Genomic DNA, 259242 nt, shown 5'->3' with positions numbered 1-259242 from the left:
TCATGGTAAAGCAATGTAGTGTGAAGACAAGAATTAAGGAGAGCTGGCATTCAGCAAGTCAAAAAAAGAAGTTGTCTAATTCAGTAATGCTGGCAACAAAAATTGAGAGAGGCTGTGCTCTGTGACATAAAAGTGCTGGCCACAGTATTCTGCAGTGACTTTGAAAATATTTTAAAAATACAGATGGAGAGGTTTGTAGATTTAAAGTTCAAGGTGATCCATAGCCAGGTACAATGCATGAAGACCCATATCTATGCACCTGAAGTCAGCAGGCCAGTGTACCCCTGTACTAATTGGATATGTCTACTATTTACAAATATATACAGAATATATTATACATATTCATACCCCCTTATTAATTAATAATTAAATATCAGTGCATAACTGCACTAGTGCCTAATAAACGTAATGCTTAAAGCAAAATAATTGTAACAATTGAGAGGAAATGTCAATGAACTTTTTATTTTTAAAATATTAAAATGATTCTTAATATGTAGTGTAACTAGTTGACTGTTTTTTCTGAAGTATAGCAACAATCCTCGATTACTTTCTTTCAATTAAAATATTCACCAATTGTATCCTTTATTTTTAAACGGAAACTAGCTGAAACAATATATTGTATCAATTACTACAGAGGAATTAAAAAAAAACAACAGCTTTTTTCCGCCCACTTCACTCACGCCAGAGCCCAGGATTGAAGCAGAACCACTTCTGACTAGATCTTCAAGCTACAGTACCGTACGTTGAAGGAATGGCCAGAATTTTCAAAAGCATTGTTTCTTGGTTTTCTTACTGTAAATTATGGCTGCCATTTCAACCGAATCTGTGCACATTTGAAATTCGAACTGGATGTCGATATAAGTGAAATACAAAATAAGTGTCAGTACCTAGTATTTTTACTTTATTGCGTACTTTTATTACAAAGCCGCCCTGAAAAAAAAAACCGCGTTAAAACGGTTTTCTCATACTGAATTCCTCTAAAGTAACTGTCAAGTGTAACGCTTTCCACTGGTTCTTAAACGCTGTATTAATCATTAAAATGCCATTTCCCTGAAGTTACGGATTATTTCGTATTTTACCCCATTATTTTTGGATATGTTGTAATTGCGCTCGACATCAATAATCTTTTATATCAGACCCAAAATTCTCATTCAGCCGTTTCTTGTAAATAGTCAGATTTAACGCCAGAAAACACATCTGGGCTGCGGTTTCATCGAACAGTGTAAATTATATAAAACATTATTACCAAGGAATGGGACCGCTGATCTCAGAAGAAATGGGAAAGGTGTCTAAATCTTGTTAATGAATACTATAGGCATAATAAGAATGATCGGAATACGTATTAGAAGTAACTGTGCACTTACCACTGTAATGCATTGCTGATTAAATTCTGTTTATAAATTTAAATACAAATATTATTTCACGATCAACGAATTATAATTTCTATATTGTTAACAGAAAAAGACAATGATTTATTGGATTAACAAATCTTCCTAGAGGAGCTAAACAGTGATACTACTCTGTTCACTTCAATAGTCCTTCAGTACAGAATTAGAATTGTCGTTTGTTCGCAGTTAAATTGTGAGATTATTCAGAGATGATCTATAGCCATTAATCCCAAGAAGTCGCCTGCCTTGACTGTGTAACAATAGGTCAAAGCTTGATACTAAACTCTTTAAATTTCAATCGAACTATAATGGGAAAAAATGGATACAGCATTCCTCCCCAATGAATGAAATAAAGTGGCAATGTTAATAGAGCTCAATAACAATACAATCTCTACTCCAGTGTACATTACAATGTACAGTAATGTAATGTTTTTGAATGTAAAAACAGGACTATCACAACATGTTAAGATATCGAACGTGGTAATAGTGTTACAAAGCGACTGTTTTAATAAGGTCATTTAGATAAATGTATAAATAAGTATGAAATGAAAAGAATGATGCAATTGTGTGAACGTATGTAAGGAAATGGACTCTGTTGAGTTCAGTAATGGAGTGAGAATAATACAACTGGTGTTTTAATCTTTTGTTTCCTTAATGAGTAGCCTAAAAGGAAATAGAGGGTCCTCAATATTGACAAGTGCGCTTTTAAAATGCCAAGACCGATTTTTAGACATTGTCACTGATCATTCCTGACAGTTCCATTCAGCTCTCAGAATTGGATTAATCGAAATTCATTTTGCATATTTTCTGTCGTTTCCAGAGCATCAGTTTCAAAGGAGCGTTGCACAGGGGGCGGTAAAAATCAATACATAATCTTGAGCAATCTCGGAGCCACATTGATTTTGTTCGACACTGGGCACTGACCCCATTACGCGGCAGAATAAGGCGCAGCTGTGTTCATCTCCATGAATTCCTTGACGCCAGATCCTTATGGATGAATCATATCAGTTAATTTAAAGAGAGCTCGTCTTACTTTCCTCATTATGATGCCTGCTTCTGCAGTACTTTTCTATGATGCCACTTTATGCCCTCACAAACTGGGAATATGCAGTAAAATGTTGGTTTTCCAATATGGAAAAGAACGAATGGTCATTTTGAGGGTTTTTTTGGGGGGGGTTATTGTGAAAAGTGCGTGAGAGCTCACCGCAATCCGAGTTTTTGGTGAAGTTCTTGAGAAATACGGTGTGTACGATTTTTGTAAATCCAATATTGACTCTTGGAAAACACTATAAGGTACGTTTGCAGTTTTTTAAAATAAAATAAAGTTTAAAGTTTTCCAACGAACAAAATGGGTTACCTGAAAAAGATGCAGGGCCTGATATTCTGTGTGAAGCACGGCATGGATTCCACCCAAACATAAGTAAGTCTAGTAAGCGATGGCACACGGTATAATCGTTTTGGAAAAATACTAGAAAAAAAGCACTTTACAAAATAATTTAAAAAGAACATGATCATCTGTATAGCAATAGGATTCTAGTGGATAGCCAACATAATGTTGGAAAAAGGTAGGTTTTGCTTAGGTATCACGTTAGAGGCCTTTGAATAAGTAACAACAGTAATAGATTTTATTTTATAAATTGATGAGTTGCTATGTCTTTTTTTTATACAGCTCCTGTTTAAAGACTTACTCTTAAACTGCAAATGGCAGACTCTCAGGAGAGAGCCACCAAAGCACTTATGTCACAGTGTTTCCCAGAAATTATTATTAATAATAATAATAATAATAATAATTAATTGCTTACAAGTAATGGGGACTCCCCTCCACCACCACCACCACTGACTGCTGGAGTCAAACCAGTGGTAAAATCTGTAAACCATGTGGCCTTCCCATCTGAATCTGACTTGCATACAAAGAGATACCCATTCCCCAAAACTTCCCAGAACACAGTCAACCAGATTTGGTATCCAAATTGAAACATATTCCAAGATTTAAAGGAATGACTACAGCACATTGACAGGTGAAAAAAAAACATAATCTCTTTAGCTCTGAACACTATGAGACAATGATGGGTCCTGATTCAAAATTGCCTGTGACTATTTTAAAGTCAGCCCAGGTTAATGTGCTTGAAATGGTTGTAACATGAAGCAGGTTTTTTGTGTGTCAACCTATGAACATAAAACCTGTGGGAAAAGTGCTTCATATGTCCAGTAATCTTTTTACTCTAGAGCTAAATGTCATAGGAAATCTAATATTGCCAATCTGAAAGCCTAACATATTCCCCAGGCACTGTATTCCTGCAAAGACTAAACTAGTATTTTTCAGAGTACTGTATACCAATGCATACAATAGGTTTCATTAAAGCCGGTCTCTACTTTTTGTACAACTAAACCAAGGTGTGCAGATAGAATGAGCTCTTTTGGAAATGGCTAAATTTATATCTGTTTAGAAATGGAAAAAAACATGTTTAGATACAACCCCTGTGATAAGGACTAAGGTCAAGATTTAATACCTGCATTTGAATGAGGGATTGTCAAGTTCATCCTTACTAAACTTTGTGCATCTCTGTTCCACCTGTTCTGCTGATGGATGGATACCACACACTGCTTCTTCCTGGTTCTTATAATTATTCCAGAAGCATAGGACGTCAGGTAAAACTATCCTTGACAGGTTGCCAGATCTTCACATGGGCCAAACACAGTCACAAATTGTGTCACAAAAAAACAGAGTCACAAAAGTACTCTGTCAATCTGGGGCACAGGAAACACTGGAATTAAAGTCATGCCTGTGGTGTTGAAGCACTGACTGACAGAGACTAAGGTCTAAATCTAAACTGTATATATTTTAGAAAACCCTAGGATCATCAAGATACACTGACTACAAGGCTACAATTCGAGACTTACCTCTCAAATCTGGAGCATGTAGCAGACCTTTCATGGCAACATGAAAAGAAGAGACACTAATTTACCTAGTTTGAGCACATGTTGTGGCTGGATGAACTGTACTGAGAAGAAATCTGCTCTGCTTTAGTGTTGCTTTGCATTCTCTGCTCCTGGTGCAACTGCAATTCTTCTTTTGAAATCGCAATGAAAATATAGCAGTTATCTAACTGGGATTGATTCAATGAGAACATTTTGAATAATATTTGCAAAATACTGCTGTATCAGCTCTATTTATATATTATGGGACTGAAATGTTTTTGTTGACTATTTTAATCCATTATGTTAAACTAATATATTTGAAAGGATGTATCATATTGATGATAATGTGAAGCCTGAGAGAAAAAAATAAAGCTATGTGTTACCCGTGGACAAACTGAATACATTTAGTCTTTATTATGTCCAGCTTGATTTTTGTTTTGGGAGAATTTTTTTTAAAAAGGTCAACAGCTTGATATGTGGAACTAAATGGCTTCACACAGGTAGAAATGGTCTCTAAATAGCACAAATCACCTTAAACTCCAGGCTGCAGACTCCGTTAATTTACAGGGAAGGCAGTAAATTGGTATTCTGACATATTTGCTGGGTTTAGCAAATGGAAATGTCTCTCTTAAGGAATCATGTGTAACAAAAGGCAGAACTGGCAGATAACAATGATGTCACAGGGGCTGTAACCCCACTGTTTCTCCCTCAGGAACATTTTCAAAGGCTGATAACATAGCAAGAGAGCGGCAGAGCAGAAGAAAGGCTTCTCTTTTGTTGGAGAGAGAAGAGGGGTGCTTTCACTGCAGAGAGATACAGATCTGACTTTCTCCGTTATCACATTCATTATTTTCATCAATAAAAGAACAGGTGGGTGTAATTATTTTCTCAATTGCTTGGTTGATATGAGATTTTTCTGAGTTGCAATCCCTGCTTTTCTTCTTTTGTTTTTCAATACTTCCATGAACATTTTAATACCTGAATGCAAGCACGTTAGAATGTTGTCAAATAAGGGTGTAAAGTTTAACTCTGGGGTTGTGAAGGTTTTGCTGTAAGAATGAATCAATTATGGCAATATGTATAGAGCTGTTTATCTTTGTTTTTCATAACTGTAAAGTTCAGGAGAAATAGCAGGACACCAGTGGAGAAGAGATACTTCATCACTATTAGAAGAAACTAGGAAATCATAGAAAACATGTAAACTCAATTCAGGCAGGGCATTATAGAATTTTAAATGGCTAGAAATTCAGTTGTAGAAAATGTCTTGATCAAAATTGAGCACACTGGGAAGCTAGTAAACTTTGACAGTGCCGTTCAAGACAGAAACAAGCAGCTCATCAGTAGAAAAGCAGAAGAGATACAGTATGTAAACCTGGGGAAGCTGAACAAATATTTTTGTTTTCATAATTCCAAATTCTTTATTCAACAAAGACTGATTAGTATAGATTTAAAATGTGTCCCGATTTAAGTGAAAACAAGAATTGGTTTGTAAAGATGGTGACTGCAGCTTTGCAAATGTACTTTTACTATGCGCAGAAGGTTTAGATTTGCTTTCCTCAAAAGGTTACGTGGTACATGGATTATGACTGTGATGGTAGTCATACCCACTTTTGTGTAAACACTTTCATTCTATATACTGTACAGTATGCACAGTGTTACAGTCTGAGAAATTTGCATGGGTTTAAGTTTGAACTTAAAGGCCACTTTGAAATCATAATCTCTTTAAACGAAACAATCACAGTTTTGTTTGTAGTAAAATGTCACAGATTTTGTTTTATTCTAAGGCTTGTTCATGTTAACAGGTATGGTTTGTCATGTGTTTTTCTCTTTGTGCTTCAGCAGTAGGACAGACTGGAGGTAATCCTAAACAATAATGAACTATCACCTGCATTTCATAAAGAAGGCAATGTTTATTGTCTAAATTGTATGTGTATGTGTCTAAATGTGATGGCTTAAAAAATGTTTTAGGTAACGTTTTGAGGACTGTTTCCAAAAATAGACCGACTCGTGCACTTTCACATTTCCAAACAAAAAATCTCGTTCATCTGCATCCACTGCATTCAATTGATTCTGATTAGAATGAGGAATTTAAACCTGCACTGCACTGCACGAATCCTCTATAAAAGCATGATTCATCTACCAGTTTCTCTTCCTAGTTATTTTCAGTGCATGCTTACCACAGCGTCTTGGAGAGTATATTGTAATAAATAGTTTTGAGCTTTGGGTTTGATGATTTTAGTGCTGGGAGAATTCTGACTCAATGGAACAGTGGCAGACATATGGGAAAAGAAAGAGTGGGGTCACACGTTGTCTCATTCCTGTTGAACTCCGAACTCTGGTATTTATCTAAATTGCAAATTGCATGGATTTTGTTTTTTAATCAATATGGTCTGCACTAGATAGAGGCCTCCCATTCCTGCATGCTGCCTGTGCAGATCAGTTTGCACAGGCTCGTGTAGGAGGAACACTGGGAGACCATGTGTAGCATGCAAACAGAAATGAGCAGTGGAGAAAAGCAGAAGAGATGTGTGAACCTGGGGAAGCTAAAGAGTTATTTCGTATTTGAATTGTTTAGTGAACCCCCATGCATCTCTCTCATGAAATCTCTACCAGACAGTCAGCGTCAGATTTTTCACAGGCTATTCATTCTGGTTTATTAACTCAGTATACTCATCCACCCAAGAGCAGCAGCCCAATGCCCAGCGGATCAGGCAGAGCAGTTGGAAACTGGTTCACCAGATGAATTAGTTAAGCACGAGTGGAACAGCACACTGGAGTTAGCACTCCTTCTCTTCTGAAAAGTGCACTGGAACTGGAATCTTTATTGATCAACCTGCCAGTACTTCAGGACTTCAATACGTACACCATGTTCTGTATAGCAGAAACATTCAAATCAGAGAAATCGGAGAAATCAGAAAAAAAAGTACAAGAATAAAGGCGCGTGCATTGTTTAGAATAGAATATAAATAAAGAAGAACAAGCAGTAGGTCTAGGGGGTGGCATACTGGTGCAGTGGTTAGCATCGCTGCCTCGCAGAACTGGAGCCCTGGGCTCATTTCTGGACTTGGGGTGCCATCTGTGTGGATGTTCTCCCCATGTTGCCATGGGTTTTCTCAGGATGCTCCAGTTTCCTCCCACAACCCAAACACCTTCTGGCAAGTTAATTGGCTTCTGTAAATTAGTACTGGTGTGAGCGTGTGCGTGTCTGTGTCTGTGTATGCCCTGAGAGAGACTGGTGTCCTGTCCATGGTGTACCCTGCCTTGTGCTTGTTGCTTGTTGGGACATGCTCCGGCTCCCCCATGACCCTGCGTTGGGTACAGCAGTTAGAAAATGGATGCATGGACTAACAGCTTCTCTGTTAAAACATAATATCATTCCAGTTAGAAAAGGGATGGATGGAAGAACGTGGTCAGTATTTGAATGGAACATGGCGCTGGAGAGTGGACACGTGTTGCGTGTGGCTCCTCGTCTGTATGTCTTTGTCCGTTTCGTATTGTGGGCTTTCTGTATCCAGTCTGTCTTTTCAAACAATTATTTATGGCTGACAAGAGCTTGTGGACATTGGTTCGCTGATTTAAACAGAGATATATCTTATTTGTTCAGGTGGGCAGCTGCATCAGCATGCGTAGGCTGTAAAGGAACAAGTAATAGGTTTATTCCATGCTGAAAAGAGAAGGGCCTCACACCTGAAGAAGGCTCTGCGACCAAAACGTTGTGTTTTCTTTCTTCTCTTTTCAGCATGGAATAAACCTATTACTTGTTCCTTTATATCCTATTTGGATCTGAATCAACTGTCCTGGGTGTATAAGCATTTCATTGCACTTGTGCACATGACAATAAACTGAACTCTGAACTCTGGAAAGGGTTACATAATGATAACTCTTTTACCAAATCAGGTACAGTAGATTTGGGGCCAATGGAAAAATAATTGGCACTCTGCACCAGAAATTCCAAACCACCACAGCTGTATTTTGGGGATTAAGGAGAAGGATTCCATTAGGTATCAGTGCATATACACTATATACAGTGCATACAAAAACCGCACTCCAGATAAAATGTGGAAGTTAACAAAAACTTTAATATGTAAAAATTCAGTATGCAGTAATTTCCTGTGTAAGATTTCTATATATTAGCTACCATGAGCAACAGACTCGGTAGTTTTCGTTTTAAATCCCCTTTACCTATTCTTGTGAAATGCAAGAATGTCATGCACAGCTGGTGGTTCATGAATCAAAACTTTGAATGGAGCTTAATTTTCAGGATAAAAAGGCAGTAATTTGAAATGGAAAATGTGCGGCTCTCCATTCCCTGAGAGGTAGTCAATGAAACCGAACGCCCGTTCACGAGCTTTGTGAACAGGGTGTAGCATTACAGTGAAACCCTGCAATGAGATTTGATTCTGCGTGGCCTTCCAAGAAGTATGGGAACTGAGAAGATCTTGTGGTGTCACCTGAGTATTGGTGTTAATAAATAATCACCTTAAACATGATGGGACTTGACTGGCCCCTGTAGTGGGTCCTAATAGTGTAAGAACATTAGCGTGTCAGAGTTAAACCTACTGATTATACTGTATATAAGCAGTAGAAACGTATTATGTCTTCTGCTGTTCTCTACAATGCAAGCTCTCTGAACTCTGCTGTCAGTTTGAGGTCTTGTTTTACAAGCTTCGGCTCTAAGTGTAACAGGAACCTGAATGACGTCGCCTCTCCCTTTCTTGACGGATGCCAGACGATATCAGTCACCTGACTGCGGCGAGTGGTATGCCTCTCATGTTGCTGTCACCTTGTTATTTGTCTTGGCAGGGTCTGCTAAGATGTAATTGACCTGACTGAAAAGAGATGATGGCAGATTCTGGATGAGACTGCTGTCTGAATGAAAAACGACGTTTGGATGAGTCGGAGTGATCGAAGATTGAATTTTCAAGGATGAAGTCTTCCTCACAGTATCCCTGCATATTGCTGGTGGGTGTATCCGACACAGAATTCAGGACCTACCTACAGTTTTGGGCTTAAGCTACTTCTGAGAAGACCGGGACTAAAAGAGTATTTGTCTAATTCGGACTTTTCTTTCAGTTAGAAACTAACAACATTCATTCCATATAACAAAATTAAGACATAAAAACTCTAGGAAATCTGGGAATTTCAAGAAGAAAATGACCTTATTAAGTGGAATCCTCTGTTACAAATAACAGGGTTGAATTTTGAAGGATATTTGGAATGAAAATATGTAACCATTGCATTTTGAGACACAAGCCTACAGTTTTGTGAACTAAAAACTGAATTTTCAGGTAATGGCTGGTGGTATGAAAGAGCATCATTTCCTGCATGTAAGTGTCATATTTGAGACACTTCAGCAAGTAACTAAATAAATGAAATGTCATATACGTGTGGAAACTAACCTAAACAGCAGGTTTAAGTGACTAAATGAGGTCATATATGAAACAACGGAAATGTTCTGAACCTAGTTTGATTTTCCTCCTATTTATCTATCTGAACAAAAAAACAACAACAGAATTTCCTGCCTAGTAATCAAATTTTTAAAATAGAAAACATAATTCAATGTCCTGTTTTGCACAATAACCTGCTTATTGATTCCCATCAGTTGAAGACCGTGTGTAGGTCATTCAATGAGATAATGCATAGGAGAATATAAAGATTCACCAGAGAATCCAAAAGGCTTCTCTCTTTCTCTTTTATTTACGAAGAGGCTTTTGTTATTAAAAACAAAACAAATAGATACCCAGGGATATTCGCTTGATCAACGAATCGGCAACAACAGCAATCCAAAAAAAGAACAGATGCCTTCTCCTTTCCCGAAGCTGCCTGTACTGTGTGACAGCTGTCTGCAGGAGTGAAGAAAATTGCAGAGTGCTGTGTTTTGCTCTGCTGCTGACAGAATGATGCCCTCTAGCTGAGTATCACATGGGAAAGCAACTAAAAAAAGGAGGATTCCAGATGAATGTGTCCCTTCTATGCCCAATACCTCCCTCTTTTCCTGTGGGCAATACAAGAGACAATTCCTTGGTTGTTACTTTAACCGGAAAGACAGTCAGTGGCTAACCAAGAAGAGGAATGGCCTCTTCAGTGTGAAAGTTCAACTGGTAATCTGTGTTTTGAAACACTGCCTCGGGAGTGTTTTGCTCTGGGACTGACCGGCTGACCACCAACCCCGACAGTCATTATGGGCTGTGTCATGTGTTCGCCCCTGGTGGAGATGTGGAATGTTTCCACTAAGCAGCCAGGGAATAACTGTCTGGAGCTGTCTGTATTTCCCGAATCCTGTCTGCATGGATACCAAAGAGTGACTGGACTCCACTATGTATCATCATTCTCGGATGCTGAGGACTGCTGTGATGATGGCGTACCGAACAGTCCCTGTCTGACAGACGGCTCAGAGACCGAAGAATAAAATTCTGTGAACGCCGTCCGGGTTTCAAGACTGCCCTGCCCCTCTCCTGGCCCAAAAGTTGTCAGCAAATATGTTGTGTTTGATTGAGGTTTCTGGTGTGAATGCGAGACCTGTTTTTTCTTTTCACGTTCTGTTTTTGTTTAATTCATTCTGGTTTAGCAGAAATGTCTTTGCAATTTTAAAATCCGTTTTTGGAATCGATACATTTTTCCTTCATTCAAGTTGCGCAGAGGCAACAGTGCTTGCTTGGCTACTCATGCCATTGGTTTTATTGAGAAAAATTAAGAAAAAGGTCAAAGCACCAGATTGATCAGCTCAGTTCAGTATTATTTTAAGATAAAAATCTTATTTTATTTCTTTTTGACCAAGGAGATGATACAGTGATCTGCATATGAATGATTGGTTGGATTGATTTATATAATTAGTCTTGAAAAACTGTAGCATGCTTTTTTTGTATACTGTTTTCATGTGGTAATTACTGTATTTACAGTATATTGGACTAGTCTTTTCTGACAGAGCATTATGCTTACAGCTGTTTTAATTGTACCCAAACCTCTGGAAATTTTACGTATTGGGTAAACTTAGATGCTCCGCTAGTAAAAGTACAGAACCTAAGTCAAAGGAGAGATTAAAGGCTTCATTCTCACCCCTCTCACTGCAAACTTTTCACCCCTACTTGAAGTTTATGGTTTGCTGACAGACCAGGAAGGGGTGTGTGCTGGTCCTCTGTGCTGTTTTTCCTCTGCATTGTATTTCAAAGTTATTTTTTTGTATTGGCAAGAACCCTTAAAATCCCTGTTAAAAAATACATGCTGTTATACTACTTCCCAGGTGTTGATATGATTTTTCATTTTAGGAAATATGTTCAAAAACTGAATGATTTCATTCATGCCACTAAGGGATTCTAACACTATTGCAATACATTACTAGTAGAAGGCTGCAATAAAGGACTGCTTGTGATTTCTTCCCTACTAGGAATTTCATGGTAGTGTGGGAATTCGGACAGGACATTGTGATCTATCAATAGAAAGTCATATTCTATCCTCTATAATTTACTTCCACCAGGGGAGGCTCGTTTTCTCAGTCATCATACTACTGATGGGAATGTTGGTTCATAACTTATCATCTATCATCTGACAGTGTCTGTTTTTGTCTTTCGTGTAAAAGTCATTTCACAGGAGTGCAGGATTACTTAGCAGTTAGGATTTCACTCAATTACATTACGTGGAAGTTTAATCATAGTTTGTTTTTTACTTATTTTTTAGATATTTTACGTAACTAAAAGCAGACATATCCCGTTAGCAATACTAAACCTAAAAATAAAAGTACAACTGTGTTAATCAAGAGGTTACTCTTTAAATGCTATTCAAATTATTATCCTGCTTCTTATTTATCTTATCACACTAAATCATAATTGACTTTAATTGAGGTACACTTGCTTTTAACACTCTTGATACTGTAAGCCTTTGTGAAATTAGAAGTCTAATTCTTTCTCTGTGTTTTACTGAGCATTTCTTTTTAAAAACTGATTGTTTCAAGCACTAGTGTACCTGATACTACAATTATCAAGTGATTAAAATGTGGGTGAAAGGTCTTTTATCTGTTGCGATCTGAGTACTAGGAAACTTGTTTGCAGAAAACCTTTAGTATTACACAGAAAGGAAATAAACTTTTTCTTATTGAAATTGAACTGTATGCAGACAGAAAAGATAACATGGATTGTGCAGCATTTGCTTTTTTAAACTGCTTAGGGATTTATAAGTATTTATAGTTTCTGTGAATGGTTGTCAAATTCCACTGCTCCTTAGGGCCATAAACCTTGACTTAAGAATCTAATATCACATCAACATCTTGTAATGTATTAACCTACAAATATATTCTGCCCACTCTCACAAAATAGCATCTCCTCAAGCCTTAAAATCTCTGAAATTCCCTCAGTGTCAGTGTTTTTAGATAGGCAACACTTTTTGCTATCTTTGTAAAATTATGTTTAATCATTAGTTCAGGAGTTAAATACATTTAATCATCATAGATCTGTCTCCAAATTTAAACATCTTGGAAAAATGCTTCCAAATTTCTGAAGTACATTGTTGTACTGTATAGTGTTACGGGAAAGCAATGAAGTCTGTACCTTAGAGCGTGTCAGTAATGAAAAGTAGAGCTAAGCTCAAGTGAATTATCAATATTAAAATCTCAAGCTTCCAGTAAACTTACAGTTAAGATAAGACTGAACATTTTTTGCGGTGTGCAAAACGTTTACCATACAGTATTGTATAGCCTTTTTATTTAACTACATACCCATGCACAAAGATCCTCATTAATAACCCATTTATTAATTAAACAAAACATTTATTTGAAACAAAACAAATTCTGTGGAAGTCACAAATTTTGAAATGAATGACAATACACGTAATGCATTAGTTGGTTATTTAAAAATGTGTAATTTCCAAAAAACTACAAAATTGTGCAATGAGTTGAAAAACCTACTTTATTTCCCTTTATAGCATTATCAGAGTCAATAGTAATATCAAGAAAAGAACTTCCACATAAAATAAAAGACAGACGTTTTAGTCTTGGAACTTCATTAAATAGCTCTAGAGCCTAACCTCACTCAGAAAGGAACACACTGCAATTGTGAGTTAAGTTGCTTTAACTTCAGTTCTAGATTTTATCCAGACTCAGAGTAAATTAAAACCCTGCCTACCTACCAAAGCCAAACTCCAGACTTAGTGACTGATGGAAAAGCTACTTAGGTAAAAGCAAAACATTTCTTTCAGACAAAAACCTGCCACTGAGTACTACTTTTGCCATTTGCTTTTGGAAAGTAGGTTTTCAGGCAGAGGTCCAGGCAGAAGTCGGATAAAACGGTAGTCTCACACATTTAGATTAGCCAGTGTCCTAAATGTTCTTTCTTAATTTAACATTAGGGAGTCCAGCATTATAGAGTACATTATGACAAAGGTTGTATTCATTGAGTGTAAATATATACAGTAATAGATGTAATAACTAAATGTTTATAGGCTTTTGGTAAATCATCTCTATTCCATCTTTTTAAGGAATGGTACAGTAGGTAGCATTGTTGCTTCATAGGTCCAGGGTCAGTTTAGCTCCAGGTTTGTTGCTCTGTCTGTATGGAGATTGCATGCTTTCCCCAGGTTTTTATGAATTTTCTTCAAGTAATAATAATAATAATAATAATTGCTTACACTTATATAGCGCTTTTCTGGACACTCCACTCAAAGTGCTTTACAGGTAATGGGGACTCCCCTCCACCACCACCAATGTGCAGCCCCACCTGGATGATGCGACGGCAGCCATAATCCACCAGAACGCTCACCACACATCAGCTATCAGTGGGGAGGAGAGCAGAGTAATGAAGCCAATTCATAGATGGGGATTATTAGGAGGCCATGATTGCTAAGGGCCAATAGGAAATGTGGCCAGGACACCAGGGTTACACCCCTACTCTTTTCGAGAAACGCCCTGGGATTTTTAATGACCACAGAGAGTCAGGACCTCAGTTTTACGTCTCATCTGGAGGACGCCACCTTTTTACATTATAGTGTCCCCGTCACTATACTGGGGCATTAGGACCCCCATAGACCGCAGGGTGAGCACCCCCTGCTGGCCCCACTAACACCTCTTCCAGGTACTGTCCAGGCTCACACCTGCTTAGCTTCAATGGGTTGCCAGTTGTGAGTTGCAGGGTGATATGGCTATTGGCGAGCAAGTGCTCTAGTTTCCTCTCACAGTCCAAACACATGGTTGTCTCTCAATTGCCTCTCTGTATGATGGTGCATACACTGAAATGGACTGGTGGCCCAAACATGATATAGCTCTGTCCTGCACCCTTTTTCTTCCAGGCTAGAACTCAGGCTGCCTGCGACTCTCTAAGGATATAAATTCCTTACTAAAGCTGAATGGACATCTTTTTAAAAATGTGACTGCATGTGTAATGACTTGTTTTGATTGTTTGCCTGAATTGCTGAAGGCAAAACTTCAAGAAAAAAGTATTCTGTTTCTTTTGAAGTGTGTGGATGTCAAGGTAAAATAACAAACACATGTCAAAAGGAAAAAACAAATTAGCCTAATGTCCTGATAAACCCAGTACTAGGTTGCCCACAGTTCTTCTGTGGTTAGTGCTGCAAAGTTTAGTTTATACACGGAACTTCAATTAACTCAATTTTCAGCTTTTATGTTATTGTGACTTATCTGATCTATACTATGAGACTCAGAAAAATGCTAAATATTTTTAAATGCTAAATCAGTAGTTATCATCAGGGCCTATCTATGGCTGGAGCCTATGGTAAGGAACAGGCCCAAGACAGGGTATACTATTGTTATTCAATGTCAATTGAATTCAATGCTGAGCTGCACAAAGAAACCCGTGTGGGACTGTTGCACTGGGGCTGTCCCACTCTCTCGACCTCAGAAGCCTGGGTCCAGCGGTATGAGTAGTCGTCAAGACTGGAAACTTCCTTGGTTGCAGTGGATGACCAGGACATCTTTCTGTGCTTTGTCATGCCCTTCGCTCTCCATGGAGCGTTGCAACAGTATAGTGTCCCCGTCACTATACTGGGGCATTAGGACCCGCACAGACCACAGGGTGAGCACCCCCTGCTGGCCCCACTAACACCTCTTCCACCAGCAGCCTTAGCTTTCCCAGGAGTCTCCCATCCAGGTACTGACCAGGCTCACACTTGCCGAGCTTCAGTGGGCTGTCAGCTGTGAGCTGCAGGGTGATATGGCTGCTGGCTGTCATGTAAGTACACAATGTAGAATATACATGTGAGACCTGCTCTACCAGTGCAAGTTTCTTTGAAGTTAATTTAACCTCTTTTTAAATCTGGCCAACAATCATCAAAACAAAAACTTGAAAGAAGCTACAAAAGCATTTTCACTTAATTTAAAATATATTATCATAGCATCTTTGAAAGTGTATAGATATCAATGGGAAAACTATGGCTTTCGCAAAGCAGGTTGCATATATCGGCCTAAATGACTGTTTTCCTCTGTACTCAATTCACATCAATTCCACACTTTCATTATGAGCTGTTCATACGTACAGTGGTGTGAAAAAGTGTTTGCCCCCTTCCTCAATTTTGCATGTTTGTCACACTGAAATGTTTCAGATCATCAAACAAATTGAAATATTAGACAAAGATAACACAAGTAAACACAAAATGCAGTTTTTAAATGAAGGTTTTTATTATTAAGGGAAAAAAAAAATCCAAACCTACATGGCCCTGTGTGAAAAAGTGATTGCCCCCTAAACCTAATAACTGGTTGGGCCACCCTTAGCAGCAACAACTGCAATCAAGCATTTGCGATAACTGACAATGAGTCTTTTACAGCGCTGTGGAGGAATTTTGGCCCACTCATCTTTGCGGAATTGTTGTAATTCAGCCACATTGGAGGGTTTTCGAGCCTTAACCGCTTTTTTAAGGTCATGCCACAACATCTCAATCGGATTCAGGTCAGGACTTTGACTAGGCCACTCCTAAGTCTTCATTTTGTTTTTCTTAAGCCATTCAGAGGTGGACTTGCTGGTGTGTTTTGGATCATTGTCCTGCTGCAGAACCCAAGTGCCCTTCAGCTTGAGGTCACAAACAGATGGCCGGACATTCTCTTTCAGGATTTTTTGGTAGACAGCAGAATTCATGGTTCCATTTACCACAGCAAGTCTTCCAGGTCCTGAAGCAGGCCATCACACTACCACCACCATATTTTACTGTTGGTATGATGTTCCTTTTCTGAAATGCTGTGTTACTTTTACGCCAGATGTAATGGGACACACACCTTCCAAAAAGTTCAACTTTTGTCTCGTCAGTCCACAGAGTATTTTCCCAAAAGTCTTGGGGATCATCAAGATGTTTTCTGGCAAAACTGAGACGAGCCTTTATGTTCTTTTTGTTCAGCAGTGGTTTTCGTCTTGGAACTCTGCCATGCAGGCCATTTTTGCCCAGTCTCTTTCTTATGGTGGAGTCATGAACACTGACCTTAACTGAGGCAAGTGAAGCCTGCAGTTCTTTGGATGTTGTTGTGGGGTTTTTTGTGACCTCTTGGATGAGTCGTCGCTGCGCTCTTGGGGTAATTTTGGTCGGCCGGCCACTCCTGGGAAGGTTCACCACTGTTCCATGTTTTCGCCATTTGTGGATAATGGCTCTCACTGTGGTTCGCTGGAGTCCCAAAGCTTTAGAAATGGCTTTATAACCTTTTCCAGACTGATGAATCTCAATTACTCTGTTTCTCATTTGTTCCTGAATTTCTTTGGATCACAGCATGATGTCTAGCTTTTGAAGATCTTTTGGTCTACTTCACTTTGTCAGGCAGGTCCTATTTAAGTGATTTCTTGATTGAGAACAGGTGTGGCAGTAATCAGGCCTGGGTGTGGCTAGAGAAATTGAACTCAGCTTTCCAAAGATGTGATAAACCACAGTTGATTTATGTTTTAACGGGGGGGCAATCACTTTTTCACACAGGGCCATGTTGGTTTGGATTTTTTGTTTTCTCTTAATAATAAAAACCTTCATTTAAAAACTGCATTTTGTGTTTACTTGTGTTATCTTTGTCTAATATTTCAATTTGTTTGATGATCTGAAACATTTCAGTGTGACAAACATGCAAAAAAAATAAGAAATCAGGAAGGGGGCAAACACTTTTTCACACCACTGTACATTGACACCTGAGTCAGCAGTATTCTGAAGTGTTTTTATTAAACACAAAAGTAAGAAACGCAGTACAGCTGTTCTGACAAGGACAAATATTCAAATTATAGCAAACAGACAAAACAGCAGTGGCACTGTGGCTAAGGATCTGCGCCTGTGGCTGGGAGGTTGCTGGTTCAAATCCTGGGGCCGGCAGAGGAATCCTATTCTGTTGGGCCCCTGAGCAAGGCTGGCCCAACAGCTCCAGGGGTGCTGTACAATGGCTGACCCTGCACTCTGACCCCAAGCTTCTCTTCCTGTCTGTGTGTCTCATGGAGAGCAAGCTGAGGTATGTGAAAAGATCAATTCCTCATGCAAGAAATTGTATATGGCTAATAAAGTGATCTTATCTGATCTGTACTATGAGACTCAGAAAAATGCTAAATATTTTTAAATGCTAAATCAGTAGTTATCATCAGGGCCTGTCTATGGCTGGAGCCTATGGTAAGGAACAGGCCCAAGGCAGGGTATACTATTGTTATTCAATGTCCACAAAATACCCCTTAATGCTGTTGAGTGAGTCATATACTGTATTGGTGGTGGTTGAGTGCTGTTGAGTCAGTATTGACTCATGGTGACCCCATGGAGAGTTCCATCTGTCACTATCCAGAGACTTTTCGTGGCAAGATACAGAAGTAGATTGCCAGGCCTTTATTCCACACAGGTAGTGCGAGTGTTGTTGCCGTTGTCACAGATATGTGACCCTCCGCCGCCAACACCACCCCATACTGCTGCTGCCCAGTATGGGTTATTAGACAACCTTGTGCCCGACGTGGGACATAAACCCACTACCCTGAGATTATGAGGCTCATGCTCTACCAACTGAGCTAGTCTGGGCTGAGTCATATATTAGAATAATACAAATGGATTCTTCAACCTACTCTGAAAACTGAAAACAACCTGTTCAGTATTTTTGTTTTTTCCTGTTTGTGTACCTGATGCTTATCATTAAATGCTTTTCCATACATCCATTATCTAACTACTTTATCCAGCTCAGGGTCAAGAGGGAGCTGAGGTCTATTGTGGCATGAAACGGGTGCCAGGCAGTGCCACCAGTTGATCACAGGGCACAGACTCACACCAGGGCTAATTAACCTACCAACATGGTTTGTATGGGGAGAACATACAAACTTCATGAGGATAGCACACTGGGTCTAGAATTGAATCCTGAGGCCCATGTGCTGGAAGGCAGCAATATTAATCACTGTGCCACTGTCATGTCATGTCATTTGCCAAACTGCTTTATACCATAAGGAGCCTACCCGGCAAGCAACAAGCGCAAGGCAGGGTACACCCTGGATGGGGCGCCAGTCCATCGCTGGGCAAGGGCAAGCCAATCACACATGGGGACAATTTGGAGGCCAGGGTAAAGGCCAAGAGGGGAAATTTGACCCAGACACTGGGATAATTCCCTACTCTTCTTGAGAAATGGGGATCTTTAATGACCACTGAGAGTCAGGACCTCGGTTTGATGTCTCATCCGCAAGATGGTGCCCACTACAGTATAGTGTCCCTGCCACTATACTGGGGCACTATACTGGGGCATTAGGACCCACACAGACCGCAGGATGGACGGTGCCACTGTGCTGCAGCAAATTAGCAAAGAAAATAGACAATTCTGTCTTCTACCTACACAGATAATGGCCTTAGTGAAGACCACATTCACCCAGTTCTGCCATGAGGACATTGGATGGAATTCTGGTGTTCTTAAAACAACACTTACTCTTCAAAATGATGAAGGTGATAGAGCTATCTGTTTCACAGGTATGCTTTCTTTTTGTCTTACATATGTAGGTAACAAGAAACAAATGGTAAAAAAAAGATTGGTTTTCCTCTCCCATATACTTACAACCAGGAACAGACCAAGACAGTCAGATGTTTACTTAGCTCTGTAACCAGATCAAATTATGATTTTTGGAGTGAAGTTAGCTCAAGACTTAACAAGCTTAATAAACCTGCCAGCGCAGTTCAATGTTGCCACAATTATAGACTGGTGCCGTAGTGCTTATAATTGCTGTTCATTAGTTCTTTTCCAGGAAACATTTACTAACTCTGGGCTGTGGTGAGAAACGCTCAGCTGCAGAGATGCACCATGGGTGGCAAGAGCAATCCACTTAGCTTAATACGTCATTTCTCTCTGCTGGATCTTAATGAGCAACCTTAAACATTTGGTTTGAACACTTAATACAATTTGTCCAACTGACTCTTGAATAGTGAATTATTTATCCAAGAATTCATTTTATATGAATTCATTCTTGTTTATATCATAGGGATATAAACAAGAGTTGCCAGATATGGACTTGCTCGGCAAAAGTATTTGTCAGGTCTTATCTACTGTAGCATTCTAGGTAAATCCATAGCAGAGAGTTTGAAATGTTGCCCATACTGTGTAACCCTGCAGCCCAGAGATCTCCAGAGAACTGTATGGTCACAAAGTGCCTCAGTCCAGCAGAATTTGTAGCTCACAGTTAAATCACTAATTTACTGTATGTTAAATTACTTTGCGGTCAATTAAACTGCTGACCTGACAGATTAAGTAGTTTAGAAATCATTTAGGACTGGATTCGAAGCACTCTTCACCCCTTAAGGACCAGAATTCTCTTAACTGAACATCCTTGCTTGATTCATTCTTATAGGTGTTGCCAGTTTTTAAAAGCAGATTACGTATAAGACTATTTTTTTAGGACAAGGGTTGGAGATCCCTGCTGTAAACTGACCAATTTCAAACAACAATACTGAACAGCTATACAGTATGTCTCACGAACCCCTGTAACAAAGGGTAAGTCATCTTTGCAGCTGTAGTTTAAATAATGAATCAGTAATCCCAAAAAAACATCTTCAATTAATATATTTACAAGTAACATTGATGAATTCTGGTGTTTCAAATTATCCTTAGCTTAAATCATATTCTTCCCACTGATCATTGATAAAAAGCATACCACTTTCATGAACTGAAACACAAAATAACTTCCCAGCCCATTGTTTGAAAAAAAGTCAATAATTTTCTCAGGCACAAATCATTTCTCGTGAGATAAAATCATGGGGTGTGATATTTTTACTTCTGTGTTTTTTTATATTATTAAAATGCGATATGTAACATCTCTCCGTTATTAGAAAGTCACAAATTGTTGGAAATGGACGTTGTAAGGTAAGACTACGTCCTGAATGGACATATCTTCGGTAGTTCGTCATCCGGAGAGAGATGTGAACTCCACACAGACGGATGTCTCAGGTTGTCCCAACAACCCACGATCCAACAGATGTTTTATAATATAGATGGCAGCACGGTGACGTAGCTTTTAGCGCCGCAACCCCATATAATAAAACGTTTTTCCTTGTTTGGTCATGGAGGTAATTTGACCAGCGGTATAGCGGTAGACTTGAACGGAAAGTCAATTTCCTCCGCACCCTCAAGGGTTAAGAAACGAAAATGCAGAGAAAGCTGCAATGATTTTTTTTTGGGAAGGTCACAGAAGTGGTTATTGGGTCGTGCGTTTAGCCGTGAAAGTTTAAAACAACCAACAGAGCAGGGAAAGCGTCACTGATAACTTGCAGACACCGAGGCAAGCATGCTGGAAAACGTAGTGTTTGCATCATTTGTGTTTTACAGCACACTTCTGATCCTCAAAATGTTTGCCATTGCTGTTATCACAGGACAAGTACGACTCCGTAAAAAGGTGAGTTTGAGAAAAGTTTGTTCTCACGTTGTTATTGTTATACATTGTATACCTTTGCTAAAAAGAAATGTTACATTATGTACCTGTACTATCGTCGCCTTTAGGAAACAACAGCTTAAAAACTACGTTTCAGTGTAGCCGTGTGTTGAAAGAATGTAGGCGATTCGCCGGAATGCAGATGTTTCTTTGCTGGAACATAGTGTAAAGGGTTTCCAGCAAAGCCTTGGGGGATTAAAGATATAAAATGACTTTTTTTTATCTTTACATTCACGTATTAAAACTTTTTTAAATACCCCACGCAAAAGAGGGGGGTGGTCCCCGCGCAAAATAAATATCAATCCGCTAAGTATCGATACATACCTCACTCTGTAGGGAGTGATTTGTTCTTTTCATCTCAGGCGTTTGCTAATCCCGAAGATGCACTGCGACATGGAGGAATCCAGTACTTCAGAGAGGACCCAGACGTGGAAAGATGCAGAAGGCAAGTGCGGTGTTTTGATTAAGTATAGGTCGTCTAGTGGAGGCGTAAAATAAGTTTAGATAGCTTAGAAGACGCCACCTACGGCACTGCGTAAATAATAAAACGTGTAATCCAAATATTATGGTTTAATAGTGTTTGAACTTGGCGAGTTAAAAAATGATCTGCGCACTATTCAAAACAACGAAATCAAGGTCCGTCTGACGCACTACGATGGACGCAAGTATTATTTCTGTAAAACCTGTTTTCTGGACATTTACAGCGTGATTTTTTTTTTATCGGGCAAAATAGGACACGGAATGATTTCTAAAGCCTGACATACATGGCCAGTTTTGGTTTCAACAAGCTTTTATTCGTGGTCCTTTTATTATTTTTTATTAAACATAAAGTATAAGGATGTGAAATGTGTGCTCCAGTTGGACTTCTTTGTTCCTTTTCGTTATTCACATTTATATATAAATGTAACGCTAACTTGACGGTTGTCCATAGTTTTCCTACTGTGGGTTACGTTAAAGATGACTTTTTATGACAATTACTAGAGTACATTTTCAGTTATTCTCAAACACTGATCACTATTATTCTTCTGGTAATCAAAATATTCCCTATAATATTTTTGCATTCTTCGTGAAGTGGTTAAGGACTCTTTTACTCAGCATTGCAATGAGAAATGGACTGCATCTGGCAAACACCATTTGTGTGCACTTTATATAGAAGGGATGGCATTTTTTATAGATAAAGTGACATGTATGATTAAACTGTATCCCTCAAAAATAATATGGTTGGTAACATTTCACTGACTTTGGAGTTTAGTTTGTCTGAATTCCTTTACTTTGTTTTCAAATTTTTGGAAATAACATGTTGGGGGGAGAAAAGGAAATGAAGTAGTGTGTGAATCTAGTATCAATAAGAATAATATACTCTGACTTTTGCCTGTTGCTGTTAAACAAATATAACCCTTCACTGTTATCCAGGAAAGGTTAAATTGCAGACGTTTCAAAGAAACGGCCAACCAGGGAGATGGAAAAAGAAGTGTATGTGGTCAAATTTGAAAACCGTTTGGTAAAGGAGTACCTAAGGAGGCTCTGTGGAAGACATTTGTGGTACTGCTTTGTAAAAACATTGTAGCTACACAAATACTAGGGAATCCAGTAAACAGTGTCACAAAGGATTTCAAAACAGTTTATTCGCATTAAACACTCAGGAAACCAAAAAGAAATAAATACAAAGCCACAATTAATTACCGCTCTGTTTAGTGCAACCTTGAGTCAGGCACATTCATTTCACAATATATACTGTGTGTTGTGTCTTACTACTCAACTGTTTTATGATGGAACACACTGGTGTTTTTCTGCATTAACTACAGCAAATTGTAGTTTCTCAAGAAAAGCAAAATTACTTCAAGGCTGTTATGGAGTTATATTGGTTTTCGTTTTAGATCATTTGTCTTCTAAAGACAAATGTTTTGCTTGATGCTAGAAGATAAATGACTGTTCTCTGGTGACGGATCAGTTGTTACCTTTTGCGATTAGCTCCCTGTTCCTCACAGGTTAAGATGTAATATAGCTTTCTTGATGAATCGAGGAAGATGGCTTGTTTGAGGGTTAGCAGGTTTTTTTTACAAGAAAAGGGGAATGTAGTATAGCCCCCGGAGCCCTATCAAACCCTGAGCGTGCCAGGAAATAGCTGGTCTGGATAGTGGGAGTCTGTAAAAAAAAAAAAAAATGGCAGTGCAGCTGCTTCTTTTCCAAAAACTTTCCACTCTGGAGTATGCGCAAAACAACTCTCAGCAGACGCTAATACCCAAACTGACACACTAGCAGCAACTTAAGCTTCTACATTACAGATCTCTGCCGTGCCTGTAATATGGTGATATTTAACCCATCGGTGCATCAGGTTTTTAAGTTTTCCTTGGTGTATTTATATACCAATATGACATACTAACATTTCTAGTTTGCTTTATAAAATTAACCTTGTCAAAGACATAATTTCTTACTTACACAGGACACTACACGACATTTTGATGTTAAGAAAATATTAAAGTAATCTATTAAATGTTTATATATATATAATTTAGACAGACTGTAACCAGCATGCAGTTAATAAGAATAAAAGTGACTGGCTATGATATCTGGCATCAGTATAGGAACAAGTAATAGGTTTATTCCATGCTGAAAAAAAAGAAGAGAGAAAACGCAACGTTTCGGCCGTGGAGCCTTCTTCAGGTGTCTGAAGAAGGCTACACCTGAAGAAGGCTCCACGGCCGAAACGTTGTGTTTGTGGTTGTGCTGAAGCAGCTACCCACCTGGCATCAGTATAAATCACTAAGTTAGTTCCTTGGTTGTAAAAGTCAGTTTGAATACATTTTTGGGGAACTGAAGTGAATTCATTACCAGTTCAGTTTATTGCCATATGCCCAAGTGTAATGAAATGCTTATTTGCACGTATGCTCTAATACAAAGACATTAAGGTAACGCCAAAATACATAAAGACAGAAATAGAAGCAGCAACAACAACAAGTTAACTAACATACGTCTTGGAGAAGAACAAACCCACCAGTGTATCATTGTGAGCCAGTGGTAGGGGTAGAGTTCAGTAATCTGAAGCATGTGGAAAGAAATGGCCTCTGGGTCTGGACGTGCCTTTATGCTCCTATAACGCTTACCAAAGGGAAGGGGGGAGAAAAATGAGGAACCAGGATGACTGGTATCCTTAACAATAATTACAGCCTTCCTGAGACAGCGAGTAGTAAAAATTGTCTGACATAGAGGTGAGCTGTACTCTAATATTCAACTTTCTGAATATTTAACCATAATTTATATAGCTGTCATGAGGCAATCTTCTTAGGCTTCATGACCAAAATGTAATGCATACATGCACATATAGAATAGGTATCTACCTACAACTGTAACTGTGTAAGATCTGCTGAAACTAAATGAGTAATGAATCCACTTTGCTCAGCTAGTATCTTAACTTTGGATGTTTCATACCCAAGTATATCTATAGTACATCAAAATCACTAACATTCTAATAGGATCAATGCCTAAATGTTACATGTTATGCAAATGCATTACAGTTTTTAAAAGCCATTTCAAGGGAAGTCATTCTGAAGAAAAAGTAGAATGTTATGTTGTTCATTTAATAATATTTACAGTTCGATGGAGATGTTACATAATCTGCACTGTACAAGTAGAAGGACTCTTTTCACATCTGCTTTGTGATGTGTAACCATCAACAAGGTAGCTTGAGATAAGTATTATTGAAGCTGGTTACTTTTAAGAGTTGGAGTATGTCCAGTTAGTGTGTTGGAACAGTTAATTCCCTCATAAGACCATCTCGTGTTTTGTTTTTGTGAGGCCCAATTCAATGCCATTATCGCTAGGGCTGGCACCGCTAACACCAACATTTACTTAACTGTAGTCTGAATAGAAGGAAGTGTTTTCATCTCCTGTCTAATCTGTAAAAATGAAGGAGGCACCGATGATATTGGGGCCATTTTTGTGTAGATTGGACTCTGGAGACTATTTTCAACACAAGACCCTAAAACAGGAAGGTTGAAATGGCTGTGATATCCCTTCTCCTTATACATGTTTATGTCCAGTATATCTGTGTAGCTGTTTAGGTCCATTAGCATGTTCAGAGAGGCTGTAGGTGAGAATTTTTTTTCTTCCCCGTAACCCTCAGGATTCACAGTCATTACAGACCATGAACAAACAACATTTTTATTTCATAATATACTAAAGACATTGATGTTTCTGTAAGTGTCACAGCATCATAGGTATCTCTATAATGACATTTGGGATTACATCGAAGAACAACATACATCATTGCTCTTAGCCACTCTGGAGATGATGTTTCCAGCTGTTTGAATGGTCGTGTCAGTACATTCAATATTAGTGAAAGTTCAGGTGAAATCTGTCCAGGTGTGACTGGAAAAACTGTCCTTTCCTCATTCTGTTATCAATGTGTTTCTGCTGTCTTTCTTTGAAGCTTCCACCTTCAGGTCATTTTAATTTATATGGCAAGTACTCTGTTAAAGCCAAAAAGTTTTAATTTGATTTTTTTAATGTCTTAAGCAAAAAAAATGAATTTAGTGGAAACAGTATCATCATTCTAAAAAACAGTATAAACAGCTCAGAAGGGTAGTTTTGCACATTGATCTTTTCACTTAGTGATAATTAATAAATATCTAATACAGCTGCTCAAAGGTGTTGTTTTTGAAAATGTAGAGTAAGGAGGCAAAACACTTTGCCAATACCAGGACTACACAACAACTTCAAGTGATGAACAGAGACAGCTTCTGAAATATTTCAGACTGCTTCTCTGTAGCCCTTGACAGTATTTGCAGGAGGTATGCAAACTTGGATTGTTAAACATTGTGTGTGTGCCAGGAAGAGATGAGTGTTGTTCATAGCAGGGATTTGGAATGCAGTCTCCTGATGGTACCATTAGCAGTTAGAATAAACAGGAGCTGTGAATGTTTTATGATAGTTTCCAGCCACCTGTTATCATTTTACATTTCTTTCTACTTAGGAATGAGGATTTATTGCAGATTTCTTGTAGGCAGCTCACGTCTGTTTTGTTTTCTGCTATGTTTTGAATATTTATAATATTCATCAAGGTAAAACAAATAATGAAACTGGGTGTAAATCATGTTTTCCCACTGTCGTCATCTTACGTGTTTGTGATGCAATTATGAAGAACACTCACAGTGATGACAAACTGAGTTTATTTCTTTTCTCAGGCCACACGATGGCTTAAAACAACAAAAAAACTGGCATGTATTAGGAAAACTTTCCATTTTTTTTGTTCTCCACAAAACCATGATTGTCTAAAAGCTATGCATTTATGAAGAGAAAGGGTATCTAGGGATAGTGAACTCGTCAAAAAAGCATTGCAAAACAAATGAGACATAACTTATAAAAACAATCAAAAACAGTTTTTTTCCAATTACTGTGTTTTTTTAAGATGTAACTGGGATTATGTGACGTACACCCAGGCCATTTTAATCATCAGAAGGCAGAAACACAACTGCATGAGCATAAAGCAGTTACCTAGGAACTTGTAGCATTGGTTTAACCGAGAAAGGTAATGGATGTGTTTGAATAAGGAATATTAGGTGGGATTGTAATTCTAGAAGTAGATGAAGAGACGACAGATCTGTGACACTCTCAGAATTAGTAATGGAAGTATGAAACAGCAGTTCGTGATTGAAGAGTCATAGCTACTGGAAGAGGGGGCACTAAGATGTGGTTTAGTAGTGAACGTCAGTCTTAACTTCACATTTGGTTTCAATTTCCAATTGATTCAAAGCAGGTTGCAGTCTCCCTTTTCAGGCTTTTGCCATTGAGAGACTCTGTAGTTACACCGGATATAGTCCCTTTTTTTTGCTGGTCACTCAGATTACAGCCAGAGATACATTCATTTTCCAAGAGTACAAACCTAGCATTGAAACTGTGCTCTAAAAAAGTAAAGTGGAAGGTAATAATAAACTTTATTTTATATAGCACCTTTAACCGTGGCTTCTCAAAGCACTTTACAGAATGACAACCATAAATAAAAAGAAAACACAAGATAAAACACAATTACAATACACAGAGGAGACCGTGGATGGTGGTACTAAGAAAAGTAGAAGCAGAGGGGTAAAGAATGGAACCAGTTAAGTAAAGGCTCTTCTAAAGAAGGTTTTGAGCCTTGATTTGAAGGAGGTTAGAGAAGGTGACTCTCTGATATCCTTGGGGAGAGAGTTCCAGAGCTTGGGGGCATAACAGGAGAAGGCCTTGTCACCCATACAATGTAGATGGGCTTGGGGGACAGATAGGAGACCAGAATTAGGAGAGTGAAGGTTGTGAGGTGAGGAGTAAGGCGATAATAGTTCAGACAGGTACTGAGGTGCCAAGCCATGCAGAGCCTTATAGGTGAGCATGAGGATTTTAAAGCCCACAAGGAAATTGACAGGAAGCCAGTGCAAGGACTCCAGGACAGGCGTAATGTGATCACTTGCACTAGACCTGGTCAGGATTCTGGCTGCCCAGTTTTGCACATACTGCAGTTTAGATATCCCAGCGAGTAGAGCATTCTCGCTGTCAATTCGTCAATTTGTCAAGTAGTCAATTCAAGAGAACGCAAATGTGTTGATGAGCTTTTCAGCCACAGTTAGTGATAACATACAGTAGGGCGTAGTCTAGCTATATTTCTGAGGTGGGGAAAAAAAGATATTTTGACAATATGCTGCACATGTGGGTCGAATGTTAAGCCAGAATCGAATATCACCCCAAGGTTTTTCAATTTAGACTGAAGCTCAAGTACATAACCATCTACAGATAGGGTTACAGGATTGGCTTTACGAAGTTGATGGGGGGTACCAATAAGCATGACTTCAGTCTTGTCAGTTAAGATGAAGGAAATTTTGAGTCATCCAAGTTTTTATGTCAGAGATGCAATTAGATAGAATAGAGACAGCCACATCAGTGTCAGGTTTGGTATGGATGTATATTTGAGTATCATCAGCATAGAAATGATAGCTGAGGCCATGTGATCTAAAAAAGTGACCAAGTGGAAACATGTAAATGCTGAAGAGCAAGGGGTCCAGTATTGAGCCCTGAGGAACACCAGACTTAACAAGACCAATTTCAGACCTACAGTATACCCATTAAGAGAGACAAAGTGACAGTGATCAGTGAGGTAAGACTTGAACCATTTGAGAGCAGTGTCAGAAACTCCAAACACAGTCTCAGGACGAGAAAGTAAGATGCCATGGTCAAAAGCAGTACTGAGATCAAGAAGGATGAGTAAAGAAAGAGAACCAGAATCAGAAGCTATTAGAAGATCATTAGTGACTTTGACCAGGGCAGTTTCTGCACTATGAAGTTGACGGAAGCCAAGTTGGAGGGGTTCGAAAAGGTTATTTGCCATGAGGTGGTTATGAAACTGAAATGTGATGGCACATTCTAGAATTTTTGCAAGAAAGGGTAAGGTGGAGATGGGGCGAAAATTATGAAGATTGTCGAGAGCCATGTTAGGCTTTTTTGGCACGGGGGGAATGGCAGCAGTTTTGAGGACCATTGGTACAACACCAGTGCTCAAGGATTCATTTATAATATTGAGGACAATGGGACAGAGAGAAGAGAAACAGGAAGATGTGTCATTTTAATTGTATTTTTCCATTTCTATGGTGGAATATGTATGTAATGTTTCAGAATATACTGTAGTCTAGTTCATTAGTTCTCAAACTTTTTGGACCAAGTACCACCCCTGATCAAACCAAAGCATCCAAGTACCACCTAGAAGTCATCTTCTCATAGGAACCCCAGAAAATCTCAATGACCAACATGAGTGCGTGTGCGCACACATACTCACATACATGTATAATAAATATTATAATAACTTTATTTGATATAGCGCCTTTAAAGGTGGCTTCTCAAAGCACTTTACAGAATGACAAAAGGAACAACAACAATTTAAAATAAACAATACAAAAGCACCATTTCAGTGAGAGGGGTGAGCCTGTTTTGTTGAGCAAAGCAGATGTGAATTCATTGGTCGAGCCTTGATACAATTCACAACAGAGTCTAACAGTTTTTAAATCGTCAGGCATTTTCTTGGCGGCCGAGGCCTTGCAGTGGATGCTGCAGTTCATATCGGGGAGCAACCTCTCTAATATGTGCAACTACACCGCTGTTTCAGCTTGTCATCGCTCTAGCACCGTCTGTACAAACTCCTAAGCATTTTATCCAGTCGATGGCATTCTCTTCGATAAATTCATTCAGAAGCTGAAATATGTGCTCTCCTGTAGTTCCTGTTGGTAGCGGCTTACAGAACAGAAAGTCATCATGGGACATGCCCTCAAACTCATATAGAACGTAAACATGCAAATTGGCCAAATCAACAAAATTTGTAGACTTATCTAATTGCAGTGAAAAGCATCTGCTTATCTTAACGCACTCTATCAGCATATATTTGACATAATCCGCCATATCGATAATTCTATGAGTGACTGTGTCTTTCGGAGGGGGCAGCAGGTCGAGCTGTTCAGCAGCTTTTTCTCCACACATAATATGCGTCAGCTCTTTTGCCAACGGTAAACAAAGTTCTTCCCAAGTAGTGTGGGGCTTACCTGCTTTAGCAATCCACAAGCTTGCATTGTTCCCCCATTTCCATTTCAGGAGTTTGTCTCAGAAGTTAAAAAGTTTTTATTTCATGCGCATGGGAGCGAAATGCAGAGACGCTTGGTGTATTTTCCTCAAATTAACCTAGAACAGTTCTTAAATAATTTATCCATCACGCTTTCCTGTGCTCACAAGATTGCCAGTGTTTGTAGTATGCATTTCAATGCTTTCCTGTGCTTACAACATTTGCATTGTTCCAAAATCACGCACACTTACCTCCCTATTTGCTGGAGATAACTTTTTTTAAATACAATTGGTCACTTGCGTTCGTAGCACGCATTTCTATAGAATGGTATAGAATTACATTGTAGCTCTTGTGTCCACTCAGGTATTAGCGCGCTGATCATAGAACGTAGGCTGTGTATTCAACTAATTTTATTAAAATAGAAAATTTTGAAACCCTGTCCCAATTTTTCAGTGCACACAACAAAGTTCCGGGGTCATATGGCGTACCGCCTGGTGGCGCTCCACGTACCACAACTGGTACGCATACCACAGTTTGAGAACCACTGGTCTAGTTTATTGCCCAAAAATTGAGTTTAATGGGAAAGAAAGAGTAGAATTGTCCTATAACCTGAGTTATACAGTATGTAGTACTGTCAGACATGTTCATTGTATAAATCTAAACATTTTTCAACTTGGACTTTGAAATTCTATCTCTTTTTATGAAACTGGGTTCAAATCTTGCTACATTTGAAATTTTGTCCTGCCATTGTGGAAAAAGAACTACACCGTTTTGTTGTGAAAGTGAAGGCTGGCTGGACTTGCCTATTTAAACCTGTCATTTCTATGTTTGTTTCAGGGCTCACCGCAACGACATGGAGAATATTTTCCCCTTCCTGTTTCTGGGAGCTGTTTACTCCATGACAGAACCAACCTTGCTTGTAGCCCGAATTCACTTTCAGGTTTTCTTTGTAGGCCGGCTAGTCCACACTGTCGCCTATTTGTGTGCCCTGAAAGCTCCTACACGTTCCCTGGCCTACACTGTTGCACAAGTTCCCTGTGTCTCCATGGCTGTCCAGATCCTCATTACTGTGGCAGCTTATTGGTGAATTATTGGTCATGTCCGAGAGTGTTAGTTTCATACAAGTTGGTGAATGTTATTTTTTTCGTTAATCTTTTGAAACTCTTTAACCATAATACCAAGTTTTTGTCAGTGCAGTCCAGTATTTCTGAGTGCTTAAAATCAACAGATAATCCACTTTGTCAGAGATGGATTTGCAAGCTTTAGGGATTATTTTAGCAAAGGTGTTCGTTAATTTTTTTTTGTGTTCATTGAGGCATCGTCATTTCACAAACGAGCTTCATAAAATTTATTTTCTCCCAGCGGTCCATGTCTACCTTACCATAGGAAAAAAATTGATAATTGAATTGCAAGAAGAATAAAGGTATCTAATGGTAGCAGGTGCTGTCCCTTACCTGCAAAAGAGAAGAACTGTACTTACACTTTTCCTTGGACCCTTTTTCTTCGACCCTGTTTGAGCAGATAATATGCATTTCGTCCTTTTTCTTGTTATACAAACACTAAAGAATAGTGGATGTTTCTGCATAGCTGTGAAATAAGATGTTGGATGTAAGGCAGGCACAAGACAAGACCATTTTTAACATTAGATGGCATTTTGCTGCACAATTAAGTCTGTTTCAAAGGATGGCATGAAAAATGTACTACAGTTCTTGAAGTTATGAAAAAATAACTTGGCCATTCCCACATAGCAGAACCATCTTAACCGAGTGTATGAATGGACATTCAATTGAGCTTGGTCTGCCAGGTAAGGAATTTGAAGAATCTACTGTATCTGGTTTAACTATTTGATATTGGCATGTATTTTGATAGCAATTAATGTTTATTTTGCTAAATGTTTATATAATGCACAAAACATGATTGGGTTTTGAGTGTTTATACAGGCACACTTAAATTTACTAATTCAGTGAGATCTTCGGTGCCAGAAACGTTCATCAAACTGTGCTCTTGTGTTATACTATAAAATTCAGAATCAGGAATGCTCATCATGTCCTACTTTTGCTGGGAATTCCTCATTTGCAAAACAAAAGCGTAAGTCACCATTAGACGGCACTTTTTCCAGTTAAAAGCAAATTGTTCTCATGTCCGTTTTGCATCGAGGTAAAGAGAAAATGGTTAAATGAATCCCACTTGGTCACTGTGAGTGACGTCCTGTGGGAAAGATGTCTTAACTTCATCTTTAAGGATTGCCACAAGTGTGAACTGAGCGTTAAACACTGCACTGTTTCAAGATGGAAAATGGATACATTCCATATTCGTTAAAGCACAGTACTTTGAGTGTATGTAAAATGATGGTGATGTAGAAACATTAAAAGCCTGTAACTTGCTCACCAAATTTAATGAATGTATTTGAACTTCTTAAAATCACTGCAGCACAAAGTCTACATCTTTCATACGTGCTAGTTGAGAGGAGTCAATAATGGAAAGCACTCTCCAGACAACTGCTACACTGTTCATCTGCACTGCCTGTGAAACATTGTATTATGTCAAAGGATTTACCACTTTGTCGTTATTTTCTTGTTCTTTTTTGGAATTGTAACCTTTTTTGTATCTGCACGAAAAATATATGGATAAATGTTTTGTCTGTAAGTCAATAAAACCAAAGTATCAAAATGCAGATTGAGAAATGATGTATTGTGGAGTGTCCAGTTAAAGATGAAGTGCAAGTTTTGTGCTTCATCTGCTGGTGTAGTTTCTTCAGTTGTATCACTAGAAGCAGTCTTCCCATAATCGCGCAAAAAGAATGTCCAACAAAATCAAAAATCTCCTGCCAGCTTGGGTCATTCTGGGATTAAATTTACGGATCATTAGAAAAAGGTTGTAAACGTTCCTGTGGCTGGTTTGATCTTGATCTCAGGATTTAATTCAGTTTTTTAATAGATCCTTGAAGATCTGCTTCAGTAACATGACTCATCTGTAAAGAAGGTCTTTTAAAGGGTTATTCATCTCGCATACTGATGAGTAATTCATCTTTTTGTCTGAAGAGCCAAAAATACAAAGGATGAAGGAGTAAAAATGAAAGTTTATTTGTAATGCTTCTTGTGACCAGTGGGGGGAACCAGACAACACTATAGGATTGGGTCACAGTCTATTTAGAGTGTTTCTGGTTTATCAACAGAAGGGGCACAAGACAATACTAAGACAGGGATCCCTGCTCCAGGAGAACCACAGACCTGTAGGGAGAACATGCAAGTATCTCCTAATTAAGGAACTGATGAACTACGGCTTGTCATTCCTCACCCAAGGATCACAGTTCATGTCAGTTCTCTAGCTAAACTGTGGCTTAATAGACAATAGCAATGGCAACCAAGACCAGTCCTACCACTTTCCACTTTATATAGCAGGTTTTCTAGTTCTCTTTAACTTCTCTGATGTTAAAGATTTGAAAATGGAAGAAACATAAAAATCTAAACACCATCCATTTAATGTCTGTGATTCACACATTGTATGTGCTACAACAACGTTCCCATGAAAACTGGTCACAAAGGATTTTGTTCAAACCCAAGACATGATCCCTGTGTCCACGTGCTGTATAGACTCAGTTAGAGGGAGGTTACAGCTGTGACAATCTGATCACCCTGATGTGATAAGCTGTATGAGGCACAGATACCTTGCAGTCACTGATGCTAAATGGGTGATCATACAGAATACTGGTAACTTGCATTTACAGCTTTTGTAGCTTGGATGATTGTGGTACATGCACTTTTAAGAAACATTCCTTGCATTCTATAAACATGGTTCCGTTGTTGCACATCTTGTGCCTCAATATGTCAATGTTCATTTTCTTTTCTGGAGCAACACTGTCCTTGATGTACTGCAGGACTTTTTAAACAGGATCGCAGCATTGGGAGCTCAAAATATAAATCCTTGGGTTCTTCTGCCACCTAGTGGCTTGTGTCCTCCAATAATTCCTTTTTAATCAAATCCCGGCATTTCATGGTACAGGATGCCCTATGGTGATCCTGAAAGGGCGCTGTGTCTGCAGGTTTTCTAACTTGATTTAAATCACCAGCAGCTGAACTGGGCTATATTGTTAAACCAGGAATGAGCTGATTTAGATTAAGAGCTGAGCTGGAATGAAACACATGAAGTCATACTAACCCTTCTGATCCAGGATTGGACGGCCCTGCTGTAGTACTGTGTTTAAAGGTCCTAAATGACTTAGCATATTTGTTCCTTTGCCAACATTTTTTAACTGTTCTTAAATACAGTGAAGATATCATAAAAAATAAGGGATTTGTGTTTCTGTTCACACAAGCTTTTCATAAGCTCTTTTTTCCCCCAGTTATGGTTACGAACATTTAAAACTGTGTATATGAGGTACATTTTTTTTCCCCAAAGGGTGGTGCAAGTATGAAATAAGCCATCCAGCCATGTTGTTGTAGCAAATACCCTGGCTTCTTAAAAAAATTGCTGAAATCCAAGAATCAATTAGCTACTAGCGATCAAACATGACAGATTGATTTTGCTTTTTGCTTGGAATATCTTAAAGTAATCTCGCCTGAGTCTAATTTTCCAGTTTTATACACTTAGAAACTCAAAATTAATTTGTCTACAAGAATATTTGACACTGAGCGGTATATAGGAGGTTACATACTGTGTATTTCTGCTACAGATCACTGAAAAACATATTTTATGTTCGGTAATAAACCATTTTAGTTTTCTGAAGGACAGATAGATGTCCCTGAATGTAAAACTAATTTTATGTTTTCAATACTGCAGAACACTGCAATTACAATAATGAAAATAATTATATTATTTTCAACTGAATAACAAAACAAATCCTGTAATTAAGAAAATACTAATAGTTGATAGAATTAATCACTTAAAAGGTGTGAACAGTTTTAAAAAAGTCAACTGCATTTCATTCAGGGACTAAAGTTGAAAATATTTTTAGGCTTTCAATTAAAAGGCTGTTAATTAAAAACAACATGACTCAAACTAGCATGTTTGTTCTAGTAGATTATGTTCTACCTTACAATAAATCACAGTTTTTTAAGACTAAGTGGATCCAAAGGTTCATTTTTCTACACTTGTTCTTCAGTGTGCCTTAGATGTTATGGGCTGTTAGACTTCTGCATTAAAAAAAAGCTCCAGAGCATTGAATGTGGATCTTGGAATCTGCATCAGTAAATTATTTACAAGGCTTATGCAAAATCATGAATGTGCATAGTAAAGAATGTAACATTTTTTGTCTTCATTTGGAAATCTGAAAAAGACTATAGTTAATCAATCATGGGTTAACTCAATAAAACATGCTTGGAAAACCAGGCGCTTAGTGGATTGAAATCCATGGTTCCCATATATCATGAATTGCACAGATGCTGTTGTTGACTTTTTGTCCAAAGGATATTGTCCTGAGGTGAATAAGTGAAGGAAACACTGCTGTGAGATGGAAGGGTGGCAGTTAAGGAGAAAGCAAATGGCATCAAGCCCAAATCATTCTGTCATGAAGCAGTGGGGTGTCTGTTGTTCATTAGACACCCATACCTTCTGTAGTATGAGGGGCAAAGGCTGAGTGCATCTTGCTGCACTCTTGAATCTTGCTACAGCAATTACATGACCCGTGTCCAGCTGGACCACAGAAAATAACAATCAGTTCTTTCTGTAGTCTGATAATCTGATTCTTCACTAGATATCTTGTACTGGATGCTCAGCTCATGCCGGAGTGTAAAACTTGAAACATCAGTCTTGGAATGATCTTTGTATTTTGTCTCATTGAGGAATTAAGGCATGGACAAGCTATGAGAGGCCACAGGATGTTTTTGCGCCTTTAAATAATAATAATAGCCCTTATATAGCGCTTTTCTGGACATTCCACTCAAAGCACTTTACGGGTAATGGGGACTCTCGTCCACCACCACCTGTTTGCAGCCCCTACCTGAATAAAGTTTTCTTTACTGTATTACATTGCTGTAAATTACTATATTGAATTCATTTCTGTCCTGCTTTCATTTAAGAGGAGATACACTTCATCCAACAAGTGATGCACAGCCAGTATTTTGCACGGTCAGCCCCACTTGAAGGCAAACCACATGGAGGAGAGAGAAATTACGTCACCCATTTAATTAAGGGGGGGGTATGGGATGAAACATTATGCAAAGCCTAAAATGTATTTAACCAGGATACTGTAATTAACATACCTACTCTTGCCACTGACACCATGATACCTTTAATGACCAAGTATTCAGGACAAGGGTCTCGTCTGAAGAACCGCCCCTCCTACAGCACAATGTACGCTGTGATCATATTGTGGCATTGGTTTGGAAATTCTAGAGTAAAGAGTGCCACCTGCTGGTCAGCTAACACCATTAGCATAGTCTCACCTTCAAGGCCCAAACTTGCTTTATTTCTGAGATTTGTCGAGATGAAGCTTTAAGGTGGCGACGCTGCTATGTAATTTTGAGATCCTGTTGCTAAAGTCATGGTAACATGTAAGAGAGTCTGAAGCAGTGATCTCAGCTTAAACCATCTGCCATTATATGGAATATACAACATATGATACTCATACACAAGGATTGTTTTTTTTATATTTATTTAACTAAGTTCAACAAACATGCTCTTTTGAGGATTTTGTTTCTATTATGTGTTTAGGAATAGACTGGCCCTTCCAAACTAAAAATATGCTAGGGAGATTTTTAGCAATGGTGGATGTTAAAAGTGAAATGCAGTAAGACGAGCTTGAATTAACCTTTCCCATTTCTAAACCTCTACTTGATTTGCTCCAGGTCTGAAATGAGAAATCACAGGCACCCCTCTAATTGGAGTGGATGGGCATAAGGTAACCTGATAAGAATGGAGTGACCTCCAACACAAGGGCTGCCTGGAAGTAACCTCTGTCCCCACATAAGCCATGCTGTAACAGGAGAGGAACCTCACCAAAAACCCAGCAATTATAGTTAATTTTTTCCCCTTCAAATATAATTATGGGGACTTCTAACTGGAACCTTTTTTCTTGTATTTTTTACATTTTTGTTTGAGCGGCGGGTGATTCCATGTTCAGGCATTTTAGGAAAAAAAAAAGAGAAAATACAGAAACTGGCTGTTATGTGTGAAACTGAATCGCATAATGACCATCTGGTACGCAGTTATGATGGAAATTAACATCGCACTGGTTTGGTAGTGATGAGAGGCTGGGGGAGGTGATACTGATGGGTGCTTTACAGTTACTTCCCTTCTCTGCCAGGAAAAGTCTCGATTTTCAGAACTGTTGCCAAGGACGATCTAATAATCTGACCTTGTCTAGCCAAAATCAACAGTACAACCCCTTCACTGTAGCATTTTGAAAGAAATGTTCTGAGGTGTTCTTGTTTTGATGTTTTGCTCTCATAATTCTAGTTTTCTGATGCTTTTGTCTTCAGAACGAAAACAAACCCAGTCTCGATACCTAATTGCAATTCGATTTGCAAGGAAGCTAACATTCTTTAGAAGTACGTGAGAAACAAAGCTTAATTTAATTCTGCCTGTAAAATGGAGTAATTCTTACCAGACCATCATGTTCTTTAGGTAATTGTAAGAATAACCTTGTGAAATGCAACCAAAAGAAGCTAATTTCTTTTTTTCTTTTGTTTTGTACAGATTTCGTCACACTCAAAAATCTTTATTCCAAAATTTTTATATATGTTTATTTGTACAAATGAGAGAGAGAGAAATACAGATACACACACAACAGCTGGCCGATCTTTTTACAAGAGACAGAATTGTACAAACACTGTCGTGAATTTCAGTGAGAGTCTGACAGGACTCTGGAATCTACTGCAGTAGTAGCAGGGCAATCGCAGTGATTTCTGCATTGACAAGTGGTGACAGCATGTTTTTGTTAAGCAATCGTTCATTGCAGCGCACAGAACCGAGAGTGCACACTGTGTATTTAAAAGCTGGTGAGAACTGGACCTCGAGATTTGCAAAGAAAGTTCAAGTCCATGGAAAAGTGGAGCTTTCACATGCTAATCTGAAAAATGTCAAATTGGGCTCAGTGTTGTAAGTCAAGAAATTGGGGTTTGGAACAGTCACTCACTGCTTCTTGTATAGTCTCTTGAGGGTCTTCGTTATTCTTAAGTCATGGTTACTCCACATTTAAATCCACCCACAGCTGGCAATATGTTTTTCATAGGAAGTTACTTCTGATGGCTCCAAGCAATTTTTAAGGGTTTTTTAAAAAGTTTGGAAAATTCTCCTTGGGAGGCTTAGACTACATGGGCCCAGCATTCCCTATGAGAAAGCGACCCCATTTATTTGCTATGTAGTGGGCGGTTTGGCCATAATGTATCCTCAGAGAATGTAAAGACACTTATCTTTTAGCATCCTGTAGTTAACTGCCTTCATCACTTACAAAACCAAATTGTAAAATCCTTGAGACCCAGATGCAAAGGGTGAGAATAACAGCTGAAACTCTACACTGAGATATTTTCTATTTAGAACAATTAATGTGATGTGGAAACATAGGATCAAGAAAGTTCTGGGAAAAAAAACAATGCAGTCCTCACCATCCATTGAAAGTAGTGAATCAAAAAGATAACAGACCAAAAACAAAATCAAATGTTGCTTACAATAAATTAACTCTTTAGCCTCTGCACATTCTGTCTCTCTCTTTCTGCATAGTATTTTGATAATTCCTGCCTCACAAAGCAATGGGAAGAAATCCAGTAATCTTCTCACTAAGGAAAAACTGTAGAGTAATCGCAGTTCCACTGCACAATTTCCATCTTGCTATGTCAAAAAAAAAAATAGTTTAACTTTTAGTAAAGTCTGTGGTATTCAACCAGTTATTCTCCTGTACCCTGCCCTTAAAATCCTTGGACATTCACAATATCCTTTAAAGCACAACTGTCAAATTGGAACAAAAAATGCAAACAGGAAACTCAGCTGAGAGGGTATTGGTATTTTACCATGTTTACCGAAAAAAAGAACATAACTAATGAAAGCCTTTCACAACACAAAGCCTTTCACAAATTATATAAAAATAGAAGTCCTGTACATCTCCAATACTAATATATGGCTTCTTTTAGACAAGAAAGCAACCGTGTTGCATTCAACATCAGCACTGTACAAAGTCTAGTTCAGATCAGTGCTCATGGGTTTTCAACAGACTTGTACTCAAAGACGCAGTCACAGATCCTGGGTCAGTAAGTGTGGTTTTCCTGGTAATTTGTCAGTCTGTTCGTGGGTCTGTGGCTGAAAAGCTGTAAGTTCAGTTTGCTGTGGGCACTTGGCTCTGGTGCAGACTGTACTCCTTGGCCTTTAATCGCAGGCTGGCAATACTGTTGGCCATGGTGACTCCCTGCCCTGCAGTGGGTGTGCTGGATGAACTATAGTTGGGCACTGCACTGCAAATCAAGCACAAGAGAATCGTCTGTAAATATGGGACCGGTTCTTGACTCTGTGCAATACCGCAGAATTTCTGTCAAACTGTTAGAATCTAACAAACTTGCTTGACGCTTTAATACTTGTAAGAAATTTGTGGCTGTTTTTGTAGTACGGGGATGCTAGTCAGTTTATTTTTTATTTTCAGAGTTGTGTTGACAGAAATAGATCATTATATTTTCATCACTTCATAATAACTTGTTCATTATTTGGTCTAAAGATTTACTGATTCAAAGCTCAAAAGCTAAGGATTGATTTTCTTCAAGGGGATAGCTATGGTTTCTCCCTGTTTCATTCTTGAGCAGGGCTTACTTAATGCCCATCCTTAAATGTCTTTATTGATTGCTACTCAATAAGGAGGTAACCAGAATAATATCTAGCAGTTGAAAAGCTGAGTGGGACACCCTGTTGAATGAGATTGGAAATTTAACTATACCTACTATACCATCTTTACATTTACATTCAGGAATGTTAAGGGATATGTGCTCCACACATTCACACAGTAGTTCACAGTAGGACAGTAGGGCAATAGTGTCCAGTGTCTCACCTATAGGGTGTGGCTGAGGACCAAGAGAGATACTCTGAGCTGAGGGGGGCTGGCCGAGGGGCGACGGGCTGTTCTATCACTACTTCTTGGTTGTAGGACTTTAGAAGATTGGCAGAGCGACTGGCAAGAACTGCCCTCTCATTCCGTCTGAACTTCGCCCGTCGGTTCTGGAACCAGACCTGGGAGAAGAAATGAGTGGGATTTAAGAGGATATGCTGATGGAGCCGAAAACACAATAGACATGCCTTTACACAAGTTATTATTAAAGCAAATTCCCTGGAATCCTTTAAAAAAATTGCTAAATAATATCGTTAGATTAATACGTTAGTCAGCAAGGTGAGATAAAAGGCTACCTTTCACTAGAAAATATTTTAAGTTCTTAAAATGGGATTACAGATACCAGTAACTCAGAGTTTTGAGATCATTTAATCTCAGCTGCTCCAAAAATGATCTGTGCTTGAGAAATATGGTGAATATATACACATATCAGGTAAGGTAAGTTTTGTAACATTCTCACAGTGCATATACTGTACTACAACCCAGAGAATCTGTCACAAAAAAACTAGTGACAAAGTATAGCATTCATGAATAGAAGACAGATTCCTTGATCATGTACTGTAATAAGTGTAGATGCATGAGGTACTGTAGCAACCGTATATTTAAGAAGACGTGCTGAGCCACCATAAATAAACCATGAAACAAAGTAGACAGTCTCTATCTCTCACACAGTGGTGTTAATCTAATGAAGAGTGTGATCAAGATGTGCTTCAAGCTGAAATATTCTAATTGCAGGAAACCATTTCAGGTGTCACAGAAACAGTATGAGTGAATTTCAATGACAATCATAATGTCTGTAATAGGGCCTACTGTATGTGGGTAACCACATGTAATGATGCTGGGAGAAGACAGATGGATCAGTGTCACGCACCTGCTTAATCAAGTTCAGACAGCAACTGCAACGGTCAGGACATTGTCCATCAACTGCAGAACCTATCCACGAACTGTCATCAACAGCTTTACGAGAAACATTTGCGTTTGTGACTAACTTTCTGACCTTCTTTTACATCATCCCCATGTTATGGGGACGGATTTATTCCGAGAAGATTTCGATCTTCAGCCTCGCTCAGCTCATCGGTGTCCTACAATCTATGAATCTATGTGACCATAACCCAGAATATAGCAGCATATTAGACTTAATGACTTGACAAACTGTTTTGAGTACTAACCACTGCCGGTGCAAAACAGCACAGCAACCAGATCTTCTTTTGCTGTTCTTCATCTGATATGCTTCCTACCAAGACTGGCTCTGTGGCTAAGGATCTGCGCCTGTGGCTCGAAGGTTGCTGGTTCAAATCCCGCGGCCAGCAGAGGAATCCTACTCCGTTGGGCCCCTGAGCAAGGCTCTTAACCCCAGCTGTTCCAGGGGCGCTGTATAAAATGGCTGACCCTGGGCTCTGACCCCAAGCTTCTCTCTCCCTGTCTGTGTGTCTCATGGGGAGCAAGCTGTGGTATGCAAAAAGACAAATTCCTAATGCAAGAAATTGTATATGGCCAATAAAGTGATCTTATCTTATAATGTGATCGAGATAAGTCACTCTTATGCACATGTCCTAGCATGTAGCATCCCGCAGTGAGCAGGTCTTGGTGGCTCAGCATCATGTGGGCTACCCCTGGCATGCACCAGTCTTACAGCATGTCCTGGGTCGTGGGACCTGCCATGGGCTCAGTGTCTTGCTCACCTGCACCCGGGCCTCGCTGAGGTTGACCCTGCGCGCCAGCTCCTCGCGGACGAAGGCGTCGGGGTAGTGAGTGCGCTCGAAGACCCGCTCCAGCGCCTGCAGCTGGCTGCTGTTGAACGTCGTCCGGCTCCGGCGCTGCTTCTTCTTCCGCTTCAACAGGCTCTGGCCGGGGCTCAGGCTGTCTGCTGGGGCGGGAGGCAGCAGGGGGCGTCAGAGAGCGGGGGTACGGTGTGACCCGAAATCAGGCTAAACATCATACGGCCTGCAGCCATATCACCCTGTAACCGACAACTGGCAGCCCACTGGAGCTCAGCAGGTGTGAGCCTGGTCAGTACCTGGATGGGTGACCTCCTGGGAAAAACTAAGGTTGCTGCTGGAAGAGGTGTTAGTGGGGCCAGCAGGGGGTGCTCACCCTGCGGTCCATGTGGGTCCTAATGCCCCAGTATAGTGACGGGGACACTATACTGTAAACAGGCGCCGTCCTTCAGATGAGACGTAAAACCGAGGTCCTGACTCTCTGTGGTCATTAAAAATTCCAGGGTGTTTCTTGAAAAGAGTAGGAGTGTAATCCTGGCATCTTGGCCAGATTTCTTATTGGCCCTTACCAATCATGGCCTCCTAATAATCCCCATCTATGAATTGGCTTCATCACTCTGCTCTCCTCCCCACTGATAGCTGGTGTGTGGTGAGCGTTCTGGTGCACTCTGGCTGCCATCGCATCATCCAGGTGGGGCTGCACATTGGTGGTGGTGGAGGGGAGTCCCCATTACCTATAAAGTGTTTTGAGTGGAGTGTCCAGAAAGTGTAAGGAATTATTACTAACTATTATAAACCCTGTCAGAAGCCCCATTTTCTAAATCTGCTTTTAAGTCTGGAAGTTGCTTTTATACTCTCATACATTTCAAAAGATAAACTGGTTTATGTAGGCAGCTGGAAAATTGGTTGCAGATGTTGTGGCTGCCCTTAGAGGACGGTCCACAGGAAGGGAGAAAAATTTCCACTATCATATTGGAATGCTGGAATTCAGGATTTCTTTGTTGTTTCAAAAGTTTTCTTAGGTTTATTTGGTGATTATCTATTGCTTTCCATGGTCTTATAATCAATGGCACAGGTACTGTGTGAGTCTGTGTTTATTTCCACACTTTGAGTTAGGACTATAGACCGTTCTGAAATACTTATACCTCAGTGCTAGAAGCAGGAATAAGAATGTGAGACCTTAAGCATGCTGCATTAACAGGTAACTTTGGCATTAGAGAAGCAGCTGAAACATAGCTGAGGCGGATGATAAATACCCATCTTAACTTGCAAATTAGAGAATTACCACAGGAGGATACAAAGAGATAAGAATCTAAACTGGCCAATATGAATTCTAATGGTTTAGCAATAGGTTTATGATACAGCCCACTTAGTGCAGACAAGGGCACACATACTTTACTGTTGAAAACATTCTACTACAGCAAAGTAACATTCTGTTTTTGGGTGATTTCAGTTTTTAATACATAAATCATGCGGAATACAGAAGCTGACATTGGTATGTTTTGAAGTAAAGATTGCTTTTTAACACATCTTCTTACTAAAATAGATGTTCTTACTAACCTGGTCTTTCCAATCAACCAGGATATAATACATATGACACAACCACTGTTATTTTGAGACCATTATATCATAACTGTTTATGTATCTTTCAACTTAATCTTTATTCCAATATAAGGGTTTATAGTCTTAGAAAAGCAGACTATGAAGGTTTGAGGCAGAGCTCACAATGAGCAGGTGGGTCCCTGTAAGTAAGTAGATGTAAGTAATGTAAGTAGATGAAAGAAGGGTATACTGTACTTAAAATCTTAAAGATTCCAAAAAATCATTTCTAAAACAATTAAATTCAAATCCTCAGAAACATAGCCCAAATTCTTAAATAGCAAAATTAAGATAAAAAGAGAAAGAAGAGAGTTCTCTACCAACTCTGAAAATAGGCCAACAAGTTTAAGCTAGAAAAAGAATATACTATAATAAAATACATCTGAATTGTCAAGAACACAGAAAACTCTATTGCAAAGGAGACAACAAATAATGCAAAGCATTTTGGCAGTACCACAACACTGAAAAACTGTAAACGTGGAAAAGATGACAAGATAATAGGGTATAACTAATGGACGATGTACAAGAAACAATAAACATATTAAATTAATATTTCTTGTAGGCTGAAATGAAGATAACAATAATGAGCCCTGTGTTATCAAAGGATCCTGCAGGTTTTATAGGCAGCTTTAAAAAGTCATTATCACAGATTTGAACAGTTTGTTAGTGCCTCCTAATTAAGCAACTGATTGATTCAGTAAAGTCAGATTAGCTGCCATTAAAGCAAGAAGCAAGTCGCTGCATCTCTCCAGGACTCCAGCTGCACAACCCACTTTGGGGGTGATTTAAAGGGACAGCCAAATTATTCTACAGTACTAGAATAATTTGAACAAGAATGATCGATAACACAGAAGTGCATATCTTTACATATTTAGAGGTCAAGAAACCTTTTGATAAGGCCCTTTGAGCAAGGATTAATCTAAAATTTAAAGTAATAGATATCTGAGGTAATGTACACACATGAATCAAAAACTGATTAATGACTAGGAAACAGTATGCCATCTTAAGGGGAACAATAAGGGCATATCATCATAAGGGATTCTAATTGGGTGGATGTGAGCAGTGCTCTATGTTATCAGCCTGTTGCACTTCCTGATCTATACCAATGATTTACTGTAGATTTGGGGACAGTTAGGAAACTGATAGAGTGGTCTACACAGGAAGTTGGATTTCCACTGTACAACATATCTTATTATTCTGAGCTGCAGAAAGGAGTACATGAGAGGGGTTTCAGTGGAAGATTCTTCTGCCCTCATCAAGACAATGTGGAGAAGCAAGTGAAAAGAGCAAGCAGAATGGTTGGGTGAGCAGCAAAAAGTGTGCAATTTACATCAAGAGACATTACGCCCAAGCTTTACAGTGCATTAGTAAGGAATCATTTTGAACTCTGGAACCGTGCTCCAGTTTGGTGACCGCACCACAAAAAGGATGTTATAGGCAGAAAAACCTCAAAGAAGAGTAACAAGAATGATTTCTTGTCTCTGGGGATTGTCATATGCTGACAGGATAGAGGAGATAAATCTCTTTCAGTCCAGAACAAAGGAGAATAAGAGGGACTATGATTGTAAGATTTAGAGTAAATAAAGTATATAAACCCAAAGTAGTCCAAACCAATCCAGAGGAATATTTCAGATTTAGTGGTGAATTAAGAACATGGAATCACAGCTATAAACTAAAAGAGGTTTAATTCAGACTGTAAATTAATTTTACAGTTTAACAGTTTATTTAGATAAATACTTGTGGGTATCTGGAACAGGCTTCTCAGATATATAATTGAAGCCCAAACTCTGGCCTCCTTCTAGAAACAACTGGCCAAATTTTAGTTTCACTAAAATGGGTCAAACAAGGCATGGGTCAAATGTTCTCTTCTCATTTACAACCTTTGTAGAAAACATCAAGTTGGGCTAACCTCCTGGGACACTGGACTTGCTAAGGCCTTTCTACATTAACTAACTGTGAACACTAGAGCAACCCCTTGTGAACTCGTACAAGATAATCTACCAGCAATGCCGAGTCGTCTTCTGTAATGAATTACTTCATTCCTCTGGCTCAGCTCCCAGACAAGTGAAGCACAGAGCCACATGCCTAATTGTATTTGGCATCTGTCTGAAAGCTTTATGATGTGTCAGTCTTGGATCCGCCTTTTCTGTTTAAAAACTGACCTGAACACCTGAAGACTTATTTAGGGGTTAGAAAAAGGCAGGAGGGCTAGACTGGGGCATCCTAGGCCAGATGACCATCACCTGCTGTCCGGAATTCCCTAGTAGGAAATTTCAACTTTGCATTCCTTTCTTTAAAAAGCCAGGTAGATAAAAGGCACTTACATCACCTAGTACACTTACAGATCCTCTACTCTTTTAAGAAATAAAAAAGGAAAACAAGAAACGAGTCAAAACTGTCAGCCCTTATAGAAATGTAATTATAACGAACATGTGTGTCAGGCTTCAAAGAGGTTTGTTTGCCAAGAATTAATCGATGACACGGTTGCCTTTGCTGTGTTGTCAGGAATAGGTGGCTATAAATCAGTCTGTGCCTGACATTTTTGATGAAAACAACCTTCGGCAGAGATCGCATTTTTGGAAACGAACGTCATGTCTGTGTTTTGGAGGGTTCTGGGGAGATCAACTCACTCGGATCATTTATATGTAGGTCAGAGTTTTGAAGCAAAGGGGAACATGTAACACATGTTAATAATTGTACGTTCATTATTTACTTTTGAAATAGTGGTATAAGCAGTAGCAGTAGTAGCATTTCACTTGCTTTACAGACATTAATAAAGAGCGCTGCTCACAGACTATCATTCTTGAATTTTACGTAAGAAGATAACAGTTTTACAATCCTAGCATCTTGGAGATAAAATTTGGACATTAGAGTTCACTGAATGATTCTGCCTATAGTTTGGAGAAGAGCTCTGCAAACCAGCTGTATTGTAATTGGAAGCCCTAGAATATTAATTTGTGCCTCTTCCCAGCCTAACCAATATAAATAAATTTTTACCCACAAGAGTAACAATGTATGCCACTAGGGAGAGCAGGGATCTGTATATGAGCTGCCTAGCTGGGTCAGTGGAAAGAAGGAACTAAATGGGAAAGAATTATGGGAATGACATTACAGATAAGCTTAATGCTCAAGAAAACTTCTCTCAAATTATCCCATAAGTACTAACTAAAAAACTAAAAGAACGCCACTTTTATTGATCCAAACATGTTTTTTTCCTACTAGTTAAAACTGGTAAATTCTTAATCCCTCCTTGTTAGTGCCATTGATATATAATTACTTAAATTATTTTATATCTAGTCATTTTGTGTCCTTATCAAGTGAAATGCTGCTCACTATGGTAGTTTAATTTTGAAGAGAAGCAGCCAGAACCAGACCTGGATCTCACTGCACAAAATAAGGTAAATACAAAAACCATGAGAATAAAACGTGGATTTGGATTCTCTGTAATCACATAATACGTTCAATGTGTTAAACCCAAGAAATGCTTAAGAGAAAAACAAAGGAGGTATTTACCCTAAAGTTTTTTACACAGCAGGCCCAGGGACTCCTGTTATAAAAGAATCCAAAATTAACCACGAGGATAGTTCCTGCCTCCCCTGAATTAAACTTGGGCCGTGTTTCTGAAATTTTGAGAATGACAAATTAGATGGGATTAAGCAAATACAACCTTGTAAACTGTTATGCCCCAGAAATTAATAAAGCCAGGTGGGGATAATGACATGACTTTTTAAAAGAACAACCGTAAAATAAATGGATAAAAATAGCCTGTTTGACTTGTTAGCGTTAAACATGGGTCTCTGTGAGCAATCTGTGTTATTTAGTAGGAAAATAAACAGCTGACTCCCCGTGCTGTCTTTTTAGGGTGAGAGGCACTGAAATTGTTTCTTTGAAAGACTTTTCTGCAGCCAGATTCCCCCCAGGCTATTGCAAACTTCCAATTAAACTGAAGAAAACACTCCAGGTTCACACTGCAAATGTCCCTTTTAACAATGTTGGCAAACAGACTACACAATAAATCCAGTCCAGGAACCAAACTCCAGCAGAGAAGGACTCGGCTAAGACATTTATTTTGCCACAGATGCATAGCTAAATAAAACATATTAAAATATTTTTTTTAATTATGCAATTTAAATTTATTGAAAGCCTTGCAGTTAAACAGAATCCCTGTGGGTGAACCACACAGTTCCAGCTCTACAGAGGACCACTTGGAGAACATGGTGAATTTCTCAATAGCACGTTGATGTTGATTGAGACCATTTGCACAAAGAGAGATCTCCATCTATCTTCCATGATTATCCCACAAATATGAGATTTTAATAAATGTTCATCTAGTTTACACAGTGTGGTAAAAGTTTCACACAGGAGTTTGGTGGATGTCATTTATTATTGGTAAGTGCTGTGATGTGATGAAACATACCCCCAAAAAATCCTTAGCAGAATGAATATCACTGAAAGTAATTTTTACCGTTCATGTTTACTAATATTAGAATTTGTCCAAAAGAATGTATGTTTAAATCTGAGAGGAGATCCTGCTTGTTTGGTTATTAGTGGTACTGATCAGAGCATATGAGGACGTCATCCAGTGGATCATACTATAGCCTTATGTCAAGGTAAAACTAATGTAATCTTGACTGATTTAATTTAATAATTGTAAGCTTTGCTGGAATAATAAGTAGACAGTTCTGTAGTTCTCCAGGACCAGAGTGGGAAACCCTGGGTTTGTCATCTGTTTAGTGTTGTATGATAATCAGTGTGATTACTGCAGCATGTGTATTGAAACCCAGTTGCTGACAATTACTGCTGATCGCAATAATGTCATGAGGCAGACAGGGCTGTTATTTTGACACTGATGCCGAAATGTTTTCTGAAATGTGTGAGAGGTGAAAAGTCTAAGTCTAGGACCACAGTGATGCACTGTTAATGACATGCTTTTCATCAACAATTGATGGATTCAAAAGGGTGTGTTTTTGTGAAAGTTTGTAACCATCAGAATGAATGCTTTAAGGCAATGAATAAAACACCTTTCATCCATTCCATCTTCTGGGTATCTACAGATAAACAGAACGCTTTTCCCAGTGTCGGCTGTTGTGGCTTCAAGAAGTACTGCATTGGAAGTTGCTGAATGAATTAATAAATCTAAACTATATAGAAACCAAGAAGTAAAATGAAATAACAAAAAACACTGAACACAAATTCTAAGCGCTTTGAGAAGCCACCTTTAAAGGCGCTATATAAAATAAAGTTTATTATTATATTACAAATGGGGGACGATTAGCACAACAAACGTAACAGATAAATATTTGATGAAGACATTTCATGCTTGCATTTCTACAAAACCCTCTTTATTTGAGTTTATACATGCCTCTAGGATAATCCATCCATTTATCCGTTTTCTAACCATTTATCCAATACAGGTTTGTGGGGGAACCGGCAAGCAACAAGCACAAGGCAGCATACACTCTGAACGGGATGCCAGTCCATCGCAGGGCACACACACAGACGCACACACTCACATCAGGGCCAGTTTTAGAAGCCAGTTAACCTACTAGTATGTGTTTGGAGTGTGGGAGGAAACTGGAACACTTGGAGGAAAACCTATGAGAACATGAGACCTCCACACAGATGGCACCCCAGTTTCGGGATTGAACCCCGAGTCTCAGCACTGCAAGGCAGCAATACTAACCACTGCGGCATCATGCCACCCTCGTCCACGCCAATATCTTGGTAAACGTCTGTGCCATAGAGAGGTAGGAACCCAAGAGAACTTCACAAACATTTACAACTGGTGAACGGATTTCACACAGCTTTTCAGCTTTCATTGACCTGACCAAGTCAGAGATGAAGTCAGGGAAGACCAAGAGTGCAGGTTTGATCCAGACTTTGGCACGGTATGATAAATATTTTCATTTTTCCTCTCTCTTTTCATTCTAGGTCCACTATAATGGACAGTGCACTGTTAATTCTTTCTGGAGTTCAAAAATAAATGGCTGTGAAACACGCTAGTATTGGCAGATACTACGCATGAGCAGATCAGGGCTGGAGCCCGTAGAAAGAACCATTAGAGTAAAGGCTCAGTGAACAGCTTTGTGACACATCAGGCATTATTTAAAAAAAATATTATTCAACAATTATGAAATATTTTCCTAGAAATCACACTTTTATAAATACAAAAGACTAAGTGAGAAGATATCTGACCGTACATTATAAAAGAATCGTCTGCACTCGGCAAGGATACAGGTCTTGCGATGCCTGCTGTTTGTCTCAAGCAGGCTTACAAAAACTTAAATGTTTTGAACCTGTGTTAAACAAACTGTTGTAAACCTTTACAAAGCAGGGTGGAAATATTGATTTAATTATTTTACATTGTTTACAAACAATATATGTGTTATTTCTTATTTACATAAAAAATGCAGCATAAATGATGAGCATTTCATTGCACTTGTGCATATGACAAATAAACCGAGCTGATTAGCAGGACTGGATACACCGAGTAACTGAATTAATAACAGTACTATGGGCATATTTTAGATTAAACTGCCATTTTAAGCACACGCGTTGGGAATGCTATGTTTCCTTTGGTGTATTCAGAGAATTTGTATGGTGAGGTTGATTCTGAGATGTAGACATTTAGAGTAACAGAATTAAATAGGTTCCTGTATGTGGCCCTGATCTATATACATCAATCTTACAGACAACAGAGTAAACGACTAATACAATCCACTGAATCCTTAAATGAGATGTTTGAGTAGAATACAGCTTAGGCTCTGAGTCTTCACAGATGTAAGAACTAAAATCAATGCATATGTAGATTGTGTGATTGTGTGAAGAAAGTTAGAGGCCTGAGTATTCAAAACACACTGTTTGGTTTGAATTTCACACTGTGACTAATAGAAGCCTGAAACAACTGACAGACAGACTAAACAGAGAATGATGTTGGCTGGGATGAGCTGTTAAAATTGCTAGCTAATTGTACATATTTAGCAGACACCTTTAGCACCACAAAGGAATTAGTGGTTGCATTGTGTAACTACAAAGCCTGCATCTGTAGAGTCATCTAGTCATCTGATGGACTGCAAACAGGAAGGATAAGAACCACGGTAGCAAATAATATGTCATTGTGATAGATCATGGTCTTGACGCAGGAACCTAAAAACAAACCGTTTTCCTGACTCACTGGACCATCAAGGCTAGTCAAAGCGGATATTTTAACCATAGCTACTGCCAAGACACTACTGAACTGGAAAACATATTGTCCTCTCTGCAGAGACATATTTGACCACTGGTTCTTTTAAGATACTCCAGATAATCAGAATCTTATGGCCAGTTCTTTTGGTCAGTGTGTAACAAAATCTGTTTTAATACTATTGCTATTTTAGATTAGCTCCCTGATGAATTAAAAAAACATTCCACACATCTGGGCTCTAGTATGCTTTGCAAACCCTTTGTATGTAAGATATGTTTTAATTTTCCTTTCATAAATGACAAAGTGTTATGAAGATGTCAGTAAAGTTATCTCTTATACTCAGAAAAGTACTGTTATGTACTGTAGTTACTGTCAAAAGTGTATAGTTCACTGCACTATAACATTATAGCTGTACTAAGTTGTGGTCGTTTAATTATTTAAGTGCTTATTAATAGAGTCTTTCTGTACTAATGTTTCCATTTTGAGCCACTTCTTCAAGGGTTTCATGGGAAGTGACATTTTAACCACCTCTTATTGGCTCATCTGGAACATTACTAACTGCAGTGCTTCAGGTACATCCTTCATTCAGGAATCCAGAGCTGTAACCACTGTTCTGCTTAAGCAAACATCATTTTAAGGAAATGAAATAACATCTAATAAATAAAATACAGAACTGAGCAGCTGTGACATAGATCAATAGTTCTCAACCTTTGCCCTGGGGGACTTCTGTGTTTTGTATTTTGTTTTGTCCCAGCTGAGCTCTGAATTACTGAGACTAATTGATTGCTCTAACTGAACTTCAAAAGATGTTTTAAACTCATTTCTGCCCTTGAAACATTAGCTTGGGGGTAATAATTAACATTAATTTAGAGCCAGGTTCAGGGTTTAACATTCAGGTGTCTTAAATTTAAGCAATTGGACGCAAGTAGAATGAAGGGCTTACTCTTTATATATGGTAGTGTTTGATACATTCCTGTGCCTGATCATTATAAATTAGCAACCTATTTAGGGCTGTTCAGACAGACATAAACGTACAACAACTTTGTAATGAAGTTGGAGAAAGATTGAACAGAGTTTTGTTTGTTGAGGATCTTCAAAACAAAATGCCTGCAGCAACACAACCATGAAACAATGACCGAGTGCAGAAACAGGTTAGAAAGGTGTATTTAAGCAAGCAGCGCTATTAAAGGGACCAATTAGCCTCTACACATAACATCCCAGCTGTAACAGAAACCAGAAGACACAGGAGCCCTCCAGGACCAGGGTAATAACCACTGTTGTATAACTAATGCAGGTTGGATGAAACATCAATCACAAAATGGGAAAGGTGTGATTACATCTTCCATAAGCTGGCGGTGTGGTCTTGTGGCTCATGCAGAGCCTGATTCAGATAGCTATGTTGAAGGCTAGTATTTTGTTGAAGTGGTGTGGGAATGCTGGGTGATTCCACTGTTTTTGAAGAGAGCCCGGATAGCTCACTTTTAATCTGAGGGTCCAGGGTTCAAGTCCCTGTTTGCGGGCAGAGTAGTGGCTCTGTGGCTAAGGATCCGTGCCTGTGGCTGGAAGGTTGCTGGTTCAAATCCTGCAGCCGGTAGAGGAGTCCTACTCCACTGGGGCCCTGAGCAAGGCCCTTAACCCCAACTGCTCCAGGGGTGCTATACAATGGCAGACCCTGTGGTCTGACCCCAGGCTCTCTCCCTGTCTGTGTGTCTCATGGAGAGCAAGCTGGGGTATGCAAAAAGATAATTCCTAATGCAAGAAATTGTAAAGGGTTAATAAAGTGATGTTATTATTATTATTTAAAAAAATGCAAAATTGTTAATCTCTCAAACCAAGATTAATCTCAGTTAAGACATCAGAGACATCAATTTCGTTTCTTTCATGCACTGTGAACCCTTGACTGAAAAAAAAGAGCAGATGAAAAAACAGAACCTGACATTAAAATTCACACTTCCGATTGTGCTTCCAAAAAAGAATGACAAGAGAAATCATATTATCACTGCAGGAGCAGCCAAACCAATTGGCATCTGTTTCCAGTGATACACACATCTGCACAAGCAGGTGTGATTTGTGTTAGTACAGTACTGCAGATGTAACCACAAATCTTTTCTTATTGAAGGTTCGTAATTTGATATCTACTGCACATCTTTGGGATTTTTGGTGAATTCAAGAGAGACATTTTTCATGTATTCCCCATGTGTTCCTTATTAGTCACTTGGAAAATTATCATTTATAATTCTAAAACATTATTTAAAATTGAAACTATCACTTTTCCTTTCATTCTCAATGCCCCGGCCCACTCTTAACAGCAGGATAGTCTGACATATTCTTTTGTCAAAGATACTTATCCTTAATAGTTGGATTATGTGTTCAATGGGGAATAGGTAGTTATGCAGTAAGTATTACTATGACCCATTTTCACACATGGAATGCAAATGGCCTTGTTGTTTTAAATGCAGAATTATGAAAAGCCAGATGTCTGTGGGTTTAATGTGCTGCTTCACCAAATTTATGATTATTACTTTGGACTAGATAGTTTGCTACATGCAGAATAGCACATAAAGATACAATAACGCCATTACATAAAGAGTGCCATTGACTGGTGTTTTTATGATGTATACATCCTTTTCATATACAGTATCTGTCAACAGGAAACAATGATACGAACAATTGACTCTTTCTGGTGTAGAATCTCTTTATGAGGCATGGGGGTTACAGACACAGTAAAAGACGCGCGATTTTTTAAATAGAAACATTTATGCTTATTACATGGTTTCAAAAGCCGTCAAAAGGATGTTACATTAAATTAATGTGATCAATTCAGTTAGCTGTCAGCTGAACTACCTTTCGTCTGTACTGTATGTCCTTATCCAAATAAACCTCGGTTTGTTACATGCGAGAATTTAATGTCACCTCCTGCTCCAGTCAGTTGCATTAAAAGCCTGCAGACGTTCCGGCTATAGAAAATATAGAAAACGTCCTATAAAACTATAAGTCTGTATTTAAAAGACTGGAAACCGTACAGGGTTCTGGGCCAATTAGACTTTTGTGGGGGCTTTTCTGTGAAACACAAGCGCAAAAGTGCGTGCTGGAGAGGCTGTTTAGAAGAAAAAAACATGTTTCTCATTTAGAGTATACCTAAGTATATACTAATAACAGGCCAATTTGTTCGTCCTCTACCTGTAATTACGGGTTGCCCTAAACCGAATGGTGTATCTGCCTGTGAAGGATTGTCGCAGCTCAGACGGGAGTTTCCTCGCGTGTGAGCGCTGCAGGCCCGCTGACTGAAACGCTGACTAGATGGCGCCTCCACACATCTGGTTCAGTGTCAGATCCTGGCGCCTGGCTTCGCCGCAGCATTCTCTGCGTGAACCCCCATGCGCGCAGCTTTGTCTTCTGACCCAGAGTATGCGCTGTGCATGTATCAGGGCACAGCCGCTGGCGTCATGTTGTGCGAAACATAAATACGATTACATTTCAGTGCATTGTGTGTGCGTCTTTTATTGGTGTACAGAGACAGGAGAAAGATCATTTTCAAAGTTTCGAATCTTTTCTTTGTGAGGGCGCTACAATGACGTTCCCCGTTCCAAACCCCAGCGTTGGCTACAATTATTGGTCCGTTCCTGTCTTCCTTCATTTTCCATTTTTATCCTCTGACAGACAGACCCAACACGCGCCTGGTTATTGCAAGTCGTAAACATCCTGACTATACACAGATCCACAGAAGTACATATATACACTAAGTACACTATACTATAAAATTAGACGCATTCCAATCGTTATACCGGTGCAAACGCTGAAATAAAAGTTGAAGTAGTCGCCCTAGAGTAAAAAGTGCTTCGTGTGTTGCTTTATGCCACAGGGGCAGCAAATACGTGTCTTTTAGCCCCCCTGTCTTTTAGCCCATATCACCAAGAAAACACCGCGCCGAGACCTCAGGTATGACAGCTATCGACAAGTCATTGGGTTGTTCGACCATTTCTGTGATTAAATTGCCCGAAATCATCACCACGAACAACTACGTTAATTCAGAGGTAAGGTGCAGACCTGTCCAGGAGCAGATGGGTGTAGCATGATTCCATGGAAAAGAAGGTATCGACTGACATCGCAAAGCCTTTCTCCAAAAGCGGGGGTTTAATATGTAGGTTCAGCGCCCATATTGAAAAATAACACAAATCGCTTGGAATCTGAAGACAGTAATTATAATAATAGTTCCCATCCTTGAGTCGATAAACAAACCATTTATTCAAGAGCACAGCTTGGATCATCTACAAAATGAAATGAATCTCCTTAAGATCGGAGGACTGATTTGTTTGTAATTTGAACAATAATGCAGCCTTTCGAAACGTTGTGTGTCTTTTGCTTTTCTCACAGTTGCTGTGGGGAAAACGGGATGAAAAGTGTGTAAACAAGTCTTTTAAGCAAAATAGAAAGCCTGAAATAATGCAGAAAGCTTCCAGTAATGAAATACACATTAGAAATAACTAAAAATTCATATACTAATGATATTCATGAAAGATAAATAAATAGTAGGCATCTGATTACGGCGAAATCACCTTGAGGATAGTTGCCACACTTAATATTCAGTAAGTATGGTACGTGCAGCACGTAAAACACTTTTCAGGTTGACGTTATATAATTCCTCTGGCGATACATTTTCAGTGTCCAGTCTCCCTCTTATTGTAAAATTTTGGAAAAGGGGCTTAGAACCACAGATAGGAAAGATAAAAATATCAAAGACATGCACAGTTTCTAAATAGCAATTCAGAAGTGGTAAAATATTAAAAGTCGACGGGGAATAGTGTTTTACGTAGCCCTTTTCGGAGGAAATCATTCGACCAGACACTGAAAAGGTCTATTACAAAATCAACATAAGGCAAGCGTAAAATGTAAATTATAGGTGCGAAGAAGAGCAAGGACAGATTTATTTTCATTTTGCCAAATAAAACATATTAAGTTGACGCTTTGATGTATAGCAACTCTTCTCACACTCTTGTTTTTTTATGTAGTCTTTTCCCAGGTTGTGAAACTGTTGTTGCATTCTAATCTCAGCTAATACGCAAAGGCTAGAGGACGATATTATTATAAAACAAGAGTTATAAAAACATGCTTAGAGGAGGCAAGAGAGTCTTTAATGACCGCAGTATGTTATAAAGCTGGATGTGTTTTTTTTTAGAGGAACCCCAACGAAAAGCCGGTGTCTGTTTTCAATTGGCACTGCTTGGTGGCGATCGGTCTGTCATAAACTCATAATTCACCCCCTTTGGTTTCAACAGCAGTACAGCTATTTATTGCAGAACCAAAAGCGGAAAAAAATTACCTACCCCGGTTAGAGGTAAGTAAATGTATGCACCATCTCAAAGGTAAAACCGTCATGCTCTGAAAAAGTCGGTGCATTAGTTTATACACTATTATTGACCTTATAACAAATTATCCTATTATTATTATTATTGCTACCTACTTTTCACTTTTATCTGTTTATTGAAAACATCGGCTTGTTTTTTTCTTTGAAAAAAGAGCAGTGGCCGACAGTGGAAATCAATGTCGTATATTTCTATAGTAACCGCTTAAACTTTAGTGTCAGTTTTGATAAACTTCCGTCCCACTTCTTCGGGGATCAAATCTTAAACAGTAGCAATATGATAATCATACTGTCTTTATATTTCACTTATTTGTAATCTGACACCATCACTACTGATCTTTACTTTCACAAACAGGTTTGGAATTATTGTTATTGTTATTTTTTAGATGTTTGACAGCTGCTTAGCGTTTGGAATTGTGAAAGTTTTGGTTTATTAAAACACGCAAGTTTTTGGTTTTACAGCCTTTTGTTTATCGGAAACCCAACTGTAGAAGGAACAATCCTTATGCTAAAACAAGAATTCCCATCCTGTCCTACTGTAAACCAGGAATTCAAACTTTCAAACTTTGGTTCACTGATTTCTGATAACAAATTCAACGACTTTGTACGACTCAGGCCTTCACTCTTGGCGATGTAAATTAGAAAACTCTGAGGGGCGATATCTGAAAGATCTTGAAGTCCTTAGCAAAACAACGACTTTCCAGAAAGTTTTGTTCTTATTTCAAGTTCCATACTGTAGTATTCGATTTAAACTAAGCGTATCATTTTTAATATTTCAATATGAGGTCCATTGTAGCCAGATTAATGATTTATATAAATAAAATGTAGTATCGATTACTGTGTGATCATGTAAATACGGTTTTCATTTTTTTTAAAGAAATGAAGGCCGTTACTTTTAGACCGAACAGAATTGTACATAAATGCTCTTTAATTCTGTACAAATGTTGTATTACCTACCTTTGCATTACTCTTAGAAGAACCTTCTATTTATCCATCGATTTTTAAAAGATGATTTATGTTGAAAATAACGCAATTACAACTGGACAGCCAAGATCACATCTCGAAAAAAATGTTTAGTGATCGAAATTTTATGAAAAGGTTTTTTTAACTGCTTAACAGTTTAAAAACAACGATTTTGTTGATAATATTGTCATCCGATTTTTTTTTAATGAGTGGGTTTCTGAAGAATGTCGAAGTCAGTATTGGAATGAATCTGTGCTTTTTTTTCCATTAAATGACGCATTGTGAAGAAGCACAATTCTTTTAATGAACTGTATTATTTTGATCTTGAACTTTTCTATTTTGGCTTCGAGATCGGCAAACGATTCTCATTTGACATGTGGAGAGAATTTTAAAGGTCTCCACCTTCTTACTTTAAGTTTATACCTACAATCACCCCTGCCCCCCCCAAAAAAAATCACCCACATCATTACTAATTGTCATAGCTCATAATAAAATGCAGAGGCTCTGAAACCGATATCATACTAAAACCTAATATGTTTGGTTACAGTTACACAATGTACCCCCATGCATCCTTAAGAACGTAGTACAGTATGTAAAAGGGGGAATAGAGGTTAATTCTGTTTGTTCCTCTGTATTGCGTTAGTTTGCTGAAAGAGAAAACGCTGTTTCGGGTTTCAGTTTTCATCAGGTGTCTCTGCATTTGTTCCTTTGCACAACTCCGTGTGCGAGTATTAGACGCATGTAGATAACAGCTGTAGTACTATATGTCAGAATCAAGTAAACACCGTGTTGACATGTACGAGCAAAAAGTGGAAAAACGTCCGATAAACAACGGTAGGATTAGTATTTTTTATTTTTAATTTACGGTAGAATGATAATTGCCGCAGATAATAGGAGTCTATAAAGACTCCTTTCGTATGTTAAATATTTTGTGAAGCTCCTCAGACTGGTCACTATGTTAATGTGCTACCCAACAACACATTTTTTTCATTATTTGGTCACATCAAAACAATTAGACATAATATCGGTTTACAACTGAGTACGGTTTTGAACGATCAAAAGTACAACACCTAGTAATTACATACTCCACTTTTTAACCATGGATTAGCCATGAACTCCCACTTACTGTGAACTGGGAGCAGCTGCATCGTTTTCCATTAACTGGTAATGCCTCTTCAATTCATTATTATATACAGATTATATGATCTCAATTAACATATCAATCAACCAACTTTATCCCTGCAGTGAAATATTGTTTAACGAGAATGAAATTGAACTCCCATTTCTTTCTCTAAAAAAAAAAACTGCAGTAAAGATTTAGTTCATCAAAGTCCAGGTTACTATGAAAACGACCAACAATGTATAACAATCCAGGAAGGAGCCATCTGTTAGGAGTTTTTGGAATTTAATTTTGAGATAACACTCCATACAGTACGTATCACGGAAATGTTACCAAAGGGATGGTGGATTTCTTCTGCTCCAGAAGGCGAATCCATTTATCATTAGATGCTCGTGGCGGGATAACCAATCATTAGAAAACGGGATTTGATCAGTATCCACAATATGTGGGCTGTTAATATAAACAGTAATTGTGTCTACTCCACCTAGAACTTTACCCTACCACTCTTCATCCTTTATTGTTCATTATTACCAAGACCATAGCCTAGACTGGGGGTATTGCTAACCCTTCACCTTTCACTAACACTACTTTCATCACTCCGACTGAATTACCTTGAGGTCAAAGGAGGTTAGGAAGTGGTAGTTTTTGTCCTCACTGGGAATAATCAAGTATATTCCACGGGCTTAACTGTTTATTATTGGCATTTAAAGTCAAGCAGACAGAGAACAAAAGTTGTTAAATCCACGTCGCTGGAAATTCACCTGTGATTCTATCTCTAAGACTTCAGGAGGGTTCCGATTTAAATTGCCCAGTTTTGACAAACCAAAGCTGTGTTTGATTGTTGAGATCAATTGTTCTTTTAAAAAAGTCCGTCAAAGCATTAAGACCTTATTTACTTGCTCAGATTTAAGCAGGGGACTAGAAAAAAAAAAAGATTGGGATGAATTGTAAGAGTAAACTGAAGGGAAGAGAGTTAAATCAGGTGGTGACTCAATCTGGGCTTTCTGAATCCAACCAAAGCAATTATTTTAAAAGAACTAATTTAAAAATCGTTAAGTGGTAACTAGTTTGTGTAGTCCAGATTGTGTAGAATCTGTTACAGGAGGTGTGCAAGGAAAGACTGTTTTTTTGTATTGAAACGGGTGGAGTGGACCAATTCGGTGAGTTTCAGTGTGAGTAAATTACAAGGATAGATCAGGACTCCCGGTTTCCAGCGTCTCCCGCATTGTGTTGAATAAATAAACGCCTTCATTCTTCAACTCGTGGAAGCTCTCAGAGAGGGTGCAATCCGCGGCAGTATGTTTATTGCTTCTGTGATGAGACCCTTGTGCACTGTAGTGTCTTTCAGTAGTACATGCAAACCATGTGGGACCCAGCTTAGAGAGCACGGTTGCGTTTCCCTCTCATGAGTTAAAATGCAATTCAGTTCAATTCGATTTATTTTTATATAGCGCCTTTCACAACAAGGGAGCAAGTGAAGTGTTCTCTTCATTTGTTTTGCATGGATTGTCTTAGGCGCTCAATGCAACAAACGGAATCCCAAAGCTAATTTATGTGAAGAAATGTTACACGTATTCAATGGCAACGATTAACAGAACTTATTTTAAAGCCATACCCAGTGCAAAAATTACATTATAATCAAAACTAAAAATGTTTTAGTTATTACAGGTAACGGAGGGCTATTCTTTTCCCGTATTTTCTTTTTTTTTTAAATAAGAAGTATCTTAGAAACACTTTTAATCTAATATTTTTGAAGGGAAACTACTGTAACACATGTACACCAGGTTAGTAAAATAAAATTGTATGCTTTGTTATGAGAAAATCTTCTGGGAAGAGTTTAATTTTTTTTTAAATGCTGAAAACTTTTACTACACATTTCAGGTATACTGCGCCTGTGGCTTGTAAAACAAGCACTAGTTATTTAACATCTGTGTCAATATTTTCACTCTAAAAAAGTAGTGGAATGATATAGGTAAAAATAAGAAACTATCGCGTGCTTCACTGCTTTCTTTATCGTACAATTTCTGGGATTCCACGATTTCTGGTGACAGTGGAATAATTTAAAATAAATCGTGATGTTTGACGAGTACTGTTAATGAAGTAATAAAAGCTGTTTGAACTAAAGTTCATACCGTTCTGCATAACAATACAAGAGCCAAAGTCATGGATTGTAGTGACTAGCTCACTACTGTTGTTGCAGTGTCAGATGAGTTGTGTGATGTCAGTGCCAGGGATGTACATCTAAACCATATTGTAGTTAATTTCCACAAACTTTGGGTACCCATTTCCTGTGCTTACCGCCTATACCCAGTAAAGCTTTAGCAATAATAAATATCGACCTTGACTAAATAAATCAACCGTCCACTGGAGAGCAGATACAGGGATGGATAAACGCCATCAAGTGAAGTCCTCGGTCTGCGTGTTTGCAGAAGGAGAAAGCACTTCTGTTTCGTTTAGCCGTGTCTCCGAGCGGTGGATGTTTAAATTTATATTTCCCAGACGGACTACATAAACCTAATAGGCGAAGCGTTTCGTTCATTCTCCTTCAGCTACTGAGGCTCGCACGGGAGTTTTTTCACATTGTGCTCTAAAGGTTGTTTATTATTGGGAGTAATAAACATTATTGGGAGTGTATTATTGGGAGTATAGTATAAGAGTAGTGCTTCAGCATTAGCTACAACACTATCGTAGGTATTGTTCAATTCAGGTCTAACACTTAATTTACCCTTTAAGATAAACGTGTCAGCATCAATGATAATTTGATCTATTGCAATGGGTAGTGTCTTAATAAAAATAATTTGTGGCAATTCAAAATGTTCGTCAAGGTAGTTAAATTATGACGGAATTCAACAAAAATGGCAATAATTATTCTCTGTTAAATACAATCAATTTGTGATTATAGCAGTATACAGTACGTGGAGAGAATGATCATATATATTTTAAAATATGTTAAAGATTAAGGCAAGAATGTCCTCCAAATACAATTTTGTTTCAACGCATAGTATCACGACGTCTTGATCCGAAAAATGAGCGTACGTTAGAAATTGAGACCTATATTGTTATTAATGGGACCTAGTGCCCATAAGGTGCTATCAAGGGGAAAATATTTTCTTCAGTATTGAGACTGTTTGTATTCGGTATCAGAAGTGTGAAACATTCCTATTCTCAAATACATTGAGCTTATATTTATAGCAACCTAAACCATAAAATTGTTTGCATTTTAAAATATTTGTGACGCTTTAGAAGAAAATGGGCAGATATCGCATAATTATCTATATTTATAAAATGCAAATTTCATCAACAGTATTTGATGGTGATTTTAGATCCGCGGGCAACTGCTGCATCACGCCACAGTTAGTAGCGAAGTGTCATTCGTGAAAGTCACTGCCTTATAGAATTCCACTTTAAAAAATGTTTCAGTCACATAGAATTGCTAAATAAAATAATCGTACATACAGCTTTAAGTGACATAAACAAAAGTAACATAGGTGAAATAATTTTAACTTCAAATTCATTTAGTTTAAGCAATCATAAGAATAGCCAGACAATCTTAACGTGCCCTAGACTTGCATGAAAGTTGCGGTTGTGGAATGATTTAAAAGGGATCGCTAAATTGCTTAAAGTCAATTTGACACAGATTCTTACAAACGTAAGATTGAATACACAAAGAAGAAAAGGTTACGGTTACTTTGGTCTGCAACATTTTTGGGCATGTTCAATCTGCGTCATTATCAGAGGAAGCTTTAAGTGCTACGGTATTTCTATGTAATCTACGAATAAACCTAAAGCGTGAAAAAAATGTTTTAATAACATATGTTTAATATGTTATGGATAGCAGAAATATTGTATAGAAAGTAAAGGTAACGGTTACTTTGCTCTTAAATAAAATGTTTTGGGCGTGTTGAATTTGTATCATCATCCGAGTAATCACTAAGTGCTGCAGTATTTCTGTGTAATGTACGAATAAACCTGAAGCGTGAAAAGTGTTTTAATAACAGAAGTTTAATATGTTTTGCCTAGCATTATCAAAACAACCGAATAAGAATACATATTTACAAGAACCCACATTTTTGTTTGTTATTGTAAATGTCCTCTTCAGATTTCGCCATTAAAGTAGTTATCTACTGTATTTAGAAGCCCTGGAGTAGGCGTGTGCACAGTAGGCAAGCATAACGCATTTCCCCAAGTGACTGCAATCATGGACATGCTTCAACAACGCGAATGTTAACAATACATTATTGTGATTGATTCCAATAATTAATGTAATTGAATAGCTATTGTATTTATGTGAACTGTATAGTTCAGTGGTCACTTCTTATAGGCTGTGCGCTTTCGTATCCACCCAAGTCTTTACGAGATGACACTCCTACAGGCTTTTAATCATTAATCCAACGACATCAACACAGAGCATATGAACAAGAAGGGATGTCTGCTATCTTATCAGTGTAAAATGAAGATACCTGAAAGCTCAGAAAGCATAGCTGGATAGCGTAATCTTCTTCTTTTCAAGGAATAGAACACAGTGTACTTTGTTGTCCGAAAGCGTTTTATGATGATATATCTGTACTTTTATCGTGCTTTATGAATGTTGACTAACTTTCGAAGGCTTCCTTCCACAAAATAAGGTATAGCTTGCTGTTCTGAGCTAGAAGGTGTCAAGTAACCGGCTTGTGCTATCAAACCTATACATCAATCTACCCGGTCATTTGTAGAAAGATGCTTGTTCCTTTTAAAGGCTGCGGTAACCCGGAGCCTAATTGCAGCAAATGAACTGTCGGAGGTAAATTGCTACCCTTTTAATATTACAGTATTGTGATTGAATATACCCACGAACAAACCCTTTAGGACACAGACAAACAAAAACAAACAGTAATGACATTTTAATGAGCTGCTGAAAAATGTTACGATCCTGCAGCCGACTGAAATTCATCGGTTGAATTAGGCCTCTGGAATGAGATGTCCGGTGACTAGATTTGGTTACAGAAATATTCTAACTTTCAAGTGTTTTCTGGATAGCTCGTAAACATTTTTCGAGTGTGGATTATTTTGTCTCGGCAGACTTACCTCGGCTTTTCATCATGAGCATTTTAGCGGAGTGGGAATGCACAGTTACTACCTTAAAAGACATTTCCCCCTAACAACACAGAATCATTTATTTCTGAAGGCAACAGCGATGGTCCCGCCTGGTTTATATCGTGGTTTTGCAGAATAATTAAACTGGTGTATCTTTACTCTTTGATACTTGGAGCGAAGTGCGTTCAGATTTTGCTAAGAGGTGCCCAACATTTAAGTGTCACCTACAGTATACCCCTCGCATTTCTGCATTAATACTGCAAAGATACCAGCCTTAATGGTTTTAGTGAAAGCTCTAATGTGGATATAAATCACTTTTTATTACCCGAAACAGAAGGCATAAATCTTGATGCGCATTACACACTGCATTTTTTAAACGGTGGTTATGTTCACAAACCTAACCAGAGACATGATCCACACATAATTACGATTTCTTCAACGTTACTAAAAAAAACACTTACTGTCCTGCAATGCTGCCTCACTTCCACTGCTTACTCCGGACTGCTCCTGAAGCCCTTTTCCGGCTTCTCTGATCGATCTGCCGGGCTCTTTCACGCCGTTCATTCCGGACACCTCTTCCAGGTCCAGGAGGTGGCTGACGGTAAAATTCTTCCTGTTTTGACTGCCATCTAAGGAGTCCATCCTGCTTAGAGAAGTAGGAGCAAATTGTTTTTCTACCAAATACCCTGTGTCCATCCCTCCTATCCAAATGAAATGTTAAAAAAAACGTTGTCTCTCCTTTTTTCCTTGCTCTCTGCGACTTGCTCAGCAGATAGTCTACAGATGTCAGGACCACTTAAAGAAAGTAAATAGAATTTTCCCCCCTTCAATTTTTTCCGCCTTTCCGCCTGACGTCTTGTTAAAAAAGTATAACAATTTCCACACCCCCACAAGTTTTTTTAAGTTATACAATTTTCCCCTCCCCTCCTCGATGCCAGAAGAGTTAAACTTGTTCTTTTTTTAAGTTTGTTTCTCTAGAGCCTCTATCAACAAATGAAAATTAGTAAATCCTTTGGAGGCAGTTGTTGTGTGACTCAGTCATCTTTCCTCGACTAAGTTTTTGCAATTTTGTTTGAAAGAGTTTGACCCGCACTGACACTCGGACCTCATATCCGTATTGAGGTTAAAAAAGTTTCTCCCCGAAAATACTCCAAGGAGTTAAAAGTTCCCCACCATTAAATCAGCACCATATCCCTGGAGACCCTCGGAGCTGGCTCTAATGAGATAATTATGTCCTCATCCAAATGTTCAAATCTTCATTCAACCCCCTAGGATTAACAAGAACGAGTCTATTTAATTAGAACCAGTGGCTCCAAGTTAAAATTATGTTTCCTTTTCAACAGGATGAAATAGAGGACGGCACGTTTCAATGCGGAATTCAACATTAGATAAATACATGTATTTATGTACTATCTTTTAAAAAAAGTATATGAAAAGCACCATTCAGCAATGGCAAATTGTGACAGGTCACTAAGAATGCACTAGATTTTGAATAGCCTAGAGTTAAGGAAAATTAATATTGATCGTTTTTTGTGTGAACGAAAAATAAGACTTTTATTGTTAAAATACATACTGTATATGAGAATAAAAAAATCTCACCCAATCTTTACTTTTGTATTCATAAGGGCAGAATACCCTGGGGGTATAAACCTAATTTACAATCAAATAAAATAAACATCCACAATTACATAATTCAAACCATATGGTTATTTTAACAATCATCGATGCGAAGACTACTAACGGTTTTCCATATCTTACTCTCTTTTTGATTTCTGCATATGAGCTACTACTCTGTCATCATAACTGACTTCACCGCAGTATTATAGCAAGTTTCAGCTTAACATATTCATTTCATGTTTAATTGTATTTAATGCTAGGCTATAGTACATCTTGGTCCAATTATATTGAGGTTGAATTGCAAATAGCAGTATGCATATAAGTATACGTTTCCCATCAACTAAATAGTTCTTGGCTGTCTTTTTTATGCATTTTTAATTGAGTGGATTATTGTAATAATTTATTACAATGAACTCGTCCTTTTTGCACCGACTTGTTCTTCCACAGACGAACAAAACCAACTGTATAGAAAGGAATTGAAAAATCTCTGGACATGAAGTTTCAGTTTCACAACCGCCTCCTCTAACCCGTCGGATCGAAAGGATTTGCAATGAAATATGACCTTTTCGATGATCAAAGAGAGAAGCGAGTTCCTAAGCAAGCGCTGCTGTTTTTTTCTTTTTCTCCTGTTCACAATAACTTAAAGGGCACCGCTAAGTTTCTTTAAACACGCAAAGATTTATATAACTGTCTACAGGGGGCCTTATAATTTGAACTCAGTGTGTTCTGTACAAATTTAGTCGGTGAGATGGAGAGATGGAGCGCTATATCACTGTTATTACTGTACTATAGTCTAGGTCTGTAGTTATGTCTTGCAACTTTCCATTAAACTCAGGTAGTCATTTGAACTTTTAGTTGTAGGGAAAAAATTAAAAATACCGGTTATTGACTTTATCTACCAGCGCAAAAATCCAGAAGAACAAGCAGCGATAAAGTCCTCGCTGTAAATCAAATTAAATGCACTGTGTTTCAGCAGGGATTACTTCTTTAACTGTATGAAAATCGCTTACTGTAGATTTTCAGTGGCACTTGAAAAGTACACCGTTGCTTAAACTTTGTGTGCGTTTTGTCCTTTTCAGCGTGGAATTAATCTCTTTAAAGTAGACCTTAAACTGACCTACACGCGCAATTACCAACCACTGCACTGCGCATATCAAGAATATAGACGATTGTGATATCAATATAGATCATGTTGATGATTGTGATATCCAACACAGCTTTTCTTTCCCCATTTTTAATTTCAGCTTTAATCATATCCCGTCTCACCTTCAGCCCTGCAAAATGATGGGATTCAGAAGAATTTGATAATCGAATTAAACGGCTCAGCTCGGATACTTCTTTAAAAATGTGTCCTGCGTTACCATGGAGTCCAGTCCTGTTCACATTTAACATTATCTTAGAAAAACAACAGGCGATCAAGCTATCATAACATATAAAATATAAAAATGTGGTCAAGAGTTTACATTCACAGAAGAACAGCAGTTTAGAATAAGTAAAGCATGATGTTTTCTTAGTTCTGGATTTGGATTTACTGTATATACCGCCATGACATTATTATGTAGTGCCACTGAATTTAAGTTTTCTAACCTTTCATATTTTGCGTTAAGATCCATCCAGTGCCTTTGTGTTTATAAGAGACTTAGAGAATGGTACTAGATTGGTACACGGTAATAGATATTAAAACACCATAATAACTGATAACTTAGTGAGATGATCTTATTAAGTGGTCCTGTAAAAAAACATCTTACAATGAATCTCAGTTTCTGTTTCATTATCGCAAACAAATGTTCAGTATCCCAGGAGAGAAGCGGTTACACGCAAGCCCAGGGATTGCTTGTTTGCTATACCTAAAATCATTAAATCAACTTCTGACCAGTCCCTCCAGGTGCGTCAAGCTTTGAGATGATTTTTTCGACGTTCTATTTCTTTCGTTAATGCAAAAACAGAACTATAATTATTCTGACTTTTCTGTCAAGCTTGTTTTGTTCTTTCGTCAAAAGTCGCACATCCTGCGGCACAGACTCTATTCGAATAGACTCTATTCGAATTTTCTTCGAATTGCTCTTATCGGAGCACAACATTCAACTTTATTTTCCTGATTAAGGCAGCTGCAGAACCAGCCTGTAGCATTTCTGTGGAAGGCAAAGAAAACAGAAGAAGAAGAAAAAAAAACTACATTTGGAAGTACAACACAGAGGAGGGGTGTGGGGGCGAAGCAGGAATTCAGATCCCTGCAGAATCCTGAATGCTTTGGCTCCATCATTCCCCCCTCTTGAACATGAAGATGGGCAAGGGGTTCTCCAGTGCACAGCAAAAAAAATAAAAAAAAGAGAGAAAAAAGAAAATCAAAGCTGCACATATTGGATCCAGATGTGCCCCCTTACAACACAGCTCTCTCCAGCAATTTAATTAAATTCCCCAAGACAGCCAGAAGGGTTTTTAATGATCAAATTTCCCTGGCTCTGCTCCTCCACTGCCACTCGCTCTTTCTCCTTCCCTTTCCCTAATGGATAGCAACCTACACTACTCCTGCCAAAATATGAGCCAAACGCTTTTTTTTTCCTCCCAAACAATTTTATCAACAGAATGGAAGGCTGTGTTGTTCGATCTTTTCAGATAATCTGCCGTTCCATTTCAAGTAGGCCCGTTACATCCACTGCTCCTTATTTGGTGTTAGGCTTCAATTAAAAAACACTGTGAACGCAAGACGCTCCACGAAGAGGAACTTGTTTTTCTTGAAGCATTAAGTTCTCGTTACTAACAATATGACAGGACATAAATTTCACTGCACGAACGCACTCACACACACTGCTCAAACTCCTTGGATTTAGTTTTAAAGCCTCCTGGGTTTAGTGTAACTACTTTACCTTTTTGTGTTATCTCAGATTTCACATTACACAAAAGTTTTAAAATTGTCTTTAGAGTTGACTTTTGCCAGAAGCACGGAACATTCAGAATCACACGCAGTATAATTTCTGTTTAAAAAATTGCTCAAACAAGAATTGGGTTGTAAAATAATTTTTAAAGATGAATGTACCTACGTAACTTTGTTGGTAGTGACACAATTTCATACCCGCCTAACTTTATAAAGTTCATAAAACTTACGCAATTAGAGATCCTGAAGATCCTGAAGAGCTTTTGGAGCCTGTGTTATGGCCTAGTGCTGATTTTTTGTCATTCCTGACCATTGAGAAGAAAAGGTTTCTGAATGTAGAGAAACCACAGTTATTATGGCATATTTACATAATAGCTTTTTTACAACTTAAACTTCCCTGTCATTCATGATGCAATTCAATCCTACGATTTTCTCTGGTTAGGACAGAATGATGTGCCGTATTCACGAAACAGAAGTCAGTCAGTTTAAAATACCACAATTTGAAATCAGAGCAAGTGCATCTGTGTGGATCTAATAGTTTGGCTTATTCTTTTTCTTTACAATGTCCAACTAGCTTCGGTGTGAGCAGGAAGTGAACTCTCTATGGATTCCATCCCAGTAAAATATTCTCATGCAGTACAGTCGGCACCTATAAACTTGCCCCATCTAACTAGATTAAGAGAAACAAAACCTAGTTACATTACACAAAGACAGTTTTAAAAGATAATATGTTCGTTGCTGCATTTAAAATGTACATAATGAGACACAAACTAACTTGAACTGCTTGATAAATCATGTTTTGCAGTGTAAATAGGGTAAATGTCAGGTGAGAAAGACATGACTTTTTGTCATTTTAAAAGGCTTAAAAATAACAGATGGCAACAACACAAATTAAAGTTGATTTTAACTTACACGGAAATACAAAATCGTGAATATGCTTAACTTGAGTATATGTCCCACGGTAAATTTAAAAATGCAAAAACAGAGATACTTTAAGCGATGAATATATATATATAAGAAATAACTGGAGAAGGTAGTATGGGGCGCAGATATTGCAATGTTTTTGTATGTTTTAGGCCCACTTCCAGACCTTAATACAAATCTTTTCATAGTTAGCTAGCCTCCACTAATCGGAGTTGACTGTAATGTTTATTAGGTGTTTGCTCAAACAGAACAGTACAGAATTCCAATGAGGAAATCTGCCAAAAATAACACAAATCTATTCTGATGCCCAACGATTTTGCTGCAGTCCTTAAAACCACTAAAGCAGCCGATTAATCATGGCTGTTCCCTAAGTAAGCAGCCTGTGGAGTATACTTGTATACATACTATATTGAAGGTGAAGTTAAGTAAAGTAACTGTCCTCCAACAGTCAGTGACAACCATCTCTGTTTTGTTTGGTGCTATTGTAAAATGAACAGACAAATACCGTAGTCTAAACCCCAGAGAACTATTCTTAAGTATTGGAGGGAATACCACTTGGTTTTGGGGAGATTGTATCTGGTTAGTCTGGAGGATTGCTCCTTATCACTATTGTTTTGCGAAGTTAGAACATTTCGCCATGAGAACACAATTAGTTTCCCTATTAGTTCCTCAACCATGACAGGCCAATAGCATTGCCTCCTTAGGCCTAACAAGAACCCTTTGCTTGAGATGGTATGGTTTCTGCCAGCTTTCAAAAATACTTTAGTAAACTCTTGTATAGACAAGGTTGAAATGAAACCAGTCACTTCTTGGCAATAGGCCCCATGTTACTTTACAAAAGCTCCTTCAATGAGCCCCGATTTGAATTCAGCCAGGAAATGACCTTGTGACATGCACTCCAGAACTGCTACACCTTCCCTGCAGCCATTTTGTTTAGTCCAAAGTCTATTTGTCAAGTCAAATAAATGCAGTTGTCTAACACAGAGCTTCAAAGCTGCCAGGAAAGATCTCATTCCACCCCAAAGATTCAGATGTTACTGATAAAACACAATGTACAAAGAAACAGTCAAAAACCAATATCATCCATTTAGCTAGTATGCAGACAGAAGATTTGGAAAAAAGGGGACAGGGGAAATAAGGACTTGGAGAAAGTGCTTATCTCAGCCACATTTAAGAGAAAAGTGAGTGAAATGTGTTGATTAGTCTGTACATAGCCTCAAACCACATTATAACACGTTGCAAAGTGCAGCTATGCCAAAGGCCCCTGTTCTAAACCGCAGACCTTACACTCAAAACAAATTATCAGCATCAGATCTGCTCTTCCACTGCTTGTGTGTGTTTGTGGTGGTTTGGGGTGTGGGGGGCAACCAGTTCAAATCAGTGCACTTCAGCAATCAATCTTGAGCAGTCTCAGATAGGTTCGTTTTTAAAATGGTGTTTGTTATCATGTTCTAAATCCAGAACATGTTAGATCAGTGGGACATTTTGCCAGTGGTGGACGTGCTGCATCTATTGATCTCATCTGTCGTATTCACCCTAGCCGTGAAATTGGTTTTGGTGTCAGTCAGCCAATGTACAATGTTCGTCTCACGTTGCAGCAGAAGCTCTTCCGTGACGCTTGCCGTGTGGAGATCGTTGTGTTGGAAGATTAGGGGGTCATGTAAAAACTGGTGTGGCTGTAACAAAGGATTGAGCACAGGTCTCAAAACGTGGTCCATATGATGCTGTGCAGTGTAATGACTATATACAACAAAACCAGCTCCTGAAACTGACATTTAAACCACTTTTCACCATTATGACACCAAAACAATGTTTTGCCCTTGCACAGATATAAGCTAACCTCCCTGGCTTTTTCTGTATACATGTGTTCTGTCATCAGCAAACAACAGACAGAGATTAATCAGAAAACAACATTCTTTTTCAGTATTCACGTTTACAGTATATGGACGAACTAAATTCTTGTGGTCTGGTGGCAGTGGAACATGACGACAGCAATGTTTGGGATGCTTGAATACTATTGTATTATTACTATTACTATTATTGTGGTCCATAGGTGTTAAGGTGTGGAAGCAAGCTTCCAAAACTCCGAAACTGAGCATCCTGTCTTTGATTTGTTATGTCTAGTTGACAACATCCTCCTGACAGCTGTTGGTCCTGCCGCAGTCTAGCAATGATGGATGGACCATGGACGCTCTAGTGACGTCAAGCCCTTGCAAGTGAGATAAACAGAGCATGTTTCCTCTTTAAGCTGTGGCATCGCCGATGTGATGGAAACATGCAAACCAGATAAAGGAGTTTGTCAGGACTGCAGGTTCAACTCAGTGATACCACCAGCTGAGGCACAACCAATAACCCTGGTGATGGTTTGGCAAGGCTGTCAGTGAGAGCTGCATCACTTTCAGTGCAGAACTCTGCCGCAGACACCGTAAGGTACATAGTATGAAAATGGTGAATGGAGTACACAGTTGTCCTTTATTGGTGGGAGTGCTACAGCAACTCCAGGCTCAGGCCTAGGGGGAGAATATAACAAAATGACTGAATCTTGTATTATTCCTTTTGCTGCATGCAGCTTATTTGCCTGTATGTGCAATAGCACACAGCTCTTCCTGTGCAAACACTCTTACACATATAAAGGGGCCCTCTTCACCCACCACTGACGTGCAGCACCACCTGGGTGACGTGCAGCAGCCGTTACCCACCAGCAACCCACTGCACAGCTGATCAGGTAGAGAAGTGAACATTTTTAACAAACAGAATTAAAATGGGGGTGCCTTGCAATACTGGGTCCAATGGACCTGGGGTGCCATCTGCATGGAGTTAGTAAGTTCTACTTGTGTCCTGGTGGGTTTCCTCCATGTGTTCCTGTTTTCTCCCACACTCCAAAGACATACTGGTAGGTTAATTGGCTGTTGGGAAAATTGACATGTGTGATTGTCTGTGTTTCCATCTGTCTGCCCTGTGACGGTGGTCTGGCATCATATCCAGGGTGTACCCTGTGTTGTGTCCATTGCTTGCCAAGAGGCTCCCGTGCGACCCTGAATTGGAAGAAGCAGCTAGAAAATGAATGAATTGATTGAATTAACTTGGGACTTGGAGAAGGCCAGATTGTAAAAGTCCAGTGTGGAATTCATGTAGGCTAACACACTAACTTTTACAAAAAGAGCCCTGGGATTTTTAATGACCAAACAGGACCATAGTTTGACGTGTCATTTGAAGGATGTCACCTGTCCCCTGGGCCATTGATTTGAGAACATTTGGTCAAGAGGGAATTGTGCCATCTACTGGTCCACTGCCAGTAGACACTATTTTCTTACCCATTCCAGAGCAGGGCAGGCCCAGCCTGCATGGCATTAAGAGAAGAAAAACTTCGCGAGTACACAATGTCAAAAGTAATCACAAAGTTATCACTGCAGAAAGACAGCCTTTCATGTCAGAGAGGTTTGTGTTATGGAGGCCCCAGTGCAGAAACATTTTTGATTTGTGTTTATCTAATCAAGCATATCTTTGTCCAGGTGGCATTTCTCCGGTCAGGCCGGGGGGACAGGGAAATTTAGAGAGAGAGAGAGTGCTGAAAGATTCGAAGGCTTTCACAGGCCGTACTTACACCTCAGGGGACTGAATCTCTGCTTCCCAAATTACAGGCTGGTGATGAATTGGTCGGGGAACAACACCGCATGTTCAAATCTCTGAGACCATTTGTCTTACTAATGTGTCTGTCCTTTTTATTTGCTGGAAAAACTGATGGAGGAAGAAAATCTTGGTTACTAAGTTCCGAACCCAAATGTTTAATTATTTTTCTTCTATATTATTATGTCATTCATGGAGTAAAGTCTTGGGAAATAATGGTTTGTTGTAATGAAAACAAAACAGAAATCTGAGTCGGAGAATGCTGTACCAGATCCAATGTGACTGAATTGGCAAGGGACCTTAATTGATCAAATCTCATAAGATTTGAAACCTAACAGATATGTCTTCTCACAAGAAGAACAAAGCAATAGTTCAAAAAGGACGTCAGTGGAAATGAGTTGGTGTGTACATCACTAGATTTCACTGTATTGTGTTCAATTTAGTTTTCCCTTCCTTCTGTTCCCAGTTTGAAGTGGCTGCTCCCCACATTTCATACTTCAAACATTCTGAGGGTACGCGATAAAATATATTGTCATTTCCACCGAGTTTCATCTCCAGCATTTAAAAATGAGAACAACCACATCAGTCTGCTTACATATATAGGATGCCGCTACAGCTGTTTTAACCTTACCCCTCACCCCTGAAGCATTTTAAAATCCAAATGTCTTTAGTCAAACTATGCCAGAAGATTCATGCAGGCGAGAGATTACTTTTCATAGCATAGGATAATTTGTAATAGTGGATACGTTTCACGTTTCCATTTATTGTTTGAATCTGTGCCAGGGTTTCTGGGGTACAGTCCATGAATCACGTGTAAAATATATCTACGGGCCATGCAACGCTCTCAAATTCTTCAAAATCTCTGCAGATATCGATTTGTCGCCCCCTTATGTCTCTCAGAAGAAAAGGTTTTGCACACCTGCAGTAGCTCATAGTTAGGAGACCGACTGGTCGCCGTCTGAATACTTACAGTAAGTACTGCTGTTTTGTGAACTAAAATAATTTGTTCTGATCAGTCAATACACTCAGAAGTACTATAACAATAAAAGGCAGGAGGGAGCTGTTTTCTTCCACACGTTAAGGTTTTTCCGTAACAGGAATTCAGTTAATTTCCCCTAACGAATCCCTCGACAGAAACAAAAGTTGTTTGAAAATAACGCAATAGTTCCGAAACTTCTTTACTTGTTATAAAAGGTAGAAAGAAACAAAGTAGCAGACATGAAAATAAAGAACAATATTAAGCCCGGAAAATCGTACGGTTTCTGTTGGTTTGCATTTCTGTATTTGGTTACATGAACCATAAATGTGACTTGACCTTTAATTATTGTAGAACAGAGAAATATTGTTAAAACTGTAATGTAGCTTTATGCATCCTAGATCCGAATTTTGTCTGCGAGTTAAGGTTATGCTGTTGACTAGAGCTACAAACATAACAACAGTGCCATCTAGACAAGTTCTGAGGCGCTGGAAGTGTGGAGAGACATTCAGCTTGTTTTAATTGCAATATTTTGAATTCTACAAATTTTCTGCATTAGTGCTTTGTCTGCAGACATATTTTACAGGAGATCTGCAGCAACATATTTTTTTAATTTGTCAGTCGTTCAAGCAAATTAATTCCCAAACTTTCATGACTCGGGAGTAGTTGTCTGTTCACTGCTTTGAACCAAAACAACACTTTATAGGCTGTTGAACATATTTGAAAAAAAGCCTTTTCTGTTAAAAAGTATTTAAATACAAAATTCCTTTGCTCATTGCTCTAGTAAAGACTGCTCAAGCTATTCTAATGATTGTAGCAATTGTGCTCCCAGTTTCATTGTCAATACTGGTAACATTATTAACAAATTAATTGTTCAAATAATGAACATTATATGAAAGACGGGTACCATCTAAAGGAGATGAATTCAAACTATCTGTATATTCTTCATTGTATTTCACTGTTTTTTGTTTTCATATTCATTGTCCTCTCCTTATTTTCATTTTTTTTCATGTAGTTTTTATGGTATTTGCATTTGATCATATCTTTAGTTTGCTTTGTGCTTGTAAATTTGATGTACAGTATATAAGTCACTGGATACTCTGCCAGTTAGAAGAGATTTTCTTTTCCACTTGCTCAGAGTGGCAGGTGGAAATGAGAGAATAGTCACTGTTGGAACTCAGGCCTTCATTAAGAGAGAAGTCTGTAAGTTTTTCCACTCTTGGCATGTGACCTCGTACTTTCTAGCAAGTTTATTTAACTTGGTGTTGTATCCAAATGAAGACAAAGACTTTGGCATTTCACATAAGTTTAAATGTCAGTCTGCTCTGCTTAAATTGGTTTAATTTTTTATATAGCTGTATCAGCCGAGCTTGATGTGCAAGTGTAGCACAACAGCCATGTTCTTGGCCATTTCCTGATATTGATCTCAGCGGTTTAATAAGACATCTATTATTTTGTAAGGTAGCTTGTTTTTGAAGTCGTTTGATGGGAAGGCAGGATTGTTATTTTGCGTTTCTTACTGAAGCACTGTGCAAATTTAAATCATAAATCACCCTGTCGAGATATTTCATTAGGAATGCTGGCAATATTTGCAGCACTGGAAGTGAACGGTGCCGGCTATTTGAAGCGAACAATGGATGAAAAATGTCAGAGCTGAAGGATTTTATTCTCACGCTATAATCCAAAATAAATAGAGTTCCTTCCTAAGCATTTGAGTTTCAACTGCCTAGCTGTTGAGGCCTGTGGTTTAGACTAGGAAGGCAGTATTTAATGTATTATTGTATCCTCTCACCCAGGACATAGTTTGGTCTAAACTGACCTGACCTGGGGAAATGGATAATTAAATCTGTTATTGTTGGTTTATTTAGAATCAAGGAAGAAAAGGAGGGGAAAAATAAGGGTTCTTAATTAAGAAATCAAAATACTAAATTAAATTGCGTTTTTTGGGAATTGTTCATTGAAATACTCACTTCTCTAAAATCCAGTTTTTTCAGCATTATGGTCATTTCAGACTCCATAGAATTTTAAATGACTTCAGGGAAGGTACTGTGTGTCTTGATGGAACGTTCTGCCCTGAGGCGTGGATTTGCTTCCAGACCTCTAATCTGTCTGAGTAGAGGTGACAGCACACTCAAACAAGCTTATTTTTATTCTCAAATCAAAGCTGATTTGGGATTCATTAAATGTGCCTGGTCATTTCTCTTCCTGGAAGGCTGGATGATAGCCAGTGGTTTGCTTTGTGTGATTGAGAGTTTTTGCACAGCATAGGATACAACATTGAAACATCAGATGCTCTTCGGTCACACCTGCCTGTGTGATTGCATATTGTCTCCAACTCCAAAATGTTATAGAGACATAGGGTAAACTCTAAAATGCACAGCAGTATACATTAGCTCTGGAGAAATCTGTTTTTAGAAAAAAATACAACTTCTAAATGACTATCATATGTGGTTCATTTGTTTAATCAAGGGATGTTATGATAAGTTACACAGTGCAGTGGCATATACAGTATAATATTGTGTACTGTTTTGATCCCCATGTTACAAAAATGTATAACGCTTTTATAATTATCCCAATGGAAATTTACAAAGCGAATTCCTGACCTTAAGGGCCTGTCATACACAGATATTTACTCAATGAGTATGTTTTATCTTGAGCCGAGGATATGTAAGAAGCCTTTGTAGGAGTATTCAAAATTGTGGTAGACGACCAAGTCATCCCAGAGGACTTTTCCCGGGCCAGTAGTAAACAAGGACCCAAAGGCAAAGTCTGTACAATTAGGATTAAAAGCAGGTGGAACGTGTTTCCCAAAATGAGTTATGGGTGTATAGAATACACTGTTTAGATTAACTGAATGGCCTTCTCTTGTGTGAACTCTTTTATTTTTTACTGTAGCTAAAAGGAATACTCATTCTCTCATTTATACACACAGTACAATTTAAAACAGTAATGTCAAGATGTGTTCATTAATGATTTGTACATATTTTACTCGATTTCTTCTTCATAATGTACCAATTGGGCTTAATGACAGTTGGACAATACCATCCATGAAGCTGCAGATATAGAAGCTGATATAATCTTATAATCTCTTATGTCCTGTCGGATCCCATACAGGAGACGTTTTTTTTTTTCCTGTCATTGAAATTTGTTTGTCAGATTGTGGTACAGGGGCCTCTCTGGCAGGCAGGTTAATAGCAGTGGCATATTAAACCATCACTCTAGCCTGTTGAGTTTGACAGGAAAGTACGACGTAATTATGCCCAAGGCGCACTGACGATTGGAACAGCAGTGCTTGCTCAACTGTGGAAAGAAACTGTGGAGCTTTACCTATTTGGCCTGCTTTGCCTACCTCCACAGCCTGCAGCAATGTTCAAATGCACACAGCTGTTCTTTTACAGCTTATCTCATTTTATTTTTGATTTCCGTTCAGGTATATATATGTGTATTAATAGTCAGTTTTTTTTTAAATAAGAATGCAGTCTGTGCACTTCTTTCACTTCAGTTCACCTCTTTAAAGTAATCATTATTGTTTCTCCCTGTTTTGCGATTTTAAATATCATTCAAGACATAAAGCATTTAAATGCATCCCTGATACTTCCCATGTTGCCACTGGGTTTCTGTTGCTTTCAGAGGGGATATATTATTTTTTCTTTGATCTCCAAGACCGTACCGAATTATCTTTTTCTGCAGTAAAGGCAGTTCCTTACCTAAAAAAGCCTTCTCCAAAAATCAACTGACTTCTGTCTGTGGCAGCTGTTAGTTTAAAAACAAGATGGATGCTGTTTTAATCACTGGAACCAAGAGCATATTCAGAATACAGCTGTAGGGCTCTGGCCAGCTTAGCATGTAATAAAATGCAGCAGTTGTTGACTCCAAGATGGGGTCTGGTTTGTTTAGGATTCGTGAGGCACTGTTTAGAAAGGTTTGAGACATGACTGAAATCTATTCCATCTTAAAAGGTCAGTGCCTAGACTAATACAATTACTTTTCTGTTTTTCCCATAATATGTCTGAACTCTTATTTTAATTACATATTCAGCAAGCATTAACCAATAAAGACAATAGAATCTGATTAATTTCCCCCTGACAAGCTTAATATTGGCTTTCACAAATCTCTCTTCTGACTCCCTGTCTATTGCTACATATATCCAATTCAAAACCCTAGCTCTTACCTACTGCGTAATACTGTCTTGCCCTAGTATTTGTAATTCTCAGACTGGTAATGTCACTTACTAATTGCACTTATTGACAAATTATAGACCAAGTAACAATAATAGTGTCCGAGATTGTCTGGATAAGGCTGGATGGTCTCATTTATTAGAAAGAGATCATCAGATTTTTTACTTTATTTGTTAACTAATGAGGGAATTAATGAATTTTGTATTGGGTTTTATTTGTATCCCACAGCCAATGTCGGACAACAGTTTGAAGATTTGACATAATTAAGACTATAGGATTACTCCTTTGGGCTGCTTATTTGCAAAATTCCGATAAAACATGGAGTCTCCCATTGCTGGACACATGATTTAACTTAGAATTCACATTTGTTCGTTACATGCTTGTCAAATACAATAGGGCCTGTGCAATGTGTAAATAAAGCAGACGTTCTCTATCCCCCCTTACCAAGCTCAAGACGCCTTTTTTTTTAAAACCACTGTGTAATTGTAAAGGCAGGTTGTAGACATCAACCTGAGTCATTGAGCTGCAGCATGCTGTAAAGTTACAGCATAATCAATTGGGTTTGATACTGTGCAGCAGGCGAACACATGGTCCATGGTCTGTGGGATATGCTACAAGCCTGATGCATTTGACAACCAGATGGAGGATTGCTAAAAATAACTTGACGTGATGCGGTTTAAAAAAGCAAGCTAAAAATAGCTGTTTTTAGCATTTTGTTATAGCGCCTTTCAAGGAAAACAACTGTTGCAATGTCCTGTGCGTTGAAGTCGGTTCCTAAACAAGGGAGAAAATGTAAAAATGTACAAAAGCAATCAAAATAAAAAAATATATAAAGAGAAGCAAAATAAAAAAAGAGAACAGTTAAAAAATGGTTATTAGCATAGATAGTGTAATAACGATATAGCCCTAATATAATACATTAGCCTGTGACATTTAGAAGACCAGTTAAGTGCAAAACTGCTTTCTTTTGCTGAGCTCCTATGCTGTTGCAGTGGGATTTAATCCACAAACCTGTCCGTCTAGCATGTACACATCCCCTTACAGGCATGTTTCTTGCAACACATTACATGAATTGTCTAACCAAGGGGTAACAGTGATTGCAAAAAAGGGTTTAACAGGTATGTACACTTGTAAATAAGTTTTCTGTATCACATTTAAGTAACTTAATTCGTATCATGAATAGTTAATAGTGACCTGTAATTCAGAATCAGACTCAATACACTACAATGTAAGGTAGTGTGTTTTTTTGTTCAGATACCGGATTGTTTGGCTGGTTTGATAGTATAGTATTCATTTTTGGAGCTTATGGTCACCTGAGCATTGGAGTATATTAAAGCAAATTTTGAAATGATGTGGTTATCTTTCAGTTTGTGGATTGAAAAACACAGAAGGTAAAGTAATGTCTTTGGTGTGGTCTTTATTTAGAACATAAGAAAGGTCACCAACAAGGGGCTTTCTTTGTCTCACAAGCTTGCTTGGCTATTGGTTACTAATTGACCTGTGAGTGTTATTTGGCAGTTTCTTCAAAGGTACAGTACAACAGTATGAGCTGCACTTACAGGGGAATTGTGAGCAGGGGCTTCTCCCCATTTCTGTAAGGTCATGCTGCATCTTCTCAGTCCTAAGTGTACAGTGTATTATAATAATCAATCAGTACATTGTTAAAACCTTTGTTGATTACAACTTGGTTTGCAAAATTAGACTTTAGAGCTCAGGTTTTTAATATTAGTATGCAATAAATAAATATTTATTATATTTATTTATTGAGTTCCTTAGGCATTTTTAGGAAAGCATACTGCATGTTTGTATAAATTGAAGTAAACTGCACAGAAGTAGTAGCTACAGAGGACTTAGGTTAACTTGAAAGAACTTTTGAGGATTTCATGGAACAAATTCTGCAATGAATGTACTGTACAGCAGCTGCAATTATGTAGAAGAGTCTAAGGGTGGCAGCAAAGCATTACACAGACAGAAAAATAGCCTGAGAAGCTGAGGATGGTATTTAAAAAGGCAAAACAAAGGAATCGGTCTTCTGATGCACCAAAAACGAGAAGCCGAGGATGTTCTACTGAAGTCTGAAAATGAAGCGTGCAGGTTTATGCAAGGACAGCTTTCAAAGTGTTGAGCTCTTGTCCTCATGACTGCAGATATGGGATAACTACAGTACCCCCTTGCAACAAACCTTTGACCTTTGCTTTGGCCGTTTAATGATCACAGCTTTCCCTTTCACCTTCACAGAGCACACTCTGCTGGGAGACTGAGGTCATTTCTGTATCTAACCCATTCTGCATCATTCAAGGGAGAAGAGAAGCCGATTCCTTTTATTTTGGAACGTTTTCTTCATTCTCAAGAATTTGTTTTTTTTTATTTGATGATAAATTAATATGCCATTTTCCCGGATTTCAACATTCTAAACACAAAGGGCAGAACTATGTCATTTACACTTATAGTTTATACCTGCCTATGATAAGTTCTTGCAAGACCGTCTTTAGAAGAGAACCAAATCATTTTGAGAATTATTCAGTTTGATGACTACTGCTAGTGAGTCCAAGATTAGAGCTGATCAGAGTCTGTAAAAGCATTTTTTAATATTAAAATGTACATTGAGGTTTTGATGTTTGAAGAACAATCATGAAACTGTTGTGGTGAATATTAAAAAAAGTGTGCATATCAGATTCATTGCCTTCTGGACTCCTACTGTAATAGCAGAAAGGAACAGACTGCAGTGCGCTAAATACTGGCAGTGGCTTAAGCTGGCTGTCCTTTAGCCTTGGCCTATGCCAAATTCCAGGATCTGTGCTTCCTTCCAGGGTAAACTGCAACTGGAACATCTATTAATATTTTCCTATGGAATTTAGATGTCTATGGAGCCCTTACTTATAGTGTGGTTGTCTAATTGCATCAGGCCTAATGTAAATTTGGTTTAATTTTTAATATTTAAATGCTGTACTGTAGGTATTGTTTTTTCAATAGCATTGAATACCTCTTTGCTAAAAAAGACTACGTTTCTTGAACATTCCCTTTCTCTGTAGTGTTGTCTGAAAAAACTCTGAGATGTTCCCTTAATACTCATTCACACAGCGTCCTAGAGTGTAATGAAGAAGCACACATCTGTTAAGGAAAAAAAAGGCCGAACCACCTTGCTAATTCAAGCACAGCTGCTATTGGGACTACAGTAAAGAGTCCAGTAGAGAGATAGCTGGCCATGTTAGAGTTATGTCCTCATCTGCTTAGAGGCGAGAGATCAATTGAAGTTCAATCTGTGATCAGCTGCCATCGTTGGCAGTAGCTGACTGTTGTGCCAACATGCTTGGCAGGGTCATTAATCTCCATACAACTACCTGTTCTGCTAAAAACAAAAAAAGCGTTATTTTTATGCGATGTTTCTGCTGGATCAGCATTGCGTTGACAGTCATGGGCCCCTCCAGGGTCCTGAGTTAAACAGAATCAGAGGAAGACATTGCCCTTCCTTCTCGTCATCTACTGCATAGGCATCCTTGTAAATCAGTTAGAAAGCACTCCTGCAGTACAGCACACAGCTACAGCCGCTTTGATATATTGAGTGGCCTGAGAGCTCACTGCTCGGCTCTGCAGGCCGGCTTTTCTGGAATCAGTCACTGCACTTCTGTTGTGGACATCTGCAGAGTCACAGTTTGGAATGGCCCTGCGAAATCACTAGCACATTAGAATCCCCCTTTGCTCCTTTCTAATAGTTTTGCCTTATGTCTGGACAGGAAAATTGCAAATGCAGATTGCCAGATTAAATTGTCTGTTTGAAGTCAATTTGTGCAGTACCATGCAAATCTAGCAGTGTATTTTCATTCTGATATTGAATATATACAGTATGCAGAAGTACTTAGTGTATCTAGTGAGCTTTAAAGGCACAAGGGGCACTGACGGTTTCAACATTATTTGATCTTTCTGAGGATTTAATCCTCATCGGTTTATTTTTGAGGTTACTGAAAAAGATAATTGAAATGACAAAATGTGTTTTTCTTACACATGCACATCTCCTCCTTTGGATTATTTGTGAAGACGTTCCATCGATTCTCATTCTGTTTTTATTTACCTCTCTAAACTCCAGTCAAAAGCAACCCCCCAGATTAAAAGCAAACGCTTTTCTCAAATTCTACCCTCGTTCATCATAATATTTCCTCTCTTGGTCAGTCTCACTCAGATACTGTATTACATGCACAAGGTGTCTCACTTGATTAATTCTATGAATTTTTTTTAAACAGAGTATCTCTTATGCTGTCATTCTCCATTTAACACCTCTTGTGTGCCAAACATCACTTTCATTGCCAGGATCAGATTTTGTGGAGTTATAAAGGGTGGACTGTATATATACCTATAATACATATAGCTTTCAGAGCTGCTGTAGTTCTTTTTTCTTATCAATAGAAAATTGCTCTCAGAAGGTGAATTGCTAGAAGAAATAAAGTAGTAACGAACGCCACCAACATGTCTTCTGACTTAGCTATTTCACAGGCTGAAATAAAATTATATCATTACAATATACACAGGATTTCCATACTAACACCTCTTTTATTAGTTGGGCATATAAAACCTTCAGCACTGAAAATGTGGAAAGTTGTCAGAAAACACAAATCTGAACACATGTAATTCATTTAAATGTTTGTAATTGTACCACCAGTAACAACTAAGAATCAAATCTATGGTTCCTTTTAGGTGTTGGTTATCCTGGGCCAGCAGAATGTTCTGTTGTGCTGTTCCATTTCTAATGATAGTTATTGTTGAAAAAGTCATATTCCTGAAGGATAATAGCCATTAACTCACATTCAGAAACGTCTAAAATTCCCTAAAATATTGGGGAAAAAAATGAATGCTAAATCACTACAGTCTGCATATTGTTGGATCTTGACATTGCAAAATAAAAAAACCCTTAATAAATCATTAAAGAATAATTCATTCTGAAAGAGCTGTATAGATATAAGGGAATAGTGTTTGTGCAGGAGGGAGCCTCTTTGAGCCAATTTAAAGTGTGCCAGTTTTAATTAGCACATTTAACTGTATTCATTTTCTTTATAAGGTCTGACCTTTGCAATATTGTTTTGTCTTCCGATTTAATCTCATTAGTTGATTGCAGAAGGAGATTAATCTGAGGTTTTTGGAGAGGCAGCATGCTCACCTTTCATGGCTATTTTCTTATCTGAAGATTAACAAGATGCGAGCATTATGACAATAATATGACATCCTCTGGTTTCTGTAACAAAATCTATAAAACACCATATGCAAGAAGGAGTCTCTATCTTGAGTACTACCAGTGTGATATTTCATTCACAATTTATTCCATTTATTTGTGTGTGCAAGTATGAGCTTGTAAATGTATAGCATATGCATTGCCAGTGGAGTATATACTGTATATAGCTGTCAACAGGCCAGGTATGTCTCTACAGTGTCATGCAATATATCAAGATGTATTCACAGTGTTAGCAATTAACTACTTTACTTTGCCTAGTGTGTCACTGACTCAAATCAGATAGACTGTTGCCTTATAATATACTGTAGTTGCCATATATTGTAACCCTTCAAACAAAGAAATTGGGGTAAACTGATTTCTTAATTTCCTTAACTAGTAAACTGTACTAAATATGCTCATTTCACCTATTAATGAGACAGAAGTCCCAATAAGTCCGAATGCATGTGATTTTAAAAAAAACCTAGTACTTGTCTTACAGCATGGTTAGAAGATTGAATATTAGTGTGATTTGTGTTCTTAGAGGACTCAAAAAGCAGCACGTATACAGTGGGTATAGAAAGTCACCACCCCCTTTCAAAATGTTCACCTTTTGTTGCCCTTAAGCCCTAAAAGAAGACAAATCACATCGGACTTGTTCCAGTTTTATTTACAAATTGTACCTTGCAACATCCAAGTGAAAAAAGAAAGCAAGAGTTCTGGAAAAAAAAGTAGAAAAACTGGGTTGAATAAGAGAACGTCCTCCTGAGTTAATACTTGGTGGAAGCACCTTTTGCTTGAATTACAGCCTTTAGTTTGTCTGGATACATCTCTACCAACTTTGCACACCTAGAGTGAGGAATATGTGCCCATCCATCCTTACAGAACTGTTCAAGCTCAGTCAAACAGTTCCCAAGATTTTCGATGGGATTTAGGTCAGGGCTCTGACTAGGCCACTCAAGGACATTCACCTTCCTGTCCTTCAGCCGCTGTGCGGTTGCTTTGGGTCGTTGTCATGTTGAAAGGTGAACCATCTTCCCATTTTCAACTTCCTGGCTGAGGGCTGCAGGTTTTTGTTCAAGAATTTGCCTGTATTATGCACCATCCCTCTTCCCTTCTATCCTGACAAGTGCCCCAGTCCCAGCTGAAGAGAATCACCCCCACAACAGGATGCTGCCAGCACTGTGCTTTACTGTAGGAATGGTGTTCTCTGGATGGTAAGATGTCTTGGGTTTTCGCCAGACGAACCGTTTTGCATTCCAGCCAAAAAGTTCGATTGTGGTCTCATCTGACCACAGCACCTTTTGCCATTTGGCCACAGAATCTTTAAGGTGCTTTTTAGCAAAACATAAACAAGACTTGATGTGCCTTTTTTCAAGGAGTGGCTTTTTTCTTTCCACCCTCCCATAGAGGCTAGATGTGTGGAGCGCTTGTGATATTGTTGTCACATGGACACAAAGACCAGTCTTTTCCATAAAGGCCTGTAGCTCGTTCAAAATTGCCATCGGCCTCCTGGTAGCCTTTGTAATCAGTCTCCTTCTTACTCTGTCATCCAGTTTGAAGGGACGGCCTGATCTAGGCAAGGTCTGGGTGGTGCCGTATGCCTTCCACTTCTTAATGATGGTCTTGACTGTGCTCCATGGGATACTTAAAGTCTTTAAAATCTTTTTATACCCATCTCCTAACTTATGCTTTTCCACAACTTTGTCTTGAAGGTCTTTTGAAAGCACCTTTCTGCCCATAGTGGATTCTTTGCTTTGAAACAGCTGCTTTTATTCTGAACTAATCAAAATCACCACAGTTGATCACAGGTGGGAGCCAATTAGTTTGTAACGTGATTTGTTATACCTGAGCAAGTTCACAAATACAGTTGTAAGGGGGGTGTTCACTTATCCAAATAAGGTATTTTACTGTTGTAATATTAATTAATTTTCAGAATGTTTTAGAATTGTATTTTCCCTTGGCTATTGTGGGTTACTGTGTGTAAATAAAAATGGAACAAGCCTTATTTCATTTGTTTTTTTTTTCAGAATTTCATACAACAAAAAATACAAAGTTTGAAAGGGGGTGGTGACTTTCTTGACCCACTGTATGTGCTCCAGTGGGGGCAAATTGTTATGGTAAAGATTGGTACAGGTTGTCTGAACCCATTAGGCTCCTTTGGCAGAATGGGAGCAGGTAGCACCTGTCAGCCACTACTAGTTAGAAGCTGAGTTTCTCTGATGTTTACCTGCTCGGGGGATTTAATAGCAAGACCACGACAGGGCACAGCAGCTGCTGTACAAATAACACCTGCGAGTAAAAATTTTAATCACTCTGCTGGCTATGTGTACACAAAGACTGATAAAACACAGGCTGGTCCCATGTCCTGAGAGGCGCCTATTAGAACTGCTACTGGCTATCATCAGCTGGGAACTCTGTGCACGTCTGTCACATAATAATGTGGATTCAATTTGGCTGCATAAAGAATAATGAAGAAAGACTCCTCTACACAATTATCCAACATACTGTCAGTCTTCATGCTGTGCGTAACGGAATGACTATAGTCAAGGAGAGAAATTCCAGAACTTATTTTAATCAGTATTAGATCATAAATAGAAAAGGAAAATGTGCTATTTGCATTACTTATTACTTCTTACTGATTTTTTTAGATCTATGTTGCCTTTAAAGTACAGAATGTCTCAGGGGAATTTAATTTTAATTTTCATTCCCATTCTTTATCAATATAATTGGCAAAACCTGTTTCATTTTGCCACTAACATTTGTTTACATTTCAGTTTAATCAGGTTTTTCACTAATGGGCCATGATCTGGGTAAAGGAACAAGGAATAAACATAAACAAGGCTTATACACACCCGAAAAAAGGCTCCACAGCTGAAACGTTGTGTTTCTTTTCTTCTCTTTTCAGCATGGAATAAACCTTTACTTGTTCCTTTGCAGCCCACGCATGCCGATGCAGTTACCTTCTTGAACTACAGTACATGATCTGAGTAATCTGACAGAAATAAAAATCCGAATTATTTGACTGTTGAGTTTCTGCATAAGCATTGGCACAAAATGATTTGACCTACTGTATCTCTTAGGCATACCTACCAATGCATTTTTGTGTACAACACAGGTGTGTGAAATTAAGATAACTAGGACTTATTCTTACATTACATTTTCTGAAGATTCTTTTCAGAATCTGATTCTGATTGTTTACAGAAGAGTCTGCAAAAGAGCATAACTGAAAAATCAGCTGGAAATAGGTCTGAAACAGTCACAACAAATTTCATAAATATTTATTTCATATCAATGAACAAAATTAACTACCTTCACAGCAGTGGTCTACAGCACTTAAAATAGTTCAAATAATAGAAATAATATTAAGAGTTCAGTTTCTTGAGAGGCCACATTTTCAACACAAAACATTTACAATTCGTACTTGGCATTAAAAACAATGGCAATACAATATATTTTAAGACACTTGGTGTTTTTTTTTGTTTTGTTTAATATGACAGAGGTTTAGCAACAGTCTAAACAGTACATATTCAGTTAGATACAAAACCACTGTTAAAAGTCTAGGGGTCATGAAATGAAATACTAAAAAAAAAAACATTAAAACTAAGATAGTACAAACCTCAACCAACAAATATCTCTCATTCACCAATACTTAATAATAATAAATAAGTAAATAAATTTGCAAAAATAGTCCCATTTTTTTCTTTATTTCTCAAGGCTCATAATAGTGTTCAAGAGTTCACATTTAAACAGGTAAACAGAGGTGGTTGGTCTTTCCAAGTGCAAGAGGAGAGAAAAGACAGGGCAGACATGCACTGTACAGGGAGAGTAGCAACACTGTAGGAATGCCACAATAATGTTTATGGCATATTGAAGCTGGAGTTTAACTTTAGACATCACTACGGTGGTAAAAAGGTACATTCAGGCCTCCTAATATGTCCTCCTAAATTACAGTTTCTTCTCTTCCTTGAATTAGTTTAGTTAACAGCCTGTTTTAAGAAGATGAATTTAGTCCCTTTCTCGTTTTTATTTTCACCTTTTAAAAAAAAACCGATGCTGATTATCGTTTAACGCAGTCACTGTGATAGTCCAGCTCCTAATATAATCACTGTTCAGATATTTTAAAAGTTCTTGGGAGTTTATGTTCGAATCTTCTTCTAATGATGTATTAGTTTCCCAATTTGGATAGTTTGCATTTGATATTAAGCACTTTTAAGGTTTGGCTGTTTTTGTATTTAATAATGACATCCCAATCCTTTGTTTTTTTTTTTTGGTATGTTTCTTACATCTCCACCCGTTTTCAATTTAATGCTTAACCTGTGAGTTCAGCTTGCATCCTTGGTTGGGTCCCAACCAAAACCAGTTTGAGGCACATTCCAAAGCTTAATCCTGAGTCAAAGTAGGAAAACTGAGGATTTCTCTTTGTACACACTGCGTTACCACACAGATGCGACCGTGCAAGACAAAGGAGGAACTGTGCACCATATGTATGTTCATGCTCGCTTATTTGTGAATAAAAACTATAAAAAATGAAAGCAATGCTTTCCGTACCCATGCTCAAATGTTCATTATTTATAGATAGCCATTTCGTTATGAAAAATGGCAACCCAAATACACAAAATATGACGTCACCTTAGATGTTATACACTTTTCTTCCAGGCATTTACTAAGGAGTGTTTCAAGAAAAAAAAGGCAACAACAGCTGTTTATTTTAGTGGATTCTAGACGTCCAAGCTTGGTAAATCACTATTAATAGTGTATGATGATGTCTAGTTTTGAATTGTAGTTTCTAAAACAACGAATAAATTAGTAAAATTGAGTGATGTGAGCAGTGACACTAAGATACACTGCAATCTACTGTTCTTTTCTGGAATTTAACTTCAGACCTAAAAAGAGTAGTGAAAAAATAGCTAACACTGTTGTGTTGCCTGTAGAGTGTTAAAAAATTTGACTTTGACAGACACATGAACTGTTAAGTGAAATGAGAGAAATTTTAATGTTGTCTGGATAGCCTGATGATGTTCACTGTTCATACCTGAAGGATTTTACTTTCCCAAACACAGCAGCTTTCCGTGAATGAGACAAACTCACAACAAAGCAATAACACATCGTGACATTCCTATCGTGTGTGTCGAAATTGAAGAAAATGAGAGGCATACAAAGATGGGTTCCAGATTGTCTTCACTTCAAGTCGACTACATCTTCAAAGGAAGTGGCGAGGGTGAAGGGGCTGGTCAGTGGGGGACTCTCCTCTCGAACTCCGACAACGTCTGTGTCCGAGCTAGTGGAGCAGTGCCGTTGACTTTCAGAGTCCGTGTCGAAAGATTCTGAAACTATCCTGCAAAACCCCCCCACCCCAAAAAAACATGATCATTTGAGGACTTAAAGGGGAACCGCAACGATATTTATTTATGTAGGGGTTAGAAAGAATCAGCATTGATGAGTGCATCTCAAACCACAATGAAAGTAAAATGTGCACTTGTAACTTCTAAAACCTCCAATTTACACCACCAAATAGATGAAAGTTCCAGTTATGCGCAGAATCATCAAAACATCCAGTGAGGTATAGTGGACTTTACATAGTAAACAAGCAGGTTTGTGAATCCATCTCTTTTCATCAATAGAAATATTGCTCTCGACTTCGAGACGGTTGTGCTGATAAATGGAACAACTTACTTGTTGACTCTGCATGCAGATCACTTTAGAAACTTTCTGCGGTGAAATATCTGCTGCACAAGCTGTGCTTATTCGCTCGTACATCGCATAACATTAGTCAGTACGGTGACTAGTGAGCAGGAAGGGCCGCTTCACTTCACGATTCGTAGGAACTCTCACTCTAACCCGTGGTGAGACCAGGGCTTTGCGACAACATGGAGACTTACAGTGCTTTCACAAAGTTCACGATTTTTTGTACTGAGATCAAATTTGTAGATTTTTGGCTCACCAGTCGAAGAGTTTATTTAGTTACCAAGATTTAATAACCGGTCTGAGAAATTGGGACTGTAGCTCCTCTTTAAGGGGCGACACCCTGGTTCAATCTCAGCTAACGTTTTTTAGAATAAACGAGTGTTAAAAATAACCATGTAGAAGAAGTATCATTGAAAAATAAGATTAATCTAAAATAGTTTCAATACTTAAGTGAACAGCTTTGTTTCAAACACAGAATGCCAATACTTCTGCCTGCAAATGTATTGCATTAAGTATGTGCAGTATAAAAAAACCTCTATTATGAGTTGGCTGGTAACAAAGAAAAGAGATTAGATTTTTCATAGTGTATCCAAAATCCTCCAATTTCTTTGGAAAAACCAGTAGTGTATGGTTCACAGTTTGCATCCTGCATTACATAACTTCACTGATGTTCTGCAGTGTTTATTGAGATTCTCAAACCTGATCTCAAGGGATCTGTGTATAGGGAGGTACCTGTATATGGGTCCCTTATAAGAAAACACACATGGAACTCAGAGATGTTCTAAAAATGGTTCGATAAAGTGAAAGATGAGTTCATTTAGAAAGTTAAGAGGTGAGCTGGAATGATTACCTGCAGACAGGCCCTTCTACAAGACTGGGATTAGACACTCTGTTCATGGTTATAGCTTCCTCAACTTGTTTTTGCGTGTTAGAAGTTTGTCACTGAATTTGTGTTGCAGTGACACTACATTGGCATTGAACTACCTTTTGTTTTCTAAAGTTTGAAAATGATTCTTTTAGAAACACCACCAAAACTGATATAACCACAGATTAATATGTACTCTATATGAATTACAATAACCTTTGAGAGTAAATGTTTTTCTCCTTCATTTACATTTTTGGTATAAATCTAGTTGTTAGAAACACGACAGAAATGTTGAAAAGTAATTTCTCTCTCTTTTTAAATGACTTTTTTCTCTCTTTTTTTTTTACTATTGCTTTTATGAATTCTGTATTTTTAGAAATGCCTTCTCTTATGTCTGCTCTGTAACCGTGGTTGATTGGACAGTGCAGATGCCTCAATAAAAATCTAAAGGTCTGTTTGAGCATAAATAATTTGACAGTTCGCCAGTCAGCCTTCATAACAGCCAAATATGGAGTAATTGAGGACAAGAAAAAGGGCACCTGTCTCAAGTAGGAACTAAAACCAGACAGAGCTAAAGGAAAAAGAACATGTGCTGATGCATAACCACACGGGAGCAGGATGTTTTCATAATGCACAAGGCTTAATTACCTTGGACTGCCTAGAAATAAGCAAAACAACATGGCTCTGTGAAAAAAGAACAGAATTTGGTGGTAGTTTGCTTGCCTCCTTCCTAAAAGCACTTTATGAAGCTAGGCTGGCTTGTGCTCATTCCAGTTACAATCAGCAGAATCTGTAAGATTATTTTAAGATTGTGACAACCAGATGGTCACTCTGGTATTACTGGAAAAAGACCCAATTCAATCCTGAGTGCTTTTCCCATCCTGCCTTACTCAAAGAAGTTACTGTACGTAATCCAGTGTGGAACAGAAATTGTGTGAAGTTATCCCAGTTTTCCAAGATTTCAATTTGAAGGCTTCACCCTAGAATTAAACTTGCATGCAGGTGAACATACCGAACGCTTTAGGTTAGGGATCTGCAAAAAATGATCATAAAACAATGTGAACATTTAAATGATCATGCTGTATTAGTACTTATGGTTTCTTTTCGTGTAATGTCTGGTAGCTGCTTACAGCATCCTTATAAAAAAACTCAACATTAATAAGTGGTTTGTGATTTTGAAGAGTCCTTCAGGTGCACTGGCCCTCCAGAACCAGGACTGGACAATCTTGATTTAGAATAGTTCCCTAAGCCAAAGTGTTACCCAAAGAGTTAACAGAGGGCCTGGTTATTGGTGTGTAAAGACAGTTATCCCCCTACTTGTCAGTGCTCGTCGATCTCACAGCTCCTTGTTTTGTCTCCTCCTCCGGTGGTTTGCGGGACATCCTTCTTTGTTTCTGCGGGCCTTCTGACTTATTACTTGGTTCATCAGTAAGACCTGATAAAAAAAAGCAAACGACGAAAAGCTAAGCTAGACATTTCATTTCATTATCTCGAATTGACTACTGCAATGCTCTACTCCCTGGGGTATCTAAATCTACTCTGAACAAGCTGCAGTATGTCCAAAATTCAGCAGCCAGAATCCTGACCAGGTCTAGTGCAAGTGTTCACATTACTCCTATCCTGGAGTCCTTGCACTGGCTTCCGGTCTAATTCCACGTAGACTTTAAAATCCTCATGCTCACCTATAATGGCTTGGCACCTCAATACCTGTCTGAACTATTATCGCCCTACTCCCCACCTCGCAACCTCCGCTCTTCAAATTCTGCCCTCCTTACTGTCCCCCAAGCCCGTCTACATTGTATGGGCGACAGGGCCTTCTGCTATGCCCCCAAGCTCTGGAACTCTTTGCCCAAGGATATTAGAGAGTCACCTTCTCTAAACTCCTTCAAATCCAGACTCAAAACCTTCTTCTTCAGAAAAGCCTTTACTTAACTGGTTCCATTCTTCACCCCTCTGCTCTTCTTAATACCACCTTCCACGGTCTCCTCTATTGTTATTGTTGTATTGTTGTAATTATAATTGTGTCCTATCTTGTGAAATCTTCTTATTTATTGTTGTAGTCTTCTTATTTATTGTTATTGTCATCCTGTAAAGCGCTTTGAGAAGCCACCTTTAAAGGCGCTATATAAAATAAAGTTTATTATTATTATTATTATTATTGCCCATTTCTCTGTTAGGAGGAGTGCTGTTTAAAAAAAGTGTTTTGATTCCGAGCCCTAGAGGGTAGGTCTGCACATGCAGGAACAACTTAAAACATGCTATGATTCTGATTTCAAGAAACATTTTTTCAACAATTAAATTAGATATCTAATTTGCGGTAGGTTTCTATATTAGCTTTTCAGTAGACTTAAACATCTCTTAATATTAGACTACGTGAAGACTGAGGCATAGAAAGATAAGCAAACTGCAGGTATACAGATTTAGATACATAAATCTATACATAAAACATATATTTTCCTACTAATACAGTGTCAATAGAATGATGTTAATAAAATGTTAACACATTCTGAGAACTGAAGTTTCTGAACAAACATTATGCGTAAGCTATGCAATTTCTCTTCTTAATACATTTTGTTCCTTCTCCAATTTACCTCTAAAGAGAAACTCTTCATAATTCAGTTTTTTTGTAAATTTGTGGAAGTTTTTAGATTTTAGATTATAAATCTCTCCTACGTAGTTTAAGTGACTAACAGAGTTAGAATGGCTGGTGTTTTGTCCTTATTTGTTTTATTTGATGCCATAATCAAGGGATTTTCATACCCAGTAGTTCCTTGCGAGTCCTGCTGGCGATCTCTTTGATTTCCATGCGTGACAGGGACAGGGAGTGTGTCACAGGAACTATAGAAGACACAATGCCCGAGGTGGGAGTAGTGACCACTTTGTTGACCAGCGGGGACTTCAGCGGACGCTCAATGCTCCGGCCTACAAGGTTACTCAGGGGGATCTTGTAGATGTGTTTCAGCTGCACTTCACCTTCAAAAGACATTGGCAACAAAGAAAGTTACCGGGATTTCCTGCTTGTTGACACCAACTGTAAAACAACGAGCAGTTTAGTAAAGCATTATTTTATTAATAGCGAGCACAGCAGAGCGAAAGAAGTTTGGTAGTTTTTGGTGTTGTCCATTTAAATGTAAGTTTTAGATTGGAAATGTTGCCAAGACATTTTCACTGTCGGTCAAAATATTAACAGCTTATTAATGTATCCACTTACTTATAACAGCCCTGTTGACCAAATGTTCCACGCAGCATATTTTCCAAACATCATAATTTAAAACTTGAATTTTAGTAAGATGAAATGCTGAAATGTTGAGTTTGTCGCCAGCTCATGATTATCAAGAAAATTTAGAGGCTTTATCTGTATAACAGTAGAAGCCATATCACCCTGCAACTCACAATTGACAACCCACCGAAGGTCAGCAGGTGTGAGCCTGGTCAGTACCTGGATGGGAGACTCCTGGGAAAAGCTAAGGTTGCTGCCGGAAGAGGTGTTAGTGGGACCAGCAGGGGGCGCTCACCCTGCCATCTGTGTGAGACTTAATGCACCAGTATAGTGACCGGGACACTATATTGTAAAAAGGCACCATCTTTTAGATGAGAGGTAAAACCGAGGTCCTGACTCTCTGTGGTCATTAAAAATCCCAGGGCGTTTCTTGAAAAGAGTAGTAATTAAAAGAGTAAGGGTGATACCCTGACGTCCTGGCCAAATTTCCTATTGGCCTTTACCAATCATGGCCTCCTAATAATTCCCATCTCTGAACTGGCCTCATCACTCTGTTCTCCTCTTCACGGTGAGAGTACTGGTGCGCTACGGCTGCCGTCGCATCATCCAGGTGGGGGCTACACATTGGTGGTAGTGGAGGGGAGACCCCATTACCTGTGAAGCTCTTTGAGTGGAGTGTCCAGAAATGTGCTATATACAGTAAGTGTAAGGAATTAATATTAACATCTTCTAATCACTGCTTCTGTACACATATGATACTGATTTAGGAAGTATTCATGCATTGATCTAATTTCCTAGTTTCAGTCGCTTTGCAAAAGATTTTTTCCAACAAAACCACAGAATCGTATCTAATTCTGACTCTGCAGTCCGTTAAGAACGCTGCTCGAGGAGCTGACCTGTGACAGGAGAGAGACAGGTGGCTTTCCTGCCAAGGGACAAGTGAACTGCTGCTGGCAGAAGGCACTGTCACTCGAGAGCTACCCAGCTTTACCGCAAGAGCCATTTTCTTAAAGATGCTCATCTTCATTGTCAGTCATCTGTGGCATATTTTTTGAAATACTATTAATATGTCTCGAATGTTATGATAAAATAAAGGAGCGTGCATTTCTGAATATAAGGCAAGATGTCTTCTCCATTATTAATCCATGGCTTAAAAATCAAGCCTTTGAGAAATTCCTGAATGTGGCTTAACCTTTTTAAGTATGCAACCAGGAAAATGTCTGATTAACATGTCTATACTAACCCAGAAGAAAATTAATAAACTGGATTACTCTGAGCCAATTGTCTAGGCATCAGCAAAAGCTGGACTACATATATATATATGTTTTCCAGCATCACATTTACCATTTGTTGGGATAAATAATATTTACAGTATTTGTATACAGTATTTCCAGCTTTTAATCAGTACATAGCTCTGGATGCAAAGCAAGGCATTTGCTTTTTATTTTACTGTATATGGTAGTTTTTGCAATGTAAAGGCATTAATTCTATAACCTCTCACAAAAATATTCAATAACCTAGGACAATTTTGAAACTGCAGGCAAAATACTTCATTGTATTACCATAAAATTTAGATTGGCTTCATCAAAGCCATCGCTGAATATATTTTGAAGTTTACCAACAGTCACTGTGTTCACGCTAACTGTGAATGTCATTAAAATTCATTTTCTAGCAGATTAACAATTCTTTCTGCAATCAATTTAAATGCAATATCCTGCAGGGGTTTAATGTAATTGGAATAATGTCTGAAGTTGATTAAAGCAGTGTCCAAGCACCTCTCAGGATTGTACCAACAAAAGCTATTCCAATTACACAGCTTAACTTTTCATTTCTCTTTCCAGTCGAGGTGCTGAAATATCATCATATTAATTTTTCATAGAAGGCTGGAGAAACAAAATACAAGGAGCTACATGTAAAAAAGAAACATAAGTGAAACAGCGCTGTATTGCATTAAGTGGCTCCAGTACCAAATGTACAGGCAAGGCTAAAATTGAAACAGAAATTGTTTATTGATGACAGTATCACATGTGAAATCAGTCATACTGCTTTTCTAAGCCAACATTATGTCAACACTGACATGGTTGCCTGTACTGGAGAATAACCCTTAAATCCCTCTGTTGTTTTTAATGTTATGACCTACATTCATTATCAGTCTTGTCTAGACCAGCTCTCTTATCAAGCTTTCTGACTCTCCCAAGGGATTTCTGTGGACGAAATTGCTGTTACTAGCCAAAGTCAATCAACACTGCACACCTTTTTCTTAAATATCTGACAGAGCAGAAGGAAAAGGATGTATAATTGTTTGCCATCTGTTAATGTAAAAACTCAGCATAGAAAGTCATCTATAAAATCGGATATCTTCTCAGAAAACAACTGAAACATGTCAGAGCTGTAGTGAACCAATAGGTTCACCTGCTACCTTTTTTCATTGTTCCCAATTCTTATAGTTATGAGCTGCAAGTCCATTCAATACAGTCAAATGCTTCAGTAAATATTCCATTCTAATATCTTCTGCCAAGAAACAAACAAATTTAACAATTTAGTCTGTCAGCTCCAAATCCTGCATCACTCTGAGATTATAGCTAACCCCCAGGGAAATATAAAAAAGCCATTTTTAATATTGGCTGCTCATTTTTTTACTTTCAAAAACCTACAGTAGATGTATAAAGCATTGCATTTTCTTTTTTTATTGTGCTCTTGGGATGGTTTATATAATCAGCACAACCTTTAATTCCTTTTGTTCATATTTAAGTGATTTCTCAATGTATTGCTTAAATCAGATTATTACAGAAGACCATTTTTTTAAAAAAATTGTCAAAATATTAGAAAATATTACCTGATCCAAAAAAAGGGTCATATGTCTGAATCAGTTGAAGCAATATACTGTGCTTTGAATCTCTATGCTTAACACAGTTCAGTATATCAAATCCTACATATTAAATTAATACATTTTGTTGTTGGCGTTACTGCTGCATTTGGCTTTAAAACAAGAAGGAACAGTTCTCCCTGAAATATTAACCATCATAGTTGAGAGAAGATTAAGATCAAGGGTCCTTATTTGATTTCTAAGGGCGATAATTTTTTTTCCAAACTATACAATCCAGCCACTAGGTGGCATCATGAGCAGGATATTTTGTCATTGGCTACGGTGAAAATGTGAAAACTGCGTGAGTTGGAAAACATACAAATAAATACACAAGCAATACCAGTTCGCAGATAAAAGCAAATCCCAAACAAGAGGAAAGAAGGATTATTTGCAATCTTAATGCTTTTCTATTTAAGTGAAGACATAACATAGGAAGGTTAATGCAAAACCCATCTTGTACAAACAAAACCTATACATATGTTTAGACAACAAGTGAAGATTAGCAAGCATGCAGTTAACAGAAGTGTGCATATCTACAGTATATCTTTTGGAAGACATATAGATAGGAGCACATACAAGTATATATTATGTACCGTAATGGAGATTTTTTAAAATTATTTTTAATAACGTTTTGAATTTTAAAAGTGGCTTCTGATCTGAACAATCCCGTCAGATGACTTTTATGCAGTTGTCATGCATCAGAAAACGGATTAATTTGTCTTTAATCTTAAAAAATCTCCACAGATTACAAATGTGTTTACAAACATGGGATTCACTTTTGTCGACGTTCCCCTTTTGGTGGCCACGGAGGTCGAATTGGTTGGTAAAAAAGGACGCAACGACAAAAGTATACTGTGTTGTTTTGCTGCCAACGAATCATGGCATGCGACAGATTCCTGTTTCAATAATGGTTTTCTCTGAATCAAAATGAAGTGAAGAGATTTTAGGTTGCCATTTTTCAGTCAAGTTCCCAAACACAATCCACGTGCATGGCTTTTACTACACAGTTTAGCGAGATGTATTTTTAAAACAACTCACTAACACAAAAAAACGTGCATGTTCAGAAACCAGTGGTACAGCATGCGTATTAAAGAGTCTATAGATAGTCTTAAATACCTTCGGCTTCTTTTGACATATACAGGGATAGCTTTGTTCCATATGGGATCCTAATAGAATCTGATATTTAAAAGAAACACAAATAAGACACATCAAATATACAGAAAAGGACAGGCACAATACATACAAAGTACACTGAGGCTGTCACTCTGCTCCACTGTACTGTACTGATGTTTTTATGTCTTTAACCTTTTAATATATTTGGACCTGAAGCAATGATAGTTGGTTAATAAATGGACCATTGGTTTGCATTAGTAGATTTGACGCATAATACTGGGCATCCAAAAACAAATTGCTAGAAACTGACAAAAGAAGGGCACATTGCCAAATTATGAACAGATTAAATTTTCACCACTGAATTAATACATGGCTTATGGAAGTACTCGTATTAATGAGGCATTAGGTAGACAGCACATTTCCACATTTTAAAATGCATCTGTGATATTGAAATTGGTTATCTGGACAGATCTCAAACTAACATAATACAGGTAACCAACTGAAAACCAAAAACCCAAAAAAGGTTTACAGATGACAATCTTGAGTGTGGCAGTATAAACACCTTTTAATTTAATGTGTATCTATGATGTTAAACCAAATACTTACCAAACATAAGGTACCGTATGTAAACTTGACATTAGTAACACTATTACTTTGGAAATGTTTCCCTAGTCTTCTCAGAATAATCTTTTAATACACGAAAGCGGTTGTGGTATTTTCAGGTGTCAGATTTTTACCAGCCTTTACCTTCTTATACTTATTGTTAAACTCGCTGAAGATGTGAGGAGTCTGAAATGAGCGCACAAATTCACTCCCACAGTATGAAGAAACCCTAAATAGCACAGAGTAAATGTTTTAGTGGAATCTTCCAGGTTATTGTAACTTACTCTAAATTACATTACTCCAGTCGCTTTCACATCAGGCTAATCTGCATAGGGAGTAGGAGTTTGTGAGAGCTCCTAGACTTATAAGGAGAGATGGCTTGATCTGATGTGACTGTCTTCTTGCCACAGAATATAGGGTTTCGTAAAATCGAGACTGATAAATAGTGAGTGAATTGTGGAATATAACACCCCCAGGGCACATTTTGCATCTTCGCATCACAGATGGAGACAGTCAAGAACAGCAACTCCATGCAGATGATGACAGAGAGAGACCGACAGTCAATATCAAAATGTAATTGGGGTCAGCAGTGTCCTGTCAACAAATCGAACCCTGGTCACCAGCTTCTAAGGCAAGCATATTACCACATCACCAAAAAGTCTGCGCAAGGCCAAAACGCATGGTCTTAACCGCGTACAAGCCAAGGGGTTGTGCACAGTATAATATAGTAAAAACACATTTCTGCGCTGAATCCCATTCAAGCTCAACACTGACACTATGTAAAGAACTGAAGTGGTTATCTTGACAATTGCTGGTGACTCCTGGGGAAGAAAACCATATGGAAATCCCAAATCTGTAGAAATTTTAGCTCTTATAGGAGCTACATTTAAAAAAAAAATGGCTTTAGTTGGTGGATATAGAATTTAGGATATAGAATAGTCCTAAAATAGTACTGTAGATGCTCTAGAACTTTCTTGGAGTTTTTTCACAATTCTCATGTATACCAGGAAACACCTCTTGTTTGTTCCATACATCAAGGTATAAAAAATATAAACCAGGTTAATTGGGTTTATGAAGTAAGAGTATACCTACTAAGGAACAGGTAACGGGTTTATTCCATGCTGAAAGGAAACACAACTTTTCGGCTGTGGAGCAACGTGTGGACCCCTCACACTTGAAGAAGGCTCCACAGCCGAAAAGTTGTGTTTCCTTTCTTATCTTTTCAGCATGGAATAAACTCATTACCTGTTCCTTTGCAGTCTGCGCATGCTGACGCAGCTCCCTTCTTGAACTACTTCAGTATATCTACTATGCACTATATTACAGAGGAATTTGTTAGCTCAAATTATTCTTCTCATGTACAAAGTCCTCTCTACATGCATACCAGCAATGCACTGCTTGATCCATTTTTTAGCCATTTTTTAATAGCAAGGAATTAATAAGAGGGATGGGCTTGACACATTAAATTTACTAATCATTTTATTTTTTCTCTCTTGACCACGCAAATTGAATTCTTAAATTTTCATTGAGACTTTGAACTCTCATCTAAATAGCTGTAATTTTCTACAGCTACCCCGTAATTGAAGTCTGCAGGTAATGATCAGAAATTGTTTTTCCATTGTCAGGAAAAACATTCATCCAAACAGATTGGTATAAAATTGTGTAGAGCTGTTTCGCAAAGCAGGAATGCAATATTGCAATGTGTTCACTATTGCAGTTATGTTGTGCTGAAAGCATAGAGATGTTATACAAAGAAGCAGGGTGCCCCATATATCTCTGATAACATTTACAGGAAGCTATTTATGATTATTTATGAAGGGGTCCACAATGTAGCAGAGGAGAAACGGCCTGATTAAGGAATTAAGATTTGTCAGAAGATTCTTAATTTAGGAGAGCAGAGAGACCTTTGTCCATTTTGTCACTGAGGTATAGACGGTCACATTTCAGTCATCACCCTATGAAGATTACATCTTGACACTCTTGCATTGAGGCTGAGTTATGCGCTCCACCTAGACCAGTGTATCAAGGAGGCTTTGCAAACCTTTGCCATATAAAATAAGGATTGGGTATTACTTGCTGAACCTTTACAATATAAAACTGTACAGCTGTACTTTTTAGAAAATGCTGATGTGTCACACACGTTGCGGATAAACAGCAATGGAGGGTCTGAGTTTAAGAAGAAAGCACTCAGGCAAAGTTTCTGCAGCTGCCCCTGTTATGTGTAACAATTTAGTTTTACTTTGCCTATTTTTTCATTGATTTTCTTCATTTGTCATCAAGCCTGGCTTTAGTTTTTAAGCCGAGCCTCATCCTTTCATTCTAGCATTTTAATGTTTGTATGCATTTACGACTCATTGTGCTGTATACTTAGGAAGAAATCAATACAACCGCCATTGCCTTTGTCTTGGCTTCAAGAGAGGAGGCAAATTAAGTGAGCATCCATCTCTTTGACACTGACATGTGTCTGGCAAACCAGCTGTGAAAAATAAATAAATACAGACAGCCCAGGGTCTAAATAAAGTAGAGGAGGCATGCAAACTGAAGCTACTGTTGGACGATCACAGGAGTGGGAAATGAGCACCTGTGTTTTTGAATGTACAAACAAGCTACATTCCCACTGTCTGATGCTCATTAAGTGAGCCACCCCATTATTACAGCCTATTTTCCTTACGTGAGAGAATGAGAAGTGAGCACAATCACGTTCCAAACAAACTGTCTGTGTTTTATCAACGCGATTAAATTAAATGCGGATGCATTCACCACAAAGATGTGTAGTCTTGGTGAATAAATAAAATGCAAACCTGAAAACGTTTAAATTACTCAGAATCTTTCATCCAGCATTCAACCCCCTCCAGAAAACCAGTAAAACGTCTTCTGTTTCAGAAGCTGCACATCTCCAGATGGCTTCTCTAGTTCTCTTAAAAAAATATTACTGCTTGATGCAACTTTATTTTCCTTCATGGGAAATCTGTCACAAATCTGCAGCTGGGTCTTAATGATTCAAAGAAAATGTAATTATGAGGCCTTATGTTTTTATTCGAGGGTATAAATTGCTGCGAGTACTCTGATTACTTTGAGGCTGCAGTGGAAAATGGACTGAATTCTAAAATACCCCTTTCAAACCATTTTAAAATCAAATCTAACACTTTCTAAAAGAGACTGTACATTTACTTCTTAAGTTTCAAGAAAATTTCAAGTGGATTACATTCATTAGTGAAGGCGCTAATGGCAGGTATGAATCAAAGCCTCAGTGAGCCTATTTCCCATACTGTATCTTTAACACTGTAAAGTGATAAAGACGGGATTTAATTAATCAGCTCCATCACCGCAGTGTCATCGGTATGATAAGCTTGATGGTTTCACTGTTTTTCCCCAACCATTCACTGTTTTAAAGCCTGCTCTCTCTCAAGCAGTTCAGCTTTGTACACCTAAATGTTGAATTGAGCTCTAAATCTGTATTCTCCGTCACTGTGTTTGGAGGTCTAAAGAGTAGAAACAGATTCTGCTTATTCGACACTTTCTCTCCGATTTAACCTGGGTGGATAACAACGAGAATGCGCTGTCGTCTTAGTCCTGTTATCCTCGGCTGTCCAGGTTCCATGGCTGCCTTCAAATTGGGTTCTCTTGGCTGCCTCTTTTCAGGCACACTTTCCACTGTGAGCTGCAGTCGGTCTATTTGCATTTCCCCCCCCCCCCCCCCCATCCCTCCTGCAGTGCTGAGTCCCTCTCTCAGACAGCAAGTGCCTGCTTCATTGTCTGCATTTCAATTGAGAGAGCGCTTCAAGAAAAAAAACAACATTCAATGCAAACAGAAAATGGAGAGACAGCCTTAGACTCGCAAGTCTGTAATGGCACGTTGACTCTCGCCCACAATTCCATGCAGTTCTCGTTTGTGTTTCCACAACGTCTGCCATTTCTGGAAGCGACAGCAATGAAAGATACAGTACTGTATTATTAATGTATTATTTGCCAAGGGTCTTTCTGCAGTGTTTCCACTCTGCCATTGCAGGCCTGCTCTCTTCAGAGGGGGACACGGCCCCTGTAGGTTAATTAAAAAACACAAAATGATTAATCTACGAAGAGAGCTGTAATACATTACTAATGAAAATTCTAATGTACTGAATTGTAGAACATTGTTTCCAATATGAAATAGGGTGTGTATAGCCTTCTTAGATAAAGGTTTGATACCAATGTTATTATTGTGAAGTTATTGTACATTTAGAGAGTCGGAACATGTTTTAGTCAGCAAAGAGAAACAGAGCTCACTGAAGCATGTTATCACAAAAAGATGTCCTGCAAAGTTTTCCAATAAAAAAAAATGACAGTTTTCAACCAAACTTTGCTACAAGGTTTTTTTCTCTCCTCCCACAGACTTCAAAAAGGTCTATTCTGAGCTCAATGAGGACAGTCAGTCCATTTTTACCGAGGTTTTTATTTAAAGTGCGTATTTTGTATCCGTCAGAAGCAGATCATCTTGTCACTAGCCACCGAATAATGAAACATTTGGAGGCTTTGATGTTGTCACTTATTTTTCTTACCTTAATCTTGAACAGCAAGATCACTCTTGTTAAATACACATGTAATATACAGTACAGTATTGCAGTCTGTCTATTGCCCTCCTCTCTGCCTGTGCTAGCTCAGCTCAGTTGCTCTGCTCTTGCCATTTATGATTTCCTTCCTCACACTCTGCTGTAACCTAGGTGAACTTATTAACCTTCTTGTCACAGATAGCTAACGTGTATATTATTTGCCATCCCCCAGCACCTGTTTTCACAGCCCAAGTTAGCCCATTAGTAACCTCATGCTCAGCTATCCTCCTTTACATATAATCCCTACCAAATGGACTGCAATGTGCATCAAATGGAAGGGGTATAGAAGGTATTTTAGTCATAATGCAACCCAAAGATCCTTGTCTGTCTCACTTCCCATTGAAACATTTCAAGCAAAGAAAGTGAAAGCTACCTGTTTGCTAGTATCTCATAGAATTTTATTTGAATAGGGATCCCAGTAGAATACGGAATGAGACACTACGCCAGCCGCTGTACAGCTGATGTGGAGGAACTGTAGTGGGCTGTGACTCTAGACGGTGATTCAGAATTGGTTCTGCTGTACCAATTCCGATGTCTGAACACTTTGGTGTGAGAAAATACAACACATTTTGTATAAACTGTAAATATACAGTATATCCCATCTATTCAGTTTTATGACTCCATAAAGGTCACCCGAAGCTGCTAAATTTAGTCTATGCAATTCCCACATTTTATTATTAAAGCTTTAATTTTTTAATGTTAAATCAGTAACATACACAGCCTGTTCAAATATTATTTGAACGTTACCACGTCATTTGTTTATTTTTATTATTTTAATTTGTTTAATCATAATATATTTTTGTTTGAATGTCCTGTTGTGGATTAGAAACCACAGAGCAACTTGCACATTTGTTATCTCTTTTGCACCTGAGTGTGACAGCCTCTCTCTATATTTGTGCACAGATCAGGGGGTTCACCCCCATCAGGCTTACCGTCCCCTAACGGTGATGGGAAAGTGGGCATTTCGTAGCCCGTCGGTGTTTGGGGGGAGCTGTGGGAGCTGGTGTCTTTGGAGCTGCTGTTGGAGGCTGCATTCACTGCAGCAGAGGACACAAAGTAAATATCCGACTGCAAAGACAGAGAAAGCATCAAAGAATTTTGGAGGGGACGCAACTGCTGTTAGTTTTGTAGCATTTCAGAGAGCTGTCTTTTTTCCCCCTCTTCCTTAACAGTGCTTATTTTTGTCTAGACCGACAGCCACCTCCACTCTCCACACAGCATGTCAGCATTAACACGTTAGCCTTCATTGTAACACACAACACAGAATCAGAAAGCATAGCTGCTCATTTTCCCTTGCATCTTGTGGACGGCTTGCATTCACACTTCACTGGCTGTGCTGCAGAAATAACAGAAGATCTTACTGTGCAAATCCCTTCGACAGATCTAGCTGTAGAAAGCCTCAGGCACAAAGAAAACAGTTTAAAGTCTGCAGACATAAGGTCATTTATACCTACCCTAGATGCTGCAAGCTGGAGTTCAGGGACCACAGCAGTGTGGACTAGATTTCCATTCACCACTAAACGGATCTCGATGGAGTCAGTAGTAAATGCCAAGATATAGGGGAAAGCACATACTAGAAAACAAAAGGAATTATTTTTTTAATATGGTACACATGTACCTTCAGTATCGCATTGCAATGAAGAGATGCAAAAGATAGACCTTCTCACTGTCCTCCAACTCTCCAACTGCATTTTATTTGTGTGACTGATATTGTAAATTGGAATGTGCATTGCTGTCAGTGCTTCATGACAGTGGTGGCAGCCGCCCATTAATAAGAATGAGCGTCCTCCTGTCTTGACGTCCAAACGGAACTAGTTTGTTTTGTCACATGAGTGTAACAAGCATTCATGTGCATATGTTTCTCAGCCGCTGAATTGGCAGTTGGGAGTGTCTGCGGTAGCTTTTAAAAAATACTCACTCGCCATGTGGCGAAACGCTCTTCTGCTTCTTACCAGTCCGTGTGGAAACCACAACCATGTTGTTGGTTTTTTTGAAACAATTGAGTTTCAGCTCAATTTCGGTTCAATCACTTTAGTTCAAAATTCAAAAGAAAAGTCAAAAGGCTTTTGCTGAAAACTCCTCAAGCATTTAGGTGCTGTTATTACCTGCTGGTAAAGTTGGTATTTTACTGTAAGTTTCCTGTACTGTACAGTATGTAACCCTATAAATTGCCTCGTTTTTGGGCTCTGAGCATTCTGAGAAAGGGTGCCTACCGATTGAATTGGGAACCTGATTCCAGCTGAAGTGGAAATCAGAAGCTGAGGACTGAATCATTGGAGTAGCTCCATTGAATGGGCAAACCTTCTTGTAGTAACAGATGTCTGCAAAGAAAAAGAGGAAATGTTTTACAACTAATGTTACAAGATTCCTTTAAAATATTTGTATAGCTTAATGTTTTCAAAGGTGATTTTCTATCTTTAGATATGTCCCGAAATGAATAATGATTAAAATTACTGAGCAGTGATTTGGTTTGCTAATTAAAAACACAAAAATGCAATGATTTACCTCCTTAAGATCATCTGATTTGTAAGTTATTGTAAACCAGATGACAGATGACACTAGTTTGTCCCCACAGAAATGTTTGTCTTGGAGCTTCATTCTTGCAGTAACCTAATCTGGACTCCAGTGTATCTTTGCACTTTTGGTTAGTATAATCACGTACAAGTTATTTGACAAATATTATTGTCTAAAATACTGTAATTAAATGAAGATGTGCTGCTCATAAACAAACATAAAAACTTCAGTTTCTAATTGTGTTTATACATATATATGTACAGTATTATAGTTATAGTTCAACTTCGATTGAAAAAGGAAGAAAATCATTTGTTTGGTATCATTTGTTGGACTGCATCTCTTCTTCATAGTTTCTCAATCTTGCAACACACAGATTCCAATGGTTTACCAACTTTCCAACACCATCCTGGTAGGTACCTGCTGAAATGTTGAGTTGAGTTGAGTGGCCAGCTCAAACAGATTATCAAGGAAATTTAGAGGCCTTATTTGTATAACAGCAGCAGCCATATCACTCTGCAACTCATAATTGGCGTGATTGAAAAACAGGTTGCTGCTGGGAGAGGTGTTCGTGGGGCCAGTAGGGGGCGCTCACCCTGTGGTCTGTGTGGTTCTAATGCCCCAGTATAGTGAGGGGGACACTTGACTGTAAAAACGGCGCCGTTCTTCGGATGAAACTGAGGTCCTGACTCTCTGTGGTCATTAAAAATCCCAGGGTGTTTTCTTGAAAAGAGTAGGGAAGTTCTTGGTCAAATTTCCCATTGTCCTTTACCATTCATGGCCTCCTAATAATCTCCATCTATGAATTGGCTTCATCACTCTGTTCTCCTCCACACTAATAGCTGATGTGTGGTGAGCGTACTGGCGCACTCTGGCTGCCATCGCATCATCCAGGTGGGGCTGCAAACTGGTGGTGGTGGGGGTGGTGGAGTCCCCATTACCTGTAAAAGCACTTTGAGTGGAGTGTCCAGAAAAGCGCTACAAAAGTATAAGGAATTACTATTTTTATTGTTGTTGTCTCCAAAGAGATTTAATTCAGGGGCAAAATCTGGACGTCAGGGAAGACATGGTAGAGAATTAAAATGCAGTCTGCTTAAAGTGTTTATGGTTTATATAGAATACTTTGCAGTCTTGCATCATCATGCCATCGCAGAACACCCAATCCTACTGTATCTACAGTTCCCCTCCAGATTCATAAAGGATTTTTACAGGGGTTTATTATTTGCCAATTTTTATGCCAGAACTTGTCTCAAATATTTAGTATCGTGTTTAGTGAACCATTAGCATTTATGACTTACCTGTCCGTCTCTGATTGATAAGCTAAAGCATCCGAAACCTACTTTTGTGGATTTCCATTCTGGGTAATGTAAGACAGTTGCTGTAATCCAACAGCATAAACACATTATGCTGAGTTAAATTATACCTTAATCAAATTATTCTACATTTTATCATTTGTTTCCTCTTTCTGTTTTGGTTTTCAGGATCTGTTACCTTCAGTAACCCTGCAATATTAGATTAGTCAAACAGTGCTTTAATTTCTGTTTGTTCCTGTTATCAGGAAGAATTAAAGTATGAAAATGAAAATCCTAATTAATTTTCACAGACCATATACCTTAGCTGTTATACAGCCAGTGCATGGTGTTCATTATCAATACCCAGTTACTGTATTCTGCACATGCCCACCAGACTGTGACTATGCTATTAATACTTATTCCAACATTATGATGTAAAACAGCCCCTAGTCTTTGTTTGACAGACCTTAACCCCTAAAGAAGATAACATTGACATTGTATAGCTCTAGTGCACAAAAGCCAATGACCTTTCGTTATCAGGAAATGAATGCCATTTTCTAATCTGCCAATACCAAGGATGCACACTTTTTATGACTCTGACGTGTAGGCTAAAGCATTTAGATGGAATAGATGTTTCCTAAAGCCCCTTTGCAATTATTCATTGATATTATTTTTGTACTGGAAAATTTCTGTCCTCCTACTAAAAGCATTTATAGAAGTGAAAGATCAGATTTAATGATCTTTGACAAATCTGTGTTGGTGCTGATGGGATTGGTTGATTTAGAATCCTTTTAATGCTTATAGCATAATATTTGAATATTTACTTTATTATTATATAACTTTAATAATCTAGTAATATGTTTTCTCCATTATCTTACTCCACAGAGAAAACAAGACATAGAGCTTCACATTATGTTAAACAGTAAGAGTTTTTCAAATTAGACAAACATGTCTTGTCTTTTAATGGATATTGTATTCTAATACACAGGATACAGAAATTCCAATAAATCAGAGGTATTGAAACTGATATTTTGAGAAGCTAAGGGATTATGAATGTGCTCCATTATTCATCTAGCTCTTCACACACCTTATACAGATTTGTTCCATAATATTGGGACTATAGTTTTTGAATAACTCTCTTATACAGGCCAGGAAATAGAAATACCTCTGAAAACAGTTGTTCTTACGAGATATTACTCACAATGTTGTCTATGTTGTATCCACAGAATATTGAAGTTCGTGGCACAAATTATACAGTTTACGCAGCAAAATAGATTGAGAAGATTGCATTAGACTAAACCACGATGAAAAAAGTTGATATTGTTGTATGGCTATATTTTGGATTTTACAGTATATATCAGAAACTATGACATTAAGCATACACACGAGACTTGCACTTCCAGAAAGAGACTTGTCCATCTGAATGTTTCTTGACATTGGTTGGCTCAATAGGGAAAAATTCCACCACTGCATGAGAAATGGTCTGTGATACAGGCCACTCTGGATGAAAGATGTGGCAGTTCTGTCAGTCTGAAACATGGTGAATCTGCCCAACAAGACATTTTGCCCTCAAGGCTCAGTAAACTACCAAGATGAAAAAATCTACAAGATGTAATTATTCAGCGGGCAAGCAACTGAGATGTGGGAACACATTCAGGCTATGTCATTATGTTTTCACTTACAAATAATTTCCTATTTACATTTTTTAATGCCTGATTCTGCCTATATAGTTTTATCTTTAGGAAGTTCGTAAATGAAATCACTGATCAATTGAAGCCAGCATGTTACAGCTTCTAATATGATTTCCAGAAATGCCTGCAATCATAATGTGTAAAATAGAATACATGTGTTTTTATATTGCGAGGAAAACATGATAAATTGCAAATTGTAACCTCCTGACTTAGGCTGACCTTCTTGCCATCAGTAAACCACTAGGAGGTTATCAAAGATTGCCCTTCTTTGCAATAAATATTTTAGGTGTTAATGTCGTCAAAAGGGCATTGATACTCACAGTTGTAGCACAGCAAAAGCCCAGCTTCCCCATCTTCGTACACATCTATTGCTGCAACAAAATTGACCTGAGAAATACAACTTCGAATTAAAAAAAACAAAACTCGCCTGAAGGTCTCAACAAAATCACTCAGGAGTTTAAACCCTTTACGACCTCATCTGCAGACTGCTGTTTGTGGCACACTATCATTAAATGACAAACATCCAAAATGCTTTTTCAGAACTTCTACACTACAATATTTGTCATAGGAATTACTGTTTATTTCACATGTGCAAGCCAAAAGGCCCAGTGTACTTGCGCAGTGCAATGACGTTTTTTTTTTCTTTTTAAATTTCAGACCTTTTTTAAAAGGCATCGGGGCCAAGCATAAACGAATGGCCAAGACTGGACAGACCTTCATTCCGGCTGCCCAAATTCTCTTCTGGTCAATCTACAGACAGGCTGGTGTTAAGACCTTGGGACTCAGGATCATCAAAGGTTAGTGATTCAAGAAACCAAGGCCTCTGTGCAGTCTACCAGTTCTGCAGTTTAATCCTTCATGCAACATGAAACCTAACCCCATGTTACGTATTTGTCTCAGCTGGACCATGCAGGTCTTGGTTTGAAGTGTTGGTGGTAGTACCCTGTTGGCATCCACATGATGCAGCCTGTACGCTTCACCCGTGCTCTCGTTTATCAAGTCGAACTGATGCTTGTAGGCCACGCAGATCATGTTGTCATATTCCCCTGTAGGCCCATCCACAAGAGCCATCACCACAGGGGGATCACACAGGCAGATCTCCTGCAACCAAGAATAACGTATGTCATACTGTATAAGCTGATCATTTGTCTTAAATCACCGTGTGCGCATGCTCTAATAGAATCTTTCCTTTTGTTGGTTTCAAAGGAAATTGTTATATTTCTTTGGTCTGTTAAGGCACCTTTAGTGCACGCACCAGTGAAGGCCAGCAACCACTGGGGTCCGATAAACTGTCATGCATTTATATATCGTTTTCATTTAGACTGCCCCATGAAATGACCCAGACCATTCTGTGGCTTTAAAAGGTTTGACCATTTTCAAATGCCTTTATTTTGTTCATGTTTTGTAATGGTCAATAGCCTTTTGGATCAAGAGCTCTAGGAAAAGGGGCATCGTTAAATTGTCCCTGCTGATGTGATGTAATCCGGCACAAACGCCCGAGAAGTGGTCTCTGTCTGAACCCTGGAACGGACACGGAATGAGACTGTGTTTTACCCTGATGTACTGGAACTCTTCCACGGGCGACTCGGTGGGTGCTGTTACCATGGAGATGTTGGTTAGGCTGTCCGGCCGGTGATGCTTTCTGGTAATGAGGAGCAGTTTGTTCCGAATGGCCGCTACAATCCGCAGCTCAGAGCTGTGGTGAGTGTTAATGGAATACAAATGGCAGCCTGCAGAGGGAGAAAATTGCATTTGCAGGAGACGGGGCTTTATTATCTCTTCAATTACTTCATCTTGTGCCCGGGTTTCAGAGCACTTTGTTAATGACAGCCTTACAGACGTTTTTTAAACATCACTGCTGTTTTTGAATAAATTAGCAATTGAATTCTTTTTCATAAAATACAGTTTGTACTTCTGTAATATTTTGTTTTTTGTAGCACAAAAATTGCATATTATCCTTTCCTCTAGCCGTGAGATAAGGTGTTTATTAACTGCTGTACCATTCATAAAAATACAAAGTATATGTATTTCTTAGAACATATATGTGGTAACCGTTCTCTTAAGGTTTATCAAAATATAGTTCCATAGATAAAACAATGTTCCGGAAACATTCGTTTATTCGTTTAATAGTTTAAAATTCCTTTTTCACTCACTGAAAATGATGTCCTCTTTTCACATTCTCTCAGATCCCAAAGCACTAAGCATTAAGTTTAATTTTCTGCACAGACCTCTGATTCTTTTGACCTGAACGTCTTTAGGTTTAGGTGACGGTACTTTCTGAATAGACTGCTTTATCACTCCATGGTGTTTGTCCACCTTTACGCATGGCTCTCAGACTCTCCTACGTTTTGAGCCAAGCTTCTCGGAACAGATCCAGCAGGGATCCTACAGTACATGCCAAGGTCTTTCTCTTTATAAAATCTATCATTTTGGACATTTTGAGCTGCTGCTTTTCAATGCAATTATCCCCCTTTAAAATGGCACAAGTGCATGTGTGCATTCAATGAGTACACCACACTGAACAGGTATGCTAATGGAAAGGGTAAGATGATGAAGTTATGACCAAGGAAGAGCTAAATAAAAGCAGACTAATTAGACCCCAGTAATTACAGCTGAGAAAATTAGCAATAGACCATGGCAAAACATTGGAAGGTTTCAAGTTCCTCTGTGATGACCTTAATCAATATCTGAATGTAAGGCCTATTCTCTGTGGATGCTTTTCTTGTTGGGCAAGAAAGAGTATTTTCCATAAATGCAGTATTTTGTCTCACTTGGGTGATGAATCATGCTGCAAATTTCATCCTTTACCCATACTCTATATTTTACTAAAAATTCTTGAAAGATTTGATGTAAGTCACCATTTTGCATGGGTTTGGGTACTGAATTTTAATTCCACCTTGCTTTTCCGTTCAGATTTCCTGTTCACAAATGAACAGTTAAAGTTGCGATCTTGCAGACGACCACCAGTGGCAACTCTTTGTGTTCTGAAGCACCTAGCTCTTTTCACATTACGAGACGACGATGGTAGACCATTGTGCATTCTGAATTGTGCCGTATATTAAGAAAATGAGAGGATGATCTTTGCTGCATGGAAACTGAAACAAATCAATACTGTGGCTTGGCCAGATCACGTCTCCTTCGGCTGGCTGGTGGCACAGCTGGAGAGGTGCCAGCACGTCTTTGTGACAAATCAAATACTGCAGATCTACTGTACCAAGGGGGAGAGGAAATGAATCTACTGAATTCATCAGCTGCTGTTTTCTGAGGTCGGCTTTCAATCGAGTGTGATAAAGGGAGCCCACAGGTTATACCTTCCTGTTTTGCTTTTAAATAAGATAGATCGTTTTTCAAGCTACGGAATAAACAAAGAAATTAACAATGTGCAGATTGTAACAAAAAGGTAAACTAGCACCTAAACCTGACTTCTCCTTTTCTCACATGATAAAACACAAAACACCTGATTGCACATTTATTTTTACTGTTTTTAGTAAAACTGATTTGGCTCTTGCTTCTAAGAGAAACTGAAACAAACAGTGTGGTGCACTGTGATTGTGAATGCAGTCTGCAACCGTTAGTCTCCAGATATAAATCTTCACAGTATAGGACTGATTATGCCAGTGTTCTCTGTTTCACTGGATTTATAAAATGTCTTTTCTTATATTAAACAGCTTTTTACTCCTGGTCAGTCAGTTTGCATTTCATGGCCTAGTATGCTAGACTCATGACTCACCCCTACAATAATGTCTCTTTTTAACCTATTAAGAGCTTAGGAAGGATATTACAGTAGGTTCTCTATAATTGTCACTCTCAGGTGAAAGCAGTGAATGATTCTAAGAGCATCAGTAGGGATTTGTGTGTACGTCTGTTAAAGTATATCTGTGTCCAAACCGATTTCCTTTGAAAAGCTGTTCAGTTTTGCTGAAATGCTAAAGAATTCACATATTTGACCAAATTATTTTTAAAATATGGAGATATTCATATGCAGCAAGACGTTATTAAGAAGCTTCCGTCCTTTTATTGACTCCACCACCACCAGAAAAGCAGAAGAAAGCCATTCCTACCTTTTGTTTTCTCCAGTTTGTTTTCTCTGCTGTCATACTTGCTTCGGACTTGCCTGTCCTCTAGACCATTCTTAATGGCACCCAGCCTGAAGACGAAAAGACGGGCATCTTTCCCTGTCGAAAACATGGCGTGTTTCAGATACCAAGAGTGCAATTTTTCCTCTCAAGCCAATAACCAAATTTGCGGTTTGCCCAGCAAAGAAAAACAACTCTTTTTATTTTTATGAAAACTAAGCAGTCGCTTTGCATCAGTTTAGATACTATCAATAAACACTGATCATGACATTATTGTGTGGTGAATGACACCCATATCAACATTGCATTAACTTGCAACTAAGTACAGTATGATGAGGACCTCAGAGTGCCTTGTACTAGGTCACTAGCCTGTACTAAAAAGAGTTTTAAGGTTTTACTGTTTTTTAATCTACTTGAGCTTTTGTATATTAAACTACATTAACTGGTGAATTTAAGCAGTGCTTCTATGCCTTGGTTCATAATGATGTCCTGATTCATGTAAACACAAGTGACCCCTCCATTGTGTGTTGTGCTTATACAACATAGTCTAAAGAGTGTGTCTGTTTTTATTTTTGATATACAAAGCCTTTAAGAAAGAATAATAAACCATTGTTTTATTTTAATTGATATAGAGTAACTGGATGTAGGACTTTTTTCTGTTGTAAAAGACCGAAGGAATGTTTGAAAAGGATTATGACAAGGAGACTTTTATTTTTAGTAGTTGTGTAAAGCTGAATATAGAAACCGTTACAGATGTTTTTATTTTACAAATGTCATTAAAAGCTGGCTTAAAACTTAAAACTTAACCTAGATAGAAGTGTTTGATCATTTCTTTATAGTCACATTCATTTTAAATGTAGAAATAATTTAATAATGAATGTCTGCATTGCTGAACTTAGGGTAGTGTGCTTCAGTTCTTTACTCATACTGAGCAGGCAGATGTGTAAGCTGCACACTTAGATTTATTGCAGATGAAAACTTGATATTTCTGCTTCACAAAAAGGTAGTAAAGAGCTTTCTGTATATTTAAGTATATTCAGTAATAAGCAATGGAGAGACACCAGATTTACTTTACCTTTGCAGTGCAAATAAGTACTTCAAACAGTTCACTTTCTTCATTCCACAATGTTGTCTTTGCAGAATTTTGTACTGCATATTTGTCTACCTTAGTAGACAAGTATTTTTTTTTGTTTACACGTCCTTTTATGGCCTGTGCTGATAGCATCTGGTATTTAATGCAGCATAAGTAAACTGGTATATTACAGTATATGACTAATGTTGCTGAAGGAGCGTGGATACTCATTAAGAAGAAGAAATTCCCATGCTCAGAGAGCACGCACCATCAAGCAGACATCGAAACATGCGTTCTTGGAGACAGAATGAGTGTGAACCACAGGAAAATCCATTCATAATTACAGCGGTCTACTCATTCATTATTAAAGTTTTCATTCAGAAGGCTTTATTAGTGGAAAATTGGTCTATTTTTCAAATAAGGGTTATTAGCATGGCTGTCACAGTTCACCAGGGAACTGTGGAGAGTAAAGTTCATTAGAATCAGAAAAAAAACAGGTGGCTCAATTGAACAGAGATAAATTAAATGCCTTTAACACTTTTTAGCAGGAAGGTTCAGCCAGCCTCTTTGTCCATTAAGAATACAGCCTAGTCTGCCAGGGAGTTTTAAGGGATAAAGGTTTGTTATGGATCACAGCTTCTGATTGGTTTCCAGGTGTGCAGAGAATGACGCACAGACATGCCACCTGTTGTGAGAAGCTTCTTCCACTGAGTTACTTCAGACCTCAGCATTGTTAACATGAAAACTCTTGCTAACAAGAGCTCCTGTACACACCAACTGCATGTTCACACCATGTACAGTATGATCAAACAATACTGAGTGGCTTTTCACTTGAGTGCCATGGTCTCTTAATGGTTCTATAATTCATTGCATATTTATTACAAATTCAAAGTGGAGAATCAAGGTACAGTATATGAAATTCAGATAATACATTATAATTACAGAATATAAAAGTAAAAAGGGAATTATGTTAATACTAAATAGTAAGTTAATTACTATTAATGTAAGTACATTACAAAAAAAGGTTAGGAAAATAGCTTGGTAGGTACCAAAAGAAAAAGTGTAGTATTCTTCCTGTCCAGAGGAATTGTTCACAGTTTTATAATAGGGCTAGATATTGTGTTAATTTTATATAATGATAATCAAATAATTATCATTTCCTTCTCCAAACCAATTCTCGATTCCAAATCCATGAATGTAAAAAAAGGAATTGAAGTTCGGAATTGGAATTGAAAAAGTGAAATTGACCCCAACTCTCTTAACAAATGGGGCTTCCATGTTCTGATCAAGAGGCTACAATATGCTCACCAGCAATATTTCGTGAACCTTCCTAATTAAGCCACACTATAATAACGTGGTTAACCAAATATGCATCGTTAGAGATGTACTGCTGTGTGCCAGTATTTAAGTAATGTACAGTATGAGGACTCCTTGTGGCCAGTAATTAACAACAACAGAACTCAATGTGACCACAGAGCTGCTATTTAGGAATGAACAGACAATAAACAGGAAAGATAATTTAAGTGAACTATGATTTTGACAGTTGGGCAAATTAATTCAGTTTGCCTGACTAAGCAAAAGATTTAGCAAAGTTTAGCAAGTTCCACTATACATAAATGTGCTGTTATACAGTACTTCTGGTAATGCCTTTTAAAACATCAAAAAATCACATTCAGACACGTTTAGCTAAAATATATTTAAAGTATTTTGAGAAATACGTTGCACTTTTCCAGCAAATCTTTTGACAGAAGTATTTATATAACAATAACATACAGTACATGCCAACATACTCTATATAAATTAAAATACATCTTCTTAGAAACAAACTGCAAAGTACAGAATTTTATTTAGAACCTCAATATTTGTTTTTTAAAAATAAGTTCAGATACTGCATTTTCTATTTTGGCATGTTTCTACACCAGCACTTGTCTGTGATGGCCTCTGTACTGAGGTTCGTATATCACAATTTCAGAGTAGCTTTGATAACAATAATTGCTTTTTATATGGCCCTATCTGATGGTGCTTTGAAATCAAGCAATCTCTGCACAAGTGCAATGTAAGCAATTATCTGCTCCAGCAATCACACTGAGGGGCACTGATTAGAGTCCATGACTCAAGGCTTCTTTCCCACAATATTTACTTTTCAAACGGACTAAAAGCCATATTGTACATTTTAAGAGTTTGGGACAGACTATAGCAAGTTTTCTTTTTTAAGAGGAATCATTACCCAATATACATCTTCTCCTAGCCCTTAGCAATATCCACATTTTAATAAAAATAACAAATGAAGTGAGCTAACTGTAGCAGTTGGTCTAATTCATTTAGAAAGTCTCCCATTCACACCAGTTCAGGTTAAAAATACAGGCCTCTAGTCCAACCTATCCCACAGTTCACTGCACCAACAGACTCCTCCACTCCATTCACTGCCACTAATGCTGAAACCACTTGATCATCGGTGTTTTGAAACAGCCTCATCCTCCTGGCTAGGCTTAAAACAGGGTGCTTAAAGGCCTACAGTATGCCATCTTTTCAAACCACATACATTTTCATGTTGGTGCTTTTGATTATTCTGTAAATGTTCAAGCTTTAATGTTTCAAATTAATCGGAGCCTGCATACCAGAGAGTGCCATTTGTTGCCAAAATCTTTCTTGCCTAGCATGGAATTAACTCAATTCTCAGTAGTCTGCCAGAATACTATTTCACTAAAAGTGACAAGCCTTCCTCCAAAGCATGGTAATTAGTGTCAGTTTTAAGAAGCCTTTGATGTGTTATCTTTTCATCCATAACATCAAAGATAGACAGCATAACATATTCGGTTAAACTGAAAGAAACTGTGATAACAAATACATTGGCATGTGTCTTAACAGATGAGAAGACATTAAGTGTTACTAGGCTAGGTTCATGCTTGGACTCCTAAGTACTTTATTTTTCACTGTAGGACTAACTTTGGAATACCTACACAATTCTTTTAATGTAGAATAAAAAACTCATTACAGGTTAATTAATTGGAGGAAGGGTGCAAAGTCCAGCATGTGGGAAGGAAGGACTAATGAACCTCATAAATAAATAATTAGTGCTTTTCTGGACACTCCACTCAGGTGCTTTACAGATAATGGGGACTCCCTTCCACCAGTGTGTAGCCCCCACCTTTTTTTGAGAGACGCCCTGGGATTTTTAATGACCGCAGAGAGTCAGGACCTCGGTTTTTACGTCTCATCTAAGGACAGCGCTTTTTTACAGTATAGTGTCCCCCGTTGCAGGGTGATTGATATACTGTAGCTGCTGACCTTCATTTACACACATTGTGATATCATGAGTTTGGGATGGTGTTCTTTCCTGAGCTTTATTTTCTAAACTCCATCAAAAATGTGAGCATGGTAACTATTAAGTCTTTAACTAGGCATTAATTGTAAGGTGGATTCTGCACATTGGTGGTGGTTGAGGGGAGTCCCCATTACCTGTAAAGTGCTTTGAGTGGAGTGTCCAGAAAAGTGCTATATAAGTGTAAGCAATTAATTAATTAAAGTAAAAACTTAAACTTATTGTTTATTCATAAGTCACAGTAGATTTTCACCCCTCTTATAATAATGTCTCACTCAGTGCAGGCTAATGTATTGCAACTGTGTGTCTTAGAAATGATAAATCCAGAGTTTTTATGCTTAAAAAAGTAAATCTGCATAGAAACACGAGAGCTACTCATTTTGTCTTAAAGCAGTGTGGACACAGCCAAGATTCATAAGAAGATTCAGTCTTTTTTCAGAAGCTGGAGGTGGCTGTAAAGATTTGCACAGAGACTAACACAGTCCACTGCCAATTCTATTCAAGAGGTGTCATATGCCAGCTTTTGAATTCCCATCTGTCTCTCTTCCTTATGTACTCTGCTTGCTAATCAAGCCCTCTTGTCCCAATCTGGGCTTGCTGTCTGCACAAAGCTCCCACTTCAACCCTGAGCTCTGATTACCATTTCTGTTGTTTCTTTTTTGCATCATTGAAGGTATGAAGTTGGCTTCAACGTTAATGCTTTTACACTTTAATGCATTTTTTAATTTAGTTTGGAACCACTAAATACCTGCCTCCATGAAGTGATGCATTCGCTATGCTTTAAACAGAACACAATGCATGTGTAATTGCCCACGTCTCAAAACACAGCCCTATTACTTTGTGGTTATTGTTATAAGATCTGGCAGTCAATTTATCATTACAGCTCATGGCCCTAGATTAACAATCCCAACAGTTTCCAATTCCTCTTCTGGGTATGAAGGTAATTGCTTCGACAACATGCCTTGTATCATGACATGAATAAGCTTCCCTCCCTCATTTTTTGAGACATTCACTCTTCAGTGAAACAAATGCAGCCGGTTAACCAACGTCCATTTTATTTCCAGGGATAATGAAGCTTCTTTTTTCCCCCCAGCAAACCAGTTATCCTTAGAATTTTAATTGCCAAGCGCTCAGGGATGTCATATTGCAGACCTGAAGACAGGTTTTAGTGATGGTTCCTTGGGGACAGCTGTGAAAGCTTGTGTGTCTCTGTAGCCTTGCCCTTATTACCTGAAGCATGAGCAGGCATAATCATTGTGGAGCTGTCTGGGCCACAGTTGCCAACGTCATCTCGCAGCTTAGCCAGGGTGGACAGTGAATGGACAAACTGTACGTGCCACTCATTTCAATTGCCTAATGGGGCGTATGCTTTGGTGGCAGTTCATTAGTGCTGTGCCTTTGTCTCATACACTGAAAATAAACAATAATGTCCACAAGGTGGGGAAACTGGATATTTGTTTCAGATTTCCAAATCTACTGTACATCCTGCCTTTTCTGAGGCTCAGGGATAGGGATTTTTGTCCAGTGTTGTAGGGGAAATGTTTTCTTTTTAGTTTTATCTGACAAATTATTAGACGTCTTATATTCTCTAAAGTAATCTGTAGAAGAACTGGTTTTCTCCTTTTCATTACACAGTCACAGGTGGTATAAGAATACAGAAATTGCAGGGCATATACGTAAAGGTAAAAGCATTTTTGTATTAATACAACTTTTACCAGTACATCATTTAAAACGGATCTTCTGCAATGTTTTGGATTGAATGGAGATATTAATATGGATAACCAGGTGTCTTACAGTCTACAATAGTTTCTTAATGACAGAATTTAGTGTACTATTAATGTTTACTGTTTATTTCAATTTCTTGTATAGACCCATATGCTTCATTCAGATTTATTTCTGTCAACTTGTAAGATCTAATCATTAGATGATTCATTTTATTGCAGAGGAAGAAAAGTCTTCAGCTTAATTATGTTGTATTGACATGTATGGTGATATCAAGCATAAGATTTATTAGGCACAGATATGTTGAGTTGTCATTCAGTAGCCTTTAAACAATATACCAGCTGTTAAAAGAGTGCACTTTTGCAGTAACTGTGTTGTGCTGTCACTCTGGATCAACAGAGAAAAGGAAACACTTGACAGGAATATAAAATAGATTACCTAATAGTTAGAGAACATAAAAAAGTGCTTGTAACAGGTTAGGGATTCAGAACTATAATTAGAAATAACAAGAGACATGTGAGCAGAATTAACAGATGGCAGAGGGAGTAAGACGCAATTGAAATATTAGTTTGAACACACAAACTTCAAATTTAACGCCGCTGTGCCTAAAGATGTTTCTTACTGAAACTTTACATACTCTCCTTAGACTTTAGGCGCTATTACATAATCAGTTCATTTCTCTAGATTTAGGAAACAGATACCTAGATCCCACTTTGACCAAAAGTTTATAGTCTTTTTAAACTGCCTGTATTGATTCCCTCAAATGTGTAGAAGAAAAGGAAATAAACATGAGGAAGGAAATGGAAGTTTGCAACTTCAATAAACTAAAGAATATGCAAGTAAAAATGGTAGAACTGTTACTGAAACTAACGTAAAAAAGAAAGGTTTAGTAAATCTCTCCAGTAACACCAATGAGGGGAATACTATGAAGATGTCTAATCCTTGCATTGATAGCTAAAATCAGAGCACTTTAAACTAAAGATGTATGATGTACTGTAGGCAACAACCAGCACATGAGGAAGTGCTGGGTGCAGATAAGTAGAGTATCTTTTGATGTGTGCGGGAAGATTGCTTAACAGTATCCTTGGTGTGGTAAAGAGATTGTTTTTTTCCCATATCTCCTTATTATTACATATGCTTACCCTGCTCTGCCTGTGCCTTTTAATTAAAACAGATCAGCATAAAGACACAGTTGCAACTTATGACACAGTTGGAGAACCTTAACAAATACTGTACATGGGGCTACTGAATATTCAGCTGTAGTCCCAGAGTGGGTAGATTTCTGAGAAACTGTCAGGACAAAGCCCATCAGACTAGAGGCCTGTATTGCAGCATAGTGCACACTTGCATGCAGTTGTAGTAGTAGTACTACTAGTAGTACTATGAAAAGTAGTAGTGTCTATTTCTTATATTTTTATTTATATTTACTATTTATCATTAACCTATACTGTTCTTTCCCTTAGATCTACTGTAACACATTTGACACGAATGGTATATAACATCAAGTAATTTCCCAAACTAAAGAAATGGTTTCATGCTTTTTGGCTGATTGTGGATGAACAATACATTTATAAAGTTACTACTGGTTAAATTGTGTTCCAGACCTCAGCTCTAAAGTTCTGCTGTTTCAGGGACAGTGTCAGGAGTATTCTGCAGCAGCTGGACACTTAAGCTGTTTATGAAAGATCAGAAATGAACTGGTTACCTTTGTCGGTCCTGGTGATTAAAAGATCCTGAGCTTCAAGGACGTGCATTTGCTTCACAAGCATTGTCTTGTCAAAGACCTGAACGGGTGAAGGTTGTGAATCTAGGAAAGAAAATAATTATATATGCATGTATGCATATAAAAAGATTTATTTCTGGAATGCTTATTTTGAATACTTCTTGCATTGCTGCATTCATAATAAAGATAAAGCTTTAAAGATTGCCTTATTCAAACTTGTATCTCGGATTTAGCAGGACCTAAAGCTTTTGTCAGAGTCGGGTATACAAAACGTTCACCGCTAAAAACAAGAAGATTAGCTCTCTGGTTCATCTCATCAACCTTCAGACTTGTTTTCCAGTACAGCATTTTTTCCACTGCATAGTTGTCACTGATTCAAACAGCAGTGCTGATGGATTTTTCATTAGCATTTTAAACTCCATTTAGACAGTTGAAGAATAAGTTGAAGAATATCCAGATAAAAAGCAGCAGTACTGTAACGTCTAAATGTTTGTTTTATGTAAACATTTGATATGGTGTGGAATAAAAACCAATTTCCAAATTGTCTTTATGGAGACAAACACATTTTTAATTTCAACCTTCGTCAGGCAGTAGCAGTATTAGTACATTAGAACTGACATTCTGTGATCTTCGGCCTTAAATTGAACTCCAAAATTGAAAGGGATTGAGGCAGGGATTTGTTTCACCACTTGGGCAAAAACAGACAAGTCACAGATGCATAAAGGTACTGAATACTGATTGAAATATTGACATTTGAAATAACATACTGTACAGGAAGCAGAACAACAACTAAGGGCTGCTGGTAATCAATAGCTTTGAAAAATCCCCAAGGGTCTTGTTAACAATGTACTGGCAGTCTTCTCTAAATACATAACTGCCTCCTCATGTCTGCTGTGTTGATCTATATACATGAATATATACATATATGATCAAATACAAAGATGCAATGTGTTATAAGGGCACTGTAGTCCATGCCTGTTTTGCCTATTGTCCATTATCCATAGATCTGCTCTGTTTTGCAGTCATACAACTGGTCAGCACTATAAAAGGCAGTATACATCCAAAAAAGGGTAAAGCTAAAAGGGATGTAGATGCTCCATTTATTAAAATTTTGATTTACTACAAAGAGTTCAGTTACATATCTTCCAGGAACAGTGCAGCTTTATGGATGTGTTTATTCTAGGAAAAGGGTAAAGATGATTTGCTTTCGATTGCGCGTGTTGGTTCAAAATTTATTTTAAGACAGTTCAAAATAAGGTACCTGTAGTCTCAGACACATTATATCATTTTACAATCAGCCCTGTGAAAAGTCAATTCCTGATCCCTTGATGCTGCCTTTGGTATGTGGAAGCTGTGATGTCAGGATTTGGACTCTCCTACGTACTAAACAAGATGAATGGAATTGTAAGTGTGTCCTCCCATCCACTTGCTTCACTTGTCTGGTAATCTAGTACATTATCATTCAGCTTGTCCATATTATTGAACTTTGCTTTCAAAACCATTGATCTTCTGCATCTAACTCTTATAGGCCATTCAATCTGCGAATAACGTGTCAATTTCCTCACTGAAGATTGTCATGCTTTAAATTATTACGACTATGAATATTTCCTCTGCTATTAGTTTAGAATGGAAGATTGAGGCTGAGACTTCCTTTTGTATTAAAATTCTAGCAATTATCACAAAAGAGGACCAGAAAAAATGTAAATTATATATATACCTGTTACAAAAAAAAAAGAAAATGCTTACCCATGCTTAAATTACAGGGATCTGGAGCTAGAATGGAAAAAACAAGCACTTAATTTTAAATAATTCCTAATAATTGATTAAGAAATTATTTTTAGTAATGGTTTCTCACAAAATGTTTGTATCCGATTTGTTCATTATGTGTAAGTTTATTAACCCCTTTCCAAAAAACTACTGCTAGTTTATTATACGGAATGTACAATTTCACAACGTTTTTGCTTCCTTTGGTTTCTTTTTCCCATTGTAGAGTATTTCTTCAAGAGCTAAAAAACCCGAAATGGCGGCAGTTGTGTTCTGGTATTAATTAAAGTAAAGATAAATGATAGACAGTACTGGAAGGCCTTGCCTCCTGCGATCAAGTTCAGACTACTTTAGTACAGACTCAATACAATCAATACAATACAATACATATTTAGGAACACAAGCAGTGCTGCCTGCAGGAATGATGTTATATAAGAACATCTGTCAAAAGTCTACAGATTAGGGCAGAGTTTAATTTCGGTTAATTGTCTATAAATGAACTTCTAATTAATCAAAGGAATGGACAGGTACAACAAATACATTTATTGAATTACAATCAACTATTAAGATGAACCCAGATAAGTCGTGGATTATTTTCACCTAGGTGGTTTAGGTACTGTTAGCCATTACAAATCCACACTTTAATAGAGCCCTTAAGAAGATTGATGCGATCAATAAGACAGCCATGGCAAAAGCACTTACCATCTAGTAGTACTACCCCAGCATCTGTAGCTATTAGTAAGGACTGACCCCAGGAGTCACTGCAGACAATTTCATATGAAAAGTTACTGCAGAATGACTGGGATTCCCAAGGCTAAGGATACGCAAAACACAAAGAATTAGTATGCAAGGAAAAAAAAATGGGTAGTTCTAATGCATTAAAATGGAAATATTTTCAAAACACTCCTCCATGAGGTAGGGTACAGTATTATAGCATCTAAACAGTGTTTTTTTTAAGACTTTGACCTAGTTTGTGCCATGAAACAACTGTTTTCCTTTGCCAGCATATAATAAATCCAAAGTTTCAAGAACAAAATGGGTGGCCAGCCTCTCTCTGCACAGCTCAAACATTTTTGTGTTTCTCGGATACTGTAGCGACTCTCTGCTCTGTCTGAGACAATTTATTTTTATGTGACTTGCATGCGCTTATCAGTTTTTATTTCTTGTTTATCATATTAGTTCTATATGGTTTGTAATAAAATATGTTTTATTTTATAATGTATATAAAAATATATTTTAGAGGGTCGTTATCAATTAGATATCTAGGAAAAACCCAATACCTTTTGTACAGTACATGCCTCATAAAGAGCAAAATAACATAATGAAACAGATGCTGTAACAACATCGAAAGTGTTGGAAAAAAAGCTTTTGCACCAGTATTATGAGGCATAGAGGTCACCACAAAGGCATTTTATTTGCACTTTGAATACCACAGAATATATGTGTTTAAGGGCATGTAACAGGTGCACCTTTAATTTATTCAGGAAGATGCCAATAAAAGGCCCTTATGTTCAGAGTGTGTTGCAAATCCTTTAGTATATGCTCTGCTCACGACATGAATGCAAAAATGTTGACGGTGCTGCATTACTTACAGTCTGTACTCAACCATTGTTGTACATTCCAGCAAGCTCCATAAGAGTTTCATTTGCACTACAGCAACAGACATTTGTTTTCTGTGTTGCAAATACTTGCCGGGAAGACATTTTTCTAATGTAATAATGCCAACATTTTGATCTTGATTTGATTGTGGTTTCTGTGTCTGTAATGCAACACCCACAGTAGTGTAAAGACACGTCACCTGGAGGAGAGTTCAAGGCAGAATGAGTCACTAATGACATTTATATGGTTTGAACCGAGCCTAGTGCACATGGACAAGCCACTGTGTCTTGCAACAAACATTTATATAGTAACTATTGAAAAAAGGATGCTGTCATTGTGACACACTTTATTTAGGTTAATATGCCTCTAACTTCTTAACTTCTTCCTTATATAACAAAATTTAAAGAGAACACCAAGTCAATACCTAACAAAATCTTTTCTCATAAAATGAAGTGTATCTTTTGCATAGTTTAATGAGTTTTAATGACCGGGGAAAGACAACACACCACATCTTGGAGCTGATGGTGATGTATTATGCACACCAACGCAGTAATACTGCAGTTAGCGTATGTATACACATTGTTACCTTATCGGACTTTATTCTGCATCCTAGAATTCTATGGTTTGGGAATTCCCAAGCTGTAGTTCTGGAAGGCTGAACACATGTTTGAAATCTGCACTGACAGCCAAGATAAACTATATGTGGTGAATGTGCTCATTTTTTTATGCATGTATAACAAAAAACCTCATGTTAAATAAGACTAAATCCAAATCCATCTTCAGAACAAAAAATATTCACTTGTTATGTCAAAGAAAGCACAGTGCACTATCACTGACAGTGTGAGCTGCAAAGCCCTTAGAACTTCAGAACTCTTCTTGAGGCTGTAAGAAATAGTAGTACTTTCTACTCACTTCTTTCCTACATAACCCTGTAGTAACCAAACTGGTGGGAGCATCGCCTCTCACTATTGTCTTCAGCTTCAGTGCCTTTAAAAGAAGAGATTATTGTGAACCTGTTTTGGAACACAGTTTATACAGTGCTTTTTACAAAAGCTTTCTGGTCATTGTTTAATATTATGATATTAATCCTTCAAATATCTCAAGTTGATGATTCGAAGAAATCTGTATAATGTGACCACTGATGAAGATCAGAGACAACAGGTAAATCAGCATCCTTAGAAATATCTTATAAGATATTTTCTCAACGTAGTGCAGGATAAACTAATTTGTCATTACTGCACTGCAAATAAAAGCTCTTCCATTAACTGTTAAAATATTTCATTACGGTCATTTATGTACAGCAAATTAAACAAACTGAGAGTTTATAAGCTCTGTTTTTTCATTAAGCCTACGTCCTTAATTAGACAGTAAGCATTCCACACCGAATTAACATAGCGTCCTAAATAAGATTTACTTGGATGTCAAATTTAAAGTTTTATTTTGTACACTTTTCTGCAAAACAGTTGCATTGGAATTGTGGTAATAAAAAGTGGATCCCTGACCTAACATTACTAGCAAACTGCTCAGCTTTGCAACATTTTCTCTAATATTGAGAGCTACAGATAACATTATACTCGTCAATTAATTTATCACCTGATTCAAAAAGGTCAGACCTAGTAGTGTTGAATCCTTGATCAAAATATCTAAGACATAAGCAATTCAATTTGAAGTACTTTGCATCAGCAGCATTTACTGTAACTGTCATTACGAGGCCAAACCTTGTTCTTGGTGAAAAGCTTAGGAGTCTAGCTAGATGCTATTCTGAAATAATTGTTCAAGTCACTTGTCTCACCTGACCTATCCTGACAAACTCTGCTTGTCGCGCCTCCTCTTTTTTCCTGGCAGACTTGGGAGATTCTGGCAGAACATCACTGAACGATCTTCTATTCAGCATGTTCTGAGGGGGAGAAGATAAACATTACCCAGGAATAGCAGACAGTATACAACCTCTTCATTTTCTTGCTCATACAAACTCTGAAGCAGGGCATTGTTTGAAGTGTGGATATGTTTTACACCATTTTAGGAGTAACTTAAGATGACACACAAAAAAGCTGGGCTATGACAATTTTAGTTCAGGTGGGTAGGTGCGTCAGGATGCGTAGGCTGCAAAGGAACAAGTAATAGGTTTATTCCATACTGAAAAGAGAAGAAAGGAAACACCCGAAGAAGAAGAAAGAGACAGAGAAGAAGCCTCACACCCAAAGAAGGCTCCACAGCCAAAACGTTGTGTTTTCTTTCTTCTCTTTTCAGCATGGAATAAACCTATTGCCTACTTCTGCTGCGACCCACTATGCCTTCCTCTAAATCTTGTTCTTGATCTCTTCATTGTTCCTTCTCTTCCTCCCTGGGCTACATGCCCCCCTCTCTTACTAAACCAGCATTCTGTCTCTTCACAGCGATCTGTTCCAAGACCAGGGTTTCTAACCACCTCCTATTCCTTTACAGATGTCGTTGTTATAATATAATTCCTAAAGGATTTTGCCTGAAATTTAACACTTTTTCCTTTGACTCTGACACCACCAAGAGCAGCACTCAGAGACGTCTACAACAATTTTTGAGGAAACTAATGAACTTCTACCATTTTCTCCCTCAAACGACTCTTTTGGACAGCAACATCAAAGAAACTAAGGAAATTTTACAGATTACGGCTCAACAGCATCTTCTGTTTATCACAAACCTCATCAGATCTCTCAACTCCAAACTCTACCAGTTCCTCACTTCAGAGCAGGACAAAAAAACATCATCTTCTACAAAAAAAAAACATCAACATCCCTACTACCTTCAGCAATCCTAACCTTGTTGTTACTCTACCTTTCGACTTCTCCCTTTCACGGTCCGAGTGAGCTCACACCCCCAAAAGGCTGTTGTGTTTCCTTTCTTCTCTTTTCAGCATGGAACCTATTACTTGTTCCTATAACAATTTTATTGCATCTCACTAAATGCAACAGCCCCATAGTGAGACTTTGTTTTAGAGAAGATGCATCATGGACAATGAAGATTTGTTGAATCGATCAAATTTGTAGCGTCACTATTTTTTGCCTGAGATGTGATAGAAATCCCATAGCTGTTCTATGGACTTAATGAAATCCAGTGATTACCTTATGTAAGTCAGGAATGAGGTCCTGATAGAGAGATCGGATAAGCATGTCCAAGGTCCGCTGACGTTTCTGAGCAAATGTTGGGGTCTCCAGGGTAGCTTTCTCACCGTTAATTACTGCAAAACAATAGGATCAAGTCTGTCAGAAACCAGCAGCCCCAAGTAAAATTCACAATCCAATTGCATCTGCTTAAAGAACAGGTTTATTATCCTCAGTGGTCAGATGTATGAGCAACATTTTTACCTAATAAGACTGGATTAACAGCTGCAGTTAACAGTTCTGAAAAAATATCAATCACAATAACCGAAAACAAAATGTTTTCATTTCTGCCTTCTATATAGAAAGAAAATGCATGTGTCGTATTAAATAAAGTAGACATCAAACCAATTGACAAACAATTTGTTTTATTTTTGCATTTGACTAGATGTGGGCTAAGTGACTTTCTGGAACACGGAAAGCCAAGAAATGCAACAGTCTACCATGTATTTCATATTAATTGACCACATTCCATTAGGAATTATTACCTCCCTTCCATTAGCTTAGCTTGATCTTGTGTTGCTATAAAACTGCAACGAAAAAAATAATAAATCAGCATGGCTACTAGAAAGTAAAAGCCCTTACATTTCACTAACAAAAAGTCCCTGAATTCCTGATGATCTGTAAACACTGGCGGGGAAGGAAGAGGAGGACCAAACAGTGGAACACTTTCCTCTGAAAATATCTTCAACCTGGACACAGTCAGAAACATGAAATTAGCTGGGAGAGACGCACCAATAATTATACTGAGCAGCAATGTCTCTGCACTACGAAAATGAACACATGCTGTATGAAACACAGAATTACCTATAGCTGTCATTCTGGCTGTTGTATCTAACTAAGGCAAAAATATCTATTGTTTCTGTTAAGGAACTTGAAATGATTATGTAACCAAAATTAGTACTTGACAACCAGGATATGAATTTGTCACATCAATTTTATATTTCATACGAATGCACTCTGAATCTTAATAATTCATTTTGAAAAAATGTCAACTCAATACGTTCGGTAACAAACTTGCTGTATCGTTGTGATATGCAGGGGTTTTTTTCAGTGCCACACAGGTGGGAAGTCTGCAGGCAGAGCTCTTTTTCAAAAAGGATACGTGTGAAATGGGATCGGATCATTGACGGCTTAAACGATGGCGACATGTCGTCTCCTTCTTGGAACACTATCGTGACAATGTCATTTCCAATGTGTCGCTTTCTCTCAACCTGCATGTGCAGAGAAACCAGAGTGACACCCACAAAATAAAATGACAGACACTGATGTTTTCCCTCCCACCCCTCCAGACGTGAAAAACACAAGAGCCTGCTATCCCCTGGTCAGATCGTCATTCGATTATTAACATGGATAAGAAAAATACTGTATATGTGTTAGATTCTAAATGGTCTAATTTTCCTGATTGTGATGCAGAAGAATCACACAGATTTGTAATATGCTGTTTTAATGCTTAGAAAATATAAGTGTCAAAAAACCTACAAAAAACAAGACAAACAGCACAAACAAAATCAGCTCAGCAATCGGTACATGTAACTATCAGCTGTCTAAATACGTCTGACAGTTGGATAACCTTGTATTTAACATTCTGTAGAGATGAATATGCCCTGAGGTACTAAAAGTGTTTACTACTGCATATTCTGTGTGGGAAACAATGTAGGGGAAATGGTAGTATTTTTGGAAAATTATGGCTTTTGGGAGTTATTAAAAGATATATTTCAGAAGGTAGAAATGTACAGTATCAATGGGTGAGGACCAGACGAGTTCAACAAAGCTCTTTTTATAATACCACTGTTTGGGAATCCCATTTACTTCTTGAAAGAGACTATTTATTGACTGTACTCTTGGCTCAGGAGAATAGTCAAGGGAAATGGCTAAGAGGCTCTGATACATGGTTTTGTACTTTAGAAAATCAGTATGTGTTGGCAAGCAGTCAGAAAAGGTTTAAGGTTTTTTTTTTAGCAAATAAGTGCTTAAACCATTTTAGCCATCTGAGTTAGAAAATCCTCAGATATAAATAATTTCAAACATTTATTTTTGTTTGAAATGCTGCATGAATTTACAGCCAGATTGGTGATTCTACTAGACTTTCTGACTTGACAACCCACACATAAATAATTTTTTCCTAAGGTAACATTTTATTTTTTCCTCAAAAATATCTAAACGGATTTCCACAATGTACAGTACACTCAACTATACATGGTAAGTAAATGAATCAAATATTTTCCCTAAGTTATGTTAGTATTTGTGTTAGTATACTGTATGTGCCTGAGATATTACATGGAAATTTACAATCTACAAATGCGCTAACATCATTCCAAATCATATTTACTTATCAGAATAGATGGTTCTCCATTTGAATCAAATGGACAATTTTCAGCTCCATCTGAACATGAAAACAGCAAGCTCTTATTAACAAGAATGAGCAAATTTTTAGCAACCATGTAAAGAATTAACCCATGTAATTTTCCATCCTAATTCCAATAGAAGAAATAGAAATGTAGTTTATTAATGTTTAAATGTCTCAAACTGTGTGGCTGTATTGAATTCTGGACACCTTCCAGTCATTTTTCTGCACTAACAATCGGGAGTATTCAAGTGCACTTCTCTGGCTTTAGAAAGCTGACCTTGGGCACAAAGGCATTGAGAATTCTGTGAAGTGTGAAGAGAAGCATAACTACAGATCTAAATGTGGTTAAATTCCAAACCTCGTCCACACTTCTATTGGAAGACTTCATGATCTAATGAAGAGCACTCAGAGAGCTATTTGCAGGGATTCTTTAAGTACAGAAAGGAGATTTACTTTCACATATTTGCAATGACAGCTGTAGTGCAATTGTTTAGTGGGCTGAAGAACAAGTCCCAGACTTACCTGTTGCTTGTTTTCTTTAGAATATGGCAGCATTGTGGACACATGGAACATGAGCTCATGTCCTTGGTACACTGTGTATATAGAGTTAATTCCAGTAGTGTCATCTGTGGATAGATTCATCATTAAAAGACTGTTTCCCCATACTGTACATACTTGTTGTACTGTATGTCTATACATACTGTATGACATTGACATTTGTCTGCCTGCATAGGACTTTCAGTTGGTATCATATACCAGAGACAATGAAATTCAAGCTCACTTTTCGTGTCCAGCCCTCCTCTGTAGCCTGCCCAGCCTCGCAACGTGATTGTGTCCCCAAGGAGGTTTAAAAACTTCTCAAAGCTTTCACTTCCACTTTCTGGTCAGAGAATAAAAAAAATACAGAGGAAACTGTCAATCTAAAAAGTTTTCCTCAACATTCACATAACAGCATGTCTGATTTTCCCATTTGGATAATCGGGTTTGCTCTACTTTTGAAGATTTGTCAAAAAATGGGTGTACAGTTGGCCATCAGCTCAACTGACATCTATGACTCTGGTACCAGCCTGGGGTAAATGAGGACAGGCTTTCCTTTGAAAGGTGCACACTAGTGTAGAAATCTGACTGTGGCCTGGGGTCATTACTCCTGACCCGGCTGCAGTGCGTTTTAAACGGACACCACCTGTTGAAAGTGACATCCCAGGTATAACTGAAAGGTGGGGATAACATTATCAGGAATAGCCACCATGCCATAATTGGATGATTGGTCACTCATAAACACCCATTTGTCCATTTGTGGTAATAACATTCTGTAGGGTGACCATGGCTGTACCTGGACTATAAAACTCTCTTTAACACTGCTGCAGTTCAGGGCACTGTGGGGGTAAGCACCTAGTGTGTGTCTTCTCCCAGTGTTCTCCAGAAATGGCCATTTTTGTCACAAATTAAACTAATCTCAAACCTTTTCAGGTCTGTGCGATGGCTCCTTGCATCCTTACACAAGGCAGAGCCATCTGCAGTTTTGTACACTTCAAGAGTCACAGAGTTAACATTGACTGGAGGAGTGTTGTGACTCTTGCTTACAGCAGTTTGCAGGTGTCTGCTGTGGATTAAGCTGAAGATACACTTTAGCAAAACCCAACCCCACCCTGGTGGCACTCAGTTAATTTTGTGTTTGTGCCACGGGTGATGCCATTCACAGTGAGCTAACTGTGTGGCCCAGAATGGAACTGGACCATAGGAGTTAATCTACGCTCCACATACTGTACAGGGCTTTATTAGTTGAAATGTCACTTGCTGCACTATTATAATGAATATTCAAACAAACAAGGGCTAAGGAACTGCAGATCTGATGTCTCTGAAAACATTGTAAATCAGGCGTCAGCATTTGTTCTACATACTGTATATACATCTGAATTATATTTCAAAGTCAGGTATTCTGTCCCACTGCTCATATCATCATTAACAAGGACTATAATGGGAACAACACTTACCATTGCTAAACATTTCATCGTCAGTGAGCTGTCCATCTTTGGCATACAGAACACCAAATTTAAAGTTTACCGATCCCTACAAAGACAATTTTAATTGTTTAAAGAAAACTGATGAAAGCTGCTACTAAAAAGAACTGGTGTACCAACTGCACTATTTTGGGTGTTTGGGAAATAAAGAGAAATCCAACCTTTACAATTATCTATGAATTCATGGGTACTGTACCAGTAACAAAAATATCTCAATGTGCTCTGGTGGCTGTTGAAAAGAATCTTTAAACAATGGTCATGATTCAAGTTTAGGGAAATTATTTTTTTTTTAGCTACATGGAATAAACATTATAGTAATGACACATTTTCTTCTTTTTTATTTAATTGTATTATGTTTGTTCTTTTTGCAAGGTGTGACAAAATATACTGACTTATACTTCACTCACTGAAACCATTTTAATACACTTATAAAAAGTATGTAAAATTACCTCTTGTTCTTCTAAAACCAGAAGATCCTATAAAGAAAAGTGCCATCATTTATTACTTTAAATGAGAGTTATTTACATTTTCATATTCTTTACAACAAGAGTGTTTAGTGTGCATGACAGAATGATACTGATATCATTCTAAATAGTGCTTAAACAGTTTACTGTATACTTTAAGAATCCACATCAAAATCCTGAAGACATTAGTTGAATAATGTTACAGGTCTATGAATTTACTTTCTAAATAAACTATGGGCTGATATTTGCACCCATACTATAGGTAGTTAAGCACAATTTTAGATTACATTGCATTTTTTAAATTTAATATATGCTGTGATATCATTTAGTTTTTCTTGACAAAAAAGCAAAAGAGATAGTTCACCTTCTGGATCTCTGGGTTGAGAATTTCTCTGGGGCCCTTTTCAAATCTGTCAAGGTTCATGGCACTGGAAAGTAAATTAAAAGTTGAAATAATGTTCAGCTCTGTTATGCAGGGCTGCAAAGGGGCTAGTAATGACAAGCTCTCTGTCTCTCTGTAGTTAAGGATAGTTAGGCAACGTCTTTTTCAAGTTTACTGCCTATACACTGTCAATCCATTATTGTAGAATAATTCCAGAAATGAACCACAGTCAAGAGCACTTGACTGTCAATGTTTGTTTACAATGAACCTTTCTTACTGTGAATATTATAAATTATATAAAACCCCAAAGCATTTCCATAGTTATCAGATTATTTTCCATGAGTGTCCTCTGGTAGTTCTTTAGTGAATTTAAGTTCAGTAAAGCTATTAGTGAATTAAATAAAATGCATATTAAACTCAACTGATGTATCTATTTATTTTTATTCGTTTGTGTAGAGATGTTTTAAGAAGATGAGATACTTAACATATATAAGGCTTCCTTTTTAGCTCCATCAGCTAATTCCTGAAATTGATATTGCATGTTAATTGGGCAACACCCCAAACCTAAATGAGGTTAGTGGTTTATCGGCATATATGCACAAAATATTGAAGGGAGCACTGTGGTTCAGATATGCCTGGCAGAAAGATGAACTAGTCAGCACTCACAAATAGGTATTTTGTGTATTTATACTGAACCTGAGCAGAGAGTTCTAATTCCTTCATGAAACAACAAAATACTTGCCTTAAAATAGACTTCACCGATAGTGTTTTTGTTGGGCTGTAAGGAAGACATATCTTCAGGGTTCCCTGCAGGAGATCAAACAGAAGCATTACTGTGAAACGCTTCTTTGCAGTAAAAATAGCCCTGGTGTGAGTGTGTGCATGCTTGTATCTATATGCACTCTGTATGTGATGGACTGGTCACTCATTCAGGGTGTATACTGTGTAGCGACAAGGCCTATTATTTCACTTACAATTAAGTGCTATTAAAGACTTCTAATAACCCTTGTATGCCTTGACCAAGTAGCTTGTGCCTGTCTCTAAAAGCAGAAGAATGTGGCTAAAGCTTATCTCTGATAAGAGATATTATAAAGCTGTATTAATGCTGTACATTTAATGATATAGAGTTCCAGCAAGTCTCCAGGCTGTTTCTTCCCAAAACCAAAGATCAAAGGTTACCCAAAGGAAGATCTACCAAGTGGTGATCTGTAGGGTGGGTACCAAAACTATACCTTAAAGCATCTCAGCAAATCACCAACTTGTGGATTTCATACTTCAAAAGCAAGAACCCAACACATTTTTGCCAGCTAACTCATTGACTTGAAATCTGTGCACAGACAGTTTTTAAAGACCGAAGTCAGCAAGGCACTACTTTGAGAGCTGTCTAAGCCCCAAAGCAAGGGAAACGCTCTTTTTCTTTTCTCTGTCTGCACAGGGACCCTCCCAGCACAGAGAATGCAAGTCGGATCATGAACCAATCCAGACCAGCTCTGTTTTACCAGTGCAAAGTTCAACTCATCAAGAATATGAGGAAACAGATTCTTTGAGTAAAACTTCATTATTCACATCATAATTCTCGAGAGTTGAACTATTACTCCAAACTCATGTTTGATGTTTAGTTCATGATAGTAAATGCATATTTACTTTTGTGTGAGAATATAAATGTGATTTGGTTATACGAGATTGATAAAACCTAAGAGCTTGACTGTAGCACATTACAGTCGAAGCATATTTCAACTCTGAAGTTATTAACTCTGATAGTGGTTAATAACTGAGTGAACAATCAGTTTTCATATCACAGCACATTGTTTCACAGATACTGTATACTCTATTACATTTGTTGTTGGTTATGCGTGCTTTGGTTATATCTATAAATTGTATATTGTGTATTTAGAATCAGCGTGTGAGACTGTCAATTATGTTATGTTTAATTAGTTCCTAAAAGTAATCAAGTACTCTTTATCTGATACAGAAAATTAAAACCCCCATCTCCTACAACTGACTTGCACCTGTTGCTTGCTGCGATAGGCTCCTGCTCCTCTGTTACCCTGTAATGGGTAAAGCAGTTAGAGAATGGATGGATGTCTTTATAGAAAACAGTTGTGCAAACAAGTCATCAGGTTTCACTAGATACTGCTGTAATTCTCAATTATATCATTTTTAGCAGAGGACCATGATTACAACTCTGTATGAGAACTATAACTATGGTAAGCAGTAGCCAAATTTATGAATGACACTGAACTTGAGAGCTTATTGGTTCCTAAGTTTTACAATTGTATTGAAGATTTGTATGGGTAAACATTTTTTTGGGAATGGTTATTTTACATCATTACACAGGATAAAGTGCTAACCGAGATTGTTCATTTGATGAAGTTCTGTTGGCAAATGTTATAAGATGTGTACAATCTAAAAAATGATCTAAATATTATCTTTATCTTTTTGCTTTGCTCCCAGTCTTTAAGTAATGTGTAAATGTGTTGCCAGTGTCATTTTAGAATCAACCAGTCTAATCACAATTAATTCTAATCACATTTTTAAAATACTTTTTACCAAAGTTTGAACAAGATAATCAATATAGAGTGGTACAGTGATATCAGTGTTTTCTATGGAGCAGGCCAGCGATATCAGTACTTTCTTAACAAAATAATGAAATAACGAATAACGAAACATCTTGCATTCCCAGGTCTCCTATTGAGGGAACAATGCTGTTTCAAAACCCTCAAAGCACTCCAACTGTTTTAACCTCCTGATTTGTACTAGACCAGATTTTCTAAATATTATCAAGAAATAAATTATTCAATATAGCATGCATAAGAGAATATAACTGACTGTGACAAAAACTGATTCTTCTTATTTTATAAGTTTAATCTATCATAGAATTCTTATTGCATTCATTTAAATATAAGAAGAAAGACAAAGTGTTTGTAGGTATGTTAAAAGAAAAGAACCTTAGACATACAATATGAAGTATTAAACACATTCCTGGTAGAAAATCATTATTTTCACCTGCAGCATAGTTGTCCAATACAGTGTAAATGATGCAAAATTAGTGTTGAAAAATGTTGTGTTGTATAGTGAAACAGTGTTGTGTGAAAAATTCCTAAGTGTAATTATTTTAACTTTTATTGAAGTCCTAGGTATAAACTAATTTAATTTGGGTTTTTTTCTGTTGTTGTTTTATAGAGTGTTTCAACAAACTGCCTATTAATCATAATTCCCCAGTAGCAAAGTGTTTTGAATCTATAGGCTGATTACCATAGTGTCTCACAGAGACTCCACATGGGGCTATTCTTAATGCTGTGGCTACGAAAATCAGTACACATGTAGCCTTTTGATTAACACAAACAAAGCCTGCATTTCCATAATAATATAAGTAATTAGTGCAAGATTAATGCATAATTGTGAATATGGAATGCACATGAAATCAGGCCAGTCCAGTTTAAAGGACCATTCAGACATACAGATTGTTATTCTTCATTTTAATTCTCTGAAGTGTCTTGCAGGTGAACAGCTGACCTCTCAATTAAAAGAAGCTTTACATTCAAGAGGCCTCAAAAGTTGTTTGACATTTGTTTTTTGCGATAATTTGCAATAAATTGACCTTAAGTAATATACTATATAATATGGCATATTTAGATTTCAGAAGATGTTTGATTAAGTTCCACATAAAAGGTTAATTCTAAAGCTGAAAGCTACAGGAACTAAAGGTAATATACAGTGCGTACTGTAAATGGATTGGAAAATGCTAAGGAAACAGTGAAAAGTGATAAGGGGAGAAGACTCTGATTGGAGTTATATATTTAGTTGAGTCACATGAATCTATATTAGGATTGTTGCTACTATTAATTTATATTAATATTTTTGACTCCGGCATAGACCTGTAAAGTTTGCAGAAGAGATGAAAAAGCAAACACTATAGAAGCAGGAAAGGAAATGCAAAAAATTCAAGACTGTGTAGCCCAATTAATATTACATTGAGAAGTGCAAGGTAAAACATTTAGGTAGTACAGATGTACAGTACTGTTTTGAAATAGGAGGCAGTAGACTACAAAAAAGCCCCGGGAGTTGATTTATGATTGTCTTCTTCCGGACAATGTAGAGAAGCAAGTACAAAGGCAACAAAAATAAGATTTCCTAAGAAGCGAAAAATGTTCCATACAAGCAATTAATATCAGGGTTAACAATGCAGTAAACAGACTCATTTACAATACTGTGTAAAGTTTTTGTGAGTCTTCTATAAGGACACCCCTGCTTTAGAAATTGTTCAAAGAAAAAAAACCAAACTTATCCTACATGAAATGTTATACCCAGTTAGGTTTCAGCTATTCTTGACCTCAGGAGACCAAGGGCTTGATACAATTTATGAAAATCCTGAAAGGTGTGGACAATGCCAACACAACAGGTAACCTTATGCTCATTGGTGAAGCAAGAACGCAAGAGCCCAGCTGGATGTAATGAAAGAGTGTATTTAGGACTGAGAACGGGAGCACTTTTACACAAAGTGTTGGGCGTCAGCAACAAATTGAAAAACCATGAGGTTTGAAGCTGAGTCTCCAGAAACTTTGAAGTAGTGATGCATGATATCCTTGGATCAATAAACTACTAAGCGACTGAATAAAGGCATTGGGTTGAACGACCCCCACTTGTTTCTAACCTTTTTATGTTCGTTTCTGCATAATAGCACTCCAGTAGTCTAAAATTCAGCCATATCTCATTTAAACTGGGTCACACAGTGGATTATTCAAAGTGAATGCTTGAATTTTTTTTTCATTTCTACCTTAAAAGCAAAGCTAACTATGTAATTGATTAGCAGCTGATTCAAACAAATGGGTAGACTCACTTTATTTGATTTTTTTTTTAGAAAATGCAAAGTGTTTTATAGGTGTGAAAATATTTTGTAAGATTAAATATTAGCCCTGGTTATGTTTCTTTACAGAAAAGGAGAAGCTAGCAATCTATACATCCCATAAAAAATGGAAATGTCCTTGTACACGGCTGATGTACGACCAGTATTCAGTAAGATACAAGTTTCTAGCCCATTGTACTGGGAAATTTGTAAGTAAAGGGACAAATCTACATCATTAAAGACACTAAAACTAGATAATCACAATTGGTAGCAAGAAAAAGGAATAATGTGTTCTATATTAGACATGTAGGGTAACCTGCTAAATATCAAGCTGCATAGTAGTACAGCAGATGACAATGAAATATTGCTCAACTGATGTAATCTGAAAAGAGGAAATTAAATAATGGCACAAGCACAATTTGTATAATGCAGGGTTTGCTGCTAATTGAACATAAGGACCATGCAAAATCACATTTTGTCTTCACAAAGCCTATAGCTGGAGGAGGTTAAATCACACCTCTTTAAAATAAAAACCACGGCCTACCAATATATCAACAGGGATCTTTTTTGTCCTGTGCAGCATTTTAAGCAACAGCTTCGCCTTACACTTTCATCTGAACACCAACAGCAAGCTTTGCGCTATTTATTTCCTAGTCGTATTTACATTTCAGGCATCCTTCGTGTTTTCACACCATTTCGGAAGCTATTTGGAGCGCTTTCACAGGGCTTCCCCCGCACACTGCCTGGGAGATGCAGTAGTGAAAATGAAAGAGGTCTCATGTAGAGATTAAATCCATTTTTATTTCTTTAATGAAGGAAAACAAATATCGAAACTCCTCATTCCTTTCAAAAAACAATCCATTGGATGTAGGTGATCTTTACGGCTTTTCTTTGATTTTTTATTTCTGTTACTCCTCCTTCCGCGGGATAAAGCCATTGACACTCTGAGAGTCAGGCATCTTTAGCAAGAACTGACAGATACAAGAAACTGACTGCTGTCTCAGCTGCTCAGCAGTAGATCAGCTGCATAGAGTGGGATCTTATCCTTGCAAAGTAGAAGGTTGATGTACCAGCCTGATATTTAGCCACCACATTGAACAAACCGCCCCAGTGGCTTTTAAAACGCAAGCCCTCTGCTGTTGGCTGCAGCACTGATGTCAGGTGATGTTTTTTTCTCCTCCACTGATGGGAAAGTATGAGCTATGAAGCTGCTGACACAACGTCAGACACAAACATGCATGCCCACACCTAAACAACGCACAGGTTGACACACGAGATGATCTGTCTCTGACAGAATTCCTGGTCTGTAAAGCTTCTTGCGTTTCTCTCAATTACACAAGGGGTTATTGACAGAATCATGTAGAATAATGTAGGCTGTATTTTGTTTCATTTCCCCAGGGGAAATAACCTGATACTTGGCATGTGTGAATAAAATAGTCAGTGCCTTCAGTTCTGTGATGGTAGTGTTTAACTACAGCCTTTTCATAAGCTTCACTGGATTTTTACAGAGGTCCCTTACAGACTTTTTTTAAAATAAAAAAAAATGTTTTGGAGCTCACTGTGAATAATCAGATGGCTCATGAAGAATGGAGGTAAAATGTTAGAAAGATGGGTGAAACAAACAGTGCTTAAAATGATGAATAATTAAAAATCTGAGCTTATCAAATATGAAGAAGGTGCACTTTCAAACATGACTGAGAATCAGGGAATTAAACTTTTTACTGAGATGTCAACATTTTTAAAAATGAAGGCAAAGTGCGTAAAATCTAACCACGATAAATATTCCAGAACGTCTAAGTCAAATTATGCAGATTCAAACTCTAACTGTACACTATTGTATTGTGCAACTCGGGAACTGGATTGACTGAATTATTTTTGGACACGTCAGTTTTACGGCACCCTTTTTATGTCACTGAAAACGAGAAAAAAAACAACCAACAAAACAAAGAAAATCAAAGAACACAATGTGCAATCCAGCACAAGTGCTTGATGCTGTGAGTCACTGCTCCCCTAAGGAAAAGTGCCCTCTTATTCACTGCACACAGCTGGGGAGCCCCCAGGACACTTACCGCCTTCCTCCACAGAATGGCACGGTACTGTGGGACTCTCTGGTTGTTCTGGTCCGAGAGAACTACAGACAAGTAGAAAGGATTCTTGTCTGCATCTGTGCCAACATAGTTCTGATGCACTGCAAGGCAAAAAAAACAAAAAGCCTTAAAGAATGTAATAATGTAAAGTAATGCCTGTCTTGCAAAGGTTGATGACCTGACTGTCAAAATAATAGTTTCTTTTAACCCTCTCACTTAACCCTGTATTATGAAAAATAATGAAAGTTATAAAGAGATAACAAGATGAACAATGCTTCCACACAAGACAAGTTTTGGACGTTGTTTGAAATTGTTTCAAACATCTTTGTCTGTGTCACGTTTAGGTCATGTTTATGTGTCTATGCAGTTCAAGTTACAGTAAAATTCATTGCTAATGACTTGTCAATGTGTTCATACTTAATTTTGATAGTTTACTAGAACACTTAGATGCATTTGTATAATTCTGCTTAAGCTTTGTACAAACGTCAGTACAGTATATTTTTCTTGATTTTATTTAGGTCCTAGATTGCCCAGCAAGTGAGGCTTAACTCTGCACTTCTTTCTAGTTCAAATCTGGATTAGGTCACTGGTCAGGGCATAGTGAGAACTCTCAATGAGTGACGCACACTCTCCAAAGTTGTGCGGCAAAGTCGAACTGGCATAGATATCTTTTACTTGGCCACAGACCCCTGTTACACTGACACGAGGGCAGTAGCGGTGAAGCCAACTTGATTAACACATTGGGAGACTGTAATAAGACAGCTAGCAACTTGCTGTACTGTATATATATGTAATTATTGTATACAGTATACTGTACAGGTATAGAAATATTTTGTGATCAAAAATGCAACTTTGGAAAAATGAGCTAAAAACACAAATCCAGTATTGATATCCTGTTTCACAGACAATTTAGGTCTTTTTAAATTCATGGTAAGAATAAACTGTGCATATGGCTTATCCTTTTACTTTTTATGTGAAAAATGTCTTTTTGCGATTCTGGGGTAAATACCAGGACTGTAGAACTCATACTGTATATATAAAGTGATTTATTTAATAGAAAAACCCTTTAAAGTGTTATTTATCCTTTAAAGGATATTTTTGGTATTCTTTCAGATACTTCTTGATCTATTGTTGCACATTCATTTTGGAGAAGCAGCTGGCTGTTATCACAAAGAAAAGGGAAGCTCAGTGACCTTCAATGTAGTTTGAAAGACAACAGAAAGATTTCAAATTGGATTTCTACAGAAACCCGAACCAGAATCAGATTAACATTAAGACTTAACAATTCTAGTCTGTATATTCAAAGCATTCGTCCTTATTTTTTCAATTAGCTTAACTTAATGTCCGCCTTACCTACCTGAGGTCTAAATGCACCACAACAGTGCCTTGTGCTGAGTTAGGGATAATGCATTTTTAACGATCTTCATCATTAGGCTTAGCACGGCCTGATTTATTACTATGTTGACATGATTATTACAAAGGCGAGCCAGCCAAATTTTAATTGTGTTAGCTCTAGGGAGCAGGACTGCAAAGCTCCTAGCTATTCCACTCAAATTAGATATGAATGTCATATAACATTTAGCTCTTACCAGGATGGGGGTTCTGGAAGACAATTTGGGAAATGCTACATTACGTACAGTATGTTTCAGATATTTCACTTCCTGTTTTGACACCTAAACAGCTGGAGTTTGACCAGTGCAGGTCTGCGGTGATGTTTCGGCAAAACAGGGATTTCTTACAGATGAATATGATGGGGAGATATTAGTTATTAGAGATTTCAGTGTATAGCGTTGTAGTGTTAATACCTTAGTTATTTGAAGTCATTGCTTTAAATAGAGATTCCAGGAACCAGTGCTTCTTTGCTAAGTAAAGAGAGACTGTCATTTTACCTCTGTCTTATAGGATCAACAACTTCCGTGACCCATGTTATGTTTAGTGTCCATAACAGTATTTAAAAATGTATGTTCAGGAGGGTAGCTCCGTCAGCACAATTCCTTCAGCTACGACGACTCTGCAGTGATGACATGGATTTCCAGAACCAAGCACTCAAAATGCACTCCTTTTTCATCAACAGAGGATACCCGACCCATGTTATTGACAGGGGCCTCATCCAAGCCAAAAACAGTCCCCGGACCATCAACCGTCGACAGTCAATCAGGAACCCCTGGCCTAACAACCGCATTCGTTTGGTGCTTCCCTTCCACCCTGACACACTTTCTATCCCCAGGACCATTAAAGGACAACTTTTCCATCCTACAGGCTGAGCCCTCTTTTCTGACCACCCCATCATCTCATATCACCGACCACTTAATCTGCGTAACCTTCTTGTTCACAGCTGCCTTGACCGCTCTCAGTAACCATCCACACCAGGCACTTTCCCTTGAACAGAGCTAGCTGCGTCACCTGCAACTACATATCTACCACACTCATTCAGGGCTCCTCAGGATAATTCCGGATCACCCAGGCGACCTCTTGTATCTCCAGCAACCACATTTACTGTATCTCTCGCAGGAAATGTCCAGCTATCTACGTTGGGGAAACCAGAAGGAGACTAGGAGACGTTTCAGAGAACACGTTACATGAAACATAGTTTCTCATTTTACCTCAGATGGCCATTATCACACTGATCTCCCCATCTGCATTCTCAAAGAAGGGTTTCTTTACTCCCATAGCAGAACGACATCAGAAACAAAAATTATCCTGAAACTTGGTTCACACCTTCCCCCTTCTCTCAATGACAGACTTGTTTTAATGTAATCTTCTCTATTCATAGAAACAAGTAAACGGTTTATTCCACGCTGAAAAGAGAAGAAAGAAAACAGCGTTTCGGCCGTGGAGCCTTCTTCAGGTGTGAGCAGGCTCCACGGCCCAAAACATTGTGTTTTCTTTCTTCTCTTTTCAGCATGGAATAAACCTATTACTTGTTCCTTTGCAGCCTACGCATGCCGACGCAGCTACTCACCTGAACTACTTTTCTATTCACATGCAGCAACCCTCTCTTCACCCCTCTATTTACCCCTCTCTTCACCTCTCCCCACTTCCCACCACCTGAGTGGCCTCTCTGCTTCTCCCCTGCTCCCGCTTTCCTCCACTCTCCCAGCTTTTGTTCTCCTGTTTTATTTCATCTTTGCTGTCTGCCCTGTCTTTCTCACACCCGAAGAAGGCTCCACAGCCAAAACGTTGTGTTTTCTTTCTTCTCTTTTCAGCATGGAATAAACCTATTACTTGTTCCTTTAAAAATGTATTCTGACCTTCATACTGTTACTAGTAATATTTAATCCAAAATCAGCTCTTAGGTTAAACGTGTATTTAATTGTCAGTATTTGCAGTTTTTATACAGTACCGCAATATAAGTCTATTTTATTGTGACGATTAGGTGCACTGAAGTGAGTGCTGACAAGGTTCACAAATTAGCACTTGAATCAAAGACTACATTTATCCAAGATAAAACTCTCTCATGAAAAAAGCAATGTACTGTATGAATCAGACTATTTATTCAAAAATAAGGACATCACACAAAAAAGAAATGTTAGGGTTTCTTTCCTAAAAAGCTGAGGAAGTAATATAAGTAAACAGAGACACTGTAGACGTTTAGAATGTAAAGTTGTATGGATGTTTTTCTTTCTATACTGTATCTACTATTTATTTTCCTTGCAAGAAATCTTAAGAGTTTTTTAGCCGATAGCTCCTGAGGAATGAAGACATTTGGCTCCTTTAGATGACTTGTTTGCTATAAGTCACAGAGACTTGGTTTGTTCTTATTGATGTGGCTATGAAGATCATGACTGCCTCTCCTACAATTAATGCTAATGCATTCAAATGGAAGAAATGAGATACAATTTAATACAGATAATTTATTTTGTATTCTACAGAAGAGCTATGGATTAATTGAAAACAGGTGCACTGAACTCTTTACGTAGGTGCAGTGCATAGTCTATAGCCTGCTATTCAAATACAGTGCTTTCACCTTTTTCATGATGAAAGCACTACGGTAACCTTACAAACAACATTGGTAATCTAGATTAGATGTGAACTGTTTTATATATTTTGTGACAACAGCCTTCCTTCTGACTACTGATACAGACAATAGGGGATCAAAATACATCAACACTAAACATTTTGTTTCCATAATATAGTGAACACTTACTGTATCAAAAATGAATGGGCCTTTCATGTTTATCTTTCAGTTGGTCCTCTAACTGTAGAGGTTACTATATAACATATACAGTATTCACAATAATATCTTATTTTTAATGGAGCATGTAGGATTCTGATGTCTAGTATTGTCAAATACGTTACACATTGACTCAATATATAAGGTGAATTTTTGGAATTTTGGAAAGAGGTTTTAAGGCCTGAGCGCATATTTTTGCATGGAATGGAATGTGGATTAGCAGTAACAAATTCAAATGTCACTACTAATAGTTATTTAATTAATATGCCATGTTACTCACTGATGTTTATTAATTCCTCCCCCATGTTTTAATTAATAGTTTTAACAATTTAACAACCTTAATCAATCTGGAAAGATTTTATTGGATTAATATTTTCACACTGCGCCTCTGGTGTTAACATAATCTTGACATTTATACCTCGGGCATTTGAATGACTAGCATTCATTCTCCTAGGATTAAACATTTCTTTCTTGATTAAGACTCTTGTCCTATATTATCAGGGCTTTCAGGTGGGGCCTTTTCCCTAAATAGAGACATCATGGTTTCCTAACCGTTAAAAGGCCTCGTTTACTGGATTGTTTGTTGTTTAAAAGATTATAACTAGTAGTAGTAGTAGCAGCAGCACCATTATTATCAATAATATTACTACTTATAATAAAAGCACCAGCTGACTGACTTGTATTCTAATGCAACTTGGAGAAAGAGTACAGTCTTGTTTCTCTCTAACAGCTTAACAGTTCAGGCTCTCAGCCATGCACTGAACTTACGATTCAAATGTGCTTTCCAGCAGTGTAATGAGCCCACAGAAAGGGGTCAAAAGTTGAAACCCCTGCATTAAATATATTACTGTAATTTGAAATTCAGAAGCTTCTCACACACATCTCGTTTAACTTCTCATCTAACCCACGACTACACGACTACATGACTGCATACCTTTTTTTAAGGAAAACAGGCAGAGTAAGGACAGCGGATCACTGGAAGACCACTGTCAAACAGTAGGAGTTTGTGTTCAGTGGGGGTGGGGCATTTCCCCACTTCTTCCAGAGCACTTCTAGGGATTAGAGTTATATTTTGAAAGAAAACTATTACAGGCAAAACCAAATTATTCCTAAGTAGCCTTAATGGAACCCTGTTCATGACACGCAGTACGTGTAGGCAGGAATGGTGTGCCATTTTGCTTTTCTCTTCCACACTCTGATCAGTTTTGGCTTATCAGTGCTTTTGTATGCAGCGATATCAGACTCACTGCCCTGCAGTGCTGCAACTAACACAAGCCTGACTCCAAGATGGCCAGACCTCAGTGGTGGCTGGTGACCTACAAATAAGCCCCCAACTAGACAAAACACTGCAATGGTTGCTAGTGATGGGGCAGGCCTGTCAAACAAGCACAAACACGTGATAGAGGTTAGAATTCCTGCTTCCTTTACCTACAATGCCATTACTGCCTGTGCAGGATTGGTAAAAAGTATTCACACTATATAAATAATAAATGACAGCTGAAGAGATTCATAGTGACTACACTTCTTACTGTCATATACAGCATGTACACATACTGTAGAATGTGTACTTTTGATTTATTAGAAGAGGCGTTTCCTATGAGCTCTTCAGCTTGCTGAAATCGTTCTGAAAGGTTTGAAAAACAAGCCCACAGGTACAGTAAAACTGCCATGGAAAAATATTAAAGTCTATGGATACTCTTCATAAATTAGGAATTTTGTGTATCTTGCATGACAAATGTTTGAATTTGCACATGAAACCTGTACGTTGAAGAATTACTTTCAAGTTACCAGTTTTGAAGTCTTTTGAAGGCCATTTGTTCCTAGTATCCAGTTTTCAGTGATATAACAGAATGCAAGCAATACAGCAATTCAGTTTTAATCTTTCTTAGATATCTTGCAGTCTATCTACAATATTTCTGCAGAGTGCTACAGTTGAATTTTTAAAAAGCTAGTTTTCTTAAATTCCTTTATTATGAGACATTCTATACATTAAAGGTTTGAAGTTCATTATCGTCATGAATATTTCATCTACTTACTGAACCTTCACTTGTTCCAACACAGTGAGTAATGTGGAATGTAAACTACTCCAAAACATAAATACGAAAGAAGAGGAAAACATACAGACCTTCCATTATAGATAAATATCTTAGTACATGTTTATACCAGATCAGTGTTGAGAAAAAAACCCACAAGAAGCGCTTAAAAATGTGTTGCAATTACTGTCCTTGAATTATTGCAAGTTAAAATATGAAAGATTGTGTTGCAGTTTCTTCTGTTGATTGTCTCTTGCATTTAATATTTTTTAAGTCTTTAGTTTTTTAAGTCTTACAGCCCTTTATTTATTAATAGAGTATAGTCCTTTTTTACATTTCATTCTATATTCTGAATTCTGTGCTCAAACATATAGTGTATGGGGATTGAAATATGTACTGTATAGTGAGCACAATGAGTTGTATTCTGTAATGATTTGAATTATAGAAGTGCAATACTGCTAGTTAAGCTAGTCAAGACAGCAAGTGCTGTCCATAAAACTACGTGGCACACAATTCAAAAATGCCTAACAAATCTCCTTCAGTGCTCTTCTCTGTAAAATAAATGAAATATAATTTTAGGACATCTGCTTTAAGAGGAACAGCCAGGATTCTTGATTTTCATTATGGACCAACACTGGTGTGTAATTCACAGTGTCAGTGAAGTGTACAACAACCAAGTAGGTGAATAATTTTAAATGCAATTACAACTTAACTTGTGATTGAGGGTTTGTACTGCACAAGCATGGAAACCAGCCCTAGTGCAAATCACATGCTGTAAGACACAATGTTCACAGCTATTGAGGAAACAAACAGATCTGTTTTCAGTACCAATGGAAATGTATTTTTAACAAAACCTTTATGGACAACTCCGTGCATGGTGGAAAGTGAAAATGAATCTACTGTGTACATGTGGCAAATATATAAGACAGAGTAAGAACAAATTGTGCACCTTTTCCCAGGAAATATTTGAAATACCATCTGGTGTGGTATTCTGGATTCTCCAAGTGTACATCAGTTCTTCGCCAGGTGCCAGGAGTATAGTCTGTGTTCTAGAAGCAAAACAGCAACAGATGTTAGAAAAAAGTCATAGCAGTACAGTCTTTCTATACATTTCTACCAAAAAGAAAGCACAGTTTTTAACAAAGATGTTAAAACAGTTGATTCTTTAAGCATTGCCACAAGCTTTTCTTTTTAGTTTGGTGTCTTAAATGAGCAAATGTGCTTTACCACTGCAGCTTTCATTAAAACCTCAAGCTCACAGGTGCTATGAAAGTCACAAGGAAGCTGATGGTCAGTACAAGCCAAATCTAGATTCAGCACCGCTCAGCTGTTTGCAAGTGAAATCCAGAGAAATGGTAAAGTACTGTATTATCTAGACGGGTCAACCTGCAAACCAAAGAATTTACTGGTTGAGCCCTCACAGAACCCCAAAATGTGTACTTTTTAACATTTCTTAACTCTAGCATGTTCAAAACGTATTTTTTTCTGAGAAGAAATGAGAACAGTGGAAGTTTGCTTTTTTCATTTATTCTTCCGCCTTCTGATTATTTGCACTGCTTCTCGGATAAAGTAATTTTCCTAAAGGAATTCTTGTTAATGTACCTTTGTATCGTATAATTACTTTTATTTTAATCCTGAAAAATACACACACATGCACACACACTGATTAAACAAATAAGCAAAGCACCCATTAGGTATTCAAAACAGTTCTTTCTATGAGGCAGATAAAAAGGACAGCCTATTAAAGGCTGTCATCCCAATAGCTCACTCTTGTGATAATTCACACCTTAGAGATCTAAGAAGAACAGTCTAATTTGTTTAGGTAACAAATTTTCACAGTTGTGAAAGAGAAAAAGTAAACCTCAAGCTCGTAAAGTACTAATAGAAATTTGCCTTTAGGTTATTTTATTTTTACTATTAAATATTTTATCAACAAATTAATTAAGCCTCAAAATTGTACTGCATTAGACATGTCACACCAATGTCTGGATAGTGATGATAAATGAGCTGGACTACTTACTAACAAATAAAAAAAGTATAAATTCATAATATGTCATTTAAAGCAAAGATGATGTAGCATTTACCATACATGGAAACCAGGTGTTTATTTCTACAGCAAGTGCAATTTGATCAAATCATCCATTACTGCTGCACATACATGTACTGTAGATTTAATAAAATAAGCAATCCATTTCTTTGACAGCACCTGACCTGAAAACAGTAGCTCTGATTGCCTCCATGAATTAGGAAATATGACTACTGCCCAGGAAGATACAAACTTATATTTACTCTCAAACCAATCTATGAAAATTAATTTTGCTTGGTCTGTATAATCACACTTTAAGGCTCCAGCATTTTCCTACAGTGCTTTACAACAAATCCTCAGCTATCTGGCATGCTTCTGTTTGCCTTTAGATGATACCAAAAAGAACCACTTCTTCCCACATAACCATTACCTTATGTGGTAATATTTCTAGTAAATTGCTTGTAAAAGTGAGGGAATTATTAGTGCTTGAATTACAGGGCTTGCCTCTGTGCAAAAAACACAAACACTATGCCAATACAGCATGGTTAAAACATGATTATTTCAAGACCTACAAGATGTATAAAATGGCAGATCTGTTGGAAAATATGCAACTTTTCTTTACAAAAACAGGAACAACAATGGAATGCTGTACCCTCTTAATTAGTGTGATTGAATAATGTGGTTTTAAAAAGTCTGAAATTACAAGCGCTACAGTTAAACATTAAAGGAACAGAACAACAAAAGAGGAGATTATAGGATCGTTCTTGTGGTTCTGCTGTGTATTCCAGAAGCATTCATAAAGGAAATTTTATCTACATGTAGCACATTGCTTCCAAAATGTAATTTCTCCTGATGTGGATCTTATCAAACACGGAGAATGAAAACATTGTGCATGACTGTGCACATGCACAGCTCCTCTGAGATTTGGCTTGGAACCTGCAATATAGACTTTCACAACAGACAAATGCCGTGAAATATTACTATGCACAAAATATAGCCATCATTTAATGTCATTAGGATAGGATTCATATTATTAAAATGCCATCTGGCTTGGTTCCACTGGTTTTAATATATGCACTGGAAGCCTTACTAAAAGCACTTGAAGAATGAAGCATTCATTAATGCCAAAGCTTAGCCATTCTGACTTCAGCAGTTGTTTCTAATCCAATATTCTCCAATATAATAAGAGAAAGCTCGTAAGAATATACAATGTGGAACATCATGACTTACTGCAAATGATTATTACATACATACATTGTATGCACATGTTTGTATTGCATATAAGTACACTGAATGTAAATGTACATTTTTAACACTTTTAAAAATCATATCTTAATGTGCTCTTGCCCTGTGATTGTGTTGACTGCTTGGGCAACACCCCAAATCTCAGGGGAGCTGGTTTTCAATGGAAACTGGGGTTTAGTGTGACTGGGTCTGCCAGTAATTCTACTGCAGATTTGTTCAGCATCTGCGAGCGATCACTACAAGTCAACATTATCAGCTTGTCATCGTTATTCCTGATTGTGTGGTCTTGTGTGGTAGTTATACTATATGTAGGGTGTTCTGTAGTAACTCAAGAATTGAAGCAGAAAACCTCTGTGAAATTTACAGTGATAAAGAAGGCATACATATACAGTACTATCAATTTAGATGTAACATTGACTAGAGAATAGCAAACTCCATATGTTCTGTTATGGCTCAAAATCTACTAAAACTAAGGAAAGTGTAAGGAGTGTGTTGTATTCACTGCAGAATACAGTATGTCCTTTTTTTTTACAGTATGATTTGCTTTTTGGGGGATTCTGACATTTAGGGACAGAACTACCAAAACTAATGAATCGGACCCCCCATTTGGTTTCAGTGTTCTTTCAGCACCAGGATGCTTTGGAATTGTGCACAATATTGTTTCGTACTGTTTTAAACTAGACTTCCCCCTGTGAGGGCAATAATGAACTGGATTGTGCACCTGTCCAGTATGTATTTATAGTCTAATACACACATCAGTACAAGCTTCATCCTGATGGTGTTATGTGCATAGAAGTGACATGTTATCAGAGTTATTTCTTAAAATATTTTAATCAGTCTCTCTACACAACAACGTCTAATATTTTTTAATGTTGTTTAGTACTCTTATGTTGGAATCTATCTGTAGAAAATCTTTACATTTTAGTGAACAGAAAAAGATAACTGCTGTGTAAATCCCTCTGTTCTTTTTCACAAGGCATGAATAACACCGACAGATGTTACTTTTTTAAAACTTTAGCAACAAAACATTTAGTAACGCTTTCTGCTGTAAACAGTTGATTCTCCAAACAGTGGTGTATAATTTGCTGAGCACCACAGGGGTTGCTGAGCACACAGTGTGGTCATGGCTTTCTCAGCTCACAGCCTGCAAACTTGCAGTGATAGCACTGAAAGATGCACCACTCCTCCAGTCCGCACTGAACCTTCTGTACAACACTGCAGGGCTTGTCACACGTTAAAAGATGACTGGCTGTCTGGCTGGGCGGGTCAGACTGTGCACTACCAAAAATCTCTTCTGGCAAGCACTTAGGGTGATTGCCAAAAGAGATCACAGCTGGCCAGTGATGGCTCTGATGGTAAGCAGATGTTTGATGTATTTCCTAGGTTACATCATCCCACAATAAAACGAACATACTTAAAAATATTAAAAAGAAGTCATTTAAAACTGCTTTCTAAGAGGTGTTAAGTCAGATTGCTGACACAGCTATGCAGTGCAAGTTCCAATCATGAGATAAAAGCTTGAGAGTAATAATACTGTATGTGGTCATGCTGCAATGGTCTGCATCTAGTATATCAGACTTTCTGGCTACGCATTACAACCCTGCAGCCAAGCCTATTTGCCCTCATTTGCTCCATATGGACAAAGCAAATACCTGTGCATCATCTAGCCTTGTAAGGCAATATTGACAAATAGGAAAGAGGGTGTGCTGACATTTTCTTCCTCTTTTCCCTTCTCTTGTGTTTGCCACAGAAACAATGGAATGCAAAATAAAATAGAAACTATCCTTCACTCCAGTTCCGAACCTATTAGGTGAATATGTTTGCCAATCTCAAAATTCAGCCTTCTCTTTCCTTCTCTATGCAGCCTGCCAATTCTGAAATGAGCCATTTCAGTACAAGTGCCTCTCCATGTGCTATGAGAGTGGGTATCTTTCCTGGCTCAGGAGGCCTCACTAAGACTGATTTTTGAAACTGGCAAGTATCCAGTATTTTGATGGTGGCAAGTGATTTTTGAAACTGGAGTTACAGGTGTTCTTGAACAAATAGGTTTATATGTAATTTTTGTTATTTTTATTAATTAAATAACTTTACCTATTAGAGCACTTAACTATAATTGATAAAATTAATAAGAAAGCATGAGGCCACAGTCAGTTGCTCATCTCCCACTTTAAACCCATCAATTCATCATTTGCTGTTTATGGGAGCACTTTACGTGCGCTATTTTAGAAGAAAGTCCCTCTCTTTCAGGGATTGTAGAAATAAAATACTTAAAGCTTTCATTGTTCTTTTGTTGTAAGAAAAGGCTGTCTCAGTCCTGAACCATTCTCATTGGAGCTCTCAGATATTCATATTTCTGTAATTATACTTTATAATGCTTGGGCTCCAGCAAGGGAACTCGGACCTTAATTGAACAACAGTGGCATTTGAAAAGAGAAATTGGAGTTTAAATTGCACACCCTAGTCAGCTGAATGATATTGATCTGTAGCAGCAAGGCAGAATAACACACATATTTCCATATATATGACTAGAACACTGATATTGATCATGAGAGTACTGTGAAACCACTTTGGCGATTAAACTAGTACAGCCTTCATTAAACAGTAACACCCATGTGAAAAAATAATGACATGCTTTTTATACAGATGACAACATCTTAAAGTCATAAATCTGCATACTTCAAGAAATACTAAAAAATGCATTTTATCAGCATTTTTTTTAATCACAGCACTGCACAATATAAAACTAAATTATACATTAAAAGTTACAATGAAAACACGGGTCTTCAAGCACGTTTTTAAAAATGCTCTCTAATGGATTTGTGCCAGGAGTTCCACAGATGTTGTGCTGCACATGAGAAGCCATTTCTCTTAGTGTCTGAAGTGAGTTAAAAGATTATACAGTACAGTATATAGTTGATGCACCTAAATAATACATTTTAGGATATCTACCCCTCTTTTGACATTTTACAACTTTTAAATGTAATATCTTCTTTTAAAAATATTATATTCCTAATTATTATTTGATGTGGAGCTCATATCTCAACTTAAAGAATCAAATCTTCGCAGAAGTCCCTTTTCCCTGCCTTATTTCTTTTTGCTGGTAAATGGAATGATCAGTCTGTCCAAATGACAGACACTTGAACATCTTATCAATATCGAGGAACACAGATCAAGGGAGAAGACAAGACACTGACAGGCACCATTATGTGCTGAATTATATAACAAAGGGATCTGGAGTCATATTTAGTGTTTCCTGAGAGGTAAATCCAGCAGCTACAGACCCTGATTCCAGACAGAATAACATTCTGTGCAAGTCCCCAGTAACACTACCTAGGGGAAGCATAATTCAGTGATGGTTGAGTGAGCCAGAAAAGCACTTATCAGCCGTATTAGGCATAGCACTCCATATGGATTTAAAATATTTTCTTTTACATAATTCAGAAAGCTTTCTCCATATAAATGCATCTTGAACAAATAGTGCCTGGTCTTGGAAGGTTTTCAGGTGTAATTCTAAAAGGTTGCAAAGAAAAGCAAAGTTAGCTACCCATCTATCCATCCATTATGAGACAAGTATGGTGTCTCTGCCCAAAACTGCTCTTGCTCCCTGTGCTTCCTGAAAAAGGCTCTGGATAACTGTGACTCTCATGCAGAATAAGCTGCTTTCGGTTAATGGATACATGAGGTTGGAATTCATGAATGTGAAAATCTGGAATTCCTGTAACCCCCAGAAGAAAATGCTCAGTAGCTTACCTCTGTATGTATAATTTAATGCCACTGCCAGCCGTCCCCAGTACGTAGTGCCAGTAGTTCATTGCTTACTCATTGTCTACAGTCCACAGAGTGTGATTAAACTGTAGAAGCTCTTTTAACTGTGTATGCCTGATACTGTCAGCATAATCATTGTTCCAAACAATTTATTCTTAGAAAGCTTTGTGTCTTAAGAGTTTTCTTCCCTATCAATGCTACTGCTCACAGCCAAAAACAACAAAATGCGTGTGCAGACATTAGCTTTGTGTTGACAGAAGTGAATTAATTTTAAGCTATTGTTCTGCCAATGAAGCTACAGTTCTGCACTAAGCTCATATTTGGTGGCGCAACTGGTGAAAGTGCTGGTTTGAGCACAGGTTGAGCTCCAGTTGTGATTCAGGTGTTGTGGGTTCGAGACTGGGTCCCATCTCTATATAGCAGTTATAGCAGTTCCCCAAGCAACCCTGTAGAAATGTGTAAGCGCTGCCTGGTATAGGAGGGGAATAGTTAGTCAGGGCTGTCTAACAAGTACAATACAATAAAAAGTTTGGGCAAGGTTATGGCAAAATAAGGATAACACAAACAAACGAAAGTACAAAGAGACAAACAGAAACCAACAAACCAACAAAGCCGAAGCTGAAGCAAAGCGAAAACCGAACCGAGTCAAACGAAAGGCTTTTTCCTTCTGAAAGTCTCCATATTATATAGTGAATAAGATCTTCTGATTGGCTGAGAAGCTGATGATGACATCATACTGAAACAATAGTGTAATGATGGACCACTTAGGGAGGGAGAACAGTCAAGGTCAGAAGTGTGGAACATAACAAAAACACACAGACCACACAGTGGGACGTAACAAGGCTCTTAGCCAACACTGTGACCCCTGCAACCTTCCTACAGTAGGTGCTTGCAGATTTGCCGTGTTATCTGTGAGAGAGCTACCTCTCTTCCAATTGGCACTGAATCTCTGGTCTGTGGTGGGTCGCCTGTGATATATTAAAAGATGAGCATGTCGGCCTACGTTTCCTCATTCTCTCCTTTGTGAAGGCTTTATAGCCTCAGCGAAGACCTCTGATGATTCCCAAATCGGGAAACTATAACAAAAAAATGAATGGGAGATTCTAAATTGAAAATAAAAATCAATGTGACAACTGCATCTCTCCCTTCCCCTTGCCAAGAAACGATCCTGGTGGCCTGTGGGTTCAGAGCGTGCACTTCTCAGCTCCCTAGACAGCAGATAACTCCACCAAGCCAAAAAAAAAAGGGTCCTCCGGTGCAGCACAGTTTCACACAGTCTAGCTTTCAGAGGGGAGTGATGCCACTTTTGTAACTTGCTCATCGCACTGCGACCTGTTTCCGGAACACAAATTTGCAGTGTAGCACTATTTACTAAATCATACAGTACAATTGAAGTACACACCCATTTGTTTCTAGATTAATATAAATGTAAATAAACCAATTGTTAACACAAGCTTATATGAGGTTTTCTTACACTCCCGTCTACATTCTGTGGCTTAAAACTTTAAATCTTATTTAAACACCCGATGAAAAAATGGGCATTATCCTTCTGCTAATAGCACAGCTATTGATCTTTGCACAAGTGAAAATTGGAAGTGATTTTGCAAAGAGTACAGGCATTTCAGAACTGGAAACAACATACAATAGATGAAAATGACAGCCTTTTGAATTGCAGAGATGGGAGACTGTGCATGCTTACACTCAACATTGTAAATAAGCCCACTCCCTCTTTTCCGAACAAATATACCACTCTTTATACCTCTACTTGCCAGGTAGTTTGTTGATTATACTTAAACATACTGAATTATGGTATAGAGAAATGGGAGAAGGCTATACATTTATTATAGGGTGTGTCTGCAATTAACTGCTAAGATCCTTATCAAGTCATCAGCAGAGGAAGTGGCTGAAGATTTCTGTAGTGTACATTCAGTGTGAAATTGTTGAGATTGCAAAGAAGTTACCAGAGAGAATGTGCTAAAAACAACATTATGTTCTCCTACTAAGGCGTGCCACATTCTCATGTTAACAGAATACGTTTCAAAATAAACTGAGAACCAACGGTCTTCACACTAAAAACACATTCAAGACCCATTTGTCTAATCTCACAAATTGCTAAAAAATACAGCGCATTAAAATGGAAAGAACAAATCTCAATTAGCTAGCCCACAAACTTCAAAGCTATGTAACATTTTTCAAAAACATTTTTTAAATATTGATGCGTACAAAGCTTGCTATCCTTTTTTTCCAGTCGAGAAGCAAAAAAAAAAAGCCACTGTTGCACCTGTGCATCAGATAAAAAGAGGGTGGGAGTGAAGTGAGTCTTCTCACATTAATCTGTTTTTTGTCTGGCATTCTTTTATTTCCAAGTGTTTTATGTTGTCATCTTACAGGGACAAGAGCAGTTGTTCAGATGATCAAAGTGCAGATGAAAAGGGTTTGTCAGAGAAAGGCCTTCAGTGGTACCACTGCAACATTCTGTAAAGCTATTCCACAGTATCTCACTCAAAACAAAGCATTTTTCTCCGCGGCTTGTTTACAAGCAGTCATTTTTCAAGTCTCATGTAAAGTCTAGAGACACAACTGCCAAGATCTAATTCAAGTCTCAAGTCAAAAATATTTGACTCAAGTCACAAGTCAACAACCCTGATGTTTTAACTAGGATTCAAATATTTTGTACTTGACAACGTTATATTCAAGTCACTTTTGTCAAGTCTAAAGTCCCAAATGACACGTGAACCCCCTGCAACAGAAATCAGAAATGACTTTCAGCATGATTTATTTTTAAGAGCAAATATGCTAAAGATCTGGAACAAAAAAAAATTAAATATACAAAGTATGCAATATATTACTTTCAGATTTCAATGCATTCATTGAAAATCCAGTTGAAATAACAACCAAAAAGAAAGAAGTTAAAAAGACTCTGAAAGATGGCGACAGTCTTCAGGGTATGATATACAGTAAGTCAAGAAACTGCACAGAAAAAATGACGATTCAAAATAGTCAAAAAAGAAAAATGATCATTCACAGTTCTGGAATTATATTTTTCTTTTTTAAGGGTGATATTTTTTGGTTATTGATACGCTGTGTAGTTTGTTAATGGATTGAAATTCTTGGGGCTGTATGCTCTATAAATAATCAGTGAGCATGGACTAATGCTTCTAAGCTTTAAAGATAATGTAGTGAACCGGTTAACCTTTAATGAATGAGAAAAGACATTTTGCATTGAAGTGACTGTTGGTAAATAACTGTCAATTCTTAAAAGACAACTAATGAAACTGGAAACTGCTGAGAATGTACATTGTTTCACATAACAGATTAATATTTTTATTACCTCCTGCATCTCACATGCTGAAAGGTGTCATGTGCATACAGCAGGACTTATTAATGTTTATAAACAGTAATGCAAAGCAACTATCTTTTGCAAGAGTATTGTTTTTCATTTGAATGTCTCATTTGTTGATGTGAAAATGGTGATGTCCTAGATTTCAAATTCTGAATATGAAATATGAATATGACATCAAAGCCATATAACTCCTAAAAGTTAGTAAATCCAAATGGAATGACAGTATAAAGTATTGTATCCACACATTTAGATGTTATAAAATGTCACTGTGCCATTTCAATCCCATCTTTTATTGTAGCTCATGTATCACATATAGTGTTATCCAAGCACTGTCTTCTCATTTCAGATCAGATGTTCCTACATAATTCAGAAGTACTGTATGTGTATACTGTATGTGCTGTATGTGGATATGATAAAAAATTATATCCTTCGTAAATACATATGTGCATCAGATCTTGTGCAGTATGCAAGGCCAAACAACAAGACATGCACTGTTTTTATTTTGTGGTATTTCTACACTGACCTCATCAGAAGATCCATTTTCCACACGGAATCTCCCAGCTCTTTGTATAGCTCCATCCGCGTCACTGGAAATCAGCTGAGATGGGAAAACAAGAATGACATAATATCAGAACAGTTTAACCACCTCTTCAGAAAAATTGTTAAGCAGCATTGTCAAGGAATTCACTTGCTTAATGAATTTAACTCAAATGATCTTAACTGTCTTTGACACAAATCAAGCTATTAGTTAAATTAAAGGAAGCCATTATTAAATATTAATGCAATTACTATAGAAGGAAATCTTTAAGTAAGGACATTTTCAAACAGACACAGGAAGTACACAGTACATTCAAGCACAAAAAGTAAACCCGTAATAAGATTAAATTTTCTGAACATATAGCACAGAAATGTTAGATCTGAACTGTGCAAGACTGAAAGCCTGAAGGTTAGGCCCTGTCAAAAATAGTCAAAAACGGACCCTGTTTGAATGTGAGAAGTATCTGTTACATTAAACCAAGTATACCGTATACATTCTAATATATATGTATGTATTTGGCTGACCCTTTAATCCAGAACCAGTTAAAGTACATCTGCACCCATTTATACAGCTGGGTATTCTGCTACAGGAATACAGGGGAACTTCTCTTGCTTAAGAGCAGAGCAGGGGTCTTACCCACAGCCTTCCATTTTGGACCACAACCTCACACTGCTGTCTTATTGTCATATTTTAGGCAACTATTAAGCAACTCATGTTGTAATATGTATACAGTATATACTGTATGTGAATTGCTTTCACATGACCTTTCCATGCGGTCTCTCCTCCCTTATTCTTGCTACCTATGTTCTATGTGATTACAGAGCGCTGAGTCACGAAATGTATTCAAAGCCTACTTCCTCCTTAAAATAGGGGGAAAAAGCCCACACAAAACGCAAAATTCAAGCCCAGTACATGCACAGACACTTTGAAAAAGAAATCATTTACTAGAAGTCACACTAGTTTGCTTTTGTAGAACCGTGAACGATGCCAACCTCTGCTCAGGAACACAGAGCCTTCATGAATGCTGAATGAAATGACACAAATAAAATTAGGATCTGAAAAGCTACAGATATTCAGTTATGCTATTCCACTGAAAACAACTAATGAAATGTGCAATACATATTGGGAGTCAACAAAAAGTGTCAACTGATCTCTTGAATACGCACGAGTATGTTCTGGATATGAGATTGCTCCTCTATTATTCCAATTGAATATGTCTGATATGTGAGTCTGCTGTTGCAAAAAGGTTTCAGTAAAGTAGTGCTTGGCGGGGTTTGGTGGTACTGTTTGGGATATTGTAAATTTGAACTGGGGCTGTTAGTTTTGCAAAAACACCTGGGATTTCTCTGTGCTTGGATTTTGTGTAACAAAAGGTTTGGTTCTACTCTGTACTGCTGCGCAAGTCAATCCAAGCAACTCTGTGAGCTGCATGTTGGCTATCATGCTGGCTTCAGAAATCCAGTTTATCGGGTATTTGATTAATGAAATTAATAAAGTGTATTGCATAGGACGTTTCTCTTTAAAAATACATCTGATGCTACAGTACATACAGTACGTGTGTTACTTTTTTACCTCACACATTTTTTTAGTTTAGGTGGGTAGCTGTAACAGCATGCGTATGCTGCCAAGGAACAAGTAATAGGTTTATTCCATGCTGAAAATAAAAGAAAGAAAACACAACGTTTCAGCTGTGGAGCCTTCTTCGGGTGTGATTTTTTTTTATATTAACACGTATGTTGCTAGTTTTTCATCATTAATGTTTTTTTATAGGAGAATGGCTTGCTGCCAGTTAACATGCCTGTCTAAGACTCTGGTGGCGTGAAGTGTAAGGAGTGTATGTCATGTGTAGCACTAAAAGTTCCCCCCAGTCCTTTACCAATCATGGCCTCCTAATAATCTATAAACTGGCTTCATCACTCTGTTCTCCTGCCTAGTGATAACTGGTATGTGGTGAGTGTACTAGTGCACTTTGACTGCAGTCACATCTTGCAGGTGGGGGCTACACACTGGTGGTGGTAGAGGGGAGTCCCCATTACCCGTAAGGTGCTTTGAGTGGAGGGTCCAGAAAAGTGTAAGGATTATTATGAAAATGCAATGCATGCACAGTACAGTACATGCGGTATATACAGTACAGTATGCATGTATATTTATACTGTATAAATATAACAGATTCAGTTACTTAGTATGTCCTGAAGCTCTTTGAAGAAGAGTTATTTTAAAGTTATCATTCCCTTCTATCTCACAAATTCAATATTGTGCCATACGTGCAGAGCTGTGTAAATGTTCAAAAGCAGTGCGGTATATATCTTGACAGATCATCCATTTCCAGTGTCAGGCTTTGTGTGGACACTAATTTTCATAGCTCCCCCTGGTTGTTTTCACTGCTATTCTGTATATTACTATATGTTTTCTTCAATTAAATCTACATACATGCAAAATGTATGTGATCTGTTGTGCTGCTCTGGAATCTCAGATTGCTCTTTTCAAAATGGTCTGTAAATACCTTTAAATATGCATGTTTATATTTTCAGATTGTATCCACAAAACCATCATTTTACATAAATTGAATCTTGAAGTGGAAGTGGGTTTTCCCAGCATTGTAACAAAAGCAACTATCAAAAAACAGACTATAAAAATGGGAGACATCAATCAATTTCTACAAAAGGATGAGCCACAAGAAAAATTGAAAGAAAACTTCAGCTTAAACCTGACCTGTTCCGTGTATTTTCATCGTGTTTCATAATTCCTTTTGATGAAATAACATCTGTTTATACAGAGCCAGGGATGCTTGTAGAACAATGTTTTGTAATAAACATGTTAAGCAGAAATCCACAATCAAATATTGGATTCGAAATATGTGTTTGGTCAATGATATATGTAGAGTACATAATTTGTATGAATCAGGTCTTTTGTGTCTGAGATATGGTTTTAAAGCAAGTGAGAAAAGACAAGCTCTATTTCCAAAGGGCCTCTAAAAGTGTCAACAACACAGATGTCACCAGCCTTCAGCACCGAATCTCTCATTTTCAACAGTACGTATTCACAAAGTGAAGACATAATCTATCAGAGCAACACAATACCAGTTGCTTAGCAACACCCGATACAATAGGACAGCTTTTCTCATTTCCTGAGTTTAATTTCACAGCAGCCAAATGATGCTATATGCCAAACACTGCTGGTACCAAACTCCACATTACTAAACGTTAACAGCAGCAAGGGAAGAAGACAGAGCAGTGAAGGTTTTGAAAGCTTTTTCATTTTACTGCAAAGGCAGAAAAGTGTGAGTGATGGGGGAAAAGGCTAAGTGTCTGGTAAAGAAAATTACAGCAGGTAGGGCCTACACCTTGAAGCAGCCAGTCGAGAGGAGGCAGAAGCATGCTGTGAATGAACTGCTGTGTATTAGCACCGCCGACTGCACCAGTAAAGCACAGATCTCCAGCTGTACGTGACTGCTACACAGACTCGGGACTGTGTTCTTTATTAGCGCAGTGAATGGGTTTTTATTAAAATGAAGGAAAGCTGAAACTGACTTCATTTTCAATAACTGAGAAAACAGAAAATACATTCCTTTGAAAGTGCTCCAAAATATACTTAAGTGAGAAGTCAAACAGAAATACCTTTGTATTTTTTTGTTTTTATTTTTTTAAAATTTCATTAGAGAATCTGTTTAATCTTAAGTTCATACCGCCAAATGATTTAATATCCAACCTATCTTGTCCTACAATTAGGTTTTACACATTATGAGCAATGTGTCTTTATACAGTATGTTCCATGCTTCCTTGAAGCGACATATGCCTAGTAACCCAGCACACAAATAAGACAACTATTTGGTGCCCTGCTTAGTCTTAATGTTCATCTGGAACACTGTGTGCAACACAGAGAGTGTATCCTTTCACCAGAACATGTTAGATTTAAAAATGTCAGTTCCACACAGTGTGACACTGCAAATGAGGCTACGTAGGATTAGGAGATTTTTTTATACATCATTAAATTAACCTGTAGTTCAGGTGGGTAGCTGCGTAGGCTGCAAAGGAACAAGTAATAGGTTTATTCCATGCTGAAAAAGAAGAAAGAGAACACAACGTTTCGGCCGTGAGGCCTTCTTCAGGTGTGAGAGAGACAGGGCAGTAGGCAAAGGTAAAGTAGCGGGAGAACAAAGGTTGGGAGGGAGGAGGAGTGAGAGGTGGGAGCAGGGGACAGAAAGAGAGGCCAATCAAGAGGTGAGGGGACAGAAAGAAAGGCCAATCAAGAGGTGAGGGGACAGAAAGAGAGGCCAATCAAGAGGTGAGGGGACAGAAAGAGAGGCCAATCAAGAGGTGTTCACTGCATTAAATTAACCTTATTGGTTCAGGTCAGTTAAATCTAAAAACATGTTAAATTGTCATAATTGAGATACAAAATGCCTAAATGTAAAAGTCATCAGCCTTAGTAGATTACTTCTGGCAAGTAAATGACAAAACCAAGGTAATTACAATTAGATCTCTATCTTATTATATATTAATGTGTGATTTCATATTTCTTTTTTTTTCATTTTCTTTTTTTTGTTCCTGAAACTGTTGTGGATGTTTATCTCAAAATAATGATTAGAGACGTTTTGAGGCAAAGATTCCAGATGCTCGAGAAGAATCCTAATTACCAAAATATTTGTCAAAAAGCTACATGTCTATTCAAAAAATACTTTGTTTTTTTCAAAATGCAAAACACTACCATCCATTTAATATGCTTGCTAGATACAGTGACGTAGAGTTAAACATCATAACTGTTCCATAAAGCTACTTACTGTACTATGGACTAACTTCCAACTTCATTTTAGGCAAAGATTATTTTTTTTTGTCAAAATCTCATGTAGTGTGACTGTACTCATAGATGAGTAGTAAAAAAAAAAAAGAATAAACTAAAACGTTTTACTTCCAAAATGGTAGATACAGCTCCTACAGCAGATTAATTCCTAAACAAGACCAGCTTCTGCAGGAAACAGTTTGAAAATGAGTACTTCCAAGTGTTTGGCAAAAAACAAATGTCACCAAAATCAGAGTCCAGTGGTATACCAATAAATGTGAAAATGAACTGACACACTTTCTGAAGAAGACAACACTCCATTTTAGACACAGGCAGTCTACAAGTTTTAAGTTGGCCTCTGAATGCATCCTATTGATTTATATCCTAATCTGAGACTGTTGTTTCACTTCATAACTAAAGTTCAGGAGAAGGACAATTTCAAATTCTCACCAATCACTGGCTCTCTAGATTATTCAGTATCCCATTTGTATGCTAAGACACCTTCAGCTCTTCAGATGAGATCATTTCGTTTTGTAAACCTCATTTTGTGTATTAGCCATTTCGTAAAGTAGAAGGTTTGAAGGAACTCTGGGATCAACAGAAGAAAGTACTATGGGAAACCCCAAAAAACTTGCTCTGGGGTTTATTAAATTGTATAAATCAGTATGAGCTTTACCACAATGTGCATTTCTTAAAGGTTGTGGCTAATTAGAGGGTTACAAGCATTCTGGTGCGTTATTTTATTAGCCTAAGCTGCACCGCTGTCATTTTCTGAAAGCATTTTCTAAACAGGTTACCATTTCCAATAGCAAACAATCGTCCTTTTGGGAGTAATAAACTGAAGCACTGGGAAACTTTTAAAAGAGAGCAATGGCCAGTTTTTGTTTTATTTTAGCTCCTTAATTACATAAGTCAGTATACCGCTTTCTGGTATGATGTATAGCTTTTGACTACCATGCAGCCAATAACTACGTTTGTACTCAAATTGCACTCTGCTGAATGCCCAGTTTGTCTTATTTTATTGTGACATTTCATGGCCTGTAGTGGCATCACTCCAGCACTCTTCCGACAGAAACTGTGGCTAATACTATTATAGCACGCTGCCAGAAAGTGATGTGATTTCATTCAGAGCGCTCTGTTTCAGAGAAAAAAAAAAAGAAAATCCAATTAGAATTCAAGAGGAAACATTTAGAAAGCATTAGACACATAAAGTAGAGTGCAAAGATGGAATGTTAGAGAATAAATTGTTTTTTTTATGAGAGCTACATCTAAACCGCAACTGTGGTCAACAACGAACTGGAAAAATTGGGTGTCCCAATTAAATTTGGCCACACAGAATCAGAGAATAAGATCACCTGGTATGACCCTATGTAGCTACTAATTAGACTTTTGCACTGAAATATGCTCTTAATAAGCCGTCAACTTTACATTCAACCAAGAAGGATTTCAATTATCTAAACAGGTATTTCATCACATTCAAGTCAACACAGACATGTGAACCCCCAGAACCAATATACATTAACAGTATCTACAAAATCTGAAACTGTGTCCACTGAATACTAATTGCATAGAGGATGACAGGCTGACATATAACACTTTAAGTAAACCGGGCTCATCAAATATCCTTCTTGTCAATCTTTTAAACCAAGTGTTTACAGAGTAGCAGCCTGGAAAGACCACTGCACACCTTTAAACTGCAGTAGTGTAAACAGACACTGAGCCTCAGCAAGAAAGGTTACAATCCCCAGGGACATTTTCGGCATAAGCGTTGAGGACTTTATGACAGAAAGCTATTTTTCACCCCCTAGGCATCCTAATAGCCACCAACATTTCTAGGGAATAAAATATCTAATAAACCTGAAGGATATGAGTTGGATACAGCAGGGAGGCTGTGTTGCTAGGCTCAGCTCTTCCAATAAGATCCATAGCTTTAGAAGATTAATATTTTCTCAAGTAAACACTGAACATAGTGTTTGCACTCTATTGTAGTTTCCTTTCTGAACATTTTACAGTGTTTGGTGAGGGAATGAGCACACACATGCATCAGGCGATGACATTTCTTTGCAATTACAATTTCACAGGCCTTTGTGAGTTTGGACAGGAATAAGAAACAGAGGATATCTATATAAAAACACAATCAAACAGGCAACACCCAGAAGCCACTAATCAGTATACTGTATAATGCCAATAAAAATGACTTCGGCATCTGCTCTGCTTTTATATGCACTGGTTGAGAAGTAACAGCTTGTGAGATACTGAACCAGGGTTGAGTTCCTGGGGAATGGAGAAATAACGTGACCTTCTGAATCAGTGTCCTCTGCGGACCATTCCCTTTGTATGCTACCAGAAAAAAAGTTCTACTTGTTAGCCTCATGCTACTAAATCCATGGATTACTAAGGAGAAGACAGTGCACCCATCATGAATTCCTTCGATACTCCAGCCCTTACAGCAATTTATGAAATACGTTCAAAATATTGGAAGTGAATATAAGTGACTTTGTTAAAATTTAAAACGGGTGTGTGTTCATCTTTAAGCCTGTATGCAGCCAGTAGGTTGTAATAATAATAATAATAATAATAATAATAATAATAATAATAATAATAATAATTGCTTACACTTATATAGCGCTTTTCTGGACACTCCACTCAAAGCGCTTTACAGGTAATGGGGACTCCCCTCCACCACCACCAATGTGCAGCATCCACCTGGATGATGCGACGGCAGCCATAGTGCGCCAGAACGCTCACCACACATCAGCTATCAGTGGGGAGGAGAGCAGAGTAACGTAGCCAATTCATAGATGGGGATTATTAGGAGGCCATGATTGGTAAGGGCCAATGGGAAATTTGGCCAGGAAGCCGGGGTTACACCCCTACTCTTTTAGAGAAACGCCCTGGGATTTTTAATGACCACAGAGAGTCAGGACCTCGGTTTTACGTCTCATCTGAAGGACGGAATATAGAGGCAGCAAATGACCTTGCTTCTGATTGAAACCATCTTGTATTTATTAGCTATTAAACTACTTTAAAAGATAATTAAAGTAACAATGGACTGTAGTTCAAATTGGTTCTATTTCTTGTTAGGTATGCAGTTAGTTAAGATCCTGTCATTCTTTGTTGTTCTCTGCTTCCAGTATTTTGCCGCACTTTGCCTATTCTTTCAGAATGGCTCCAAGAAGTATGTTGAATGACTTGGGGAAGCACAATGGTATCGGGTTTCAATAAATCTCTTCCCTAGAATTCTCAACAAGATGCTAATAAGCAAATTACTGAGACTGTGCAAGTATTTAATATATGCTTTTTTCTCTGGGTATATCATTCTGTTCAATGCTGACAGACAATTCCTTTGAAAATAATCCACAACTGAATAACTGGGTGGCCTACAAGGTAATTTGCATAGACTGGGGGAACAACACAACCTGCTATGATCCCAGAGAGCCCCCAGGAGTCACTGTGACTGCTGTAGACACCCCAGCTGACTCAGCCTCACCCAGCCATGTCCCATAGTGAGCTACCACTTGGAAAACAATGCTCACATTCTAATAATACTATTAATAATAATAATAATAATTCTTTCCACTTATATATCACTATACAGGTAATGGGGACTCCCCTCCACCACCACCAATGTGCAGCATCCACCTGGATGATGCGACAGCAGCCATAGTGCACCAGTACTCTCTCCCCACACCAACTATCAGTGGGGAGGAGAACAGTGTGATAAAACCAGTTCATAGTTGGGGATTATTAGGAGGCCATGATTGGTAAAGGCCAGGGGGAAATTTGGCCAAGATGCCGGAGTTACACCCCTACTCTCTTCAAGAAACACAATGGGAGTTTTAATGACCACAGAGAATCAGGAGCTCAGTTTTACATCTCATCTGAAGAACAGCGCCTTTTTACAGTATGGTGTCCCCGTCACTATACTGGGGCATTAGGACCCACACAGACCGCAGGGACAGCGTCCCCTACCGGCCTCACTAACACCTCTTCAAGCAGCAACCTTACCTTTCCCAGGAGCTCTCCCATCCAGATACTGACCAGGCTCACACCTGCTGAGCTTCAGGGGGTTGCCAGTTGTGAGCTGCAGGGTGATATGGCTGCTGGTAGCGGAGTCCAGATTTGACCCAAAAATGCCAAGACTACGTCTCATCCTGAGCTAGAATGAACCTTTTCTGACCACTCAGTGATCACCATATGCTTAATCTCTTGTTCATTTTGCACCTGTATCTTTGGCAATGGCTGTGTCAAAATTGGAAAGATTTTGAAACTTTTACCTGGAGTACAAATCCTTGAAAATCACCTTTGTTAATATGTCAAGAAAAGTTTAATTTAAACATCCATATCTTACATCCAAATATCTAAGTATTTGGTTACTTTATTAGTATTTTTATTACTTTCATAACGTTTTATTCTTAAATAAGCTTTTCCAACACCTTTCTTCTTTAAAAAAAGTAGGTGCTATAGTACTTCATTTGAATCTAATGTGGATGCTGCACACTGTAGGTGGTGGAGGGGATCCCCATTACCTGTAAAGCGCTTTGAGTGGAGTGTCCAGAAAAGCGCTATATAAGTGTAAAGAATTATTATGATTATTATTATTAATGTGTCCAAACATCAGGTAGGCTAGACTCATCTGAGTGTACTGACAGAAAATGAAGAACAAGAAAAAATGCAAATGTGAAAATACTGCATGAACACGACTTTTTCCGAAGACATTTTCAGTCATTGTAGAATATGAAACTGACATGAAGTAAGCAGAAACAAAACACCCCATGCCTACTCCTTCAACATTTTCAGCTACATCCATATCAAACAAACGAAGACTTACAAAGGAAGCAGACAAGATGTCAGTTCCTTTCCTCAATAATATAATAAAACTATAAGGATTTGCTTCATTTTCATTAGCACTGCCTACTTTCAGTTGACAACAGATAATTTTAGTGTCTTGAATTCGGGTCTGAAGTCTGAAAAAAAATGCAGCATTTTTAAAACTTTGTTTGTGGAGCTACCATACAACTGCACACCTTTAAAAAAACAAACCATAAACATGAAAAATCGTGTCATAGGATTCATAGGTCTGTTTTTTTACGTCCAGTTTCTGTACTGTAATATATTGTTAAATGAAACTGAATTTAGTCAGACATTCCAAAAGGGAATAAAGATCTAATTATAATTAATACTAGATCTAGATTCTACTACAATACTTTCTACAAATGTAATGTGAAATCCCTAGGAAAAGCACAGAAAGTTTTCTTTCAATACACAAGTATTTCTAGATAGCTACTATATTATGTAAAAAGGAATAAATTGTTGCCAGGGGAGATCCACTGCTAAAACTGGAATTGTATGGACATAGTGCTGACCTAGTATTTTAAATCAATCAAAATATAGTGAGGAAAAGAGAGGTGAGAAAACAATTAAAAAACTGTAATAATAATATGATATGCTTTAAAGTAGATTTTGAAATGGTATAGTTTAGCTTTTGCTGCTTTTCTATCAGTTTTCAGACATATATGAATAATTTTCATGTGGTCTATTTTCTTGAAGATTCGTTTATATACTTCATCTTAGACAGACTGGATACGCAGTGCCTGGTCACAACATTTTTCATATACTGTAGGTCCAAAGCATTTCTATTAGGTTGGGACCTGATGACTACAACGTATGTACAGTACAACTGATGACTTAGCTACTGTATATGATGTTGTTTTGGATCAGTAACCTTGTGCTAAATGCTTATAAATAGATAACATAATTGTAACTTTACAGAATACTTTGATATATGTCTTGCTCTGTAGTCACAAGATCATCTCCAGTGCAGTATGAACATCTAAAGACTTTATAATGTACGTTAGTTACTGTGCAGTAGTGTTCAATCTGTTCATGCAATTTTTAAATTAGTTTTGTTGTGTTTTCATGAACAGCTACTCTTGTAATGGAAACAAAAATGAGAAATTACTTAATATCTGTCTACCTTTGAGAAATTGTGTATTTTGTGTATGTTGTGTGTTTTTGTTGGCCATTGTCAAAGTAACAATTGGCAGTAATTACTGTAGTACTGTACTAATTAGTAATATAGTATTAGTAAACTATATTGGTACACTTATACTATATTAATAATAATTTAAATCCCTGCAGTCTTGCTGATGTTGTACTGTAGCTCTGAGCAAGGACATTCATACAGATTGCTCCTTTAAATGTCCTGATGTATAAATGATGGTTGGTTCACAATTGGTCTTATCTCCGTAAATAATGAAAAAACAAAAGCGTAGATTTCACACCACATTCAATATAGTTGTTCAGAAAGAGAGGGAGTTCGGATCCACATTTGATAACTGGAAGGTGCTGATCATTCAAATTCTGACATTTCAGCTTCCAAAAATATGTTACTTCTGTGACAGCCATTGTTTCAGTATAGTAAACAAAGGATGTTAAATTCAGTGAAAAAATATGACTACCATTGCATTTACAGTTAAATGATGACAACTAACATAATTCTATATCACAAGGAAAAGCTAACCACAATGGAGGAAACTATGTACTATAAGCTAATTCCTTTTTTTAAATTGGTATAATAGAGAAAAAGGGAACAGGTAGTATATGACCCAAAACTGCACAGTATTTTGCTTGTTAAGAGCCACGGCCACACAATGTACACCTGAAAAACCATCATGTGAAAACAACCTTTACACACACAGCTTGTGACATTAAAAATATTGATTATTTTTGTATCCTGTTCAGATATTCTGACAATTTGATGAATACTAATAGCTGCTTTTTGACTGAAGTGACCTTTTTATTGTTTAACTATCTCACTTTGGCTGAGTCTGATGAGATTGTGCCAAACAGTACTTGTTTTTCTGTTTTACTCATTTAACCATTAATTGTGATTCCACCAGTTGTTAAAGAGTTTACAGACCAATAGTGCAAAGACACTACTAAAGATGTACGGTAACTGAGATTTTATAACTAGTTTAAAGAGACACTCAGAACGTCCATTAGATCACACTTCAAATCAACAGAAAATATGAGAATATTTAACTTATTATTAATATTGAATTTAAAAAAAAATGATGATTTTAATCAAGACTGACACAGGCTTCAATAATCTGCTATTGTTGGAATTCTTGTGGGCATGAAAATCTATACCAGCAGATCATTCAAAAGCATCTAAGCTAGATCCTTTTCCACCAGTTCTCAACCTGCCACACAGAAGCCTCTGTAACAACAAACAGGTGTCGAGTTTGCCTTGGAAAGAAAGGTAAAGCAGTAAACATTAAATAATTTATTCCTTTGCTAGTGGGGTTTGGGCTGTGTTCTCAAATGACGCTGTCTTCGGAAGGCAAAAGTAAATATCATGCTAGGGAATCTTACACCCACAGAATTAAAGGACAAGCTTCAGCTGGGTGCCAATCTAAAACCAATAAAACTTGTATCTTTAGTGCTCCCATTGGAATAAAAAGCTAAAATGTCATGCAATGCAGGGAAATTCACTACTGAAAATTATACTCTCTTGCAAATGCTATTTTTTTGCCATCGCATTGTCCGTTTCACAATATCATCGGAGGTTTTTTGGGGGCTGTATCAATAACAGTGGCAAAAACAAATGGATGATAAGAAGGTTTAAATGAGGTTTCCATCCACAAACTCTTTTGTGTTTAAAGATATATTGCTGCTTATTTGCATTTACATACAGTACATACAGTCATTCTGTATATGAAAACAAATAATTTAATAATAATAATAATTGCTTACACTTATATAGTGCTTTTCTGGACACTCCACTCAAAGCGCTTTACAGGTAATGGGGACTCCCCTCCACCACCACCAGTGTGCAGCATATGGTTCAAAATGTGAACCATAGCAAACACCCGAAGAAAAGCATTCGCTTTGGGTGTTTTCTAGATGCTCGTACAGTTCTCTGCTTGAGTAATGGCCTATTTCTGCTTCAGGATGAAACGCGTACAGCCAAATTAAGACTGTACTGTATGATGGAAAAAACAAACCATAAACAGGTTTTTCTGAATTTTGAAGAAGGTGGAAATAACTTTTGTTTTGAGAGAAAGTCTTTATTCTACACCCAGTTTGCCACAGCTAAAAAATGATCAATTTTCAGACACTACTGTAGTGAAGTGCATTAATTTTTGATTAAGTTACTGTATGCTTTTTATAAGTAGTAGCTGTGTGGTAGCACATTGTACTCAGATTAATATATTCAAATACAATTGAATGTACTTATAATAACAGTGATGAAGCCAATTTATTGATGGGAATTATTAGGAGGCCATGATTAGAAAAGGCCAATAGAAAATTTGGCCAGGATGCCGAGGTAACACCCCTATTCTTTTTGAGAAACGCCCTGGGATTTTTAATGACCACAGAGAGTCAGGACCTCGGTTTTACATCTCATTACAATATAATGTCCCCGTCTAGGCCCAGGTCCTGGGATTAGGACCCACACAGACCTCGGGGTGAGTGCCCCCTACTGGCCCCCTTAGTATCTCTTCGAACAGCAACCTTAGCTTTCCCAGGAGGTCTCCCATCCAGGTACTGGCCAGGCTCAGACCTATTGAGCTTCAGTAGGCTGCCAGTTGTGATATAGCTGCTGGCTTCTTAATATGATTATTGCTTATTTCGGATGTATGTAAAATACATATTTTTGCAATTTGCTTAAATATACACGTTATATATATTTCAGATAAAGAAAAAAATAATCTGACCTAAAAATGAATCTTAAAAATGAATCTGAATTAAAAATGCTCTGGAGACTTTTATTTAAACAAAACATAAACCAAGTTGCAAATCTGGAAACACTTATATCCTGTGGTTAGTTTCTTAAATTAGAAGTAAGAGGTTTTATGGTAAACTAAATTATTCTAGGAAGTTCCAGCATAGACGTGGTTGTGGTTGTTTTCACTTTTGAGTACTATAAAATGCAATCTAACCACATAATGTTTCTGCAGTGTACATACAGTACACTCTTCATTCTACATTCTTCAGGTGGAAAGTGGTATTTCTTCGTACATACAGTACTGTATTTACCAGACTTTATCTGCAGTGTTTTGTGAAATGTTAGCTTGCATCAAGTACATCAAGTTACTCTTGTTGACCCTTGCAGTATACTGGGATATTTAACAAAATCTAACTCAACTAATATAACTATAACTAATAGATGGCTTATATATACGTTATTATACAGATGACACTTTTCTCGCTTAGATGGCACAAATTCCTGGCCCATTACATAGTCTAAAGGTACAGTTCACAACAGTCACATTTAAATACAGTTCAAATAATGCATTACGATACATGTGCTGTACAGATACCAAAAAAACTGAAGAGAATCCATTTTTGTTCCGTGTGTTGCAGAGCCTGGTAAACCTCAGATACATGTTTATTTTTCCTTACAAGCACCCATAAACCTGAAATACTGTATAGTAGTTCTAAATCCACTAATTGTGGAGCAATCACATTACTGAGTAGAGTCTAGGATAAAGGAGGGTTCATTTCAGACCTGGTCGTTCTCTCTTTTAGAACCTTGATGGCCATTTCACACCCAGTTGTTCTTGCCTTTTCTGCTTGAAGGGATGATTGGTATTGTTACACTTGCTACAATGTACTCTGGACGTATGTACCCATGCCTGATTTTCAATTCCATTTATACCCACCTAAATTAGAATTCCTAACTGTTTCTTGAAGTCTCTGCCACAGTCTTCACCCCTCCTCTAGAGGGCTCTCTGACCTTTTATTATTAGTTCCATTATTACGAGCACCTGTTTCTTCTTTTATCCGTCACTATATAAGTTATGCGCCTCCTAAGCTCTAGGCTCAGTATTGGAAGATGGACGCCACAAGGCTTGCCTATTCCCCGGGCTCACGGGTAGCCCGAGGGCAGGTCTGATTCCCTGGCTTCCTGACCATCTGGGTCTGAGGCTCGGGGCACCCAGCTCCTGTTATGTTTTTACTTCCGTGTTCCTGATTCCTCGTCCCTGTTCCAATCTCTCTTTGGATGGATCTCCCGGACTTTTGGACTGCTTCCTGGTTTCCCCTTTCGGGTTGTGTTGGACATGTTCGCCTGTGCCACGCACCCCGAGCACTGGAAACACTGCCATCACGCCCCCCTGTCCATCATCCCGTCCTGATCCTGTTGTGTTTCCCTGTTGCCCTTCTTCAGTCTCTTCTGGATTTTACCGTCTGCATAGGGTCCTACACTCTGGCATTGTGGCTAAGGATCTGCGCCTGTGGCTGGAAGGTTGCCGGTTCAAATCCCCCGGCCGGTAGAGGAATCCTACTCCATTGGGCCCCTGAGCAAGGCCCTTAACCCCAACTGCTCCAGGGGCGCTGTATACAGTAAATGACTGACCCTGCACTCTGACCCCAAGGTTTTTTTTCCCCTTGCTTCTTCTCATACTGTAGATTGCTACGGATATTCAATTTTATGCAAAGGTATCATTTCAAGACATCTGACCCACTGTGTTCTTGGTTTACAATGTTATTTATGTATTTGCTATAAATTTAATCAAATGCCTGCCCGTAACTCGAATTTTGACATGAGGTTAAGATATACTAAATGCATCTCAAATGATTGCACACAGTTTGGTGAGCTGAATGGTTCATGCTGTTATTGCCTCAAAGGGATGTACAACCAAATACTTACACCACAATTTCCTAAAAGTGAGTGTGTCCCAATTCTTATAGTCAATTAAAAGCACTGGGCTGAACACAGAATATGATCAGAGTTATGCATGGAATCACACTTATATTGTAGTTATCATTCATACTGATCTTATGATTACAAATAGAGATTAAAGAAAGAATTAAAGGCCATAAAGAAAAAGTAAGAATTTTGATTTTGCTGTTTCAATACTTGAAAGACACTGTGGTATTATGCTCTATTACTAAATATTTATATGTATATCCATACCAGCTTCACTTCCTTATATACTGTAATAAAATGAATGCTTACTGTTTAATGAGTTCTCTGTGTTACAACATTTAGAGGTCTTGTAAAAAACTGGAAAGAGCCATCAGGCATAACACACCCTACAATAGAATCTCAGATTAGATGTGTACTGTGTATTTCTGCCAAAATGACAAATCCAGAAATAAACACTAAAACACACATACTGTATTTCAGCATAGAGCACATATAGTACCTTCTGCTCTTTCCATTTAAAAATGTATCTATCTCATATTTTACACTTCTTCATTCCGGTGTTGCTCATTTCTCAGCAAGTAAATTAAACCTTAAAAACAATTGGAATTACTACTGGAATATGTATAAGGAAAAATCTGGTTAACTGACATTTTTACTTTGTAGAGTTGCTGTTATCCGTGTTTTATCTCATTTGGTTTCAAATCTTGTATCAATTAAAATATTGTTTGATCCATTCATAAAGCCTGTGATCAAGTTAAACCATTAGTAGTGTAATCTGACTGCTCTAAGTCTTTGAACTGTAGTGGTTTATTGGACAACAAACTGGAATCCCCCTTTAACAGAGCTGGTGTAGGGCTGGCCCAGGGGAACACTGACAGGCTGGTTAATTCCCCTCATTTATAAAATGTCAGTAGGCTGTATATGAGGTTATGAAGGTGGGGAAGAAACCATTCTTCTTCTTCACTAATGTAGCCCCTACTGGGAAGATATAAAGTCAATACAGCACAGCCAGTAGAATGCTCTAGAATTGCCTGTACATACAGAATACTTTTCAGGATGAACACAGGGTTAGAGTTATATACAGTAGCATATGTGTATGTATTATATACTGTACATATATAGTAGCACAGTTTTTAACTATATGTGCTATACTGTATAACTACATATAACACTATGTTCTTATTCATAGTTATGTAGTATAGTGGTAAATCAAACCCAAACCTAATTTTCCATCTGTGACATACGGGACCATCAATATTTAATAATAATAATTGCTTACACTTATATAGTGCTTTTCTGGACACTCCACTCAAAGCGCTTTACAGGTAATAGGGACTCCCCTCCACTACCACCAGTGTGCAGTCCCAGTTGGATGATGCACCAGTACACTCACCACACATGAGTTATCAGTGGGGAGGAGAACAGAGTGATGAAGCCAATTCAGAGATGGGGATTTTAATGAGGCCATGACTGGTAAAGGCCAAGGAGAAATCTGGCCAGGACACCGGGGTAACACCCCATTTTTCAGGAAACGCCCTGGGATTTTTAATGATTACAGGGAGTCAGGATCTCGGTTTTACATCTCATTCGAAGGACGGCGCCTTTTTATAGTATAGTGTCCCCGTCACTATACTGGGGCATTAGGACCCACACAGACTGCAGGGTGAGCGCCCCCTACTGTCCCCACTAACACCTCTTCCAGCACCAACCTTAGTTTTTCCCAGGAGTTCTCCCATCCAGGTACAGACCAGACTCATGCTTACTGAGCTTCAGTGGACTGCCAGTTGTGAGTTGCAGGGTGATATAGCTGCTGGCGATATTTCCTTCCTAGAGAATCCTCTTCCAAGAGAACAGTAAGGTAACCTGACGACTGTTTCCAGTGTTACTTTTCGTCTTCATCTGTAGCTCCAGTGAACAATGTCAAACTTTTGTGCCTTTGAAAAAAGCTTCAGTTACTGTATATGTACAGCGACTCTATCGAATGAAAGTTCATATTACTTTCATTTGCTCTTTAACAGCACTGCAAATGCTTAAAGCATCAAAGTAATTGAGGAAAAAAAAAACATCTGTACATGTTGCCACCTGGTTGGTATTTCTAATGACAGCCTGGACTCCAATTTCATTCACACCATGGCTGATACGCTGCGTGTGCTAATAGCAACAAATCCATTGGAAAGGAAGAGAAGGTGATATTAAATCGCCCCATGACTGAGAAATGATTGATGTCAGTAATTACATGACAACGGGCTTGCATGTGAGATGTATACTTCACATGGGAATCTGAAACATTTCTGTTGCTTTCCTTATGTGTTATGTACAGTATGTCATATTCATATATAAGGCCACAAACGTCTTTGAATATAAAATAAGGAAGAAAAATGCATTGAGAACTTATGAATCAGAAACTGTGTCTGTAAGCAAACTGTAATAAAATGGAACCAAAACGTATACTTACTACCATCAATAAAATAGTATTGCTCTGTCTGGAAATGGTAAAAAAAGCACTTTCATGCAACCATCCATCATTGCTAGATATTCCTGGTAAATGCGGCAGTATCTCAGAGCTTATTCTGGAAGCACAGGGTGCAAGGCAGAAATACTGTACACCTTAGACTGGAGGCATGGGAAAACACACTCACATCCACAGTTCGTACACGCACTCACACATACTGTACATACACAGGGACAATTTAGAGACACAGTTAAATAAAAGCAACAAGGCTCTGAACTGCTGGAGAAGCCAGAGGAAACGTGGGGCAAACATACAAAACTCCACCAAGAAGGACCCCGAATCCAGAGACACGTACAGTACATTCAAGTCACATAACCTTAATGTATGGTTCAATTATGGTAAATACTGGGTTAACCGTGGTACAGTATATAAGGATCACCTGTTAATGTCCTCCACATTCTTCTATAGCGGTCAGGAGGTCCGGATTTAGGGAAGAGTTAGTTTTATCTTTAAACAGCCCCACATTTACCTTTCTGGGTTAAAACACTTCTGTGTTACAACCCTACTGTATAATTGCACATACAGTAAAACTGCTCTCAGTAACAGAAAAATAGGAAACAATGATAATATATGACATGTGATTGCAACCCTTTGTTGCTTTTTCTGTGGGAAGAAGTGTGCCCCATGTGAATAATAAACAGAAAAGAATGGAATAAAATAACACGAGCAATTTCACAGCAACTAACAACATTGAATGGCATAGCAGCAATACTCTTTGTGGTGAACAACCTCCACAAACAAATTACCCATTGTTAGCATCCTTTATCAGAACAGTACATCAGGAATTATCATGGAAATAAAGAAAAGGCTGGAACCAAGGACCAGAGCTCTGCTTTAACAAATGGAACTACAGCCTTAGTTATTTCTGACAAAAAAATGTGTCTGTTGTCTGTGTGTCTCATCCAGGGTGTATTCTGTCACCCGTTGCTTACTGGGATAGGCTCCGGCACCCCTGAGACCCTGAATTGGATTAAGTGGTTAGGACACAGATGGATATTCACTGGGCTGCTGATGACTTTAGGTTTGTTTGAGTTTCACCTCTATAAGCATCTGCTCTGGTGTTGGTAACAAGCTCTGTGCACCATTTTATCAGTGTTTTGGGGCTAATGGTTGTTGTAAACTCATAAGATGTAAAAAAAAGGTACACTAGGATTATTTGCTTTTGAAACATTCCTAACTCTTTCCAAGGCATTTTTTCTCATAAACATCCTCTACCCTTTTCATAAAATCATGGAGAACTTGTTCAGTGCCCAGAAATTCAGCCTGGACTGCATCTTGGAAATCTCTAGGCTTTTAACCTGACAGACCCAAGACTAGCATGTGTACAAATTTTTAATTGGCTGTTCATCCCACACTAATTTACAGATAGATGCCCTGTTTCTGCATAAGATTATAGTACAATCATCAAAATACAGTTCCTAAAAAGCAAACTAGTGTCTGCAGTATGGAGTGGATCACACAGACATATTGATGAAGGTCACATAAAATATGTGGTATTTTTTTTAAATAAGTTTCCACTGTAATTTTTCTATACATGAAATCTGAAGTAAATATTTTTCCATTATATAGTATATCCTGGTATATTCAGGATACTAAATAAAAAATACTTGTCCATTTTTATACATGCCCTTATTTATACAAATTACTACAGCTTTTTTTAAATAATAATGAAAATTTTGAAGCTCTGTTTCCCATGTATGTAATACTTTCATGTTTTTGCGCTCTACCTGGATGTGTGAGAACATAGCTTTGCATATCTTTTGGATACAAGATAATAATCAAACAAAATGCCTAACTGAGCATCAAAACCTAAATACATTCTAAAATAAAAAGTCTGCTTGTGTAAAAGAACAAAAACACATTTTCTATTTTATTCAGACTGTACAATTTTGCAACTACTGTTGAAAATATTGCAGAGGAAAATGAATTACTTTCCATAGCTGTAGAAAGAGGGAGCCAGTAGAATGTTTGGATACAAGTGACAATATGTGTATGAGTGACACCTCACATTGTCATATGTGTATGAGTGACACCTAAATTACTACAGAATAAAAATCAAAGAGTACAGACCTCACATTCTTAGCAAGTTACTTTAAGTACTTGATGCAGAAACATTTCGAAGACTATTAATGGCTTAGCTCAGCATGCATGTACCCTGAGAAAATAAATCAAGAAACAGTTAATCTTCACATAACAAGTTTCTGTTATCTGGCCAGAGACTAAATAAGACATGATTCCTCCCTACACACAGCTTCATGATAGAAGCTGAAAATGAAGTATGTATCATTATCATGTACAGTCTCTAACAGCCTGCTATGTAATGAAGACCTCTCCAATTTAGCTCTGTAAACTTCACATGCTGCTGATAGTGTTTTCACAGTCCGGCAATGACTTTTTGCGTCCAGTCTGAAGTCATTAATCTGTTAAACCCGGTAATAGTATCGAATGCATTTCCATTAACCATTTATGTCTTCCATCGTAAACAGTATGCATACATCAATTTCAATACTGATTGGTTGCCTTTTAATGCCAATAATTTATGGATGATTAAATGCATACTAATATCTAATAAAGCAATCTATAAGCCAGTATTTAGTATTAAGAAGTTCATGTAGCTACATTAGGGTGTAACCTAAAAAGAAACGTGCAGAGGTTAATTCCATGCTGAAAAGTAGACAATACATCAGACAGCTGTGGAAACATTAAAGATGTCCCCACATTCAAAATGGTATTTCTTCTTCTCTCTTTCTACTTTTCAGTGTGGAATAAACGCCAACTTCAAGTTGCTCCTGTACATTGCAAATGTGTGTCTTTATGTATGCATAGTCACACAAGTTGAAAAAATTTTCGAGACGCTAAAACTAGGTCAGCAGCGATATAAAAGTTTGGAGAGCAACTGAAGAAGGCAGTTAAAAGGCATGTCAAACAAAAGGAAAAGCTCGTTTGGCTCCTACAGCCTTGTTATGCAGATATCAACTTATCCTCTTATCCAGTAGGTACAATGTGAACCTGTATAGCAGATTTCTTTAAGTATGAAAACCTGCACTTTAAGCATCACTGCTGTTAAGAGCCAAGATTCTATGCATGCCACAAGGTGCATGATTAAATGAAAGAGGAATTTAAGAGGATTTAAAATATATGGGCCATTATACACCCAGGGCATCAACACAGCAGCATGCAATCATGATCATAATACAAAGAGAATCAAATAAAAACAATGCACTATGTCTGATTACATGCATGTTCTTCGACTCGGGGTATCATAGTAGCTGACTCTTCAATTTAGACTATTTTATCTTAAAACCAGTTTGAAAGCCATATGCAAACCCAGTACCGTATGCATGATGGTCTGAGAAAGTATTAAGGGAACAGTATCAAGCAAAATATTTACAGTATCTTTTGATAGGGTTGAAGGTATCTGTTGGTCCACAATCCACTCCCTTCCCCCACCAATACGCACCTGGATGATACGACGGCAGCTGTAGTGCGTCGGTCCGCTCCCCACACATCAACTATCAGTGGGGAGGAGAGCAGAGTGATGAAGCCAATTCGGAGATGGGGATTATTAGGAGGCCATGATTGGTAAAGGCCAATGGGAAATTTTTCCAGTACGCCGGGGTAACACAACTACTCTTTACGAGAAACGCCCTGGGATTTTTAATGACCACAGAGAGTCAGGACCTCAGTTTTATGTCTCATCTAAAGAAGAGCACCTTTTTACAGAATAGTGTCCCCGTCACTATACTGGGGCATTAGGACCCACATAGACCACAGGTTGAGAGCCCCCTACTGGCCCCACTAACACCTCTTCCAGCAGCAGGGTTACTTTTTTTTTTACAGTTGTGAGTTGCAGGTTGATATGGCTGCTGGCTGATTCAATAAGTCAAAGTGCTATGTTTTCAGACTTAAAACAGCAGTTGCTTCACTATAATGTCATGCATCCATAATTGTACACCTGAAGAAGGCTCCACAGCCAAAACGTTGTGTTTTCTTTCTTCTTTTCTCAGTATGAAATAAACCTATTACTTGTTCCTTTGCAGCCTACACATGCTGACGCGGCTACCCACCTGAACTACTACATCCATAATTGTAGTATTTAATTAATTGTGTTGAAAATCCATTATGAAAAATAAAAATGTATTCTTAAACAGTACCTTATTTTCTGGCTTGTTTTAAAAAGCTATAATGAAGAAAACCTTTAACTGGTATTAGTTTAAACCTTTGATCGGTATAGTACACATTTAAATAAAGCAATATACTGTGTAGCATTTCTATCCTATCTAGTTCTGCTCGTAAGTGGAGCTTAAGTATGGTGTTCTTTTTAAATTATTGGGTGAATCTGGAATGCCTTTAAGTACTTTTTTTTACTTGTAGATGCAGTATGATATTGTGTTTTTAAAAAAATCAATATTGTTGTGACTTTAGTTACTTAATTGATTTCATCTGTCAACTGATAAGGTGGACTATGCACTAACAAGGACTCATGGGTTTCTGAATACAATCAATCAGAAAACAGGACATTAGTTCTCTGTACTTAGGCTGGATGTGTTTATGCTACTCTCATTATTCCTGTGCTTCTTTCCTGTACAAAACAACAAAAATAGCCAAATTGGACATTATGTGTGCCATGCACATCTTTGAAAGTACAGGTCATTAGCAGACGTTTGCTTATAAAAGAGGTGCACAAAAAAAGGATGCAGGCTGTATGCTTTTAAGAAGTGATGAATTAGACAGCTCTGCTCTCCAAAAAGAATGGCTAAAAATATTGCATATTGTGCCAACATTAATGAAATAGGCAGCAGAAGATGTCAGAACCACAAAAAGAGGACTGTAACACAGCAGATAAACTACAAAAAAAACTTAAATTAAAGATGCAGTCTGCAAGCATGAGAGCTGAGCTAAGAACAAGGACAGAAAGAAAAAATAATGCTGCACTTCACGAAATTAACTCACCTGTGCTAATGATTTCTGGGGTAACTGTACTTAGCAAATATATGCACCGAGAGATGCAGTAAAATGCACTCCTCTTCCAAATGATCATAAAAACATACACTCTTCACAGAAAAATAGGATATTTAACTGTATATAGCTGTTATCTACTGCAGAAGTACTGAATTACAGGTCACAAAAAACTCTTAAAGTTTTTTTTTAGCCTGACTTCAAAGCTACGGTATATCTTTCTAGAAGGTCATACCATTAAAATAACCATTACGGTGACCTTTTGAAGACAGAGTTGCTTTGGATGTAGAAAAAACCCCAACAAATAATAACCTTTCCTTCAAATCTGACCTGATTTTAAAAGAGTCCTGCAATCATGTTGCTGCGAAGGCTAATGATGGCAATAAAGATTCAGAAAAGGGTGTCCTGTAGAAGCAAATGAAAGTCTAAAATTATCTAAATACACATATGCCTAACCTTGTTTTATTTCTGCTACATAATAGAGCTACTGTATTGTAACTACTGTACAGGCAGATTTTTTAGGACAAATCATTAAAGTCAGGGAGAAAACTGATAAAATCTGAAGTCTCTTAAAAGATAAACAGAAGGGACTTTATATTCACTTGGTGTCACTCTTAACCCTAGGAAACAGGCCTGAAAAGCTCTGCACTTTTTAATTATTGTGCTTTCAGACCCAGGCCAGCATCCTGTGGTTAAAAGGACAATTGCAGCATTATGATCTCATCACATCTCAGAACTTAATCAAAACTGGGCTTTATCAGCACTGGGATGCATGACCAGATTTCCAAACTAATGCCCTGTTGGTATTGGTGAGCAGGGACACTGTGCTATAGGGGCTGGCATCCTTCTGATGGAATGTTTAGAAGGTCCTGATTCTTTGGTCATTGAAGAACCCATGTTACTGTGGATCAGACTAGAGTTCCTAACCCCAGTTTACTGGCTAATTTCACATTGGCCTTACATCATATGGCCTCTCTGGATTTTCCTTCCAATTTAATAGGCAAAGTAGTCTCTCACTTCTCTATCTCATCTTCTTTGTAGTGGAGCTTCTGGATCATAAGTCCTGCCACAAGTCTCCAAAGTGAGGGCTGCACTTCAGTGGTGGATGAAGTCAATTCCCACCTAGTGGTGTGAAAAAGTAAGTTCACCCCATAAAAAGGTTTCTTCTTGTACATTTTGGACAAAAGGATATTTGATCGTCATTTCAACAATACTGATAGATAAAGGTGATCTAATTTTAAAAAAGAACGTTGAAAAATCACATTGTGCACTCATTTGTACTATTTAAATCAACAGAAATGCAATTTCCTTGTGTGGAAAAAATTAGTACACCCCTACCTTTATCATTGCATGAAATGCCTGAAATTAGAATCAGGTGCACCACAACAGGTGCAAATGATTAGAACATCATTAGAGAGTAACTTGGAGGGCACTGCCTTATATAAACATCAGAAACCTGTGGTCTTGTTTGGTCTTAGCAATTGAGGTGTGTGGCTACATCATGCCAAGATCAAAGAGCTCTCTGAGGCCCTCAGAAGAAAGATTGTTGATGCCTATGAATCTGGGAATAATTTTAAAGCCATTTCCAAGCAATTTGTAGTCAATCACTCCACTGCCCGAAAGATCATCTACAAATGGAGAAAATTTCACACCACTGGCAATCTTTCCAGGCCAGGTAGTCCCAACAAATTTAGCCCAAGAGCTGACCGAAAGATGCTGCAGGAAGTCTTCAAGAATCCCAGGATAACATCAAGGGATTTACAGGCAAGTCTTGCCTCAGTCAATGACAAAGTACATGAGTCAACCATCCGAAGGAGACAGCACAACTTTGCCCTACATGCGAGGTCAGGAAGGAAAACAGTTTGCCAGACAACACCTAGGTGAAGATCAGGACAATTGGAACCATGCGCTCTGGATGGATGAGATAAAGGTAGAGCTGTTTGGCCACAATGCCAGACTGCCTTTGACCAAAAGAACCTCATGCCAACTGTAAAGCATGGTGGTGGCAGCATTATGGTTTGGGGCTGCTTGTCTGCCTCAGGGCCTGGCCAGCTTGAAAAAACAAGAAAAACAAGAAACGTTTTCTGCCAAAGGGGGCAATACCAGCTATTGAAGCTAGGGGCTGTACTTATTTTTTCCACAGCAGAGAATTGCATTTCTGACTTTTTTTTGTGGAATAAATTATTGCAAAGAATAATTTTCATTATTTGTTACATTAGATCACCTTTATATATCAGTGTTATTGTAATGAAGATCAAATATCCATACGTGCAAATATGTTGAAAAAACACACCTTTTCATGGGGTGTACTTACAGTACTTTTTCACAGCACTGTATATATGAAGCACACTGGAATAAAATTACTTTTTAAATGTAAGGAATTATACAGCCAACTCATATTTACTAATCTTAAAGTTACCTGGTTGTAACCACCTTCAATACAAATTATTTTCTTGAGGAATATTCATCTGTATCACAAAACTAACACATCCCATACCTAGTTCCGTTTTTAAGCATAAGAATATAGCATAATTAAATGGTAGAAATAAAAACTGCTTCAAGCTGCGTGATACATGATGATGCAAATCTCATAAGACTGCAAGCAGACACTTTTAATTTAAAGGCACATACACATTGGTAGGTGAACATACACTCCTACGACCTAGCAGAGCGCAGTTACCAAATAGCTAAAAACAGAGATTTAAAAGAAGTACTTCATAAATTTAAACTGAACTGTATAGGTGTCAGAGGAGACTGGTTAGTACAGAAGACTTGCTTAAAGCTATCACTCTGCCAAACAAAGTCCAAAGCTTAAACACAGAAACTGAATAAATTTAAGTTGTTTCTAGAAAATTGTATAATTTAGTGCTTTAGGGATTTAAGTGTGCCCTTGCAAATGTTAACTTGCCAATTTGCATAATCTGCAACTGTGTGCTCAAAGACTCTTGTAATAATTCAAAAATGATGCAAGACTCATTTCTGGACTGCGGCAACACAAAGCTCTTATGTCGTCTGAAAAATCAATTGAATATTGATTGAAAATTAATTAAATCACACTGAAAGTTAAAAAATATCTTGCACACAGAACTTAATGCAAGACAGAATCAATTTCCAAATTTTAGTTGATTAATTACTTCAGTTGTGATCATAATTTATTCTACTAGTTCAGTTTTAATTATATTTATTTCATTTGCAGAATATGCTCTTAGCTCTCAACATAGGATCTTAAAATACACCCTTATCTTACAGTTAAGGCTAATGTAACAGCAAACACACAACTACGAGATTATACGATCTGATATTTAAAAGGCATAATTACTGTATTTTACATAGTACAGTGTACTTTGTATTTGTAAATCTAGTTAGAATTTTGTTAAAGTTACCCAGAACAATAAGTCACTAACACCATTACTGAATCACTTTCTGAACTTTAATGATATGAGACAAGTCTGTAAGGAGCACTGACTTAACCACTACAACAATCTGAAAAAAACAGAGCAACGAAGGGCAAAATGACAACGATGTTGCGTTTCTACTTTAAATGCATAAAACGATTAAGAAGGCTATCATTAATATCTGAAAAAAAAAAGGCTCAGAAAAGTAATAGACTTTTGTATAGTCTAACCTGTCTGGGTGAGGGAAGAGGTCCCTTTTAAGACGTCTGAAACTTTCTTTAAAGCCTGGCCTAGATGACAGGGATGTGAGATAAGAAGCTCTAAATCAAAAGACTGGTGCCAGCAGCTGAACCCTGAGTGATATCTCGTATCAGTTCTGTAGCATTAATGGACTGGGTGGGAGAGAGTGTTGGCAGGGGGATGATATGGTTCAAACCAAATGTCTTTGGCTCCCATTTACAGGAATTTCCTAATGAACAACAAGTCCCTACAGCAGTGAATATAGTATATCGGAATATTTTCTATTGCCATCATGATAAAATATAGATGTTCACATTACTCACTCTTTTCACTGTTTATCTGTTACTGTTCTTTTGTCAATACTGTACATACTGTATAGGCTCTTACATGCGGTTTCTTATGTGTTCCCTAGACCAGGCTACAAACCATTCTGCTTCTAGGTTCCAGAATGCTATTCCACAAAAATCAGGGACTCTGAAACCTAAATTTAATCTGAACACTCAGTTGTCCCCTAAGAAGCATTGTGTTGCTTTCTAGTGAGTTATGAAGCCCTCCTCAGTTCAAGTCAAGGCAATCATGGCACAGAGGAAGGATTTTCAAAGATATGATAAAACCAAGCATGAAGAAATGCATCATCGTGATCAGCTCCTAAGAGATTATGGCCCTCGAACAAATCAGAAGAAGAAGATCTGGAAAACAGAGCAACACTTGGAGGCCCAAAGGTGTCAGAAGGAGAAAGCAAAGTGGGAGTATTAAAAAGAGATCACCACAAATATCCCCTGAGACTACACCTGGTCAAGGAAAAGCCAAAAATAATGATGTCGTTAAGCAGCTCCAGAATAATCCTTCATCCCTTTTAACAAGGTTTTCCTGTTTATTATGACAAGTATTATTGCTGTATTACCAGTTTGGAAGGCGCCAAGGAAAATTCAAATCAGCCACAAACGTGTAGGTTTTAGTTGTTATTCTACTGCTTCTGGAATGAGTTAAGGGTCAAAAGGTCCAAAGTGTCAATCCCTCTACACCCCTCATAAGGAAAGCAGTGAATGAGCGAAGCCATCATGACTGTGAACTGTATAAAACCTTTTCAGGGTATTAATTCTGGAATGTAAAATTAGTACTCTGAGTCCAGTTGCTCATTCTCAGAACATGCTACTACAGTACGCACCACACTGATAAAACCGATTTCTGATTCACAAAATGAGCTGTACATGATGGACCAACATAGGGGTTAACCCTTTCCAAGCACTCTTGAATGCATGTAAAGCTGGGCACTGTTATTTAAGATCTTTTTTTCCAGAATCACCCTACACAGAAGTGCCCTACAAAGAGGATAACTAACACAGGTTAGTATACAGTATACTGTATCTGATGGAACTTTGCTGAAAAGGGGGAAAAAGGTGGTAGTTCCATGGAAACTCAAAAAAACTGTAACAGCATGTTATCATATTATAATTAGTTTGCTTGCTTTTCCCAAGCTCAAGGCTGTCAGGTGCACAGCGACCAGATGTTTGTGAAGAGGCCTGTTGATTAAATCGAATACTGCAAACACAATATTGTGCTTATTTGTTCCATGACATATTCATCTTCTGTAGCACCGTCAAAAGAATGTAATATACTGACCTTCGCTTTCAGGAATGCGACCAGCAAGCTAGTTAATGTGGCACTCACACAAATTAACTGTGTCCCAGAGAGTTCTCTTTGTGGGACGCTTTATATTTGTGTCCATCTGACATGTGCATGTACACAGACACGCATAGAAAACAAAACTGTGCGTGAACACTGTGAAAATATCATATGTCCATTTTCTAACCGCTTCATCCAATTCAGGGTGGCAGGAGGCAAGCCAGCATCCGGGATACACCCCGGATGGCACACCAGTCCATCGCAGGGCACACACACACTGTCACGATTGTAGTCCCTCCCCCTTAAGGGCGCTCCGGCTCTTTCACTTTTGAGTTGATTTTGTGCACCTGCTCCTTGTTCCAGCCTCCTATTCAACCCACCTTAAAAGCCAGACGCTCACTCTGTTCCGGGCTCTGCATTGGTTCCTGTACCAGGCGAGTCCGGGACCTGGAGCACCAGGTCCCTTCAACTTTTTAGTTCCTGTTCCTGTGCCGGTTCTGACCCGGTTCCCGTTTTTAATTCCCTTTGTCTTCGTCTCGGATGGACCGCCCAGCTCTGGACTTTTGCCTTGTCTCGGATTTCCCTTTGGACTCAGTTTCGGACTGTTTGCCTCGGCCACACCTCCCCCGAACATGGACACGCCCATGGACGCACCATGGACATGCCCCCTGTTTTCATTCCTGACCCCTCCATGCCTTTATTCCCGTGTTTTCCTCACTCTACCCCGGATTGTGTCGTCTGCATAGGGTCCTGAAAGAACGGTTTGCTACACACACTCACACTCTCACACCGGCGCCGATTTTTCCAGAAAGCCAGTTAACCTGCCAGAATGTCTTTAGACTGTGGGAGGAAACCGAAGCACCTGGAGCAAACCCGCATGAACACTGGGTTCACATACAAATTTGACACAGCGCTCCAGGTCATGGGATTAAACCCTGGGCCGCATGGCTGTGAGGCAGCAGTGCTAACCACTGCGCCACCATGTGCCCATGAAAATATCAGGAGGAATGTAAATTATTTGAAGACCCAGACAAGAAATCTGAAAGTATCCCAAAATTTTGTAACATTGTCCCATACGCTGAAAAGCTCAGTTAGGGGTAACCAGTGATGGGGTCATTTTGTCAAGAGGGAGAGAGTGTTCTTGGTCCATTTATAACTGTATAGGTGCTGTATGTACAGGAGATACAATATACAGTATATGTGAAAGAAACATATACTGTATATATCGTCGCAGGAGGAATTTGCAATGTCAGTGAAGAAAAAGAAAGCAACTTGGCAACCAGGAATTTCAGCATTGTTAGTGTGAAGTGCAGAAATCGTAGAGGCCGGAGAATGGTTTCTAATCAGCCGAGCAGCCAGTTGGACATGCAGTGCTTTGGATGAGAATGTGATGAAAAGTCTGTGCAGGTGCCCCCAAAAGGAAATGGAGCAACATGCAAATATGTTTCTGAATAGAACACTGTCACTAGGTCTATGATTCAACATGAATGAAGGTCGGCACCAGTTGCATTGAAGATGACAGCGATCTTTGACATTTAAATGGAAAGAAATTATACGAAATGTATGATGCAATCAAACAATTGTTTTTCTCTAATAACTTTTTTGTGCCGTCATAAATAACTAAAGAAAATATACAAATTGCATGCCAACTTGATTGTAACCTAAAAAGATAAATATTTGGCCATACATATTTTTAAAAATTGTTTAAAGATTTAAGCTCTCAATAATGTCTTTATCTTTTTTATCTTTACATGCACTTCATATATACATCTGCTCAGTAACACTAGGCTCAACTACCGTACTCATTCAAGCGGAAAATAATTCCAAACTTGACACATCCAAATTATTTATAATACTGTTCAACTGGATCCTGTGACACTTCTTTAAGATGTGTCTTTTAAAATGCTTTGATTCCAAGAAAATAATTCTAAAAAACCTGAATGTGCTATAAAGCCATTGTTGGTTTCAGAAATCTTTCATAAACATCAAATCAAAAAGTAATTCTAATAAATCTTTGGAAGGATTGAGAAATATAGGAAAAGTCATTCTTTAAAAAACATTTAAAATCACAAAAAGAGTAAAAAAACATTGTCAGTGATATGGAAGTACATACTGTTAAGTACAGTACTATTTTTTGGGGAAAGAACCGGTGTTTGAAGGAATATTCTTTGCGTATCTCACCTCAGTACCCGCTGGTGAGTCTGATCAACTGCTGTAATTTACTGGCCAGTACTTTGAAGGACCTTTCTGAATTTGTAGAAAATGGTTTCAGTGTAAAAGAAAACAAGGTTATATTTGAAAAAAAAAAAGAATAACGTAAAATGGATTGTAAGAAATCTCATTCAGTCAGCATTAATGTCAAAGTTTTATGGAATGCCTCACAGACGGTGTGTAGGACCTAAACGCTTTCCATCGTGATGAATTTAGACTCAATGCAATTATTGTCATAGGATACACCAGATACACAGAGCACTAAAGCACTCCACTCCGGAGCAATTAAAGCCCATTGGCTCAGCCACTTCTTCATGGCTGTCATTAAGATATTACATGACAAAGTCAATAATATGTGTAGTGAAACTAATTGGTATGAAATGGGACAAACAATCTCTCCTGGCATGGAGAATCTCTGTATGATGCTGTTGAAAGTGTTCATTGAAATAAATAGCAGACCGGTTTATAGCCCGTTACTTGCCGACTCTTTGAAGTGTCATTGAAGACCGCAATTAGCAATGCTATAGATATTTCTCTTGCACCTTTTACATCTCCTAAGCACTGCTGTGGAGCCATGGTAGCTCAGACAGCAAGGGCATCTAGCTCCTGCCTGGAAGGTCCCGGGTTCAATCCCAGGTTGGGGCAAGCGATGAAGCTTGCTCTAATTCCTTCCAGACGGCTCCCAGGTCCACTCAGCCTGCTTTCCAAATGAGTACTGGGGGTTTTTCCTTCCAGGGGTATTAGGCTGGGCGGAGCATAATGCTGACCATATCACCTCCACCTCCAGTGTAGGATGGCCAAGAAAAAGGGTGGCCCTTGCCCCCCATTCCCCATGGGCCTTTATGGCCTGAGAAGGGACCTACCGTACCTACCTTAGCACTGCTGTCTGATTTGAAACCTCAAAATACATTAAAAATTTTTGCTTCTTTGGTGCCTTGCTTGGATCTCAGGCATACTGGCTACTTCTATTGCTATTTGTCTTTTACAGTCTGGTGCTGCATTTTGAGTGGTGCAGCCAGGCGATTCCCCTGCTAAAACCGGATATTTCTAGTGCTATGTGTCTTTATAGGCTTGTGTTGCAGTCAACTAATGCCCCCATAAGATATGCAGCATGAAGGTCAAATGAGGGAAATTCCTGAGTCAGCTATACTCCATCTCTATCCCCAGGCCAGTCCTTCACTGCTCACCATGCAATGGGTAATGACAGGACGTAGCTGTGGCAGAACTCGTAGAAGCTCTCTGCTTTCTCTCCAGCTCGTGTATCTTCAGCACAATATGAGCAAATCCCCCAAAGTGATGCTGACACATCAGCGTCAGGGAAACTCGGTTGTAAATACAACTGCTGGTGGCTCAAATACAGCGCTAAAGCCCTGAAACACGAGCTGGCTACCGTCAGCTGAAGCTGAAAAGCAAGAAATATCAACAACTTTCTTCAGGAGAGATTCAGTGGTTAATGACTGGACTGCATTTGAGACAGCAAGGAAAACAAATCACCACATCTTGATTTGTTTTCTTGAAAGCATGTATTGGCATCTTTCCTGAAATGATTTATTTTTCCATATAGTAACTTTTGTTGGCATTATAGAAAAACAGACTGTTTAGTGACAGAAGGGGAAACCTTTATTAGATAATATTCTTCCTAACTCATTTTGGATCTGCAGCCACAAAATCTCTTGATGATGAAGAAGGGTAGGTTCACTTTGACTACACTGAAGCCCACAAAATAAAAAAAAGAAAGAAAATGCCCTTGTTTTGTCACTGTATCGTTCAAATGCATAGATATAGGCACCTTTTCTTTGAACTAGGGAAGCATACAGTACATTTTAGGCACAGCTGTTATTTTGCACCATAAAGTGTCTCTTACATTGCTGCAATAGGACTTCTTCACTTACTGCTGCCTTTCACCCATTTAATGAAGGACATGAATAATTCAAACCTTAATGTGCCATTCTACAGAATGTCTGAGGGGAGAACTGTTTTGCTGACATAGGGCTGCCACATCAAAAAAGCTAGAATCAAAACACTGTGTTTTCTCTCTAGATATTCCATTTCTTCCTCCTGATAGAATAGTCCTAGTTTATACAGATGACAAAAGTGGGATTGTATACTGTACCTCCACTGTTCCCTGGAATCTGCAGGGATTGTGTGTGTGTAGGAGGGGTGAGCTGTATTGATTTACTTTCATGGTATGTTTTCTAAATTACATTTCATCTGCCATTTCTTCTATAACAGAGATCCAGTAGGGATTTTACTGTAATCCTTCTTCACATTTGGAACACAATAATGCAAAAGAGACTTAGTTTCAGCTATAAATGATACGCAAAGTCAATACTGCTGTGTGCTGGTTGGAGTTTGATTGTTTTGAGAATGATTACAGCCCAGGTCTCTGTGTTTTAACCCAGGAGTGTACAGACAGATGAAGAGTAAGTCCGACACCACTCAGACATTGAACAGTTATGGAGGATCACTGCCATGCACAAGATTAATCTCTTGTATGTGGAAAAATTGCTCCACTATAAAAGCCAAATTGCTATTGCTCTGTGGGCTAATAATTGAGGTTACTCAAGTATAATGGGAAGCAAAATAACCATCCTTACCTGAACAGATGTGTTTACATTATACAACATTTAAAATTGTGTCTGTGTTCAAATATAGTAAGGTTACTTTCTTGCCCTCATCCCATTTATCCTCCTGTTTTGATCTGGGATAGTTCATAAAAATAATTTGCTTTCCTATGACATTATGAATATTGGCATGTTGACATAGCAATTTCATTTTTTTTCCAACAAATACTCTACGGGCTCAGTTATTTCGGTGTGCATCCCAGCCGACTCTGCAAGGCTTCACTCTGAGATGCAAACTGTTACATAAATTATCTGTTGCTGCGATGCCCTTGTTTGTAGGTTACTTGTGACCAGGATTTGAATGAATGGCAAAGTTTATCTCAGACAACCAGAAGGAAGAAAACAGTCATTCCAATGTACAGTTTTCATGTAAAAGTGGTCACAAAGCTGAATTTTAAAAGCTCTTAGCTCATTTTTTAAGTAACAGTAAGAAAAGGCCTTAGCAAGAGGAATACATTTCTTGTCAACTTTCAGTGTCTAGTGCTAATATTCTGCAGAAATCAAGGGAATATCACTAGATAATTCAGATGCTGCAAAAGCAAGAAAGGCAGCCATTTTTAAACTGTTGCTGTAATTAAAGACAAAAATAATTTTGTTAGTTTTTTTTAGCACTTGACCAAACAAAACAAGACTTTTTCTGCTTTTGCTTTGAGAAGCAGTTGTACAGTATGTGGCAATTTGTATGTACATTAGGAAACAAAACCTTTTGAAAACGTTGGAATTGCTTGATTAATAACATCAACAAAACATTTTGTAAACGACATTAATCTTAAAAGCTACTAATGTATGTGTTTTATATACAGTGGATATACATTTTTTATTTTTAAGTATTTTTCCTAAAAATGATCCATTTGTTTTTCACTTAAATACTGTTGGTTACAAGATCTTATCAAAGGTGAAAAAAAGGTCTGACATGACTTGTCTTGATTTCAGCCTTTACATCAACACAACTGAAATTTCAATAAGGGCGTGTAGACTTTTGATATCCACTGTACATGGTTTATCGGATAGTGTGATCATATTTTTTTTTTAATAATATTTTCCCATCCTGAATTCTCAGATTGCGTAAATCCTCATCACAATGCACAGGTTGAATCTGCTCATTGACAGAAATAATGGAATAATCCAGGAGGTGGAACTGTCACTGAAGACTGACCATCAGAGACAGTGACATGTTTTTATGATGTGTTTCACATATGACAAAGTGCTGCAGACATTTACAACTGTACAAAATTTCTTCTGAATTGGGTGCTCAAATTACAGTTGTATGTCTTGTTAGAAACAGTTGGAAAATGGGAGATAACAAATATATTTTTCTCTGTTGAACCTCCCCCTGTTGCCTTATAATCTCCTGTTCTCCATGGAATCCCACATCAAGACTTATCTAAAGACATCTACTGAATCATTCGGTAATTACAGTATATGGCGTAAGGATATGATGTGCACTATGATCATTAAAATAAATGCTAATTGAAATCTGTTTTTATCAGCACGGTTATAGTGTGGGCCATGGGTAAATATTTATCTGCATACAGTATCTTTAGCTAAGACAGAAACAAGTTCTTAGACAACATTTTAATATGCGTATCTGAGTCTGAGCACTCATAGCATGAATGACATAAACTAGCAGTTTAGTACTTGGCAAATCTTTAGAAAAACCAAGGAATAGATGGGTAAGCAAACTAAAGTACTCTTTCGCAACCTAGAGGGTAGTCTAATAGCTTGGGACTTCAAAATATTCTGATTGAAGTCTAAGAATGGATTCCATGCAGCAGTATTGTCTGTATTAATCACATTTCTTGGCTGCGTGAATTGCCCCATATTAAGATTCACCTAGAAGAGATGGATTTAATTTGAACAGCTGATGACCATCCAGGCTATCCATAGACTTGTTGAGCGAGTAGATCTGTGTTATCATGTGCATAAACTATTGTATCAGGTGTAGTTAGGATTTTTCAGTACATGTATGACAATAGTCAGAAAGGTATTTTTTAAAAGAAAAAAGATCAGCTAACCCTGTAATGTTCTATTCCTTTAAAAAAAATACCATCAAGTATATGGCTTCCTATTTGTTTGCAGTAATATTTCCCTCCTGGTGAGATCTGCAGCAGAGATTTCCTGGTTGATGGTCTAAGTGACAGAAAGTGGTCCCAGACATCTCCTCCTCATGTCTTGTGCATATAACAAGCCATTCTGAAGAATCTTATTGGGCATTCTGTCACAGTTTTATTCATGTATTTACCTTTTTTCAGTGCACCTAAATACAGGAGAACTAAATAAAGACAGCTTACACTGAAAAAGCTTACAGTCAAGCAAAACAATTATACCGCTACCCAATATTACCATAAAACCATCTAGGATACACATAGTTATCTGCCTAACTAGGTGAGGTAATTGGAATTCTATCACAGAAATGCCACTGTATAGAACTTTCATATACTGTAGATAGCAATAATTCTAATTAAAATTCTAAAGCCCCTTTTAATTAAGCAATCCCCTAATTAATGAATAAATTAATCAACGCTTTAAAGCAATAATAAAGAATCTACTATGAAATTTATTGACTTTACATTAAATTCCCAATCATACGTTCACAGTACATGAAGTCTGGGCCTGAAAATTAGTAAAAAGGTTTAGTCCCTTAAGACCACCATCTTGAAATATATACATCTAGAACCTGGATATCTGTGTCACTGTTCAGAGATGGCTAATTTACAGAGTGAAACAGCTGTACTGTATGTAGTTTGTTTGACTTTACATGTGAAAGGGCAGAATGAGAATTTGGTAGATAATTCTGTAATTAATATTCACAGCCATAAATCATGCTATTAACACACCCAAATTTAGAAGGATGTGCCTTCTATGATATAGATCTCTCAGTCTATAATGTACATACTGTAGATTTTGCAGATTCTTTCATACTCACTTGATTATACTGTATATATGTTTGTGTGAGCCTAAGACTTGGATCTGAGATTACTGGTCTTGATTTTCTCTGTGAGGGAAAATAGGAAAAACAGCCCATACATTTACTGCATTGTGTATATTTCACAGTACAAGCTTGTAAATCTAATTCCTGGCCATGGAGTACTGTTGATCTTGGATGAGACCAGAACTCTGAGTATAAACTATAAAGAGCAGTCTGGAAAGTGGCACTGCTAGTACAAATTAAGTTTACTTCACTACATCTAGCTTTGAATATAAAGATTGCCTGTAAATATACTGTATCACCAACACATCCACATTGTTGTAGTCCAGCACAGGCATTTTTAAAATGGTAATTTCATGACATATACTGTATTGACAAGTGCACTTTAGAATCATTAAATTATCTTTTACAGCTTTGTATGGATTTAGCACAGCAGGCTGATCTGTATACAGTATGTCTGGCAAACCCAAATTAGTAAAAAAAAAAGTCTTAATCATAATAAATGGCAAGTTTTCAAAATCACTGAATAAAAATAGCATGCATATTGTCTCCATGATCTACTAATCCACTGTAGTCCACTATTTTTTTGCCCTGCAAAGCAGAATGTTTTGGGGATTTTACAGCAAGGTAATAAAGACTTGAATCAGATACTGTACCTCAAAGGAGCATGTCTCCAATAAAAGTGACTAAATTTAATAAATTCGTTTCACATTCAGCATAATGAATACAAAAAATCAAGCTCTTGCAAGCCCTCTGAGTTCAGACCTGGTTATGAAATATCATTAATGATATTTTATCATAATAAATTGTATGAAGGTTTAACAGTATAAATTGGCATTAATTACAGTTTTCTTACAGTTTCATAATGGATTCCCCCCAGTTTTTCTTTATCATATCGCTTCCCTGACGATATTCTCCATGATTTACAATACTCACAACGATAGAATACCACTGAAAATATAATGCACAAACAGGAGGGAATATTTCTTGTTCTTCTATATTATGTTCTTTTATATTATACTGTTGATTTTGATGTTTAAAGAGGATAGCCTATACCAAACAAAAATGATACATAAACTAGATCAACACACTTTATGAATGTACAGTATCTTGTTCTGAAAATCTGCCTTTTATTTTTCCAGATCTCCATTTCATAGAGCATATTAATCTTCCTTTTAGGAAATCCAGACAACTGAAGCTAGGAATCAGTCTTCATGTATGAACCCTTGACCTTTCACATTTAGGGGGCTGTGTTAGAAAACGACTTGCCACAACCTCACTATTTCTGCAGGCACACTGTCTTGAGAGCATCTACTATGTTTTATTTTCACAGCTGTAAAACTGTAAAGAAAGGTACTGTTTCCCAGCGAATCTACACAAAGGTGCATCTTGGAATATATTCAAATGCTGGGAAACTGTGTAATTGCTTTTTATTTATTTTGTAAACCACACCAATTCACCTCGTACACATAATAAAAAGTTGTTTTACAGATGCAAACATCTCAAATAATAAAGTCATAGTACGCTAATAGCATCTAAATATAGCTGTCTCCAATTGGGTATCAGCAAAGTATACACTGTACTTTCCTTCTTTTGTTGCTGATAATTTCTGTGTGGTTTAGGGTACAACTTTAGAGGATTTTGTTCCATAGTTTGCTACAAACCACCAAAGCCATGCTTGGCTCAAAAACGGAAACCTCACTGAAGTGTGGTTTCTAGTCTTTACTGCTTTTCTTTTCTTCTATCTCATTTCACAGCGCACCAAAAGGGCAACCTCAAATTAGATAGTAACATGAAGAAAAGGCTAATAATAAAAAACAGGAAGTATTCACCCCGTATACAGAATGAAGAAATAAACAACAATATAATGATGAAAACCAAAATGTAAAAGTACAAAAATGTCTACGTCCCTGTACTGGGAAGAATTATCTCTTGCATCGGCTTTACATCCTTAACAGGATTTTGTTTGTGCTTTTATCGAAACCATTCTGTTCTCGTAAACACGAACGTGCTGAAAATCCACCCCATGTCTTTCTCATAAGCAATTCATTGAATGAATGATATCAAATGTATATTGTCTCCTTACAAAATTGATATGTTCTTGTTCTAAACTTCCAGAAGCAAAGCTGAGCACACACAATACTAGGAAGAAGGGTGCAAACTGGATAATCAGACAAGTCTGGGATGAGTATATATAAAGTATTTTATTGTACATTATTTGAAATGTGGTTTTTTTTTCAAAAACTTAACTTAAATGAGAGGCTCTGTTCCTCACAACATGCAATAATGAGTCAAATTAAAATATAATATCCTCACTTTTTTAATATGACAGTAGGAACAGCAGTGTAAAGTAATGCTTAGGGCTCTGGACTCGTAACTGTAAGGCTGTGTGTTCAGATCCTACAGTAGATACGAGCTACTGTTATACCCTTGAGCAAGGTGCTTTATCCCGATTGCTCCAGTGAAATACCCATCTGTGTAAATGGGTACAAATGGAAGCTGATTAGGATAAAAGCATCAGCCAAATGAACAGCAATTCCACATTATGTTTCAGGTATCTATCTTTCTTCCACATTGAGAGGTTTGCAGTAAATGCAAATAAAAGACGCTAACACTGCACAAGTCTGTGTATCTGCAATTCAGGTGCAGAAGAGCAACCGTTTGATTTTATATTCAGGTGAATACCACATCTCTCTATTCTTTATGCATTTAACCCCTTATCACATCGAGCACTCAATCGAACCGCATAGAATGACGTAACTTGCAAACAGGTTCTTATTATAAGGAACAACCCCTAACCCAGCCCCACTACTAATAAACCCAGCCCTTTTGTTTCACCTCCTCGTTTCAATAAGAGCCACATGGAGAAAACAAGTGCTTACCAGCTCCACAGAACCATAGTGTTTCCTGCTGAATTCCCCCCGCCTGCAGCCCAGATCTTCAGAGGCAGAGCTGCAACAGAAACGCTTCATCAGTACGGTACATAGCTAGCAGCAATGAGCATTGCTCGGGAATCAACCACCAGTCACCATTCACCCTAATGAGAGCAAATCATTTTCATTGCAGTCAAAAAAAAAAAACAAAAAACAAGGAGACTATCTTCGGAGTGCTACCATCCCAGGCACGTATCCTCCGGCAGAATCCTCCGCTGGGATGAGTCTGCATTCAAATCACCCTGGGCTGCAGCTGAAATGCCCCGGCTCTTTTTGGAAGGGAGGCCATGATTAAATTAAATATTAAGTCATTATGTGATCGATGGCAGTCTGCAGGCCAGAGCAGGCTAGTAATTGCATTTGAGGTCCTTCTGAAGCAGTCAGGGAGAGACAGACCCTGCCACTAGCTTGTCTTGCTGATACAATAAAATCTACCACCACCCTCAAAGCTTTAAATATTTCTTTTTTCGGCAATATGTCATTAAAGCAAATCCCCTTGCACAATGTCTATCCAGCTTTTATTAGAAATGCTCAGTTGCATTAAACTATTAGGCACGCAAGCTGATATTTCTCTGTACAATGCAGCATGCATGCAGCAGAATCTACAATCACACAGTGACATCATGACACTGAATGAGACCAATTCAAAATCTGTACTTTTTATGTTACTACACGTATTTCATGCATGTTTGAAGTAATGTAATCAATGGAAACAATCATTTTCTCATCCACATACTGTAGCATTGGGGGGATTCCTTCCATATTCCATAGTCTTCCGTTTGTATAGGGTTATTTTATATATTTGCGAGCACAGACAATATCTTTGATATATTATTCAGCTGCAGTTACGATACATGATCTAAATTAATTCATTTCTAAAATGTTTGATCCTCAGCTCATCAAGAAGAAAACGTTTCAAATAGCAAATAACAAACTGATGCGAACAAAAGGGCATGTTTTTTCTTTTCAATGAGATTTTTTTTCTTACCCCTGACAAGATGCCTGTGCCTCAGTAAATTTGATGAAATTTTAACTGCATTGTCATTTGCATGCATGACCTATTATTTCAATCAAACACTACATATCTGATACTAAACCACTTCCTGACAGATAACAGGACTCCAGGAAGGTTTAATGTTTCTTTATGTTTATTTATATTTATGAACACTAAAAACCTTATAAAATGCATGTAGAGGTAGCTTTAATATGTATTGGAATGCTCTCCCTTGTATACAGGAAAACAGCATGCTCTAGAGTCTGTTCTGGTTTGCCAGTTCAAAATCTAGCTTGGAGCTATAATGTTAAATTTAAATACCACTCTTTCACTGTAGTGTGTCAGTGATCTTGTAAATGCTTGTCTGACAGTAGCTAGACTACACCTCAGTATGTTACTCAATTTAACCTTAACTGCATTTCGAATTGATGATTTAATAACAGGAATGTACAACACAAATGTCTTACAGTCAATCAAGTTTAATTTTCTCTTTCTTTCATTCAACCATCTTATGTACCCTCATAGTCCTGTTAATAAAATCACTAACTACTGGGTTTTGTTTTCTAGACCCTAATGATCAATGACAAGTAGTTTACCAGTGCTATTCTAGGTATTTAATAAAAGAACATCACAGCATAGCTTACTATGCAGTTTGAAACAGAATTATTATACTGTGCAGAATTAGTGCAGCATTAAGCTGCATAATTTTTAAAGAGCAAAGATCAACATTGATTGTATGGTGCACAGAATATTTAGATCACATGGAACAAAACAAATAATCCCACAAACTTTATTATTCTGGCTTAATAAGTATTTTTAATAAGACAAAAATAATATTGTTAGCATTGTCCATATTACCCATAGAAAAATGTGACATTTTCTTGGAATTGCATTAAAAGCTTCAAAAAGGTTTCATGTTTTTTTTTATAATATACAAATGCACAGAAGCACAATAATATTACACTGTTTTCATGGTATACAGTACATGACTGTCAGTCTCCTGTGTTCTCTTTTATTAGACAAGCAGACATGTGAGTCCCCAGTAGCCCAATACTGGCATGTTTTGTATTGTACAAACTTAGCAGTGTATTCAGGGACTTCCGGACACACAAAATTGCCTTTCTCTAGACTCTACCACAGGGATCCTTCTATCTTTTGTAAAGTGAGTAATTGAATAGAGTTGATTTTCCTTAGGATGTCATAGCAACTACATATAGAGCAGGCCACCAGCATAGCTCAGCAGATTTCACCCTTGTTGAAATTCTAAGCGAGATCCTCTGATCAGGCCGATTATAGTCAAAGACGATATCAGAGCACATTTTTGTCCCCATTATCATGCAGGTTTAAGAAATGGAATATGGAAATCTAAATGACAGGAGTTAATATAATAATGGCTGTAACCCCTATTCTTAAAAGGTGACAACAATACTAGAAAAAACAAGACAGTGGAATGTTTTAGATTAACTTTTCTGAGACAACATTTGGTTAGGAATACAGTACAATATCTGTGTACCATTTGCTAATGATGAGAAAATGTAATAATATTAATCCAATTCACAGGAAGATTTCATTGAAAGCAATGATAAATTACTAATCAAAAACATGTATAAAAAGAATAAACCTGAAAATGTGTACCCCATTACTTTTGAAGGGTATCTGAGTTGGTGTTAATAAGTATAGATGTCAACATACTGTATAATACGCATTGTGGTCTGCTTAAGTGACATTTGTTTACTAATAAACTCTACTTTCTGGATAAGGGCATGTTTGTCCTGAAAAATAGGCGCTAATAGAAGAATTTGTGGGAGTCTGGAATAAACTGCCCCACCAGCTTTTTAAACCTCTCTCTGGGATCATTCGAGAAATGGGATTCTGGGGTCAATTAGCGTCTAGCAACCAAACCTGTTAGGTACAAGGGTGAAGTCAAAGAAAATGAATTGGCAGTTGACCTTGCTTCAGGAGGCAAAAAGACTTTTATTTTTCAAGACAGTGTGATTGCATATCCACACACCTCTGCCAGTGAACCAAGAGGTTATGGGCAACCTTGAATAAAAATGGTCTGTCGCTGAACCACCCCTTTACTGCCATTTAGACTTGAGCAACATCACTGGAGCTCTAGCCTCCAAGATACAATCAGATTAAACGCCAGCAAAGCAAGGTCAAGACTATAAGGTGGGTGGGACAACAGTTCCTGAATGCACTGTACTGTAGCCCATGCTGTCAGTGAGCTTGCATTTTCATATGGCATAAAACATGACTGTCCCATATTGATTTATGCACACTGCTGACATCAGTTACATTCACAGAAGTGAGGAGTACAGTATGTTGCATTTGTAACTATTCCATGATTCACATCGAAATGCGTGCAAAGAATAGTCTTCTAGTGCCAGAATATTATTTCAATTTTACTGGTGCTTAGACATTAGCTATCATGTTTGTTTGTGGTGGTGACAAAAATCTTTCTGCTTTCTATCAACGGAGAAGACCTGCGTAGTCACACTCCAATTTGGACTGTATATGCTCATAGTTGAGCATTTATAAAAATCACTTGGCATACACCTTGCAAAACCCAGACTTTCTTAGATAATGATTCATACTCTACCACAAGACACATCTATAATGTCTACTATAGTACTATACTGTATGTGGTCAGTTGATTCAAACCAATCCTATCCTGGCCATTATTCTGCATGGCAACAGACAATGGTTACCCAGTGTCTCACACACTCACACACTCTTCTCTGTCCTTTTCAGAACTTTTCTTTTTTCTGCATTGATTCTCAACCGGCAGCATGTACCATATTGTGTAGACATTCTCTTACGAATGCCATCTGGTTCGACATCTTCGCCAAGCAAAAACGGGTGACTCCTTGTTGCTCCATAGCTGTGCAGTGTTTTAGTGGAACAGCCATATTTACAGAAAGACCATTAGCGCCGTGCTGTACATGTTGTAGGTAAGTCAGGTGTTCAGTGGTCAGCAAATGACTAACACTTGCCACTTGAACGTCCTAGATAATACTGTTGTTGTAGTACGTGATTGACTGTATTTAGAGAATTAACATTGTAAAATAGTGTGGAGCAGCTGTGGACTTGTGGTTCTGACCCAAAATTAATCAAGCGATGTGATTTCACAATAGTTAGTACCTTGCTGATTGCCAACTGTGCCCCAGCTTTGAGGATACACAACATACACTTGAGATTCCTGAGCTATTGGTTCATCTTCAACAAGTATTAAAACAAATGTCTGTTTCTCATTCATTACTACAAAGAAAAGAAAAATACCACAGCTGGGCATCTTACAATATATTACAATAACAGCTTGATCATACCACTGGTGCACAATTGAAAACTGAGAAATTATTTCAGTTTCATATGTCTCATCCATGCATTGTTTTATAACTTGGTCACCATGGGTTCTCATTAAGTTTTTTATTCCTATACAACAGTCACACACAGAAAGAGAATGGTAATAAAAATAATAGAAAGTTTACTCCTTAACCTCAATATGATGAATCAGATTTATTATACAACAATTACAATTATTATTAAATATAGGACAATAACATTTATTGACAAGTAGGCCTTCTGTAAAAGTTTCATGCATCTGACTTCATTTACATATTATTTAACTACATAATACTAGATTGTGCTCATAAAAGGCTTTTGTTGAATGAGCATTACTAATGCAATGGTGCTACCAGTTCAGTTCTGGTGCATTTCTTCAGTGTTGTATCTACTGCACTCAGCTATAAGACACTTCATTTATTTATAAACTGAAGTAACAGATGTGTCATTGTATTAGTATAAGGCATTTACCAATAATGGTTTTAAGCAAACAGTTATTTAAAGCATACTTGTCAGGTAGCTGAACCTGCAAACATAATTTGTATAATCAGGAGCAAACAGAATGGAAGAAACAAAAATATTGTGGCATATTCGGCTTGTTACGGATATTTCTAAGATTCCAATAAACCACTAAATACTCAAAACACTGCAGGATGTTAAGTGTCTAGTATCAAAATTATATACAGTAAACACGATGCTGTGGTAATATCAGGTTTTTACATTCCATTTGCTATTTATATTAAATGTAGTGAAACAAATAACAAAATGTTTACATGTTTAGGAGCGTTATGAAAGTTTATCGATTGACATATATGTAATACAAATACTGGTAATTTCCCATGAAAACCGCAAGCCTACATGAAGTCTTGAGCTGCCTATGGTATAGAATATCAGAGCGGTCTGGGGTTTTAAGAAACGTTTTACAAAACGCCGGTTTCCCCAGCTTCATTCATCTTAGAATTGATCAAACAAAAAATATGCGCTATGTATGAGCACACCTTTCCTTTTTCCTGTTTCAAAGTGGATTGTATGAGATGCTCTAAAATAATAGCACATTACATACCATCAGCAGGAATTTGTAAATACTGACAAAGAATTCACATGTTCCTCCTCCGAACTACGTTACAGCAGAATACAATCGGTTTTAAATAATGCAATTTAGTGTAACAGTTACCTCAAACTGTAGCAAGTGCGAAAATCATTTATCCTGTGCCTTTAACATTCTAGTCACCTACTGGACCAACTGCATTCTGCAGGCATCTCCTCTTCTGAATTGCAAAAAGAATATAGCCACACAGCTGCGTACTGGTTGAATGTTAAATATGTTAAGAAAAGAGTAAGCTGCAAAATAGAAACGAGTTTTATGAATATACAGTAGTTATTATTCGGCACATATCTAAATAATCATTAAGAGAGAAAGCTACAGTAGTACTGGTGTAGTTACGTATAAAACAATCAGAAGCTGAAATTATACAGTCTCCTAAATTAAACTCGCAACAAAATTGTACATAGCCAAAACTGTTACCATAAAGAACGCTCAAACTGTACCTGTATTTGTTCCTTGGAGCCAAATTTTCAGTGACAGGAAACGGAGTACAATTTGTTAGCTGCAATCTTCGAATACCGTGCCCCAGAAACAAGTACACTACTTAACCATTCAGCCACGGCTTATTTAAAAGCAGCATATTAAAACACAACAAGTTCATCTTTCTAAATGCAGAAAAAAAATGAAATATGAATTTACCGTTGGGTGAAACTCAGCAGTTTGGTAGAAGCTGGATCTGCACTGCTCATATCCCCATACATGCGTTTTATATCCAGCAAAGAAAACAGTTTTTCTTCACTGAAGGAATACTATCATCACTGCTTCTCAATTAATTACAGGTTGCTTTTTCCTCTTATTGCATGTATCACCGTTAGATTTTGCCGTGCCCTATGTAATTAATGTGGTATATCTATTGGTCCGCTTCATGTGCCAGTGCCCCTAAAACATCTACCGCGTTTAACAGTCTTTGAAGCGTATACTATGCATTACACTGTTCCCACTGGCTCAAGTCAAGTACTTTTTATTTCATTCTAACCACACTCACACAGCATACGTTGCAACAGAAGCCCTGCCTCCCAATACAGCATTATTTGAGCTGCCGCTTAACACGGGCACATACAGCGTCAGACACGCACAGGGGCGCCAGCAGTGTGCACACCACCCCTCTCCTGCACCTCGGCGTTCGCTTCACTGCGGTCTTCACACAGAACGGTGCATCACGGACCTTGTAGTTTTGCACGTAAACAGCGTAGACCGAGAAATCATTAATTTTGCGGATTCGGTCAAGCCTACCTGAGGACATTATGACAAAACACATTTCGATCGCATGTGAGGCAATCTCTCAAAGCTCAAAATTCTACAGCCCGACAACGATGCAGACAGGCAAAGTATATATTCAACTTTGCTGCTAAGCTTTAAAAGACTTTAATAATGACGTTTTCCATTGATAACATTCAAAAGGCTTGGTCCCTCTTGTGTTATTGCTACAATCAATCAACCCCTTCATTCAACCGGAAAGCATCTGTCTCTGAACGGTGCTAAGGGATTATAAGGTACAGATAGTTAAAGCCATAGCGCTGGTATTTAGTCTCATAAACCGGTTCTCGGTGCGTGACTTGAGTTGAAAATTGCTCCAATATATTATATAAATAAAAAAAAAAGAAAAACTATTTAATGGTCAAGCTTTTGATAGCAGACGATCAACACTGCGACCAGTCTAGGTCAAAAACAGCAATTGTTGCATGCAGGGATACATAACACAAAGTAAAAAAAAAGATAACCCTCAGTCTTGTAGTTTAACTCAGCGATATGCCAGATCCCTGAAAGGTTAAGAAGTGTTTCACACGGTATTTTTTTTTCCTATTTGAGAAAATTATATTTACAGTAAACAAAATACCTGCATTGATGATTTCTTATTTTAAAAAAGGCAGATTTCCATTCTTTGATTTTATTAGATTTTCTTTTGAATGAGCTGCTTTTCTAACCAGTTTGTGCATAAAAATCTGGGGTGACTACTGTCGTGATACAAAAATATCCTGTCCTTCAGAACTCGAACATTCAGTGGCTAACTATCAGCCGTCTCCTCCCCCCGGTTAAGTTTTATTTTATAATAATAATAATACACTTTATTTTAAATGGCGCCTTTAAAGGTGGCTTCTCAAAGCACTTTACAGAATGACAACAACAACAATAAATAAAAAGAAAACTCAAGATAAAACACAGTTACAATACACAGAGGAGACCGTGGATGGTGGTACTAAGTATAGTAGGAACAGAGGGGTAAAGAATGGAACCAGTTAAGTAAAGACACTTCTAAAGAAGAAGGTTTTGAGTCTTGATTTGAAGGAGTTTAGAGAAGGTGACTCTCTGATATCCTTGGGGAGAGAGTTCCAGAGCTTGGGGGCATAACAGGAGAAGGCCCTGTCACCCATCGAATGGGCTTGGGGGACAGTTAGGAGACCAGAATTAGAAGAGCGAAGGTTGCGAGGTGGGGAGTAGGGCGATAATAGTTTAGACAGGTACTGAGGTGCCAAGCCATGCAGAGCCTTATACAGTAGGTGAGCATGAGGATTTTGAAGTCCACACGGAATTTGACAGGAAGCCAGTGCAAGGACTCCAGGATAGGAGTAATGTGATCACTTGCACTAGACCTGGTCAGGGTTCCGGCTTAGGAATTTTGGACATACTGCAGTTTGTTCAATGTAGATTTAGATACCCCGACGAGTAGAGCATTGATTATTGATATCCATTGCTATCTAATTCAATATCAATGGGTTTTAGACTATTATTACACCGCGAAAGGCAAAACCACTATTCTGCGGCAGGGGTAAAGTACTTTCACTTTAAGTTTGGAATGGATATTAATGAAGTATTTACAGTAAATAAACCAAACAGAAACAGATTTAATTTAATACTTACAGTATGATAGGGAATTTATGGATGGAATGGATTTAAATCAAGGTGATAATTTTTAAAACAATAATGCATAGATATTTGCTTGACACCTATTAAGTATCTTGGTTCAAAAATAATGTTCTTTTTCATCATTACCTTCATAGAGCTTATTTCATTAACACATAACAATAAATAGTAATTGATTAAAAAATACGTTCAGATTGATACTCCAGCTCGGCCTGATAAATAAAGACAAGCCTGAAGATAAGTTCTAAGAAACGTTTTTCAATTAAATTTTCTTTTGGAAGTAGAAAAGATCTCTGTATTTGGTCATGGGGTGTCAGAGAAGATATTATGATGAGATCTTGGGCTATTTTCTAAAGCATTAATCCTAGAAGCTTTTTGAAATACAAAAATTCTTTGTTCCCAGAATAATCTTCTCCTTAACAAGTGCTGTTTTTCCATGCTTGTGGAAATCATTCCTGCTACTGTATAATGCTCCGGACCAGCGCCTATTGACAAGCCCTTTGTGTTTTCTCTTTTCAAGTGCATTCCTTAAAAACCATTTTGAATAACTGAGGGAAAAAAATCACAAGCTGGCCTCTACAAATGGAAGCCTTGCTTGTGCCCACAAAGGCAGGTAAAAGCATATTAATTATGCAGCCAACCCTATTGTGTTCTTTTGGCGTCAGTTTGGAATCTAAAGAAATTACTTTCAGAAGATATTTAGGAAAGTCAAAAGTGACACTTTAAAAGCTGGCTGGTGGACAACTGAATACAGTAAAAAGTAAAGTGATTGAAGATTTCTGTCTTCCATTGTGTAACCTAGTTGAGCCTGTTTCTGAAGACTTATAAAAGATGCAGCGGCTAAAAGCAAGTTTCCACTCTTCACTTCCTCTGCTGGGCTAGTTGGAGCCCCCTATACAGCATAGTGAAGCTGTCTGTTGGACTGTTCACTGCAATCGCCCTCACTGGTTTTTGTCAGTGAAATTTAATGAGGACAGTTAAGCCCTGCCAACAAACAGGAGAGATTGAAAATGTGCCCATTAAGTTTCCTGCAGTGCATGTGCATGGGTTGCAGGTAGCCACCCTGAGTATTATTAAATAACGTACAGTACAAAAGGGTATTTAGAACACAACAGTAATAAATGCACTTTAACTGAAATTATTTCCCTGGGGTGGAGATGGATTACACATAAATGATACATCAAGAAAGTCAGAAAAATTCCAAATCCCTGGCAAGCCACTAAACTGGGAATAGATCAAACACTTCTCATACAGATATGTCTCAGATCCATATTATGTCTGTTAACAGCCTCTGTTCTGAAGACTCTTTCATGTTTGCTTTGCTAAATACACCGTCGCCTGAGTTTTGGTGTTCAGCTTGGAATCTGTTGCTATTTAAGATTTTTACCTTTGCTTTGTCTTTAACACATGCACATGTCTTAAACTGGATCCTGGAACTTAAAATGGCTTCAAGTACTCGTGAATACCAGTAGCTTTTAGTTTGCTTTCACCATATTCAATGGAGTTCATCCCATTACTGGATTTTCCATTTCCCAAATATCCACAGGCGATTTGTCTGTGGTCCTAGGGCAGAACAAAATCTTATGTACATTGAAGCTGAATGCCCCTTTTTATGCTGAGGCATTAATGTTTTCCTCTTGCTTTCTCCATGCCTTGTTCAAGATTGACCCATCAAATTTAATGACTTTATACAGGCACATATGCCCAAGGCCTCTAAGTCTTTTTAATATACTATACAGGCCTATAGGATGAGTAGATATGGAAGTGCAATATAACTCATTATTTTATGAATAACTGCAGTGCCAGTGACTAAAAGCCACTGTGTTTTTAAAGGGAGACATTAGCTTTGTATATTACAGACACAACATGTCTGTAAGAATGTCAATATGTTTTATATATTAATATGTCAAATAAAGCCTGCACTATACCACATTTCATTTCTGTTTGTTTTCAGTTCATGCATGGAGAAATTATATTTATGCCAAGAGGGGAGAAAACTGTTTCAAGTATATAACAGTTATCTTTTACAAACTGTAAAAAAAAACTTTTCTTGTGTTTGATCAGGAAACAGAGGGTTGGTTAGCTGAATGTGCATTTAAGCTTTGGGTGTGATAGGCAGCCAGTGACAGAAATGAAACGCAAGGTACTCACTTTATAGTATTTAATCATGGATTGAATCTAAAGGATGTAGCACACTTCTATAAAAGTTTTTTTTTTGCATTTCAGTGTTGCACTTTGTTATGCAATCCCTTATTTTTCACCCTTCACTGTCCCTCACTAGGTATGTCATTCCTGGCCGTGCACTCCACATGAAGGCAGTGTCAATGCAGGCTGCCATCTGGATGCCTGCTATTGATCTGGCAAGGAGATGGACTTGACTTTCAGTGCAGGTGTCCAAAGAAACAACATACAGTATGTGTCCAGTCTGCAAATGCAAGTGTACAGTCACTTTCAACGTAGAAAAACAAAATAACATCTATTTACCACTACATTATGTTTGCACTTGGTCCATGTCACAGACCTTTTTAGGGTGATAATTTAGGCACCCTAGAGGCTATTTATACAATAGGTTTCTTGTTGAATTTACTGTAAACATTGGATTTCCCTTTTCATGAAAGACAAACAATGAAAGACCTGCTGTGGTATATAAAAAATGCACATGCTGAACATACACTATAAAAGTAGATATCTTCTGTCCTAAATCCCCTTAAATGCCTCTGTCTTATAAGAGTTTAATATACTTATCTATAAGAGGTTTGCTGACAAATATGTTTAATGTCACTATAATTATAAAAGATATGCATAAGTTAACCAACAATAGGTATTTATTCCACTTCATGAATTAATAAATAACTTTGTTTCATGTGCAAAGCGATACCAATCCTTAAAACATCTGCAAGGCAGGGAATATATATGAAAGGGTAATACGAAACCCTTTTGTAAGTAATGTGTTGCCAAATTGCTGTTTTAACACACCAAAACAGTAAAGTCAATCAACCCAGCTGTGAAATAATGGATTCATATTACCACTTAGACGATGCTCGAAATTCAAACCCTAATACACCAGTACCTTAAATGACATCTGTGCAGAGAAAGGCAGTAATGGTTCTTAGGAAAAAGACGTCCTGGCTTATCCAGGATAACACAAAGATAACAAAAGGATCTCACATCCACTTTTTTCAACTGAGTTTCAAACAGTTTGTCAAGAAAGGTAATCTGTAATATAACTCAAACACTAAACGAAATGTGTGATGTCTTATTTCAGTATAATCAGACCCTGCGTTTACTTCATGTAAAAAAAAATCAGATTTCAGAAAACACTATGAGAGATTTATATTAGCATAAAATTGTTAATATTTTAGCAAAGGCAATTTTGAAGAAATGAACACATCCCATGGTGACCTTTAATTCATTTAGGTGCTGATCCTGGTTCCCTTCTACAAATTAGCCTCCTTATTAACATGCCTGTGGAGCTCCTGTGAAGGCCTAAACACCTTTTCCTGTTGTTGTTTTTCACCACAAAGTCTAGCAGAAATTTAAATGAAGTTATTTTCATGGTGTCTGTGCAGGCTATCACATTTCTAGCAAATTTATACCAAAAAATCCATATCAAGAAACTAGACTTCTGATGTTTTTTTTAAAACAGCACCCAAAGCAAGATGGATCTTCTATGTATTTGGCACATTTGTTACAGCTGAGAATGACAACAAGTGTTTATTTCCTCTCTATGTGACATCAGCGCAATTATTTAATTCTGATTGAAAATAATTCTAAGCAGCCTCCCAAGTGGCTCAACTAGTTCTGTTGTCCATGGACGACAGATCTGCTGTTATTGGTTTATTACCTGCCTGTGATGGGGATGCTGTCTGCAACAGTGTTGTGTATTTGGCAGAGTGCTGGAGGTGTTGAGGTGTCACAGGGCATTGAATCGTGCGGTTTTGTAGCCATCTCTTAGCTTGCAGCGTTAACAGTGAGAGCTGCTTCAGTTCTCCATCTTCTGCTTTACTCTGCTATTTGAACTTTGAACTTGCAGCGTGACAAGACAGTCTATTTTTCGGGGGAACATGCTTGCGTGCAACAGCCCCCAGGAGTTGATACGATATGCAGCGCCATATAGCCAAGAAATATCTTCCATTGTAAGATTGATATACTGCAGTAGGATGAGAATACAGTGGACACCCCTGTCACTTTTAATGCAGGTTACATTGAAGGCTAAACTTGTGAGTTTGCAGCACTACAGTGTATGTGTGATGGAAACACAAAAGGTGACTTGCTAATGATTTGTAAAGAATCCTTTTTCTGTTGAAAACATCACTTTTTTTAAAGTGTGAATTGATTTTTGCCCTCTTCAGACAATGCCGTCCCAACTACCAATTGTCTTTAATTTCCAAGTTAAAAACCGTTCTCGCATGAAAAGAAACATAATAAAAAACACATACAGTAAAACAAAGAAAACGACAATCAAGCTAATATTAACACTCACGTTTTGATAATCATGTTTATGATGGAAACAGTAATTGGGTACCTATTTCATTTAAATCTGCCTTTTATTCTGAATACAAGCAATAAAACCAAGTTTGCATACTTCGAGCTATAAAGCATTTTGGAATAAACCCACACACACATTCAACAACAGTAAAATCTTCTCACCGTGTGGTAAGACACAGGTATGTCAGAAAAAATATAACAAAACCTGGATTCACTGTTGTGCAAAATTTAAATCCCTAGGTCTAAATAGAGATGTACTCAATAAGAAATTGGGACCAGAATTAATATTCTTCATTAATCTGAAAATTCTCTTTAATTGGTTCGCATCTGTTGTTTTATTTAGAAAAATATGATGGGTCAGTGCTCAAAGGAGAAATTGATTTCATAGAACACATGGGTCTCACTGGCATCGATTCACACAACTCTGAGCCTGGTGTAAACACAACACAAATATCTACTGGAAATTTCCAATCCACATATCCATAGTTTCTTGTAGGTTACCAAGGATGCTAAAGGATAATGGTATTGACTGTGGTGTTTTGGAAATGGCCATTAATTGGAGGACCACAATATTTAAACCAAGGTAGGTTTCCAACTACATTTCCAACTGAATATTGTAGGTTTCCAACTACAACTGTTGGGATAAAAGAAGCACTGGATGCAGGACTATAATAATAACAAATGGTCAGATAGGCAGCACAGTGCAGCAGAAGATACTGTACATGGTCAGTAAAAAATGTAGCAGACAGAGACACGAATTAAGTACAAGCCTTTCTGAAAAGAAAGCTTTTGAGTCTAGATTTAAATAAACTCAGGGTAGGTGATTCTCTGTTATCCTTAGGAATAGAGCTTTGGAGTGTAGCCAGAGCTTTAGGACAAACAGAAGACCAGTCAGACAAGTGAAGGTTTTCGAGGTTGGGAGTAGACATGATAAGTCAGGTAGGTACTGAGGTGCCAAGCCATGTACAGCCTTATACTGTTGGTGAGCATGAAGATTTTGAAGTCAGCTCGAAACCTGATAAGAAGCCAGGGCAAGGACTTGAAGACAGTGATCACTTGTACACGACCTGGTCAGGATTCTGGCTGCTGAATTCTTTTCTGCAACAGTCAAAGACAACATAAGACTGGGAAGATTTTTAAATAACCGATACGTTTACTACATGTTTTCTTTATTCTAGCGTACTTTATAAAGGTAACATTTGCATTGTGGACTTTTGATTTGGACATTTTAATAGATTAATCACTGTTGTTTCTGCACAAATTTGCTATCCCAACCAACTATCTCTGCAGGAGAAAGCACACTGGATAACATGGTAATACAGTAATATTTTACTAGTAGTGAGCCCATTTTCTTCTCTGTCAAATGTTTGTCTCTCAAAATCTTTTCAAGCTGTAGGGATGTACAGTAAGAAGTCACAGAAAGATAGTTTAGAGAAAAACTCTTCAATTTTCATTTCAGAGGGAAAGGCCTCTTCACAGAGACAACAGAGACAAACAAAAGTGTATCTTCACCCGTTAAGCTCTGATTTAATCATTCTTAAAGAGTTTTTATAATCTTAGTAAAGCCCCGGTCAATATCTTGTATCACCGTGAATGTCAAGACAAGCACAGAACATAGATTTACCCACAGAATGTAAAAATACCGGTCACAGAATTTCTATTCTGATGTCCAGATGTCCAGGAAAATCACCGAAAATCACTGTCAGCAGTTAAACTAGTTAACGCGAGCATTAAACGAGGCCTGCCTTAGTTCTACAAAACAGAATAGAATTGGAAGACATTCTAAGGATAAGAAAGAATTGAAGTATAGCACAGGGAATAGGAGAGATAATAAATGGAACAATTAAATAAGAAAGGGTCATCAGTGGCTGGCCCTTGTTTGTAAGGCAGGAGGTAGAATGTGCGCTTTTAGTCTAATTAGATAAGATAAGATACGATAAGTCTAATTTAGTCTAATTATTATGGGGTCGGGACTGTGCCCTGTTTTTATCGGACACTTCCCTTGATGCTGGTATTGGCATTGCACTGCCACATGTAGATAAATTCTGTGTGTGCTATCCATATAATCGTGACCCCTGTGGCCTGACTGGCACTGATGACCCTTGGGTGTTATCAGTGAAAGGCTACATCGGTCTTCACCTGCTTTTAACTTGGCTGTGGCCCTGTGGTGTGAAATAAAGGGGGTTAATGTGCACATTGCACACAGCTTGCATGTTGTGCCCATTCCTTCCATGCCAGTGTGACAGCTGTAGAGCTGAGACAAACTAACTGATCAATGATCAATTCCAAGAGGAAGGATATGAAAATAAAATTATTAATTAAGTAATAATAATGTAATTATTGTAATAGTAAGTAGTAAATAAAGATGCTGACATAAAAAGTATGAGGCCTTATTGTCCTGAGAAGGTTTTAACAGGGATTCACTTACCTCATACCTAAACCATAAAAAAAATCCATCAGATGGATTCATCAGTGACTCACAGAGCCTGTGAACTGATATACTGTAGGAAGATTTGCAACACAGGGGATTAGATATAGGTAGTTCAGATATAGCTAATACAAAGATTAATAAATACATAAATTAATATTTAATGGAAAGAGATTGTTTTCTGTTAATACTTTTATCCGGTTAAGCTTATCATTCCTGGATGCCTTGTGTTGGGAGTCATGCAACACAGCAAAACCTTCTTGACACCATCATTTACACATAAACCTATCCCTCTATTTGTTTTGCCTGGTTAACCTAAAATTTTTTAACATTTTATTGGTCACTTCTCTGTAAATTGACCTCCATTTTCAGAGACAAAATTCTCATGCAACTCAACAGTTTAAAATAATTAAAACGCTTTCTCTTTTAAGACATGAACAAGGGAAAATGTTATATATCTTCATGTAAGGTGCTTCTTTCTCTTTAGTTCAATTAATCTATGTGTGTTCATGTATGCTATAAGTGTATTACAGCACTTTGAATTTCTTGAAACACATACATAATAATTGGTTAGTATCATATTACTGTTTTTAAAAGTTAGCAAACTAAGTCAATAATTTATCAGACTTCATCCATAACAGTCACATACATTTGCCAAAAAAACATGTGCATGTTTGTCCTACAAACCAGTCTATTATGCTGCAACTGGAGTGAAACTATGACATTCTGACCTTTAGTCTTAAGCCCTTTGCCTTACATGATGAATGTGACTACTGACTTTGAATTGCTCCATTTATTTTTAATAGGCATGACATAAGGGATAAAACCCTGTTTATAAACCAAACCATTTTATTGGTATGGAAAGCTCTGTGGTTGTAATTGCAAAATAAACCCTCCCAGAAAAAGGGACACATTTCCATAAATGCCATCCATAACATCTGCACCAGCAAGTACAGAAGCATTAGTGGTACAGTATGTGTATTGCTGTACTGGTTTGTTACTGGTTTGTTAAAGGTCCTGAATCTTGGGAAATGTGGAGTAAATTCTACAGCCTAAGAAGAAGATGGATTTTGTGGACAGAGTAGTGGACCTGATACAGAGGTTTCATGACATAATGTAAGCCCATTTGGTGATCAGTGGGAAATACAATAATTTCATTTATAATTTGATATTATCCTTCTGCTAAGTAATGCATTAAAACAAGCCTTGAATCGTTTTACTGTAGCATTTGAATGAGTGTAAGACACTAACTTGATGGGGACTTCCGTTTTCTCAGAAAACTAAAAACACTTAGATCTTCTTTACTTGCTTGACACCCATGATCGTTTTTAGACAGCACTAAAAACTGTCAGCAGCTCAGACAACATACTGCTTGCAAGTACCACATGTAGACAACTTACCAGACGCAGTGTAGCAGAATGGGGTAGTGGTGAATTCACACCTCACTCAGTAAGATGCACAGCTGTATACTAGTACAAATTCAAAGCTGCTTTGCATAAAACTGTGATCAAAATAAAGAAAAGCAAACTAAAAACTGAGGGATAGGGTTCATCACCAACCTCCAATGTCAGTCGTCACCTTGAATAGCAGGTTGCTCAGTGTGTATTTGGACTGTACTCATCTTCCCTTAAATTCTGCCACCTTGTATGATGAAACATGGAGATGAATTGCGTGCAGCTTTGGGTTAACATGTTCTGCTACTAAAGCCAAGACGCAGACCTTTTAATTTCATCATCTGTGTCGTATGTCTGTGTCCAAACATCTTGAGTAATTGCACAACTTTGATCTCTATTTTTTTTTTATTTAAATTGTTCAATGTATACATTGTGACAGATGAAGAGTTATTGTGAAGAGTGAAAATATTGTTTCTTCAAAGGTTCATTAATGTAACGAAAGCGTTCTTTCAGGACCCTATACAGACGACACGATCCGGGGTAGAGTGAGGAAAACACGGGGGAAAAGCGTGCGGGAGTCGGGAATGAAAACAGGGGGCGTGTCCACGGTGCGCTGGTGTTCGGGGCAGGTGTTGCTGAGGCAAACAATCCAGAAATAAGTCCAAGGGGGAATCCGAGAGGAGGCAGAAGTCCAAAAAACAGGAACCAGGTCGGGACCGGCACGGGAATGGGAACAGAAACAGGAACTTAAAAGCTTGACGGGACCAGGCGCTTCCAGGTCCCGGACTCGCCTGGTATGGACACCAATGCAGAGCCCGGAACAGAGTAGGCGTCTGGCTTTTAAGGGGAACTGAAAAGGGGGCTGGAACAGGGAGCAGGTGTGGGAGATGAGTAAAAAACAAGGAAGGGCTGGAGCGTCCTTAAGAGGAGGGGTTTACGAACGTGACAATTAAATCATATTGTCTTGGCTCAGTCAATACTCTCACATACTTTTAAATTATATATCTTATATTAACAGTGGTTAAACCAATGAAACAGTGGCCTCTCAGTGTGAATATCACATACAATGTCGTGTCACCATGAGCAATGCACTATGCACCCTCGTATTTTAGTTTAAACATTATTGGATGAGAACCCATAATTTCAGATATGGCACAAAGCACTGATGTTGTCTGTGATATTACGGTGGTGTCCTAATTCAAATGCACAAAAAATGTCCCAACCAAGTGCTTTAGATAGCAAACACAAATGTTCCCTGACGATTGCTGTTAAGAGTCTGACCCTACTCAAAATTCTGCTATGGTACCAGCTTAAAGTCGATCGATTTCTTTGTTTGATCTCACTGCTACAGATTTCTTCCACTAGAAAATCCCAGTCATTTTTTGAATGAAGTCAGCATTAGGGATACAAATGTCGATTCAATTCAGTTTCAAGATCTCAAGGGAAACACTGCAAAAACCCTGAATCAAGTGCCGGTGATTTGCAAGTTGAAATTATAAAATACTTCTGTATTTAAAAACCAGGTGATAAATTACTGTATTGTAACTCCACTTTACCTTTCCTACGCATATACAAAGCCAGTTAACTGTTAACATATAACCAACTGTCAAAAGATGATAGGTCTTTGTAGGTTTCTTGCAAGCTAAGTTATTAAGCTCATGAAATTGTTAGATATGCTTGGCGTCACAAATTTGCAAACCACTATCAGCTTTTACAGTAGTTTTAATTAAAAGTCAGACTAGTGCAAATGAGGAAAGATATAAATTCTGAGAGAACAATTCTGAGATCAGTACTGCAATTGGATAGGAGAAAGCAGGAATACAGTATGTTTGTTCTTTTTACATCTGCATTGCAATGTTCTGCAGACTGGCTGTGGAGCTAATGACTCCAGTTGCCAGAGACAAAGTACTGTACAGTTTATCCTGTAACCTTGCAGTCTAGGTGCAATGAGGACGGGACCTTTTTTTCCTAAAAGAGTTGCCAAACTGAGGTCTTCCTCATGGGGTGAACAATCAAGATCCCATTGAGGTTTTCACACAATCAGGTTGGTTAAACCTGATGCTATGGATAGATTCAGTGCAGGTGCTCAAATCCTTCTATCTCATTTTGACTAGGAGACTAGAAGTTTCCTAACTCTCCTCAGTTTCTTTATCCTCAGATGTTTGGTATGATGCTGCAAAATGGTTTCTGCATTACAAAACAGATGTTGGCTTCAGTGTACAAATGTCAATTCAGCAGTACAGCATACATAATGTAACAGCATACAGTACGGCATACATAATGTAAGTGTTCCTGATTGCTATCTTATAATAAAGGAACAGGTGAAGATTTGTTCCATGCTGAAAAGAAAAGAGACACAATGTTTCAGCTGTGGAGCCTTCTTCACAGAGAAGGCTGCACAGCCGAAATATTGTGTCTTTACCTACTTGAATAAATAGCTACCTATTTGAATAAACCTTCAGGTCAGCCGAAGAAGGCCCCACAGCTGAAACATTGTGTCTCTTTTCTTTTCAGCATGGAATAAATTTACCCATAACTTTGCAGCCTACACAACCTGATGCTACCTACTGTACTTGAACTTATTCATGTTATAATAAAGCACTGGCAGGTCACAATTTTAGATATAACCTTAAAGATCATTGATCAACAAATTAATTGTTGGACTGGGGATTAGACATTTTAAGGGCTTAACATGACCCGTGCATTTTACTTCTTGAGTAAAACATTCAGCAAGCAATCTGTGATTCCTCCAAACTGGAGTGACCTGAGCTTATTGCTTGTCATGAAAATCAATCAATTGCAGCCATTATGATACTATAACAACATAATGACATTTTACCAAATCACTTGACAATTTTGTGACATTTACCTATGCCAAACATGAATTCATATGATGAATTCCAATGAGCCACTTGCCCTCTTAGCTTTATTGAACATTGTGAGAGTGTTTGAGGTTTGTAGCTTGTAAACAGTAACATACTGTACAAAAAACATCTTTGGTACAAGATACCCAGCAGAGGTCTCATTTCTACAGCAAAGTATCTCAAAAGTTATTAAACATTTCAAAATGTTTATACAACATTTATACTTGTTACCCTTAGTAAAATAAAACATTTTATTTACAGTACTGTTGAAATTATTTTGATATACCTCCAGGTTAGTAAAAGTGTATTGTGAAAGCTGGTATTGTAAAAGTCTGAATGGTAATTGCAGGTTCCTTGATATATGGACAACTGAGGCCATAAGAGACATGTAATCATAAAAAAAATAAGAGGAGTTTAACATATTTAATAGCCTTATGGAATTTTTTACAGGTTTTTGTGTTTTGGTGGGAAAATCTCAAAATGGTAAGCATTATATTATATTCACTAGATGACAGTATAACACAGCACCTATGACTAAAATGCTGAGGCATTCAGAAAAGCAATACGGGGACACGCATGGTTGAAAAATCTGTCTTTTACACAATTTGCACACCAATCTAATGTAGTAGCCAGCTTGTGGCTGTTGTAATTTATATTTAACCTAGGATGCAGTGGGGTGGTGTGGCTGTCCAGCAGTTAGCTGTCACGATCGCAAACCCCTCCTCTTAAGGGCGCTCCAGCCCTTCCTCGTTTGCCTCATTCCCCGCACCTGTTCCTTGTTTCCACCCTGTTTCAGTTCACCTTTGTAAGCCAGGCGCTCACTTCACTCGAGGCTCTGCATCTGATCTCCGCATCGCGCGAGCCCGGGTCCTGGTTGCGCCTGGCTCCGTTATGTTTTTAGCTTCCTGCTCCTGTTCCTGTTCATCCCGCCGGCCCCGACCCGGCACCTGTTTTTAAATTCCCGGTTTTTTAATGGATTACCCGGCCATGGACCTTTGCTTTCGTTTTGGATTCTCCCTTTGGATTTCTTCTGGATTGTTTGCCACGGCCACGCCTCCCCCGTGCACCAGCGCACTTTTGACACGCCCCCCTGTTTTTATTCCCATATTCCTGCATGACTTTTTCCCTAGTGTTTCCTCACAATTCTGGATTGTGTCGTCCGTATAGGGTCTGGAAAGAACTGTTTCGTTACATTATCACAGTTTCCTCGCAGGTCTTGGGTTCGATACTGGACTGGTGATACTGGGTGCTTCAGTTTCCTCCCACTTTACAAAGACAAGCTGGCTAATTTAAGTGATGTCCTGTATCTGACTTGTTCCTGTGTGCTTGAGAGCATGTCTGTGCCCTGAGGTGGACTGTTACTTCGTCCAAGCTGAGGTCCCACCTTGTGCCCTGTGATTCTAGGATAGACTCAGTGGCAGGAATGAGCAGCTGTCTGATAATGGATAGTTATGCTGCTAGAGTGACACAGGGAAATTACAAAGAATAACATATCAATGGCATTCAACGAACTTCCAAGCTTTTACACAGTATAGCAGGTGTGCACATTACTCCAAGCACTGTACCTAAAAATGTACGTGTTCAATACAATCAACAATTCTTGTTTCCAGTCTGGCGACTCATATCTAATGCTGACTGTGTTGAAGACCAGTGTTAACCACAACACCTTTAAAGGAATAGGCCAAATAATCAAATTCATAGGTGTGAAATGATAAGTCAGGACATGGGAGGGGTGTGGTGCCTTTACTGACTACCTGCTTTTGTATTACAGTATGTAGATACAGTATAGGGGGTATGGTCCAGGATAGCAGTTTATACTGGAACAATTGTCAGAAGACCTCCAGTAACATGTCACATCACATTTTGTCAGATCTCAATGGTGGTACGCTTCAGGAAGATAGCTTGGCCAAGCACATATCAGAAGGTCCCCTTTTTAAGCATTGTACTAATTGCCCTCAAATCAGATCCCTGCAGAAACCTCTGAAAACAGCCTATAGACATATTAAAGCAGCCTGAAACATGCTACAGGTCTATTCCATGCCCTACGGGGAACTGCAGACACAAACACTAGCACTATACACTGGTATGTGCAGTAACAGTTCCTAGTGATCAAGGAGCACCACTGCCTATTTTCCCCTTATGTGTGTCGTGTTGTGCTCTGTACCACAGAGCTATTTAAGATTTAATTTAAGAGCATTTGCGGGGTTTTTTTTTAAAACGCAAAGCTCTTCTTTTAATAAATAAAAATCCTTGAAAGTCCACTTTGTTCTACTTCAGCAGGTAGAAGAGGTATTTGGTTGTCAGATTACAATAAAGCGCTTCTCTGTGTCTCGGCCTAACCCATTTATCACTCATTCCAATTGCTCTATCTCCCCCCCAAGGTGTGCAGCTCCTCCGAATTGTGGCACTTAATCAATCAAACACATCCACACTGAATTTCAATCAATCCTCGAGTTAATCTACCCAAGAATTGCCCTACTCCATCTGTAAAGCTTTGGCAATCATTGATGTGCACTTCACAAGATTTAAAAACAAATACATATACAGTATATAAAACCCCAAATAAGTACCAATAAATAAATACCAATGAGATATACAATATTTTTTTTCTTGTTTCCTCTGGCAGCTTTTGATTTACATCATCTCCAGGCTCTTTATTGCAAAGCTGCTTTGCAGACTTCTGTTTTTTTGGCAGTACACTTTTTCTGGGTATTACAGCACGCTCCCCCCAGCTGATTCTAAATGAAATGAGCTGCCGTTATGAAAACTTGGAACAGCCACTTTAAAAGCAATTTTATCCATGTTTCCAGGTAACGTCTTATTGTAATGAACAGAAGTGTAGGATATCTTAAACTTGCACATGTACAGTATTTGCAGCATTGCAGTATTCCAGCAGCCATATCACCCTGCAAGTCACAGCTGGCAGCCCACTGAAGCTAAGCAGGTGTGAGCCTGGTCAGTACCTGGATGGGAGACCTCCTGGGAAAAACTAAGGTTGCTGCTGGAAGAGGTGTTAGTGGGGCCAGCAGGGGGCACTCACCCTGCGTTCCATGTGGGTCCTAATGCCCCAGTATAGTGACGGGGACACTATACTGTAAACAGGCGCCATCCTTCGGATGAAACATACTGTCTGTGGTCATTAAAAATTCCAGGGTGTTTCTCGAAAAGAGTAGGGGTGTAACCCCGGCATCCTGGCCAAATTTCCTATTGGCCCTTACCAATCATGGCCTCCTAATAATCCCCACCTATGAATTGGCTTCATTACTCTGCTCTCCTCCCCACTGATAGCTGAGGTATGGGGAGCGTTCTGGCGCACTATGGCTGCCGTCACATCATCCAGGTGGGGCTGCACATTGGTGGTGGTGGAGGGCAGTCCCCATTACCTGTAAAGTACTTTGAGTGGAGTGTCCAGAAAAGCGCTATATAAGTGTAAGCAACTATTATTATTATTATATTTGTGTCAGTCTTAATGTGAACAAAATACATAGATTCCACCAGATATGTATAGAAATAAGAGAAAGATACATTCGTTAAAATGTGTCAGCTGTTGCTTGATTATTTGACTGTTTACTTGAGCCACCACAAAAAGGACAACTGGAAATTGGATCACCTTGTATGATTGAACATTATTTGTATTAAAACACAGTCCAATTATGCGATTGTTTTTGTAACCCATAATATACTAGTAGAGTTTTCTCTCTATAGGTTTTTCTCTATAGTTTTCTCTTTCAGGCAAGATTTAAAGGAAACAAAGCCTCAGTAGAGGTTCTTCCTTTGTCATTTCTGCTTGTAGGTAAATACATGTAAAATATACATTAAAAGGATGGAATGGTCATAATACACATGTCGTGGAAGATGAGGCTTTATAAACAAAAAAAAAGATCTGAGGATTCATTAAAAGCATTTTTGAAAGACAGGTTTAAAAAAATCTACCAGTGTCGCATGTAAGAACATTTCACTGCGATTTAGCCTACTGACGCCATTATCCTGCACGTGGAATGCCCCACGTTCATTTACAGTAAATCAGAATTAGGTATCTTGCTCTTGACACATCTACAGTCTCCAGAATGTCCACGAGTGCTGTTGATTTCCCTGCAGGTTTTGCTGACGTTTCCTTTTTTTCTAATCACTGATGGGGGTAGTGGTGGGAGGGGGGTTGGTCACCTCCACAAATTAAGATGGAAAACTCAGTGGTAAGCGTTTACGTCTGCAACACTGTAACTGTGGTGGGAAATGTATATTTTCCACTATAGATATGTGCTATGTCTTTATCACATCAAAAAAACACGGCATGTTATATGTAGTTCAGAAAAGTCTAATTTTCCGTCTCTGGTTGGTGTCTGCCCTCTTGTGGACATGTTGAGTTACTACATGCTGCTGCAATTCCTGTTTATCTGTGTCACATAGAAAATAACTGTAGGTTTAACAATTGCTAAGCAATATTGATTTCCCATTGTCGCTTACTAAATTAGGTATTGCATGTGTGCATTGTAATTTTCTTAACTTGCAATAATTACAGATATCTATTATATTGTCAGCTGTTTTAAGAGTCAGCTTTCCAGCAGTGATTCTAAAACCTGTTCTGGAACACTATTACATACAAAGACATATTCTTTGTATATGCATGGATGCCAGAAAGTATCATTCCCTCATTTAGCACGCTGCTAAAGTAACTCCAGTGCCTGACAGGAGAGTTGGAACGGATTGGAGGAGTGACTAATCTATTATTCGCATCACTGAAGATTTACAAATTACAGGGGCTGGTGTTTGCTGAAAAAAACAATGGACAGCTAATAAACTTGGGGTGCTGTCTGTGTGGAGTTTGTATGTTCTCCCTGTGTTCGCATTTGGCTTTCTCCCGATGCTCCAGTTTCCTCCCACAGTCCAAAAACATACTAGTAGGTTAATTGTCTTCTGGAAAGTTTGACCCTGGTGTGTGTTGGTGTCTTTGTGTGCTCTGCAGTGGACTGGCGTCCTGTCCAGGGTGTACCCTGCCTCGTGCCCGCTGCTCGCTGGGATAGGCTCCAGCTCCCCTGCGACCTTGAACTGGAAGAAGCGGTTAGAAAATGGATGGATGTTTTAATCCTCATTATTTAATAACAGCGGAGAAATGTGCAATCCGCGAAGCCTCCCAGAGCTGAGGGTGTTCTGATGACTACAAGAGAGTCTCTATTTGAAAAATGACCCTTCTTCCCGGTTGTACTAGACTGCATAGTGATTAAGAGGTGGTAATGATCTGTCCCCTGAAAAGGAGGGGTTATGAAGACAAACACTGCAGGTTTTCCTAACAAACTGTTAGATGCCAGGTGATGACCTTTACCAGCATTCTGTTTCCATGGTACAGAGCAAAACAATGGAAAGACAGTGTCTGTGGCTTTAGAAATCTGAATATTTCATGCCACTGATGATAATGAGAACATACTCTGTTCTCCCACACAAAACACTGTTGTCTTTGCTGTCAAGTATCCATGCTTTGCTCTCTGTACCTTCATGTGATCCTTGATTGCTGAAGCTTTGAAGGACCATTCTAATCATTTCATTATGAAAGCCAAATGAAAAGGTGATTTAGCCTTGACCATTTTTATCGCATTGGAATAAGGTGGAGGCCCATTTTGAGACATTTTTAAAACTTTAGTTAAAAGCATGCACATTAAGCAAATTGATCAAACATTTTCATTCTGACAGCTGAAAGAAAAGACAAATTCTTTGAGTACAGTAAAACATTTGAGCCGTTCTTTTAGTTGTTGCCTTATCATACTGTTAATGCATTTGAAAAGCCAAGGAAACAGTAAATAAACATCATCACCCGTATGCCTGAACAAATACATGATCAAAAGGGAGCGAACAATTTCATATGCAGTTTAATTATGATCTGAATGAAAAATAATGTTAAAGTACAGCATACGGAAGTTAGGTTTCTCATTCTAAGGCTGGGAGGACTGACTGTATAAAATACTTGTCTTTGAAAACACTAGCAATTTATCATTATCTAATTTATATTCTTTTTATTACAACAAGTCACTGGGTGCAGTATTAAAACGCATCACATACTCAGGTTAGGAAAGTTATTATGTATTATTCATTTCTTGTTTAAAGATTTTCTGTTTTTTTTTGTTTTAAACTAAGTTTCCATAAAAGTACCAAGAATGTGTAGAGAAACACATAAAAAACCCAAGAAAAAAATCTTGCCCTCAAATGAATACTTGTCACAGTGCACAAGTCAGAGCATTTTAGTGGATGGAATGACAAATACAGGCATTTTCCAAAGTCCTCAATTTCAGGTCTGGTTAAAGGGAGATGTTTTCCAGGCAGATATTCTTGGAAGAATGTGCAGTTCACTGTAATAGGTATGTGCCTTTAAGATCTAAATTGAAACAGATGTTTCACAGAAACAGAGACAGGAAAAAAAAAAGATTTTCATACTTGTAATCAAGCAAAGATTTCTTTTGTTTGCTTGAGTTTTTTTCTGTTGTTTTTTTCTGTAAACTTACCCTGTGAGTTTCATTAAAAACACCAACATCTGTAAATCATTAACTGTGCTTGCTGGAAAACGCAGGCACACAATGAAAAGAAGGATACATCAGCAATCGAGCTCAGCTGCAAAACAGAGACTACTAGTATACATCAGTCTGCACAATATCAGACCCACCACACTGCTTAAAAGCTCAGTTAATTTGTGACCACATATTTATTACAGTACATCTGAGTCATATTGTACCATGCATTTTTCGTAAACTATCCAGATAATTCAAGGCATCTTGACTCTTTGCAAATGACACGGACTCCATTAACATGAAGTGGATTTTTATCTACAAAGATATAAAATGCTCATTTTAAAGGAGCTACAGTAAATGATTTTATTTCCTCCAAGGGGTCAGGCAATGTGTCGTAGAAAAAAACAAAACATACAGTATATGTTCCAGACTTTTATGCATGCAGAAGAAAATCTGGTTTTGAAAATTTGAAAAGCATTACTGGGTGAGCAATAGGCACTGAATGGGGGTGCCATTAAGATCAGTTCACCTACAATGAAATTGTCAAACAGTTTTTACAAGGAAGTGTGAACCTGCTAATTTGTGTACATTTAACAGTCAAATGGGAGTTGTTTAAAAGCATTTGCAAGTGTTGCTGTAGTATTACCCCTTTCATTGTGTGTAAGCCCTTCAGGAAGTACTTCATTTAATTAATTTAATAACCATCAAAGGCTTATTTAAGGACCCTGAAATAATATCCACTTCCTTCAGGTGCAGAATAAATAATCGGATAGAACTGGATATAAATTTTTTGTATTCAATGAAAAAATGACCCCTGTGCAATCAATGTGTAAAATGGAAAAATAAGGGCTACCTAGAATCATGCATATTCGTTGAATAATACCATTGTAGCCATTCAAATTCATTTTCATATCTGGAAATGTCATATTCAAGAATGTAATTTCAGTACACCTTGAATCATAAAAAATAGATGACACATTATAGGTGTGCCATAGCATACTTTTAGGAGAATGCATCATATACTGTACTTTCCAAAGAATATCCTGCATTCAGCACAATGTGGTCCCAAATGCACATACTGTACCAAACAAACATGTTAAATCTACAAATGGTGGGGACCACAAAAAATAATCTAAATGAAATCACCAAAGTAAGAGGTCTGGTGATTTTTCATTAGTTAAATTAAGGAAGGGTCTAGGAAACGTTACCACCCAGAAAAAGAGTATGTCACTGTATGAGTACAAAATAATAAATATGCTAGGAATCCACTTATTAGATCACATATAACTGGGGCATATTTGAGCCTACTGACTTTGTATTGCCTGCAATGGTCATATTTAATGATGACCCTGAACCTTAGTTACCATTAAATTGCATTTCTACTCTCTCAGCATGAAAGGGCGGCTCTAGATGGAATGTTTACAGTTAGTATAGAGTGAGGCACTCCCCTATAGAGACCTGCTGCTGTAAATTTAAGAAGAAGGGAGATGATTAGTTATGGCGCAGAATCCCCTGAGCTGATAAATTCATGCTCAGCTGAGAAGTGTCTGAGGTTCCCTGCAGGCTTTTGTGTTAATCACACCTGAATGGTGGAAAAGGTCATGACAAGCCTGGTGTCTGTGTATATTAACAAGTGTAAAATGACACCAGTCAATGGGCACCCATACTCACAGTACATCAACACATACAGGTTAATGGATTGTAAGTTCTCTAACAAATGGACACTCTGTGGATATTGTTTCTGTTGTTTCAGGTCTAGGTCTGGCAAATCAATTTCAGATCCTTAGGTTATCATGAGCTTCAGATACACAAATAGTATTTAATACGAGTATGCCTGAGTTGTTCTTTATTTAAATTAAAAAAAAATCAGTTCCAGGAATAATCCAAGATGGAATTTTCCTCACAAGGTACAATCACTACACATGTACCAACAAATCTATTGAAATTATGGTGTGAAATTCTTCATGTTTAATGTTTATAGGTCCGTTCATTCATTGTAGGCATTTAAAATATTTGCTTTTAACTTAATTAAATTCCATTAATAATGCAGTCGTCAGTCCAGACACATACTGGTAGGTTAATTACCTTCTGGGGAAAACTGGCCCTGGTGTGAGTGTGTGTGCGTCTGTGTTTGTGTGTGCCCTGTGATGGACTGGCATCCTGTCCAGGGTATACCTGTATACTGGCTTGTGCCCCTTGCTTGCCAAGACAAGCTCCGGCTCCCCCACAGCTCTGTATTGGATTAAGTGGTTAGAAAATGGATGGCTGGAAATTCCATTAATTACTAAGCACTGTAGGTGCCTATGGAGAATTCGGCATTTGAAGCTCTCTGCATGATTTGAGTACACCACGCATTTAGGAATCTTCTTCAGAATTCTTAACATGCATCGATTATGAAAATAATAAAAAAAGGGATACTCCATTTATACTGACTGACCACGTCATGTATTTTAAATATAGTTTATGTGAAAATGCACAAGGTATATGTGTAAAAGCATGTATAGTTTATACTATCTCAAGCAAAATCAAATCCATTATCTGTAGGATGATGAGATGTGACCCTTATGTATGGAAAAATAAATGATCTTTACATATAATTGATTTTATCGTTAAGCTACAAAACCTTTGCCAAAAGCATTTAACATGAACAGAACCAATTAGGTTCTCTCGTAATTTAATGTTGGGTGGCAATTTAATTTGGGTGTGCTGCAAGACAGTAACCAGCTTTTATTAAAATAATTGTTAAATCAATACAGTGAACATCCAAAGAATCTTATTATTCCGTTTATGTATATTTTTTAAAAATCTAGATTTTGGATGCTAACTAAAAGTTTGTGAGATTAATTGATCATTCATAGCTGACCATGATCAACTCAAGTGCCTCTGACTACTGCATACATTTAAAATCACCTCATTAGAGAGAGAGCTGTCTGGGCACGGGTCATGAAGTGATTTAACATGCTACATCAAGAAATAAAGGAAACAGTATGCTCTTCTCATCAAGAAAATAACACCTACTTGCCATCAGTATATTGGGAGCTAGACTAAGAAAGCTCACTATGACTCACTGTCAGGTGTGTTCATAGATGACAATGTCTAACCCAATAGCGAAACGCAGTTCATCAATGATAGGCCACGATTTGGGTCAAAAGTAAGTTTGATTTGGATCAAAGTGATCAGCAAGATCAATAAGAATGTCCAAGTTTAATGGTCTGGACAGGAGTACACGATCACTTTAGAACTCCATCTGTACTGACTGATGGCAGCCTAATTGCATGACACTATATTGATCAAGTCCGAAGACCTAACCTTCTGTGGGTTTGTCCTGATGTGCAACAGCGTCCTCCTGCTGCTTATGACAGTGACATCCCTGTGAGATGGAAATGTGACATTTATGCTCATCAGAACTGAGCCCATTGAAGGGCATGTCGCACAAGGCTCAGAGACCAGTGGAACAGGTACGTGCTTGTCCAGAATCTATGAGAGAGTATCTGACAAGACAGCATCCGCACTCTTGTGCAAAGCACGTGTAACACTGCTACAACTTGGATTGCTCACAGCAGTGACCACACACACTACGAGCCTGTGCCTGTGACCTGGTGGTCACCCCTTTTGATGACAAATATAAATCATCATAGTGAGTTTACCTACAGTACGTCATGTCTGGTCATTAAGATGTCAAAGGACCTGCAACAATTAAAACTATTTTCCTGATGATAGCCTGAATCTGTCCCTGAATCTGTTGGTGTACAGATATACATTTCTTTTGATGTTCACTATATTGTGCTGTAATCCACTCTTATACTATTACAGCATTTTTAACATCACTTGCCCTGTTATATGTTGTACACTTAACATTATTAAGAGTCACTTTAAAGTCAAATCCAGATATCTGAAGTCAAATCCAGGTATCTAAAGAAGACATTAAAACTACATATGCCATTTTCTGTCAGAAAATGTTGACTTTTTCCCTATACAGTATTTGCATGAAAAAAAATGCCTGAAATAAATGTTGTGGTCTATAACCTGCCTGCAAATGTCTGGCCCAATTAGTAGCTGTATCGATTTTATCCATTTTGAGATACATAACCACCCCCACCACACCCTGTCCCACTACTGCACACATGCATATGGGATTACTCAGGCCCTGAAATTAAACTGTATAAACATACCACTCAAATTTCTCTGCGGCGCAGAATTCCTGCAAATACTGCCGATTAAAGAACGCAGTGAATGGGGTGATTTTTCCATCAACATACTGTATATGAATGGAAAAGTATTAGAGCATATGCTTTATATTGACTGATATTACATTAATATGGATTTTTCTATTTTTCCTGCTTCTGCAGGAAACGGATTTTTTTCCATCTTATCTCACAGGAGGTTCACAGCATAACGCTCCAACACACAATCATTACTCTTGACACAACAGGACTTGCTTGAGTTTAGTGCTTTTTTTTTCATAGTACTGTATATGATTCCAGGAACCAGAGCAAAACTTGTCAGACATTTCTTCTCTGCTTTTAACAAAGCTTGGCATTTTCTGTTCGCAGTTGTATAATTTAACAGATTATACTACCTTCTTGTTTCCATGGCGTGAACATAGATTGATTTTTTTATAGCAATTTCTGACAACACAATGCAATGACAGAATTCAGTACCGGTTTTTCTTTAAAAAACAAATAAAGTGACAAGGTCATGGCAGTTAAATTGAACAAATATGACAGTCACAAAGAAGTCAGTTTTTCTACACTTCTTTCAAGCATTTCTGAAATGTCAAGAATAACTGCAATACATTTCAGTCAGGGTGGGACAAAAAATATTTCTCCCTGAAAATTTCAAAGGTGTCCATTTCTTGCCAAGACATTTTAAGTGTTATTTTGTGTTAATTTTCAAAAGGCTACCCTATCTCCCAAAGCCAGCACTGAAAAGGTCACCTCTTTTCATATAAAACAATGCTTTTTGAATATTTTTGCTGCATGGAGTTTCTTCATAGGGAAATCATAGAAGGGTTATCAGATGTACAAAACTTTCTGTAGGATGAAAGGGACTATTTTAAATAGAAACAGCAGTATAGAATAGTGGTTTGGAGCTCCAGACTTTCAGTTGGAGTTTCATGATTGAGTCTCTGTTGAAAAACTACTGTTTTACCCCTGAACAATGTATTACACCTCAACTTCAGTGATTCTCCACGTTGCATGAACAAATAAATCTACAACAGATATTTTATTGGGATGTCACATACTCGCAGTCTACTCAGTACTGCACAAAGCAGCCTGACTAGGAAACAGTACTGTACACTACAAACACTACAGTTTGTACTCAGACCTCATCTCTCAATAAAATAAACTTTCTGATAGTGATTACTCATTTTTTTTATCGTGCCTTTGAACTCTTCCTTCTCTGACCTATCTTTATTTACTCTTGACTAATACTTTCTTAGGCCATCGTTTATCTCAAGTGTGAATGTTTGTGAGGATTACATTTTCAGTGTTTTTTCTTAAATTCCAGACCTGCACTCAATAGACAACTTATTAACTGCTTCTAAATTTTAGAGACGCTCATGGTTCTTTCTACAGATTGGTCATGTGGGGGTAGTAGCCAATGTCGTTATCTCCCTAGTCTTGCACCATTTCTGTTCACTGGCGTTACTTACTACGCAGGAAAAATAGTATAAATGCAAATACACATTGTTTAGAAGTGGATTTAAAAAACGATGTGTGTAGGGCTATGCTTCCATCTAGTGGCAATTTACAAAGACCATCTCGTCAACCGAGGAGCTCATTGACTTCAGGTGAACCACGACTTTTGATTCAGCAGTAAAAATATTCCGAACTGTTTCTAAATCGGGAACTATATATTGTTTTATGAAACATGTTGAATATAAGAATATGTGTAGTCTCATAGCATAACGTGTGGTTATGAAATAAAACTAAATTGTATTTCACTCCTACACTGACTTTCGACTTGTAAAACTAAGAAATTTGCACACTACAGGTTGAATCAATTTAAATTTTCCTGTTGGATAGTAAAATTCAATGACACCAACATACTATGGAATTTGAGCTTCACTTAACTGCATATGGAACATAACTATTAAAGAGAAACCATATACAGTAGAATTAGTATATCTTCTGTCAGAGATTTTTGTTTGGGGAAAATTATAAATCATAGTTTGATAGCTCTACTTCCATAACAATGTATATTGTACGTCCATTTTTCTTTCCAGAAAAATGTATCTTTGGGTCGGTGCACCTTTTTTACGGCATGTTACACTTGCTCTACGTAGCTGAACAAATCCCTCTGCACCTTGCACCTGTGCAACGCGTTTCCATTTGATATGCCAGCTAAAATCTTCACTTAGTATGTTGTAACAGTAGGAATAAATTAGACAGGTTTAAGATTCCATGCACAGACTACTCAAGATGTTTGCCCGAGTCCCCGAAGAGTATTAATGCACAAAGACCAGGCCTCCGTTGTGAGCTATTTAGGTTCATATGAGAAAGCTGTGAAGTGCTTTCAATGAGACAAGCAGCATATACTGTTTCGTATTCAGTAACAGAATGTGTCATGTGAAGGAATAATTAGGTTCTTGTTTTCCCATTTCACGAGTCCTGCTTCATTTAACCTATAATAGTTTATCATGTAAAAACTTAAATATTGCAGTAATGGTAAATATACTGTTTAGCAAATGTAGCCTCTAACAGGGTCGATATTGAAACAATCGTTGTATTGTAGTATTTTATAAATCGGGTACTTAAGCTTACCACGTTTATGAGAACAGTTATACTGTATTTTTACAGGGCACTGTATACTGTGGTGCCGAACTTCCACTGAAAAACAGTAAATGCAATGTCAATTATGAATAAAAACTTAAATGTCTAAGTATTTTAGCTTTAGCCTAAGATGTTGAAATGCACCAAGAGCAACAATCTTTCCGCTATTAATGCGGAAAGTCTGTTCAGTTCAAGTCAATAATGTTGACATTGATTGAGCATCTTCAAAAGACCCCCACCTCCTCTCCCTACAGCAGACTGAGCTTTCCTGGTTGACTACCGCAGTACTAGTTATTGAGAGTGGCTTGTGGCAGAGAAAATTTTGAGCAACTGTTGTGCAACACAATCATAACACTTGTTTTCAGGTAGAGCAAAAATGGTGCGGTACAAAGACAAGCGAAAGCCATACTGTACCTCGTTATCTCAAAACTGCACCCTTTCCTCAGCAGGACCGCTCTCTTCCTCATGATGCTAGAGGATTTGTCCCTGGCGAGGTATATATTAATATCCGAATTCATGAGTGCCGACAGTCCAGTTAAAGAAACTCCGTCAAGAAAATTGCAGTCCCAGGCAAAGCGTTGGCTATAACAGCACAGCGCTGCACAAATGCCTGCAAAGGAACAGAGAACAGAAAAAAAATGTACAGTACTGTACCACACAAAAAAAAAAGCAAAAGTCACCCGCAGACTTTGTCTTTCTCGTCCAAAAAAAAAATGAACTAGATGTCTTGCACCATGGTGGTAGGTGTACTGACGAGAAACTCCATCTAGGCAGGGAGATGTTCGTTTCTTTAATGAAGGGAGGTCATGGTAACCTGCACCTGTCCCTGTACAATTCCAGGTTTTCAAAAAAAAGTACCGACCTGAAATCTAGTCAGCTTTACAGTCAGAGCTCTATAGTAGACAGTGATATACCACTCCTTCAGCCTCTGTCGAGAGTCCGCGGGGTCCTAACGTCTACCAAAACAGTACGTTGATCTGGACAGAGTTGTTAGAGAGAGCAAAAACCGGCAAGAGAAGCAAAACTGAAAATTACTTGCTCATGGTCATTAATAAATGGGGGGGGACACAAATACATGTAGAAATTAAATTACGTACAGGTGGATTCTAGTTTAGTGTTAAGACTGCTATTCCGCAGTATAGATTGTATAATAAATCAATTTTAAACGATATCATTTATCTAATAACACTCGCGAAGAAAAGTGCGTATGTTCAGTTAATGCTAACTTGTAAATCCAGCAGGCAAACAGGCATAGTTTTTATGCTGTCGATGCGTATTTTTCCAAAGGGCCCTCAAAGTACAACAAATAAGTACTGTATAGTGTATGATGTCATCTTTTTCTCAACGATTGAATTATTTAAACTTTGCGGGTTAGTTTTTAGCGTCCCCTGTAACTGGATAAAGGCAGTTTGGAAAATGGATGAATGGATGGATGGTCTAGGAAGTAAATCTAGCACAGATTTATGGACAGACATCGACTAAATCTAAGTTTAACCTACAGTATGTACGTTTCTAGTACACATATCTATTCTCATTGTTAATCATGACCTAATGGTATATACATTGTCACCAATGAGCGGAACATGTATGTCGTTTGAATAACCAAGCCATCTTGGTCTCTCCATACATAATCTGAACAGTGGTCCAAGTACAGAGCACTATTTTGAAATAGTGTTACTGTAAATTGTGCAGACCTAAAATGCACCATAGTAGTGCCACCATGTCCTTGGGCGCAACAGCAGTTTTGTGTTTTACAGTGCATTATGCGCCATATTTATTCTAGCATTAAAATTCCAAATACAACATAACTAGGTTTGGTGAACACGTCAATAATATGTTTTGTAACACCACTGTTGTTGAATAATTTGGTTTGTGAGAAGCATGTCTGTAGAAGCTATAGATTCTGATACGATGGATTTGACCCTGAAATGGATTAAGCGGTTAAAAATGGATGGATTTCTACAGGATTCTATTATCCCTTAATACAAATCTGCTTATTACTGGTAAGGGTCGCGACAACCAGGTGACTTATGCTGGGAGGGATTCCATTATAAATGTGTAAATTACTAAAATAAACGTTTGGTTCCTTTCTTTTTTCTAGATCAATTTGAGGTGCAAAGCGCATTGTTCGCATGCTTCACAGTTGACAGCGTATTTCGCGAAATAGGCAATTTAATTTAAAACAGTTGAGTTATTTACAGTAAATGCGATACAGCACTTCAATCAATCATCTACTCCACATTTTAACAGGTAAATCCTACACGCCGACTTCTTAGAGAGCACAGCGTCAGAAAACGTACTCCATAGCGCAAACCATTTTACGGGAAGCACGAAGAAAAAAAATGCTTTAGAGCAATACAGTATAGTGATTAGTTGATGAGAGCTTGTCAGTTCAGAGGATGCTAAATTGCGCACGGATTCGTACAGTCAGCAAATTGAGCGTAAAAGCCCAGTGGGTTAGAACCATCAATCAAGACCGCTTTCTCTGGAATACAAAAAATCTCATTAAACTCTGAATATAATACACGTATTGCCTTATTTGTTAGAATGTATCTCCCTTTCGTAATCCAGCATTATATACTGTATTATACATACTGTATAAAACAATGGGAAAACATGTCATAATGACAGATAAATGTAACCTGAAGGTGAGGTGTTATTCTGTTTCCAGTAGAAGAAAAGCCAAATATATATATACTGTATGAGCAGCTAGCACAGCAATTCACTAATAAAATGCAAATATTTTATTTGCAAACACAATGTAAAAAAAGAACAGTAGTTTGCATTAAATCAAGATTTTACCCTGTCTCCAGTCATAATTTCCAGGCCTCCTGCTTTTTGCATCTAATTTATTGGAAAGCCACCATAAAGAAAATAGGATTTTGAATTGAATTCGGGCCTACAGTATGTTGATATGGTAGACATGCTGGAAGTAGTATTCCAGAAAGAAAAGCGTGGTTAGAGTGACCCCTTCTGGACAGAGCTGATGGTGCATATAGGCAATGTAGGGGGAAACAAACCATTTGTACAAATGAGTTTGCAGTAACGTTATCTTACATTTCTGGGGTCCCTGGTTTGAGTAATCATAAATAACCCAATTGTGAAATAATACAGTATTCACTTAGCTCCGAGTTTTACTGTAGTTTCTATTATTTTCTCACTAAAGAGTATAGATTTACATTTCTTCAAAGCAGGACAAACTTCAAAAAATAAACCACAAGACTGTCTCTTCACAAGCATACATCTCGGTACAGATCAATAACAAAGTCTGCCTGGAAAGACACAGTTTGCAAATGTCAGCTGATGAGAGTAGAGATTATTTCCTTCATCTACAAAAATATTATGCATGTGGGTTAAGCAATTACTGACCTTTCAAAAGGCTTTTCTACAGTAACCAGACTAATGCGTTTCTGTTAAATACAATTTTTCACTAAGCAGTATTTTTGATTGTAAGCACCATTGTTTAAATATTCCTTTATATTTAAAAACGTATTCTGAATAATTGCAGTTAACCAACATTTTTAATCTTCTAACCCTGTTTTAAATAGAGTTTTTGAGATTGAATGTCTTTTCAAAAATGTCTTTTCCATAATGAGACAATTTCTATCCTCTTTTCTACTAATACTGCATAATATACATATGCAATATTGCCAGTCAGTTACCATTGGTGATGGTGTTGAGCAATTGTTACTCTTTATGTAAGAATTACAGCTGTCAGTTACATTTGATTTTTTGTTACAATTTCAAACCAGAAGTAAATGACTTGAAAAGAAACACAATATAACAACAACACAAATCAATCATGTAAATTCACAATTGCATATGTTTTTTTTTAATGCTGATCTTCACTTTGGTAACACAAAATATTGATTTAATCTTTATCTGTAAGAGTTATTCTGTCATTTTTTCAAGTTATACAATTATGTATAGAATAAGTCTATGCATGTCTGAAACATTACTGTGGATTTTGGAAAATAGTGTTTAGAACAGAACTGTAATCCAGGGATTTATTTTAATCACAAATTTAAATTTGTCTACATTTGAGATTTACACTGAATTGTTTTAACGTCTAAATTTGTAGAATGTGGGAATTGATATCTCTGGGTGGGTGGATGTAACAGAAATCTGCAGCTCCTTAAAAAGTTTTCAGTACATGTTATTTAGTAGTGCTCTCTTTGGAAAATGAACAAAAAAATAATAATTATTTGATTGGATATGCATTAGGTGTCAACCATTAAAGCAAGTCTCATAGACCAAAACTAAAATAACCCTTCTTATGTCGTGGGTGGCCAGCTAGCATTGCTAAACAGACAGTGAAATAAATGACAGTTCATAAGCACTTCAGTATTCCTTTCAGCAGAAAAAAACAGTTGGATGTTGTTTAAAGGCAGTATTGGTCATGGAAAAGTCCACTTCACGGAGATGGGGAAACCTCTGTCTTGGATAAAAAGGACTGTTTAGAAGTAAAACCATTGTTGTTAATATGGCTTATGCTCATCCATGATTAATATAACTGTTTTTTTTTTCATCAAGATAGTAAATGAAAAATCTTAAACTTCCTAAGGTTATGCATTACAGGAAAAGCATGTTCTATGCATTATAATATTGTCTTCATTACTGAATACAGAATCTTGTGGTTGCTCTGCAGGAAAAGATACTTTAGGTATAAAAAAAATCAGTATCTATTTCCTGCCAGTGACATTGCACCAAATACATGACTCATTCATATTTAATCACACAGTTTATCAAATACAAGCCCAAACAGAGAGTGTGCCCCACAGAAACCTACCCCATAGCAGATGAGCTGGATGTGGAATAGTTTACAGAAATCTATAGAGGGCTCTTAGGTGGTAAATCAATGTAAGGGGCTCTAGAGACAAAATCATTATTGACTTTCTTATGTGATCTGACAGACTCGATTACAGATTAATTCAAAGCCTGCATGAAACACAAGGGAGCAGGGAGCAGAAAGACGCACATACTGTATAGTGAGGATGCAGAACGTCTGATCCAAGAAAGTGTTAAAAAAAAAGCTGCTTGATTGTGTAATCTGTGGCTTAAAACGATCTGGGTAAGCAGGAGACCTTTTCCTTGCCTTGGAAAGATGTGCTTCAGACCTTTCACCAAAGGTGCTGACCCTTTTCAACAGAAGGATGGAGCAAGAAAGAAGGTGAGAGAGTGGGAAATGATGAAACAGCAGCTCAGGGTTTTGTAATGCTGCTCCGTGTTAGAGGTAAATGCCATCACTGTGGTTTTTCTGAAATAGACATCATATATATAAGAAAAAAAGGTGTCTATGTCAACAAAAAATTTTTAATCTGGACAATGTGGGAAACCAATAAATAAAGGAAACAGAATGTTAGGATATGTAAGGATAAAGATATGTAGGATATGTTAAATCTACTCAATGTATGATTTAAAACCTCATTTAGAATATTATGAAGAATTTTGGTCTCCACATTACAAAAAAAAAAGATATTACTCCTCTGGAGTCAGTGTAGTGAAGAGCATCTCAGATACATTCCACTGACAGGCTAAAAAGTTCAGTTCTTTTAGCTCATCAATGTGGGGCATTCCTTTAAGCCCAGAAAATTCCTGGTTGCTCTTCTCTGGACTGATTCCAGAGCAGCAATATCTGTTTTGTCAAATTATTCCTGTCACGGTCTTGTTAGTATGTTGTAGAACTTTCTCCATAAGATTCCTTGATGGTTATAACCTTATATCTAAGAGTATGTATGCTTCCAAGCACTGCTTAGAACATGTAAATGACGTGTGAAGATAAACACCCAAATTGTTTTTATAAGTACCTTCTTCACGTCTCGAGTCTCCTATTTTGTGTCTGTAATTTATGTTTTTGCTACCTGCATGTACGATAAGACTCTGTACTTTTCTAGATTAAATGTCGTTGGCCAGGTGGTGGTTCAATCACAGATTCTGTCTATGTATTTTGAATTACCTTTGCAGATTCTACAAATGTCACTAGTGTACTACCTACACTAGAATCTAGATCACTGATATGAACAGCGATGGCCCTGTGTCATTTATCAGTTATGTACTGTCTGTTGACCAGATCTCAAACCATTGCACAACTGTCTTAATGCCCAATGACAGCAAATTTAGAATATTCTTTTATTTCTGAGGGCTTTTATCAGACGTCGTCTGAAAATCTAAATAAACCATAATGTATGCGGTGTTTGTGTTCATTGCAGTTATTGTTTTTCAAAGAACAAGTTACTGTATATAACAGTAGGCTGAATAATTTATAATAACTCAGTTAGGTTCTAGCAATCAAAAAAGCTGGATAGGTTACAAACGAAAGCCGTTCATCCCTTCTTATGTTTTTAGATTCAGTGAATTAATAATCAGCAGCCTGTTGACCCCCAGCAGAATCCAAAAAGCTTATATCAGTGGAATCAGGAAGTTGGCATTTATCTTTTAACCTAAGGTGTGGTCCTATCACCCAGTACTACTTATTTTAGGATCCAGCCTATACTTTCCCTAACATTACTGAAACAATTGACATGATTGTTTTGTAATGCAAGATAACCCTGCTTCTCTATAATTTGCATTGTTAATACAGATCCCTGTGTCATTTATCCCTTATACTGTATACTCTCTCTGTTTTCTATCCCTTAAGCAGATCAAACCATTGCACAACTGTCTTAATGCCAAATGTCTGTAATTTTAAAATATTTTAATGAGGAATTTTATCATGATCATTTTAACAATATGTATTTTTTCAAATGAACTGGTTTCTCTATTCTTAATTCATTTTCCAGTTTTATAATGGAAATCAGAGCAAAGCTTTTGAAGCTAGAAAAACAAAGCTTAGCAGTGCAGCGTCTTTATAGTAGCAGTCTTTTTCAACATAATAAGAAGTCTTCATTCGTGGAGGATGTCTGATTTAGATTTTAAATACATTTCATTCTGTAGTAAGTTGTAAAGCAAAAAAATGTGTAGGTTTTGACAAAGTGAATGATTACCTTCATTAAGGGTGGTTTGGCTCTTTTTACATTTTTAAACATGTTCCCATTCATTTTTCACTCAGAAATGTAAGTATAGATTACCCCTAATTTTCTGTGCACATGGTGGACAGCAATTGTATTGACTTGAGACAAAACAGCAGACATTTTATGTTAATGACAATATTGCCTAAATAAGAAATCGCCTGTGGTAAAAAAAAAAAAGTTCTAAAGCTTGTTTTAAATTTATTGTATGTGCTACCTAATAACACATTTTCCTCTGTAAAAATGTTCAAAAGCTGGGATCTGTAAACATTGCATTTTTTGTACGTTTAGGATTTTTCTGTGGCAAACTGAACTACAAATGGAGAGGTATTTTTAGATGTTTTGTCAGGCTTTGTCTATGGGTAATGAATCACAATGTATGAGTAAATAATGAATGGAAACAATAGTACTGTATTTGCATCACTGTCATGGATTTATGAGATAAGTAATTAAGATATGATTTTCGTTCATCTGATTTGGTTAGTACAATGTCTAAAAATCTCTAGAGCGATGAGGTAGTGTCTAATTAAAGTTTAATCCAATTCCTCTGAGGCGTGCCATTTGTTTTTCAGTTTTCTCACATTATTCCAATTATTTAGTTTTTGCATTTATTTTTCTCCTGTGTTGGTGCAGCTCATCTAAACAATAATTAACCTGAACATTTACCCTTCCATTGCTACTAAGAGCAATTAATAAGGATGCTCTTCAAACTGCAAGTCCCATGTGATCTCCTTATCAGTGCTACGTTTGTGCTGACCTAGATTCTATCCCAAATGAATCATAATCATGTAAATTAGTGTCGTGTCTTCCGTGAGTATTTCACATAGCTTCTCCATGCTTCCTCAATAGGTTTTCAGGTGATGCTAAATAATCTCCATGATCATTGAAACTAAAATTGTTAGGGAGATTCTCTTCTTCCCTTCCCCGAAATTGCTTCTTTCAGAATCAAGATGGAAAGAAACCCTCTTTGCTGCAGAATGTACCCATACAAATGACCACTGTGACAGCTGCCTGTTGTGGTAGGCAGGCCTGATACCCAGTCGATTTGGTAGCTTCCTGTAAAATCATCCCCTGCCTAAAATTGGGAAGCAATCCTTAATTTGCTCTATTAATCAAATAATTGGTTCACATATGTACAGTACCAGGGTCTCATGAAACCCCAAGGCGTCATGCAAGATATTTCCACCACTGCACAAACAGATGAAAAGAAAGATTAAGGAAAAAAAAACTTCTATTCAGAAGGTCTCTAAAAAATAATTATGTGGAAGCAGTAGCATCCTCAGTTTTTACAACAGTGGTTACTGGCCTCTGAAAAAGCCACATGAGGTCAATAATACTTCCAGGGTAAGTGTGATTATATTCGGTTGAAATACCAGTGGTTTGTCAGGCTCAGCATTTCGTTGGCCGTTTTGGACACAGTCTGCATTGAAAGCCAAATAAAGGGCTGAAGGGCTTTAGCTTGTGACTGCAAAAGTAATTTTATTTGTGGGGGGTCCATGCCGGCATCTATTGGAAAGAATACTACTTTACTGATGAAGCAGCTTATAATATGTGTTGCTAGAACTTATACAGTTGAATAGAAATATTAGTGCAGTACATTATGGACATAATGTAATATGCAATCTCACTTTTATTTGGGTATTTCTGAGTTTAAAATGGAATTTTCCACAGAGGAAATGCCCTTTTTACTTTTGTACTCTATCCATGACCATAACTTGAGGTTTGTGACCCACACATGAGTGGTTTACTTGGCTGATGAAGAATGCAATTTAATGAGCTTCAATAGGTAGTTCTGGACAGATGTGATATTCATTAGGGAGATGGCAGGTTACATAGTGGCAGATGAATCATATACTGTGACAATCTACCTGACAGTTTCACAGATCACTTGGCAAGAAAAATGTCTAAAGATTCAAAGTGACTTATAACGTGTATCTACATATTTCCTTTCCCAGCTCCATCTTTGACTTTGATTTCATAATAAAATACACCTCAAGTCCATACTAGACCTGTCAATGGCATTTTCTTGCAAAGAAATTGCAGAAGAGGTCGGCCTCAATATTTTAACTGTTATTGTTTCTAAAACGTGGTATCAAAAAGAGATAGAAAAAGTTCTGGTTTTAATTTGAACACTAATCCAAGGGTGTAGCACATGTACAAATGGATTGCTTATGCGTTTATGATTGCTGTGGGTGTTTTGAGACATTTTGTTCAATCCACATACTGGCACAGATGTCTATACTGCTGGCAGCAACGCGCGCACTTGCAGATATGTCAGCAGATGAGGAGAGAAAGGAAGAGTGGACAGAGGGCTTGCCAGCTACTGCAACAGATTGGAGCTCCAAATTACTGTCAGAAATGGCCTGAGAACACTGTGGCTACGTAAGACCATGGAAAGCAATTGCAGCTCTGTGCAGAAACTATGCTCTTTCATCAAATGTGATTTTAGTCTGTATTCAATTCAATTCAATGTATTTTTATATAGCACCTTTCACAACAAGGTTGCCCCAAGGCACTTAACAATGCATGTGACCATGCATGTTGTGAATACAGAACAGAAAAGACCAGAGACAACGAAGGAGAGTAACCAAAAACTCCTTACTAAGGAGAAAAAAACCTCTAGGGGTCCAGGGTCAACTGGCTGCCCAACCCCTTTGGGCATACTAACATTATACAATTAAAAGAAGCAATAAATGAATGAAGGTATTAATCCATCCATCATGTCTTCTGTATGTCAGTACTCCATGCAGATCTCTGTAGACCAGCAAAATCCTCCTAAACACTAGCTATATCCATGATATCCCTCTTGGATCCATATTTGGATTCATGTTTAATTGTATCAAATGAAACATTTATAAGAAGAAGACGCTGTTGGCATGCACATAATGAGGTGTTGAATGTCAAAAGTATTTCCCATTTCACCTCCTTGCATTTTAAATTGTTTAGACTTCCCCTCCACATAAGTAATTTTCCACCATTAACTCAACAGCATACTAAAGGAAAAGGTCTAACTGGCAGGAATACTCCATAAATGGATTAGAGGAAGGTTCCTCTGTTTTATCTCTGACAAACCAGCCAGATGAGTAGCAGAATTTGGCAGCAGTTGATTTTTAGACACATGTATACCAAGCCATCCTGTAGGAGCTCCATTGGCTTAGCATCTGGAAATACAGTGGGTCAATGTATGACACACAGCTCAGATTAGAGCAGAAAACCTTGAGCAATCCTAGCCATGTGGAAATAGGCATTATCATTCAGAAAGACAATGCTTTGTCTTGCTGTAAGAATGGGTGGGGCACAGGTTTCAAAATGTGGTTAACATAGCTCCGGGCAGTGAGATTACCATCTCCAACAACAAACTGATTACTGAAGTTATCAGTAATGTTACTCCCCTCCACACCCACAGCCCTATTTCATCGCAATCAAAACAGTTTGGTTTCTGTACATGAACATCAATACGTTTTTAATGGTTTCTACCCTATACTTGTACTGTACTATCTCCAAGTGAGATCCAGATCCAGGAATCTTCAGACAAAATATTCCTTTGTCAGCATCCAGACAGTTCTTGTCCATGATGATGCACACTCTACAATAATGGCCAGGTGACACTGTGCTATGTTACTATTCTAGGGTCCATAAATGAGTTTTTTATAGAGCTTCAATTCTGCACAGTTGTGTTAGCATTTTTAAAAAAAGATTCTGGATGGATGGAACCCGATTACCCTATTGTAATGTGCAATGTCACACATACTGTAATTTGTGACAATGGACTTTTTTCACTGAGCTGTGGCATTGTGTTACTCAAATCTTTTTCATTTTGCACATCACATTTACTTGGCTCATTTAATGCCTTGTCTGTGATATTTTCATATTCAAAAGAATGACAAGGTTGGGTGATAACACGGGTTTTAATATCGTTTACAGGACTAGCTGTCATCATACCCTCAAACAGGTGGATTGGTTGATATCGAGTACAATAATTCAGCTGAGAAAACATTTGCATTTCTAATGTTTACTTTAGCATTGTGAATAATCTGCCCACATATTCTGAATGTCTGAGTATACCACTGAGCAAAATGAGTTGATTTCAATGACAGTACAGCAGCAGTGTAGTGTAGCTTACACTGTCAAGACAAGTACTTTCCAAAGTGAAACTGATTGGTGCTGTAGGTACAGTATATGCACTGAGTACAACTGTGGAAAATTTATCATATTTCAAACAATATACTGTATATTAACTTAGTAAATGGTAAAACTGACAGTTAAGAAAAAACATTTTCATTGCACTAAAATCTGTATCTCATGTCACCGTTTGTCATTTTTCCTGAGGACATAAAATACTGTAAGAGATTTTGTTACAGTAAAAGGAGATGCAGGGAGTTCACAAGTCTGCTACTATATGTGGTCTTTGATGCCTCTACAGTTTACAACACCATATATCCAACTTTCAACTCTACAATTGTAATTCATTATTTTCCTCTTCATGTTTTTCCTAATTATTTTAATTAGTAAAGATGGTAATTACACAATGCCCTAGATCATTGTCCTTGATTATGATTTTTTTTTAGGTTACTAATCATACTATAATCAATTGAAGCACCATGAGTCTGTTCAACCAGAAATGTCTGCTCTCACAGACCCAATAGCAGAGAACCTATCCCTTTGTTAAACCTCAGGTCAAATAGGAAATGTGTTCCTATTATCTTTTATACATTTTTCTAACATCTTTGTAGTATCAAGTTAATATTGTTGATAATTTGCCCACACTCCCTAATTGTTTTTTTAAATTGAACTGGCTGGTTTAATGCAGCAAAGGTAGACGAGTTAATGTGCAGTGCGCTAATGGTTTTGCGTACATCAGTCTGTGTTCTTAAATTCTTGTTAGAAGGGTTCTTGTTAGAATTTGCTGGGATTAAAAATTTGTATTTATAAGTACAGTATTTACTCTCTATACTCTGAACATAGACGATATACGGTATCCATCCATATCTAGATACAATATTTATCAGTCACCATTAAGTCTCCTATTCTGGTGAGGAGTGTGTTAAACCGAAGCAAGCACCGGGATTCCAGTACAATACAGTAGTCAGTACATTACAGTACATTGTGTCAGATTTTCATTCTTCATTTATTTGTTCTGCCCAGGCATAATCAATCAATTAATTATGAACATGTCCAGTAATTAAGAAGCAGAACCCTTTTCTACCTTGCTCTGACCTTCATTAGGGAAAGGGAAAAAATTGTGAGGGGACATCACTTCCACCTAAGAAAATGAAACTATAGAGAGAGGAAAATTTCTCTCCATCTCCACACATGAGGAGGCATGACAAATCTCAGAGCCACAGAAAAAGAGACAAATTTAGAAGACCCAATCAAAAATGCATGCCTTTGGGAAGCAAAATAAAACCGAAGCCTTTGGTGAAAACCTGTGTGAATTCCCTGACAGATAGCCGAGTGGTGGAATGAAACCTAAAACCCAGAAGCTGTATGACAGCAGTCCTAAGCTTCACTTCACTATGCAGTCAGAAAATACTGTATAAATATAGTTTGAGATCTAATACAACCATCATGAAAAATGCCTGTGACCGTGTGCTACTTTGATTACAAATCAAGGACATGCCTCTGAGTATGAAAATGTATGTGAAGGATTATCTGATTATTACAGCACAAACACAATTTCGAAACCCCTGACCATTTTTTATCATTCTCATGTGAAGAACACTTGATCACTGAGGCCTGCTGCCTCAGTCACATATAAATTCTCCTTCTTAATGAAGTTATAGGAACTGTTTTCTCAGCAACCATCAAACCCCTGAACAAGATTACTGCTCATCTTGAAGGCAGCTTAAGTTTGCATTTCAATTTCACTTCCTTAGGGGAGACTAATGTATTTTGAAAGCTTTAACCCTGGCAGTCTTAAACATCATCCCATGCTGATGTAGGCCCCTTACTTGGTCAATAATCAAGTGCTCTTCAAGAGCAGTTTTAGTTTACAGCTGTTAGGGATGAACCACCTCAAAGACGGCTAATTCTATGCATAATAATTTCAGATGCTGCGCCACTTTTTACATATCCTTATTTATGCTAATGAAATAGCTGAGGAAAACTAAAAACAAACGTCACATGACCATAAAGGAAATACAACACAGCACAACATTTTTCAAAATGAACTGCTTCACATTGTGCTAATCGCTCACTTTCACAGCAGTAGTAAATCCCTAAAAATTTCTTAAATCACTACAGAGTCCTCTTGCTCTTCAATTAAAAACGCTGGGTTTCCAGCAGAAACACTCGCAGGGGAGAAAACTATTTTGTTTGTCACCTTATTAGGTTAAATTGCCTCTCCCTGTGTCCTCTGTATAATTTTTAAATAATTGTTTTTTTTAAAAAGCAAAAGACATATTGCCATATTGGGAAGCGAGTTTCCCAGTGCTTCAGCTTCAATAGCACAACTTGGCTTACCCAGCAAAGTGGAAAAAAAAATGAAAACTATGTGAGCAATGGTAAAAACTCTTAATATACAACGTTAAGGCATAAGGTATATAGTTAAGTTGAACTATTGGGCAGGAGAAAGGCCTAGACAGTAATAAAGAAGACAGCTGACAGCTATGTGAATCTTCACTTGCTGGAATGTAGTTAGACGTGTAATCCAAATCCCTCTAGAGGAATCTGGATGATATTGCATGAAATCTCTGAAAAGGGATGAAAGAATGACACTAGAATATATTTTTCTTCCCAGAGGCATATTTTTTTTTTTTGAAGAAAAGAACCGGACTGTGCAGCCCCCTTCCAGACAGTGGTTTCTGCTTCTATTTGTTTAAGTCATTGGTGTTTTGTGCAGTTTACTTTTGTTACATCTCTTTTATTTTTTCTCTGAAGAAAACGATAGCTTCTTCAGAAGTTGTGGGCTTTTCAACCCATCGGTTGAACACGCTGATGACAGAGGTCATCAAACCGATGACAGGGTCACTGCTGGAACCTCGTCTCGGTAGACTTGTACTTAACAATGTCAATTTTATTTTCTTCCATGACAAGTATATTAATTGACTAACTGTTAATGAAAAAATACATTATATCCTTGCTCCTTATTATATTGGGAGGCATCTGTTTTAACAACTGTTACTCGTTTTGAGAACTGCAACCTGTAACTGTAACTCAAAACATCTCTCCAAAGTCATGGAATAAGTGCAATTAACAGTAATATTTGTCTTGGCTGCGCATAATTTTAACAAGCAATTAAATCACATTACTTGTCTCATGGCACATATTAAGAAATGTTTTTAGAATAATTTTAGAACAGGAACCCATTTCGGTGTTGTTTTATCTGGATGTTAGGAACACTAAAAATAATGTCCTTTTGATAGTACTTTGTGAAATATTGACCAAAGTCTCTCCTTGACCAGACATTCATCTTGCTGTTATCACATTGTCAGCTAGTAGCCTTGGCAAAAGAGTGCCCATGAGGGAACACGAGTGCTTCTTTATAGGATTCCCACAAAACAAACAAACCACAAGCACAGTACAGTAGGTGCGTTTTACCCTCTTAATGTACTGTGTAATGTCTTATGAAACTGACATCTAAGAACAATTAAGAACACGCAGCCATGTAGTTTAAGTAGAGGAAGAAGAATCAAGATCACCTACTGTACAGTAGAAATCACTAGGAGTATTGAATTAAGAACTTAAAAGTTGTTAGTAATAAATATTTATATAATAATGAAATCAGTCATTACACACAAACATTCCTGTTGAAACATTTGGTATATGAGTGGCACCAATAATAATTTATTGGTTAAAACAAATATTTGTTGTTTTTGTGTTAAATTAGAAATTATCCTATGTTTTGTCAAAAGAAAGGATGCCAAACCCTAGATTCAATTTCATTCATGAATGTTTTTTTTTTTCCTGAGACAGAAAGGTATACAGTAACTTTAACAAAGAATGATGAGGAGGTACCGTACTCAAGGAAAGGTGGAATACGACAAAAATGCAGAAAATAAAAAAGTACACAAGTTAACACTCTGCAATATAAAGCTGTATGTATTTTTATTTTAACTTCTGATAGCTCTCCTGAGTAACCTCAGAGCTTTCATTAACTTTTTGCTTAAACTTCAGTCTAAGCTGACCAGATAGCAAAATTCTCATTATAAAATGGACTTATTTAATTGATTAATGTTGTACAAATTAAGAGTTAATGAATGAATGCAAATAGTCAGCCAACATGAAAAAGACTAGACAGAATATTTACTGATTTATATGAGTGCAGTGATTTCTTTGAAATCTTATTTTCCTTTTTCCCTTGCACCACATTAACAAGGGACTAAATTGACTTGATGGTAATCCAAGAAAATCTATATAGTATTTTCATGAATAATGGAGATTGCAGCCGAATGAGGCAGGCGGTAATTTTATTTAATTCTTAAGGTAACACACCATTCAAATCATGGTACATTTTTTACTAAATGATCCATTTGGCTGATTAGCTGATTTTGTGAAAATAAGCACTGCTCGAAGAAATATTAAAAAAAATATATGATATTGTTCATATTGTATAGGTCTGAGATTAGAACACGGACTTCACAACGCAGTTGTAAATGCAGGGGTACAGTCTGCTCCATGGCTTGTACACATTGTATCATGGGCTTACAAAATATGATGCAATTCAAAATGTTACAGATTGGATGTATTGTTGATAGGTGCAAATCTTAGTGGAAACACGACTAAACAGCTTGGGAGATCTAAGATTTCTTTGAACAAGAAACAACAGTAATTGATAGAAAGGGAGCATAATGTGTAATGTGGTATATTTAGATGATCAGAAGGCCTTTGATAAAGTCAAAAACAATCAAGACAGAGTGAGAGAACCACAGGGGATCTGTGAGCATAATATGGTATGCTTTGAAAATTTACTGTGAAACTGAATCTATTAAGTTCAGATCAATTGCTGACAATTTCAAGAAAGCAGATTCCAGAAGCTTAAGGGAAGTAGAATAGGACAGGAAACGTGGAGAAGGTGGAGAATGGGTGGCAACAGGTTAAGGAGATCTGTCCCAAAACAAAAAATGGGTAAAGCAAAATTAAAAAAAAAAGACAAGATCCCAGGTGGTTCACCAAATCAGTTCAGAAACATGTAAAGAAAAATAATAGGATCCAGTGAAGATTACAACGAATTGTAAGCACAGGTTAAAAAGGGTAAGAACCGAGAGAGCGATAGAAAGTAATAGTGTAATGCAGACTAAAAGAATAATAAGGTATTTCGATATTACAACAGCAAAGGAACTATTAAGCATGAAGTCAAACATTTTTCATTCATTATATTAAAAAAAAATGTTGAGCGATAGCACATTCCATAATCTGATTAAAGAGAGAGTTCTTTATTAAGACATGGCTGAGCCTAGGTAGTGGAGGTCACTGGAAGAAGGGACACAGATTCTGATGGCTGTAAAAAGCAAAACAGCAGTAAAAAGGCAATGACCCATTGCCACCTAGCTGCAAACTGCTTTCTCTTATGATGGTAGGAAATTCATTCATTCCACAGCCTCGTAATAATAAATCAGTTTTGTGTTGTCATGTAGCTCTAACTTACACAGTGATGAAATAATCCTGCTCACAGTGAATAAATATTATTTTTATACACAGGGAGCACATGAGATGTATGGGGTTGTGATTACATGTGCTTACATGGCAGTTTGTGATTGGCACATCTTATCCTTAGTTACAGCAACACTACCTCACTGTAAAATCGTCTGGCACTGCTGTATCAGTTAGGACTTCGAATACAATCACATCTATGCTGACGTTTTTCATTCATTATATTAAAACAAATGTCCACAAAGTCAACAGTTTTAAGTTCCAGTGACTGACGAAGAAAAATGAAATAAGAACATACAGCAAAAACAATTAAAAAAGAGAGCAAGTCTAGCTTATTTGGAAGTCGATCTGGGGATCTCATCCATTCTTTTGTTGAAAGAAACCAGGGTATAAACTTTAACAACATGGCTGGATATCTTTTCCACACTCTCACAACCCTTAAAAGCCCTTATAGGAACTTCTTTATATGAAAGCAATAACTTCATATTATATGCGACTATTTATATATTGGGTGTCTGATGAGTATTAAAAAGGAAAGCTATTCAAGTTATCCCTTATAATGTCTTATCAATTAAAAGATTCATTTGTGGACTTTGAATCAAATAGCAACAGAGTTTCCTAACACTCCGGTACCAGTTGCAGATGTTGAATAGGAAAAAGAGATATGTGATAAATTTGGGAATTTTGAAATGACGCAAGAAATAATTGAATGGTGGAACCTGGTATAGTTGTTCATCACATCTGGTCTCTATGTAAAAATGTCAGTATAAATCCTTATTCTGTAGTACCCTGGATTACTGTTTTCATGCTTGTCCTGCAATAATCAAAGAATAGTAGAGATTTACTCCTGAAAAAAAGAGAACATTATTCCTGCTGCACGTGCAAGGTAATCATGCTAATTTATCTGAATAAAGTTTTAGTGGTTGGCTAGGCACCCATTGTGGCGAGAGCAGTGAAGGTCTACCTTTCTTGAACGATACTCAATACCCTTGTCATTTTTAATCTTTCATGATGACAATAACTGAAACTCATTGTTTGAAAACCCTGGAATTTAACCCTTAAGTCATGTTTAAAAAAATGAGAAAATGGATATCCCCCTGTATCTTATTTTTCAACTTAAATGATGGAAATATTCTGTTACAAAAACGAAACAGCCAATGTTTGATGTCAGCAGATCCATATACTGTTCCATTCCACTCAAAAGTCATTTTGCAAAGCACGTATCATTTTCAACACATTTTATTCATTTCCCTATCTAAACCAACATAAGGCAGAGAGCGTTTTTGACATGTCCTTGGAGGCTTGTTATTGGTAACATGTTTATGGGACGTGCTGTGTGCCTTTCAGTCCTTCATAATTAATAGAGTTTTCATCAAGACCATATTGCTGTCTCAACTAGTCATGACAATAAATGCCTTTAAAGAACGTGCCAGTAGAAGCACAGGCACACTGAGACAGAATCTGAAATGATCTGCAAAAACCGCATGAGCTAGTGCAGCCTTATCAAAATTCTTCTGTGCAGTTTTATCACACCTTTCCTACCTGAAACCCTTGAGGAAACATTAATGGTATTCAAAGTCTGCAGGCACAATGTTATTATCAGTATACAAATATACAGTACAATGCTAATGGCGCTCAGCATGTAGTCTATGACCACCACCAGGAAATGCCCTGCACTTTGATAAATAATTAGTCACATAGTTCATTTTTTACCGGTGAAATATTAAGTCCTTCTTTTTCATATTCTTCATGATTCCTCTACTTTTTCTCTATTCCATGAAGGAATATAGAAAATCAACAGAAAAAAATAACTGAAAAAAACCTTAGGTGAACATTACATTAATGTTTTGCATTGTTTCAGTTTTTCACCGGTCTGACATCTGAATCTGAAGTTACAGTAGTTCTATGTGTTGTGTGAAACCTGTCGCTATCTAATCAGCAGCTTTCCAAGGGCAAAACATTTTACTATGAATGTCAATTCTCCTCCTATTTTACCAGCAAACTCTTAGCTGCATTTTGAGTTTCTGTTGGAAGAAAGGTTTTCAAACTGATTAAATCCAATTTCCCACTCTGTGCTGATGCTTGTATAGGAATAAAATGAATAAGGCATGACTGAATGCATTTTTAGGGTTATATAATTTGTGTCCCAAGGCACTTTGCCACTGAGCAATTGAAAAAGTAGTGTGAGTGAGAATCAGCAAAGAGAAAAGAAATAGCAGAATTAATCAATGGTTTTTTCATAAAGAACTGAAAGAGGAGCACAGGAGGGGGGAGTGAATAAGGGATGTGTGCAATTTTGTGGATTTAATTCAAGCTGTGCAGTGATTTTTAATGCCCCCTGTGGGTTCATAGATAGTGTATGTTCATCTGCATGGAGTGAAAGGAAATGACACACTTATTTCATAGACTTGGATATTCCATGTCTTCTGAAAAGGTCAGAGTGACTATAACATAAGGAACCGGTATTACCATTTTACTCACTTCATTCGTTTGTGGCAGAAAACAAAACAGCCTTGCTCATAAACATCCTCCGCTTTTAACACACTACTCGTCAATTATCAATTACTGTAAATATGTAGAATACAGAAACATGGACGGGATATACTGAGTAATTTGTGGCTCAGCTCAGTTTGTATACTGAGAACCACCCAATTTTTTTATATTTAATTCTAACAAATGAACTGTGCCAATGTGATATACATATATACCCATACAAAATTTTAGAGCTCATGTTTTTTTGCACTTACTTACCTGGGTATCACTAACAAAAAGTGTGATAAGACATGCTTGGGATGGCTTGTGTACGATGTTTCAGCGAAAGAGAGGGGACTCACTTGGAAATGTTGCTGGCAGGAGATTCATTGAATTTTGTCACTGGGATATTCAGGACCTGTGCAAACACCTTTATTGGACACCACCAGCTGATAAGGAGCAGCTATAATCAACCCAGTTCTAATACGCTTTGTGTAACATCCCAGCATGGCAGTCCGAAGTATACAGCCCTGTAAGGGCAGCATCTTTTTCATTTCATGATGATGATTGCAACCACATGACAAAGATCATTCATGATTTTCTGATTTCTGCATCCCAGACGTACCTGTGGGACACGTTGGGTATGAAATGGACGTTGATATTAACAGTGACCAAATAATACATTGCTGTACCTACTGAACTGAGAAAAATGTGTGGTGATTCCTTGTGTTCAAAGCCACTCTGCTCACGTGCTTGAGGTCAAACTAATGAACCAGGTATGGAATGTGTAGCTCATCCCCAGCTGGGATTTGATTGCTGTTTAATAAGTATATGTCCAGCCCAAAGCCCCATGTTCAACAGCAGTAACTTTTAAATAAAAGTGTAGTCTTTTGTCATGGGGAAAATCATCAATATTGAGTGTCCTAGGGGCTATGTCACAACAATCTCATGGCTCTGTGAGATCTGTGAGCAGATATTAATTGTTTGGAGAACTCATATTACTCATGCCAAATGACCTTCAAACTTTCCCGTTAACAAACGAAGAAATTATCTCAAAGGCACAGCTTAGAATATAGTCTAAAACCTAGCCTTCACCCCATCTACTGTTTATCTTGTTTGTTAGCTGCGTTTTAAAGGGTTTATTAAGACAGAATGTGATCACAGGCACTCAAATTGCAGAAAAAAGTGTTGCAAAGTGAAGATCTGAAACAAATAAAGACCAATATTTTTTTCAAACAACAGGAAATGACAGTGGGACATTGATGTCATTTTAGGTAAAGTTTAGGTCCTGATGCAGCCAACAGCTGTAAATACAATGTGAACAGAACATGGAGTGTCATTGGACTCTTACCATGCTCGTTGATTTGTGACGGAAATGACCAACTGACTGGGAGGAATAAAATTATATATCTTGACCAGCCACCAAAATAATGGAGATCCTAATGGACTCTATTATTGAGCTTGACACCATCATTTATCTCTTCTGCACCTGCAGCAGAGGGGAAATCTTACATCACAGCTTTTGGTTTTCAGCTTCTGTCAATGAGGCACATCTGCACGTATGACCTTGAGGAATCAGCTGCACATTGATTTAAAGGTTATTCCAGCCTGAACTCAAGATGACTGCTGCTACTTTTGTGACTTTTTTTTAAGTGCACAAGCTAAAAAATAGTAACCTTACCCAAGTGTTATTTAGAAATGAACACACAGGCTGTGTGGCGCTGGAGTGACGCTGTGAGACACAAAGGCTAACAGCTTGAAGCCATCACTCACAATTTTTCCTCTCTGCACAACAACACCCCCTAAACATGAGATAACAGCAGTTCAAACACGGACTCATGCTAGCCATCTTCAGAGAAAAACACAGAAGCTATTAAGACTAGGCTAGAGTGAACCTAGAATGTGGTGAAGACACCGTATTCTTTTATTAAACTGATATAGACAGTGACGAACAGTACACACAACTATTAAATGACATAAAGAGGGAATTGTTGTAAACTTTTACTCTCAGGTTTAAGAGAATGTTTTGTTTTAATTTCAGAGGAAAAAGTGGAAAAGGCAGTGCCTTTTATATCATTGCGGCATTTTGTTTTTCACCAGTGTTCTCTAAGATGCAGTATTGTATGTAAAATTCGTGACTGAATTTAATATTTTAAATCAGGCCTTGTTCGTGATTCAACCGGCGAGATAGTGGTTACTCTTTAATGCCAGTCAATTTCTTTATACAAACTGGATTGAGTGTTGCATTTCTTTATTTGCTCTCACAAACTGAGCTACTTTTAAAGTGCTGCTTTATCTTATAAAGAACCGCTATGGGTTTTAATGGCCAAGTGTCTCATTTCTAGGACATTGTCATTTCTGAAAGAACCATGACTAAGACATAGGATATATGAAATCCTGGTCTCTCCCTCTTCCACACACATGCACATAATAAGAAGAAAGTTTGAACAAAGTGTAAAAGTTGAGAATACCAAGGAACCGATAAGAGAACTACTGTACACCAAGGTTATGCTTGTTAATCAGCCTGCATCTATGGCAAACATGAATCATCATAGCTTTATATAACAATGCCACTTAGTGTGGTTTTAAAAGTTTGGTCTTAGCAATAAAATCTCAAGCAGAATAAAACTCAAGATCTACACTGAAATGTTAAAGAGATGTTAAGCTGAAAACTATTCCCTTTCATTCCCTGCTAAATTCCGCCTTTTATATGTATTTTATTTATATATACAGTATATAAACTCAGTTCCTGTCAGTGTTTCCTTTGTTGCAGACAAACAGCAGCTAGCCCTTGAGTTTAAGTGCCTTTGAAAAGCTCAGGTTAATCTGTTGTGAATTGTGAGCTGTCCAGTCCTGCAACAGGGAGTCAACAGTATGAACGTTGTCCTGCTGTCATAAATGCATGTCGGTACAGAATTCTCCCATTACTTTATACGATGTGCCAAGGCCAGGAGGCAGTGCTGTCTGACTGAATGATATGTTATTTTCTGGTTATTTAATGTTTTGCACAAAGAAAAGCTATACTTACAGAATGTCTAAGGACTCAACTGCACATGCTGCATATGATTGCTGGCTTCAATAACAGCACTTTATTCAGCCTTGCGGATAGTTCTAAGAGTTCATCCAATGGTTAACAACATTTCACCTGTTAGCATATTGCAAAATGAAATTTAATATCAAGTTCATGTCTTTAATGCCATACTGTACATTCCCAAAGCCAAATATGTTGCACTAAAATATTTTCATATAATGTTGGGAAAACAATGCATTCTCAATAACTAAATGATTAATGATTAAAAATTAATGACTTAGTAATTTATTACAATTATAAATTAAGCGCTTGAACTCCTTATTGTATTATTAATTGTTTACAATAATTGTCTTCATTTAAAATGTCACATTAGTATGAAAACACACCAGGTCAAAAGGATATGATAACATGATGGCATGTGCCTGGTATGATGCAGTTTCCCTAAAATAAGAGAAGAAAATAATATGCTAATACTAGTATAATACTTCTAATTCTATTAATTAATAGTAATACTAGAATAATAGTATTCTCCCAAAATTGTCTTTTTTGCAACAAACAAAAATGCTTTTCAAGCCTTCATTGAATTTCAGTGTGACTATGCATCCTAAATGTCAATACTTTCTGTATGGTGATCTTGCAGTACATACTGTACATTACACACAGAGTGTGTTGAACATAAAAAAAGCATTTGTAAAAATGTGTCTTGTACTACAGCTACTGAGCAGTATATGCTACTAGTATACCACTAAGGATCCTACATACTGTAAATAAAGTCCATATCAGAACTATAGCAGCTCATTCAGCCAGAACTCATTCTGGTTTCTGTTGTGTTAAGTGGACTGGAGTTTTGAGTTTTAATTAGACTTCATTGACAGAAAATTAAAACAACATACCTAATTTATATCCCCCCACTAAAAAATTACCCATACACCCCTGTGAACAGTATTCACAATTGAAATACCAATTCTGCATTATTCACAAATTTGCACAATACATTCTTAAAGCCCCAGAACTTCTCAAAGTCGCCTAGACAGTTATGCAATTTGCAAAACATAGATTCTAACCTCATCCTGCTCTTCACTAACCCCTCAAACACCCTCCCCACCTCCTGAGACCCGGAACCAGACATTTTATTCACCACAGTCTTGAAGATGGCGAGTTTGGCCTGGCCTAAGTTATCAAACCACAACAAACACCAGGATGTCATCGCTACAGGCCAGGCCGAGATCGATGAAGAGCCGGACCAGCACAGCAGACACAGGTGACAGGCGGGGACAGGCGCTGGAGCAGTGGAACGCCGTCTCCCTCTGAGCCCAGAAGGGACAGGCGTCAGACACTGCCAGATCCAGGACGGACACAAACGAGTTGACCCCCTGGGCGATGTGCAGGACCCATCACTGCAGAGGGTGTGAATCCCCCTAGTCCATCATAGGGACTGTCTCCCAACAATTGTGGTCCCCAGTTGAATAGATTGACTGAAGTAACTGGGGTGGGTGCAGAACCAGACTCAAGGGTACAACAGCAGTGGAGACTGGACCCTGTAACCCTTAATAAATACAGTTAGTGTCCAAAGGCATACCCACTACACTCCGCCACACTCAAGTATCCCATATCTGTAGTAAAATATACTGTGTATCCTGTTTTTATTAAATATTGAATGGTTAGATTTTAGCATTGCTTGTTTGACCTGGTCATACAACTGATATTAAGATGATAGCAGAATATGTGACTGGATTCCTGATGAATGGTTGTTCTGAAATAGTTAGCAGCAACATACTCTAAATGTGTGTCTTGTACACTAGAGTATTTTCAAGATAACACTGTTAAAGGTTTTGCTCGGTAGCTCATACTTTCTCAATAATTCACACTTTGAGCTTACAGATTAGGGTGGAGCAACACTTACAATTAATTCAGACATGCTATTTCCTAACAGTTTGCTGTGCTGGCCGTTCCCATCTATAGCTTGCACTTTGTTTTTAGCATGTGGGCGACACGTTTCAACAGCTCTGACGGAAATCTAATACAGCTGTTCTGACAGGACCCATAAATTTTTTTTTTCTCAAACAGCACAGCGGTTGCCTTTCAAGAACACACAAGCTAAAAGCATCTCCCACTTCTCAGCACTTAATCTTCTGTTGCAATCAGCAGTTTCAGGGTTTTTCAGGTTCAAGTGTTATTTTTTTTTAGATGTAAAGAATAATTGAAAGTCATAAAACAAATAAATTAATGTGTACCTTTTTTTGCTAGGGAAAAAATGCAGTCATTTGCAAAATAATATGATTATCGTATATGTGGAGTACTTTAAAAAGTTGTCAAATATTATAAATAAAATTTCTTTACGTGTCCATCTAAATTGTCAGTTGCTCCATTTTTTTAGATTGTGTTTATCTGTATCAAATACAGAGAGAATAAACCATTAAAGTAATGTAGCCAATTCATAGATGGGGATTATTAGGAGGCCATGATTGGTAAGGGCCAATGGGAAATTTGGCCAGGACGCCAGGGTTACACCCCTACTCTTTTCAAGAAACACCCTGGGATTTTTAATGACCACAGAGAGTCAGGACCTCGGTTTTACGTCTCATCCGAAGAACGGCGCTTATTTACAGTATAGTGTCCCCGTCACTATACTGGGGCATTAGGACCCACCTGGACTGCAGGGTGAGCGCCCCCTGCTGGCCTCACTAACACCTCTTCCAGCAGCAACCTTAGTTTTTCCCAGGAGGTCTCTCATCCAGGTACTGACCAGGCTCACACCTGCTTAGCTTCAGTGGGTTGCCAGTTGTGAGTTGCAGGGTGATATGGCTGCTGGCCCACCTCTGTATTGTATATCTGGTGGTAAAGAGACATGCCTATACTGTATGCTTCTTGCAGATCCCTAGTTCAGCGTCTCCTGTCAGCTCTTACTCCAGAGATACTGTAGGCATCAGTGACACAATTATAGGAGTCCCTGTCAGCCCTTGCAAAGGCAGACAATTAAAGAGCACCTACCAACAAGATGAAAGGATATTCAAGCTGACTACAACTATTATAAACCAAATGAAAATTAGGATCGGTATCTTCAGTGTAAAAATAATAACGAGACTTTGAGTCTGTACTGAAGCTTTGCATTTCTGCTTTTTGTGAAATGGACAAATTAGAAGGGAAACTGGAAGTTCTCTTAACTATGCAAATGTAATGTGATTCAGAATTTAGCACTGAAACAGGAAATAGTTTACAGGTAGCATCAGCGGCTGTAGTGCTAGAGGAAATGCAAACAAAACGTGGTTAAAAACCACACATTTGTCTGCAAGTTGTTTGCTCCAAAACAATAGATGGGCAATTTGCTCTCACAGGCAAAAAGTGGACTGTTTCATTGAAGATGAAGAATACAGCAGTGTGGTATATTGTCAATACATTGTTTTGTGCACTATTTTATTATATAACAGTTTTAAAGCAAAAAATGACCATGTAAATCTATATTTTTAGTTTTAATCTTTTGTTAGCTTATTACAAAATGATTTAAATCAAATTCCCATTAATGAGATTTCACTTAGCACAAAGTTGTGGTGCAGTTCTAGATACTGTTTGGTTTTTATTGTTGAACACCTTTGACTGTATGTCTGCCTATTGAATGGGGTAACCTATGAGATTGTACTTACAGTATATCTTACTCCAAGAACATGGTGTGAATGTTCTTAATCCTGATCTTTATTTGCTTGATCAATTTTGTTTTTTCTTTCTATACCCACTGTATATCACTTAATGTTCTATAAATGGTATCTTGAATCGTTGTCAAAATTCTGTCCCTTGAAACCAGGTTAATTCATCAACTGTGGATATTAATATTATATCACACCAGCCTTTTCATAGAAACACAGGGAAAAAAATGTAAAGAATTGTGTAATGGTAGGCCTGCAGAACCATTTGCTTATAGTGGATGTGGAAAAAATATATTTTTTTAAAAACCCAAGGCTGGCTCTGCTTATTCATACCTTTCTACAGACCTTAAATGAAAAATTTGTTTGTGAGAACATCTCCAAGTTTCAGAAATGCTGAATTTAGGCAAGTACATCACTTTTAACTTTATATTTAGCACACTTACAGTATCATCATCATTTTGATAATCATTTTTAAGCATTATTTGTACTTGTGTTGCAGACATTTATGGAGTGATCTCTGCTCCTTAGAGCATCAAAAACATTCTCCACCTTAAAGCCTTACTTTCCAAAATTATCATTTGTAACCAAAACACATTGATCACCAGAAATGAAGGGATTCAAATACCCAAATTAATAATCTTCTAATACCATGGACCAGAGGAGCCACATCTGTTCTTGTCAATTAGTTTCTAATTGAATGCAAACATGCATAAACTGGGAACAGGTGCTTATGTTCTGAATTTGATTGAACTGCTATTACAGATCACAACCAGGCCAAATAAAGTATACACTTTAAAATATTGAAGTGCTGCTTCATTATTATAGTTATAGCAAGGCTTTTGTAGTGTTTTGAGGAATTGTTGTGCTTTTAGTTTCTGTATTTACCACAAGTGCTAACTGCTTGGCCTTGGGTGTAGTTTTTTTTTGTTAGACTTGGTCCGGGAGAGTAGTCTTTAAATAAACCAAGGTGCTGCATCATTGTAGGTGTTTATCCGTTTATCTTGTGCCAAGTCTCCCAGGCCGATTTGACATTATCTGAGGAACGGCGATAGATTTGCTGCACCCCTGGCTGCTGAATCCCTTAATAAAAAAAAATGAAAAACTGGCAGTTTCCTTGGTACTGTCACAGAAATCAGAAACACAGGGAAGCCCACTGATCTAAACAATTTCGACTATAATGTCATGTATCAGTAACCATAGCAGCACAGCAAGCGGTAGATTTAGGAAAATGACAGAAAGTGTCACAGAGAGATGAAGAGAGATCATGTTTTGTATTCAGTCATGGTATTCACAATATAAAATAATACTGAGAATTTGCAGCCTACTGAATGCATTAACACTGAGGTGTTTGGAAACATTGTGCTGTGCATGGCTAATGTAGAATCCATTCTGTTGATGTTGGTGTTGTTTTCGTTTCCTTGTTCCTCGAGTTCAGAATAGTTCTAACTGCAATACAAGTTTGGACCTGACATTGGCCCAGTTTGATGTGGTCTAAAACACACTCCTACTGCTAAGAGCCAAAGATAGCCGTTTTGGATACCGTGCTACAGTACTTTTCATTGGTTTGATGTCTATGTGGCTGCCCTGCTCTCCTTAATCATGTTAATCATGTCATGGCTCTGGAAATGGGGAAAAAGTCGATTTTCTCTGTGCAGCTGTAGGTCAAGCACACCCAGATGGTGTAAGGGAAAAAAAAGACATCTTGTTTTACCTCGGAAAACATTTCATTATTTGCATAATTACTTGCAAACCAATGCTGATGTTTGGCAATGGATAAAAGAAGGAAGCAGCTGAATAGATCAGTTGTGACAGGCCTAAGGGAATCCATTTTGTACTTCATATGCTAAAATGTTTAATAAATGCTACACTATCTTCTATTAGCAGAATTACTGTGGGCTCTGTTGTGTTTGGCATAATGCTTTTGAAAGTTGATTCATTTTGTACAAAAAAACGGGACAGTCAAATGTGTAATCTGGTCTAGAAATTGAAGGATAAAATATACAGTAAGTATTCGATATTCTAGAGAGAATCATGATAGCCTATTCTGTATCTTGATTTGAATGATGAATTGATTTGCCTTTGTAGCTAGATATTTCTTTTAAGAATTTCCATTCATGTTAGAAACGCGTTTAAAAATGTGCAGAAAACACGGTGGCAAACTTATCTGCTCAGGGGAAAAAAATCACTTGCTATTCTGATTCCTTTCATTCATTTTAATTCCTGTGTGGTGCCTTATCTTTAGTTGCAGCAGGAACATGACATTGAGACATAATTGCTTTCAAAAGCAAACAGGTAAATATAAGGGTTTATCTAAATGATAATGGATTTAATGCATGTAGCTGAATGATAATTTGAATGTATAATCTTATATTGTATATCCTTGGATTACTCAAAATGCCATGTACTGGACTTATTGCTATTCGATTGAAGGTTGTGGGTCATTTTTAACATTAAGAACATAAGAGAGATTGGAAGTGAGGAGACACCATTTGACCCATCCAGTTTCTAAATGATTCAAGGAACTGATCGAGCTCTTCCATGAAAGAAATCTGTGTATCAGTTTCAAAAGCATTGAAAAGGTGGGTATCTTATTCCAGACTAATATTCATGCAGTATGTACTGTATATCTGGAGTTTTAAAGAGATAATATATATTAAACAGAAAATTATAGGTGCTTAGATTCAGTGCATCATATATTACAAGACAGTCTAATTTATTTTACATTTCAGTGTTTACTTTTGGATTTTACATTCCCAGTATAAATGTGGAATGCACGCTAAAACCATTATTCAAGAACCATATATGCATTATTTGCAGGGTGTGAACTGTGAATTGCACTACAAAGTCACTTGTCAATTGAATATGTCATATGTCAAATGCAGGAATATTTATTATATTCCATATACTGCAGTTCTAACTCCCATTCAGACTTGTTTAAATCTGACATATTTTCAGGTGTTATGTACTGTATGTCCTTGACACAATCAGATAATGTAAACGTTTCCTATGTTTGCTATACAGCGGCCAGGCCTTGAACCAAGTGAATGTAAACCAATGTTCTAAAAGTATACCCTTTCATTATCTCTATGTTTCACAAGATGGGATTGGTTAAATTGAGGTTTTGCCAAAAGGAATCATTTGTAAACACCAGCACAGTAGTCCAGCACCGTTACACAGTACAGTAATTGAAATTTACCACTTGAACCAAAATACCATCTGCTGTATTGGATGTGTGAGCACCCTTTGTCAAGACATTCATTATTTTTGCTCATTTTCCCCATTTTTAGGAACCTCTCTGAGATAAATTGCACTGCATAAAGATGGTTTGTTCTGTGAAGCAAAGGATAAAAAAGCTTGTATTTAGCTGTCGGGCCAGAAACTATTTTAGGATGTAGGTATTATCATGCTTACAAAGTACATTTTCTAATACAGTACATTACATAAAGACGTCGCCCAAGAGTTAACAAATTGACTTGGAATTTATCACCTCTTTAAGTGTATTCCTTTAGAATTTTTCTGTCTATAAATTTCATTGACAGTATGGGGTTGTCAATTTGCAGAACTGAATTAATTTCTTCTTCCAGGCTACTTTCGCTCAATGTGAAGCAGCTGCTGTATTTTCTGAATTGCACTTTTTGAAAACATTTGAAAGCACTTTGGATTGTGAAGTATTTGTCATTAGTCTATACTGTATGTATTCACATTTAGAGGCTGGGAGAAAGAAAGGAACATATGACTGCTGCTTCAAGGGATTATTAATGATTCATGGAAATGTTTTGAAAGCAAAAAATCTGAAGGGATTTTTTTTAATCCATATAAAAAAGCAATTCTATAGAGCCATATTATAATGCAGCTTAATAGGATAGTATTTAGAGGTGTGATTTTCCTATCTTATATTTCTTGATTTTAGGATTGTTGTGATCTGTTTTCCCCCATGACTACCGGATGCACAATGATCTACATTGTGGGAACTAATGTAATATGCAACATCTAGTTTGCTGCAAACTTGCTCAGACTCTCTTGCTTTGGAAAAGCTTGCTCAGTTTGTGTGAAGTCTGCACTCTGAAGCAAAAATATGAGCTACTATGAATACTCTTCTGAGTATCTCTTTAAGACGTATTTATAAAAAAAAACGGAAATACATTGTGTCAAGCTCAGGTCTCCACAAGCTTAATGTATAGTTACTGAACTCACTCTCTTTTTCAGTCTTTCACCTCACACATATTTTTCATTTCCCCCCCATTTTAATAAATAGTCATGGTTGGCTTGATGTATTATTTTTTGTAAAATATAAACTGTTTGAAGCTAAAAAAATGAAACACCTTGGGAGACATACAATGACAACGTTTAATACTTTTAAGACTGACTGTTATAAACACTGTAGGTCTTTTAAAAAGAAGAGAAACGAAGCAATGATTTCTGTTACATTTTGAGCTCATTCACAGAACAATATCTCATCATATAATTCATGGTTATCAAAATAGAGCAAGAGATGAACAGCAATTTTGAAAGTAAATAGCATTATAAAACATTGTGAAAAACAAGTCCCATGGTTTTGTCAGAGAGTAATTCACAAAAGCATTGGCTTTGGTGACTGATACCAGTGGCAGATAAATAATAGAGCTGAGAATACATCTTTCCAGTATTGCTCTTTAGTTCTTTTCTTAAACCAGTGCCATTATATCACAGCTTCTGCAGTGATTTCAACAAAAGTTCCATGTCAGTTAGCATTCTGAATGTCAACTACAAGTCAGAGACTCAAAGCTTCATTTTATAGATTCTCTGAGTGTATTTTGAAGCTCTTAGAGCCTTAAGACACCAGTAAGAAGGTCTTATTATAGATATCACAGTGAGACATATATTTCTTAGATAATTAACACAGTGTGCTTTACATTTGAACATCTTCTCTTACTAGGAGAGGCAGTTAAGCCCCTCCGCACTTTCCTCAATGCACCAGACCTCCATGTACACTTCATCTAAACAAAATCAGAAGAATACGATTAACCAAGAAAATTACAGAGCAGCATTTTCCTTTTTCCATTTTCCAAACACTACCCCTCCTACCCCTGTCTGTCAGAACCCATTTTGGATGATTCATGTTAGATGTGAAGTACGTCCGATGTGACAAATAGGAACAAGTAAGGGTTTGTTCCATGCTGAAAAGAGAAGAAAACAAACGCAACGTTTCGGCTGTGGAGCCTTCTTCGGGTCACCCTTATTTCTCTTTTCAGAATGGAATAAACCCTTACTTGTTCCTTTGCAGCCTACGCATGCTGACGCAGCTCCCTACTGGAACTACAATGTGATAAATGCTTTTCAACTATTATTTATTAAGTCGACATTTAATGTGTGTTATTTGATGCACATGTTTCTTCAAAATTACATTTATTTTGTTTCTGGCTCTTACTGCATACTGTTACAGCATGTTTATATGCAAACGTACAGTCCAGTGTTGTCCTGAGGTCATCACATTAGTGAGTAGATTTACCTGCTGAAGGGGTTTGCTGCCAGCATCAAGGGTATTGACAATCAACCCACTGATCAGTGAAAGACATTCCAGAGGACAGAGGAAATGGAAACTATGGAGAAGTCCATCCACTGGGAAATACAACTGTGAGAACAGGAGACACCTTTTTCCGTTGTTTCCAAAAGAGATACCTTGTCTTCTTTCAATAAACAGCTGGATAAAATCCTAAAATCAGTTAGCCACTAACTACCATATAACGTAGAAATTCCAATATTCCTTCATGAGAAAACTTCTTTATGTTCTTATTGTTTATAAACTTTTCTGTCCAGATTACTAACTTCACTAAAACTTAATAAAAACAGCAGTTCAATACTCTATATGGTGTGGGTCAGCTGGCAAAACAAGATTGCATTTTATGCAGAGAACCAATCTCTCCTGAAAGTAAAATAAAACATTTAGAATACTTTTTAAATACACCCAGGACAAGCAATTACAATTTCCAAAGACATTTTCCCTGGCATACAGTATCTGTGTTTAATGAGGAATGTTCCAATAAAAAGCAATTAAACAAGTAAGGTAACTCTTATTGTAATAAATATTGGAATTCTAATAAATTGTAGCCATGAGGCATTAAGGGAAAACTTTTATTTTTCCCTTAATGCCAATAATGAATGTAAATGGTACAGGGCATTTATTAGTTATTCAGGAAAAACGCAAATTGAAAATAACAGCTTTAATCACTTTTGAATATCTTTTCCCCATAGAACTGATTTGATTCTAATTGTGTGTTTGTTCACGCTTTTTAATTTTAGAAGCTAACTGTATTTCACAGACTGTTAAAATCATTTCTCTAGTCGGTACAGATAGTTGTGATCACAAGGACTACAGAATTATTTGAAAATAATGGCACAGTTGTTGCTTCTAGTAAGAAGGTAGGAATGTCTGTGAGGTTGTTTCTTATATGTGGGGGCTGTACCCCTAATTTGTTTAATTTTTGGGGGGTTTGGCTTCCCAGTCTTGATTTGTCACTTACAGTTATGCTAAAAATGTGCGCAATTAGAAGTATTTTTTAAAGTAGTTTGGCTCACTTCTTTTATCTAAGAGGAGCTTAGTGACCACCTCAGTACCCCTCCCCCCAAAACCTTATGACACAAGCACCCTAGACTGTAAATGCTACCTAAAACCACATAGATTTTCGTTTTGCTACAAACAGATACAATAAAACTTAAAGACATTTGTATGAATAAAACTATATTTATATATTGCACTAAGTCCTTCCTTTTTCCTTGCTACCTTGATGAAAAAAAACATAAGGATATCATTACCAAAGTTTCAGCTGTTCAGGTCTTGAGCATGGTGAAATTATTCAAGCAAAGGGTTAATGGGTTTCCACTCTCAAACACCTAATGCGTTGCTGTTCTATAAAATCATGCCTTGCTGTGTAGCACCACATTGTCTACTGACAAGCCATATGGTGTTAAAAGATGGCAGATTTTATTTCACAGGATACCCCAACCCACAGATGTACTTCATGCCTTCCAAGGTTCTGATTTCAGTTAATTTATATCCAGACAGGAGAAAAAGAAGCCTACTTTAATCTCTCAAACCACTGAGCTATAGTGCTGCTTTGGATGAATGCCTGTATTTGCTGGCTGTCATTTTGAGCAATTTTAAGAAGCCTCATCAACTCATTTCCGATGGCATTTTATGCTGCAAACATAAAACAAAATCTTGATGTTAATGGTCAATATGTCTTCACTCCTAATAGCCCTTCACTCCTGTTATTGACCAACTGAAGTGCCCCTGATCAATTTACTAAAAATCTACCATGGAGAAATACCCCCCCCCATTAATGGTTCAGAAAATGGTTCAGTCTTCATAACCATATATCAGTATAATCTCATCACAAGCCTGCCAAGAACGTAATATCGCTGTGATACCTGGTTATTTTGTTATGCTGTGGCGATTGTGAGATTGTCTTATTTTCTGTCAGATGATTTGAATTAGGTATTAGGCAAATGGATAGGGTCACAAATAGTCCATTGTTGCCTAAAAGTATACAGGCATTTTGTATTTAAATATATTTATCAGGATTTAGCATGGTGCAGTGCAGATTCTATTCTCTCTTCAGTCAACTGTCTTGATAG

The 259242-nt window shown here is 37.7% G+C and overlaps 3 protein-coding genes across 3 annotated transcripts; 1 reads left to right on the top strand and 2 right to left on the bottom strand.

Moving 5' to 3' along the window:
* Positions 1 to 20762: 20762 nt before the first annotated feature.
* ptges (prostaglandin E synthase) lies at positions 20763 to 32382 on the top strand. The gene is made up of 3 exons (XM_088940405.1): positions 20763 to 21100; positions 21499 to 21581; positions 30546 to 32382. The coding sequence occupies exons 1-3, from the start codon at positions 20993 to 20995 to the stop codon at positions 30793 to 30795; spliced, it is 441 nt and encodes a 146-aa protein (XP_088796531.1). The 5' UTR covers positions 20763 to 20992; the 3' UTR covers positions 30796 to 32382.
* Positions 32383 to 38937: 6555 nt separating this feature from the next.
* Positions 38938 to 63446, bottom strand: LOC148816104 (paired mesoderm homeobox protein 2-like). The gene is made up of 4 exons (XM_088940391.1): positions 63212 to 63446; positions 41415 to 41599; positions 39676 to 39854; positions 38938 to 39091 (listed from the first exon to the last, which is right to left on the bottom strand). The coding sequence occupies exons 1-4, from the start codon at positions 63444 to 63446 to the stop codon at positions 38956 to 38958; spliced, it is 735 nt and encodes a 244-aa protein (XP_088796517.1). The 3' UTR covers positions 38938 to 38955.
* Positions 63447 to 85400: 21954 nt separating this feature from the next.
* On the bottom strand, positions 85401 to 226502 carry garnl3 (GTPase activating Rap/RanGAP domain like 3). Its single transcript, XM_088940390.1, has 31 exons — positions 226301 to 226502; positions 193086 to 193155; positions 154254 to 154328; positions 144301 to 144400; positions 137127 to 137245; positions 130954 to 131018; positions 130194 to 130257; positions 129815 to 129841; positions 129339 to 129414; positions 128126 to 128224; positions 127867 to 127970; positions 126100 to 126208; positions 125802 to 125847; positions 125580 to 125686; positions 124959 to 125074; positions 123653 to 123757; positions 122773 to 122847; positions 120964 to 121075; positions 120244 to 120270; positions 118480 to 118581; positions 110644 to 110757; positions 108137 to 108312; positions 107525 to 107683; positions 106903 to 106969; positions 103302 to 103409; positions 102543 to 102661; positions 102021 to 102156; positions 95900 to 95959; positions 91458 to 91670; positions 90015 to 90132; positions 85401 to 87482 (listed from the first exon to the last, which is right to left on the bottom strand). The coding sequence occupies exons 1-31, from the start codon at positions 226402 to 226404 to the stop codon at positions 87326 to 87328; spliced, it is 3129 nt and encodes a 1042-aa protein (XP_088796516.1). The 5' UTR covers positions 226405 to 226502; the 3' UTR covers positions 85401 to 87325.
* Between the last annotated feature and the right edge of the window lie 32740 nt (positions 226503 to 259242).

This window comes from Atractosteus spatula, chromosome 23 (genome assembly GCF_055471065.1).
Source record: "Atractosteus spatula isolate fAtrSpa1 chromosome 23, fAtrSpa1.hap1, whole genome shotgun sequence".
NCBI lineage: Eukaryota > Metazoa > Chordata > Actinopteri > Semionotiformes > Lepisosteidae > Atractosteus > Atractosteus spatula.
The sequence above is the reverse complement of the archived record's forward strand: the minus strand, read 5'-3'. Positions and strand labels throughout refer to the sequence as shown.

Excerpts from the sequence above, each read along its gene's own strand:
- ptges (XM_088940405.1), top strand. The coding sequence starts at position 20,993 with ATGCTGGAAAACGTAGTGTTTGCATCATTTGTGTTTTACAGCACACTT. Across the intron at positions 21,101-21,498 it reads AAGTACGACTCCGTAAAAAG|GCGTTTGCTAATCCCGAAGA; the intron begins GTGAGTTTGAGA and ends TTTTCATCTCAG. Across the intron at positions 21,582-30,545 it reads GACGTGGAAAGATGCAGAAG|GGCTCACCGCAACGACATGG; the intron begins GCAAGTGCGGTG and ends TGTTTGTTTCAG.
- LOC148816104 (XM_088940391.1), bottom strand. The coding sequence starts at position 63,446 with ATGGACACAGGGTATTTGGTAGAAAAACAATTTGCTCCTACTTCTCTA. Across the intron at positions 41,600-63,211 it reads TGAGGCAGCATTGCAGGACA|CAGACAGCCTGAGCCCCGGC; the intron begins GTAAGTGTTTTT and ends CTCCCGCCCCAG. Across the intron at positions 39,855-41,414 it reads TCAGCGAGGCCCGGGTGCAG|GTCTGGTTCCAGAACCGACG; the intron begins GTGAGCAAGACA and ends TTCTTCTCCCAG.
- garnl3 (XM_088940390.1), bottom strand. The coding sequence starts at position 226,404 with ATGAATTCGGATATTAATATATACCTCGCCAGGGACAAATCCTCTAGC. Across the intron at positions 103,410-106,902 it reads GCTTTTGCTGTGCTACAACT|ACATCTGTTACTACAAGAAG; the intron begins GTGAGTATCAAT and ends TTTTCTTTGCAG. Across the intron at positions 102,157-102,542 it reads TCCAGCTTGCAGCATCTAGG|TCGGATATTTACTTTGTGTC; the intron begins GTAGGTATAAAT and ends CTGTCTTTGCAG.